Source organism: Emydura macquarii, unplaced genomic scaffold (genome assembly GCF_026122565.2).
Source record: "Emydura macquarii macquarii isolate MOO-44397 ecotype Brisbane River unplaced genomic scaffold, CSIRO-AGI_Emac_v2 contig_3240, whole genome shotgun sequence".
NCBI classification, from domain to species: domain Eukaryota; kingdom Metazoa; phylum Chordata; order Testudines; family Chelidae; genus Emydura; species Emydura macquarii.
The window spans coordinates 6,767,515-7,055,872 of NW_027133377.1; the positions used below are offsets into that span (position 1 = coordinate 6,767,515).

Genomic DNA, 288,358 nt, shown 5'->3' on the forward strand with positions numbered 1-288,358 from the left:
TGAGCTCATGACACAGTTGTGGTTAAGGCTGGAGGGTTTTCCTTACAGGTACACAGAACATGGACAGCTAAACTTTCCTAACAGAATAATTAGTGTTAATTGTATCGTCATTCAGTGAATGTCTTGTGAATCAAGAGAGATATAAAACCCTTCCATATCATTTCCTTGGACTAAGGGGAGCAACATATATCAGGGATCACAGGTAATAATCTCCCCCCACAAAAACAGGTAATCAACAGGGTTTGCCATCTGAACCTGCATTGCAAGAGAGAATTCTGCCACTTGGGCTAAAGGAATAACTCTGTTACCTGGTAGTGGAAATAGGCTCTCAACCTCTGTGTATATAAAGCTACGAAGGAAGGAATGACACACATGGAAGAGGGTGAGTGGAGCACTGAAACCTTGCAGAAGCCCTTCCATATAATTCCACAGGGTGAAATGCTGGCATGTTTCCATTAGTATCCCATGGATACCCAACAGTATTATTGACTGACCTTTTCCTCCGTGGAGAGAGGTACTGCACACCCAGCGAGTGAGCCAGGACAGCAAAGCAGAGTCACTACCTTTGTGGAGGTAGTGCTTCCTTTCCCTCGGCGATCTGAGGGTTTGAAGGCTCGGCTCACACACCTTCCTATGTGACCTGTCAAGCCCATCTCCTATAAGAGCGAAATTCTGCCCCACAGAGTTTTCTAGTTTTATATGGCCCCAAGCTTGGAAATGGTGTTTCTGTTCCCACTTACACTGGATATCCTTGGATGCTAAAGTGCACAAACTTTGTAGCCATCAGGCTAGATTCTCCATGGCCCTGCAGCTTGTGTAGCCATTTATACCAGTGCAAGTGAGTAAAAAGCACTATGGTTCTGATTGATTAGTATAGTACACAACGTGCAGAACAGCAGAGAATCTGACCCATTAGATGTTTGCACCTACAGAATCAAAGACTGGTTCAGAAGCTAGGGAGCACAAGTTTGGATAGTCTGATCTATCCCCTTCTTCCCCAGAGTATAGTTTGGGGGTCCCAAGATGACATAGCACATGGAATGAGCTCTCACGGACTAAATGGATGCAAGTTAAATTAGCAAGCAATTGTGGAAGTGATTGCAGACATTCTTCAAATAAATACAAAGTTGACTTATGAGATAGGGCAGGGAGGGAAGGAAGGAGATTTCCATATTATTTTGCAGAGAAGCATTAGTCTACCTTATTGAAAAAACAACTTCCTTTCTTAATCTCCTCCCTCCCCCTCCACTGTAGCGTTGTAGTGTAATGACTGTCCTTATCCTTCCTGACTGGGAAAAATATTGTACTTTACCAGAAGAAGAACTCAGTACAAGTCCTCCACTTTGTCTATATCTACCTGGTTTTGTTTTATCCTGTCACATGGAATCAGAAAATGTAGTTACCAGAGACTGAAACTTTAGAATAGGTTAGCTGACCACACAGCCAAAATGATAATTTCTCCTTGAATTCTAATACTGGGAGCTCTCCCAGCATCCAATTTAATGGGAATGATCTCCTGAATCCAGTTCTACAGTTGCACTGTAACTTGTATAGTCTAATGTAACTTTATTCAGCTAAAACCAACTAGGATTCATGATACACTTACTATTTATATTACAGTAGTTCCTAGAAGCTACAACCAAGATCAGAGGCACATTGTACTAGATCCTGTGCAAACACATAATAAGAGACAGCCCCTTCACTGAAAGGGTTATATTCTTAAAAGCTACAAATGACTACCTTATCATATAGGATGCACATACTGGTTCAGAACCTTGAAGAACAGCCCCTTTCATCCTCTACAAACCTTTGAGCGTTTCTAAGAACAAACTAAAAGTAAAATTTTCAAGGTTCTGAAATCATTTTTTTCAGCTATGGCCAGAAAAAACAAATCATCACAAGAAAAAATTTTCTCATATATTGAAATGTACCTCTGTGCAGAATGTTTAGACAGGACTATGCACCACTTAAGCGCCACTTTAAGGCTTCATAAGAGAATTACAAATGCCAAGAATATTTAGCATATTTTAAAAAGGAGGCATATTTGTACCACTTAATTGACCAAGGCATCCCAAAGACACTTTTAAGATACCAAAATGGGCTTGTTATAGGCCCACTGGACAGGGGTCAATTTCACCATGATGCACGTGGCCATGAGTGGTAGGATTATTGATTCCACATTCAGACTTTAGGATGTTCATACAAACCAAATCTGAACGTCAAATGTTTGGAGATTTGCCCATCACGAATTGCAATCTTAATTTCACTGGAGTTTTCATAATTAAAAAAAAATCCTATTATTTTGTCTCCTGTACCTTTGAGTCATGGAAGCAGAGAACTCCAAGTATTTACACATGAGATAGATTGCTCATTACAAAAGCAGTATGTTGGGGTTTTTTTAACCTGTCTGAAGGATTAAGAAAGATTAGGAAGGAACATTTGGTTATCAGAAGCCATATTTCTGAGGTATTTTACCTTGGCACTTGAGGGTTTGGTTGAGTAAACTGAACTAAGAATCATTAATTCAGAATGAAGTCATTTAGATATTATGAAAATACTGGTAGGAGTTAGTTGCAGGGTATGTTGGCATCTTCTAATCCTCTTTTCAGTGTACTGCCCCATTCTGCTTTTGAATCCCATTTTCAGTTTTGTTAAATCTCATCTGAAAATAAATATGCACACTTCCTATTTAGGCCTGTTTAAAAAAAAAAAAAAAAAAAAAGACTTCAGACTGGGCTAAATCTTACACTATACCAGTGTTGATTCTGCTATTGGTGTCAGTTGGAAAAGACCTCCTGTAATTATTGCCAAACTATTCTATACTGAAAACATGAGCAGACAATTAGCTTTATTTGTCAACATTGATGAAAATTCAGATATCCCATTTAGTTTAATTAATCCTAATGAATACATATGGAAGGGTGAATATACCCTCAAAAGAAGTGAATTCAATCCACGAATGATTTATTTCCCCATGTTAACTATCAAAAAACTGAGTATTTTTTTCCACACTGTGTTCAGTTAATATTTTCTTAAACATCCCAGTTGGTATTTGACCTCAGGACCTCACAGCTGTAATGGCACAGTATTTACCACTGTCACAAAGATCTATCAGTTGTTAATCATACTGTGCAAGTTTAACATTAATACTGATATATGTGGAGAAAACATTTCAAATCCAATGTTCTTACAGTTTATGCTACAACAACAGTGAAAGAACTGTCAGGCACCTGGGACATTAAAGTACGTTTTAATATTGAGTTATTTTAAGATATGTTGTACCATACTAAAGAAAAATATTAACCAACTCACATTTGATTTTGCCTTAGAAATGTGTAAATCCCCAAGTGATTTCTTAAAGTTTCAAGGATTAATTTTTTTTATATTTTGAAAAAAAAAGTCCAGTTTGGAAAATGTAAACTTTGGTATGTGCTCATTTCAAACCTTCTCATTATTATTTTATTATTATCTGTAACACCATTGGTGAGCACATTGCAATAGATAAATACCTTTAAAAAAAAACAACCCCAAAACAAAAAAAATGCCTGAGATGAAATCTTAGCCCCACTGAAGTCAATGGCAAAACTCCAGCTGAGTAAGATCCATTCTTACACACCTATGGGAGTTACTTGAACCTTGAGCCCAGACACATAGGAATAAGAGGCCACTGCACATCCAGCTGTTCTGTTTCCAGAGCAGATGGATGGGGTGGGAAGTGTATTGGCTCCCCAGCCATCTCCTCCTCTTTGCTGTCAAGTGCAGCAGAGCTAGCATGAGGAGTGTTGTAGTTCATTGCTGGTAGAGCCCCCAACCCACTACCCTAAGCAAGAAGGAAACATAGGAAGCATTCAGATGTGTATCTCAAAGTCACAACACCTCCCAGGAATATTCCTGGCATGCTGTAGTTCCACTCGTGCTTCAGGGCTGTAGCTAAAGACACAATAAACTATCTATCATTTGTAAATTACTCTTTGGGTAAAACCAGCCATCATCTGCTTATTGTAAAGATAGATTGCCACACATTATAGCAATATTGAGTCTCATACCACATGACAAGACTATGTAACATAATTTTGAAAGGAAGCATATGTCATACCATTTGATTAATCAAGGCATCTCAAGCCCACTTTCAAGATGCCAAAAGTCTTATCAGTGACTAATCTGATGGGATTTTGGTCCTTATTGTCATGCAGCTCTGACAGTGACTTGCAGGTGAAACAGGAGTGACCAGATATATCTTTAAAGGATGTCAGTTCCCGTCTGTAAAATATGAACTGAGATTCTCTTGAGGAGGGGAGGTCTTGTAACACTGGAGCTTGCCTGATAAGGGAGGTGCCTTATTCAAGGTTCATACGTCTGGTATTTATAGATAAAATAAATTACACTGACCCAAGAGCCAACCTCCTTGAATTTTATTATTTTCAAACATATTTGCACTAGAGCTGGAACACTAGATCTGATCTTTCTTGAACTTTGAGGAAATGTTGTGATTCAGGCTTATCTCTAGAAGATGGTGTGACACAGATCAGGGACCTTCCTGTAACTCCAGCTCAGCATTAATGTCCTCTGGCCCCAGATGTTCAGGGAAAGGGCTATAAGGATTTCTGCCTGAGAGGTAGAGGGGAAGATTCTCTTTGAGAGCTTTGGGCTCTGCACTTGGGGGTCACTGGAATGGATGGAACTTTGTTCTAGAGAGATTTTCTGCTTATTCTTTCTGTGCTTAGATTAATTTTTTTGATTTCTTGTTCTAAACACTACTCCTTAAGAAAATGTTCCCAGTTTGCCCATGGAAAACAAGTAATTTTATGCACACTATAAGCCAAGTTGAGGTTCAGATTCTTGAACCTGGGAACTGAAACCAGCTCACAGGGGCTGAATGTAATAAATATTCATGAATATAGAAGGCTACATCTCCAGTGGCACATGCCAGCAATGGAACAACTTATGAGTCTCCTTTAGAGAACACACTTTAAAATGCCCTATATGTCCTAAGGACATCTCTGTGCTCTTTCTTTGGTGCACAAGGGCATATTTTAGCCCCATGTCCCAGAAGCATCTTTTTGAAAATAGACCTCATGTACCACTCAATTAACTTATAGGTTCGCACACATTCTCCTTCTTTCCTCCCCCCTTAAATGATTTGTTTTACTGCCCTCATTTTATTATTTAAAGACCGCTGAGCAATAAAAATCTGGATCAAGTCAATGTGTCTGAGTAATGTTTAACCTTAAATAAGAACTTGACAGATAAAAAGGATGTGACCTACTGAATCTATCTTGTTTCTAGTAGTTATTTCTCAGAGAACCTGAACGCTTCCTTGGTTGATTAGTAGACTGACAATCACCTTGGTAGTGCCAGGGTACAAATGTACATAGTTCCTTTAAAACTCTATCTAAATCAATTTGTTTTGTAATGCTTTTGAATGAACTTGATCAAAAGCTCATAGCTGGATTTTGGATCATACTCTTCCTGCTTTTTTAATATTTAGCATTGATAAGCCTTGGAAACAGTTCTCTTGTTAGGAAAGAGCTAATCGCTTCTGTGAATGAGATTTAGAAAAACTAAACGAAAAACCCACGTAGAGATCTGAGAATTATCTAGCCGGCACTATGTCCAAGTTTGTAGCTCCCGACATGAAGAATTTTGTGGCATGGGACTATGTTGTTTTTGCTGCACTCTTTCTAATTTCTGCCAGCATTGGTGTCTTTTTTGCAATTAAGGAGAGGAAAAACGCAAATTCAAAGCAATTTTTAGTAGGTGGTAAGCAGATGACATGCGGACCCGTGGCATTGTCCCTAACAGCTAGTTTCATGTCCGCAGTGACTGTTCTGGGAACACCATCAGAGGTATATCGCTATGGGGCATCCTTCATTATTTTTTTTATTTCATATACATTTGTCATTATTTTTACTTCTGAACTTTTCCTACCTGTGTTCTACAGATCTGGGATTACAAGCACTTATGAGGTAAGTAAAATTGACACTAATATAACTAGCCTATTATGTATATGGACGTTTCTAACCCAAATCTATGGTAAAGCCCGTCTTTTGGAATAGTTTAAAACCACAGGGTATTTATTTATACTTTGGCAATGAGTGGCGTTATAATTATTATTTATTTGTATTGCAGTAATGGCTAGGGCACCAATCAAGGATTAAGACCCCATTGTACTAGGCAGACATGCATTAGAAAAAGACAGTCCCTGCCACAGAGAGCTCACTGTCTTGCTTAATAAGGTCATACAAAAGTGGGTTAAAATTGGTAAATGCAAATAAGAAAGATATTGCATGAGGAAAGTGGTATAAATGTGGTTAGGCTACATCTACATTTCAGGCAGGGAGATGTTATTTGCACTAGCTGTATTCTAACCGGCTCACTTAAAACAGCAGTGAGGACACCATGGTGTGTGCTTCAGCACTGGCTGCACAAGCCAGTAGAGAGCCAGGAGGGTGGGGAGAGGTCAGGTGGGCTTGTGCAGGCTGTGTTGAAGCCTGCACCACAGTGTCAGCACAGCTATTTTTGGTGCGGTGGTTAGATCAAAGCTGGCATGGGTACATCTACATAAGATGCAAATCTCACTCCCAGCTACAGTGTAGACATAGCATAAGGCCACGTCTATACGTACGGTGCTCATCTGTATGCAGATGGGAGAGCCAACTCTCCCAAAAACCAACTCTGCGGGCGGCAGAAGCCATATCAGTGGTAAAAGCTCTCCCGTCAACATAGCACTGTGCACACAAATGCTTATGTTGGTGTAATTTAGGTCACTCAGGGGGTGTAATAAACCATGACCTAAATTATGCCGACATAGGCTGAGGTGTAGACATAGTCTTAGTCTCCATCAACAGGAAAGAAAATCCTATTCATGAGTGGGTATTAAAGAGGGGCTCAAATTACTAAATTCTATTTCCAATCCCCAAAAAACAACTAAATAAATCAGGGTTGTCAGATCTGGGATTTTGGCTCAGTTCTTGTTAAGGTAGGGGCATTTACTGAGAGTGTATCTGGGCTCAGATTTTGACCTCTACCAAAATTTGGGTGTTGAGGAGGATAGATTTAGGCACATCTCTAGTGATGAGGTTAGGAAACATTAAGCGACCTTTAGATGTGTCTGAGGGAGTTGGATAACACAGTTTTTTTGCTCCCTGTGCAATTTCCCAGCTGTTTCTGAAACTTTTGCTAGGCATACCTCCCTGAAAGAAGTGATTTCTTGGTCTGATGGCTCAGCAGCTGTGATAATCAATTGTCACTGTGGTGTTATTACTGAGAGCACAGTGCACAGCCTCAATTATCTGGATGTCATTGGGGACATTGGATAAATTTTGGACAAGTGGACTTAATGGATGTCATGGGACACGGTCCTGTTCTCCACTACAGGAAGATTCAATTAATTAAGGATTGCATGAAATAAAGCCCCATTGGCTAATAAATCAAATCAAGGTAATGGGAATGTTTGTACACAACCACAGAAGTTTAAAATAAGGAAAAACACCATTTGAAAAGCTGTGCATAGGCATTTTGAAATATTTCGTTGCTTAACTGGGAAAAGTTCAGATTGGAACTCTGGTCCAGTTACCAGAAGCAAAGTAAGCAAATGCACTTTCCAAAAATATATTGGAATAATAAAAGATAACAGTCAAATGTTCCTCTCAGTTTCATCGTTGTAATTCTATGGCAATCAATGGGGTCACTTCAGTATAACTGAGAAGAGTTGTCCCAATGAATGCAAATAAAGATAACAAGCTTAAGAATAACAACAGAGAAGCTACTCAAGTATCTCCGCATGAAGATTTCTAAAGGACAGAAGGCCCTTGGAATCATCTTTAAATGATGTGTGCTTGGGAGGATTCTATAGGGTATGTAATGCCCAAGAAAGTATGGATAGGTACCTCAGAAGCTGCTAATGGCAACAGTGTCCTTAATCAGGCAATTTGAGTTTGTCTTGATGATTCGAGTGAGTGAGCAAGTAGATTTCTGTGGAAGACAATCAGCTTTTCTCTAGTTAGCTTGCGGATGTCCCCAAATCTCTCTCTCACTTGTTCCTTTTCTGATTTACCTCTGGATTTTTCCATGGACTCTCAATATAACAGGTACTTTAACATATAGTTCAGTTCCACCCAACACATGATTTTAGAGAGTTATGATTATGATACTTAGATACTTTAGATTAATTATGAGGCTTCTTAAAATGTAATTTTCTATTCCTGCAACGATCATGATATCCTGGTCATTAGTGATGATATCAGTCTTAGTAAAGTTAGTGGGACTACTTGTGGGGTAAATTGCTATTCAGTACTAATAAGTGGATCATAATCTGACCCAAATGTCACATATGCGTTCCACTAACTGCATTTCTCATTTCCCCCAGTATTTGGAGTTAAGATTTAACAAATCTGTTCGCTTTGCTGCAACACTGATCTACATAGTGCAGACGGTAAGAAAAATCTTTGTGAGCGTAACTTTCTGTAGTATATTTACCTAGAAAAGCTCAGCTCAGATGAAGCATCTGTTTTCAGTGAGGTCCTTTTTGTTTTGTTTTGTTTTGATTTTTCCAGTTGGGTTGATGGATTAAGGCACAGAGAGGGTGAGAGGGTAAGGTACTGTAGTGAATCCGAGAGGCTCAGCTGGGACTGGACTCCAGAAATCTCCTGACACCCAGACCTTTGCTCTGAGGAACTATGAAACCACATGGCCTCTTTTTTCACCAGAACATGTGAACCTCTGCAGTCCAACAGTGTAGATGCTCAGCTAATTGAAACACACTCCAGCACTAAAGCTTTTTTTCTGATTGCTTGTTCCTCCCCATCACACTGTGCTGGCCTGACAGTTGTAGAGCAGTTGTGAAAATCACTGGAAGGCTCCAGCTTCTTTAAACTCCTGCCTGGCATCTCCCCTCCAGTGAGCTCCTGCCAATCCCTGCCCTCACCAGGAGACTCCTTTCCCTTCACCTTAACACTCCCACTGCTTTCACCCTTCCAGATCCTTCTTATTTAAAAACAAAAGTCTTTATGGCTGCTGCCCCTAGCCCCCAGACCTTTGACTGCCCAGCAGACACAATTGTGCATTCACATGGTTCACATGTTCTTGCTCCAATCCCATGAGGTTTTTTTCATCTACTTTCTCCCAAAGGAAAGTCCATCACTTTCAAGTCCATTTTTTCATGTAATCAGGAAAACAGACTAAAATCACCATTGTAGTCAATTGAAACACCTCTCTGCTCCAGCCAAAGGAGGCATGTTTCCAGCACATAGGCCCTTTTGTTATAACAATCATCCCTTCTGCACATTTCTCACAGTCAGAGCTGATTCTACCATTTGGCAGTTACAGAAGTCGTTGTTTTAAAAGGCTATTTTTGATCTCTGAAGTTTTTTTGGTGGCCACCACCTTGTTTTTGTTTGAAGGATTTGTGTAACAAGCTCCAATTTGCATGCATCATAAAAACAATCACTCAAACTAAATTTTCCAAAAGATATTCAACATGTTTTGGTTGAGATAAGTAGGTAGTTTCTGGCTCATGCTCTGGCCTCTTCGCACCACTCTGACGGCACAAAGTGGCAATTCGTCAGGCTTAAATAGCCACCTGAGAATCCCTCTAGTATCTTTTTGTAGTTGCCTCAGCTCATTTGGGAAGAAGGCTATCTGCAATCTAAATTTTTTTTTAAACAAGATGACTCAGTGCATGTACATATTCAGGATTCTAAGTAATCCACAGTTATATGTGAATCACATGAATACAAAGCAATACAATATAGCTGTGGCTATGAAGGAGGACAAGGACAAGGCACACAAGCGCAGCTGAGCAGCTTGCCATCTGGTGTTGTCTTTCCAAAGGTACTCTAGGAACCTCAGCTATATTTAGAACACTAGCGCTGTAGGGTTACAGGACTGTGTCTTAGTTAAGTACTTTTACACAGCTAAATTAACATCTCTAAGATGTCTTCCCACTTTTCAGTAATCCAACAGGCTGATGAGGAAACTAAACTAAGGCACTTAAATTAATTAATTAATTAATTTAAGTTTTCAAAGGCAGTCATCAAAGCCCTGAATGTCACAGGGGGTTTGAGGACTCTGGGCACATCTTTATTGGGAAGCACCAAAGCATCTTCTTTGAGGCGGTGGAAAAACAGCATGTATGTAGCATTAAGGTGTAGAATTACCTTATATGTGACTACATATATAAAGCTAAGGGTGAAATTCTCTGAGGTGCAAGGTCCTCTGCACTCTGTTGAGAGTGCAGTCATACAGTCTGTGTATACCAGAGACATTGCCCCAATTGCTTAGTAGGAGCAATAAGTGGCAGCTACTTTTCTAACCCATAAGGCGCAAGAGTGGCCTTGGAGAGTTGGGGTCGATAATCCTACTTACTCCCTACAGAAAGCCTGTGTAAAGAATCTGTCTGTCTGTGGGATAGAGGAGAATTTCAGTAAAGCTGTAGTGATTTTTCAAATCCGTACGGTTTCTCTGAAGACTGACCTCTAATCAGAGTAGACATAACAACTCAGTGGAATGATACCTTAACAATAATACTTCACATTTATAGTTACAGCAAAGGATTAAAAACTAATAGTAGCAGCAAATTATTTTAACTTCACATTTAGGAAAAGATGTGTGGAAGTTATAAATGTTGGCATGCTTCTCAGGAGCCTTTGTTGCCAGAACAAAGTCGTGTCATTTAATACTAGCAGCCTTACCAATATTTTACTTCTCTTTTCTTTTCCCTTATTTGTGCTTAGAATTGTTCAGTTAGCAAAAAGTTAGTCAGTTATGGAAAGGATGCTGTAGAATCTGTCAGATATTAACCCTCAGGTCACGAGTAGGCTAGGCTATTTCTGTCACTGTGTTGATATGGTTTCACATTCCTATGTACAACTTTCTCTGTCTTATTGATGTTTTATGGCACACTGAGAGGTGTATTAGAAACAGCTAGACAGATAGTGTTGATGTATCTATAAGTACACAGTTAAAAAAAGGAAATTGGGGCCTTTGGGATTGATGGTTAGCTTTGAGACCCTCGCTAATCAGAAACCAAATAGCTGAGTTTTCAGGTATATGCTTCATGACCCTTTCTTTCCTCCTTCAGATTCTTTACACTGGAGTAGTGGTTTATGCTCCAGCATTGGCTCTCAACCAAGGTGAGTTTCCAGCCCAAAGCACATGGCGATACCAATCAGCCATGTCACAACACAAGATGGATAACTGAAGCAGGCAGATTAAAAAACAAATGCTTTGTGAAAGGTTCCATGCCTTCATTTTTAATAGCTCCCTTTATTTGCTGCCTTCCCCCACTCCTCCTTATATCAGTACTAGCAGGATTCTATCATTTACCTGCTCTATTTTTCTTTATACTTAAGAATAACTTGAGGAGATGAGTGCTGAACAGTTTCTCCATATCTTGGCAAAGTGCTTAGTACAAGGTGATGATCCAACACTGTGCTGTGTACTTTGATTCTTTCCTCCCCTTCTAATCTCACACTGCTGTCGTCCTTAATCTCTATGGGATAACGCTGAGATTTCTCTAACTGGAAGTATTTCAATTGTCTTGCTGCCAGCAGGAAGGTTGATGACTAAGATTGTGGCGTCTTTGATACAGTAGGTGACAATTCTCCAATGCCTTTGCATGGCGGTAAGAGGCTCTACGCTGCTGAGGATGTCATGTTTCATGGAAGATCTAAAACTGAGGTCCTGAACAATGATAAATATCCTATAATTTTTTTTTGTAAAATATCTCTTTCAAATTCCAGTTCAATGCCAATCCCTATTTCCCCTGTGGCTTCAACTGAATATTATGATCTTCATTTTTTGTGCTAAATCCATTGTAAATCAGGGACTCTTCGCTCAGCTTGATAAGTGTGTGTTGCATATTGGCTATCTCCATGTGAGGAAGGTATCCTCCCACACAGATTATGGAGTGGTGCCAGAAGAGGCTACTTCAGCCCAATGCATTCATAAGCAGAGGACAGGAGTTGGGGGATGCCAGAGGACCCATCCAGGGGTGCATCATCTGACCCCATATTGGCCTGTTCCAGTCCCACCCAACTCATTTCCCAGTGGAACTGGGCTGTATTTTATGTGGGGGTGAGTATCCCCCAAATTCATACTCTGCAGGGTGGAACAAACTAATTATGCTCTTAGGAGAATTGCTTCAGCTGCAGGAGTAGGCCCTGGATTGCCCCTATAAGCTTCATTTTAAACAGAATCATAATTTGTGCATTGAACATTTAAACAATTTGGCATTTTTATTCTATGTCACTATGAAAAGGGAATTTCACCCTATCAAAGTTCACTATGGACCCTGCAGTTTCAATGCTAAGTCACTTGAATTACTTTAGTTCCAGTTACTTCAATAGGAGTCCTGCATGCACATCAGACAGCAGAATTTTGTTCTACTTAGTCTCTAAAGAACTTGATACTTTACTTGATATTATTAATTACAAAGGAAAAATCATTCCTCAAGGCAAATTTTGTCACTCAGGAACTCTGGGCAAAAAGAGAACTAAGAAAACAATACTCTAGAACAATTACATATTTAATTCTATCAACTGTGAGATCTTCCACCTGTCTCACGGGAATAGTTTTGATTTGGTCTTACAACATAATTCAACTTAATTATTAGTCTCATACAAATGAAATGCAATTAATCACAATTTGCAAGAAGGCAGCAAAATGAATCCAATGATGCAAAACAATAAGCGTCAGTGACAAGAAGCCGTTTTGTGGAAGAACTCCTAATAGGAACCAAAAATTAAAATTAGTAACTATTCCTGTCCCGGTAGAGTAATGGATCTTAGTTATTCTGTTATCTTCCAGATGAACTACACCTGTTTTATTATCAGTTTGATTTTCTTTGTTTTTACAGTGACTGGATTTAATCTTTGGGGCTCTGTATTTGCAACAGGAATAGTCTGCACGTTCTACTGCACTCTGGTACGTAACTAACACAGCAGAAAGGCTTAAAACAGATGACGATAAAGGCTAAGTCTACAGATGAAAAATAATAATACAAACAGTTTCTAAATATAGCTAGAATGACTGAAGTTTGTATTAGTAAACACAGAAATGTTTGGCAAGCTAACAATCTCTCAAAATATTACATCTATTTTTGTACTTTTTATGGGAATAAACAGCTTTATTTCTTCACCCCTACACTCTTGTCTCAAGGTTTAAATCAGATATCTTAAGGCCAAAACTAAGATATTTTGATTCAGAGAAGGAAGTGATAAACTTTCATGCCATCTTCTGGGAAGAAGATAACTATCTCCCTTTCTATATTTTTAATCTACAATTATAAATGGTGAGGGGACAAATTCATCCTTGGTATAACTCCAGCAAAAGTGTTGGGATAAAACATAGGATGAACTCACCCCAGTGATCTCAGACCTTTTAAAAAGCTTCAATTTTGAGTGAAAGTATCATGAGAACATCCATTATGATTTGCATGGGAGCAGATACATTTACTCTTTGAGGATTTATTGGGTAGTAGACAGTGACCACCAGTCTTTTGTAGATGCCCAGCAGCCCTAGTAACACCTAAGTGACTTAGGAGTTTAAGTCCAATTGATTCTTAATGTACTTTTGAAAATGGAATGTAAGCTCCTAAGTCACTTAGGCACTTTTGAAAATGTTAGTCCGTATCTGGCCTGGATACTAATAGCCTATAAGGAAAAGAAATCAGTCTTTGGGGAAAAGTCAGTGGGTGGGATGTCTGGGACAAGGACTGCCAGGATAACATTTGACAATTAAGCATGAAGGAGAAGGCAGAGGGACCCAGGGACTAGAGAAGGGATCTAACTGTCAGTGGGAGGCAGTGGGTGGAAAAAAACAATGATGAAGAGAGGGTTGGTGGCAAGAGGAAACCTTAAAATGGTTATTGCCATGAGCTGGCAGCCACTTTAAGTAGCTGATAGTCAATCTCTTTAATTAGGGATGCAATCTGTACACAAATGGAATTTGAATCAGGGATTCACTCTAAAAAGATTAATAATTTTCTTTCCTAACTCAAAATAATTAAAAGGATATTGCCAATAATTCTAGGCCTAAAATACAGACTTTTTGTTATTGGGGTTTACAACATGTAATAAACACGTTTCCATTATTATTATTATTTCAATAAACAGAATTTTTGAAAATTAAACATTCCCATCCACTGCTGAAAATGAAAAAAAATAACATTGTATTAGTGCATGATAACCTGAATATGAAATGACTATAAAATACAAAGAAAATTGGCCAGTTTAGTTTCAGTTTCCACATCATGGAGTTTTCTATCATCTTAACACAAAACATGGTAGGAAAGATAGTCATGTGGGTAAGGCACTGGACTGGGACCCAAGGATTCAATTCTTGGCTCTGTCATATGCTTCCGTGCGTGATGTTGGCTAAATTGCTTAATCTCTCTCTACCTCAGTTTCTGATCTGTAAAAGAATACATCCTTTGTCTAGCTCTTTGTCTGAGAAGTAGAACATAAACCCTTTAGAGCAGGACTGTCTCTGACTATGTGCATGTACAACACCTAACAAAAAGCCCTGACCTCAGTTGGTGCCTCTAAGCTCTAATACAAATAACAAGTAGAAGAAGAATGCAAATATACAGCTTTTCATTGTTCTAGGGAGGATTAAAAGCTGTCGTCTGGACAGATGCATTTCAAATGGTTGTCATGGTGGTTGGTTTCCTAACAGTTCTGATTCAAGGGACTATTCAGAATGGAGGACCTAGCAACATCTGGGAGAATGCCAGCAATGGATCACGCCTAGTCGTATTTGAGTAAGCAAAACATAAACTGTGGCTGTAATCCTCATTATGTTTTTAATCACATTTTGGATAAAAAAACCCTGCTGTCATTATGCTACATTTAAAAATTAACAATAATATTAAGAATTAACAATTTCTGTGCTGATGAGTGATTCTTATTCCTCAATAAAAGTATTGCAGATTGACTATGCTTTAGGAGTTAGTGTGCTTTAAGCATTGAAGCTTTATTCAGTTCGTCCTGCTCTTGGGATATTATATCAATTCCATAAAAAACTCTCATTCCTTTCTTTCCTAACATTTTTGGGTAAAATCCTGGGCCACTGAAGTCAATGGGAGTTCTGCCATTGACTTCAGAGGGGCCAGAACTTCACCCCTTATGTTTATCTCTCTGTGGAACTATTTCTAGGCTGTTTTCTTCGCTTTTCACACATCCTGATATTCCCCATCTTTTAAAAAAACGCTTTATTTTGAATACGCTTGCCACTGTAGCTATATACTGCTGCTACAATACTGGTGCCTGCTGTGATTAACTGGATGTTCATTGGTGCTTGTTTATGTCAGCAACTAAAGAGTTACTTATCACAGCAGAGCACTGGTAGAAACTAGCAGCAGCTACAATGATGCTTTTATTAAAAAAAAAACCCTGAATGTACATTTTATCAACAACAGTTATTGAATTCAAAATTAACAGAGTTCTAAAGGGAAGGGAGTTGTATAAATAAAAATAAGATTAACTTTAGTTATGTTTATTAAGATAAAATTACAAGAACGATGAACCTTAAGGCATAAGCTAATTGCTAGTTTAACTCTGGAAGGCATATATCCTCTTGGATATATATCCTAATATATGGTGATAGTATGAATATAGTAATTAGGTGGAATATATAGGGCTTTTATGTCTGAAGTATAGTATGTGACATTGTCTCTTGCTGGGAACAGGATACTGGACAAGGTGGCCGATTAGTCTTCTCTGGTAGGGTGCAACCACTTATTTGTGGTTGTTATCATTAGTGACTGGTGCAAGGCCAATATAAGGTTAACTTGCTTACACCAAGATAAGTTTCAGTATATATGAGGTATATCACAGTGATTAGATATTCTCTTTAGCAAAGTAAATATACACAAGCGTGGCAGTTTTATGATGAATTTGGGCTGAGTATTAGCAACTCCATACATGGCTGATTTAGAGATGTGTCCTAACTGTAGACTCAGATTTTTTGATATTTTTTAAAGCTCAGGGGTGTTTGGAACCGGAGCTTTGGTTCAGGCATATCTCTATTCTACCTCAATGTTGGGTTTAATCAAGTGGAGCTGAATTACTTTCCTCTCTGTCTTGTAGCTTTGATATAGATCCTTTAAGACGACACACCTTTTGGACAATTGCAGTTGGGGGAACCTTCACGTGGTTAGGAATCTATGGAGTTAATCAGTCCACAATACAGAGATGCATTTCCTGCAAATCAGAAAAGCAAGCTAAACTGTAAGTTGTCTAGTATCAAGAATGAAGATAAACTATTCTCATAATTAGACAGATTGTACTTTATTTCTAACTTTTCTTCTTGGGACTATAACTAATAATTTTTCAGATATACACAGAGAGCCTGGTATTCATCCATGGGCAACTTAACAGAGAGTTAAGCATCTAAGGATGAGATTCTGAAACCTTTATTGATATGGAGTTGTACTTTATAACACAAGTAGTCCTGATGTTTTTGGGGACTATTCGTGGAGTAAAGAACTATTTCAGCTTTGGAGCAATGGTTTGAAAACTTGGCCCAAAGTGAATCTTCAAAGTGGGGTTTGTATATCCTATTAAGAAGTCCACATTGGTATAATGGAACACTAAACTATATTATACTGTTCAGCCACTAGATGCACAGTGTGTAAAAATGACTTAATTAAATGAACCTCAGCCATACCTGCAGAGCATTAAGGGATGTAATGATGAATACATCTACTATGTATTTTGCTCAGAAGGAAGCTCTGTGACCAGTCCATATTTGGTGGAGAAGTACATGACCTGGTATCAGGTGTAAACTAAGAACAGAAACAGAAGGAAAACAAGAACAAAGGTTGCAAACAAAAGAAACAGCAACAAAAATTGCAGGAGCTCATCAGCATGACCCAAACACATAACAGCTTGGTCATCTGGCTGTCCATTAGTTGCAACAACTGGCTGTGGTTGGTTTGGGATCCTTGAGTCATCTTCTTGTTCTACATCTACTATCTGTTGAGTTTGCTCTTTGGATTGTTCTTTCTGAGGAGCAAACTGTAGATGTCAATGATTTCTGTTGAACTCTCCACTCCCACATAAGATCTGGGCACTGAATTCTTTTTCTTTATGGCAGCTTGAGTTGTTCATTTCTTTTCTCCATCCAATTTGACATGAGCATGGTCACCAGGTTCTAGACCTAACAGTTCTCTAACTGAGTGATGTCTGTTGTAAAAGTGTCCATAAAATCTTTTAACTTTTTAATTCAGTTTGGCTACTCTCTTCATGTCTGGCCACTTTGGAGATAGATTCTTTTCCAAAGTCCGAACAATAGCACTGAGCTGTCTTCTCACCAGGATTTGTGCCAGATTACATCCAGTAGCCACTATTGGTGTTGATCGGTAATTCAGAAGAGCAAGGAAGAATCTTCCTGCTGTAGGGTTTTCTTAGCTGTGTATAGAGCTCTCTCAGTCTCTCCATTCAATTGCAGGTAATGTGGGCTGCTAGTAACATGATCAAAATCATATTTCCTTCAGAATGACATAAATTCTGCTGCAATGAATTGTCATCCGTTGTCTGTCACTAGTTATTCTGGGATATCAAAATGAGCAAAAGTGCACTTCAGTTTCGCAATAACGCTGCAATATGTTACGTCATTCAAGGATGCTATTTCTACATACCTCGAAAAATCTTCCACAATAATCAGTTAATCATGTCCCCTGAATTAACATAAATTGGTAGCTAGTCTCTTCCAAGGTCAGTTAGACTGAGGCATTTGTACACTTCATGGTTCAGCATTTGTACTGGATCTCCTTTGAAAAGTCCAATATCACCAAATATTTCATCAAGTTCTTCCACCTTTCTTACTAGGCCAATCATCATGGTGCCACGCTAAGGTTGACAAGGCTGTTGGTCCTTTGATCATATACAGTCTGAATGTATAGCTTTTTTCTTTGTAAGTTGTTTCTATGGAGAATTGTCCCATGAAGTTTAGAATACCTTCAGGGCTAATCAAAGCTGTGTCAAGTGACTTCAGCTCTGGAAGAGGTTCTCATAGACTTTAAGACCAAAAGGGACCATCATGATCACCTAGTCTGATCTCCTGCACAATACAGGACACAAAACCTCACCCACCCACTCCTGTCATAGACCCATAAAGTCTGACTGAGTTACTGGAGTCCTCAACTCATGATCTAAAGACTTCAAGTTACAGAGAATCCATCATTTACACTATTTTAAACCTGTAAGTGATCTGTGCTCCATGCTGCAGAGGAAGGCGAAAAACCTCAGGGTTTCAGCCAATTGGACACGGGGGAAATTCCTTCCCAACACCAAATATGGCAATCAGTTAGACTCAGAGCATGTGGGTAAGACCCACCAGCCAGACACCTGGGAAAGAATTCACTGTAGTAACTCAGAGCCCTCCCCACCTACTGTCCCATCACCAGCAGTTGGAGGTATTTACTTCTAGAGATGCAGAGCAGATACATTCCATTGTAGGCAGTCTCATCATACTGTCCCCTCCATAAACTTATCAAGCTCAGTCTTGAAACAAGTTATATTTTTTGCCCCCACTGCTCCCCTTGGAATTATGCTCCAGAACTTCACTTCTGTGATGGATAGAAACCACCTTACTGCAAGCATAAACTTGTTGATAGCCCAATTTAATATCCATTTGTTCTTGTGTCCACATTGGTGCTTAACTTAAATTACTTTTCTCCCTTCCTGGTATTTATTCCTCTGATGTATTTATACAGAGCAATCATATCTCCTCTAAGCCTTCATTTGGTTAAGTTAAACAAGCCAAGCTCTTTGATTTTCTATTCCTAAAATCATCCTAGTAGCCCTTCTCTGCATCTGTTCCAGTTTGAATTAATCTTTCTTAAACATGGGAGACCAGCATTGCACACAGTATTCCAGATGAGGTCTCAACAATATCTTGTATAATGATGATAATACTTCCCCATCTCTACTGGAAATACCTCACTTGATGCATTCTAAGACTGCATTATCTTTTTTCACAGCTGCATCACATTGGCAGCTCATTGTCATCCTGTGATCAACCAATACATTCAAGTATTTCTCCTCCTCTGTCACTTCCAGCTCATAAATTCCCAGTTCCTACAAGAAATTCTTGTTGTTAGTCCCTAAGTTCATGACATTGCACTTTGCACTATTAAATTTCATCCCATTTTCTATTACTCCAGTTTTCAAGGTTGCCCAGATCTTCTTATATGATATTCTGGTTCTCCTCCATATTGGCAACACCTCCCAATTTTGTGTCATTCGCAAATTTTATTAGCACACTCCCAGTTTCTGTGCCAAGCTCAGTAATAAAAATGTTAAATAAGATTGGTCCCAAGACCAATCCCTGAGAAACTCCACTGGTAACCTCCCTCCAGCCTGACAACTCACCTGTCAGTATGACCTGTTGTGGGTCTTCCCTTTAACCAGCTCCTTATTCACCTTTCAGTTCTCATATTAATCCACACCTTCTCCAGTTTAACTAATAATTTTCCATGTGAAACTTATCAAATGCCTTACTAAAGGCTGACTGTGTCTGTGATGTCAGCTGCTGAGTCAATTTTAAAGTCAATAGTCTTGCCATGAATATTCAGTTTTACTCTCCAGGCAGGGTCTTTGTCAACACAAGAGATAGATTCCAGAAACAAGGGCTCTTGATTATCTGTAATAGGAATCAGTTCCCTGACTGCTTTGGTGTGGCAAACAGCTGTAAAAGGTGCGCTATGACTTTTTCCACACCTTGGGCATGTAGGCTGGAATTTGTCCCTCTGAGCCTGAAAGTCTCTTTCCTTGCCTCAGGGGTTTTGTGGCAATGACCTTTAACACTCAAGTACCTCTTTATAGCTTCTAAGCTAGTTTCAGGTTTTTCAAGTTTTTCCTAGGTGTTGCTGTTTCACCATTTCAGACTGTTTTGGTATTTGAATTGCTGTGGCTAGGATTAAATCTCTCTTCAATTGTAACTGCTATGAAATGTTTTTCTCTTTTAACCCAATAAGCCGCCTGTCTCTGATACTTTCCTGTGTTGCATTCCAAAAATCACAATTTTCAGTTAATATATGCGGAGATCTTATAAAACATTCAGCATTTTACTCTAGTTCTTGAATTCTTTGATGAAAACATGCTCTTTCATGAATCATATTTTTCTGAGGCATAAATTCCAAACCAACCACAGCCAGTCATTGCAACAAATGGACAGATCAAGTTGTTGTGTGTTCATGTCATGTAACTAGAAAACCAGTAGATTCAAAGACACTTTACAGACTGATAAGTAATGAACTTCAAAGACAGTGTGTTAGTGTAAATATTGTAAATGGGTGGGAATGTAGAACTTAAAGGGGGAGGTATAATGGAATGCTAAACTGTTCACTGTTCACTGTAATACTTTTCTGCCACCAGGTGGCACTGTGTGTGAAATACGTTATTTAAAGTACTTAAACGGATTTTTAATTAAACTAATTTTTACATCCCTAATTTAAACCTCACCCATATCTGGCAGAGCATTAGAGAGAGGGTCTAATGATGAATACATTTGGTGTCTGTCTTTCTCAGAAGGAAGTTCTGTGACCAGTTCTTATCTGGTACAGAAGTACATGACAATTGGCATCTACAGTATTTTTGAAAAAATGGAAAATCTTTTTAATTTATAAATATCTGAATAAACCGTATCATTAAACAGCACTAGTATGTACATAACAAGACATACAACATATCAAAAGATCCAAATCTGTTCATGAACCTGCCTTACTCCCAAGTGCCTAGAGCTGGTTAAATAATGCAAAGAAGGTTTTCCTCAAATGTTTGACTTTGTAAATGAATTAACTTTGGTCATATTCATTTTGAGGTTCACGTTCTGTGAGGATGTAAAAAATTGAGTTTTCCTGACAAAAATTTGCAGGAAGTGAATTTCAGAATCACACACATGATCATTCATTCAAATTAAACGTTAAAGTCATGCAAACAGGTATTTGACAAGAAGTGCCTACACACTTATTCAGTAAAGGAATACAGCAAATACCATATGACGTCACTTGACCTTTCTCAACTAAACAACACGGTCAGATCTCTCAAACGTCAAATATATGTCAAAGAATAAGGAATCTAAAAAGATATTATTCTTCAAATAATTTTGAACAATGAAGACATTGAAAGAAACCACAATCTACTTCTAGAAGTTCCACAATCATAAAAAGCCTAAATTCATTACATAAGTTATTTGTTGCAAATGATTCCCACAGCTCCACATGTGACAATCCCTCCCTGATTAAAACAAAATGCCTGTCTTCAAAGATCTGCTTTATGGTTTTTCTCCAGCAGCGGAAGGAGAGAAGTTTGATTGGCAGCAGGCTGCAGGATCCTCCTTCCATGACAGGAATTCCATTTGGAGGACAACTATCTGGACAACTTGCTTCAGGGGAAATTAAATGAAGCAGTAGCCAGAGGGTCTCTTACATTCTAGAGTAGTGGTTCCCAAAATAAACCTTACGTGTCAAATACCAACCTCTGGGACAAACAAGATTTATGTGGAGCAGCAGTAGAGCTCAGTAGGGGGGCTTTCAGACCAACTACCATTCATGAGAGAAGGGAAACTTATTCAAATCTTTCTGAAGCCATAAAAAGGTTTAGGACTTGTTTGGGCAACAGCCACAGATTCAGATTGGTTCTTATTTTGTCCAAATTAGTTCACCCATCCCTATCTATGACACATATGGCTATACAATCAAGACAGCATATAGTTGTAAAGACTAAAAATCTCATCTGTCCTACAAGAAGGGAGGGGGATCTTTCTTTTACAGGGTCATAGTGCTATTTAATGCGAATTCACCTTGGGGGCAGAAAATCTATTACAGCACAGGTGAGGATCTAGGGCTGTACACAGTACCATTTCTATGTTGTCAGTCAGTCATTTATACATTTTGTGTGTCCTTAACACACATTATCTCACAATGCTCCTTCAAGGAATGGGAAGAAAATTAAGTTTTAAAATATGATTAAAAGAAAAAAAAAAAGTAACACAGTGTCCCGGGGTGGGGGAGGGGAGTTCAGCGAGATGGGGGGGGGGGCGCGGGGGCGGAACAAGTGAAAGCATGACCACTGACTGTGAAGAATCTTGGGACAGCGAGCCCAGAGGCAGAAAGGATAGATTGCTAAGATGTGAGAGAGGTCTTTGGAGTTTTGAAACTCAGGAGCGTAATTTTGAATTGGATTCGTCCATGGCTAGTTTGTCAGTGAAGGGCAATGTAGATTATGTGAGATCTCACAGCTCGCAGGAATCTAACATTTCTAAACTATAGACAGAAAACCCTAAGAGTGGAATGCTATCATTCAGGTCTACCTCAAATAATTGCTGAACAGGAAGGCAGGTTAGTTTCTATGGTGAAATTATAAATGGGCACAATTCAGAAGAAAATAATATTCCATCTGACTTCCAGACAGAGTTGCAACAACTTTTGAGAAAGTAAATCAGTTTTTAAAGGCTTGTATGAATGAAGGGCCATAGAGAGATTTCTCTTCAGTTTGGCTTCTGTTTTTATCGGAATTGTGGTTCATTGTAAATCTGCCTCTTGAAACTGTACCAGAAACAATACACTCCTTTACATTTGTCCTTAAATATAGTTTATCTTAAAAGTGATGCTCCCCCAGAATGTCAACATTCATACCAGCCAAGAAATGAAGAGATGGTATCACTTATTTTCAGTGGAGTTTGTCTAAATGTATGAAAAGAACATGGGTAGCCAGTAATAACCTGGCCATATTTGTGTTGAATTGGACATAAACCGGTCTGTCTCTCTTTCTTTTCAGTGCACTGTACTTTAATTTAGTGGGACTCTGGGTAATCCTAGTGTGTGCAGTCTTTTCAGGCTTGGTGATGTATTCCCATTTTAAGAACTGCGATCCTTGGACAGCTGGTTTCATTTCAGCACCTGATCAGGTATAGACTTAGATTAATGGCGTAAATAGAAAGATTTTCGTTATACTCCGACTGCAAAGTCCAGTTGAAGCTAATGGAACTATTCACATGCTTACATCTAGGCAGGTGCCGTGCTGAATTGGGCTCTACAATATGACAATGCTGTTAATTTTCCTGTGCCATGCATCAATTTTAGATTTTTAATTTATGCCACAATCAAATACTATCTCATTTTGTATTGGTTTAGTATGGCATAAAGGCTTCTTCTTTTTTTTTGGTTTATCAGTTAGACTTGAGGTGGCTGAATGATGATTTCTGTTGAACTCCTGGCTTTTATATCACAATGTGATTAGAAGTAGCTATTGCATTTTCACAGTCAGAAAATGTCCCAGTTAATATCCTCTTTTGTTCTGTGTGTTTATTTTCTCCTAGCTGATGCCTTATTTTGTTATGGACATATTTTCCTCAATGCCAGGACTCCCAGGACTCTTTGTTGCATGCGCATTCAGCGGAACCCTCAGGTCTGTGTCTGAAATTGTGTTTTCTCTAGTAGGTGCCATTACATATACCTCTTTGACTATGCGAATGCTGGCAAAACTAACAGTCCATCTAAGAACCAAACCAAACACTGATCAAAATGCTAAACATGAAAATGCAACATAATTTCCCAGCTAAGAAATGCTGCAGTAGTGTGGGTTTGTTTGTTTTTTTACATTACATTTGTGCTAGAGCCTGAGTATGCTTTGGCAGTTATATTTTCCTATCCCCTTCAAGTGTGTTCAAGAACCACATTATTAACACAAACAAGGGAATGGAAAATTTGGAGAAATACCAATCTCCTCTTTAAATGAAGCTCAGCCTGCTGAGCTAATGCAGCAGCTGTGAAGATTTAAATCCCTTTTATTTTACTTGACTGGTACAATTGTACAATTAGAAAACAAATGGAGGCCACCTCAGTGAATCTAGCTGAACAACTACAAAAATAATGTAAATACGTGGACAAAATAGAAAAAAAATGTGTCTGGAGAAATCATTGTAGCTGTGTGTTCTCCCTCAGACTGTGCAGGGTATTGGATAATAATAATTGGATTGTAGGCAGTAGCAATTACAACATCAGTGTTCAAAGGAAAGGTAGAAAGAGATGGAAGGTTGAAGTCCATACTAGCAGCAGGCAGAGTTCTACAGACTCAAGCTCATAAAAGCTATCTCAGAATTACCACACTCATGCTTCTGTGCCCTGCACAGTCATGTCAGGATCACCATTGTCTTGATTCATATGAAACCAATTCCATTCAATTCCTTGGGATAGGTGAGTCAATAAAATTGCTATTTCTCAGATGTATACTATACTCAGTTAATTGCAGTGCCTTAAGAACGGGATGTGAACTATCCTATGTGTAGACATAAGTTATACCCAAGTAACCTCATTGGGACATTTTGATTAGTTGCATTGTGTGAATCCAGAGCAACTCCACTGAAGTCAGTGGATTTACACCAATATAACTGCAATGGGGATCTTACAACAAGCTTAAATTCTTCCACATCTTGAAGAAAAAATCCATTGCTAAAAGGAATGCTCAACACACATTTTCTACAATACGTTTGCACCATGTATTTAAGTTATTTTAGTCATTATTTTGTGAAAATTGACCTCAGTAGGGCAGCATGGGTCTAAATGAGTGTGGAACAAAACACTCTGCATATTGTTGGTGCCATATAATAAAATCATGAAATGAATGATAGTATTTGTGGAGGGAGATATAACCGAACGTGAGCAAGAAGGTCCACTTAATTCATATTATTATTTTAGTAATCATTTTGTTCAGGTTAACACTAATGGGTTTGCATGTGTATAACTGATGAAAGAATAAAGAATCTAACATACTGTCGCTGCTATAACAACAACTTCCCTCGGACTACTTGCTAAGTAAAGTCTTACTCAGCATGAGCAAGGGTGTCAAAATTATGCTGAGTAGTTACTGTTCTTATCTGGCACAGAGTTTGTGAAAGGCAGAGCTATTATAGTTCTGGGCAATATGGTCTAAGAATAGATGATGTATTAGATAGTGTGAAATGAAACATTCTTTGGAGAATTTTGCCAAATTGGACTTCATTCATTATGATGTTTTGCAGAACAATATGGTATCAGCAGTATTTATGTCATGCCCTTAAAATTCTAAGTTAGCAATGTGCTTATTTGACTTTCTTGAAAACACTGAAAAGGTCTGTGCAGTTTGGGCAACTGGGGTTTTGATAGTGTGTGTATTAATTAGGCATTTCTATCTTGTTCTGAGTAAGCACTGAATGTGGCATAGATGAAAGGCCTCTCGTGATTGCAGCAGGAATGGTTCCAAAGTCGTCGTCTTTCACTGTTACAGTCTGAAACTAAAAGCTTGTGCTCATGATTTTGCTAGTCTCAGTAAGTCCCAGTCATGGGGCTTAAACTCTGTAGTCATTTAATCAATTATATCATATGTGATACCCACAGAATGACAGCTTAGTGAATGCTTATGAAAAAAGAAATAATTGCCAATCCACCAGTCTTTACCGTGAACATTTCTTGAAGATCATAAACAATATGATTCAGCTGTTAATATTTTGGCCAGCACATTTTGGATCAGCATAATGTTATTGGGGGTGTTATTTCTGTTAATATGATAATAATTTTACATTATTCTAAAATGTTTGTTTTTATAGCACTGTGGCTGCGAGCATAAATGCGCTAGCAACAGTAACATTTGAGGATTTTGTCAAGAACTGTATGCCAAATCTCTCTGAAAAAATGAGCACCTGGGTCAGCAAAGGCTTATGTAGGTACAGTAGCTGGATCTTGTACTTATGCATATTTATCATAAAGCCACAAATATTTTCTTAACCCCTCTTGTCTAGTCAGGACCCCTTTCTCTCTATATATATCAACACAAACTAGCAGTTTTTGAGTGCTTATGGTATTTATGCAATGAGCTCTTGATATCACTTGCCTAAAATAAGGTGTTAGTAAAATGTGGAGTAATCAAGATTGTGACTTAATAAATATATGTACTATGACTTCTGCAGCTCCCTTGTTTTCTTTCTGAAGTAAAACATACAGCTTAGTATTCCATCTAGTTTTTGAATAATATAATAATGCTGATTTCCTTTCAAATCTATTCTCTGCTCATAGTGCATCAAGATGCCGCCTGTTGCTGTGTCAGTGTCTGCCTCACGTAGCATGATGAAAATGTACATTGTGAGAACGAAAGTGAATACAAGAGTAAAGTTAATTATTGCAGGATGAAATTATTTGCATTTATGTGTATGAACAAGGAACTATGTCAAACTCCTTTAAAAAGTTTATTAACGTTTTAATATTAAAATCACTGGGGAAGCTCATGGAAAACTCATTTGTGATACTGTGATGGGGAGCTCCACTCACCACTAGTCTGGCGCCTCCTCCTGACCGCTCTCGGGATTAGCTCTGAGAGGTCACTGCCCCCTTCTGCAGTTGCATGCTTACACTTCATCTCCCCTGCTGGTCTGCAGCCCTTCTCTCGCCTCAGGAACCTCAGTGTCCTCTTTGTGACTTGGCCGTCCAGCCATATCACTCAGTTTTCCCCTCTTCTGGGGTATAGTACTTCACAGTCTCTGTCACTCCCACAATGACTCAGGAAGTCTTCCAGTTCATTGCCTTGCCGGTGTCACTTCCCCAGTGGCGGGTAGGGGAACCCAGGCCTACCCTCTAACTCCAGGCTCCAGTCCAGGGACCCTCAACCCAGCAGTTCTGGGATTTACTCTCTCAGCCTTTGCTGCTTCTTCACTGAACTGCTTCCCACTCTTCTGGTTTTCCCCTTTTCTCTGTGTGTACCACCTCCAACTCCTTATTCCCTCTTCCCAGGGCGTGACTGCAGCCTTTCCCGGCCACCCCATCTGTTGCCTGCTCCCTGGGTTTATAGAAGCCCTGCCTGTTCCTGCCCAGCTGAGCCTGCTTGTAGTCAAGTCCCTGCTCCCTGGCTCTTCCTCCAGGTGCAGCCTGTGGAGTTAATAGGCCTACCTGGCCACCTTAATCCCTTCCAGTCCTGTGTGGGCTGGACACCACATCACAGATACCACAGAATGGCAGCTATAAATCATATGTAGCCTGTCTTAGAGAATCACTATGCAGTGTTGTTGTGGTTGTGTTGGTCCCAGGATATTAGAGAGATAAGGTGGGTGAGGTCACATCTTTTATTGGGCCAACTTCTGTTGGTGAGAGACACAAGCTTACACAGAGCTCTTCTTCAGGTGAGCTTTTGAGCCCTGAGAGAGCCCTGAGAGAGCTTGTCTCTTTCACCAATAGAATTTGGTCCAATAAAAGATATTACCTTGTCCACCTTATGTCTTTTAGAGGATCACTGTCAGGTTAATATTCAAAATAGTCAATTTAAAAATCAAATTTCTGACAGTATATCCTTTAAAAACTGTGTGTTGAACTTGTAAAAATACCTTTAGAATATTTATATGGATATTGCTGCTCTCCTACAGATTTTCATTAAGATCATATGTAGGGTGACACCATCAAACACGCTCAGACCCTTCATCTCTGTCCGTTTGTCTGCCTGTGACCTCTTCAGTTTCAGCTTTGCTGCTGCTGTTACTCTAAACATTCCCTTGCAGACCCTGGAAGGAGCATTCATATGAGCTCCACACAGAGCAACGTGTGAGAGCATTGCCATCTTGCTAGTGGCATGAGACAGGACAGTGGTCAGGATGAACTGAAACCAATTATACAGAAAGGGCTGTCAAATGCAAAATTTAAACAAACTGAAAAAAATGGAGATGACTATTTTTTCGCTAACTTCCTTCCTTTGCACACACAGATGATCTTAAAGCTGCAGAACAATTTCAGGAAGTCTATGCCACTGGTCACTGATGTACTCATAACTGCTGCTAATACTAATCATTGATCTTTCAGGTATAGTATTTGGAGTGCTGTGTACTTCTATGGCTGTGGCAGCATCACTTCTGGGAGGAGTTGTACAGGTATTTAAATATCCAGAGACTCACTGAAGTCTACAAACTAAAAAAAAATTGATCTTGATAACCTGTTTGTTCTCTTTTCTATGTAAATCATATTTTCTGTGAAAGATAAATTGTGTTGTGTAACTAATAAACAGACTATAAATAACAATAATATTAAGCACTCAACTAGCAGGATGTGTGCATCTGTTAATCCATTTAAAGAAGGAATCTGCTTCTTGGGTGCAAACGTGAACAACCAAAGTAAATGGGAACAAGTTTGAGTCCTTACCGACATTCAGTTCCAGCTTCATATATGTATTGCCACTGGCACCTTAATGTTAAATTAACTTCTGTGACCAGTAACAAAAATAACAAGGGCAATCGTTGCAAAAACTTCCTTATTCACTTTATCATTGGAAAGGTAAAATATCAATCACAATGTTTCTTCTTTAACAATATACTGACATTGGAACGTGATGTATTTTATAATTTGCCATTAAAATGTTACACAGCAGAAATCCGTGCTCTGCATGCCTTGGAATGAGAACATAAAAAACTGTTATAAGAATGAGGCTGTGGACATATCAATCGACATTGATTAGCCCTCTAAAATGCCTCCTGTGCATTGTTTCAACAGGCTGCACTCAGCATTCATGGCATGTGTGGTGGGCCCATGCTAGGATTATTTACATTGGGAATTGTGTTTCCTTGTGCTAATTGGAAGGTAAGAGGTGACCATAATTGTCTCAGTTTCCACTTGTTGGTCCTTCATTTATACGAGCCTTTTTTTATTATTATTACTATTATTGTTATTGTTATTATTACTATTTGGCTTCCTATAGCACCTAGGAGCCCTAGTCAAGGCCAGGACACCATTGTGCTAGATGCTATACAAACACAAAATGACAGTCCCAGATCCACAGATTCTGTGCCCTGCTTAGAGGGCTGTTACTAAAGATTATCCCCGCCCCCATTTATCGATGCTCCTCCATTTTGGACCTTATTCAGAAAACCATTGAAGAAATTCACAACCCTCCCTACTCCCCCAGAAGCAGGCTATGAGTTAGCCATTCAGTAGCTACTCTTAGTTCACAGGCTGAAATAACAATTGCTGACCCTTAGTGCTTCCTATGTGGGGGTTCCACTGGATTTGGGTACTGAGACATTCTCCACGGCACAACCTGGACTACTGAACTGCTGTGTCCCCTAAATTCTTCAGCCAGGGTACCATTTACACTGCTTTGCTGGTGAACAGCAAATCCCTCCTGTTCACACACAGCCACTAGCATGCGAAGTCTCTTCCAGCTAAGTTACTTGAATGCTTTTTCAGCCAGCCATAAACCACATACAGGGCAAGGCCCACAAATTCTTAGTCCCAGCCTTGTCACCCAGAAATGTGCACCTTGCACTATCCAACGCACTACTGAACAGTGCAAGCTCATAGATAGTCCATCGTTCCAACATTGAGAATGATTGTATGCACCAGCCTTGCTGTCTCAAGAGGAGTTCCACAAGCACTTCAATCCAAATACACACTGGATTAGCTAAAAGAATAAAATAAGTTTATTAACTAGAGAAAGATAGATTTTAAGTGATTTATAAGGCATAAAAGTCCAAGTTGGTTACAAAAGAAATAAAAAGATAAAAATACAAGCTAATTCCTAAATTTTATCAAGACTAATACATTTCAAAGCAAAAAGATTTCACTCACCCAAAATCTTTCAGAAATTTGAAGTTGCTGGAAAAACCTCCAGGCCAGGACACTCCCCCCAGTTAAATGATGCACCTTGTTTTTCAAGAGATCTTGCTGCTATGAGTAGATATGGGGGAAGAGAGGTGATGAGGAGGTCACTGTCTCTTATTTTTATATCCTCCTCCTCTCTTTGAGAATTACCCCCCAGTGGGGTAGACAAAACATTCCCATGTGTACATGAGATTCAATATTCCTTTCAAGTGAATTGTAAATTTCTTGTGTAACCCTCTTGTGTACATGAAGTTTTAGCTGTCTCAGAGATGACATGTAAATTTTTTGTTTACAGTCTCCCCTGCTGGTGAATGGTTGTTTCGGCCGTTAATAGTTTTCTAACACTTGTGGTCAGTCCTTTGTTGTCTCTGAGGAGCTAGTCTGTGAGTGTTCCCCAGAATTACAACATATTTCAGTAACAAACATATAGTAAAATCTCAGCTTTACTCACAGTGTTGTTACACACATTTTAAGAAAACAATGATGTTCAGCAGATTATGTGTTTTCAAACAATATCTCACAAGACATTCTTTATGCAAAATATATCAACCATATAAAAGTGGTGAATATGGAGTACAGGATGTCACACTGGGAATAGTATGTCACGGGTATGTGTGGATCTAATGGTCCTTCCCTGGCTTACCTCCAAATCAATATCCTTAGAATAGGTTGGCATGGGGACACCAGTGACCTCATGTGGTCCATCTATGCTGGGTGGATTCCACCATTGCAGAATATTTAGTTCAGTCAACACTACTTTATTTATACAACTGTGTTTCCATAGTCATGGATGTGGGAAACTGTGCATTTACGATTCGGTCATATAACTCAAAGCCAGTGTGAAGAAAATATTACTGGAGCCTCTATTGCAAAATCTGCTTAATTTAGATTTTGGCTGAATAAAGCCCTGCTACATCTGCCACCATTATAAAATTCTCATTTGCCAGTTACTACCACACACTGAGAATAGTTCCCTACATTTAGAATAGGAAATAACTCTGGCAGCTCAGGTATCACTATGTGGCAAATATTGACTGTCTAATGGCAACCACTCTCTATTTGAATTAAATCTCCCAACAAAATAAAGCACTAAACAGGCAAAAATAATATCAATCCCTATGGCTATATTTATTATTCAATTAATATCTATTAAGTATAGGCAGTGAAGAATGAACAGAATATGCAGCAGGAAGGCATTATACCATGGTAAAATGTCCACTTTAAAGGTGCAATCACTATGAAGGAGCTTCACAGGGGAATATTAGTTTTTACAGGGAGCAAACAGGCTGTTTTCTGAGTAAATTTTCATAACTGGGTTTAAAAGCTAGTTTTATCCATTCAGAGCGCAGGATCCAGGCAAACAGTCTTTTCATTTGAATTCTGCCCTACTGTTTCATTATCACAGCTGACAATAGATAAGGTCAGCATTTTTCAGAATTCAAACTTTTGACAAAGTGTCAAGTTTCAATTAAAAAGTAGTATATTTTTACTAACAATGCCCCAGTCCAATTTTTGACCTACTGTACCAAATAAGGTGATTCTGCACCCTTGAAACAAATGGGGGTTTTTAAATTCAGGACCAAGCCATTATCATCTCATTTAAAGTGTGCAGTGATATATTTCTGTTCTCTCTAATCATATATCTTGCTTTAATTAAGGGTGCCATAGGAGGCCTATTGACTGGGATCATCTTAGCATTCTGGGTTGCTATTGGAGCTTTTGTTTACCCTGCTCCACCTTCAAAAGCCCTTCCTCTGCACTTATCAACCACCAATTGCACTCTAGCTAATAGCACAGAGATGATTACTACATTGGCTCCTACTCTACCTCCAATCAGGTATTTTCTCATGTTTTCTGGTGTGGTTTTGACACAACGGGAGCTTTTGAAATTAATATTCTGTTATACAGAAATACTTACTTCATGATATCAGGTCTGGGCTACAGCAGTGCTACGCAAACTGTGCTCCATGAAACTTCAGTGGTCTGAGGGCACGCTTCAGACAGCTAGCTGATCACACGATGCATGTTCTCCTCCAGGTGCTACATAACACAAAAGACAGCTGAAATACATCCCAAGTATTACCTTTCCTTGTAAACAATTAAGATCATAGGAGTAGCGACTTCCTGGGTCATGGAATCAAGTCCCCTGCTACTGCAGGCAACCCCATCATATAATCACATTGCTGCAGGATGTTCCAGGATTATGAATGTGTGTGTGTGGTGGGGGGGGGGGGGGCAGAGAGTGTATCCATAAAATGATCTATGATGTGGTTCACCTTGTGAAAAGTTTTTGATTTTCACTTGAGTCACCATGTTGTACCTTCCTTAGGGTCCTACTGAACTCCCAGGGATGTCAATGGGAAAGCTAATCATTGACTTCAGTGGGAGTTTTAAAGAGCCTTTAAAAGTAACAGGAACACATTCAACATATATACAGCTCACTAGCTAATATAAAGAAAAGGCCAAACCAGGTATCACTAAGACACTAAGTGAGCAGGCACAAGTCAATTCCATCTCAGCACAATTCCAGAAACATGTTAGGTGTATCTGTAGTATGGAAGAGGTGTGAAGAACATACAAAAGAGAACCATAGATTCCAGCATGGTGGAGAGCATGAAAAGTTATTAATAAAATATAAGGGGCTGGTTAAAAGACTAAAGGGTCTGAAACTGTGGATCTAGCATTAATTAAATGGCAGAACTGGCATTCAGAAACTTTCAAGACTGGGCCTTAAATTACCTGCACTTATAATTACTTGGAAAGGGGAGTGTGACAAACATAATGCTACTTGACCATAACAATTTTTGCGACACACACAGTTCTAGCAGTGACCATTAGCCAGAAGCAAACTATTTTTTTAAATGCTAGTGTTGTCTGGACCAAATGCATTTCTATGAATACTTCACTAATGCAACCAATTAGACATGTGTTCTATTCTTGATGTCATGTGTATGCAGTTATCTATGTATAAAGCTGTCTATTCTGTTAATTTGGAATGATTTTTTACATGAGGCAATATAGTTTTTCCCTTTATAGAGGGACATTTACAAGTCAATAATTATTGCTGATTTATTCTTCCTCTCTTCTTGTGCTGCCATAGGCCTCAACTGGCAGATACCTGGTATTCCTTGTCCTACCTTTACTACAGTGCTGTGGGCTGTTTAGGGTGCATTATTGCAGGCCTTCTGATAAGCTTTTTAACAGGTTGGTTGTTTGTTAAAAGTTTTTTGCATTAAGTTCTGACTAGAATCAATTGTTTAAGAATTCTGCAGATACATACAAGGTTGCAAACTTGAAACCCAGACACTTATTGGAAAGTAGTGGAGGCAAAAAGTGGACCACTTGAGTCTAACTGGCTTGTAGATTCCCATTTGCTGATGCTTCCCAAGGAAATCCTGGCTATGTTAACTTTGGATGGGACTGGAAGGTTAAAAAACAACCATAGCAGACAGAATACTGCCCTAAAGGGAGTCTAAAAGTGGCATAGCTATGGGACCTCTGCAGCTGTGGAATTTAAAGCAGTGCATAGCCCAGACTAACTTACAGTGTGGAGAGGTTCAGCCTCCAGTGGCCCTAGGCTCAGGAAAAATGGTTTAGGTCCACGTTACCCAACTCTCTCAACTGCTCTGAAATGAACATGGCCCAGCTAAGCATTCAGCTCATTATCTTCCATTTTCATTAGGAAGATCTAACTAGTTTTCATTTTAAAAAGAAACACACAAACAGTGTCAAAGTGAAGCAAACAGACATGTGTTTAACCTCTTCCTTGATAGTTACATAATTAATGAATAGAGATGCTCATCTGACCTCTTCTCCCCAATGCAGTCTTGATGAGATTAATACAAAATCCCCAAATCGATATTTATCTCAGCCAGATGATATCTGATATGAATCTCGACCATGATAGTTGAGATTCATCTGGGCAAAGAGGACACTTGAGCCCACACTCAGTACATGGAATGACTATTCATCTTCGCTTCATCTGCTGTCTTGTGTCTCTTTTCTCTGCTCAGTACATTCATACATGTCCATACAGCACACCGTTAACAACTACTTTGTTCTTTCCAGGCCGTGATAAAGGAGAAGATGTGCGACCACTGTTAATACGTCCTGTTTGCAACCTGTTTTGTTTTTGGTCTAAAAAATACAGAACATTATGCTGGTGTGGAGTGAAGCATGACAGCACAATTCATGTGAGTCTATTTCATAACAGAACAGCCCACTACAGAATTAGGCTGTACATGCTGTGCAAAGTATTTGATAAACTGATCATATTTAGACTTCAAATTCTAAATTCCTGCTGCATATAGTAGAAAAGGCTGAATACAGTTAAGTGGAAATCAGACTAGAATTGAAAATATCAACCTTATTCTGCTAATAATTTAGCCCCCAACCAAGTTACAATGTCACTATTTACCAGGTACAGAAGGATCACAGAATCTGGAGAGGAAGAAGCTCTGTTATGTGAAGTCAATGCTTCTTGTAGTGCATGGTATAATCCCCTTACACAGCAACAGAGAAAAAATCAGATGTTATACCATAATCTTAGCCAAAAAGCCAAGAGAGGTCAAACAAGGCATTATTTAACATTTTAAAGAAACAAAACTACAGAAGAAAATAGACAGGCACTAATCTTCCTATGACGTCTTAAAAACATATCTAAAGATTAGAATTAGGGTAATATTTTCAAAGTATTTAAATGACAAGTGCTTAAGTTCAATTTTCAAATGTGACTCAGGGCTTGTCTACACTATGCGACTCTGTGGATACAAGGTACAGAAGTTACATTATGCAAGTTACCTTGCATCAAGTAGCCGCACTGTCATCAACACGCTATGTCGATGGGAAACACTCTTCCGTCGACATAGCTTATGCTTCTCGTTCTGGTAGCGTACAGGAGTTGATGGGAGGAATGCTCAGAAATTGATAGAGCTTGTCTTTACCAGACCCGCTCAGTCAATGATGCTGCATCGATGACGGCAATGCTGACAGAGCTGCTCAGTGAAGACCAGCCTTCAGACATGTATTAGCTTAAGTCCCATTGAATTTCATTGAGATTTAGGCACTTAAAGACCAGATTTTCAGAGGTATTTAGGTGCCGAAGGGTGCATATAGGACTCTAGTGGGATTTTCAAAAGCACCTATGTGGGCCAGCATTTTAGAAATATTAGAGGTGCTAACTCCTCTTGATTTCAATGGGAATTAGGCACCTAGACATTTTGAAAATCCCCTTAGGGGCCCCTCTGTATCTTTAAGTGATCAAATACCTTTGAAAAATGTAGGCTTAGTTGCCTAAGTCCCTTTTAAAAATGAGCACTTTTGAAAATTTTACCCTAACTCCTTTTACCCAGATGTAAGTGGAATGTGCATACTGCATAATGACTTGGGGTTCAGGAGCTGGGGGGAAGTGAGAATTAGGCAACATGGACTCCCTCTGAGATAATGTCGCCTAATGTTTTTTGCTCACATTACATTTTTGCAAACATATTAATAATTACAGCAGAAACATGAAAATTAGGATACAACCAAAAGAAATGATCTATCCTCTAATAGAACAAGAAACTTGACCTCTATGATCTGCTCATTTGTTTCAGTCTTATGTAGAAGATGAGGGAGCATCGTTCTAAGGACATGAGACTGTTCCCATTGAAGGCTACATCAGTTTTGGCACTGAGTTCAGTGGGATCAGGTTCAGGCCTTAGGTACTTATTAGTACATGTTTTAAAAATATCTGGGATTAAATATTAACAAGCCAAATGACACAAAGGAGGGACAGAGGTACAGTCCTCGCTTTTGTCACTTCATATTGTCTCAGTTCTGAAAAGTGACTGTAAAAATCACATGGTCTATTGGATTCTGTGTCACAGGTGTTTGAAAGGGGCCATATTGTGTCTGGCCTTGATAGAGCTTTGCTGAGGCATAAGGAGGAATAAGGCTTCCGCACTCTCCTAAAACCTTGGACCAGAGTGCAGCTGAGGTGGTGGCAATGGGAAGCAAAGACTGCACAGCTGCTACTCCTTCCCCATCTCTGAGCGGGTGGGTAGGGAGGAGGCAAAGAGGGGCAGAACTACTAACCTCCTAACCTCCACCCTCCTAACACACAAGCCAGTGGAGCTGAGTCTCCAGGAGGAGGAGAGCAGAGGCGGTAAAGACATGTGACAAATTATTCATCCCTTCCCCCAGGTGCCAGAGGAAAGAATTTGTGACTACCTCAGTCACAATTCTTGCCTGATGCTCCTCCTAGCATAGTGTTGCCCTGTACTTTGGGAGGCACTGTTGCCTAGTGGCTAGAGCACTGGCCTGGCGCTCAGGAGAACTGGTTCTGCCAGTGGCCTGCTGGGTGACCTTGGGCAAGTGACTTCACATGTCAATGCCTCAATTTCCCCATCAGTAAAATGGATACGAAAATGAATATACAATCAATTACTACTACTCAGGGCACTGAGCAAGCAAACCCTATATAAACATGTTTTTTTCCTCACTGCCGGCTCAATCTGAGCTCTGAGAGTCAAGGTGTCTTCCCTTCTTTTGCATCACTAAGTGTAATAAAGATTCTTTAAGTCAAATTACACTCTTTCAGCCCATGTGTATCACACGTCAGGATTATTTTCAGATTTCTTTTCAGTGGGTTTGCACAGGTGCAATGTATTGGTCTTGTAAGATGAATGATATGATTGATAATACACAAAAAAGCAATATCTTCTTTGGGGGTTTCCAGAGGAGACTCAGGAACTTTCAGGTGCCTGAATCTCACTGAAATACAGTGAAATCTGGGCACCTAACTCCCACAAACTCATTTGAAAATCCCAGCCAGAACCTAGCTCATTCCCTTGTAGATGTGTTTGCTGAACTGGGTTAAAAGGAGGGAAAAGAATCAACGCCTTTTTTGTCACTAAAGTCAAGGGCTCTGAATCTGAAAAAGCACAAGGAGCAGGTCTGCGGTGGATAAGAGAGCCACTTTACAGAGTAGAATCACATTTCAAACTCTTCCTACAGGGCCAAGATGCATAAATCCAAATATGTTTTGCTAGGGTTGGTTTTATTAACGTTTGAAATATGATGAATCGCACATTCTTCAAACTACTGTATTTTTATTCCCATTTCACAGGAAGATTCTGAAAACAATCTGGGTAAAGATGGTGCAAAGAAGGCAGGGACAGATGAGTCCTTCCAGAATGGATTCAGCAAAGAAATCCAGAGTCATTTACCTGGTTATAATCATCATGAAAAATCCTACACGAATACAAACATAGAGACAGAATCTTATTTCTAGCACTGGGGACAAAAAAATTGACTTCCCATGGGAATCAAACTACATTGCACCAGCTTCAGAAAACAAGAATTATACCTAACCTGTCAGTTGTATTTTACTAAGTCCTGGATGACCAGAGCAGCATATGGTTGTCACTAAAGGGAGACGTAAAAGCCAGATTCAATTTTAGTTATGAAATACTTATTAAAAACAGGGCATCCATTCTGTAAAGACACAGTGATGATGGGAATGCTGTTAGATCAGAAGAGATGTAAAACTGAGGCTTATTATGAAAATTTTTATTACATGTTTAGCAAAAGATAGGCGTTAATATTCCAATCTGGGCAATTATAGCCCATCTATCAACAATTTCTTTTGGAAAAATCCAACCATCCAGCGGCATTCTTTCCCTCTTGTCCTAAACTAGAATATGGTGTTGCTGTTCACCTCGGTGATGGATGAAGTGATTTATGTATAGTTATTATTTTCTCCCACAACCAACTCTGTGAATTCCCCCATGCCCTTCCTTATGTAGCTAGGCACAGAACAGCTTTCCTGATTAGAAAGATTCCTTCCCTTCAAATCTCCCCTGATGTCCTGCTTCTCCCAGAACACCTATTGGCAGAGAGTATTAGCCCAGCCGGCTGACAACCTGGGACATTTGATTGTAGAAAAACCAATTTTAAAAAGGAACTATTATAAAAAATGTATGTTAACAAGACATAGCCAATCATGACCATTTTACTTGTATTTTGGGCCCCTTTCCCGTACCTTTTCTCTGGTCATTTTCACTCTGTAAGACCACAGGTTGGCCTGTGAGTTGTTGGTGAGCGAGGCTGAGGGAAATATGAGTATTCACTCGATCAACAGAAAGATGATTGACATTTCTGCCCTCATATATATGACTTTAATGGCAGCAGTATCCATCAGAATGCATTGGTACACGTAACAATAAAAAGCTGGATATTTGGTACAGAGGACCTCTGCACCTCCTTTGCTGAATGAGCTCGGCTTCTGCCCTGCTACCATGTCTCTAACCTGAAAGCTTTGCATCATGATGGTATGAGTTCCTGCTCCCACATTAGCAGACCATCCCTCTCCCTATCATCCCTCACCACTGCACTGCAAGCTGCCTCCATGGTGCCCAATGGCATCTTGGTCCAGTTGGAAAGATAAGTTCTGAGGATTTGGTCCAGTTCATCATAGAATGGACATGTTTTCTGACCCAGTCTGACCCAGACCTTCTTATTGTCCTGGGCCTTGTTATAATAACCCTTGATCTTTTCTCAACACTGCTTGATGCTCCGAGAGATAGCCATCTCATCTAGTCACTCAGACACCCAGCCATACATCAGTGTATTCTCAGTGACTGAGTTCAGCTGTGCCTGAATTGCTTCATCTACCCAGAAGGCCATCAGTGTCCACATATCAGCTTCAGATCAGCTGGCGGCAAAGTCACAGGAATGCCACTGTGAAGGCAAGCTATCCAAAGAAGTTGATTGCTGGAGAAATAGCACACAGTGTGCGCAGTGGTGTGTGCACAGGTATGTAGTTCCAGAAACCATGACCAGTGTACAGTGGAATTCAAAATATAGGCCAGACAGACGGCCTAATCAGTGACTTGTGCACTGTGAGCTGGTAGCAGGGGAATTATTTGCACCATGGGGACTATTACCCCCATGTTACCCATCCACATTGACACTGCATCATTGGAATTTGGCACAGCTGAGAACCAAATGGTGGTTAGATTGGCTTGAAGCAAATCTAATCCAAATAGCACTAGGAATGCCTGTGCATTGCTGGGAGCAATTCTATGTGCAGACATGAGGTGTATTGCAGGTGTCTCAGGGAACTAACTGGTAGTTACCATGACACATTTCTGCAGCATTGACAAGGCCTTTATTAGGAAAAATAAACATTTGCATAGTTCTCCCAATGAAGGAGTGCAGTTGCTTGGCTAGGGATCGGTTTGGCTAAGGACTGACATACTGTTGGGACTGATATTCTGAGTCATGGGTAAATCCACTTCATTATTTCTTTTGTGGTTCTCTCAGTGGCTCAAATTTTCTTGCTGCTTCTCTCCTCCCTGCATACGGGCCCCTTTATTCCCTGCCCCCACACGACACAATTTCTACTTCCTTCCTGGTTAGCAAGGCAATGCCTGTATGTGGAACTTTTATTAAAATAGCTGATAAATTTACTATCTCTACGTGACAGAGGACTGGGTAGTAACCCCCTAGCCAGCCCTCTGTCATGCCAGCCCCAGCTAACTAAGGTGCATTAGAGCTGGTTGGGAGGATCTGTATCTGATTAGGGAATGGGAGACAGCTGTCCACCTAGCTGTGCTGAGAGGTTGCTTCTACCTCATTAGCAGATAGAAGGCAGCTGCCAGGTTGACTAAATAAGGCTTATATGCCCAGGCAGAGGAAGGAAAGGGGGAGGCGGGGTGGAGCGGCCCAGTGAAGTGAAGTGGCTCTATCTGTCTCATAGGAGCAGAGAAGCACCAAAGGCTGCTAACCCTAGCCAAGCACTGTATGAAGAAGGTGGACACACAAACGCACTGTGAATCAACTGCACTGGTGACTGCTAAACCAGAGGGTCTTCGAGTCATTTGTGAGCTAGAGGGTGGCTGAAACAGAGGAGCTTACAACCTTACAACTACAAATGGCACCTATAGGAGTGCAAGCTAAGCTACTAATAACTGTCATGCTTCAGGATGTAAACTAATTTCTTGCAGTGGTGAGGAAGGAATAGCTCCCAACACCCCACCTTAAATAGCACTGTACAGCTTGATGGTGCATTATGTATTATTTCATGCACTACCAGAAGCAGGACATTGGGCTGGAGAGCCAGTGGTTGCATCTGGTCAATTGTTATACAGTGATGACTGGAATGTGAGGCATCAAGAGCCAATTTTTATCATTTCTCCAGACTTTAAGAGATTTATTCATTGCAATTTTCCACTATGCCAAGAGTCTTCTCAAATTCTGTATGCTGAAGGAGTATGCACCCTCCCCACAGTTTGTCAATAAACTAGTCTACACTGATTTTTAAAACCAGGCATGGTATAGTGTGCAACCTTGTTATCTTCCAAAATTAATTGACATAAACAACATAGATGCTTCTTGTTATTATTTTAAATGTGCAAAATGCTGAATGAGTGTATTGGTTAGAGGCAGAGGCTGTGACAAACTTCTTCACATAAAACTGCCACTGAACTTTGTTTTAGTCTGCTATCTGAGCCCTTGGTTCTCTTTCAAATCGAGGTTGCCAGTTGTGCCTAGCTGTGTGATGATTTTGTCATGTGATCAAACATTTAACAAGCTCTAAGCTGAGTCTGACATATGGACCTAGATAAGGGGTATAGCTCAATCAATTGCTAGTGCATTTTCTAATCTTGCTATTGCATTTCCAAGCATGTGGTATTACAGAATAAGAATTGTAAAGAGCTACTGTTTCAATATAATTAATGTTCAGGTCAAGGTTGTGTAGAATTACCTGCTCATCTCTGTCAAGCTCTGAGCCATTGATCATGCCAAATCAATTCATACTTCCTCCTGATGACTCTGGAGCTGAGAAAATAATACAAGAAAAGGTCAGAGAGACACATGAATACAATGCTTGAAAATCTTTGGACTGAATGGATTATTCTCTTTACTGCCTATTCAGTCACACACACAGCTAATGAAGTGTCCTGCTGTAGCATTCTGACTAGTATCATTTTTTACAGTGCCCCCCTTCGTGACCCCCTACCTGACGTCTGCCTGATCTCAGAATGGACAAAGGGAACCAGATTTTCTGATTCACCTGAGCACTTTTGAAAAAGTGGCCACACCACTTAGATACCTAAATGGGAACTGAGCTCTCGGGAACAGCCAGCCACTTACTGAGGTGACTAAATGAGAGTTGCGGGCGTGGACTCAAAGTGACCTGCAAGACTCTTGCTCCAGGGTTGTGGGGGTTCCAGAAGCAGAGGAGTTGCTTCAACCAGGGGACGGGGGTGACCGAACAAGAATGTGAACAAAGCTTTGGTTGAAGAGACATTGCTTATTTATTTACAGAGTAGAAGATAAAGCACGCAACCATAACTAAAACAAACAAGAAACCAAATAAAGATACATGGGCCTAATATTCTACCATACATGTAATCCTTTTTCATAGTACACAATTCTATTATCTACTCTCTTATGCTTACAGACAGACGGTCATTTGTGAACTTTCAATTATCTGAAAGCAAGTGTACTTTCATACTTTACCAAAAGCGCTTCTTTCCCTAAACCCCTTGGGCTGAGTCGACTCTAAAAAGTATTAGCCGTCCCTGGGACGCTGCTAGTTCATGGAAGGGCTCAGTCCAGCTACCGAGGATCCCAGCGGGCTGCAGCCCAAAGTGTGACTGACTTTTGGGGTTAAATACCCTCAAGCTGATCAATTTACTTGTTCAGCTTGCCTCATCATGTGACATAATTAGTGGGCATTTCTGCTTAGCCATCATGACTTGTGGTCATTTCCAGGTGTCACTCAGCTGAGTGTGGTTAGCTTCGCCCTCTATCTGTGCTGTGCTAGCATCCGGACAGCCCTTATTAGGACCTTCCGGCCCCTTCTTTCCCTGTTACATATTTTACTATTCTATCTTAAAGCACAAGCCCATTAACTATTCTTTTTATATTCTACAGCGGGGTGCTGAACTCTTTGGAAAATCTGGCCCCACATTCCTTCTCCACTTCCATTTTCTCTTTTCCCCCTGGCTTCCTGCTTTGGTGTCTCAGTCTCATTGTTTTAAGCTTATTTGCCATTTTCTCCCCTGGCTGTGAGTCGGCAGCTTCATACACAGCCATCCACTCCCCCCAGATGACAAAGAAATGTATTTTTGAGGTTTTTTAACTGCAATCCCAAAGAAATATCAATCTGATAACAGAAACATAACCTCTTTTCAATTGTAACCGCAGGTTGCCATCTATCAGATTCAAGACTGACTCTAGCATTGGGAGCCAATTTTTCATAACTGGTACAATAAGTACCCTCCTACCCCTCTATATGGTAACATTAAGTGCATGTGATAAACTCTGAGTTAGTGCATGTTAGTGCATATGCAGCTCACATGAAGCACACTTACAAACCCCCAGCTATCAATCCAAGCTACATGTGCCATTACCTACCTGCTTGACCAAAGGCTGAGAATTTTCATGAGCATTGGGTCCAGCGGCACTTTTGATTATACTTCCCTTTTGCTGGACTTTAAAAGTTTCAGGCTGGTCCTTCGGGTTTTAGAGCTGCTCTTCTATTGCGGTACAACTTTTGGACTGTATCCTAAAATAATTTGCAAATATTTAAATAATAATAGGCTAAGAATTTGCCCCACTGTAGGAAAGTCTAAGGGACAGATTCAGGGACAGAGGAAAATTCCGTAAGATTCCCATTATAGAGCCCTCCAAAATTCTCTGTTAAGAGCTAGGGCTTGGGGTTTTTCTCCCTAGAAATCCAGCATATCTGGCTACAAACTCTACTTCAACAAAAAAATTTCAATCCCAGTGCAAAACTGCAGAGCTGGAACTCAGAAGCAAACTTGACACTATCAGACTAGGTCTGAATAGAGACTGGGAGTGGCTAGCCCACTACAAAAGATAATGTTCCCTCTTTTGATATTCACACCTTCTTATCAACTGTTGTGAATGGCCTCAGCCACCCTGATTGCCCTCCTCATTGTGATGTAACTCGCTCATCTTTGCATGTGTATACATACCTACCAAATTGAAGTTTCCAACAAAGTGGGTTTCTGCCCATGAAAGCTTATGCCCAAATAAATTTGTTAGTCTTTAAGGTACCACAGGACTCTCGCTGTTTTGCTAAAGACAGACTAACATGGCTACTCTTCTGGACCTCACAGACTATAATGTTATCTTTCTCTGCTGCAGCATTGAGTATCAAGGGAAGAGCAGCTGGTGAAGTATGAAGCAAAGTAGAAGTAATGTAAATGGGAAAGATAGGGCTAAGGTCCATTAGATTTTCAATAAACGGACAGGAAAGAGCCGGACCAGAGGCATTAAAGAATTAGGCTAGATAAAATACTTGGAAGTTAATTCTGTCCCCTCCTGCACAGCTGGGTGGGTCCCAAGCTACAAAATTGGTTGAGTTTATCTTCACAGATGGGGAGAAAATTTGGGGGACCTCAGAGGGGATGCACCCTCCTATATAGCATAGAGTCCTATTCTCCAGCTCTCCCTGTGCGGCATGAACTGATGGATGGACAAGGTCAGAGCCTCCGATACTTCTCTAGTGCTTGTACTCACAGGCTAAAGCAGCCTCCGTAGGCAGGGGAAGGAGGATGGTGAGGAGTCCTTTACGGACACCATTAAATGTCCATGTACTTAGGAAGACTTAAGCACAGGTTTCAGTGCTCTGGAGCTTGCTGGGCCAAGATGCAGAGTACTCTGGCCCTGATTCAATGAAACACTTAACATGCTTTTTTTTTCAAGCATGTGATTAGTGGTTTTCCGGCTTCCTCTGCAGCATGGGGCACGGGTCACTTGCAAGTTTAAACTAGTGTAAATGGTGGATTCTCTGTAACATGAAGTCTTTAAACCTATTACCGGAGTGGGTAGGTTCTGTGGTCTGCAATGTGCAGGAGATCAGACTAGAGGATCATGATGGTTCCTTCTGACAAAGTCTATGAGTCAATGGGACTATTTATGTGCACATATTTAAGTGCTTTCCTGAACTTACATCTCAGTAAATACATGGACCTGTTGAAGTCAACGGAAGTTTTGCTATAGATTTTGTAATGACCAAGATTTGGTCCTAAGAGATTAGCATAGAGGAAAATCTTACATTCAAATGGTGGGTTGGAGGAGGGGAGGTACAGAAAGTAATGACTGAAGTCTTCAGCCCTATCACCACTTTTTTCCCAAAAAAGTTGAATTTTTACCAGTTGAATTGGAGAAAGGGGACTAGATGGTGATTTTAGTTAATCATCTTAAATGAACAATAAAGTAGCTCTTAGTCAGACAGTCTTGGGATTATCTTTCAATGCATCCCTAATGGGCACATCTGCCCAGTGACTTGGTACTGTGATCAAAAGGGTACACCCACCAAAATTAAGGTAGCATTTCCAATTCAATGATTGATAACAGAATAAATTCACAACAATGTGGTGGTTCTCATTAACATGCTGTATATATATAGGGGGCTATGCACTGGCTTCTTGTATTGGGGTGAACTAAAACTATGTAGGACTTAATATACCAGAAATAGACTAGTGAAAAGAGAGTGTATGTGCATGTTTTACTAAAACTTTCAATATTTGGGATAAAGAAGTTCCAAGTCTGCTTTAAAGATATCCAAGTTTATTACTGAAAAATGCAATAGTCAAATGCGTATGATACAATAAGTAGTTGCATTTGTACATGTAAACTTTAATAAAGTAAACAGCATCTCAAGGACAAATTTATGCCAAAAGTGTCTTACAACAGTTAATCAGATCAATCACTTTCCGGGGGAGGGGGGGGGGGGAACCTTCTCCTTTGTACAACATTTAACTGTTTTTTCCTTTGTGAATTCTTTAAGTTTCAGTGTATTCATAGGGTCATAAAAAGTAATCTTAAACACAAAAGGAAAGCAACAATTAACAGGCCACAGAGACTTTTAGCATGTAGTATTTGAAAGTCAATTCTTCTGAAACATTTTCTGGCAAGTATTGCAATCTCATTTTAAGTATTACTTACAAAGTTTGGACTTGTAAATAGAAAAAATAGAGGAAGTTTTATTCTAATTCTTTACTTAGAAACCAAGTTGTATTTAAATATTACATAAATTTCAAATATATACACAAATATATTTAGAAATCTCCTATGATCATGATATTGCAAGTCAGCCAGGACTATTATTAGAGTAAAAATGATTTAACTATGTTATTTAGTAACATTTTTACACACAATTCTTTTCAAACAATTGAAATTTTAGTGATACTAACCTGTATAGAAATTAGAATAAACAATTTGGTAGACTGTACAAATACAAGATTATGAGTAATCTAAATGGAACACAAAATAAAAAGATGATCAGATTCTTTTATTTATTTATTTATTTGGATATGGGGAGGGGGTGGGCAGAGCAATTGCCATGTTCCCAGTGATTAAAATCTGATCAATTTTAGAGTGCATTGGGTTTAATGCTAATTTTTCAACTACTAGTGTCCTACTGACAAATTGATGGCAATACCAATGCAAGCTTGTGCAGAATATATTACAATACAAAGACTATAGCAAAAAAGTTAGTTCAAGCAAAGAGGGTACATTTTTTAATGCAGGGCACAAGAATTCAGCTACCTGAATCACTGACATTTCATGGCTATATCACCATGCCACATTAAAAATTTACTTCTATAATAGGGAAGAGCAAAGTGATTTCTATGCATTGCCTACTTGTACTATCACAATGAAGTTGTGCTGTCATGGTGATGCTAAACCATGCTAATAGATGATGGTAGCAAATTACATTACAGTGTCAAGATGGGGACAAAACTTTCAATACAAATCCAGTGCTGATGGTTTCAAAGTTATCTCAATTAAATCAAGTTATATATGTTAACATTATACAATACAGAAGGACACAGTCTCAAGATTACAGTAATTTGAGAATGTATGTGAGAATTTAGTGATTTTGAAAGGCGCTGGATGGACAGTTCTTGAAAACAAATTTCCAGCTGCAAAGTCAGCAGCACTGCGTGCTTTCCCATGCTACTCTATAAAAGTGCACTTGGACCTGGAAGAAACATCCAATAGCTCAGTATCTGTGCATATTTTCTAACTTCGGCCTTACTACTGAGCATGCCAACAAGAGAGTCAGTTCTGGTGGAGTTTCTGCGATATAGACAATTGGTTGTTAGAAACAGGAGTCAGGCCACATAAGTCACTGAGAAGGTATCAGCTGATAACACCTGGCTCAGATCTAATTGTGATCTAAAAATGAAAGACTGTCTTATCACCCATCCCTTCAGCCATCCAGTTCCCCTTAAATTAAACACAGAGTTTGGCCAGAATGAGTAATAAACCTCAAAAGAAAAGGAAATGAAGCATGAAGGCTACTACAGCAACTTAACTTCAACTCTCTTATACTTGATTGCAACCAATACAGGGCCTGATCCAAAGCCAAGTGAAATCAATGGGAGTCTTTACATTGACTTTATTAGGAGCTGGATCAGGACCATACTGCATCTGCTCATCAGTGGATTTCTACAGTGTTGGATTGTTACACTCTACACCACTGAAAAATTATTTTTTTTACCAATATGGGTACAGTACGGGAGGAGATAAACATGTTGGATTAACTACATAAGGGACTTTCAATGGGGCTTAGGCCCATAAGAGACTTAAGGGCTTTTGAAAATGTTACCCTTTATCTGTATTAGTATATAGTAAGCCACCTGTGTGTGTGCTGTGGCAGGCTTAATAATTTCTTTGATTTTGCCCTGTATAGCAGTCTGTCTAAGTACAAAATTGTCTGTGAGTTTTCATCTCAGCTGTAATATTTTGTAAAAACTCTAGCATGGTGGCATTTTCAGTTTCCATATATTTGTCCTGGATGATCATCCTCAGTCTTTTGTGATAATTACAAAAGAGGAAAACTTTCCTGTTGGATAGAAGATGGTTTTTATTAGGAATGTTAGGTGAATTGACCTGTAAACTAAATTACTTTGCACTTCTCAGTTATTACCATCTTTTTATCATTCTTCCCATATGAAATTTTATTTAGTTTTAGCTTTCTATAGCTTTTTTCTTTTTCATATGTAGCTACTTAAGAAAAATGAATTTTCTTTATAAAGCTGTTGCCCACTGAATGTTAAAGAGAGTTCATTTATAATTGTTTTAGGGAGAATTAATACTCAAATGCAGTTATCTATATCATAGTAGCCATATGATTTTTGAAATAAAGAAGGATTTTTTAAATGAAACACAAAGAAATTAACTCTGGTTTGCAAGCCTATATTAATTGCTGTGGAATGAATCATATCATGGCATAATTCAGCAGACAAACTAGCTCCATATAAAAGCACAAGCAATCACAGGTAAATGACAATGGTTTCAATACTGTATGTCACCCCACAAATTCTCTGAGTCAGTGTCAGCTTTTGCAATTTACAAGTCAAAATATGAAAATTTCTCAAAGCAGGCTACTTGTAGATCTTGAATTATTTTAGTTACTTATTTAGGATAAGCTAGCACATAGGAACAAATATGACAAAATGCAAATGGCAAAACCAACACTTACTCTAAAGCTGTGATTCCTAAGCTATTTCTCTTCTTGTAGAATATTTCATAGGTGAGATCCTTTTGTGGATCTACCACTTGAAAAATCACACTGCTTGGGTTCTTCAAATGTAAGGGCTCTGTGTACTGTTTCAGAACCACTGCTCTTGAACATGTGCAATTCACAGTAACAGTTCACCTGATGTGCCTATTATGTAACAATGAAATAACATATTTCTAAAGAAAAACAATTAGGGTATATTATCTGCATGGAAACTTTAGGCTTGTTGGTTTTTGAGATTAGCTTAAAACGTATTCTCAAATTTCTCTCCAAATCTTTATGTAAGTGTTGGGTGAGGAGAGTATTAGGAAAAATACACATGTTGGGGACCCAGTTTTCACTTTAAAAGCACCTCAAAAGGATGCCCAAATCCAGAAGTGTGTGTATTATCCTTTGGTGGGCATTTACATTCTAAGTGCCGGTCTAGGGCTTGTCTACATGGCACAGCAATGAGCACTAGAGAGGTGTGAATTCTAAAGCGCACTGTGTTGTGCACTAATTGCTCCAGGAAGACTCTGCTGACATGCACTAAAAGTTCCCTAGTACACATTAACACAGTGCTGTTGTACTAAGAGTTCAAATTTAGACTTTAGAAATTCTAGTGAGGGCCCCAAGTATGACGATTGAGCTATTAATCTACATATTGATTCATTAACTTTCAGTGGCAGAAAGTAACTACTTCTAGTGAGGCTGATGCAACATGATTCTTTGAATCGAAGTCTGTTTAGATAAATTATTTTCTTTTCTCAACTACCAGATTTCTGATGTCACACATTAGCACAAATTTAAAATGTAAGTCGATGAAAAATGCGAATGTTAAACGGGCGGATTTCTTTATTTCTGGAATGAAGATTCCTTTTCAATTGTATCAAGACACTGAGTTCAGATAGGAATAGTTAAGACATTTTAGACTAGTAACTAGTATCTGTAGTACTTTGAAAGCTGTACTGTACCTACTCATGCAGTTGCTCTTAAGGTACATGCATAGAACAAAGTTATTATAGACTAGATCAGCAATGATCTAAAGTATTTTTGCACAGATGCTACGTTCTGAAGCCCTGCAGCTTTGGGAGACAAGCCATTTATACTGGTCATTGGTTTGGAAAGACAAATATCTACAATATGAAAATATAGGTCATCAGCATTCACGTAATACATAATTCCTGAGGACAGAGTGTGCCTTATATCTTGATAAGATAATTTGCATTTTATGCAAATACCACACTAAATGAAATCTAGCAGAATTATAAATTTACACATTGTTGATACACTACAGAAACAAAGGAACAAAAACACACAGTATTTCTCCAGAAGTTCTTGTGATTTCCCAGTGCATTAAATTAACTGAACAATGTCAGATTTATTTATTCCTCTCTAATGTACTTTTATATTTCAAAACTGAAATACTATACATCTTCAAATTCAAGACCATACTTTATTACAAAAAACATTTTCTTTTTGTATTTCTTTATTTTGAATACCCAATTGGAATTCTTCCAGCTATATAGTGATATGTGAAAATACCATCAGATTGAAGAAAGCACAAGTAGAAATATTAATCATTCTTCCAATTTTTTGGCTAAATTTCTATCAGTCCTGCCTTGATCCAGCCAAGGCATTTTGCATTTAGATAAAACATTAAAAGAGATATCATTTGTGACCCTATAGTAGTTAATGTATAAAACTAAACTAGGATGTTATACAAGCTGGATAATTAATACATTAAACCAGACAATACAGATGTCTTAAGCACAGAACTGTAGCACATCAAAGATTTCTTATTAAGAATCATGTGACACTGAGAATACAGTGTTAACAGAGTAGAATGGAAATCCTTCTTCTTGAATGGAAGAATGGGAGAGTCTGAGTTCTTCAGAACTAGTGCTGTGGAATTTTTGGCTAATACATTTTTATTAGACCCCCCACTGTTGCCCAAATTGTGGAAACCTAGGCAGTTTTGTCTGGTCAGAAAGAACTGGAAATTCTCATTAATAAAGAACTCAGTAAACCTCAGTAAGGGTCAGATGCAAGGCCCAATTAAGACAACAGAAGTCTTTCTATTTTAATGGGTTTTGGATCAGGCCCATAGATAGGTACATTAAAATAAATGTTCATATGAAAAAGTCCTCTTTCACTGGTATTGAAATAATAAAATAAGATACATTTTTTATTTGTGCAAGTTATATTCTTTACCTAAATAAGGTATTCTGAGAAGTAAAACTTCAGCTCTTCTCATTGTCTGTGGTCGACAAGTGATTTCACTGCAGTTTTATCCTTAAGGTTGATGCTAGAATTTATATGTGCTATAGTTACTGCGCTTTGTTGTATCCTAACATGAGTCTTAAAACTGAAGCAAATTATCTTTGTTTTTTTTTCTTTTACTTCTTTTCATCTGCTAGAAATAAGAACCACTTTTAAAAACTGTACAAAAGAGAAGTGGGACAAATTTGCCCCCTACCCCTCTTTTCCACAAGGGGCTCTTGCACACTTGTTTTAGTTTAGTACTTAATTTCTCCCATATTATGAAATATTAGAAATAAAGACAATTTCATGACTATAATCAGCACTGACATTGCCATATCCTGGCTGTGAAAACTGAAGTTCAATTCTCTAGGAGAATACTTACTTTCTATGCTGAATTTGAAAAAATATTATCCCAAGAAGGCATAAAAGCAGAAAAAAATCAAATTCTAACAGTAATATACATATATTTTTCCATGCTTTGATTTATTTAGCCCAAGATAAAGAATGCACATTACTGGAATAGACAGAGCACTGTTATTCAATGCTCTGCTTTTCCTTCCCTGAACAAGCAAGTCATGATGTTATACTGTATATTTGATCTATATCTGCATAAATGACAGTAGCTTGCATACTGTAAATAGTTAACTATATATCTAGAATGAAATTATTTGCACTGCAATAGAACATTTCAAGTCAACATTTTATGAAGTCATAGAATCACTGTCCAGGTAGATCAAACAGAAAATAATATTGACACAGATTCATCTGCATGCTACATTTAGCATGAAAATGATTATTCATGTAGTCTGGAAGTATGTGGAGATGGCCTTTTTGCATATAAAGATAGCAAGACAATTCAAATAGCCACATTTCTTTTCAAATATAGCGGCAATACGGGCAATGCATTGAAGTATTCTTTCAATGGAACTGATTTTTCTTTGAATTTAGAATTTTTGGCTTTACCTATAAAGATGGATGAATGAGAAGCGATGTGCAAATCTTGAACTGCATAGTATATTTGTGATCCCTTTTTAGCTCAGGACCACATCCACAATCTCACCAAGAGACTAGAACAAACCTGACAAACAGTTAGTCTGAAGGATCATGAACATCAATTTATGGTCACAACAGCAACAATTAATCAGACTTGTTTCCCCACCCCCCCATAGGCATTACAACTTCAATTGAGCAATCAAAAGCTATAGAAGTAGCAGATAGCATATAACTTACGTTTTAGTCATGCCATTAATATGAAAGTTTTACAGGTAATGTATTTATTTTCATTACGCTGTTGATGATGTGATGAATAACATGAAAATTCATTGCAACTTCTTTTTACTGGTGTGTCCAAGTGCTCAACCCCTCATTGCACTTTCTCATGAACTGATAGCAACTCCTGGTGTTGACCAGAAACCAGTGACAGATATGGCTATTCATTTTCTTCATTGGAAGCATGTAATTTTCCAATACTCAGCAAAGCCTGCTAATATATTTCCCAACAGCAGCATAGATACATGCTGCTCCTTGTTGCCAGATCTAGCTTCATTTGAGACCTGTACTAGTCAATTTTCATTTGAAGTTTTTGTTGCTATATTGGTATCAACTAAGGCCATTCGTGGTGATATTGTTTCCCATTCTTTTTCCGCTCTCTCTGCAAATGCTCTAGTTCAGCCTCATACATCATTTCCTGGACTAAATACTTCTCTCTTCTCATTCTGTCACACAAGTCTTTGGGCATGTCTGGGATCAGGTAGGCAATGAAAGACTTTATTCCAAAAACAAGGTGCTGAAAATAAAAAAAGAAATAATTTATTCAAAGATGTTTACGTGTTCCGTTTAGGGCCAAATTCTAGTGCCACTAAAGTCAATGTCAAAAAGTGAGACCAGGATTTGACTCATGATGCAAACAACAAATGCAATGCCAGACGTTTCTAAAGCAACCCGTCATATAAGCAACCTAGGACAATATAACAGGAACTAAGTAGCAACTTCCTAAAAATAAAACTAAGTCCCAATGAACTGAGCTTAATGCACAGTCAAGACTTACTCTTTCTTTTTCGATAGCTCCAAGAAGATTTGACTGATATCTACATGCCAGATGAGTTTGTAGAGAGGAAATGAAGTTCTAGGAACAGTCTGTAGAATTTGTGCAAACTTCCTCAACACAGTTTCTCAGCATGAGGCAGCTGACTGGCATTTTCTAACATACCCAGCTCTTTGTTGTCTCTGCATAGAGCATAAGGTGTAATCACCTAGTCTATGATGCTAACCAGTAGTTTGTTTATGGGCCCACTGTAGGATATCTGATGTAGACCTTTAAACAGGTGGAACAGCAGAAGTAGTAGCATTTCTCTCCTAATCCGTGACTAACCTCAAATACTATAATGAAAGCCAGCCGCGCAGCTAGCACATGCCAGAACTGCAAGGTGAACTCATAAGGAGCCGAACTCCAGGGTGGTGCTCTGTAGTCTCGATATCTGTAACACAAAGAAAAATGTCCTTTGGGAAGAACACTCCTGAAATCCTGCAAATGATCTCATCAACACATTATTACAGGGGTTCTGGAACAAAGAGTCACAAAAAATGATGTGGGGAGTTAGAATATGACTAGAGAATGAGGAATAAAGGAATGAAAATTATTCATTCTAAATACAAATGCTTAAGGATGCATGATAACTATATGTCAGGAACTATTAAATAAAAATGGGAGGAAAATGATGCACAATGCATGTAAGTACTGAATAGGGCTGAACTTAACATAGTGGTTTCATTTCAAAAGGGGTCAGGCAAGCATATTTCTTCACTTTGATAAGTGGAACCCTCCTGATTCACTTTGAGTTTCAAGTTCAAGTGAATCTCCTCAAAACTAGGCCTAGGTTCATTTGATTTACTTCTGGAATGTCTCAGTCAGCCTAAGCTAAGTGTCAATTCTAGTAAACTTGAAACTGGATGTGTTTCACTTGTTACGAGTTTTGTTGCAAACACTGCACAGCTTTGTTAAATTAAAGGAAAAAGTTCTCTTCAGTCTGCATTGTGGGTTTCTGCTGCATACCTTTTACTCATTCTGTCTGCATAACTCCCACTGACAGCAAATTCTGGGCTGGATTTAAACCAGAAGCATAATAATAATACTGAGTGCTCTTAATATGGGACTTTTCATCTGTAATCTCAAGGTCCCTCATTTTACAGATGGGGAAACTGAGGCGTAGAGACCTGAAAAGACTTGCCCAAGTTCACACAGTAAACCACTGAAAGAACCAAGAACAGAACCCAGATTTTCTCTCCTGAATCCCAGTTCGGTGCTCTATCCGCTAGGCCACACTGCTTCCCCATAGAGTGATGAAACTTCTATATCAAACAAACTCATAAGGAAATGCTAATAGACCAAAATAATAAAAGAAACTATCTCCAGAGAATAACTTAAACCCTCGAGTTATAGATTTTTAATTTCCATTAGAAACAAATATTCTCAAAGAACAAGGAGCATCCCAATAGAGATAAACCAGTTGTGCTTTTAACACATACCTGCAGTATCCTGAGTATCCCATACCAAGCTCACTCAAATCAAATACTGATAAACTACTGTTGACATATCCCTTTAAACATCTGAAAGGAGAAGACACAATATCAATATTTTCTGCAGACAGCAACTGTTTATCGTAAATTATACATACAAAACATGTTTCACACATCTCCTGCCATCACCAATGAATGTCCAGGATTATGGTATGCCTTTCAGATTGGCCTGTATTATTTTTAGTGGCAAGATTTTTATCTGAAAGAGTCCCATAAAGTCAATGGATGTTTCAGGGATAAACCCTCACACTAATATTTCTAAAATGAATTTTTTGCATTCAAAAGGAGTTGGATGCTGATTTTCACTATTTATCCACCCAAGAGGTACAACAGTCAATAGTCAAGCAGTAGCAAGCCAAGCCAACAGCCAAGCCAACCAGTAGCCAAGGTTCTCCACAATGTACTACCAAAATACCTAACCCCAGAAGGACCACCTTTATGGAGATTAAGTGCAATTAAATTTCCTTTCAGAGTTTGTCAATAATGGGGACTAATGGTGCCAATGTGATGGTGACTTTTATGATCCCACTCTTACCCACTTTGAACAAAATGGAAACCACTAAACTGCTTTTCACACATGGCAAGGAGCCATCTGATAGCAACAATTTTTGGTCATTACTGGCAGAAATCACATACACATACTGACTGATGACCCTAGAGTTGAAAGGCTATATATGTCACTGAAAAAATCAGAACTATCTATTCTTCCTAAGAAAATCCACCCTTGCTACTTAAATCAGTTTTGGTTAAGAAGAGTCTCCTGAAAGGCAAGGAGGATTTAACAAAAGATACGGAAGAGCAAGAAAAATTAATGTCCTTTAATCTGAGATATTAAAAATGTCTTTAAAAGGTAACTCCCTACTATTCCAAGATACTGCAACATATGTACCAAAAATCATTTTGTTAGTTTTCTTTTAAACTGAAAGCCCATTGTCATCCTCACCGAATATCACAATTTGTTCCTCTGAAAAGCTACATGTTCAAAAGCCTTTACAAATAGCTTTTGTCTCCTCCTACTGCACCGTGGTGTGTAAGTTAATGAGAATGAGCTGTGGCATAATTTTAGTGAGGCACTTGCTATCATGAAGCATGGTCCAGCTCCCATTGTAGACTATAGTAAGACTCCCACTGAATTCACTGTGACTTGAATGGCTTTGGGACTTTGTGAGACAAAAGTAAGTGCATATTAAGTGGCATCCCCAAGGGAGGAATATGAAAGCAGTGCCTTTCCTGCCAAGCTGTTACATCTCCTAAATGGACATAAAAATTATGTTTACAAGACTCAAAACAAATTTTTAAATAAGGAAATGATAATCATAAACATGAACCTTCCCTTTTTGATGTCGAAATAGAAGGTGACTGAATGGGAATGGAGAAAAAATATATTCTCATTCACTAATGAGAAGGGACATCAACCAACCAGGGCTAGCATGTGCGTTAGCAGCAACATCCAATGCAGCAGTGATTTATAAGGATTGTCTATCAAATCTAGTGAGACCAGAATCTAGTCTATCCACCCCCTACCTATCTCCGCCCCCCACCAATGATGACAAAGGCCAAAAAGGACAAGGAGGAGGAAAATTCTGACCGTGCAGAAGAAACCGAGCAGGATGAAACTATAAAGAATGAAAGAAAGTTAAAACAAAGTCTTATCCTAGGAACAAGGGGGTATTAATTGCTGCTGTTGCATCAATGACATTTTTAAATCACAAAAAAAAACTATAAAATAAGAAAGACTCTAATAAAATCATGAAATATATTTACAAAGTTAGTCTTATCATACCCCCTATTGAATGAGTAGCTCTCAAGCCAAAGAACAGTAAAATAAGTTGTCAGATAGCATTTTAGAATGCTATGAATACTAAACAAAGACAAACAACTTGCTAGCTAGTCATGACTTTTAATGAGCACTTAAATGATGAACCAATTTGAGCACAGTGAACTCTGATCAGTGAAATAGACAACTTTTTCATTTCAAATTTCACCCCTTCTATTTTTGTCATGGGTGATGGATGAGACCAAACAAACTTCCCCAAAGGCTAAAACCTGAATGTTAAGGAATAAATTCCAGTGGCAAAAATTTTACTGCTGTGACTTGAGCCCTCAGGTTGACTTGTGTGACCCATCTCGCTACAGGAACAGAGAGGAAATAATGGATTCTGGAAACTTCAATGCCATTACTTTAGGAGGAAATGACAGTAAATTGCTACGATCTGTGAATTGCAGCTCTCATTGCCCTTGGCTTATTTTTAGCTGGCTATCTCAACATGGCCCATTCTGATGAACAGTCACACAAGCCAAAATTCATGTCATGCTGGTCACTTTATATCACAGTAAAGTTGAACAGACTACTGACCATAGATATGTAATTAACTTGTGGCACTCACTGCCATAAGATAGTAATCACTGTACTCATCAACCTGTGGAACTCATTGCCACAAGGCCAAGAACTTGGGAAGATGAAACAAATTAGACATTTATGTGAATAATAAGAATAACCACAGTTACATTAGGTAGGATAAACATTTTCAGGGTTTCATGGGCATAAGTCAGCCATTAACTGCCTAAGGGCCTAAGGCAAGTTATTCTATAGTTATCCAACACGGAGTCCTAGCACTTTCCTCTGAAGTATCTGGGACTGGTCTATCTCAAGACAAGATATTGGAACAGGTGGACCACTGTTCCCATCTGCCATGTCAAACTGGGAGGGTGTGTCTAGTGGGGCCCCACAGTGGTCAGTCCTGGATCCAGTACTATTCAATATTTTCATTATTGACTTTGATAGCAGACTGGAGAGCATGCTTATAAAATTCACAGACTCCAAACTGAGAAGGATTTCAAGCACTTTGGAACACAGGATTAGAATTCAAAAAGACCTTGACAAACTGGAGAATTGGTCGGAAATCAACAAGATGAAATTCAATAAAGATAAGTGCAAAGTACAACTACAAAATAACTAGCTAGGTGGTAGTACTGCTGAAAACGATCTGTGGGCTTTAGTGGATCACTAACCCAATATGAATCAACAATGTGATGCAGTTGTGAAAAAGGCTTATGTCATTCTGAAGTATATTAACAGGAGTTTTATCTAAGACATGGAAGGTAACTGTCCCACTCTACTTGGCACTGGTGAGGCCTCAGCTGGATTACTGTGTCCAGTTCTGGGTGCCATACTTAAAGAAAGATGTGGACAAATTGGGGAGAGTCCAGAGGAGAGCAAGAAAAATGATGATAGTTTTTTTTTTTTTTTTTTTAAGAAAACCTAACTTATGGGGAAGGTTAAAAAAAGCTAGGCACATTTAGTCTTGAGAAAAGAAGACTGAAAACTGTTGTCAGTTTCCTCCTCAAACATGTTAAGATCTGTTGTAAAGAGGATGGTGATCATTTGTTCTCCATGTCCATTGCAGGTAGGACAAAAGGTAATGGGCAGCAAAGGAGATTTAGGTTAGATAGTAGGAAAAACTTTCTAACGATAAGGGTAGTTAAATTCTGGATTAGGTTTCCAAGGCAGGTTGTGGAACCTCCATCCCTGGAGATTTTTAAGAGCAAGTTAGATAAACACCTGCCCAGGGTGGTCTAGGCTTACTTAGTCCTGCCTCAGTGCAGGGGGCTGGACTTGTTGACTCTTGAGTTCCCTTCCAGCCCTACATTTCTATGATGCTATGACCTTGTAATACTTTCTGTCTACTAGTAAACCAGACCCCACTAAAATGAAAGGTTAAAGTCTAAATTTTCTAGAATGCTGATTTTGGGTTCCTCACTATCTGGCTGCTTGAGCTGACAGCTTCAAATTTGAGCACCTGCCCCCTTTAAAATGTCTCAATTTCAGCACCCTAAAAATGAGTCCCAAAATCATGAGTCACTCTAAAAAATTAGGGCTATATGTAAAAAATGGTTCTGGGAACTTTAACTTTTTCTATCATACAGACATATACTTTACCAAGCATTGACTGATGCTGCAATTCTTAGTATTCTGTGCCCTTCTTCATCTTGTTTGATTATTTATTTCAGAAACAAAACAACTTTAAAGATACTGAAAGTTTTTGAGACCCTCTTCCCCATGTGAAATACAATTTTATCCTTTTTCTGACTTGGGGCTCATGATCACAAGCACTTTAAAAATCTAGTGCTGTAACTTTTGTGACTAACAGGCCTTTGTTCATTTCACATTTTCCCCACTGCTATAATTAATTATACAAATTACGGGTGCATGGCCAAACTGCTAACACACTACAGATATCAATTTTTGTTTTTATATACTTAAATTTTACATGAGCCTATGTGCATTTCTCAATTGTCCCATTCATCTCCTCTGTTCATGTTTAAACCATTCACCGTATTTCACTATGATGAAGGGATTTTAAAGAAAAAATCATGATTTTATTTTAAGTAGGCACCACTGCAGAAGTTGCTTAGGAAACTAGATGATACAGTTAGGTTTATGTATCTATAAAAGGCAAATACTACTGATCCAATATACAAAATGCAGGAAGGACAGTGGGGGAAAATGCACTTCCACTGCAAGATAAAGTTAGGTTAGTGGGAAAAAAAAAAAAAGAGTATACATAGAAAACATCTGAATTACTTTTCCTGTCTGTATCCTTCATCTGTACAAGGGCCATATTTGTATGCATAGACAAAACGTGGGATATAATCAGAAGTAATTGCAATAACAAAGGCATTAGTGATGACAGCCAGGACTCCAATTCCTTCAAGGATTCCATACCAGATACCTAGAATAAAGAAGAATCAATCAAAAAAATAAGGACATTCTCTTTATATTATTTTTCTTGTTTACTGAGAAACACAATCATTGTGCTAAAAAAGGTATGTTCAGATCCAGACTACGATTAATTGAAACTTCCCAAGAACTCTGCCATTATGGGCTGTGTCTGAACTAGATTCAGACAATAGGTCCTTTCTAGTTTTGTAACCCCTAGCCCCCAAATCTGAGGTATCATTTAAAAAATATTACATTGTAAGGATATAAAACTCAAAAGGACAGTCTTTTCAAGAGAGTGAAGATGAGGACTGGCCAGTGGCGGAAACAAAGAATTGTTACAATGGAGATCAGTAGGGAAGAAAAATTTTATTGTGACTGTTTCTTAACTGTATGGGGCACATATATTGTCTCCTACTTACAGTCCCTTTTAGATCAAGCAGAAAGTTTAGAAATTCCTGTTAATACAACACAAGCTGACACCATCAATAAACCTGAGTTACTCAACAGGGTGATTTGAGATGTACTATCAATCTGTCCCAGAGAATCCTCACAGCTGTGTATTAACATCACTGCTTCCCGAGCATTCTCTATTATATATCAATAGTACATCTGCAGTGTAGCAGGCCTCCTTCTCTGTAAAGTCAAACCTCATTAACAGGGTGCCAAAAGTATAACCAGGAAGTGTTACCAAGGCCAAAGTATAAACAACTAAAAAGTGGCGAAAAGAGACTTAAATCCAGTTTAATACTACTTATGGCCAAAGAGTCTCATCTGTTTATGCCAGGAGTCAGTTTAGCCCTTAAACATCATAGAACTTCTGCCTTGAAAGTCCATTGATATTCAGTAATTTTGGATATCATTTTAGGCCTAGAGTTTTTTTTAAAAAGTAGCCTAAAGATGGGCCTTTAAAACCACCCTTTGGCACCTGAATAAGTAGCTCTGGTTCCCAAAGAGCTCACCACAGTATGTCACTGGGAATTGTGGATGCTCAGTACTTTCGAAAAATGAGGTCATTTATTTAGGTTTTAAATCCTAACTTTAGATTCCTATTGTTTAACATTTTAGTCATTGTTGATATTTGTGATTAACCTGTTATACTCCCTTCCTTTCACTGATTTTTAAACTTTTCTTGGCATTAGCAGTTTAAGAGAATAAAACATGAGCTGGCATTACGGTGACTGTGCATCATAATTATTCTCTCTTACCGATATCTGTTGCTCTTGCAGGCATAGGTCTCCTCCACTGTGTAACAAACTTGTAAGCATCTAGTCTTATTTCAATGATATTGTTAAGCAATGCCAGGAGAGGTGCCAGTGGGAAGGCAGCAACGAAGATGGTGGTAAAGCCAAACTGTAAAACTAACAACAGATTGCCAGATTAGAAAATGGAAACATAACGCAGCCTTAAAAAGGAAAAGCTTTAGAACTGCTGCTGATTTCCTTTAAAAAAATGGCATCTCTCTTGTAAATTTGCTCACCCATCTCTAAGTACTCATCCATTAGACCGTGGAGATTCATGGGCTGCAGATTCCAATCTTTTTCCCATTGAGGTAGTGAAATTTTATGCTCCAATAATTGCCCTCCTTTCTTGATCTTGCGTCGTGACCACCAGTTCTGTAGTAACCTACATTAGACAGACAGTTCACGGAGCTTGTGATATCATTGGCAGCGCCAGTTCAAGAATTTACAACATTCACTGATATCATCCTGAGTTAGTACCGTAGGCCTATTTTGAACTGTTCCAAGCTACCGCATTCATGCCTGTAGAGATACCTTCTCAAGAGTATGCTACAATACTCTTAGAAGAAGAAATTTAAGCCAGAGCAGAAAGCCTTTACAAGACCTTACACACAATTTAAGCCTCATATTAAGGGGTTACTTATGATTTAAGTGGCACTTTAGGCACTGCTGGGCCCCTTATGCTGGTGTGAGTCTTAGATCTGTTCTGCAGGAGCACTCACTCCTCCTGGATGGGTGAACAAAAAAGGATAGGAAACCCCTGTTATTGGGTGGGTGGGAATATAAAGGATATTGTTCATTACTTTAGTTTAACAAGTGTAATCTAATGAATGATAAATCATATTAAGAGTGCCGGTCACCAAAGATGCTAGAGCACAAGTGTATGCTGTTTTCAATGAACAAACCTCAGAAGATGTTTTTAAAATTACAGAGCCTTCTTGAAAGAGTACTTATTAAAGAATATTATTTTCTTTATGTGTCTTATGTGTCTTTAACAAGGTTTTGTTGAAACTACCAACATAAGGCAGGATTGTGACCAGCCCTTATGATGCTGTGCAATGGTTATTTCACAGGGAAGTTGTGAATAATAAACAGCTAAAGACTGTTAAAAAGCTTCTCAGATGAAAATGGTTACGCAAGTACTATTTCAATTTGGGCAGCAGGAAATCAGAGACTGCAATTGTACGTTCTCATTTGGAAGTCACTTGAATATACACTTTAGGGAGGCAAAATCCACGCTTCATTAAAAAGGGACTGATGCCCGAAAGTGTTTTCTATTAGCTTTGTCAACCTGCTGTTATCCATTTCTAAATCCAGTTTATTCTTTGGCACCTCCTTTCTTTTGCTGCTGAAAAGGTCTCAAAGATAAACAAAGGCCTTGTCTAAATGTCCAGACTATAGCTTCGTGAAAGGGAAAATAATTAAGAAGCCTGTTCTCAAATATTTGCTAGATAAAGAAGTTAAGGTACTGCTGAACTGGGAAGAAAGGAAGCCTAACACGCTGTGTACCTTTGTGCTATTCAGTGTTTGGTCTAGCAGCAACTGAATAGTGCCCCAAACATATTTATTAGGTTGCTGGCACATACAGAACACAGCTTTTTGGACAGGGTTTCAAGATTGGCACTCTGACTAGACTATAATTTGATGTATCATAAGCAATACAGTATATTATGCACGTCTTAAAAATTATGTACAAAAATCTTGGCCCAGTTCTTGTTAGAAGCTGCACAGTGCTGTTTAAGATAGGTTGTGAAAGATAATTAATTTTTAAACATGAAACAATGCAAAAGGCTCAAGTACTCCATAAAGCTTTCTTGCTGAGCTGCAGCGAATGCAGTACCTGGGAACAACAAGCTTACAGCATATGAAATGCAATAACAAGGAAAAAGTCTTCTTGAAATAGTTATTTTAGACAGACAGATCACTTACATTCCTTTTACTTTATTTACAGCATCCATCCTATCGGGGAGGGGAGCAGAGTTTTATGAGGTTTCCTCAAATTGCACTTTTGTGCTCCCCCAGTTGTGTTTTTAAAGTATAACACTACAAAATAAGAACCTGGTGAGAGGAATCTTTTTTTGATCACAGAGCAATGATTGTTTTATAGTGGGACAGTGGCACTACTCTAGTTAATGTGAAGCCTAGCTTACTGTTTAACAGCCAACTTTATTAAGTGCTCTAAAATCCACATGCTTCCTCATACTGTCTAGAAAATTGCTATGTTATGTGGGAGATCTGCGGTAAGCGTAGTGGTCCAAATCTGAGGTCATGTGAGTAAGAGGTTTCTGATACAGAGCGTCTGCCCCTCAAAAAATTTACATGACGAACATTTCATGGTTCTTATAACTTTTTTTTTTTTTGCTCACACTGGGAGCTCTTATCCTTCCCAATTTGCTATCACCTGCATGGAATGGAACTCTGGATTTAGCACCCACTGCCTCTTTGAGGAAAGCAACATATAAAAAAGGTGTCAGGGTAAAGTCTGGAACTGCAAAATAGTTGAAGAGAAACTGATGTGCCAAAGTGCAAGTGCTCAGGATTAGGATTGTGTTGCAAACCAGAGGTTCATAGGCCTACTGCTGCCAGAATAACTGTAGACTTGAGGTGGTATGGTGGGGCCACTGAACCCAGCAGTACTCATGAACTGAGTCTGAGTCATGCTCTATGCAGATTTCCGAGAATGTGCGCTGGGCATATTAGTTGCTCTCTCAACCTGCATTCTTCAGGTACTCCTTCTGGAAGCATTTCCTTGAAAGCAAAGCTTCTGGTTTAAGAGCTGTTATTTCAAAGTGCTCTAAAATCCACATGCATATTCAGATTTTACTTTAGAAATATTGTCAAGGAAAATAGCATTAATTAACTAGAGGGTAGATGAAAGACTGTAGCAAGCAGCAGCATTAGATGGATGTAATCATGATGCCTGAACTTCACCTGTTTCCTGAACAATGAAACTGAGCTGTGATCAAATAAAAGTATGTAACTGTGACTCAGTGTTAGCATGATCAAAGAGGCTGTGATGAGCATCAGGAAACACCCCGTAACAGAGAGCCTGATGCTAAGGACTGGTGTAAATTCAGTATTAATTAATGTGGTTCCAGGATACTGTTTTCGGTCAAAACAGTAATTTATATTTACCATAAAAAATAAACACAGAAAACCTTCAACTTCCTACAACATTTCATCCAATCTACACAAAGCAAGGGATCACAGGTTCAGTTTCACTCCTCAAAGTGCTGTAGTTTCTGTGAAAGAGCGGTCTGAAGGAAATATTAGACACTGCAAAAATTGTAGTCACATAGTCCTTTATAAAACAGTTATAGCAGACCTCAAACATATACCCTCCACAAACTGCTAGCGAAAAATCAGGCAGTACACGATATACCATACATATTTTGAAATGATACTCTAACCCCAAAAAAATAGAATTTTTTTGCAAACTTTTTTCCACCCATTAAAGTGGAAATGCTGGTTCAGCTTTATCTTTGGCAGTACTACCACACCACCATAATATTGCTGTGTCACATTGGGGCGGGGTACAACTAGAAGTGCAAATTATGATCATCTGGCCAAAGGATTCCTCAGAAACCACCCCTCAGAAATAGGGAACTAATTTTAATAATCAAAATTTTCTCTGTGCAAGGGAGATTCTCTTGAAAATGGGTATGCCACAACAGGAGTTTGGGTAGATTCTGTGATGCAAATTAGCAGTCATTTGCTTAAGAGGCTTCAGAAATACAGCCTCCCCCAAAATAAGCTGCTTATAATTTTCAGAGTGCACTGAAATCTATGTGCATGTGTAAACTGCTTTAAAAACTGATATGCTGCAACAGAGTCTGTAGTACTACTTGCGTTGTAAATTTGGGGTCTGAACCAGAACTCTATATCCTGAGTCAAGTGTAGATCTAAATCCAAACTCTGCATGAGGTCTTCTCTTTCTATAATGAGTTGTATCAAATCTTCAGATCTCAACACCTGATCTTGGGAAATGTTGAGATCCACATATGGATCCAAACTTTGGTGCTCAGGTCCACGTATCACAAAGACAGGGGTTAGGGCTGGTGTGAATTACAAGAGATTTAAAACAAATAATTTAGTATTCTGTGTTTTATGTATTTGTGAACATATGCTCCCCCATGTAGCTGGTACAGCTGCATGCTATGGGACCACTTTTGCTTAGTAGTTTTGATGAAGACTTACAATTAAAAGCCATATCCTGCCTTCACCTACATTAGAGCAAAATGGCACTTTTCCTTTTTCTCTTACTATTGCATAGGTTATGATCATATTTTTATAAAATAATTCTCTCAACAAGTGAACTTACGGATAACCCAGTTCCATGAAGTTGTTCCACATTTGTTTTAAAACCATGATAACTCCCATTTGCAAGCAGAGATCTATCAAACAGCCACTAGGATGACACTGAAGGGAGAGGGAAAAGTTATGTATTACTATATAGTTTTAAAACACTTTTATATTTTAAAGCATTCCCCTAGTTTACACACGTGCAGCCTGGATGAATGGGAAATATTTAAGTTCCTAGGGTAAAATGCTGACTCCACTTAAATCAACAGGAGTTTTGCCATTGACTTCAGTGGACCCCGGCTTTCACCCATGTAATTTAAAGATATTTCTAGGAAAAATCAGCTACGATGTGTATTTTTCTTTTGGTTTGCTTAACAGTTATTAAAATGAATTTCAATGCTTTTGAGAGGTAACAGACTGACAGACCTGTAGAACTAAGCTAACTACAGAAGTACAGTATGGACAAAGTTAATGCTTATTTCTTCTGCTATTGTGCCCCCAATATAGTCAATCCTGTCTGACGGGGACAACCTTTTCGAGTGAGATTTTGGATAATCTCCCTGTCCATTGAATTTTTCTGCCATAAACTGCTGCAAAGGGCAGCGGCTATGATATGGACACTTGTCTGCTAGATGGTACCACCAACTTGTTCCACATCAGCCAATAAACATGCAACAGAATGAAGCAATATTTGACCTCTAATGACCGAAGCTGAATTCATACCAGTGACTTGGAGCTGTACGTTTCTAAATCTTAAACCATTCAATTTGCCAAAAATGTGTGTTTTAATTAGGTAATGAGTTAGCAATCATATCTAATAACTGGATGTCTAAAGTTAGGCTCCTAAATCAATATCTAGGAACGTAAATAGAAGAGGCCTAATTTTCAGAGATGCTGAGTAACCTCAGCTCCCTCTGAAATCAGGGGAGGTGGTGTGGTTTAGCACCTTTATATGCCCAGGCTTGAAAACTTTGACTTTAATATTTGAAAAAGTACTCCCACACTAGGGCAAATTTAGGAACCCATCAACAATAATGGGCTGCACTTCTGTTGTGCCTTCCATCCAACCATCTCAATGGTCCTCACAAATATTAATGATTTAGACCTCTTAACAGGCTTGTAAGATAGGATAATTTTACTGCCTTCTTTTCACAAATAGGGAAAATGAAGCACAGAGGGATGAGTGTCTAGTCCAAAATAACACAGCAAAGCTGAGAGCTCAGAAAGGAAGCCACATTTTTTGGTTTCCAGTCCTCTGCTATGAAAAAAGATATGTTCTTCCTCACTGAACTTTAATGGAATAATAAATCTTCCACATGACTATAGTTTATGTCTTTTAGACATTCCAGAGTTTCCTTTTTGGACATTGAGATTTTACAAGAAAAAAAATGGGATTGTTTACCTCTTCCAGTCTCCATCTATTAAAAAGTTTGTTGTATTTTCCTGGACGTCCTGCAAATCTGTGAAATGAGATTTTTGTTTCTTACTGGAAATTTCAACAACATTTTTATTACTAGAATTGTTGAATTTCATCCATTGATCAAATCTGTTAACTATGAATAGTTTAGATGATAAGTGGATGAAGGCCATATGCTAAGAGAGATCCTTGACACTGGAGGGGAAGGTGTGTATGTGTGGTTTCAGAATCCAACCCGGGATAGACATCCACATTTTGCAGATAACCCCCAAACCCTATAATGTACAGAAACAAAGCCTTGCATTTAACACTCCCCATGAACTTTGAGATGTTAGAAATTCAAGCCTCCTAATTCTGCAGTGGCTCCAGGAAGGCAAACCATTGTACCCATCAAATCAATGAAGATCAGCACAGGAATCAGCCCATGCAGAACCAGCCCCAGGATTGGGGCCTCAGACATGAAGTATGCATTTCAGGTCCATCTCTGTTACAAACAGATATTGACAATACATCCTTCTCACAGTTCTAATAGCTCTGTATGTAATTTCCTGCTCAGGCAAAATTCCCAAAGACTTCAATGGAAATTTTCCCTAAGAAAGAAATGAAAGACTGGCACTTCTGTATCTACTGGACATAGCAAGACATAAAAGGATAAAAGACAAAACAGATGGCACAAAGAGGTGCCTAATATAATTATCATGGATTATAATATTCCCTGTGGCTTTTTTCAGTACGTTTAGTAGTTTATAGTTAAATAGAATAATATGATATTCTTAGCCAGAGGGTTTTTTATTTTTTCAATCTTCAACTGAAACATCATCATAAAACTTTGCAGTTCCATTCAAAGATCTCAAATGTTTTGTAGATGTAAATAAATTAGTATTGCCAACAATCTTGTAAGGTTGGCAAATATTATCAAACCTATTTTAAAAATGGTGAAAATTAAGCAAGGTCAAAAGACTTGCCCAATCTTACACAGTGAATTAGCGACAGGTACAGAAATAGACTCCAGGAATCCTGGCTCCCAATCCTGTCTGCGAACCACTACACAACACTTGTTACTCACAGGATATGTTTTCCAGGAAACATTACCAGTGGGAGATAGATGGGCAAAAACGGATGGAGCACTAGGTCCAACTTTTGAAATTTATCAGCATGTTAGACACAAATCTGTATTTAAGTATCTAAATAACTGGCCTGATTTTCAGAGGTGTTGAGTATCCACAATCCCTACTGATGTCCAGGGCCAGATTAACTCTCCTGTGGGCCTCAGACTATTAATTTTGTGGGGCCCCTTATGGCAGCACTGCGGGAGCTAGGAGCACTCGGGCTGGCCTGGGGCAGATCGGCCAGCCTGGGGCAAGGTGAGCCAGTGCTATGGTGCGGTGCAGGACAGCAGCGTTCTGGGGGTGGGGCAGCGGCGCTGGCCGGCAGTGCTCTGGGAGCTGGAGGGAGCACCTGGGATGGGCCTGGGCCAGACCGGCCAGCCTGGTGGCAAAGTGGGTCAGCGCTGTAGTGTGACGTGCGCTGGCGGCTCTCCGGGGACTGGGGCAGACTAGCCAACATGGCGCTGGGTTGGGTCCAAGCCTGGTGCTGGGGCACTCTGGCAGTGGGGGAGCGGGGCCGCTGGGGTGCAGGTTCTGGGGGTGCTTGGGGTGCTCAGCCTTGGGTCCACCCGCCAGCCAGCCTGGCTCGTGCTCAGGCCACAAAGGGTGGGGCTCTGATGGGAGATGAGTGGAAGGGGTATGGTTTTGCGTGGAAGGGGTGGAGCCGGGGGCTAACCTCCCCTAACGGGCCGTTCACCAGATGTCCCGATTTATTTTTGCGGGACCCCCCCTTAGCCCGAGGCCCTGGGCTGCAGCCCCTAAAGCCCCTGCACTAATCTGGCCCTGTTGATGTCAATGGGAACAGCAGGTGCTCAGCACCTGTGAAAAAAAAATCAGACCTTTTTCTAAATAGTTTCTAAATATAGATTTAAAGATCTTAATTATACCCACAATTTTGGCTTTAATTTATACTCAGTTGCACAAACTTTGCTGGTTCTGACATCTCAAATTACTATAACATTAAAACATTTTCTTTAAAGCAATTTAATATATTACCCTAATGAAATATCAAGCAGTAAGAGTTCAGTATGCATTTCCCTCTGTTCTTAGGGAATAAAATCATGATTAAAAATAACTTACCTGCCGAGGAAAAAGGCAATATAAAAGATAGAACTGTTTAAGTTGACAAACTGGAAGAGGAACATTTTCAAGGCAAAACTGTTTTCCCATTCAGAGTCTGTTCTCGGATGCTCTAAAAGGAGTGACACAGTACACATTAAAAATGAAATGACGTTGCAAGTGTCTTACAGAGTTCCAGGGTCAACGTGCCTCCTATAGAACAAATTATAGGGGTCAAATTAATGTAACCCTTTAAGTTTCTTTTTTCTTCAGTAAAGTATGCAGTTAGAAGGTCACACAGCTCCTACCCTAACTGTAACCAGATTGGTTCTATGCACAAAGAAAAAATGGTGTTCCTAAACTGTGAAACATCAAAAAACTTTCCATGAGAATTCCATTCTCCATTTTGATGGCTCTCTCTTTCTGAATTCAGATTGATCTTGAACTTTTTAATCCTTTCAGGCATGTTGAGATGCCTTGATTCTTCTTTTAATACATTTCATAGACCCGAAGAAGAGCTCTGTGTAGTTCAAAAACTTGTCTCTATCACCAATGGAAGTTGGTTCAATAAAAGATATTACCTTACCCACCTTGTTTCTTTGATTCTTCTCAGTAGTTGTGCATGATAGTGCTTAGAATCAGCAGCTCAATACACAATGGCAAACTAGACAAGCAGTGAAATGATCAGAACTGGAAGCAACCTTTTTCAATCTGCATCTCACAAACATTTTCATGTCTTACTCCATGCTACTCCTTATGTCTGGGAACATCTTCCCCTGAATTTATTCATAGGGACACTACGCTCTCACCAAGACCCAACTCTGTCATAATGCCTCAAAGGTGTCAGGCAGTTGACAAGTGGGGCAGATGGAGTTAATTGGTCCTTTATATTTTTTTTAACTACAAATATAAATATGCATAACAAATCATCAAAGGTTTTACTTAATTCCTCATTCGCACTCCTTGCACGTCACTAGATTTTAGACTCTTTAAGGCAGGAATGTTATCTTAATTAGAACAGGTTCATAATTATTGTAATTTGCAATTTTGACATAGTTCATGAAAATTTCAAATTGCTGTTTAAAAATTAATTATGGTACACAGTAGATGGTTAAACAATTCAAAACCACCTGAGTGTCTTCGCACCTAAGTAGCATATGTCACCATGAAATCAGTTAATACAATTTGGAACATTCAAAATAGATGTTGTCCCATTGTTTTAGAGAAAAAACAACTGCATTTTTTTCTTTGAGTTCTTTAATAGAAACCTTTTTAGATTCTAGGGATGAGCTGCTTAACTATAACAAGCAGAATTAATTAACTAAGATAGGGTGCACTTTTCTAACACGGTGAGATATTCAATCCCCTAAAATGAATATGGTTACTTAGGGACAGCATAAACTAATACTACAAGGCTGTGGTTTGCCTTTCATTAGAAGATCCCAGCCTGTTGACACACAATAGTTACTGCTGAGTAATTCAGTCACTGTTTTTTTTCTTCCTTCCATTTATTTTTTTAATGAGCTTAGGAAGTATCTAGGAACAATAGGGCAGTAAACAGTCATTCTAACGTAGATGAAATGTAGCCAACTGTGTTCTGGTCCAACCCAGAAAACATTGCAATGAATTTAAATGTGCTTCTTGTAACTGAAATGGCATTCAAGGAAATGGAAGTTTTTTACATTTTAGTTCATTTTAGTTTTATTTTAATTTACTTTTAATTGGAGTTATGAATGAGTGAACATTCTCCCATCTGTTTGTCTATGGGCAGTTTACCTGCATCTGCACACTGGAGTTTGTCTTGAGAAAGAGGCATCAATTCTCAAAACAGCTGTTGGATTGTGTAAGCAGGGTGTCTGTCATCCAGCAGCGTGGCATACTTATTAGAAGGGCTGTCATTGATTAATCCTGTTGCCTATCACCATTGGCTTATCCTGCTGCTTTATGAAAGACCTCAGATTGGCTGGTGTTGAGTCTGCAGGGGCAAAGAGCCCCTTTCTGCTCTGAAACAGTTGCTACTACTACTGGGGCTCAAATTAATGTGGGGGTTTTGGGAGATGGAGGCGAATACTTGGTTTCAATTCAATAATTCAACCCATCATCCAAGGCCAGTGAGATTGTATCCATGGAATCACCCTAGAGTCTTGGCATGAGAACTGGAAATTTTCTGGGGCAGTATTTGGTAAGGGACTGTAGGCCCATTTAGGTTTTACAGTTAGGGCATGGCCATTTGGACCTTGGAGAGTTGTTATTGTGTGTGGATGCCAAAAAGTGCAGAGGCCAGTAATGAAATGGGGGGGTCCTTTTTTAGCTGCAGACAGGAATGACATATTATTTTTAGGAATTACTTTGTGAAGTTCAGTTAAGTTAAATTGCCATCTTTTGGCTACTTCCATATACATTTGAATGGTCTGTCCTCACTAGTTCTTGCCTTCAGCATTCTTACTTGTGACTGACCTGTGTACACTTTCCTCAACAATAAGCACTTTTCCAAAGTCTATTATGTATGGAAACAAAACTTACATCATCATGACCTACTTCTGTAGGACCAGAAGCCATATTATGAAAGGGATAATTGATGCTCTATTACACCAGATGTCAAAAATACTTTTTCATGTAGTATAGAAATCTAGGATGTGAATCAAAGCTTTGTTGGTCTTTCTAATTCTCCTGTAATATTCAACAAAGTGCTTTGATGGAAACATTTAGTTCAGCAAGAGTAAAATCTGAGTTTAACTGGGCACAAATTTATATAAAATAACTTGGATGAGCCCAATGGCTATCAAATTTTGTTGGTGCTTCCAAGCCCCTGGTCACTTACCAGTTAGTAGGCAAAGAGGAGATTTATGTAAAGTCTCATTGGCAAACATAGGCACCAAGCGCTTGAGCTACAACTTTTCTGTAGTCTCCTCTGTGTGGAGAATCGCAATGTCTTTAAATTATTGCACGTATACAAATCTTTCAGACGCTTGTTAAACTGAAAGACTGCACTCTCTTTGCGAATTACAGCATAACCAACAATATCATATGAAATTGGATAGACCACATCAGATGAAATGTTAAGGATAAAATATTCACACACCACCAGATTTTAAGTGCTGCATTTGAATCCTGTTTTAAATTCAAAAGGTAGCCTCCCTGCTCACATCCTTTATGACTGAAAAGAGATAGGAAGCTTTATTATTAATTTTTTTAAAGAGTCAAAATTACAGCTGGTTGAAAATTTGATGGAATGTTTTTCCAGTGGAAGATGCCATTTTGCCGAAACGAAAACTTTCTGTGGGAATGTGTCAATTTTGACATTTAGTTTAATTTTTTCATACAGCATTTTGATAAAATAAAAACATTCCTTTCACACATTTTTGGATGGAATATATTGCTTTTTTTCAAACTATTATATTACATTATATTTAAAAAGAACCCTAAACGTTGAAATTTAAATAGAACATTTCAATTAACCCTACATTTTTTTTTTAATTTAAATTCATGGGAAATTTTGGAATTCTTTGTCATAGCCCAATTCTGAATGAAAACAAATGTCAAAATCAGGACATTTTCCATGAAATGGAAATCCCAGGTCCCACCAACTCTAGTCAGAATATTTGTCTGGAAAATGGAGGGAAGTTTTTTTCCACTAATGAGAACCACAGATGTGGCATGATCCTAACCTGATACTTCTCCCCTTTTTATCCATGGGGCAGATTTTAAAAAGGCAGTATTATTTCAGGCTTCCAACTTTACCTGATAACATTTGAAAACTAAAAAGAATTGATACTAGGGCACAAAATGTTAATAATTCAGATACAGCTAGATGGACTCATAAGTTATTTATATTTAGATGAAGGAACAATTTAGGCTTTGATTGTACAATCTGATCCACACAGGGACAGGGGGAAGGAGAAGAGGGGAATGCATGAGTCCTTGGAGAGCTCCACTGAATTCAGTGGCATTCCATATGGACATTAGCTTTCCCCTGCACTAAGCAGACTGCCGGATGAGGGCTTCTAGAAATGGCCCACAGCTGGTTAGGTCAGCTGTGATCCAAACTTCTCTAAGGCCTGACATGGCAGGAAGGGGGACATCTGATCTGGGGATTTGGTTTGCATCCATCTCTAGTGGCCATTGACCAACAATTTTTTTCCCTTTCCGTTTGTTTTTCTTAACACATGCCAAAAAATAGTTTACTCTGCAGTGAATAGTCTGGGAAAAGTCGACATGTTACTATGCATGTTATCAAATCATCAAAACCATTTTTATTGAAATACAAAGTTATACAATCTATCTGATGAGGAGTATGCCAGAATTAAAGATGCACCTACCTAAATCTGTTAGGAGATAGGCAACTTTTTCATATACCTGAAACAGAAATAAGAAACAGTTGACATAAGAAAATTATAGTAAAGATTTTATATTGTTAAAATATCAGATATCTATTAAATAAATGAATAAAAATATGCATCTGAAAGAAACACAAGTTTCCTACAACAGCAAGATAATTGAGAGGGCAAGGAGCTGCAGGGATCTTAAATATTTGCAATGAAAAAAAAATCATTTATTTTAGCCCCTCTTTTTCTTGGCCAATTATCCACAAACACAATTAAATTTTTATCTTCGTAGTTTGACTTTATCTATCTAATGATTTATGGAAATATATTTCAGTCTATGGAATGCTGTGTGACTGTTCGTGCAGATATCTATTTATACATTAATATATTTGTGATTATATATTTTCATGAGAACTGTTCCTACAGCCATCTCAGAATCATTGTAAAATATGGACTACATCCAATCAGAAAACAGATCAATACCATGCAACTTAAGTGACCAATCACACAGATTAGATAGCAAATGATGAATTGCAAATAGTTTGAGCATGCCATAGACTAGTTTTTTAAAAAACTTAGAATCCTTATCCCTCTTTTAAAAAGTTTTGAAACTTACAACATTAAGTGACATGATGATCATGAAATTGATACAGACTCCAGTGCCAGATGTTGCAAACTGCCAGTACTTTTTGATAAAATACCACTTGAAGGATGCAAACTGTTCCATAGCTACCAGGCGATAGACCACAACAGCAAACACTGCAGTGAGTACCAAAGAAATCTGCAGTGAGAAAAATGCATGTGTAATTAGAAGAAAAAATACTGATTAAAATAAACAGCTGAAATAATGATCAATAGATTATTGAGTGCTTTTAAAAAGGAGAGTGTCCAATTTGTTTCAGGGAGCAGTTTTATGCTAGAGACAAAATACTAGACAGTTGAAACAAAATTCTTTGTTACTATAGAAAGACAAATGCCCACTATTTATATTTTTACAAAATTCTAAAGGCATAACCCCCTTCCCACCCAAGAACCCCAAATCACCAACAACCAACCAAACATTAACAAGCATTGTTCCTGATCTGATTGCACTTATACACATTATACCACTTGTAACTCCATTAATTTTAGTGGAATCACTACTGATTTACATTGGTGTGATATCAGAATAAGGTCTAGAATGACTTTACCATGAAGAATATTCCTGAGACAGACACCATCAGTCGACTAAGTTTATCAGGGAAGGGTTGAAAAGGTTCAGGTTTTCCTGTGATGGGATTTACTCGTTCCACTTGGGAGTATTTTGCTTCAAACTGAGGGCGCAGCTCTTCCTGCAATGACGTAGATGTGCTTTAGTTTAAGTAGCAAAGCATCAGGCATTCAGTATAAACATTCAATAATGATAATGACTTGCAGTTGCATAGCTTCCTTAGTCCCAAGGTGCTTCACATATTTTTCAAGCAAATATCCAAATAACTGCCCTTGAAAGAGACTGAATTGGAGAACCTTGGAGACATGTCATTACATTCACCCAGAGATCAGGAGCAGCACAAATCATGGCAGTAAAAGTTTTCCCATATCCACCAGCCAAGGTATTAGAAGAATAACCTCCAGGGATGAAGGGGAGTTTGGTTGCCATGTTGATTTAATCACGGGTTTCTCTACTGAGATTGCTAAGAAAATAGTACATTAGTGCCAGTTATGGTGGTGGTTTTTGTGGTGTGGAAACTTTTCATTAGGAACTAGACTAACAACATCAACTCATCTCAAAGAGGCTCCAGAAAAGCCATGAAGGGATGATGACTTTGGGCCTGAACTTTGGGCCTTGAACCAAATTTGATGATCAGATGACGACTTTGGGCCTTGAACCAAATTTCAACCACTATCCTAGAGGTGAGTAGCCTAAATTCCATTGCAACAATATTTACTTGTGATTTACAGAGGAAATTTTCTGAGATGTGTAAAAAGGTAGAACTATTTGATATTTGTTGGTGTCAATGGAAGACTGTAATAGGGTGAGCTGGCCTTTTAAGAGTGGTTCAAGGTCTAGGCTCTGGCCCTTTTCCAGAGTGGCTTAGTTCTGGCCTGAATCGGGAACTTGTGGTGCAAAGAGATCAAGAGAGTTGAAGGCTGACTAGCAATGTATGCAGGTAAAGGGGGCAGCTTTGGTTCCCTCCATGTCCCTGCTGTATTTGGCTTTCTGGCTCCAAACAGCACCCTATTCCTTAACACTTTGCTTGCACTTGTGTGGGCTCTTTGTCTGACCTAATAGCAAGTTGTATTCTCTTCAGGAAGAGTGCCACCCAATACTTCTTGCTTCTTCCCTTGTCTTCTCTTTAGTGGAGAAAAGGGAGCTCTTTTTATCCCTGACCTCATTACCAGCATACATTGCTGCCCATTCAACAGCTCCCATAGTCCCTAAGGACTACAAGTCCCAGAATGCCTTAGCTTTGAGCTAAACTGGGATTAGGGCCACAGTTGGCCCCCAAATCCCTCTTAAAGGGCCTTCTGATTCTGGACAGAGATTCTTGGCTCTCCCCATCACACTTTACTAAACATGGACACTTAGATATTTTTTAATTCACATACCCTGCTTAAATAAAAGGAGTAATCATTGCCCTCCTTAAATAAATGAATAAAAGTACTTTGCCAAGAGGGAAGTATTATTTGAATTTGGATGCACATCTACCTGGAAGATACATTCTTGATCTAGTCCACCAGTGTAATATAGTAAATTCAATTATCCTAGCAGATCAAAAGGTATTATTACTTGCATTAACATTGTGTGGTCTTACCTCTTCATCCTCCCAGTCTATGAGATCCCAATCATAGGTGAGCACAGCTCTCCGCCTTTTCCAAAACTCTAGAAACACTGTAGCTGTGGAAACCATTATTACTTTTTATTATTTTTCATAATTAAACCCTGGTTTTAAAATACATGCAGGCATGATCATTTTCATTATACATGTTCTAGTTGGTCACATGTGGACTCTAAAAATCATAACTAATTCCAGAGTAAATTAACTGATATTAGAGTAGAGCAGTAATTTGCAACAATCTGAGTAAGATCTTTTTTTTTTTTGCCCATCTGTTTCCTCTGTACAGGAAAGAGTTTCCTGATAACGTGTGACACAATCCCGCATTTATTTCATTACTTTGGTTAGAATTTTAATCAAACACCAATTTTATAATTTTTAATAAAAATCTATTGTTTAAAAGAATAAACACGGACAAAAATGCAGATTAGGTGGACAGCACTTATTAACAAAGAACTAGATTCTGATCTCACTGAAACTGGTGTGAATCAGGAGTAGCTTGACTCCCACTTTCTTATGCCAGTGTAATTCCATTGATTTAAACAGATTACTTTAACAGTTACTTCTGATTTACAGTGGTGTATATGAGATCATAATCAGGCCTATCATGCACTTACAGTGATCTAGTATTTGTAGTCTTTATCAACACTGTTACACAGTACTCTACAGCAGTTCTGTAAAACAGTGCAGTGTGCTGTAGTGTCTGCAATGCATTGCCTAGATCCATTGCTAGAGACTGTAATAGCATTTTTTTAAATCATTGGCAGAGTTATAAAGGTATGCAAGAGCCATAGATTGCAGATTTAAGGAGCCAAAATTATATCCTCTTGAGATACAATGTAATATTATTTTAAATACATTACTTGATCCCTAATATTATTTATGCAGAAAATATTCTTTTATTTTGCCACATATATATGAGCCCAGCTAAGTTACAGAAGGGGAGAGGGTTCATAGGAACCCTTACCCCATGCATACCATGGAAGGGCTTGTCAGTATTGCAATCTCATGCTACGGAGAATGTAAGGAGTGATTTCTCCATGTGCCCAAGGGGAATAGGACCAATGCACAAGGCAAGTATGCTGAACTCCATAAACATGTACCCGTGTGCAACTCTGGGAAGCCTTCCCAGAATTCCCCTTCGAGCAGTGTCACTTTGCATTGTTTCAGCATGTGGCTATGCCTAAACAGCACAGAAGAGGCTTGGGTTTATTCAGTACCACTGTTTTCAAAACTAATATTGTTAGGCATCTAAATCCATAATTAACCACCAAAGTGGGTGGCTTAATTTTCAGAGGTACAGTACTGAACAGCAAATCCCATTGAACTCAGTAGCATCAGATCCTGAAACACTGAAGTCAGCGGGAGTTTTGCCAGTGACATTATGAAATTCAAGATCAGAGCCTAAATGAGAGAGGTGGGGGAAAGAGAGTGACTAAGTAGAGAGGACGCTATTTTTTAGGGGTTGTAAGTGTTTTAGTTGGTAAAGTTACCAGCTTTATTTAATAAAATGAGAGACAGTGTGGCTTAGGGAAAACGTATAAGATTTAACAATAAAGAACATAAAAAGAGCGGCGTGAGACGGAGATGGCAGAACCCTTTATGTGCCCTAAACGACATCTGATGTTGTGGGAAACATTCAGATCCATATTATAAATAAATCAGCCAAAAGGGTGATATTTATTGTTGCCAAATACACCCGCAGCTCCTTGGCTTTATTTTCAGACATATCCTGGAAGTCAAAGTGCCTCCCCCAAAACGTTGCAACACTGCCTTTCACATGGTAGAACTGGACTCCATAGTATTTTGGCTGCATAGTTAACCAGGCTTTTGAGGGAATAGGGTCAAAAGGTAGAACAGATCAAAAATGCAAACTGAAAAAAATAGTTCAATGTTTTGTATGTTTTTAGTTCAAATTTCAATGAAAAATTGTCCAAATTTTAAAATTCATTTTAACCATTTTGAAATAAAAGGTTTGATCTTGCCTGGCTGCCCCTTATTTTATTTCACCACCCTATTGCCCAACTGATCAGATTTTCTGGCTCCTAGCATCACAGCTCCTGGCAACCAGAGATTCAATAGTTACTCTGGATTGACTCCTATAAAACTGAAAGCAGCACTCGTCTGTGAACGTGCAAAAAATTTTCATTGACCTAGGGCCTCCTGTGGAAAAGCAAGCTACATTAGTTAATGGGTAATCTGAACATTGGATTGAGACCCAAGAATTTATGAGTTCTAATAGAGCTCTCACAGGGACTTTCTCACAAGAAAGCCAGTTGCTATGAAAGTTCCAGACTAATTTTGCAGATTCAAAATATGGATCATTTGGAGAACATTGAGAGAAGCAACCACACCTATGTTTTGCTTTTTCCCTGGTCTTTGCCTTACTAAAGAAGAATAGCACTTTTATATCCCTGCCCCCTTTCCAGCATTCATTGCCATCCGTCCGACAGCTCCCATTGTACCTCTGGACTACAAATGCCGGAATGACAGATGTGGTGAAAATCTTGGGCAAGAGAGGCATAAAATGGATGAGCAGAGTGGTTACAGCAATATGGCATGACCAAAGAATTCCTGAAGACTGGTGTAACTCTATTGTGGTCCCAATATATAAGAAGGCAAGCACTCATGAATACGGAAACTAATAAGAGATAAAGATACTGTTGCCTAGGATGAAGATATGGAACACATCTTGGATGCTAAGATTAGGAGAATGGTGGAACCTTTCCTCAAACAAGAACAGTCTAGTTTTAGGAAAGGACAAGGAGTCCCACAGATGCCATGTTTACAAGTCATTAAGTGACAGAGAAATGGCTAACGTCCTAGCAGGACAGCTTCTTTGCTTTGAATGACCTAGACAAGGCATATGATAAAGGAGGCTTACGCCAGTGCTGAGGAAATAAAGAGTGTCTGTCGATTTAAAACTATGGTGAAATACACTATACAGATAATTAAAACAGTGATGGGAATGTGTTTTGGAGTCCCTCTGAACTGAAAGTTGGACTGCACCAGGGCTCAGCCCTCAGTCTGCTGCTGTTTATTATATTGATGGATTATGTCAGAAGGAAGATCCCAACAGAAAAAGATGAGAAGCTGCTATATGCAGATGACATAGCAATAAAGGCATCCTCAAAAGAAGATCTAAAGGAAATAGTGAACCAGTAGTATGACCAACTAAGCTACCATGGGGTGAAAATGAGCATGACTAAAACTGAGGTCATGCAGGTCAGTAGAGATGCCACAGTGAAACTGGATGTATAGATTAATGGAACACACGACTGAACCAGACTGATCAGTTCAAGTACCTTGGTAGCTGGGTTATGGAAGATGGCAGGCTTGAACATGAGATACAGTTCAGACTGGGGAATGCTGGAGGAGTGTGGACTAACATTTCAGGGGCTCCATATGACAAGTGTATGCCACGAAACCTAAAAGCCCAGCTTTACAGAACAAAGGGGTGCCCACAATGCTAAATGGTGCAGAAGCATGCGTGGTAAGAGATAGCAGATTCAGTGCCAACAGGTGCTCAAGATGAGATGTCTGTGTGCAATCAAAAGAGTACACAAAGAGACAGATTTTGAAATGAAGGATTAGGATGGAAGTCAAAGTTTGTGGTGTGGCTGACAAAATCCAGGAAATGCAACTTTGCTGGTTCAGTCTCATACAAAAGATGAATGAAGAGGACCTGGTGAGGATAGTATGGGAGGAGAGGGTGGTAGGAAAGAGACTCTGAGAAAAGTCAAGGAAGCGATTGATGGATTGCATCAAAGGAGATGGTAAACAGGTGGACCTTATTGCTTCCTCAGACAAAAGAAGATGGTGGATGCTTGCATGACAACCTGACCCAGATGATGAGACAAGAATAGAAGGAGGGAGGAGAAAGAAGAAAAATTACAAGTGCCAGAATGCACTGCTTGCCAGTGCTGGCTTCATGTGTTACACATCATGTTGGCACAGGCTCATTTATTACTCACCCTGGGAGGTGTGGACAGCTTTCAGTCTGTCAGTGATCCAACTGATGATGAATCAATGCCTTTTTAAAAATGTCTTACATAATGCTTAATTACTCTCTAAAGAAAAAGGATGGAGGTTGTAGGTGTTTGAGCAGAAAAGATTGGTTGCATAGAAAAGTTAGAGATTCTATTTTAATATGACTGTGCAAGTACTAAAAGATTTTCATTGCTAAAGGGGGGCAAATAGGAAATGACTCATCTTGAGTGCTGAGTACTAAAATGGGACACTGGAAAATAATAATAAAAAGCTTCCAATGTAGCATTGTTTTAAATAAGTTCTGAATCTTTCATAAAAACCGTCAATCTACAAAGACAAGGAACCCAGATTTCAATTTCCTAAAAGTCATAGTGGATGGTACTTTCAAAATGGCCTAAGTAACTTAAAAGCTTAATTTCTATTTGTTTGCAATTGGACTTGGACCCTTTTGAAACTTGCACCCAATGACTTATTTTGGCAACCCATGAATAACACATACAACACCGATGTGGTAAAGCCAAGCAATAAAAAACAACACTGCAAGTTGGTTGTTACATTTGTGTGTGTGTGTGTGTTAAAGTTGTTAAGACACTTCCTTTAAAAAAGATTAGAAGATAGTGCATAACATAGAAAGGTGAGTTAGTGTGTGTGTTTGTACGTTACATAATATTTCCTTTCTGAGCCTCAGTCTGGTTGATAACGTTAGAATCCAGTGAAAAACATTTGGGATCAGATTCCACCACCCTTCCTCACTTTGCCGAAAACTTCGCTATACACGTAGCACTACTGATTTCACCTCACTCTGACTAAAAGGTGCCTCATCTGCCCTTGGATTACTAATACACCTCTACAGCGGTTCTTCCATTTCTTCCACTGGGCAGAGCATGTGTGCATGCGCGCGCACACACCCTCTTTTATGGACTGTATACCCAAGCAAGACCCACTCCTACCACAGAAGTTTCCTTTTGCAGACTCCTAGGAAAGGCTCTGCAGAGTACCAGAAGGCCCACAGACCACAGCACGAGAACCACAGCATTATTGAATCAGGAACTATGTGGTTTCCAGCTATCAATATAAAATAAGTTTCCTTCCTATAAAGTGGATTTCTCCCATCACCAGAATGATTGATGATACATTACTTCCCACACAGCCACTCAATTTGATAATGGAAGCTGTAATCAACCAAAAGAACTAGTGAGTGTATTAGCTGGGCTTATTTTATCTCTGGTATAACTCCACTGAATGTAAGAATGACCATGATGGGTCAGACCAATGGTCCATCTAGCCCAGTATATTGTCTTCTGACAAAGCCCAATGCCAAATGCTTCAGAGGGAACGAACAGATCAGAGCAAGTATTGAGTGATCCATCCCCTGTCGTTCAGACCCAGCCTCTGGCAGTCAGAGGCTTAGGGACACACAGAGCATGGGGCTGCATTCCTGACCATCTCGGCTAATAGCCATTGATGAACCCATCCTCCATGAACTCATCTAATACTCTTTTGAACCCAGTTTTACTTTTGGCCTTCACAGCATCCCCTGGCAATGAGTTCCATGGGTAACTGTGTGCTGTGTGAAGAAGTACTTCCTCATGTTTGTTCTTCCTTATGTTTGTTATGCTTAAGTACTTCTGTATGCTGCCTATTCATTTCATTGGGTGAATCCTGGTTCTTGTCTTATGTAAAGGGGTAAACACTTCCTTATTCACTTTCTCCACACCAGTCATGATTTTATAGAACTCAAGTCTGAAGACTTCAAGACTGAAGTTACATCAGCAATTAACTGGGTCCATTACTAACCTATCATATGTCACTTGGTAATAATTTGCACAATTTTTGATAACTTTACACACTCCTGGAGAGTAAATTATTATGGCTTCTATTGTCTCTCATCAGTATGGGTATTTTAACCCCCACAATTGCTACCACGAGTCAATGTCCCTTTTTCTTGTATGATGCCCTTTTCAGCATCTATTTTTTCCTAGTAGCTATTCATCTTGATTATACCACATTGCAACCCTTCCCCATTGCACCTTTAGTCCCACTTTTGTGTGATTATTGCCCTTCCCCTCCAACCTTCTGTGCTATGTGGAAGTCTCACCCCGAAGCCACCCCCGCCTCTCTTATAGATCCTCATCTGGGTTAAACGTCCCGTATTTGAAGCTGGAACTGGTGAATCTAAGGTGTACACCCTTCATTGGCAGCAAGTTGAATGGGCAGGGCTTAAGTGGGTGGAAGAATCCTAACCTGGATCAATGGCCATCAAGCCCCAGACACCTGTCAGAGAACCCTCCTTGGACAGTGGCAGGAGCCACATAGCCGAGTTAGCGAGCAGTGAGGGGCAGACACAGCACCCTCCAGCCATTGAGCCTTGGCTCTCCATTGGGTAAAGGTTGTGGCGTCCCAGATGCTGCGTGCATCCTGCTACTATGCACCACGGGTTGCATGTTAAACTATTTTGCGTGGACGATCTACTGGTAACAACAGTTTCCACCCTCCCATTTACTCCATGTATATGTCACTCATTTGGGCTAACGGGTCTACAACAGCCCCCCTCCCTCCTACCAGTCATTGCAATGATGAAAGTGCTAGTGTAGGCTGGCTGCTGGTGTTTTAGCCCTACTCGGACCAGGTCTAGATGATATGGTGGTTAAAACAGTAGCAAGTTGTTGGAGACTTGCATACACCAGAGCTCCCAATGTTGCTACCACTGGTAGTACTGCACTGCAGATAGCAATAGTGGGAAATTAAAATTAGGCCCCGATCCTGCAATTAGCACAGTATAGACCAGTGTTTCTCAAATAGTGTTCCGGAGAACCCCGGGGTTCCACGGGCTGAGTTGAAGGATTCCTCGAAAAAGCGGAACCGCGCCGCCGAAATTAACAGAAATCGCGCGCCGCCGAACAGCCGTGAGCGCACCCCTGAACAGCTGATGGCACCGGGGAACAGTTGTGATCGCGCCGCCGAACAGCTGATGGTGCCGCGGAAAACAGCTTAGAGAGCGCGCCGCCGAAACCAGCCTACACCGTGTCACCGAAAAGGGGAAGATTTCCTGGACTTGTTGGCAGAGGGTATGGCATGGCCGGCGCAAGGGTGCCGCGGCGAAATATAATTGAGAAACACTGGTATAGACTGACCCTTGCACCTGCAAAGAGCCACATTGGCTTCAGAAGAGTTCACTATGGGTGCAAAAACGTCTGCCTGGGGCTTACGTCTAGTGCAGATAAGAGCTATCACTAATATCCAAGCAATGACATTGGAGAAAGGCATGAAATAGCATTTGCACTTGATTCTTTCAAACATTTCAAGTGGAAACAAAAGCGCCGTGGTATGCCACTCATGGATTTAATCAGACCATTACTGGAACACCTCTGCATCCCTCTCCAACACATACCAGTCTAGAATAAATAACAAAATTACCGTAGCATGTAGTCCTGAATACTTCAGTATGTAAAAAATTGAATTGTGCATGTTTGCCTTCCCCCACCCCCATTTGCTTTAAGCCCACCCTCAGGATTATATAGAGCATGTAAAGAGGGGTCGAGGGTCTGACATGCAAGATTCAGATCTGGATCAGATTATTAACCCCCCCTCCAAATCTGGGGTTATAGTTAGATTTACCAAATATGGATTGAAATCTGCATTTTAATTCCCTTCAAATTAGGAGGGTATTTGGAACCAGGAGTTCAGAGTCATGCCTAACTGAATGCAAATTATAAGAGTTTGTGTGTGTCTGTGCACGCGCACGCGCACGCGCACACACACACACACACACACACACACACAGGTAGATTCTTCCTTTTTAAGAAAGTCGATGTATATTAAGAGCATGCCATAATATAATTAACTTTTGCTAACTCATCTTTAAGGAGAAGATTTTGTCACGAAGGTCATGGATTCTGTGACTTCCAGAGATCTCTGTGAAATTATCCTTTTCAGCTTCTGCCCCCCTGTTGCTCTGGGGCAGAAGCTGTCAGCTTCTGGAGCTCTCAGCCGCCACAGGTGGCAAGGGTACTGCAGCTTGGGAGAAGGCAGGGGAGAGAAGGGGAGCAGCAGCTCTAAGCTGTTGCAGGGAACCCCCCAGCTCTAAGCCACCCAGGCTGCAGGGGTCCCGCTGCTGTCCATCAGAGCAAGTGGTGGGAATCCCTGGCAGCGTGAATAGCAGAGACCCCCGCGACTCCAAGCCATCATAGGTGGAGGGGATTCTTGCTGCTGTCTGCAAGGACAGGCAGCAGGATTCCTGGCTTTGAGCCATTGGCAGCAACAGCAACCCAACGGCTCTGAACTGTGGGCAGTGGAGGGGAGGAGGGGGGAGACCTCAGAGCTCTGGGTTCTCTCTGCCGCCTGTGGTGGCTTTGAGCTCCGAGGCCCCACCACCTGCGGTGGCTGATGGTGCAGGTCACCAGAGCTCTCAGCCACCAAGGGAGCCCCACTGTCCCCACCCACGTGGGTGGCAGGGGCCCTGAAGCCCCAAACTGCTTTGGAGGGACCCTAAAGGACAGAGGCCCAAGCCAGTGAAGGTGATGGGCTCTGCAGCTCCAAACTGTGGGCAGAGGGGGGACCTCAAAGCTCCAGATTCCCTTCACCACCTGTGGGGACAGATGGCAGAGGGCCCCAGAGCTCTCAGCTGCCTCGGGTGCTCCCAGTCACAGCTCCAGCCACTGCCCCCAGCTGTGGCGGGGGGCAGGGGGACCCCACAGCCCCAAGCCACTGAGGGGGGATCCTGGACCCTGGAGCAGGTGGCTACCCCCCCCCCCCCCCCGCTCCCGCCCCCTGCCGCTGAGCTCCCAGATGCTGAGCCTCCTCCTCTGACCTTGGCAGCTTCCAGTTATTTTTAGTGAAAATCAGACAGGCTTCATGAATGGCTGTGTATTGCCTGTGACCTGACCATGACTTTTACTAAAAATAACTGTGACAAAATCTTAACCTTAGTCATCTCCTATGGACAAACACTTCTCTTCAAATCCTATTTCAGTTTGGAATACATCTACAATAGCAAAGTGTGTCTCAACAGAAATCTATGAGGGTCCTTTATTAAAATGGCTGCTGTCTAATTAAGAGAAGGCCAATGCTCCATATAGTTTATAGAAATTTGATACCTTTGCCGAAACATCAGGGTAAAGATTTTGTAATCTTCACAAAATCAATAGGCAGGGTCTACATACTTTACAATGAAAGCTGTCATTTCTATGAACTCTGTAATGATAGCTCCTAAAGACATCAGAGAAGCAGGTCAGTCTGGTTCTCAGGTGTTCTATTACACGCAGGGAAATACAGCCCCACCTAGTTTAGTTTCTACAGTGCATTCCTGATGAGCTTGAAACTGTCGCATTTACAGTACCTGCGTTCTACTGTGTTCACTGGACATATTGCACTCTGTGCCACAGCAGTATTTCAAACCTACTTGCATATACTGTAGCGCTAAAAGGTAAGTGTATTTCTGTTAAAGAATTTAGCTAATAATCAAAGCAGCATTCATTTTTTTGGGGGGGAAAAGATATTTGGGTGAATGTAGGGACTGAGTAACTAAAATCTTAGCAAAACTATACCTATAAGGAAAAAATTAAAAGACAAATTAATTGGGCTGGTAACACCAAGATTTAACAGCAAATATAGGCAGAGATGTAAGAGAGGATGAAAATATTTCACTGTAATTGAAAGTTTGCTCATAATTAATTTTCCTTCACTTTTAAGAAGTGAATTTAGCAAGTAAATTTAGGATTTGCTCTTAATGAACTCAGTCTAGGAATCAATATAAATCATTTTTTCCCCCAATTTAAATTATTCCTGTGGAACTTTGTATATGCTTAGAAGAAACCCAGTATGGTAATTTTCTGTAAGGAGAAGTGTTGCTAGATTATAAATGCATATTTTGAGTGTACCTATACTGAGAGTACATAGGAAAGTGTATAAGTGAATACTGGTCTAATTGCCAGCTATTCACAGAGGCAAAAGGGTAATTGAATTTAAAAAAGACATTTAAGGAATGCGAGCACTGCAAAAACAATTTTAAAATATTTCTTAGATAAAATAATTGGCAGAAAACAAACATCCCCCTTCACCCCGCATCCCAAAATAAACAACAAGCAAAACATAAAACAAGAAGTTGTATTCAGTGTTCACCAAGTTTAACAGAATTTATTCTTGGAAAACAGCCAGATTTATCAAGGAAACAGGCATGCGCGCAGCCATCCAATATATTCCCAAGACTGTCAGTTGCAAATATATATATTTTTGAATTTCAGAAGACAACATTCTGCATATATTTAATTTTACATTTGTTCAATCTGTTTTGTGAGTATCAATGCTAAAGTAAACAGCGTGCTTTGATTAAGCTTAGAAAGCACAACACAGGCAAAAGTTTGTGAAGGTCACGTTATTGCCCCATAAGAAAATAACTCAGTGATAGCTATTCTTCTCTTGACACATGCGGGATTTTCATGTGTATCTTCTACCATTGGGTCAATGGCAGTTATATATGCAAATTCAGGACATAATGAAATAACTTCAGAGATTCTTAAATCAGAAAGAGAAGGAAGAAATTAAATTCAGATGATAAAAGCAATGTAGTCTTTACCATAAAGACTGTGGCTGAAATCCTGGCCCCACTGATGTCAAGAAGGGTCTGTCTACACTGCAGCTGGAAGTGTGCCTCTCACACTGAGTAGAAAGACTCATGCTAACTCTGCTTGAGCTAGTGTGCTAAAAATAGCAATGTGGCCTGCCTAAAACCCTAAATTGGAGATTGGGTGGCTAGCCCGAGCCACCCCCTGTGCTGTCCTAGCCACACTGCTATTTTTACATGTTAGCTGAAGCAGAGCTAGCCTGAGTCTGTCTAGGAGGCATGATAGCAGCTGAAGTGTATATATACTATAGGAGTTTTGCCACTGATTTCTATGGGGCCAGGATTTCACTGTGTGTATGCACACATCTGAATGTAGAGGAGGAGCCACGTACCGTATGAATACTAGGAGCCACGTACAGCATGAATACCAAAAAAAGAAGACAAAATGAAGTCAGTGCTTTAACTGTTATTAATCACAGAATGACAAGGATTTTCAGGAGCCCTTCTCGTGGATATCCAGTTTTAAGCAAACTAAAACTTGTAAAAACATGTGATAAACCCAAACCTTGTTCAAAATTTTACTGACAAGCTTGTCAAATAGTTTATTTAGAGATCTGTATGTAGCTACATCTACAGGCCCTGATTCTGCAATGAGATGCCTGCAGATGGACCCACCCTGTGTCCACACAGATCCTCACTGACTTCAATGGGCTACACACTGGGACAGGGCGTGCACAAGTTATTGCAGGATTGAGGCCATAGTGAGGGCAGAATCTAAGTCAGAGAGTCTGATTCAAGTATCATTTACACTGTTTTGACCCTACTCTGACTTCAGTGATTTCAGTGGCATTACAGCTGATTTATACAAGTGCCAGCAAGATCGGAATCATCATATCAAATCAGATCTCCTTTTAAAATATATTTTACAATTAGTGGCTCAAGCTAACTGGAAAATACTTTAGATTATGGCTAATCTTCTGTTCATCACGTTTTGACTAATCTAAGGTGCCGGAGCTGCAATATTGGCAGTTGCACTACAATACCACTATTTGCATATTAAGCTTTAAGGGCAATGGGTGGCTTTCTAGGACTGTAGTGTGGTTTCTGATCTGAATTTTAATGTTACACTAAAAAAAGACCAGTTAATTATTAGACACCAAGGGGTTTCCAGGAAATATAATCTAAGTGTAGCCTTAGAACTACTGTAAAAATATCTTTTCAGCAAGGAGTTTTCTCCCACAGGAAGAAAATTAGAGGATTAAGGAAATCACAAAAAACACATTGTTCAGTAAGGATGCTGACTCTTTAGTATTATGAGACAGAAATGAAAGGTGCAGTTAAAATGAACTGTTAGTAATTTATCTTGGTAGTTTCAAATTACAGTCAAGGTGAAATAAGGAACATGACAAAACTCACTTTGTTCAGTAATGACATGGCTGCTGATACAAGGAAAAAAGGTCATGCCAATGAGCTAAAACAATGGTACTTTCAAGATGAAAGCAAATATTTGAAAGCTTGGTAAAAGCTCATTTAAAGTTCTGTTTGTTACACTTTTCTGTAATTATAACTCATGTTGGAAAAAATGTCCCAATACCCAGGTATAGTGAAAACAAAGCAACTTTCATTAATATAATTGTGAGAGTTGGCTGTTCAGTTACAGATTTCTGACTCAAGATATAAAGATTAGCTCTAACCTGAAAGTTGCAATACAGGTATTCAGAGTGGTTTTCTGTAAAATAATAATAATAATAAAAACAAAGTTTCTATCTTTTATTTTTAGATGAATAACTAAGGGATATTAATCCCACCTGACAGATGACCAATCTATATTGGGAGACTGATCAGTTTACCAAAACAGAAAAAATGTTTATAAAGAGATTGCTGAAAGCTGCATCCTACAAACACACATACATACAAATTCCAGTCAGGGGCCCTACATCTTGCACCCTCTGAAGTCAATGGGAGTTCAGCCACTGACCGCAATGGGAGCAGGATCAGACCTAATGTCAGGTTCATCGACTAACCGCTGAAACTGAATCATATCATCTATCAAATGAGTGAGGTCCCTGTAAGAAGGGTGACACAGAGACAATCTGACTGACTCCAGTGGCTACTGTTAGAGTTCCTATCCTCATCCCTCTCCCCGCTGTGTTGTGCAGAGAGGAGCAAAGCTGTGGAAAAACCCACAGTTAGATTCACAAAGGTGAAAGGAAAAAAGGGCCAGACTGTGGCGCTGAAGGGTGAAAGGTGAAGGAGCGAGGTCACTGCCTCTATGCAACATGTCTCCTTCCTACAGGTAATAAAACTATTGAAAGTAGCACTAATCACCACATTTTACTCTGTGATCTCTGGGTGGTAATGACAGCATGACCTCAAGCTGTCAATACTTTGGAAAACTAGATATGCACATGACAATATGTCTGTCTAAAGATCCAAAAGATTGGGGTCAGAAGTTTTGCTGATCCTTGGTTGAACACTTGCAGATCAGGACAGAATGCACTGCTTTAGTGTTGCACAGAAGAAGGAATACTGCTTCAGAAATGCAACTCCTCTAATCCCATGGGCTGGTTTAGCTGCTCAACTGTCACCAATCCTTTGGCAACAGCTGTATTCATGTGATGCTCTCCTGCACAAGGTCACAAAACATGTAAGGGAAATCATCACCTCTCAAGGGTAACTGCAACAACAATTACACCATTTTGCATGGGAACACATCGTATAGATGGTCTGATCCTTCCTTAACTGTTCAGCCTTGCCACACAGTTATTACTCACAAATTCCTGGGTGCTACCCTCTGACCAGAAAGCATCAGTTGTTGGAAGCATGCCTTTTTGGCACGGGTCCTTGTGCCATGGGGTCTTGGCTACATGTAATAGGAAGTTGTTACAGACTGCTCTTCTGTGAGCTGTAGAATGGAGGGGAGAAAGCAGCTTTGCCTATGGAAGCATGCTAAAAGCTTTGTTGCTCAACAGTAAAGCTTTGAGAGAATATTGTTACTATTCAGAAGTACAAAGTTCTCAACATGCAATCCTTCAGGTACGTCTGTCTACACTGCAATTAGACACTCACAGCTGAATTTGGGCTACAGCCACCCTGCTTGCAAAAACCCTGGGTCTGAATGTCTACACTGCAATTTTACAGTCCTGCAGCCTGAGCCCTGCGAGCCTGACTCAGCTGACACAGGCCAGCTATGGTTGTTTAATTGCCGTGTAGACATACCTTTAGGAACCTCCAGGTCTTTACTCCTCTAGCATAAAGTTACCGTAACTTAAGCATATCGGGGTCTTCATTGTCCAGCTTTCAGTTTCACGCCATAAATTAATTCACAAAACTGTTAACTTCTTTCAGGCTCTCTCCATAAAGAAACAAACCACAAAGTCAATACCATGCTGCCTTCCAGTGGAATTATTTTTATTTTGCTGCTGGCTAGTTTATGGTGGACCAGAAGCAATGGTCTCAGTGGTACTGTTAGTACAACGAACACTGACAACAGCCCAACCACAGAGAAGACTCCACCTGCACACCAAGGAACTTCGTATCGGCCAGGTCTTATTGGAACTACTGGAAGAACTCCTTCTGCTATAAACCATGGAGCACTGACAACGGCCAATAAAAATGCAACAACAAAAAGTACTGCAATAGAGAGTAACACTCAAAGCAGCAGCGTAGCTCAGAGATCCACTAATGGCACAGTGTTATTTTTGACTTCACAGGTGGCTAAGGGTTCAACAAATGGCACAAATAACTTTGTCACAAATGTCAACAGAATCTCACCGTCTTCAACAATATCTACAACCATGAGTGACTTATCCACAGTGACTGAAAGCAACGTGCCTACAAGTGCTGGTGTATCATCAAAAATGGTATCAAGAAACTTCACTGCAGTCACCTTTAAGACCAGTTCTACTGCAACAATCTCCACTGAAGACTCTCTACAGAGCTCCACAGCCATGAGCAGTCCATCAAATACACTGACCACATTACCCACACCCATGAGTGGCAGTGTCACAACAGGCTTCAAAGCAATTTCACAGACTTCAAATGTACCCCAGAATTTCACCAACCATTCTATAGTCCCATCAAATCCAAAACAACCCAACAAAGGTAAACGTTCAATTGCAGACAAAATGACTAACAAAGTTCTGATTCCAAACACTAAAATGTTTGGAAGGTTGTAAAGATGCGTGAACTGCTTCAGATAAAATCAGATCCCACCTAAAACTTTTTTGAAATTCAAAAAAAAGTTTAGGTAACTTTTACCAAATGCAATTTTCACACATTTCTGGGGTTTAGCTGAACCACAGGCAGACATATTTTGTATTTATTTCAATTTCAACATGAAGTGGAACATGAAGTTCAACATGAAACATATCCTAGGTGGCACTGCAGCTACTTTGAGCTGCACTTCCAGATTATGTCTGGTATTCAGCAGCAGTGTTGAGGACACCATTTAGTGGTGGAGCGCTAGAGTGAAATAACAGTTGTATTATTTGTATTACGGTAAAACCTAGATCTCCTACCAAGATCATAGGTGCACTGTGGTAATGATTGCTTATATACATATAAGAAACATTCTCAGTCCCAAAGACCTTACAGTCTAAATAAAGAAAACTGGTGAAGGGTAGGAGAAAGGGAAATACTATTATCTCCATTTTACAAATGGGGCACTGAAGCTCAGAGAGATTAAAGATTACATTTTCAAGAGTACCCAGGTGCTTTAGGAGTTTAAGTCCCACTGAAAGTCTCTTAGCTACTTCTGAAAATGATATTCTAATTTACTCGTCCAAGGTCACATAAGAAGTCTGTGGCAGATGTGTGAATTAATCTGAGGACTCCTGAAACCCCAGGCTAGTTTAACCAGAAAACTATGGTATTTGTGAACTAGCATATTAGAAATTTCTTGTTTCTGAACCATACTGGTATGTAGATACTATAATGGGAAAATTCTCAGCAGACTGCTTCAGTGAGAGTGCCATTCAAATTGGATCTATTTCTATGGAACAGTCCACTGAAAACTGTTGAAAATGTTTTGTTTTGGGTTTTTTTTTTCTGACACATCAGTCTGGAGTAGTCCCAACTCATTGAATTTCTGAGTTTCACTTTACATTAAATTCTGCTTATTTATTTATTTATTTCCCTAGGAAATTTAATGCAGCTTACTTGTGTTTGGTGAATGTGCAAACTCTCCAGCCCCACCTCCTCAATCTCTGCATGTATGAAATGGATCCGTACAGTCCTCATGCTCAAAGCATTTAAAGCAACAAATGAATCATTTTTAAGCATGAAGGACACAGATTGCAGAAAACTTTTGTGACTAAAACGTTCATTTATAAATAGTACCCAAATGGATTACCTGTCTTGTATTATCAGTTTGGTTAAGTCTGGGAAAACAACATAGTATAAAACAAAAAATAGAACTTTTCTATTCTGTTTTTTAGGATTGGAGCTTCAGTGAAAGAGAAAGAAAGATTAGAAGACAGAGTATTTTTATACCATTAATTTGCCTGCAGGCTTTTAACATAGAATAGAAATGCTTTTCCAGCATATACAGTACAGTCTCACTAAGAACTGGAAGCTATCGTCAGGCTTTCAAGCTTCTCTTCATAGCTCTAATAATTACAACGTATCAGGATTTTAGGCAAAAAGTGACTCTGAAAGAACACATTCAAAAAAGAGAGAGGTGAAAAAATCAAAGAAAAATTTTATAAAACCCAAGAAAAATGTCAGGAGAAAAAGTCAGGGTTTTTTTTTGCTATCTAAGTTATTTTGCTATCCAAAAAACTGAAAAAGGTTCAGCCAACACTTTCTACTTTTCTGATTTTGGATGCCCAACACAATGTCAAAAACTATCAAAAACCGGGCACCCAAAAATGGAGGCACCTAAAATCACAGGCTATCTTTGTAGTTTGGTCTAAATACTTACAATTGTTATATTAAAAAGATTTTATCAAAGGACTGTGCAAGGTCTTGTAGTTAGAGCAGGTGGCTGAGAGTTGCAACTTCTGGGTTCTATTCACAGCTGTTGGTCAAATACTTGTTTGACAGGAAAAGTTACACTAAAACCTTTTTGTGCCACAGTTTTCCTACCTGTAAATAACAGAGTAATACTTCCTTGCCTCTCAGCATTACTGAGGGACTGACTTAACAATTGACTGTAAAGTTAAGTGAAATATGTCACAGTGGTCCAGATTCTCAAGTGACATAAAATGTCAGCTGAGAATCTGGTCCTATAGATTTATAAATTTTGATTACAATAATTTGTTTATCCTTTCTCCCTCCCAGAGAATAACAACAATGGAGGAGTAGTGCTTGGTGCGATTGTAGGAGCCATTCTAGGATCTGCATTAATTGGTCTGATTGGGTATTTAATATGTGGGAAGAGGAAGTCTGGCTTATTTTCCCATCAGCGACTTTATGATGACACAAGGAGTGAACCAGGTAAAGAATATCACAAATGTTCTGGTAGTAAAAGGACTTTTCTACTCTGCACAGAATTTTTGAGGTGAAATTTTGGCCCCACTGAAGTCAATGGGGTTTTGATATTAATTTTCATACAGCTCGGATTTCACTGCTATTTCTTTTCTTGGGTTGTACAAGTCAGTTTGGCAAAACGTATGTAATGGTTTTAAGGTACATTCAAAGCTTCTCAGTATTTATAAGCAGGAATAGAGGATTTTCTTTTTCATCTTGGGTAAATTTTGTATTGAGAGAAGAGTTTAGGGTATGTCTGCTCTGCACACTTAACCCAGATTATTCTAGGCCAAGTGCAAGTGTCCCACAGCAAAGCCCTACCCACTTTACTGGATCCTCAGCATTCTGCAACAGCCTGTGTAGGCCTGGAGGCATATCCCATAGTTCCTTGTGTTTCCCCCCCAAAGGAATTGTGGGAAGGGCACTGGAGGAATATGGATTGATTTTGCCTGTATCCTCACTGAAAAGTTGCTGGGTTCCAGCCCAAGTTAAAACAGAACTTGGGCACTAACTCATATCACTCGCTGGTTCTAAGCTAGTTTGGGCTTAAAGCACCTCCAATCCAATGTCACATGTTTTTCTGTGGAGATGTGTAGGGGAATTTGGTCTAAAATCCAGGTTCAACTGAACAGTGAAGACATTCGTCTTAGACTTTGATACCATTTCATAGACACAAAGTAGCTAAACAGCACGCAACACCTTAACCATAGCTGAATAAGTTCATATGAAGAGGAATTTGTACAACTACTAAGGTGAATGAACAGCAGTCATTGCCAATCAGTACCATTAAACTCAATGGGTTATCTGCTAAATCCCCAGTAAAAAAATCCAGGAGGATACCATTCATGTGTTTTCAGAGCTTCAGTACCCAAAAATATCCATGCTCACAAATTAACATGGGTTACACAGAATAATTTTGATGTACCAAGGCAAAATTGTAATTAAAGGAGAACATTAATAATATATACTACAGAACACCACTAGCACAAAACACTGCAACGTAATTAGACCATTAGACTTTATTTTGCTTGTGTTATTTTACTTTTGTTTAAAAAAACAGTTTCTGCTAACACAGGCTTTGATCCTGTAATTTGATCTGCACCCTGGTGGATAATGGAACTGTGTGTGACTGCAAAAGTTCTGCCAGTTGGATCCAGTTGTGGTATTAGTACTGTGGTTTTGCCAGTATTGTAGCTGGAAGTGGTATAACTGTATTTCTTCCGAAAAAAATTGTAACTAGTCTCAAAACAGTCAGATCACTATCTAGTTTTGAGAATGGTTTATAAAAAATCCTCCCTTCTCATTATTAGTACAACCCAAGTTAACTGAAATAACAATGAATGTTTCCAAAGACATACATTTGTATTTATAGACTTAGGGTGTAGTGGAGACAAAGATTAAAAAAATACCCAAAACAAACAGAAAATGTACAAAGCCCAAGTAGCTATCGCATACCATACCACTGGCTTTAAAAAAGAGAAATAAACTAACAGCCCAGCTCAGCACTTTAAGAGGCAAATTCTGTCTTTAGATTTACTTTTATGACTGCTGCAGCTTCGAGACTGAAGGCAGAATTTCACTGTAGTGAAATTTTATTGAGCTGCCTTGATTTTAAATTATTCTATTTATTTTGAAATAAGCCAGGGGTAGGTATACTTCACAAGTTAAGAGCCTAGCACACAACACATTAATCCTTTATACTTCTCTCTCTAGGTTACACTAAAGAGCTTTTTAATCTTCATTGCCTCAAATAATCAATAAAAACTACCATCACAAGACAACATTTCAGAACAGAGATATAAATTACTTATATCAAATTTAGCCAAGCACATTTTCATCAGTTCCTCTTATAGACAATGGATTACAGTATTTAATAAAATACGGTTTATGCATAATTATCACTGTATAGTAGCCACTGATCAAACTCTTCAAGAACATTTTCTTCCATGTGTTGAAATATGTTACTCTCAGTTTATTATAATTTTGATTACAGTGCATACTGTTTTCTTAAACAGGAAACTAATATGTTATTAACCTAGAAATTTGCAAATACACGTGTATGCACCCACACCCTCAATAATAATATACAAAATAAAAAATCAGTGTTCCCACAGTCCAAATATGCAGGGGAAGTGAATTAAATTTCCTTTGCTCTATTTTTAAAATCTATCTCAGCACATTAAGAATTACATTCTTACGTACACTTACATGGAAGAACCCAGAATTTGGAAAGCACTCATTGTCTGACTATACCAGAAGAAGGGCAGGAGACACTGAATGTGGTTTAATTTAGCTGCAATTTTATTCTTAAATGCCTGGGAGCACGCAGCAGATAAGTGTACAGTGCAGGTAATTCCATAATCAGCTCAATATATAACCAGGGGACTTCCGTCAGCCTTCCGCACTACCCATCCTGGTCATCAGCCAATCCATTGCTGGGACCTCACCAACCCCCCCAAATGGGAATTAAAGGGGGTCTATAAAGAAGAGGGAATTGGCTCCCGGCCATACCAGTCATAGGAGCTCCCTGCCCCCCTTTCTGCTCCTATAAAGAATACCTCCTTTAAATCTTTTACCAATCCATTTTATCTGGGCACTGTATGTCTTCCCAATGGAGTATATGCACTAGACATCCACCCCACGCTTACATTATGAGTTGCAACATCATAGCCTAATGCCCACTTCATGTTTGCCCCAATCAAGCCCCCAAAACTGGCTATGGGGAAGGCAAAACTCCTCCCATCCCCACACATCCCCCAATCAGGCAATGAGGGAAAAATTTCTTCCCAGATCCCTGAGAAAGCAAAATGCCCACATAGAGTCCTGAAAAAACCTAGTATTTCACCATTTCCACGGGTGGAAGGGTGGGTGCTGATCCAGGCAAAAGGGGCTTTTCCTGCACCGGCATCGGCCTATATAGCCCCCCTTTCTTCTGGTCACCAGGGGATAAGTTGGGTCATCCTTCCCATGCTGACCTGGTCTGCAGCTGCAGCAGAAAGTCACTCCTTGGTTCTCTAGTCCTTAAAGGGGCACACACCTTTTCTAACAAGACAGACAATACCCTCCGCACCCAGATTCATGTGCAGGGAGGTCATTCATGCACAGTTGTTCCATCATTATTATTATTAATATATATTTATATCACTTGGAGGCCCCAATAAAGACCATAGTCCTATTGTGCCTGGTGTTTGAGACACATAACATTATTTTCTGTTGCAGGTACTATGCTGTTTTTTTGTATATGTCCTATAAAAATGTTACTAGTAGGGCCATAATGAGTTGTGCAGCTGAGTGATGCACTTGGTAGGTCAAAAACCATAATTAAAGACCCATATAAGTTTATATGATAGTGGAGGGTTAAACACTGACCAGTTCTGGCAGAATTGTGAAACCTATACTATACATTTTGGACACCAACTGTTCTACAAATACAGCTTCATGAATGTTAAAAACAAGAATCCATTGTAAAGTCACTGGCACTATTCATGCGCAGCCATTTGCTGACATTTCTTTGTTTACACCCAGCTCTTCAAAAGAACAACATTTTTTTTTATCATTGTTTTGATAATTTTCTTGGCAGTAAAGAAATATGGAAGCGATTTAATGTATATGTTTAATGTATAACGTTTATGGTCCAGTTTGGATTCAATCCAGTCCTAAAGTATCTTGGAGTATTTATCTTTGAGTGAAAAATATGATCATTAGCTGCCATGTTTTTAGTGAAACGTGTTATTCTTTTTTAACCTAAAAGAGGAAAGATGGTCTTGTCACTAAAGCTAACAGAGGAACCTTCATTGACTTCAGTGGGCTTTGAATCGGGTTCTGAATCTTTCTGTCTCAGTTCCTCATCCGTAAAAATGCGATAACATTTCCCTATTTCAGGTGTTGCAAGACTAAATTTATTAATGTTGAGGCCCTCAGACACTACAGTGATAAGCACCATTGAAAAACCTATAAATAATCAAAATGTATTTTTCCAGTTCTCCGATTAGATAATTCATCTTATGATGTGAGCTTTGGTGACGTGTCTTACTACAATCCCAGCACAACAAATGAGTCGGCAGCACAGAACAGCCGGGGAAGATCATATGATGGCATTCCAATGGGTGACATGGCTTCATCTCAACCCCCAGCATAATGTCTGGGGGTAATATCTGCTGGCTTCAGATTATAGACTCATTTGTGATCTATGTGCCTTGTTTTATATACATGGCTCTCACAGTGTTTTGCAAGTTTATTTCCCCTGAAATAATGCTATGGCTATTAACATGCAAGGCTTTGGATAGTATATCTGAAATCCCAAGATATATTGATACATGCCAGTCAGACACTACTGTGCCAGAGAACCACTTTCCCAGTTTGTAATTAAACTAAATTCTATGCTCAACCTGCTTCTTCATTAGAAGACAGTATGCTATCTTTTTAGTAACAACATTAGCAAACTACACACAAACAGACAAAATCCTGCTTGTTACGCCTATGCAAATTCCTTTGACTTCAGTTGAGGTTGCAAATATGTAACAGAACAAAATATGACCAGGATTCTAAGAAGAGTTTAGCACCAAGACAAAACAATCGTATTAACTATGTTGATAAGATAGTCATTTCTCCATCAGATCTGCGGTTCTGGGGATCCCTTGGCCCCCTCCGCCTTTGATATTTGCATCTTCCTGAGAGAAAAAGCTATAAGGCGCTGGTTTTGATTACATTACTTACAGCTTGCAATTTCCCAGGCCAAAGTGAATTACTGTTTAACATGAAGAGAATTTGCTTATGCTGATACAGAGATACAATTACTACAGAAGGGAGACCACAAGAATGAAGAGAAGCATAGTCAACACTTACTCCTCCTCTGCACCACTTGGTCTATTATCTGCATTGCAGGTTAGGATCTGTAGAAATGATGCAGCATATTTTGGCATGGGCTATGTGGAAGATATGGATTCTCTTTGGGGAAAAATATGAAAAGAATCCAAAGAACTGAGGATTAGTTTAAAATCTTTGCTTTTTCAGCACGAGTCTAAAAATTATGGAGATATCCAAAATAATAGTATAATGTATCTGTTTAGAGCCACCTAAGATGCTTAAAGACAAGAAGAGCTTAGGAAGGCAAAATATTACCAGTAAGAACAACATAATGCTGAAGGTTCTCAAAGATCAAGAGGCCTAATATTTGAGTGGGGCATACGCTAATTGATGTGGATATTAATGTATGTTATTAAGAGTGGATAATTTGGGCCAATTCAATGGAGCTAAGCACATGAATATCAGCTGAGAATCTGGCCACGCATGTGTTAAGTTCACAAAGAAAAAAGAAATAAAACGTTAAAGTTCACTCATCTGCGACTGTGATAATCTAGCGTAAGTGAATATAGATGAGTGTATAAATGAACCATGACTGCGGGGAAAGTTAAAATCTCCATCACTGTGCTGGATCTTCAAAGCACCCTAGACTGCCAGGGGTTTGACCAGGAGGAAAATGGAATTTCCCTTGCCTTTCTTTCTGGTATACCTTCTGCTTTAGGGAGTATCACAGGGTTGATACAGGACCAAGGGCTGAAAAGCAATTGCTGGATGGCCACGCAAGCAGCTACCAGTGCAGTTTGCATCAGAGATAGCAGAGAAGTAATCTCAGGATCAGGGGAGAAGCCGGAAAAGCTCAGGGGAGTATTTAGGGCTTTATGTAATGAAATAATAATTGCCAACAACAGCAAGGTGGGAATGTAACAATGAATTATCACAGCTGCAAGCACTAGAAGTGCACACTCCAGATGTCATTGTTTTTGCCTTCTACTGATCATCCTTTTTTTGTTTTGTTTTGTTTGCGTATCTATCTATTTTTGCCAGCAAAAACATGAGTGATATTCAACCACTTATTTTGGATTGACACTTCTGAAACCCCTCCTCTTTCCCATGCATTCGCTGCAGCTGGGAGACTGAGTAATGCCTGTTCATGTGTGTTATATAAATACTGTGTCTGTATTTAACCTCTCTACAATGGTATAGGATTGGTTTGAATAGAGGCAGTGTTCTGTGTGGACCAATGTTAAGTCTCAGGGTACAAATATGCAGCACTTCCACAGGAAGAACTATCTACCTATCTATCTCAGATATTTATAGCATGCTAATCTTCACACTATCTAGTTGCCATTGACTTGCCATTGCAAACTTGTATTGACTGCAATGAAAGCTCTCTGGATCAGGCCCTCACTGTTGTAAAAACTGCATCTGCCTGAGCTTTTGAATAAAAAAAGGTTACTTAATGGTAAGGCCTGTTCAAGAGTCGCCTCTGTGCATTTACTTTTGTTGGTTTTATGCCTGCTGATGTTGAGCATGATGTCATGGTGAATGCAGAGATGCCAAGAACAGAATAATTATTTGAAATCTTCCTGTAAATAGTTAACGCTATACACTCCCACCCGCCTTTACTTCACTTTAATTAACCTTCTCCGACACGCTTTCAAATCTGTAAATCTTACAGTGCTCTACATTGGATGACATGGATTTTGGCCCCAATCCTTCAAATTACCCTGTGTGAGTGGAATCCCATGGGGCTGTGGATTAAAGGCTTTGTTCATCTACAGTCATAATATTTTGAACACAAATTAGTAGTGAAGTATTTTTAATTTCCTACTAGTACAAAACTTTGATTTGATGAAAATAGGAAAAACTATAAACAAACACTATTATTTGCTTAAAACCATATTTTTCTATAAAACTTAATTAACAAACTTCAAATCCCTCTAAAAGTAATAGTCATCTACAGAAGAAGAGATGCACAGAATGCTTAGGAAAGAAAATGGACTTACCCCATATTGCCATAAAAATAGCAAAGAAGACAGTCCCTCCATTATCAAACAAATGCGTAACCTAAGCAGAATAACAGATAATGCAAAATAAATAATAATATTTAATAATAATAATAGCACCAGCATTTATATAGTATATACCTGCCCAGAAAGGATCCCAAAATATAGGCATCCTAGGAAGTCCTAATACATCATCAACATTTACATTCACAATTCCATCCATCCCACACCATTCCCATTGCTACATCAAATTTAAGCTCCTTGTCCTGGCCTTTAAGGGCCTGAACAACTTAAACCAGGCCTGCCTATCCACTTTCATCTCTTTAGTTTCCTCTCCTCCGTGAATGCTCCTTGCCTAATCATTCCCTTCATTCTCTTTTCATTCCTACCTTCCTTGCAACTCTATGCTTGGATCCCTTGTATCACTTAGTCCACCAGGCCTCCATGCTCTCCCTCTAAATCCCTCTTGAAATATGCTTCCCTTCTAACGAGTCTATAAATCCTAATCACTCTCAAAATGAAAACAAAAAAAAAAAAAAAAAAACCCATCCAGATACTTAAAAAAAATTAATGTCCAAAAGAAGTAATTATTGTATTAAGGTATGCATAACATTCCACCTCTCAATCACTTTGCTGTTTGCGGCACTCTATTGCCCATTTTCTACTTAAAGTGCAAATCTTGGGACAGATTTGTTTTATTTGCAAAGTTAAGAGTTGATGGTGGATGGAAGATAAATAGTAATTAATCGTTACATGCCTCTGTGTTGATTTGAATGCCCAAATAGGGAGTTGTTGTCCCAATTTTGAAAATTGTGTCCTCTATGTATTGTTCAGGGTTAATCGTATCCACCATGAAAAAACAGCTATTTACATGGCAGAAATCCAGCAACCACTGCGTGCAAGCCACACTAGGCAATAGTATGCCATAGGAGGCTGAGGTGAAGAATCACTTCTCCAAGTGATAGGAAATTTTAGGCAGGCAATTGACAGTGATGAAATTTGGCCAGGGATAATGGACTGAAACATATTCTAGTGAAAAAATGCTATAAAACATTTGGTGAGCATCAGTGATCGGGACTTCAAGTTTAAAGTGTCATTTGAAAGATGACACATATCGTTGAATTATATTGTAGTAAACCCATGAGAGAGTTTATGGGCAGGCACATTTTAGAAAGAAGCGCCTAATAGGGAAGATAGTGAAAATACCCAACAACACTCAGTGTTTCATTGCAATAATTATTAAATAGTTATTAAAACCACTTATGAAAACTTTTATTTTTATTTTTTTCCTATTTCAAATGAGAATTAATAGCTTTCATTTAGTGAAGACTTCGGCTTAGATTATAGTTTAATTATTGTTGATTTTGTTCATCATTTAAGATCCAGTCTTGCAGATATTTAGTCATTCAAGTAACCCTTACTCATGAGCATAGGATAGCTATTTTAAATGGGATAGCTTGGATAAAACCCATTTAAAAGAGTAAAGGTTTGCAATATTGGGCCTTTACTATGTAACTGAATATACTGTGGCCATCAGCACTACTATGCTTGCAAGGTGATAGGCTTCAAGGTCTAGGGGACTGAGTTTGCTGAAGGGAAGTTACGTAACACATTCTAGCAAAAATATTACACATAATAGTTGCTTTGTGTTTTGTCATTGGGGTTGTCCTCTGTAGCAGGCACCAATCCTGCAAACCAGACAAATTATATATTTTTCAAATGAAAGACTGTCATCATCATTGCATCTACTTTTAAGAAATAAACTCTGAGCAGGTGACAGAATATTTGGTAAGAGGATAATTAAATATTAATAAACTCTCTTAAAATTCTCATCATTTAGAAATTCAGGAGAAAAAGTTAAAACAATATCAACACTGTATTGCTTGCCAGCATGTTTTATTTTCTCTTTAATGCAAACACTTCTAATACTGAGTAGAATTATTAAACACACACGTTTTATAAGTATATAGGGCTCTGTTTATTTTACTGTGCTGAAGAAAATGGAAAATGTATTACCTAATGCCAAAGATCATCAAGTACAACACATTCTTTGTGTGAATTATATAATTGTGTGGTTGTATATAATTGTATGCAAATATGCCTTTGGTTTTGGTTTTCTTTTGTTATAATAAAAAGAGCATGCAAGCAAAACATTTTATGAGACTGAAAATCTGACTGGAAAATGAAAGCAGCAGGATTTACAGAATTTTGCAAATAAAGAAAACTGATAAGTGTCTCCAGCTTTTTAATGTGTGGTAGGTTGGGGGAATCTGTACAATAAAGACATCTGTAAACCAACATATCTCTCTAAAACTGCAGAAAAAATATGGCTCAGAAGATGTTGCTTGAATAGAAGATGGGTTTCTGACTCTAGATTATGCATTTTCTTTAGAATGACCTGACCAGTTTTGGCCTGTAATCTTAGTACCACATCAAACTAGGATTTTATCCTAAAGCTAAGCAGGGGTGGGCTGGGCTGGCTGGACCTTTTGATTGGAGACCTTTGACTGGAAGTGAGAAGCTACAGAAAGCAGTGCTGGCAAGTCAGGAAATAGTACTTATCCCTGAATCAGTGCTGAATCAATGCCCAGCATTGTGCTATACAGCAACATGCTGCTGAAGGCAAAGCCAGTTAGATAAGAAAAATAAGGTGCTGCCTACCTTTGATTGTTAAAGAACTCTTTTTCAAGAACAAGAGCGTGAACCCAGGTTTCCTGGTGCAATCACACCTCAAATTACATTCTGTCTCCTTAAATTAACACCCTCAGTAGCAGTTGGTCATGCTATTCTTAAAGAGGACATATCAAAAGAAAAGTTATGGTCTGAATTGTGTTCCTTACATCTGCCTGGAGGGGATTAGATAAGGAAGAGGGTTAGCCACCTCCACAGAATTATCATCCATCTCCCCAGACAAGGATAAGACACTCTGGAGGCCCTAGTATCTATGCCTCAGGAGGAGGGAAGTGGTGGGCCAGGGGTAAGAGTGAGAGGAGGAATAGTGCATAATTTCCATCCCATTCCATCAAGCCTTGTAAGAAATCACCAGGAAAGTTAAGATACCTTGTGCTCTGTTAACTTTACTGTGGAGCTCTGTGCACTCTGATCCACCACTTGAAAGGGAAAACCCAGGCAAACAGGCAGAGTGGAAGACAGGCAGAGCCTGAGCCCAGAATTCTATACAGCAATGAAACAGCCCTGCAGCCTGAGCCCCGCAATGCCTGAGACAGCTGGCATGGGTCAGCTTTGGGTTTTTCTTTGCTGTGTAGTCATACCATTGGAGTCCTAGCACCCTCCGCCCCACAAAAGGGGACAGAGGCTGCAGCACGGTGGGGAACTCTGCCAGCAAGGTCACAAGGTCTCACCCTATCCCATGAGCCCAAGGCCCATCACCAAAATCTCAGGTCTTTTACCTCTGGGAACCATTCATTTTATTCTCTTAATGGCACTTGAAACTGGCCCCAGATGCGATGAGTAAGCAACGCCACCCCAGTACCCTGACTAGGTATCATGTACATTCCCTATTTAACCTACTGTGGCTTGCAGGTGCTGTGAGGAAGGCAAAAAACTCCCATGTCCTCTGCCAATTTGGACCAGGGGAGAAAAACTCCTTCCTGATGCCCTTAACAGGTGATCAGCTAGATCCACAGCATCTTATAGACTCATACACTAAGGTCAAAAGGGACCCATATGATCATCTAGTCCAGGGGTGGGGAACCTTTTTTCTGCGAAGGGCCTGATGGTGGTACGCAGAAGATGGCTGAGTGTCCGCCGCCGAAAAGGGGCAAACGGCAGCAGGGTTTCGGCGGCGGGCACTGCCCCCCCCCTCCCCCCCCAGAACCCCGCCACCAAATTCCCCCCCGCCGCCGAATTCCCGCTGAATTCCCCCCCGCCGCCAGGGCCTGACCAAATGGTCCCGCGGGCTGGACCAAATGATTTCGCGGGGGCCGGACGTTCCCCACCCCTGATCTAGTCTGACCTGCTGCACAGCACAGGCTACAGAACCTCACCCACCCACTCCTGTAATACACCCCTAACCTATGACTGAGTTATTGAAGTGATCATGATTTAAAGACTTCAAGGTACCAAGAATCCACCAGCAAATGACCCAGGCCCCATGCTGCATAGGAAGGCAAAAAATCCCCAGGGCTTATGACAATCTGCCCTGGGGGAAAATCCTTCCTGACCCCAAATATGGCAATCAGCTAAACCCTGAGCATGTGGGCAAGACTCACCAGCCAGACACCCAGAAAGAATTATCTGTAGTAATTCAGAACCCATCCTATCTAACTTCCCATCACAGGCCACTGGCATATTTACTGCTAGTAGTCAAAGATTAGTCAATTGCCAAATTAGGCTGTCCCATCATACCATCCCTTCCATAAATTTATCAAACTCAGACTTGAAACCAGATATGTTTCTTGCCCCCACTGCTCCCATTGGAAAGCTGTTCCAGAACTTCACTCCCCTGATGGTTAGAAACCTTCATCTAATTTCAAGTCTAAACTTCCTGATGGCCAATTTATATCCATTTGTTCTTGTGTCCACATTGGTGCTGAACTTAAATAACTCCTCTCCCTCCATTTATTTATCCCTCTGATGTATTTATAAGGAGCAATCATCTCTCTCCTCAGCCTTCTTTTGGTTAGGCTAAACAAGCCAAACTCTTTGAGTCTCCTCTCATAAGGCAGGTTTTTTTCCATTCCTTGGATCATCCTAGTAGCCCTTCTCTGCACCTGTTCCAGTTTGAATTCATCTCCCTTAAACATCAGAGACCAGAACTGCACACACTATTCCAAATGAGGTCTGACCAACACCTTGTATAACGGTACTAACACCTCCCTATCTTGACTGGAAATACCTCGCCTGATGCATCCTACGACCACATTAGCTTTCTTCATGGCCACATCACATTGGCGGCTCATAGTCATCCTGTGAACAACCAAGATGCCCAAGTCCTTCTCTTCTGCTGTCACTTCCAACTGATGCGTCCCCAGCTTATAGCAAAAGTTCTTGTATTAGTCCTTAAATGCATGACTTTGCACTTTCCATTATTACATTTCATCCTATTTCTATTACTCCAGTTTACAAGGTTGTGGATGACACAATGTTGGGAGGTATTGCTAATACAGAGAAAGACTGGGATAACATACAACAAGATCTGGATGACCTTGTAAACTGGAGTAATCTCTTAGGCTGGGTTCTCATTCCTAGTTCAGGTGGGTATAGTAGGCTGCTGGAACAGAGCTGACAAAGGGTCCACGTGGCCCCTGTGCTGGGCTAAATCCTGGGAGCTAGGGAATGCTGGCCAATCAGCACCCCTCTCTCCCAGATGGCCTATGGGTGCCAGACACTCCCATGGAAGGAGCTACCTACTGTTCCTTGGTGAGTGCCTCCCTCGACTGCTACTGGGACTGTCTCCCTTTCGTTCTGGCCCTATCCATTTTCCCCACCCATTGATGAAGGTGGATGGCATGCAGCTCAGGCCTGTAATGCCATCTCTTTCTCTTCCAGGTTGGTATTTACAAAGATGTATGATGTTTACAGCTCTATACTGGCAACTTTCATAGACAATATAAGAAAGAGAAAAACATTTCTTCTGGGACAGGGATCCTAAAATGATCTGATTTAAAACGACTACATTTGAGATTGTAGTGTCCCTTTCACTTCCAGTTAATTGCTGGGCAGGGCTTCTGTGGGCTGTTAAACAGCGGCACTCCAGAGGTGAATGCATTTGTGTGATGGGCAATATAGCAGTTTGTACAATGCTTTGTATGCATTTGATGAAAGGTGTTACACACTGTAAATGTACAATTATTAGTAGCACTAGTCAGAAAAAACTTTGATGGAACTATTTTCTGTCAGAAAATGCGGTTCCACTAAAATCAAAAAGCTTCATGAAATCAAGTCGATTTAGTTAAAATTTTGTTTTGGGGGAAAAAACCCCCAAAACACAAGTTCTAACAATATCAAAACTTCCCATTTCCACATTTTTTAAATTAAATATTTTGTCATTTTGAAATGACTTTTTGTTTGGATTTTTTTGCTATGTATTATAGTATATGTTATAAAATAAAGTAAAAATTGAAATAAAATGTTTTGATCCATCAGAAAATAGTTTGGAATTTTCCTTTCATGGAGAATTTCTATAATTTTTGGGTTTAGTTCCAATTTGAAATGAACTTTCAAAATGAAATTTCAAAATCCTTTAAAAAACTGAATTTCCATTCTCAAATTATTACTATTGTGCCTCAAACCTAGAGCTATTCAAATTTCTGTAAACAATACTGACTTCTGAACAAGAATTATTTTATTGTGCTGAATTATTCTGAGAAAGAAAAAAACAGACTGGTTCCAGCTTTGGTAATATCATACAAATCAAAATGGCTTGATATATGTGTTCATTTATATACACTGATTGCATTCAAAAGCACTCATGTTTACATTGTTCACATCCACATTTGATGGATAGTTTCCTGTTGCAAAACATTTGGCTCTGTAAAACCATTATGTTGGGTGGACAGAACAAAGAACACCACAGGAGCATTATAATTCTCTATAATGAAAAAAAATCCTTGAAGAAGAACAGAAATCCAATAATCAACAATACAAGGGAGACATAAAAATGAAAACTTAATCATGTAGGAAAGTAGAAACACCTAATAGAAAAAAAAAGTTTGCTCTATCACTGAGTCTCTTCAGATGAACAAAAACAGAGGTAAGAAGAAATTGCTCACAGAAAGTCATTTTTAGAATCATTGCTCTGATTGCTTCATTATCAACTGAAACAAAATTATTTGTTTAGTAGATGAAGAGTATAAAGGCTGCAATATTTTTGTCACTGTAAAGTTTACAGAACATCACCACATTTTAGAGGAGCCTTTTCTGAAATAGCAGCAATCATTATGCAGAGAGAATTAACTTTTAGATAGTATCGGCTTGCAGCACAAAACTAATAATTACCTTTGCATATATGCAGCTTTCATTGAGTTTTTGCAGTGTGCAATTGCGTTCACACATAGGACACATGATGGTTTCATTTGCCTCGCAGATCTCTTTGCTTTAGCAGTAAGAAGAGAAAATAAAGGTTATAAAAAGGCTTTCAGCATCCTCAGTATTTTTCCAGACCCAGCCACACCATTTATGTTCTTAATTTGTTTGTAACATGCCTAGACCATGAAACAGGATAATTAAAAATATAATATTCAATGATCAATTTAGTTTAAGAGCCAAATCCTGGTCCCTCTGAAGTCAAGAAGAGCTTTACAAATAACTTCAGTGGCAACAGGATTTGACCCTAAGCAAATATTATAATATCTTTTCACCTGATACTGCAGTTCCTATGTATGCCAAACACACATTGATTTCAACAGAAGTATTACATATAGTACAAGTGAAGGATTGCTACCAGACTGCTAACTACTTACCCAAAAATTTAGCAAAGTTAGGTAGAAATATCTATAAAATCCTTTAAAACACAGGGAGTAGATCCTCAACGAATGTAGACTGACATAGTTCCATCAACATTAATGGAACCACGTCAATTTACATCATTTGAAGATCTGGCCTAGCATGTGTAAAGAAAAAATATATCATGTACAGTGACAAGGGGTGAAATCCTGGCCCCAGTGAGGTCAATGGGAGATTTCTATTTACTTAAATAGAGCCAGGATTTCTCCCAAGACATTTAAAATAAAAAACAGCCAATGCAGGTGGCGTCTAATTTTATGGGGGGTAAACTCAAGGGTAGGAAACTTGAAGCATTTGTATTTCAAGTATTTGTGTTTACATTTTCCCCAAGGTTGAATCATTTATGGGGCCAAAATAAAACAAGAGCCAGTCTTCTAATGACATTTCAGACACTGGATGGAAAAAAAAATTCTCAGATATGATATTACTTTGGCCCTCAGAAGGCCCTGAGATTCACTAAGATTTGCTTAAGTACAAGAGTAGCATCATTGACATTATTAAAGTTAGGCACATGTTTGAGTACCTTGATCATGACACACAGGTAAATAAAACAGACACAAGGATGGATTTTAAAGCAGAAAACTGCAACTTGAAACAGTCAAAGTCAGAGGTTAAGGCCAAATGTGACCACCAGATCACCTAGTCTGACCTCTTGTACATCGCAGACTGCCACCACCACCACCTAGCACCTGTACATTAATTCCAGTAACAGAAATTAGGCCTAGTTATTACAGCCCACAGGAGACTAGACTATTACAGGCCACAAGCAGAGAATAGGAGGGACTGAGATGCACCAGTGTCCAACGCCCTTGCAATGGCAGGGAAATGATTAAGTGAGATATACCCAGATAATCTTGACAAGTGACCTAAATCCACACACTGTAGAAGAAGGCAAAAAACCCCAAGGTCAATGACAATCTAACCTGGGTGGAAATTTCTTCCCCATCCCACATATGGTGACCAGTTAAACTCTGAGCATGTGAGTAAGAACCAGCCAGCCAAGCACCTGAGAGAGAGACAGAGAATGCTCAGTGCTACCTCAAAGCGCCTCCTTGCCAAATGTCCTGTCTCCAGTCATGGCCATCCCTCATGCTTCAGAGGAAGGAGATTGAAAAAAATAACCTCGTAGAATACAGTGGTGGAAAAATCCCTTCCTGACCCCTACAGGTGGCTGTCTGAAACCCTGAAGCATGAGCTTTTAGGATCAGTAATGGGGATGCAGCGTGTGTAACACCCTGCTATCCCCCCAAATACCAGATATTTATTGTGGTTAAGTATGGTGTTAAATGGACTCTTTGCAAAATAACCATATCCAGGGTTGGCCCTCTTTAGTCTAAACACTAGGATTCAGACCACCTCTAAATCCTTTTGCTCTTTCTCTCTGAGGGGGAATGAGGTACCTCAGTCTTCTGTAATTTAGAGACTGCCATTGTTAATAAAGGGTACCTCAGTCTGCTAAGTCTTGCCCTTCTTCCTCCAGGTTAATAGTTATCTTTTAAGTCTCCCATTCAGGTGTGCCTCTGGGAGCGAGCCTCTTATCACATTGGACACTAGCCTCAGGTTACTACAAAATTAGCAACTCCATTTAGAAATACATACCTTTTAAGTTCCTGTCTTAAGTCCTTATCTTTCCCATGCTGGCTCAGTCAAACATCCTCTACCCCTGCTAAATTGGGGCTGCAAAGACTCCCTGAGGCAGTAACAGAGGTATAATACAAATGCCAAGGAATCCAGTTTGATTTTGGTTTACACAAACTCTGCTGGCTTGGGTTCTATTAAGGATCTCATGGAATCTGAATTCACGGCTCTAATGAAAGTAGCCCTATTGAACATGGTACTTATTTACAAATGTGCATTCACATTAAATCCCACCTCTGGAATAAATAATGATGCAGAGTGCGCTCTATCCAGTGTCTGTATGGGCTTTTAGCTAAATGTTCTCAACAATGGCAGTCTCTAAATTACAGAAGACTTATAACAGAACTGGGGGTTGCCAAAGAAATTGTTCTAAAGAATCTCTGAGCAGAAGTAAGCACAGTAGCTGATTTCAGAGATGTGCATGCCTTTGTGTCTAGAACTAGAATTTGGACCTGCATCACAAGTTTTAACGTGCAACATAAAGGAATTTTCAAACAGTTCACTGCAAAGAATGAGATCTCTACAGTATGGTATAATAGGTGATGACAACATAAACTATAAAAAACATAGGTCAGATTGTGCTGCTATAACAGGATTTAGACATTAGATTACAACTGCATGCTTGATATACTTCATGCGCTATGGTGCTAAGATTTTCTTATAAATTCTGTTTTAAAACCTCGTTCTATTTCCAACAGCTAAACTCTCAGAAAGCTACACCAATTCTAGCCCAGAGGCTTATGAGCAATTCTCAGTAAAGCTATTTATTTTTTAGCAAATTTAGTGATCATGACAGATGTCATGTTGACTGCCCTCGCAGTATTTCCTCTGAGGAAATACATTATAGATAGAAGCAGGGAAAGTTTTCCCCTACTTGGCTTGCCCAGGGTGCTTCAATCCTGACCTGAAGAGCCCATCCCTCTGTTGGTAAACAGGTGCTTAAATCTCCATGGCTCATTCCATTCTGGGCCTTTCTGTTGAGGCTGCTGATCAGAGACCAATTATGGGAGCGTTTCTTGTGATATGTAGAAACCTTTCAAAAGCAAGCTACTCTAAAACCAACAAATTTATTTCTACAGAAGTCCCTGAACAAAGGGGGGAGGAGAAATCTACACCTGTCTTTGACTCTGTTGCATGACTTAAATATACGGTTGATTCTGCACATCATATATCAGGAGAAAATAATGCAAAATATGGAAAGAATTTAAAGAGAACTAGGACGGCCTCAATATATTGCACACTATAAATCTGTTTCTCAAGCTGGTCAAGAAAGGGCAAATTTATCATTAAATATAAACCACCATAGAAACAAAACAAAACAAAAAATATGGTTCCAAATTCTGCAACTTTGTGCATATTTGGACCCTAAGTATATAACTCTCATACTGTGTGTGCCTACTACAAAGGCAATTTGATACAGGTCCACTGGATTTTTCTGATATGGCTACATCCATCTCCCAATAGAATCACGGAACTAGCTAGCAGCACTATAAATCACAGGGTACCATGCATGGCATCCTTAAGACCAATGCTGCGCCCTGGAGACAAAGAAGGGGACTTTTTGATGAAATGACCTGCCTTCCCCATCAGCTCTGATAGGGAAAGGAAAAGTCTGGCTCGCCAAGCTGCTCTGCTGACAGCTGTGGGAAAGATATTTTAAAACATGGGTTATATTGGAAATATTTGTTTGTTGGAAATATTTATATCATATTAAAGGCTGGTTGTTTAGTTTTTTTTTTTTTAATTACCATCTAACTTTAGAACAGAGAGCAGATTTTAGGAAGACATCCATGTATTTTTTAATATATGAACTCTAGTGTTTGCCTGAAACTTCGTTACTGTACAATCCTCTCTTTATTAGTTAGGTAGAATACTTCGACAGTAGTGGAACCTTCACTCAGCACACCCCGTATGGTGATAGGTATTTCTGTACCTGTGCATTGGTTCCACAGTGCAAGTAAATGGGCCCATGGAGATAAAATGAAAAAGCAAAATGATCACATTTGCTCCTAAACCACTAGAGGGAGGATTCGTATTTCCTAAATAGCAGACTATTACATAATTCTAACAGTTGACTTGACACTACTGAGCAAAGTGCAATTTTTGCAAAACCTAATTTGATCACAGGGCAGGGTTAAAAAAACAAAACAAAAAACTTTGGTGAACACAGAGCAGAGAAATTAACAACAAATTCTGTCATCGATGTCAGTAAACAGTTTGTTTTATTAGCAAAATCTAAAGTGATATTTCCTAAAGTTTGCAGATTCCTGCTAAGGGACAATATAAGGATAAAAACTCTACCTGCACATCAATTGGTATTGTACTTAATAATCAAATTATTGATAGGTTTTGCGGCAATGTGCCAATTTGCCAGACTGACATAATGTCCAGGCACAAAATTAAAATTTCACGTGTTCATTGTTTTCATCCTGATGAAAACACAGACTTGGAGAAAACAGTGTCTGCTGATGTACCTTAGGTTTGTGTAATGTAACATCTACAGAGTACAAAACCAAATAATAAATTACTAATACCACCTAGCATTTGTATAGCACTTCTCCTCTTCAAAGTGCTTTATAAACATTAACTAAATAATCTTTGAATCACAGAATATAAAAATGAGGAGGACCTATTAAGGCATTTAGTCCATCTTCCTGCTAATGAGGGATTCTTTGCTGTCTCCACAATCTAATTTACTAGTTTTTTGTTTAACCTTTGCTTCCCTGCACCAGGGTAGGTCAGGACATATTGTAATGAACAATAGTAGTTCAGTGAACAATGCACAGTAGAACAGAATGAAGTAGTTTTTGTGTGTATCACTGTCCTCTACTGTATAGAATTAGAACTGCTTAACTAAGTGCCATAGACTATCAACAGCTAAAATACTTGAGCTCAAATACTAGGGGCATGCACTATGGGAGCAAGAAGATCTGGGTTCTATCACTGCTGTCATTGCCAAGGTGGCCATGGTGTGCAGCATAAAACTCATGTTCCCGGGTGACCAAATTTAACTGTGACAGAAGTCTCAATGCCTCTATGTAATAGTGTTCACTCTTTTGTAGAGCCACTTTCCTCTTTTGTTTGGCTGGGTCTTTCATAAAGCAATCAGGGAAAGTGAACTTCTTAAAAATAGGAAAAATCTGATTGTAAAACTAGAAAAATAGGCTAAAGGACAGAGGGGCAGATGTATCTGAAACTCCTTCTAACTCAGGTTTAAATTGACTCAATTGCATGTTGTGGTGTGGGTTTGCCTTTTGGGTTTATGACGTGGAAAAAAACAATTAAAAATCCCAACACAATCAAATACATAATATTAATAAAACATACATTGTGTTTGGCTGCAGCACAACATCCAATGTTATCTGAAACAGTCAAATCTGAACATTTTGGTTTGTAACAGGGAGGGACCCTGACAAAGCTTTAATTAAGCACTGTGGGAGAGACAATAAGACTTTGTAAAATACAGGATAAAGACAATTTAAAGAAAGGTAAAGTGCTAGTTGTTCAAAGTCTAAAAAGCATCACATTTCTTACAAAATTTGGCTCCATTAAGGTAACAGTCTGAGCATTCAAAGTACTAGTAACCACAGACTAATTTATATGTTTGATTCCCGAGGGCTAGCGTTCCCTGCATTGAGGAGCTAATCACTCCTAATGGAATGCTTTGGAAAGAAAAGGCTCTAGAAACAGATCTCTTTACAACATATCAGACATTTGCTTTAGCATGATCTCTCTTCACTTATTTCTTAAGCTGATATCATCTCCTCCTCCTCAGACAGACCAACATCAGGGGAAATTTATTTTGAAACTTCAGTGGGTTTGATGGTGCACAGGACTCAATTGTTATCTCCCTTAGACCAGTATTAAATGAGTAACTCCATTGGCTACAATGGAGTTGGCTCTTAATTTACACCAGTGTCGCTGAGAGAAGAATTAGGGCTCTCAGTTTCAATGACATCATTCCTTCTGGTTAGAAAGGGTAGAGGTTGAAGTTCTGGAACTGCACTGATGCACCCAGATCTACATGCAATCCCCGACTCCAATCCACAGATCATGGGAGAGAATTTTCATTCATGAGTTCTCCTCACTATAGTGAGAACCATTAATGAGTAGTCATTTGCAATTACTTATTTTCAATGCAGTATTTGTTGTATTTCTTTGTACACAGAGTGGAAATGCTGCAAACACAGCCATAAATTTAGCTACCGTGAATGATAAATGTCCAGTTTTTTATGTAAATGGTTACATAGAGGGCATGTAGCTGATGACAGAATTGAGTCCTCAGTTTGATTATTATGAAATGTTATAAGTCTAAAAAATGTTTAAAGTTTGATTGAAGAGATGCATTTGGTTTAGGTCATGGCTGGCTGCTACTTTGATTTTCAACAATGGAACTGGCAAGAATAACTCTCTGTTGTTGTTTTTTAAAATGGGATTTTATTGTGCATCATACCTTACTTGGCTAGAATCCATGGTAAACAATCCATAAAGGAAAACAAACAGTCCAACAAGTGCAGCAGGAATGAGCATTCCAGTGTACCATCCCAACCAAGCAAAATAAAGGCCAATTTTTTCACCAAAATACCGCCTGTGTGAAGAATAAAAACAAACAGTTTGAAGTAAATGACCGTGACCAGCTTGAAAGCATTACTGGAATCCTAAAAGGAAATAATCATTATTAGGTTTATTTTAATTTATTGTCTTTTTAGGAGCACTTTTGCCATATACATTTTATTTCTAACATAATACTCTAGAGGCACGAATTGCAGTCTAACCAACACTTATTCCATAAGGATACAGCTAGAGTGAACTACAATTTTACATTGTTGCAATGATTTCGCACAGGCAGTAATTTCAGCGCGGTTAAAAGTAGGAAATTACAGAACAGCATATTTGTTCATACTAAATTCAGATGAGTTGGGCCCAGTGTTATGCCAATGTTTTTTGTGTATCAAAATTACAGAAAGAATGTAAAGCCTGCATCTAGAACCAGGCCCGTGGAGCTACCAGGCAACTGATATCTCCAGACTGTAACCAACTTGCACTCGACTTCCCATTCCAATTCTTTTACTTTTAATAATCCACGGAGTTAATAGTAAGATAGGTAAAGGAAACTGTACACAAATTCTAACACTGTATCAAATCTAGATTTTTGTTTTAAACTTGGTCAACATTTCTCTTATGAACTCTCGTCCATGTAGATTGGTCCACATGGATAGCAGCCATTTGGAGCTACCTTGATTTCAAAAGGGCTCTGACTAGGGATAAAGATCTGTCTGTGGCAATCAGACTGCAGAACTGGGCCTTAGGCCTCCAGTCAGCAAATTGTTCCATGAGGGTGGATTGCTCCACTTTCATGGAGTCCCGTTGAAAATTAATAAGACCATATAAGGATCCATCAACACTGAACATCTAGCAGGACTGGGGCCTTAGATTGTAATATCAAGTAGCTCAACTATAGCAATAAAGCAAAAAGACGTGTTTTTGCTCACAAAGTTTTGTTTATTTTAAACATAAAATCCCTGTAACTTTCAGCAGCATGTGTAGTCTGCCAATGCCTGGCTTTTCACATAATTGAAACAAGTTCTGCTACACTGTATGAGTACCTGATTAAATCCAGAGGCTGGTATTTGTACCACATCCCCCACCGTGCCCAGCGCTCATATAATAGGTGTCTGTGATTTTGAGCTCCATGTGTTTTGATGGGATGTCTGCTCTTGTGGCTTCCCTGAATCACAGAAAGAAATAAGATATTTCTGAGTCACTGGGAAAAAAAGAGGCATTAAAAAGATGGCATTTGGATACAAATATAAATAAGGACATCACTTTTTGATGACAAAGATTCATTGGCTCATTTATTACTGATAGCTACAGAAAATGCAATCTTGAGTTTATAGGTAAGCCATATATAGTAGAGGTGGTTACAAACTTCTCTACAATGACAAATTTCCTCCAGGACAGATTTAAAGATCAGTGCCAAAGTACTCTTTCCTTACTAGAACACCACCACTTTCCAGTAGGGATGCATGACTTCAGGTTCAGTATTTGTAGTTCCTGGATATATGCTCATTTGTATATGTATTTATATTTTTCAAATGCTTATTAATGCTCCAAAGAGCTACATATGGGCACATATTTTAGTTTTAGTTTGCTCTGCTGTAGAATTCCATTGACTTCCAATATGGGGCCCAGTTCTTTCCATCTGGGTAACTCCAGTGATTTTAATGGAGCTACTTCTGATTTACAAGTTTAAAACAAGAGAATCAGTAATAAATAACCTTTGTACAAAGATTATTACAATGGTGCGAAGGGGGTGAATACAGGGGTACATTCCATCACACAGGTCCCTTGTTTTTCTGTGGTATTTCTTTTCGTAGATGATGGAAACTATATGAGAAGACCAGAGCTGGTACTATTTTGTCCCAACAAATAGCTCCCTGAGGCATTAGAAACAAAACTGAAAAGAGAAAAATACAAACACTGAATTGTTCATTTGTACCCGAATAAAGCTTTTATTGGCTTTGTCTGGATTCTGTCACAGCCTGAATGCACAGCTTTACACGCTAAAATAAAAAGTTATGATGCAGAAATATCAGGCCCTTCCTAAGCAAGCCACCAGTTTTCTGTGATTCTAGGTTCACTTTATTCTGAACACAAGGCAGCACTCCAGTTCAAGGCAATATTTTCGTTTAGTAAGGCACACCATTCCAGTGAGCATTCTTTTGCATTTAATGGCATGATGGAGTATGGACTGATTTAGTACACTGGTTTGAAAAGAATGTACAGTCCATAAAATGCTCTGAAGCACCCCTGGGTTGCATTTGTTTTAAAATTTCAAAACCCAAATCATTTTTAGCGTCACTTTCTTGAAAATATTCTTCAATTATTTAAAAAGCATCTTTTATTTTTTCATCTCTAACCCAGCACAGCGTAAGGGTGTGACATGACTTAGAGCAGAGCCCATGACAGAAGAAAAAGGCACCCAATTTTCACCACGCAAAATGTGCATGCTGAGAACCACTTATATTCCTCTATGGTATGAGCTGTAAAATGTATCTGATAATAACATTTCAACTGGTATTTTTGAGTCTGCTGTTGGTGGAAGGCCAGAAATGGAAGAGAAACATTGCGATGTGTAAAAGATGAGAACTCAATATATAAGACTGGAAACCAGCTTCCATTCTGTTGTAAAATATCTTTTATCCCATTCAACGAAGTGCTGCCTGTCTGGAGAATGCTACACCCTCTCCCCCACCCCAATGAACTAGCAATTATCCAGCAACTGGCTAAAGGGGTTACAGTTCACCACCTCCGAAAGGAGTCTAGGATTGCATGAAATACACTTTTAACTTACAATGTCATAGTGGGCTGGAAATTAACCATAAAGAGTGTCTTATCCCTAAGTCTTTTGTGCAGGTCCTTGTGCTGATCCTTTTATTGCAATTGCAATGAAACAGTGGCTCACTAATGTGATTTTATTAAAGTAACAGTTTGCAATATACCTAGAGACAATCATTTACACTATAAAAGGAAGCATATATGTGAGAACATTTGTGAGCGTGTGGTTTTAGAAGTGAGAAAAAGCTCTCACAATGATGAGGCTTTTTTCTTCCACTGGAATGGTTAGTATTCCCCTAAAATTAATAACATCTAGCTGAAGCACTAATAATGACAATGTGAATGGTATGTCCAGAGTACTCCTTCTTTATCCTCCCCTGAATGGAAGCGTTAATGCCAAGAGCAGTTTTTTATCCAACAACCTGGGACATTTAAGCCACTTTGAAACAATGTGGTCTCACGCTTCCTCAGCTAAAGCAATCTCATATGTCAGAGTCATAATTGTCCATGTTACAAATTGTCTGATCATGACATGAAACTCAGTGTAAAGTTCTGCCTTTATTTAATAAGAAGACCAAAGACTTATGACTTATGTCCTTCTTTCAATCATTTAGGGCCTGATCCAATGCCTTGGGAAGTTAATGGGAGTCTTTTCATTGATTTAAATGGGCATTAAATCAGATCCTTAATCTATTGATGGGACTATTTTCAAGATAAAGTTCTATACAACTATTCAGAAATTGTTTGCAATGGAAATTTTAGTATCAGTTTCCCTGTATTTGATCCACTGCAAAGAAAATTAGAAAAACAGAACATTTTGTACAAAACATGCAACAATAATTTTGAGGAACTAATTGGAACAATTTATGTTCTCTTTAACAATACCACAGGCAATGTCCATTTAAAAATGTACTTAATGCAGTACCATTCTAAATCACAGGAGAGCATCTCAGAAAGTTATTACTGTACAGTGGATTAGATAAAGATACAGTCCAGGCCCATATCAATGTAAGGAGAGTTATAAATAGAAAGCCTTATTGGAATGCAAAATAAAATAAAATCATAGCAAATTTACAGTTCAGATAGGATCTCAATGTTAAAACAACTTTTTCTTTAAATATAACACTTAAGACAAAACCAAACCAGCTACCTCATGTGGTGGAAATGCAGCTTCATATGTTCCATTACTGAGTAATCTATTAATACCTAAACAGAAGAAAAAAATGAGTTTCAATGTCAATTTTTATACATGCAGTTTCAAGAGCTATTGCATTCCATCTTGTGAATTGAGGAGCTGTGACAATGTTAAATAATTGGGCTACTGCTAAAACAGTTCCATGCATCACTAGAATAACTGTTCGTTATCACTAAGCATGAAGTTGTGGCTCCTCTAGCCCCCTCCAGATATGTGGCTCTTTCCAACTTCATTGACCTCACTGTGGCTTGTCTCTATACCCTTTTCTTCTATGGTTCTTTAAGGCAGCTCTCCTATGAATAAGGCCCTCTCTAGTGGATAACAAAGGAACTGCCCCAGTATTTAAAAAATAGGAAGTTCTGGCAACTACTCTGGAACCCCGATGAGGGCACTCAAAATCAATAGTTTCCCAGACAACTCAAAAAAACAAAAACAAAAAAACAACCCAGCACTTTCAACCAGACAGAGTGCTGTGCTCTTAGAGACATACTCTGAATCTGCTCCCATTGATCACAGTTGGAGTTTTGTCACTGGCTTCAATAGAACTAGGATTGGGGCATCAATTGTTCTCTATTCTTCTTGCTGATGATCCATTTTTTTCTAGGTGTGCTGTTGCTTTCCTTCCAGGGAAACTTCTTCAGGCAAACAAAAGCAGGAGCAACAGTATGAATTCACTGAATCCCACCCCATTCACCCCAAAACCACTGAAAAACTAACTTTCAAAGGCAGCTGCTTGCATCCCTCCCACAAAATGCAACCCTCTCATTGAGCCAGATACTCTGGTCTGGTATAGTCACTTTGTGCTGCACTGCAGGCATAATTTAGGCCTAAAACTGGAATCATTGTACCAGAAAGAATGATCACTTGTAAGGTTGTCCTCCAATGGCATAGAAGCCATCATAGCATAGGCACCACCCTTCCCTGCTGCTGGCATAGAAGGGAAAAATGTCAGGATGCATTGTGTTACACCATTCTACGCAGCATTTTCAGCCTTCTCTAGCTGTTGGAGCCTAGTGCAAATTCACCCAGACACTTCACTAACAGAGTTCAGCAGGGATAACCACACAGAAGAGCAGCAGGATCAAGTAATGCAAAGGACACATTTAAACCATGTTTGCCCACCCTTCCCAGCAATTTTACATTTTGGCTGTAGGTTTGAGCCCATTAGGCTAATACAACGCTAAGGTTACACACACACAAAATGTTAGGAACTACAGAAGCTAAGATTCTCAAAGTGACATGAATTCATTTCTATATCACCTAGAATACATGGCACCTTACATTACTAGTTTGGCTATTAAACAGTACATGCAACATGGACAAGTTAATGTTACTATAACTTTAACACTCTGATATTTTGGGTTTAAATATGTGCTATCATATTCTTGCCTTTATATTTAATAGATTTGGCTTTTCTTCAGTGAGTGTTTTGAGGAACTTGAACAAATGCTTTAGCAAAATCTACAATATTTGGTATAAATTACATTTGTTTTCCAACAGGAAAAGAGTGAATTATAATGAGGATCACAGCTGTAAACACTAGCCCTTTCTGAAATATGAAGCTTTAAACATAAATATTACATTCTTAAAATGCAAACAAAGTAGCATATCATAGTGTACCTTGTACCTTTTGACAGGAACTGTTCTAACAGCTAATCAGAAGTGAAGCTGAACAGTAAGAAGCTTTCATCTTCTATGACCAAAACTACTGTATCAGAAGTGTTAGGCTTCTGGTTTGAATTTAACCCATAAGATAACATTGCACATAAACAGACAAAAGCTTTCACTGTCTAAACAAGAATTTCTATTTCCCCATCACATTTATGAAATATTTTATTAATCCATTAATCAGAAAATATTGCAGATTTTCACTGAATAATTTAACAAATAAGAGTTTGCAAAGCCCATCAGCTCTATTGCTGACAGAATAAGTTATATTATGAATCCTAAGAATATTTATTTAGTTTATTTAATGAATATTTTCTCTATCTATAGCCAAAAGATGTTCATACTCGCCATAACACCCAATTTATGTTTTTTCTAAGTATCAAAATTCTTACCCATTTTTGATTTTCCATCTTCATACTTTGTTCTCTGTAGCATGTGGTGCACTATTCTACTTCTAGTGGAGTTGCTGAAGAAGCTGTCTTTGTTGTTTATTGTAAAGCTGTTAAAATGATTGACATCCTTTTAATATTCAAAGCAATGCACAGCTTTCAAAGCACAACTATCCAACAGTTTGTTTTTACCGTATTATAAGTGTATAAATAATTCATAGTTATTACAGAAGATGAAAGGTCTTACATCTTTAAAGAGTTCTTTCAACACCCTGGAGAAATAGCAAGTATCATCCCCATTTTATTGTTGGGAGAATGGTCACAAAGGTTAAGACCAAAATTCTCATTAAATGGCCAGTGATTTGGGATGCCTCAGTTTTTGGATCTCCAACTACAAACATCTTAGGCCTGATTTGCAGAAGTATTGAGTTTTCTCCAATCCAGCTGAAGTCAATGAGAGTTTCTGATGCACAGCACAATCCAGGGTCATAACACTGCTGGAAAGCTGCTTAACCAAGGGATGGTATAAGTATCATCTTGGTCTAGCCTCACCAGAATGGAGATGGATTTTGACCTCTCCAGGTCCCTTCCATCCCTACATTTCCGTGGTTCTATGATAAGTGCAACTCTAATGCAACTCGCCATCTGGGATGAGATGCCTCAAGTTGAGCACCAATAATAGAGGACAGATTTGAAATTTTTGGTCTGAGTGATTCATCTAATATCACACAGTGAATCACTGGCAAACCTGGGATTAGAATTTAGCTGCTTCCAGTATCACATCTGTCCACTAGAATTCATATGAAGCTATGGTTCCGTTCAAGAGAAGTCAAGCTTTAATTCTACTTTATTAAAATCTTTACCTTAAAATTAAATACAAACTTAAAGAGGCATAATACATTACAATTATTTTAAAGTCTGTCACTGAATTATACATTATAAACAAGGAACATTATTCCATAGTACAGCAAAGGAAGAGATGACATGTTAGCCTGAACAGATATGTTTAAATTTTTTAGGTTGTGTATAGAAGATTAAGGATTTTCTATACATATCTGAGGCAGGAGCATTTGTTACATACACAGCTGGTTAAAATCCAAAGTCACTGTTTTCAGCTTGTTCCCAGAGATTTTCTTCTGTTTCAGCTGAGGAAATACTCTCAAATTTAGTCCAGCTCTTCTGCAAAAACAAATCTGGCGTGTTTGTATTTAATAATGTAAGAGGAGACAGAATAGCATGCTAACAAAAAGGCAATCTCCCTATTGGAGCCAATTGTTGCCCCTACCCTATACTACTAAACAGCTATAAATGGAAGCCATTGGTGAGTATCAGAGGACAGAATATGGCCCTAAGAGAAAAACAACAGGAAATAGCAAGCCTGACACCATGCATTTGTCAGTGACCATCTGTTAATGATTGCCTTTCTGTCACCTGAAGAGAAGAAATGAGAAAATGAAATGTGCACTCAGATCTCTGCTGTTGCATTCCCAACACCAACACTTACTGATGTATCCGCGCTCGGCTAAAGGGTGCTGTGTAACAATCTGTCTCTTCCAGGTCAGGGAGGGCCTCCTTGTCAAGCTTCATTGGATTTCTGGGCAACCAACTTTTCAGCTCTCTCAAGTTTCTCTGCAAACTGGAAAAACGACAAGTTAGACTTATGCTCCCAGCTGCACATCACTTTTGTTGCCATCATAACTATATATGCTGGATGAGAACTAAACTATAAGCTTGAAATGAAAGCAAGAGATTATGTTTTCTAAATTACTTAAATAAAATAAAAAAGTCAATGCTTATATTATTTATGGCCTGCTCTTTCAGACCTCACGCAGACACCATTCACACTGCCATCACTGAGAGTTTTGGCAGAGCAAAGATGGCAGGATTTGCCTGAGTTAAAGTAGCACACTCAGGAGGAGGAGAACATACTGCTTTAGAAAATGACTTTCTGAGTTGCAATTCCTTCCGAAAATAGCTCTTTGCTACAGCAATTACATGTTCTCTCTTACTCAAGGATATGCTTAAAGGCCCAATCTTGTACTTAATCTAACCCTTTAGATACCTCATACACAAAATTCCCTCTTTTAAACTGAGAATTAAAAATATAGTCCTTAACAATTGTATATTTATGAACCTGGTTCCTGGCACATTTAATTAAATCCCCATTTACGGAGCTCTGTCAAAATCTACATATTGTTATATCCCTTCAGAGTATAAGCACAAGTCAAATAAAACAAGAATACTTCAGAGCAAAAAATGAAAAATTGTTATAAAGTCATCATTTAAACAAAAACTAGATGATAATTTTCTGCAATTTTCTAAAGATTCAGGTTATCACATAATCATAAGACTTAGTTCTATATCCCTGCTCAGTCATTATACAGGCAAGACTCCCGGACTCCCTCCATTCACTGCTGCTGTTTAAAGACCCAATCTTGCAAACATACACTTGAGTCGAATAGGGCTGATTCAGATGAATAAAGTGGCTCACGTTTGTAAGTGTTTTCATGATGAGGCTGTAAGATTTTATTTCTCAGATTCATCTGTCACCTAGTAAGGTTTTTACATACTGAAACATGTTTTTGCTGCCAGTTAATGGAAAACATAGATTAAATTTATTATTTATGGATTGGGTTCGGGAACAGTAGGCCTGACTTTCCTCTCACATGGTGTAATTCTATTCAGTTACTCCTAATTTACATTAGTGTGAGAGGAGAATCAGTCCCACTGCATCTAGAGCCTGATCCAACTCTCACAGAAATCAGCAAGAATCTTTCCATTTTCTTCAACAGGAATCACATCAGGACCTTACAGTACTTTAATTAAACCATGGCATTAAATTCTTGAAATTTCTACATTTCCGTGGAGTTTGTTAGCTGATTGTATTTGAGGGAAATTATTCTATCAATTACTAAACTTTATGGCCAGGAAATATAATTGCAGAAAATATAAAGCAGAAACACAGAAAAAACAGTTCTGAGACAAGATTGTCCCTTAACTCTTGTCCCTTAACTAAACACATGGCCCAGTTCTGCCACCATTCGTCATTCTGGTTAGTACTTAATTCTGTGAATTGTTTCACCCATGGAATGGGACTGACTTATAGAATGAAGTAGTACTCAGCCTAAGTAAGGATCGGGTTTTCTTCATTTTTCTCTGCCTCATGGACAGATTTTTTTTTTTTTAGACTAGCAACCAAACTTTCTTTTTATAAAAGAGTGTTCAAGTAGTTTGTGATAATATCAGATTTTTGCATTGGTTTCTTATTGTTATTTTAGGTCCTTTCCTAGTTCCTTCCCCATCCTGATCCCCCTGCAATGTCTAAATGACTGAAAGATTGGGATTTTTTTTTTAAATCTTGAGAAAATACAGAAATTAGTCTTTTTATTTTATATTCAGATCTGTGCATTTCTTCTGACATGTTAAGAAGTAAAGTACTCATTTGAGTAAAATGGAAATGAATTTTCCTCCCAAAGTGAAAAGGCCTTTCATTTAAGATACTATTGATTTTCCTTTACTTCACTTATGACAGATGACTCCAAAACTTGGAGACTTCAGAATGTTTCAGCTCAAAAATAACATTTCCATTGTGTAAAAGTTATCAAGCACAATATACATCTTTTCATGGCTCATGTTAATTCTTAGTCAGAGAAGGAACTGGAGATTCATAGATCTTTCATTCAATTTCTTACTCTGTTTCAGATAAACAAGTTTGTTATGGATTCTCAAATGTCAATAAAGACATGGAGGTAGTGAAAGAGTAGTATGACTAATATGTCAATGTACAAAGAACATATATCTTTAACTCCAAATCAAAGGACCAGATTCTGCCACTATTACACATAGGCAGCAGTACCTTAGCTCCTGAGTAATCCTACTGAAATCAATGGTACTACTCACTAAATTGCTACTCAACATGAGTAAAAATGGTGGAATTTAGTTCATAAAGAATAATTCTTGTAGTCAGGATTTGCTGATGGAAGAAGAGATCAGATATGTCACAACGGAGGAAAGTTCCATGGGCCAAATTCTGAGCACAGGTACAGTCCAATGGAAATTACCCAGTGTTGCAACACTGTAGCAATTGTAACAGGAATTGCCTTATAGTGACTATAAGATGTTACTCTGCAATACCATTTCATTTTATTATCTGACATAAGAAGAGATAAATCCTTCATTCATGAATAGATTTCACTTAGTCATGACAATCACCCCTTCCTCTTTCCCTAAATTAGAAGAATTCCTGTCGAAATCTTCAACTAATTCAACTTTTATGGTCTTTTGCAGAATTGTGTGTTCATACAACTTTTCAACCAAATCTCAGGAGTTATCCTAACTTTTCCTTTTATTCTCATATTCCTTTAAAAAAATCAATCATTCTATTTGGGGAAAAATCCAGAACTATATATATTATTGCCATTGTCAATATTATTTAGGTATCAATACTGGGCCAATATCCTGCAGTTCTTCATCAGTATATATACACCCATGACTGAAAGATTTGCATTGAATTAGCAGTCCTTTTAGTCCTTCTAACATTGTTATAACTATCATACTCAATAGTGACATGAGATTCCAGCACTGAGCAACTGTCAGATTGAAGGTTTCTGACATCAGTGTCATCCTAATATCTCCTATGTTCATAGATTTCAAACAGGTAGTTTTCCTGTTTGTTCACAGTAAGTTTCTTCAACATACTGATATATTAAGTTATATAAAGTCTCAAACCAAAATTGTCAAACTTGAGTGCCTAACATTAGGCACCTAAATAAGCAGCCTGATTATCAGAGGTGCCAAAGTCTCAGGGATCTCATTGACATTAATGGATGGACTAATGCCTTATAGTCATTAGAGGATAAAATCTATTACAGTTCTATATCCATTATATCGAAGTATCATGCCTAACTTTAGGCACCCAGATTTAATGATTTAGGCATCACTGTATCTTTTTTTTTTTTTTTTTTTTTTAAAAACAAGTAGGCTTTTTTTCTGAACGACTAGATAACTCAAGGGATTGTGATTGGGCCTTCCACATCTGGAGGGTGTGAATCCAGTCCAGGCTGGAAATGTCTTTATAACCTAATAGCTGTGCAATTGAGTGAGCACCAATATCCACATCAGTAGAAACATACCAGCACCACAATTGGCACACTTGTCAGTGGGAAATTAAAGGATACATTTGCAAACAGAACTATTATATCTCTAGAAGTAGTTCTCTAGATCAGGGCTGAGGCACACTAGTAGGCAAAATGTATTGCTGCTGAACCTGTCTTGTGAACAAAGACTATTCCAATTTCCAGGATTACACCCACAAAAACAACAATCAGGCACCTCATATCAGCATTAAATTCACTTACAAAATAGAAGGAAAAAGCTTCTTCTTTATGGTGAATTAGCGGAGTTGTTTGCATTCTCAGAGTATAACATTTTATGTACTGAGACATTCCATGCCACCTGCTACTAGCCAATTACCATATGTGAGGAGAGGAGATATGAGATTCTATTTAACTCACACTGCCTTTTCTGCAATTTTACATTTTTAAAAAAATATATTTTTACATTATTTGTATATTTGTATTATATATTTGTATATTTTTTAAATTTTTTTTGTGATCACTTAATGTCTTATAACCTTTCTGTGCAAACAAATGTCATTTCTAACCTGAGTTTGGTAGATATGTGGGTTGTATGAAGGCTCTGAAGCGCTGACCTTAAAAAGCCTTGCTCATGTGAGTAGTGATTACTTTCCCAAGTAGTCTCTTTTAAGTCAAGTCAAGGTCAGGGTTTCCAGTATCCAGCTTTAGGATTAAAATTTATGAAAAAGGAAACAGCAGCAGTTATTTTGTTAAAAATTGGCTCTACACTGCATTTATCAACATTAGACCTGCAACCTGAAAAGGATGATACAGAGATTCAAATTAAACAGACTCTAAAAGATAACCAAGGTCTTTATTTATATGTTAATTTATATGAGGCTTGTTGTACTCTCATAATAAAAGAATAATAAATAAATAAAAAATGTATTCTGTTAGATATTGCACATAAATAAATCAAACAAATGGAAAAAAAATCACTGAGTTTACATACCTATATCAGACAACCAGGAACAGCTTTTGACAGACAAATGGTTTAGTATCCAAAATTCATACATTGTTGAACGTATGTTGCATGTTACCATGTTCCTACTGAACAGAACAACATCAAGGATATGGGCTTAAGAACATGAAGCATCAGAATTAAAAACCAAACTCTCTTTCCTAAGTCATGTTGCTATAACCAGGTACTACAACTCACTTATAAGCGAGATCATTTTCAGTTCTGCAAACTTCTGGTGAAGGAAGATTGGTATGTGTCCTCTGCAATACTTAGAAGTAAAAATTAGAGCTGAGCAAATAATTGATTTTTGATCATGGGGCAAAACAAACAAAAAAAAAAAAATCAGAAAAAAGATTCATTTGAAACTTTTTTTCCTGTTTGGTTTAATTTTCAGATGTTTGAAACACTTCCCTTCTCCTCCCCCCCCCGCCCTTAATAAATCTATTTACATTTCAAAATGAAATATTGTTTCAAAACAAAAAGTTAAATCATTTTATTTTCAAAATGTTGAAACATACAGTTCCAATGATTCACCAAATTGGACTTGATCAAAATTACTTTATATAGACTCTAAACTACAGTTTTTCAGCAAATGAACTCTTCATTTTAAAAATTTTGCCCAGCTCTAGTAAAATCCTCCATTAGAGGGGGCAATTGTGTTATTATAATTCATAATTTCCTAGATTTTGTTAACCTAAACCATAATTAAAATAGTATTTGAACATTTTTCTGTGTGCTTAGTAGAATTAAATTTGTTGTTTTCCTCATATCAGTTTTAAAAGAAATAAGAAAAAAATCAGTCTGTCTGAGGCATGGTCTACACTGGCAACAGAGGTCGACGTAATGTCACTTACGTCAAACCTCCTAAAGTATGCGTCTACACTGGCACGTTAGTACTGTCGATTCAAAGCGTGGTAAAAGTTGACCTAATAAAACCACCTCTGCGCAAATGGCATAGCACGTAAATTGAATTTCATGGGTCGAATTTGCGTCAGTGCAGGCAGAACGTAATGTAAGTCGATGTTACTGGGCTCCGGGAGCTATCCCATAATGCCCCATTGTGACTGCTTTGGACATTCGTGCTCTGCTGTTACCTGGCCACGTAAACTGGAAATAGCTCCTCCCCTCAAAACCCGGGAAATTTTGAATTTTCATTTCCTGTGTAGCCAGCATGGAGAGAGCTTTGTAGATTAACTCGTCATGGCTATTGCACGGCCCAAACACACTCCAGCATGGAGTTGACCAGAGGTCTTGGATCTCATTGGTCTGTGGGGCGAGGAGTCTGTTCTGGCTCAGCTCAGAGCCAGCAAAAGAAATTCAGGTATATACGGGAAGATATGCCAGGGCATGTTGGAGAAGGGGCACAACAGGGATGCGCACAGCTGTTCTGGTTCCTTGCCCAAAACGTGGCTTCTATGAGGATCTGCATGCAATTCTTGGTGGCGGCCCCACCATAGTTCCGCCACGCAGCATCGATACCTCCGCTGAATCCCAGTGCAGGGAGAATGACGAGAACTCTGTGGACAAAGATGAGGAGGATGATGAGAGCAGGGTGTCCATTCTCCCAGAGAGCCAGGACCTATTTTTGACCCAGAGCAATCCAGCAACATACAGAACAGCAGTAATCATCGTGATCCTAGGGAAGGCACGTCTGGTGAGTTTTTTGTTTTTTTTCCTTTTTAGAGATTATGTCCCTGATCCAACTTCTAAAAGGGCCTTTTTATTTGGAGGGGAGGGTATTTCTGGGTGTTAGCAAATTTCACTGGAGGATTACTCCCAGAACAGATTATTTATGTGCAGAGGTATGCTTCAAGAACCATCCATTGATATCTCCAGGAAACTCTCTTGCAGGTAATCTGTTAACCTTTGCACAAGGTTTCTTCGGAGGGCAGCTTTGTTTCTTCCGCCACGGTAGGATACTTTTCTACACCACGCCACAATGAAATGAGTTGGAATCATGTCAGAACACAGCATAGCAGCATAAGGGCCAGGCTTGTACCCCAATGCTTGCAACAACTCTTCCCTTTCCTCTTGCGTTACCCTCAGGAGACTGATATTTCTCATAGTCACCTAGAGAAGACGGAGCACGTTTAAAGTACCCGAGTTATACAGTCAATCCCCTTTTATCTCCTATTCCCCTTTCTATGGGCACAGTGTGTCAGATTTCTGATGCTACAATTCACCCGTGGCAGTGTCCTCTGATCATCTCTGCCCACCTCCTCCCAAACCGTTCCTCTGCATGTAACCGGGGAGCCTGATGATCCCTTTCATAGATTAATTTTGGATTGTGGTTTTTACCACTAATTAAGCCTCTCTATAACAGATGAAAGGGCCCTGGCTTACCATCCCCGTAATGGCAGTCCGACCCAACCCTTCTGAGATGTACAGAATGGAATGTGGGTCTGGCTTATCCTTGTGCACATGAAGGGGAGTACTTTTTACATTGTAGCAGTTGCTTCAGTTCTTTGGGTCTGCTAACAATGGCAATGTTGTACTTTATTGTCTTTCTGTAGACATCTAGGCCTTGCCCCCCTACCCCCCACCAGATCTGCTGCTGAAAGACTTTCCCAGGTCAGAAAGAAGAAAAAAAATCACAGGACGACATGTTCAGCAAGCTCATGAACGTCTCCGTGGCCATTGAAACAGATCTCAGAGAACGGAGGATGTCCTTGTCCCAGAAACTGGACATGGACATGAAACATAGAAGATCTGTGCAGGAGCAGGAGTGCAGTACGCAGCAGGAAATGTTGAGTATAACGAGGGATCAGTCGGATGTGCTCAGGCATCTTGTGGAGCTCCAGGAATAGCGGCGACAGGACAGAGTCCCTCTGCAGCCCCTCCAGAATGCTCTTCCACCTAATGCTTTGTTGCCCTCCCCCACCCCCAAGCGGTCTAGTAGGAGACTGGGCAGGCTGCAGTATGTGGTGCACTCCACCCCGGTCGAGGTAAGTAGAAGGACGCGGTGGCTCCGTTAAGAAGTGCAAGCATCCACAATTGCTTACATGTTACGTTACCCACATTTCCCCCCACAGCAATGTTCATAAATAAAACTTCTGAGCATTAAAAAACATGTCTCTTTATTAATTCATAGCTTGGGTGGGGAAAAAAGTGGAGGGTACTGATATCGATGGTAGGGCAGGATGGAAAAGAAAGGCACAAAACATACAGAAAACATTACTGCAGGTCATTGGAGAACCGGTTTTTCAATACTTCCTGAAGGCGAAGTGCTCCGTGATTGGCTCTGAGCATATTGCTGGCATCTGGCTGCTCAACTCTGGGGGAACGTTTCCCCCTTCGCTTCGCATACATTATGAAGAATGCAACACGCAGATGTAACTGATGGGATGTTCTTTTCACTGATGTCTGCAAGTGCTGAGCCTGTTATTAAAACACTCCTTCTTGCTGTTGAGGTGCCTGGTGAAGGGCTTCATTAGCCAAGGCAGCAAGGGGTAGGCAGGATCCCCCAGGATCACTATTGGTGAGCCCCGATGTTTATTTTTTTGGTCTGGGAAGAAAGTGCCCACCTGCATCTTCTTGAACAGACCCGAGTTCTTAAATATGCACGTGTCACCTTTCCAGACCACCCAACATTGATGTTGGTGAAACGAGCCCTGTGATCCACAAGGGCCTGTAACACCATGGAAAAGTATCCCTTGCAGTTTATGTACTCTGTTGCAAGGTGGTCAGGTGCTAAGATTGGGATGTGTGTGCCATCAATATCCCCTCCACAGTTTTGGAACTCCATCGCAGCAAACCCGTCCAGTATGTCCTGCATGTTTCAGTACCCTTCAGAGCAGAAGCCTATTGATGGCCCTGCACAATTGCATCACAGCAGCTCCCATTGTAGATTTACCGACTCCGAATGATTCCCAACTGACCGGTAACAGTTGGGGGTTGCCAGCTTCCACAAAGCAATAGTTACTCGCTTCTCCATCATCAGAGCTGGTCTCAAGCGAGTATTCATGCGCTTCAGGGCTGGGGACAGCTCCGTGCAAAGCTCAAAGAAAGTGGCCTTTTGCATACGAAAGTTCTGCAGCCGCTGGTCATCATCCCACAGCTTCATAACAATTCAATCCCACCAGTCTATGCTTGTTTCCCGGGACCAAAACCGGCACTCCACGGACTACAGATGATGCATGAGCCTGTAGCAATTGGGAATTGTTCCGCTCTATGGCTTGTAGCAGGGCAGCCTCGGTGACATTGCTGTTTTCTGTGCTTTGGCTCCTTTCTCACCTTTGAAAATACTCCAGGATAAGCCGCGAGGTATTTGTGATGCTCACAATGACAGTGCAGCGCTGAGCGGGTTCCATGTTTCTGTAATAATACGTGGCAAACACAAACGGCGTGAAAACCCGTTTCCTGTTTGTTTGGGGGATGGCTACCCAGAATGCATTGCTTGAATGTCGACTCAAGCATGGCAAGTGGGGACATACAAGCCCAGCACAAGGAGCGTGGTGTGATCACGCTCCTGCGACTTCTAAAATTCGGTGGGTGAAGGTCGATTTAAAGTAAATCAACTTCACTCTGCAGTACAGACATACCCTGAGAAATCAGAGACAAAAACAAAGATAATCTAGATCATCTGGTTTGAAGTATGGGAGAATTCAGACTATTTTTGATATGTGGATTATTTATCTGATATGTTGCAATATATTTCCTGCAGACTTTTAAAGTGAGTCATTTACCCTCATAGAGTATGATCCTGCTGTTCCTGTAGAATGCGGAGATATGAATGGAGTAAAAGGACTTCAGGATCAGGTACATACTCTGCTAATTGACTTCTTTAATAAATGAGCTGGTAAAAACACAGATATATTTGATCCCACAGACAATACAGCTCTGATCCTGTAAGCATTCCATTGACTTCAATGGGAGTCCCATGCATGGAGAACTTTCAGGATGGGACCCTGTAACAGCTCTTAGTTCATTATATTCTAAACCATGCTTACTTAGGAATATGTACATTTGCAGGTAATCATCTATCTATATACTAAGGACTATATCCTCAGCTGGTGTAAACAGGCATAGTTCTATTAAACTTAATGGAGTTATCATAGTTTACACAAGCTGAAGATCTGGTCTTATAACCACAATCCAACTCCTACTGATGTCAATGGAAAGACTCCAGTTAACTTCCGTGAAAATTAGATCAGGCCCAATAGCCACATACTACAGAGAGCTGTACAAAAGATTTGGGTTCACTAAATAGCAAACATATTTTTAAAAACTAGAATTAATGACAGTTTCTGCAAGAAGAGGAGCCTTATTTCACTAGAGAAAACAAACAATCCCCACCCCACATACCCATTTCCATTTTGCTGAAGGAAACAGCACTATTTCACCTGAAATAAGACTGTGAAGTAAAATCCATTTTGCACAGTTTTAATGTGTCAATTTGAAGTAAATTTGGAGTGACAAAAATGAAAAGTGTGCATGTACAGAACTTTCCTAAACAACAGGTCCAATTCTGCAGTGATTACATACGAGTAAGTCCCACAGAACTGAGTAGATGTGAAACATCTACAAAATTACTCCTAATACAATAATATCATTGGGAATTTTTAAAATATATGCCCAGTGGCATTAAAAAGCAAATCCTACCTGTGCAGATGCGTCAAAGAATTTGTCCCCAATATGCAAAACAGTCTAATAAACTGTAATCTTTTATTTAAAATTAAAGGAGGAGTGATGAGACGTATTCATTTTAATTTAGTTCTTTATTCTAGTTCTCGTGCACTCTAGTTCTTGTGTTAATTTTAATTTAAAAAGTCATTCCTGTATTTAGATCATGTTTTATGTTCACAGGTTACAGTTGTCAATCTATAGATTTGTTATGGTAACATGAACAGTGATGCACACATATTGAAAAAGTTATTACAATGTGGTTTATTTTTCAAATTTTGTGTTGCATGTATTTTTAGGATTAGTTTGCTTATTTAGATTTGGACTTTACAACAGTAAGAATTCACATGCAACTATTTAAAAAAGGATGTTTCCTCTTTTACAATGCTGGAATAAAAAAATCCAGCAAAATATTCAACTTTTCTTGATAGTTTTTTCAATTTCTCACAATATAAAAATGTGTTTGTCTCTGATGTTAAAATTCTCATAGATTTCAAGGCCAGAAGATACCATCATGATCATCTATCTAGTTTGACCTCTTGCACATTGCAGGTCACAGAATCTCAGCCGCCCACTTCTATAATTTGCCCATAATCTCTGACTAATTTACTAACACCCTCAAATCTTGATTTAAAGACTTCAAGTTACAGAAAATGCACCACTTATTCTAGTACAAACTAGCAAGTGACTGGCTTGCTCCACCCTGCAGTTGTTAAAAAAAAAAAAAAACCCAAAAAAACCCAGGATCTTTGCCAATCTGACTTGGGAGAAAATTCCTTCCTGACCCCAAATATGGCAATTTGTTTGTTTCTCTGCTCTTAGATACTGGGTTGATTTCAATAGCATAATCTAAATATCTGTGTTACTAAATAGGATCATAAATCCACCTTTTATTATATATCCAAGTTTTATTATACACAGAAATCCCAGAATTATTCAGTATGGAACTACGTTTGTTTTATGGCATAGCCCTGTTACATTTGCCTTAATATTACAAAAAACATTTTAAATTGTACACTAAAATGAAGCAAGCACGTGCATGACGGGGAGAGGAGAAAAGCAGTTGTAAATTTATGTTATAAATTATTTTTATCTAATATTATTATTGAATATCTAGATTTATAAACCAAATTTTGAAATTTTGTGGGTTTTGTTTTTTTGTTAAGAGGTGGTCTTGCACAACCAATAACATATTAACTGAATACTGTACAGGAAACAGTGAACTCTGTCAGGATTTACACTCTTGGAGGCCCAAAAGCAGTAATGATTCAACCTCAACCAAGTGTAGATATTCGGCTCATAAATATGATTGGCAGAATTACATTTTTATTTTCTGATCATTTCAACGGATATCAATGTTTATTTTTAAACATCTTTTTAAATTTTTTATCTATTTAAATTTTCACTGTTGAGAAAATGTTTTTAATGATAGTAGATGTCGAGATTCAAAAAGCTGGAGCTTTCTTTTGGTTAAAACACAAATTTTCAACATCACATATAAAAATATACCAAATAAGTATCTTTAAATAAAACATTAATAATTTCTCAAACTGCATTTTTCTTAGTCTATCTGTAAATTTTGATTATATTTTTGTTGGTTTGTATATGTGTACATTGAAATCAATGTTTATTGACATTTACTGATAAAAATCTAATCCTTCCAAGCCTACTCATAAGCATTAGGACAGACATTTTTGGTATGGAAATTAGTCTAGAAATCTCATAAGCCATTTTATGAAATTTCCACCCTAGAAGAAATTCCATTTGAAATTTTTCAGCTTGTTCCAATTGACACTTAGGTTTTAGAACAGAGCAATAGGTCTTACCAGTGGTACCACAAGTGAGTGCTTTTTTATGGAAAATTAACATCCCATAATGCTAGAGTGGAGTGTATATTAGAAATCATAGAGTCATAGAATATTAGAGTTGGAAGGGACCTCAGGAGGTCATCTAGTCCAACCCCCTGCTCAAAGCAGGTCTAACCTCAGCTAAATCATCCCAGCCAGGGCTTTGTCAAGATGCAGCTTAAAAACCTCTAAAGATGGAGATTCCACCACCTCCCTAGGTAACCCATTCCAGTGCTTCATCTCCCTCCTAATGAAAAACTTTTTCCTAATATCCAACCTAGACCTCCCCCACCTTGCTAACCTTGCTAACTCACACAATGAGTCAAAGATCCTTTACTGAATATTATGTTAGCCATCAGATAAACTAAACAAAAACTCAAGGATACTGCATCACAGTGTGTACTTGTTAATTTAGGCCTAATCCTTCAAACATACACACACAGGCATAAAGTTAACCTTGTGTGTGTATTTGCAGGCTCGGGTTTGTAGTTCAACAACTGGAGTTTAGTTTTGATTATTACAAGACAGTGTGCTAGTAAAAAGTATATTTTGTAAAGCAACAAGGAAATCTTAGTAACAGGAGGCCTCAATACAATGCTGTCTTTGATATTAAATCTGTCTGCTGATAGATTGAATGAGACCAGTGTTCTGGTATGAGAAGTATTTCGCTTGTAAAGTGAGAACTGGCAAAGCTCTACTGTACAGCATCACATAACAGCTGACTATTTTAGGGCATTTTTGTTTCCATTAATCAAATCTCATGGTCTTAGTTTCTTGGATAAATTTACAACTGCTAATGTTCAGCAGGTGACTATATGGCAAGATCAGAAGCTATGCATCACCCACCAACCTGCCCATGGTTTTGCTCCTCCAGTCAGTGTAATAACATTTTTTCCTGAAAGAATAGCAGAAGTCAGCTGAGAACAATCAAGTAAGAGACAGTTGAAAAGGACTCCCACATTATATAAGAACACATATCATGCACATTTACATACGAAAAGTGAAAAACATTTTAAAATTGAAATACAGTCATTCATAAAGGATATTCTAATGTGTATCTGTCGGAATTTGAAATGGTTCATATCATGACTCTTAAAAAATGAATCTCAATTTTGAGATGACTGATCTATATAAGCTGAGTCATGCACAACTATTGACTCATACACTGAATTCAGAGTAAAGATAATACAAGTTTTGTCCAAAAAAACCCCTATTAAGATATGGCCCTTCTTAGTGTTTTTAATTCTACAGGACTCATTTTCAAACTTAGCGGTTGCTTTAGTTCTGCATTATAGGCTATATACATTGTCTTAAATCTGTACATGGGTTTCTCATTGACATCCATTACATTTTGCATGCAAATCAAGGGCAATATATGGCCCTAAGATTCATTATGCAATAACTGGAACAAATTATTTTAATATTTCAGTTCTCTTCTCTCTTGCTTTCAATGGCCACAGTAACTTTTGAGAAGAAAAAAGTCATGTAATTTCCTATGAAATCTTCACAGAGAACAAAGTTATTATTGAAACACAGTAGACATACAACTTTGTGGCAAAATATTTTTTTCACTTCCCACTACTGCTCTTCATGCCCCCCCATACCAAGTAACCTTTCAATTCTACAAGTGGCTTATCCTGCAATCTCATCTAGGTGAGTGGACACTTACGTCAGTGCAGAGACCCACTAAAGTCAGTGGGGCTCTGTTCAGACATAGGGTACTGTCTGTATGGATCAGTTTGCTGGATCATGGCCTTACTTTGGTCATACTGCTCCCCAAATGGTACAAGTTGCCTAGACTCTTTATGATACTATGTATTAAGAGAAGAATAAAGCAATGTTTTAAAGTACCAGAACATAAAATAAATGGCTAAAACTCTTTTCAGCCAATCTTCAAGAAGTATTTTTTCCATCTTGCACAGGCATATCATTAAACATTAAAAATATTATTTCAGTTCTGCATGTTAAACAAATGTGATCTTCATCAGATGGTAACTTCACAACCTAGAATAGATGAAGATGTCTCCTTTAGTGCAAGAGAGGGAGTTGCTTTGTTTGAAAAGGAAGAGTAGCTGAGAAAATACTTATGCATGAAGTATTTCTTATGGTTAACCCAAAAAGTGCATCTTTGCTAATACTTCTTAGGTACTTGGCAGCCTGATTTGTGATGTTTCTAAACAGAGTTGTAAAGGGAGCATGGAAACCATAGACGTTAGTAAGGATTTTTTAGATAATATACTTATGAAACATGGCTTCTTTCACTACCTTTAATTGCCCTTAACTGTTCCACTCAGATGGAATCCAGCTGAGCAACCAACATAGCTCATTTACTCATCATACACAGTGACAATTTCTATTTTACATAAGATACTTGTGCATGCATAACAATATCCTTTTGCTTGAGTTTCAATATTGTATGGCAAAGCTGCTGCCTCTTATACATCTTTCAAGCATGCAACTTTCTAATAGAACATTCAGGAATATGACATTAAAACCTAAGTATAAATAATTCATGCTGCCCAATGTAATCATGTGAAAAATATTGAAATATATGTCAAAGTCAACAATTATTGCAACGTACTTAAAAAAAATCTTGTTGATAACAGTTCATACATTACTTTTCTTTTTTTACATTACATACCATAATGAGCAGCAAAGATCAATAGTTAGAAACAGCTGGGCAAATAACTGATTTTTTTTGATTCACTGATAGGTCTTGGGCAGGGGAGAAGTGGGGAGAATTAAAAAAAATAATCTTTTGGTTCAAGGGGAACCAAAACTGAAATTATTCAGAGTTTTCGGCAAATTGAAAAGTTGGGCCAATTTCATTTTGTTTTAAATGAAAGATTTCGTTTGACCCAAAATTAAACATTTGTTTCAGCCATTTTAAATGGTTTTAATAAAAGCAAAGGAAATGAAGGGCTAGCTTCACAAAATCCTGGTGGTGTTGATAGCAGAGATGGCCTTAAACCCAATAGCCCCATGGCTAGGGCTTTTACTTGAATTGTGGAGATTCAGTTCCAGAGTCCCTGCACTGGAGCAAAGTACCAGGCTATTGGCTATCAAGAGTTAAATTCTGCTGTTCAAGCTGCTCCACTTTGTATAAAATACTTGAATAGTCATTGAAAGAGGGACTGAAACCTAGGCATGTCTTCCCTTACAGGTTAATCCCCAAACCACTTTGCTATAGAGTCACTCACTCCCTCTCTCTCTCTGCACCTCTGTGACTACTGAAGTATTTTATATGAAGTGAAACAGCTTCAAAAGGAGAGATGGGGAAAGACCCACCCAGAGTACTCCATTCATTTCAACATTTACAAAATGTTTTCTTTTTCATCAAAATCAACATAAATTTGCTATCTGTTTCAATCAACCTGAATCTGCAATTTTCCATGAAAAAAATGTTTCAGTCAAAAATTGTTGCCCAGCTATAGCTGTAATGCATAGTACATCTTGAAGTATGCTCTTTTACCAGTAAAGTTAATTTGCAGTTTTTCATTGACTTCCCTGAGAATATGCTCTGGGCCTTTGGGTAGTCTCTTGGGATAGACATACACAAATTATTTTGTTTTTTTTTCAGCTACATTTACTCTATGTCTGTGGCCAAATCCTTCTCCCCTTTTATGGGTAATCCTGTTGATTTCAATGGAACTACTGATGAGAGATGAGTATTTAAGATGAAATTTAGAGACAGGCCATGAATTCAGATAAAATATTTCTTATTGGGGTTATGCCTAATAGCAGTCTCATTAAAGAGCAAGATTGTGACCTACACTTACATCATCTAGCGGAAGACTAAGGGGGTGTAACGCATGAGGCCTGTGGTATCATGGCTCAAGTGCAGTGGGAAAAGCAGCCTTTGTGAGGCTAATATTCCCTCTTCCATGAAGATGGAAAAGAGTGGGTGACTAGGGTAGGGGAATGGGTAGAGCCTTAATTCTTGGTAAGCCAGGGAGGAGGGGAAGTTATCTGCTACTAGTACAAACCAACAATAGTAGTAGTAGTACTAGTACAGATCAATAGTAGTAGAATACTTTCCCTCCCCTCCCCTCCAGAGCAATTGGAAGATAATTGTATTATTCAGGTGTATTAATAAGGCTTCCTCTCTCCAACAAATGTTAAGTGTAGTTACCTCAACAGAATATAGAATATATTATAATGCTTAGAAGATGGTGATTGTACTCTGTACAAGTATAGATTTTTGTTAAAGAGAAAGTTGTTTCTGCATGCACTTTAAAGAAATAGCCCATTTAACATATTTATGCAGTGTATGTGTGTAAACAGTGTAACTTTGCTTTTTAGAACCTGCTTTTCAAATATCTGAAGTGAATGAAACATAAATAAAGCAAAGTAATAGCCCAGGAACCAATAGCCCTAAAATAAAAGGAGAGAGAGATGTGGAATAAGAACTTTATAAAAAAGTTGTTTTGAATGCTTGCCTAGAAAAATTACTAATTAGACTCCAATAAAATCACCAGTGTACATAAATGTTTGTACGAACTGGGCCTTATTTAATCAATTTCACTCTAAAGTACTAGGAAATGGGAAAAATTGATTAAAGTGAGATGTACAACAATTGGCCTCAATCCAGCAAACACATTTGTGCATGTGAATAGCTTTATGCATGTTAGCAGTCCCATTCAAGTTACTGGGACATTCATAAATGAAGATTAGGCCCAAATTGCATGACCCTGCTAAATCCCCAAAAATTACCCTTTTATTTTTTCAATCAATGTGAGTTGAGCCAATCCAAACTGCAGGATTAGTCACACAGTGATTTATTTTTTTGCTGTACTGCGTGCTGTATATAATTCCCATTTTAGCTATCAGTGTTCTGTGCACACTTCAAAGGCGGAGTAGTTTGCCAAGTATGATTCCTTCTCTAAAACACTCATTAGTTCCCATGCTCTTTTATTAATTTGATTTTCATTGATATAAATAAGCAGTTATGAGAAGGCTGGGTTGTTTACAGGACTGTTAATGGGAGCTTTAATCACTCCCTGTCACTGACTCACTCTCCTCTGCCTTGGATTGGTGGCTCATTTTCTGACAAGGTCAGATAGACAACTATTCAGTTTTGCTCTCAAATTAAAAAAAAAAAACAGCTTTTTTTTTTGGTAGTGATTATTCAAATATTTCAGAGGGTTGAGCCTAAATTAGCAATATTACAAGTTGGAGAACTTGCACTTTTCATCCTCAAAGTGCTTCAAAGACATTAGTTAATTTAATCTCAACATTCCTGACAGTGAAGAAAAAATACTTTTTTTTTTTTTTTTTAAACAGGGAAATCTTGTTCATATTGAAGATAACTGGAGTTTTGCTATTGACTTCAGTGAGGTCAGAATCTGACCTGATAAAGTCTTGGTTTCTGGGTTTTTTTAATGCATGTACCTGAGCTGGAAATATACGCATTCACATATACAACCTCAGCTTACACAAGCAAGTGAGCATTTTGCTTCCATAACTTAGTAAAGACAATTAAAACAGGCTGAGGTGATTTTTCCAATGCAGCAGCACGAGTCAGAAACAGAACCAGGATTAGAATTCCAGACTCTCACTTCTCTGATTAAATCACTAGGCTGGCACCACTTCCCCATGACAAGATAGACAGCTGGCCATCTCAAAGAGTCCATATAATTATATTTCCACAAAGAGCTTTTTTCCCCATCTTGATGGAAGTAAACACCAGTTATCTGGCACAATGCTGAAACAAATTGTTGGTGAAACTGACAGCATCTCTAACAAATTAAAGAACATCCAGAACATCCCTCTGCTGTGAAGTGAAGTTCCTAACTTTGTGTAAGAGCTAGCTGTAGATGTATCAAAACTGGACACAGGAACAAATTCACATCCTCTAAGCCCCAAAGACCTTAAAAGCCAAATATGGAATCCATCTGTAAGGTTTGCAGCTGCTGACTGGGAATTCCAGTGATGTTCCCCATCAATCACAAACTAAGAAAGGAACAATAACTGGTGAAGTGTCTAAATGAATTCCAATCTTCAGTTAGACTGCTAGGGCCAATGTTCTTCTCCCATGATAAAATGTGCTCAAGGGGAGGAAAACAATGAGGGATTTCCTCACAGAGTTTCTCTCCCTGACTGTTAGTGATGGGGTTGCTCCCCAGAAATAAACTGTAGAACCCACCCCCAAGTTCTGTGGATCTCAGGGGATCAGTCTATTTGTGCAGAGGCCTCAGGCTTCTGCACTAGTTCCAAAACAGTTGTGCTACCAAGGACTCCCTAGCACGGACTACTCTTGTCTGCTGGTAAAAGCCAGTTTTGTTTAGTGGTTGAAAACACCAAGAAAAAGAATTAATTTTGAGTCCTGGAATTTGAGGGAAAATTCTTATTTAAAATGTTAACAATGAATCATTTGGGAGAGAGAGAAGCACAAATAGAAGTATCAAAAATCTTCCTTAATCAAATGGTAGATAACTATTAATCAAGTGATTCACTGTGGAAAGAGAGCTGGGAAATGATTCAGTGAAAGACTTTAAATTTCATGATGCTCTAGAATGATGTAGGGTATGATGTAGGGATGTAGTTTCTGGGTGAAGTCTAAGGTGCTGGTTTTATCCTAGGACCTATTTACCTGAGGGATCATCTCCCCCCACACCATACTGTCATAGTTTAAATGAATAGAGGCACTCAAGTGAGACTATAAGCGAGAAGAAGCTGTCGTAGGGGCATTCTCAGTAAGAACCCCACAACTTTGGAATCTGGTTGCCACCTTGCCCTGATATATCCCAAATCCAATGACCTACAGCACACACTGCAAAGCTCATCTTTTTCCCCACAGGCATTTAAAAATGATGGGAAATAAGCATGGGGAATTGTTGGAGGGGGAATTGAATACTACATCTACCGGCTTACTGGAGATAGGTTATTTTAAATTGTATTTCTATATTTACTTCAAAAACTACATTTGTGTTGTGATTTCTAACTTAAAGGGTGTTCAGAGTTTATGGACAGTCTGCATTTCAAGCATTTGTATAGATCTAAATAAATAAGGAGACTGATAATCATCAGTCTGGAAACAGGAAGTGAAGAGAATCTCAGGAACACAAGGGCTGTGGCTTTTTCCAGTGTGTTAGGGTAGTGAATGGTAGTTGTTTCTGTAACTTCCCTTGTCTTTAGATATAATTCTAGCCAGGGTCTGACTGTGATCCATCATTCAGAAGAAGATTCTGTGCTAGTAACAAACCACAGATCTTTTGAGACTATGTAAAGGATCTCCAGAATAGGTCTTGCAAAATGTGTGTGATTTGCTTTGAGCAGTAGGTTCTTCTGGGATGTGAGAATTTAAGAAAGTAAACTTTCGATACAGTTACTATAGGTAAATGTGAAAATACAGAGAGCTCTATCATTGGCCATGGTTTTACTCCCAAAATTGGCCTTACAAAATGATTGTTTTTGAAGCCATCAGAAGAGATGAATTTAGTTATGATGAAGTAGGAAGCTTGTTATGGTCAATCTGAGCAGTAGGAGGGGACTCCATGTTACCTTAATAAATGAACACAAAAAGTTAAATATAAAACATAAAAATCAAAGTATTTAAAATAAAATAGTTACCACAATACCTGAAAGGCATCCTGATGTTCATTCTTTCTGCATATTTGCACAATGTATCCCACGGACAGTGAATTTTAACAAACATTATATCGTTGTTTGTAATAGCTGGCTGCAATGGGTAATAAAATAAATATATATTAATAGTTTAATACCATGTGGCAGTCTGGTGTTTGAAAATATTCCTATGGGCCATATTGTGCTCTCAGGGATGAATGCTTGCTCCCACTGAAGTCAATGGCATCATCTAGGATCCTAAGGAATAGTACATGTTAATATGTGCACTGCAGTTGCAATGAGATTTGGAGATGGGAACAATCAAAGATGTCTTCCAGCCTATTCCACTGACCATAAAAGACAGCTATTTTCTAGTGTTTTGTATGTATAGTTTTATAATGAATGTCTTTAAAGGTAGGACTTCCACCACTGCCTTTGGAACACTGTTCTACAGATCAGTACATATTGATTTAAAAAAAAAATCCAACCCATAAATTCTACTTATGCTCTTGTACCATTTTTGGGGTGAAATTCTGATCCTACTGAAGTCAATAGGAGTTTTGCCATTGACTTCAATGGAGTCAAGATTTCAGCCTTGGTGTTATATTTAACATTGTTTGTAAATGATAACATATTGCTTACTTGTTGCTTAAAATAGAAAGTTTTACAAGCCAAAACTTTACATGAAGTGCTGTGTGAAATACTCATTATACAGTTAAACACATACAATGTTATTATTTTTGAGTTTGCAGAGCTTCCAAAAATAGGCAGTGTTTTAGTATGAAAGTTTTCTCATGTTCAAAGTGTTCTTTAAAGTAGAGCATTTTTTTTTTTCATGATCTCATTGCTCACAGTCATTGAGAGACAACTCCATTTTAGGTGTGTTTCAGAATTCATTTTGGAAATGACAGTATAGTGGTAGCTGAAGGACTGAAGTCAGCTGGCATTTCTCCTGAATCTGGCTGGCTGAGCCTACTCCATGGGTTCAGGAGGCTCAACAGAAGCCATTTTGATTCATTTTCCTAGAGGAAGTGACTCAGTTTTATGAACTGTCTCTGAGCCAAACGGAAGAAAATTAGTGTAAGTTATATTTCCAAAGGACTTAGCTCTTAGAGTAACCTAGTAACCATCCATAAGGGGCTTTAGAAAAGGGCTCTACTCCAGATCTCTGGGAGCCACCAGCAGCCAGAAGTGGTTTCTGCGGCTTTCTGCTAGAGAGACCACTCAATTTCCTGTCCCGCTAGGACCATCCTGGATTGACATCACAGGCATGCTGGCTGGCTCCCACTTGAAGAGTCCAATGAGAAGGATGGATCTACCAGCTGCCAAAGGATGGTGGCAGCAAGTCACAGGTCCTTCTCTCCAAGATGACAAGACTAGGTAGGGGAGATGGGTGGGGTAACAAGGGTAGAGTCTGGTGCTGGACCTGCTAAGGGAAGAAGACAACTGTGATGTCTGTTTGGTGTCTTTATAGGTTTCAATTTTTCCCAAAATCACAATCAACGTTGTAGACTCATCTAATTTGCTGGATTTACTTATTTGCAAAATCTGTTCAAAGACTGCGAGCATTGTACAATGATCAAATAACTAATATCCAGAACAAAAGACCTGGTAGTAATGGGGGACTTTAACTTCTGTTGGAAGAGTAATATGGCAAAACACAAAATTTCCAATAAGTTCTTGGAATGTATTAGGGACAATTTTTTGTTTCAGATGGTGGAGGAAGTAATCAGGAGTATAGCCATTTTAAACTTGATTCTGACCAACAAGGAGGAATTGGTTGTGGATCTGAAGGCTAAAGGCAATTTGGGTGAAAGTGATCATGAAATGATAGATTTTATGAGTCTAAGGCAATAAAGAAGTGTAAGCAGCAGAATAAGTACAATGGACTTCAAAAAAGACTAAAACTGGTAAGTAAGGTCCAATGGGAAGAAATCCTAAGGCATAAAGGAGTTCAGAAGAGCTGGCAATTTTTCAAAAGACAAAGTTAAACGCACAACTACAAACTATTCTGATGTAAAGGAAAGATAGGAAGAATAGTAAGAAGCCAATATGGAGTGCTTTAGTGATCTGAAAATCAAAAAGGAATCCTACAAAAAAAGTGGAAACACTGATAAATTGCTAAGAAGCAATATGAAATATACAAGCTTGTAGGGACAAAATCAGAAAGGGTAAGGCAAAAAACGAGCCATAGAAATGGACATTAAAGGCAATAAGAGGTGGTTCTTTAAATACATTAGGACCAAGAGAAAGATGAAAGGAAGTGTAGGTCCTCTACTTAGCAGGGAAGGAGAGATAACATCAAGAAGGTGGAGGTGCCTATTTTGCTTCAGTTTTCACTAAAAAGGTTAATGGTGACTATACTCAATGCAGTTAATATTAACAATGGGGAAGGAACGTAAACCAAAATAGGGAAAGAACAGGCAAAGAATATTTAGATAAGCTAGCTGTATTCAATTTGGCAGGGTCTGATTAAATTTATCCTAAGGTACTTACACAAGTAGCTGAAGCAAGCTCAGAACTGCTAGCAATTATTTTTGAGAAAAAATGGAAGATGGGTGAGGTCTCAGAGGACTAGAGAAGAGCAAATACAGTACTCATCTTTAAAAAGGGGAAAGAAGAGGACCCAGAAATTATAGACCAGTCAGCCTAAATTCAATACGTAGAAAGATACAGGAGCAAATCATCAACATTTAAGAACCTAGAGCATAAGGTTATAAGGAATAGCCAGTATGGATTTATCAAGAACAAATCATGCTAAACCAACCTAATTTCCTTCTTTGATAGGGTCAGTAGCTTAGTGGATGGGGGAAGAGGTAGATATGACATATCTCAATTTTAGTAAGGCTTTTGACAATGACCCACATAACATCATCATAAGCAAACTAAGGAAATGTGATCTAGATGAAATTTCTATGAGATAGGTGGCAGAAGTGGTTGAAAGACCATACACACAAATTGTCATACTGGGACGTCTTATTTAGTGGGGTCCCACAGGGGACAATCCTGGGTTTGGTACTATTAAATATTTTCATTACTGACGTGGATAATAGATTGGAGAGCATGTTTATAAAATGTGCAGATGACACTAAGATGGGAGGGGTTGCAAGCTCTTTGGAGGACAAGATTAGAATTTAAAATGACCTTGACATATTGGAGAATTGATCTGAAATCCACAAGATGAAATTCAATAAAAATAAGTGCAAAGTACTTCACTTTAGGAAAGGGAAAAAATAAATCAAATGTACAACTACAAAATGGTGGTAGTACTGCTGAAAAGGATCTTGGCATTATAGTGGATCACAAACTGAATATGAGTCAACAATGAGATGATGTTCTGAAAAAGGCTAATATAATTCTGGGGTGCATTAACAGGAATGTCGTACAGAGTACATGGGAGCTAATCATCCCACTCTAGTGGGCACTGATGACGCCTCAGCTGGAGTATTGTGACCAATTCCAGGCACCACACTTTAGCAAAGATGTGGACCAATTGGAGAGAGTCCAGAGGAGATCAACAGAAATTGTAAAAGCTTTAAAAAACCTGACCTTTGAGGAGTGGTTAAAAAAACTGCACATTTGGTTTGGAGAAAAGCAGACAGAAGAGGGAACATGATTACAGTCTTCAAACATATAAAGGGTTGTTATCCAGAGGAGGGGATCAGTTGTTCTCCATGTCTGTCTACTGCTGGTAGGGTAAGAAACAATGGGCTTAATCTAGACAGAGCAAGGGAGATTTAGGGTAGATATTAGGAAAAGCTTTCTAACTATCAGGGTAGTTAAGCTCTGGAATAGGCTTCCAAGGGAGGTTGGGGAATTCCCTTATTGGAGGTTTTTAAGAACAGGTTGGACAAACACCTGTCAAGGATGATCTAAGTTCATTTGGTCCTGCTTTGGCTAGACGATGACTTTGAGGTCCTTCACAGCCCTACGTTTCTATGATCCTATTATTACTGAGTCCTAGACTGCTCCTCCCTGGTTAATATTTCCATTTCAGAGTGTTTTCTCCAGGTATATTCACTTGCATATTTATAAGAAACATTTTGGCAGAGTTGAATCTTTTCTTCCAAGAATTGGACCTTGGAAGTCCATTTTTAAACCTGTCGGGGGAGATTTTCAAAGGCTTGACAGTTAGGTGCTTAACTCCCATTAAAAGTCAATAGCAGTTGGGCACCTCATTCCTATGGTTCTTTGTGATTTTTATTTTATTTTAAAATTAATACTCTTTAAAAATTTTTGTTTTGTTTTGTTTTTTATAATTGTAACAACAAGAAGTGTGGATTCATAAGCGACCTGTTTATTTTTTCTGTTTCAGCCCACATCTGCAGTTTAACTCCAGAAACTTTCCGGTTGGTTGCTGATTACTTTTTAAATCAATCCAATGACTCTGGAGAGAAACTAATATTAAAGTAATTGGCAACATAGTAGGTGGTAAATCATTTTGAGTATACATTTTTATTATTTCTGTTAGCAATCTCCTTTGTTTTAATGTCTGTCTTTCATCTTCCTTCCCCTCTCAGTCCTCGTTACAAGTTTTAACTGTGAGAGTGGGAACTGAAAATGGTCTATCACTGCAGAAACACTCAGAAGCAATATGTTGACTATTGGATTTTGAAAGCCTGCTGTTAATACACTCAAAGGACAAAATTAAGCCCATGGTGAAAGTAGGTGCAGCTCTTAATGAACTTAACAGGATTTGTACCCAATTATGAATGAATGACTGAATAATTTGACAATGAGACTGTATATAAGGAATATTAATTATGCTATGTAAATATATGTAAAAAAACTCATTCATCACATTCACTCTGCTGGACGTTTTCTCAGAAACATCTCAGAATTAAAACAGCAAGGGAAAGATCGTCATCTTTTGTTAATTTGCAAAAATCCACTGAAGTCAATGTCTCATGATGCACTAGGTCTGGTGCACTGTGCAACCAGTGCAACTGGTGCAACAGTGGACTTTTGGTAGTGGTTTCTGCCTTGGCTATTTCAGAGTCCTGTTCAGGAATGAGAGGGTGGGAAGGTCTCTCAGGATATGACTATGGTTTGCCAGGGGAGCTAGGAGAGGGGGTGTTGTATGTATGGATGGGGGATTATTTTTAGTTACCTGTCTCATTATGTTTTCAAATCAAAGGATTAAAAAATCTGACGCTGATTTTCTTTTTTTTTAAAATATACCCTGAGGTCCTGATCTCGAACCACTAGAGACAATGGTAGTGGAAATAAGACCTGAGAATACCTCAGGTCCAAGTGTCTCATGCCAGCAGCAAGAATGACATTAGAAAATAATTCCATCAAACCTCCTTCATAGTTAACAACATGCTCTCTGTCTCTATCCCTTCTCACTTCCCCCCTTTGTTTTAACAGGCTGTTCAGTACTAGTACTTTGGGTAAAATTCATCCCAGGACAATCAAGTTGCAGAAGGCTCCTAACACAACATCCTCTGTTTAGGAGGAAGATGGCTGTGAAGTGGTCATCGAGGGGACTCTTGCCCCTCCAATGCCAGCTCCACATAACTCAGCACAAAAAGGGGATCTGGACAGCACAGGAGCCCAGGACTCTGACAAAAAGAGATCAGAGCCACTATTCCACTGCCGGGAGCTGGAATAATTGGTAAAGAGGGATTATAAAGCTGCCCCACACTTTGCCTGGTATTTGGTGGTGAATTCCTATTATTATCCAGTCTCAGCAAAGGGACTGAATTTCATCCACTATTTGACAGACTACCTCCAATTTATAAAATATTGGCATAAGTCACTTATCAGTGGACATGATCCTGCTGTTCTTACTTACTCAAAACCACCACTGAAGCCAAAGAGCGTTTTGTCTGAATATAGTCAGCTGGGTCCACACCTATATTTCTTATACACATCTAAAAGGAAATGTTACTTTTATTCTATAATTCTGGAAGGAGTATTAATTCTTGAGATGCTTAAACCTTTAAGACAGTCAAGGTAGGTGAGGTAATATCTGTTATTGGACCAACTTCTGTGAGTGAAAGAGACAAGCTTTTTAAGCTTAGATAGAGCTATTCTTCAGGTCTGTGTAAACTCAAAAGCTTGCTTCTTTCACCAAGAGAAGTTGATCCAACAGAAGATATTACCTGCTCCACCTTGTCCCTCTAATATCCTGGGACCAACACGGCTACAGCAACACCGCAAATAACTTTTAAAACACAGATAATAGGGAGGAAAGGTTATCAACATAACACTGGGGAAGGGCAGAATAAAGTGTCATGCTTTTAATTATAGTGTCTTTGTCTGGCAGCTTGGAAGGTGTCATATTAAACATAAAGCTGATTTAAGGATAAATACATTACAATTAAAAAGATTCACAATTTTGTTTTAAGTCATTTAACAGACTTATAATGCTGCTTTGCAAGATTTTTTTCTTTCAAAATGATTATATTGCATCAAAACTTGTCAAATTTAAACATTTCATGTTTTGTTAAGAAAATTAATGTTCAATGATATTCAAATTAAGTTCTGAATTTAGAAAGTTTTAATTTTCTGAACTGTCAAGGTTATTGCTTTTAAATAGGCTTCTGGGGATAATTGTTCTGTTTTCAAAATATCAGAACTTTTCAGATTTTTTGTTCCATTTTTCTTGATTGGATCAATATAGTAACAACAGAATCAAATACACTAATTTCAAAATTTATTCATTTCATTGTGAAATTAGCTGAGATTGTGTGCTGGTATGTGCAAGAATGATGTGAAAGAATCTAACATCTTTTTTTAAATAAGGCCCAGTTCTGGTCTCCATTTAACTGGTGTAAATCAGGAGTAATTCCATTGAATACAATGGAAGTACACAAGTGATAAGAGAATGAAGTGCAGAGCTTGCTTCAGAATTAACTCTGTACATAAATATTCCTGCTGTATAATTCGTAATTCAAGAGACAGACAACAAAGCACACACTTTCCTAGCAGAATTTCTGAGTTTAAATCCCTTCATTTAGATATTTGAAGCTATTACCACTATCACAGCAGTTGTATTAGGGGGTCATATTTGGGGAAAAATTACGGCAGTGGGTAAACATCATATTTTATCTTACTGCTATCCTTGCCCCAACACAAATTCAGCATAGTGTTAAAATGGTCTTGGGTGAATCAGATGGGATTCATCAACCTCATCATATTGAGGAGATCTTGTAGAGTAGAAAAGAGGTGAGTGGGATATGGTTTTCTCCTCCCAATTTTTTTTTCAAGCTTCCAAAATTTACCCTTTCATATTTCTCATGAAAAAGCAGAGATAAACAATCCCTCATCCCAGAAGAGCCAATACCTGATGGTTAAGGCACTTATCTGGATGTTGAGATCCACATTCAAGTCCCTGGTCTGAATCAGTAAAGAAGGTTGGGAAGGTACTCTTTTTTGAGTCTATTAATGTCATTTGGACTGACTAGTGGGTGGACTTTGGTTTTAACTTCACAACGCTCCTCTCTGTGCCAACTGGGACAGTGAGAAAGCCAAGTCTAAGTAGATATAGCCCCACTGACCATTGTACTACTCCATACATGAGTTCAACTCCACTAATTTAAATGGAGTAATACTAACATAAACAAGATTAACATAGTGAATCAGTCACTGTCTTTTTAGATGGTAATATAGAGCATTAAAAACTTGGTGAGCACTTAATAATTTTTAAAGTTTGTCTGTAAAAAATTAGGAATATGCTTACAATTCAATAGTTTATCACAGCAATGTATAGGTCATCTCAGAATAAATATATACTTACCTCTCTTTCTAACATTAAGCCCTCTGCCCTCAGATTCTTTTCAAAAGTGTTTCTTTTTTCTATTTGTGGACTTGACTTTTTATAGACCAAGATGTAATCAATGCGTTTTTTACCATCTTTGAAGAAGAGGCCTGATGATGCTATGGCATTCATCTCATTCTGAAAAACAAATACAAAATTGGTTACAAACAGGATTATACATTAGAAAAAATATAAAAAACGAAACATATACTGCTCAGTGCAAAGCATGTGCTCAGAGAAGTGTATGTGAAGGACTAATTGGAAGGGCAGATATGGACAAACCTGACAATGTTTCTCAATAATCTCAAATTTAATTAAAAAAATAACATTTCTGAAGAAGACCTTCAAGCATGAAATGAGTAACAGGTGCCTATATCTACCTGAGTTTGCAGAAAACCTGAAATAATAGCTCTGAATTATGAAGTGCCCCCTTCATTTAAACAGATATTACCTCAGATACTACTTTAAATATCAACACTTAACTATTTCACTGCTTATCACATCATGTAAGAAAGGAGAGGATGTGTCAACTACCAAGTTCTTCACTGCATTTCCCAAAGTGTGGGAAGGAAAGTATTAGCTGCTTGTTGAGGCAATGAGATAAAGCAAGATCAAAACATCAAGATTTGTAGGCCTTTAACACCACATAGTACGCGGAAGAAAGGATTGGTTTAATTCTCCCAAAAGAGGACTCAATTTTCAAATGTTTCAGAAACAGTGACATTGTTCAAAAAAGTCTGAGATTGGCAAACACATAATATCAAAGACATGGCAGAAAACTCACCTTTCTCTAAGACACAAAGCCAGTGACAATCTTATTCACTCTTTTCAAAACAATAAAGATACTTTATTCTTTTAAAGAGCTAAGGGAAAAACAACAGCAAAGAATGGTAATAATTGCAAGAAACTGTCATTTTAGGGCCCTAGAATACAACATTTAGAGATGTGTGTAATCATAGGCACAAGGGTAGGACCATGGGACTATTCCGATGAGTAAAATGACTCATTTGCATAAGTGTTTGCAGGAATGACCCAAAATTTGTGGAATTTACAGGATTATTTTCCCTCTCTTCCGGACAGCATTATGATGGTATGTCTCTAGAAACAGAGCTAAAATTTGATTTTAGTTACACTGACATAAGTCTGGAGTAACACTCTTAACAAAAGCAGAACCAGGGTCATAGTCTCCCATATTATTTTGGAACAGCTGACAGTGAGTAAAGTTGTATTGGGGGTTGTATTTGGGGAACAATTACAGCAGGGGGTAAACATCATATTTTATCTTCCCAAAAAAGGATAAAAACCATCTGCTGTAAAGAACCATCATTGCTTTGCTAGCCTCCATGTAAGGGTTTGGTTTAATTAGGTGCTTTTATCCGTAATTTTTAAGTCTTTCATAATTTCCTCCTCTTATGCTTGGGAGACATATAGGATGCCTTGATCCCACTATAAGGAACTTGACTTTCTAGGCCACCACTGGAAGTCATTTTTTGTACTTCTATATTTTAGCTCCCTCAGGAAGGATAGCCATTTCCAGTGTCACTCGATGTTCTGAAAGCTGAAAATCTAACAGTGAAGCCATCCACAAAACGCTCTGGAAAAAGGACACTATTTTGAAGAAACACATATGGGGTTCTCCACCCATCAAACAAGAGTTTCAGCTCTGCCACTCTACTGCAAACGTAAGACATGCTATACCAGCATCACACACAGCTAAAACCCCACTACTGTTTTAATATGCATTAACATTTGGCATATAGTAGGTTTTCTTGATGAGGACACAGGATTCAACTTATTTAGGTTATTCATTGTGGGAATTACAGTAGTTGGACTTATGTGTGTATTTCTGTCAATTTTCTCCTATGATAACTAGAAATAGCAGTTTAATTAGGTTGTTCAGCACTGCAAATATCCCTTCAAAATACCTGGTAAAATCTTCTTAGGCCTTATATCACCAGCTTAAGTAATGCTGGACCACTAAAAAGCCATTTTACAAAATAACAACAGCCATCTCCCAAAAGTACAAAAGTAGCAGACACAGAGAGATTAAGGGGTTTAGAGAATTACAAAATGTCAGGTAACATTTTGAACCTTATTACTACATTTATTTTGTTTGTTATAATATTTTCCATACCTGGCTCTAAATTCTACTATTTCCCCCCCCCCCAAAGTCTGTGCAGATTGCCTTGGCTGCAGAGCCTTGGAAAATTAGGGCCCAAGGTAATATAAAATGCATGTCATTTGTCCGTTGAAAACTATCTTTAATAGCATGTACTATTGTGGACTTATTATCTAATACAGTAAAAATGGGGCTAGAAGACCTGAAATGAACCACATCTTACCCTGCTGGATGTTCAGTACTGTGAGTTCTGTTTTAAACTTTCATATTTCAGATACAATAAAACAGTCGCTTTCATGAAAAATGATCCATTGTGCTATTCCTGACATATCATCCATTATTTAACTACTGATCCTTATCAGTACTGATGTAAACTCAATGGCTTAATGCTTTTCTGAACTCATGGATAGCTTTTAAGCACAAGGGTTTATGCAACTGCAGAACCGATTGTCTAAAAAAGGACACCATAGAGAGGTTAAGTTATAAGTCTGATCCAATCACTGGATTTAGAGATGAACCAGATCTGAAAACCCCCATTCTCAAACATTCAGAGTTCAGATAAAATAGAAACTTGATCCTAAATATCTCTTGGTTTGCAAAAACTAAAGCTAGCTAATGAGGTGTTTTTGCAAACCAAAAATCAAAAGTCTTTCTTAGTCCACGTGAAACAAACTCAAAGCATCCACTCATTTAGGAATGTTATTTAAATTAGGCATTGCTCTTCAGTTCCAGGTTTCATGTTGAGAGTCATCCCTTGCCCTGAACAGCTGGTGATGGTGTCATGTTTTCCTTCCACCGTTTAAATTTTTTGAAATCAAATATAAAAGGGCTCTGGGAGATGTTCAATGTATTAAGAGCCTTGGACCATGTGGAAATTTGAAGTGTAGTTGTAGTCAGAAAAAGTAATTGTACAAATAACATCATCCTTCTCAACATATGCACAGTGCCTGGGTAGAGATTAACTCCTGTGTAAGAAATGGTGGCAAAGTTGCTACTCCAATACACCGAATTCTGGCTGGATGTGGCATCATAGCCCCTTGCCTCAGTTCTCTCCCACTGTCCAATGGCCTACTCCATTCATAGGACTGTCCTGGTCCTCCAGCCAGACTACTTTACAAAGTTCTGCCCTCACTGAGTTTTAAGTAGTAAACAAATCTTAAATTGTCCTTTTTCCATGGGAAGTTTACCCCCACATGCCATGAAAGGGTTAATATGGGTCTGAGAAGCCAGTTAACCACCTTGGTTGCATATTAACCCTTTCATGGCATGTGGGGGTAAACTTCCCATGGAAAAAGGACAATTTAAGATTTGTTTGCCACTTAAAACTCAGTGGAGCCCTGTTTTTAAGAAAGTTTCTGGCCTTCGTGATTGCAGAGAAAAGTTTGAAAGCATGAACCTTACAGAATCAAAAAACAAGAGGGCAAATACAAAGAATCCCAAACTCAATATTTTAAACATGAATAAATAAATAAATAAATCTGATTTTTAAGCCAAACCCATAATTTTTGGGCCTGGCTCGTGATTTCTGAATATGTACTGTTGGCGCTTCTGAGAAAGACATTGTAATCCCTCCCAAGCTGAAACCTTGGGGCATTTGAAGGAGGCAGGGAAATGTCCTCATGACTTTCCTATAATTATGCAAATAGGTACTGGAAAAATATGTCTGTATATGCATATTGACTATACTATATTATATTATATAGTTTTGTTTCCTCCATAATAACCCTACATTTTGACTGATTGAGTAACATAAGGCCCAATTCTGCAATATCTCCTTGCTTGAACAGTGCCTTACTTTGTGAGTGTTCCCCATGATTTCAGCGGCATCACTGGGGAACAATGGGGATCATTTCACAAAGTAAGGTACTATTTATAAGGTAAGGGTGGCAGACTCAGGTCCACTGGGATTATTATAAAATAATTTCAAAGGGACTACTTACAAAATAAGGCACTACATTCAACATAAGCAACAGTGGCAGAATCTGGCCAACAGAAATTATAAAATGACCTCAACTGCATACACTTTATACAGTAAACTGTACATGTTGAAAGCTATATAGGAGGCTACTTAGTTGCACTGGACACTAAAATATGTACAGCAGAATTCAGAGAAATAGGAGAAAATTAGTGCTGCTCTTGGTTTAACAGAAACAAGAGACACTTTCTGAAACTCATCCAGTGAGTAGTGTGTGTGTGTGTGTGTGTGTGTGTGTGTGTGTGTGTGGGGGGGGGGGGGGGGGGGGGGGGAGTACAGGCTAAATCTGAGAAAACATAATTTGAACGATTTAACTAATATGCCTTTAATATGATTTATCTGTGGTTCAGAATATATCCAAAGTAAATCACATAGATCTCTTCGGATACCTTAGGAAAAATAAGGCCAAATTGGAAAGAATTGATTTCCATAATTAACAGAGGCATTTCTTTGTGAGGACATATGGGTAATATTATTGTCATACATTAAAACAAAAATCAGCTGAATAAGAAAGTCTTCCGTTTTTATCTAGCTTTTCATTTCCTCCATTTTCCCAGTCCTTTTTTTAAAATTACATTTAAATTAAAATAATTGATTGTTTACTTTGTATAAACAAAAATATTGACGTAAAATCTGTACTGAAAAATTATTTCCCCTTTTTTTTATTACTGGTTTATCTTTCGGTATAACCTTGTATCATTATTTAGCAGGTGTATTTAAAAATATGTAGAAGTTGCAATTCAGATTGGAGCTATTTTGTTGAAAGAGATTGTCACTGCCTTGAGTTTAGGTTATTTTTCCCCACACGGCTAAAAACAGCCTGTACATTAGAGCTAAGTTCTGGCTAGAACACTGAACACACAGTGTATAGTAAGTTTAGAAGATGAATCTGTGTACATAAAGGACACCTGTTGCTAAGTAAGATGGTAATTTATGTTAAGTGATGAATTTAAAAAGCATTAGACACCATTTTTGGTCAACCAATCCTTCCCAACTGTGGAATGCACAATAAGTGACATTGTTTAGCTGCAAAATGGAGTGTGGTTTGTACAAAGATGGACAAGGCACACCTAAAAAAGAACATATGTATATTCTTACTCATATACAATGAGACTCATATATAATATACATAGCACTAAAATAAGATTTACCCCACCCCAAACCAAGATGATGATAAATAATAATAATAATGCCTATCTATTACATAGGACTTATCAGTAGATCTCAAAGTGCTTCAAATCTTTTAATGTATTTATCCTCACAACACTCCTTTGAGGTAGAAAAATGCTATTATCCCCATTTTACATACAGGCAAGTGAAGGACAGAGAAGATAAATGATTTGCCCAGGGTCACACAGGAAGTCGATGGTGGAACAGGGAACTGAACCTGGGTCTTCCATTTCATAAGGCACTGCCCTAACCACTGGATCATCCCTCCTGCCCAGGAGATGGCGTAAGTGACATGCCCAGATACGCTTATCCCTATCTCTGATACAATTTAAATAGTTTCAAAGTTGTTCAGCATTTTGGAATGTTATAAATAGCCCTGGCAGAGGGGTGTGATGAGTGAAGGTGATTGAGGTGAAGGATAAATGCCACCCACCCACATCAAAGGGTGGGGAAACTTGATGAGGCTCACAGTGAAAAGGGGACACAGTCTGAGAGGGAGACACTAGCCAAGGGAATATAGGTAGCTCCTCCTCTTGGAAGTCTCTGGCATGCATTGGCCAGCTGTGGGAGAGAAGTGCTGACTGGCCAGCGTTCCCCAGCTCCCAGGATTTAACCCAGTGCAGGGGCCACATGGAGCCTCTTTTGGCTCCATTCCAGCAGCCCATCCTACTCACCTGAACTAGGAACAGGAACGTGGCCAAAGATATGCTGTAGGTCTAGCCAATTGCCTGTTTAGGGGGCCAGAAAGGATTTTTTTCCCTATGCACCAATTGGCAGAAGAGCAGGGAGTTTTCTGACTTCTTCACAGCACCTTCAAGCTACAATGGGGTTAAATAGGAATGCGCTTTGTACCGAATTGAGGTACTGGGGTGGTGGTGTTTATTTGATGCAACTTGTGGCCGGTTTCCAGTGTGGTTAAGAGAATAAAATGAACGATTCCCAGAGGAAAAAAACCTGGGATTTTGATAATGGGCCTTGGGCCAAGTTCTCCATCCTGTTACACCCTCTGTCCCCCTTATGGGGGGAGGGGAGTGCTAGGATTCAGAGAGAGCTGAGTCCTGGGAGGTAGGCTGAGGAGAGCCTACGCTGTGTTCTGGTTTCTATGGTAAGGAGCCCTATAACCCCCACACTGGAACCAATTCATTTTCTGATATAGGAGTGTATGGATGATGGGTGGGTAGCACCCTGCCCCTGTATTAAAGTTTAATAAAAGTTGCCACTTGCCACTTAGTTCCATATGTGCGTATGTCCTCATTTTGCTGCTGTGTCCACATCAACTGCAAGTATCAAATGGATATCACCACTGCCTACAGTATATGGTGTGCAGATGCTCAGAAGCACATACACAAAAACATATATGCATTCTGTATTAATATTGCATCTTTCACAGTCAGCAGTTTTGCCTCATCTTTTGCACATGAACCATTGCTTTCACATCCCAAATAAAGTACAATTCAACAGTTTATATGGTGTAATACATTGAACATACACTACAGAATCTTGGATGCATAACAGCATACCATATGGTGATAACTCAAAACAATGTTATATCATAATACCATGGGGGACTGGTTGCAACTGAAGTATGTAGCATTATATAATGCCACCTAGTTCTCATATAGTGATTTTATATAGCGACCACAAAGCACTTCCAATCTTTAATGTATTTATATGCACAGGAGGCCTGTGAGGTAAGGAAGTGAAATGAGATTAAGATGCAAATTGTTTTCAACAAACTAAAATCCAGTTGTACATTCTTAAAATGTTTCCATTTTGTATGCATCGTGCCCAAGGATTTCATTTAAAATGAAATGCAAATCAATTAATATGGAAATGTATTAAATTCCATTTCCCAATTCCATATAAAAAAACTAGATTAAGGGTTTGAAACAAAACCCATTTAAGTTACTGGGACTCCTTCCAATGACTTCAGTGATTTTAGAATCAGACCCTAACCAGGCTATTTGCTCCTTCTTTCCTTTTTACTGGTACAGTAGGTAAAATGCTGCCTCCATCTTGATCTAAGTGACTAGAAAACCCATTTTCCTTGTATGTTCTCAACATTAAACTTCTGTACAGCCACGCTGCAAATATTCACAAAACAAGTTAAAAGACCTTTTTTAAAATCCTTCTTTCTTGAGCATATGCTTTCAAAAAGGTTTAAGTACTATGGGATTATTTTGAATTTTAGAAAGTACTAAGTAATACATTGGGAAGTCAGGACACAACATACTCCTTCATCTCATGCCAAGTAAAGATATGAATTCTTTGTTCTTGTTGATTTACAATAATATTGAATCCCAAAGCACACTAACATATAATCAGATTAAATTTAAAACACATCCTATTTTCTCTTGAGATATTAAATGTCTTTCATCTGTATCCTCAAATAATTTTATTCTATTAATGTAATCTAAATAATTACTGAAATATACTAAAAATTGCTAGCATTTGGCTATTTATGTTACACCCATGGAAAGTAATCTATTTCCCCTATGTTTTTTAAAATAGCTAAACATAATAGTCTTATTTTGTAAATAGATAAGCAAGCATGCAAATGATATTTCAATAGCATACCACTGAGGCAACAATACAAGGAATTTGCTGCATAGAATCATAGAAGATTAGGGTTGGAAGGGACCTTAGGAGGTCAATTAGTCCCACCCCCTGCTCAAAGCAGGACCAACCCCAACTAAATCATCCAGCCAGGGCTTTGTCAAGCCGCATCTTAAAAACCTCTAAGGATGGAGATTCCTCCACCTCCCTAGGTAACTCATTCCATGTGCTCCAGTCTCCTAATCGTTTTTGTTGTCTTCCACTGAACTCTCTCCAACTTGTCCACATCCTTTCTGTAGTGCAGCCCAATATGCCGTCAGCCTTCTTGGCAAAAGAATTGTTTACTCATATCCAGCTTCTTGTCCACTATAACCCTCAGGTTTCTGCAGAACTGGTGCCTAGCCAGCCCGTTCCCAGTCTGTAGCAGTGCATGGGATTCTTCCGTCCTAAGTTCAGGACTCTGCACTTGTCCTTGTTGACTCTCATCAGATTTTTTTTTTTTTTTTTTGCCCAGTCCTCCAATTGTCTGGGTTACTCTGTATCCTATCCCTACACTCCAGCATATCTACCACTCCCCCCAGCTTAGCATCATCTGCAAACTTGCTGAGGGTGCAATCCACCCCATCCTCCAGATCATTAATGAAGATGTTTAACAAAACCAGCCCCAGGATCGATCCCTGGGGCACTCCAATAAACTTCTGTTCATGCAACAATATCACTGACAAAAGAAAAAGGAGAGCTATTTTGTCCTTTTGTTTATATACAGACAACAGTAAGGCTTAATACCTTGTGCCAAATCCTCCAATTGTATAACTTCTTGTAGCTTCAGCAAGTCAATGGAACTTTGCAGATTTATACTAGCTGGACAATTTATATTTTAAATTAGGGCTAACATAGTATGTACAAATACCAGCTGAAACAGGAGTCTTGTGAGCCTATTCAATTTTGATCCTATCCTAATATTCTGTGAAAAGACAAATATTTCTTAGCATCTAAATATGCAACATCATTCTCAGAAGATGTTCTCAGAAGATGTTCTCATTCTCAGTAGAACCTGTTTCCAGATCATTCTTTCTTGGAATAACAAAACTTAATGACAACACAGACCACCAAAGGATAGATCAAAGTGTCTGATGAGAACACCTTAGCATCAGAGAAGAGAACCTCTGCCAAACTTTCTTTTCTTATTGTTTAAAGAACAGGAACACAGGTTACTTTGCATTCTTAGGGCGCAGTGCTACCCATTGTTTGATATAGACTGGAGTAAGTTTTCAGACTGGGGTTTCATTATTTCGTGGCATGTTTCTTGGTGACATAAGTGCAGAGCTGTCAAAAATTAGGTTTTTGACTGTCATGTACTATATATTCATAAATCATAATTGCACAAACTCTCCCCCTCTAAAAATCTCCATTTTTAGCATGACAGCTGCTAGACTCTTCTTTATTATTTCCCCTTCTCTTTCTCTCCTATGCCAGAGACTCCCTTAACTTGTTTTCAACTCTTTGCTTTCTCTGAAGGATTTTGTCAATAGAATTGGAAATGGAGATGGGGGGCAATGGGTTGTTGTTGTTGCCACCTTTGATTATATCTCTTGGCTTAAAAAAGCACCAAACGCCTAAAAGCTGCTGGGGGGGGTGGGAAGGATTGGGAGAGGGTGGCCTCTTGTCCGCCTATTAGCTCCACCACTGAATCAGATGTATTTTTACCAGGTTTTATAATGGCTCCATGGTATCATAAAATGTATGCTGAATGCCTGTGTGTCTGTGAGGGGAGGCAGGGAGACTGTACTTTGAAAGATTCCTGCACAAGTTTGCCATCAAGGGGACTGGAGCTGGCTACTTCAGTGCAGAACAAGGGCAAAGCCAGTGTTGCTATCGTTGCAGGTACTAACACCAGTGAAGGAGAAATTGGGGTAGGGTCCCCAAAAGAGGCATTGATTCAGTACATCCCTTGGGCAGCCTCTGCCCTTGCAGCTGCTTCCCACAGATTAAATCTGCCCTTTCCTAACAGAGCCTGAGGGCAGGATAGTAGTATGAACACGCCTGCCACTCCCTGGAAATGAATCCTGCTACTGGCACAGTTGCCCTGCTATTGTACACGTGTAGCGTGCACAATTGGAGAGTGACTCAAGAAATATTTGTCTCAGATTTAGAGAAATACAGAAGCACCTCCTTGGGCTCACAAACCCTTAAAAGAACAGTTTGGGGTCAGGATGGATCAATAATAATGCTCAGACTTTACAGGGTTGGGTGAGCATTATTAGCCTCATTTTTCAGGTGGACAGACTGATGTGCAGACAAGTTAAGCCATTTGCCTGAGAGTGGGCAGCGAGTCAGTACCAGAACTATGATTTGGGCACTAACTCATATTTCCCCCGTCACTTTCAGGGCCTGATTCACTTTTGCATTACTGCAGCTTTACCTCAGTATAACTCCACTGAAACCCCTATTAAGCTGCGTGTAAGAGGGATAGTTATTACAGAATTCTTACTCCCCTCTAATCTTTTTTTATTCTCAGTGTCTCCTATTCTGTCTGGAAAATAGATATGGAAAATGTGGATTTGATGTTCAATCTACTTTCTCCCCCCCTTATTCTTTCAGTCTCTGAGAAACAGCTTCTCATTCACAACCTCACTTATTGCTCTACAAAAATATGCTTATAAAAACACAATCATGTTATGGCAGAGCCAACCATTTCCGAACACTGCTGTATATTTCAGCCAACAACCTAAATCTGTGCTCCCATCATCTTTGCTTCTCTCAGTCTTCAATGATCCAAAGGCGAAAAAAATTGTGCTCTTTAGCGATTTGGGTTTGGGTACTCAAGTCGCTAAAGAGCATGATTTGTTCCCCTTGTCCTTCATAGGGAACTAAATTACAATACATTGGCTTGGTTCATAACATTAAATGGTGTTTATGATCCTGTAATCCTGTTACAATCCCTTAACTTTCTTTGTTAATTTGGCTTAATTTTTTTTTAAACTTGTATTTTTCAAAACTACCAATATCACATAGCAAACAGTTTCCTGAAAAATCAAATCTACCCTGAAAATTTACAAAATTAGAACCAGTGTGAAATTCCCCAAGATGGACAATCATTCTGCAAAAATGTATAGTTGGCACCAGACAGACCCACTGGATCAGATTTCTCTAAGAAATGGAGCTTCCCATCTGGCAAAAAATGAAAAAATAGGTTTTGGATAAAACAGGAAAATTAGCCTAATTAACAAGTGATACCCTACTTGCAGAACTGGAGCAGATGTTTTGCTATGGTTTTCTTTACTATCATTGATTAACTTAAATAACATAATTCATAAGTACAACTATTTAAACTCCATCCAATTTCAATTGAATATCAATCACCTGTTCTGTGGTGTTACTATGTAATGTTAAACAGCTAATTTTCCACCATTCAGGACACAGAGCTGTGATCTTTTAAAAGATCAAAATAAATGTATAACTTTCAGAAGGGTAAAGTGAACACATAATGACTCATGGGGTATAGATATTCTACAAGCGTGAGTATTGGATTATTGCATCACTCATTCATAGCAAAACCATGAGTAATTATGCAAGTGATCTCAAAAGAATGCTGATATAACCTTTATACTATGCTTCACAATTATGTTTTCTTTATATGCCACATGCTGTGTTGCCCATGAAAAGAGTATTTTAGAAATGTTTTAGAATTTTAATTTTTTTTTTCATCCAGACCATTTTTATTATCCCTCCTATTATAAAGCTAAGGCTCTGCCCGTCTTTGTGACGTGCTTTGAAACCTATTCTTGAAAGGCGCTATGTAAGAGCTAAGAATTACATGTCAAGTCATACAAGGAAACCTCTGTTTCTCCATGCAACTTATTTCCCAAAGATTACACATTGACTTTCAATAGTCATGACTGAATAATTACACTTATTGACTAGGGGCTAGGCTTCTAAGTGCCTAATGATATGTCTACACAGCAATTAAAACACCCACGGCCAGTGCCCAGGTCCTGGTACCCTCACCCGCACAGGATCCCAGAGCTCAGGCTCCAGCCTAAGCCTGAATATTTACACTGCAGTTTTACATCCTCACAGCCTGAGCCTACGCTAGTCACACTTAAAGCTTGCCAGTAATATTACCTCAGTATTTTCAATGCACCATTGTCAATTCCAAGCATTAGAAAATCATGGAAAAATTCCCTAAAAATGATGAGCTTGGTTTATCAATTATGAAATAAAAAAATAAGCATGGGATTCTTTTTATTTGGACTTCTGGTGTTGGAATACTTAAGGGGGTCACATTTTCAAGCTCTTCTTTGCAATCATAAGGGCTAGAAATTTACCATTAAAAAAGCCAAACTCACTCAGATTCTCAGGAAATAAAATGATTCCAGAAGCTGGGGCGCTATGAAAAGCACCAAATAGTGCAGGACTCAAGATAAAATTAAGAGAGTTGGCAACACTGCCTCATGGTATTCTTATAGAATGTATAAAGAATACTACAAAACTGAGGTTCTGTATACATACAAGGAAATCTGGCAAGTTTTTAAGGAGCAATCACTATAGGAGGTTTTTTCTCTACTACGATCTGCCTTTACTGTCTAATCATCTTTACTAGAGATAGATTCAAACCAGAACATGGACCTGAACACCTTTAGTTTTGGGGCGTTAATAAACTTGATCCAGATCCAAGAGATTAATCACCATTCAGAGACTTGTCTGTGTGTATATTTTAAAATATTATAGGTTCCTTCTAGAGTGATATTGGTCCTTTAATGAGAAACTGAAGTTAGCTAGAGCTATACTGGGACTGTATGATGTGTTAATAATGACAGTACACTTCATATGGTGGAACCACTGAGAAAGAATTTTACTTCATTCAGGAGTCTGGAAAGGAACCTACATTGCAAAGCATGATTTTTTTGCATTGACAGACACACTGAATTCTGAGAGAACTAGAATTTTAAATCGTTAGTCTCCACTACACAGCATTAGGCCATGAGCCTGCAAACATTCATGCGCTTAACTTGGAGCATGCACGGGTTCCTGCTGAAGCCCATTAGAATTATTCACATGCTTAAAGTTAAGCATACGAGTAAGTTTTGCAGGATCTGGGCCTTATACCTTACATTGCTCTCAGATATTTAGGCGTTACTCTCATATATCTAAAGTCAGATTGTGTTGCTTAAAATATGGATATATATTTAGTCAAAGCCATAGAAATGTTTACACTTCACTTCACATTGTGAGGCACTGGTTCCAATCCTACTACTGTTGAAATCAATGGCAAAAGTCCCATTGACAGGTCCCAATATTTATTTACAAACCTGTTCCGTATACTTTAATCATTAAGTGTGCTGAAAGACAAAAGAGTTCACTCAACTCATTATAAAAAGTTCCCTCACTGACTAAATTTATGATAAATCTAAACGCCCAGAGTCTTTTTTTTTACTTTTGGTATTTTATTGAATTCCATTTCTCTGTGTGTTCTGATTTAGATTATTATCTTAAATTATTTCCAGTAGAATCATTGTTTATATTGTGAACTTAAACTTCACTATACAAATATTAGTGTTTGTTAAAATGAAACATTTTGTTATTTTAAGAAAAATGGGAAATATAATAAGAAATAAAAAATAAAATAAAAAGGAAGTTACAGGATTATATTTAAAATTGTGAGTTTCTGGGAGGAAAAGTGTGATTGCTCTTAAAAATGTTGCCAGTTTTGCCCATGGCATCACAGCATATGGAATTAAGTAACATTACCTCTGCAACAGCAGTATTCACTATGCTTCCTTATATTCCACAAAGGCAATACAACAAATACTTAGGTAACATTATTTAGCCATCTAAGGCAATTGGCAAGTTTTTAAGAGTGGCGGTTGTAAAGGTAATCCTTTGACTTCCCATATTGTGCCCACTATATATTAATTTTTGTAGTCTTTTTTTTTTTTTTTTTTGGAAAAGGGAAAAATCCAGTATTGATCACATCTCTACTGACAAACATTTGTATTTTCTTAAACTATCACTACTTTATGATTACTTTAACATCAGCAGTAAAACAGTTAGATTGTAACATTAAAAAATAAAGACATAACATGCGCTTCCAATACACATTATTTAAATGGAAAATATAGTATCTTTCAGTAAATAGCCTGCTTTCCTATACCAAAAGCAGTTAAAACATTATTTTTCCTTTTAGTCAGAACATACCAACTTACTAAACAGTAATATGAAATGTTTATAAAAATTACCTTTCCTTTTGACCACCAAAATTAGCATTTAGCATCCAAACACATTTAGAAGCATTCAAAACAATGTAGGAGATCTTAACCAGAGTCTGTGTTTAAAAATCTTCAGAATAACAAAAGGAACTTCCCCGCTGTGGTTCCTGTATCCTCCGTCAACTTGAGACTTCACAATGCTGGCCCACTTGCTTTGCTGTTGGCTTTTGGAAAAGACACTGTTGTAGTCTGATTCCTTGCAGGGTGAATTATTCCATAGGAATTAATAATAATAATAAAAAAGAGCCATTTGAGGCATCATAAATGTGCCTGGCATAGCTTTAGACATAATGAGAACACAGAGATAATCAGCTTTGTGAAGACAGTGAACACTGAGGTTTTACTTTGGTATGTTTGATTCATCACCTGGACATTCACTCGTACATTAACTTATTATTGATGTTTTTTAGGAGCCCAATCCAGCAGCCCATATTCAGGCAGAACTAGAACTGACAGGAAAACCTGGAGAAAGTCTGCATTATAGGGTTCTACATTTACTGCTAACTCATTAGTAATATCTAATGAATCATTAAACATAAAGAAAGTCTTCCACAAAATGAGTCTTTGAACCTCTTTTAATTGGTGCATTGGATGGATTTTGGTAACCTTTTCTAGTATGTGAAAGTTTAATTTAATGTACTGTACGGAAAAAGTACCCGATTATTCAGAAATTAAATGGCCCTTTACGACTTTATATCTGTTTGCTTGTAGATGTTGTTGCAATAACATCTTCACGTTATAACAGATTTATCAACCATTTGTTATTTAATTATCTGTTAGTAATGTGATACTAATGCATTTTGTAATATGCATTACAATAAATTATTGAAGAAAGTATTTTCATTTACTAATAATTTAATCAATAGCTATAAAGCTTTTACACAAATGAAAACACCATTGAAAGTGTTGCTATAATATTATATATACAGCATATGAAGAACTAGATTTCTCCTTTAAGCATAGCTCTGAGCAGGCTGTACTGACCCAAAGGAATCTAGATTGCCGTTCAAAAAGAGCCCGTTCCCCCGTGTGCACCCATCTAACTTCGGAGGCCATGGCAGGGCCTTTCAAGGGAAAATGTGTAAGTCCAGCAACATTCTCGGGCACAAGTTGCAATGGGAATATTCATTTACATAAATGCTGACAAATATAGCCCTTAAGCATTCAACAACAAAAACCAAAAAGCCAAAAACCTAACCACCTGACTAGTTCCTGCAATCTGGTATGAACACTCAGATTCAGGTCTGCAGTTGCTTTGCGGCACCAAAACCCATGGATGTAAATTGCAGCCACAAAAGGAAGGCCAGTCTTCTGAGAAATTATCCTGAAAAATCTCCTTCATTTAAAAGCGATGATGTTCAGAGCCAACTGTAAATTTCCATCCCTAGGAAGACAGGATCAGGATGACAGCTTGTGAATTTGGTGTGACAGCTCACTACACTAAAGAAAAATGATCTTGATAGACTATTACCATTAATGAAGCTACATATTAAAACAAGATTTACACAGATGTCTTGCAATTTTCAGTGAATCTACAAGAAAAAGAAATAATATGGTGTGTCGGTGGCTAATAAAATCATAAATCTTTGCATGATGTTCCACAGGGAATAGAAGCTCTGCTCCAACTAGTCTTTCTGGCCCTATGGTGTACAGTAAATAATAAACAATAATAAAAAACTGTAGATCATTGTTTATCTAAAATGTCCATGTTTTTAAAAAACTTAAACACAGCCTCCTAGCACAACTAGACCCTGCTTCTGTGTGGGCAGATTCCTAAGCAATGTATTTTAGTGGTCTGTGAATTGCCATGCCCACTTAAAGTACTGAATAATAATAAATACCACCATATGGGGCATGGATGTATTATTTATCCTTTGAAAAAGATGAGGCAACTAAATACCAGAGGATGAAATCCTGGTTCAAACTAACAACAAAACTACAGTTGACTTAAAAAAACACTCTGGGTGTTTAATTGTTTAATTAAATGTTTAATTGCCTTGTCACGGTTCCAGAAGCAGTCTGGGGCATAGACAGAAATAGAATACTGTTGTCCTGATTTCCAGCCTTACATGTTAACTATGATCCGCCTTCTTGCCCAGGACCCAAGCATAATTTTTTCGGGCTCAGTACAAACTTGTAACACTGGCCCCGTCCCACACACATACCACAATCCCTTATCCCATACATACAATCTCATGTGCCATGAAATTTTTTTTCTTCATGGTAATGGGGGTTGCAGCCTGGGCTGGGTCCCCCAGGTTCTCCGGGCCACGATAAAGTGTACCCTTCCCACCCCCCCCAGTGGGGGCCCTGTTCTTGCCTTATAACTTGGTGGCAGGACTACATGTATGTTTTTGTCTATACATTGTAATTGTACATTTACAATATTTCCAAATTTGGTTGACCAAAATTATGCTCTCAAATCCACATTCAAGACACCAAAATAAAGTCAACCTGATTTGCTGATGACTTGAGTATGCACACTCCCTGTGAAATAACTGGGTCTTCGCAGTTTGGCATCTTTGAAAATGTGGCCATTTAGGTAGATGCCTAAATACAGATTTAGAGGCCTAGCTTCAGGCATCCAGGTTTGAAAATATTGGCCTCCGGTATCATTTGTCCATCTGGTATATTATAGTCATAAAAGTCAAAATGTTTTTAAGTGCAGCATCACATGTTAGCAGAGAAAGGTACATGCATACAAATTCGTAACAGCCAGCATGCAAGTGTATCAGCTAGCGTCAATTTAGGTACAAGTAATTGATTTATAAAAAAACAACTATTTCCATTGTTAACAGCTTTTCAAGTCTATCGCAGAAGAACCAAAACAAAAAAGAAAAAAAACCTAGGAACTGGCTTAAGAACGATCTATTTAAAAGTTGTATACTGTCCCTTATCATCATAGTATCTAAATTCCTTCAAAGTCAAATCAATAGCATCCATTATCAATACATTAATGTAGTATTCTATCCCTTCCCAATCTTTTTAACAGCCAATAATCAATAAGTTACCACTTTGTCAATGGACCCTTTCAGAGACAAAAATATAATAAGAAAAAGTTCTAAAATTGGGGATCCCTTGAGCAAGAAAGGAATACATATACTGGAATTTTATCTTGTGTTCCTCAACAAATGCCGCATAAAATGGCATATGGCAGTTGATGAGGTGAAGACGTCTCCCATGTGTAGCTACCACCAAAATAATCAAATGGTACAGCATACTAGAATTCCCATTGATCCTTGGATAGGATTGTATGGAAGTTCTCACCATCCAGAAAACCTTGGACCATGAAAATGTTGTTGGTTTCAGCTAAGTGAAACACCGTTATTTCTATTATTTATTTGTCATACTGCCCATGAAATGCTAGAGACTTTCCAGACAGTCAAGAAGCGATGGTCATGCCCCAAGGCGCTTACAGTCTGACAGAATGAAAAGTAGCCAGAGGTCAGAGAAAAGGAACAACGAATTGTCTTCAGAAAGATATAACCATGTATGAGGGGGAAGAAATCATGGAGGCAATTTCAGAGACTGACAAATATGTGGAATATGGTAGGAATCTTGGCAGAGCACAGGGTCCAGGAATCAAATAAAGTCTCTGTGAAAATCTTAACTATCACACATAAAAATGTGCAAAATGTAAATTCATAGCTTTCCAGTCCTCACTGGAGGTTGAATGAGAATGTCTTATTCAGTAAAATCCTCAATCAATAAGAATTCCCCATTGTTCTTAGAGCTGCAGAAAATGCTAAGAACAAAATAATCCTGGTTGCTGAATAATTGGTGAGGTAGTCATGGTTAGTATTATGAATATTTGTTTCGCTCTTCTGTTTAGCCTGAACTTTACAACTATTTAATGTTCAGAAAACTGAAATTGAAAATCTGGCATTGTTTCTATGATTAAAGCCAAAATTCTGGGGTTTATCACTCAACTTTACAGTCTTAAATAATTCCTGGAAACAAACTACCAGTAGTGTTAATTTACAGTGCTTTTGCTAGGAGTGAGGCTGGAGCTCCCAAATTTATGTTCACTTTTGTTTTAAGATGATGTAAATTTGAACTCAAGACTCTAGAATATTGAAGATTACGAATTACTTGTGCCATATGGAATAATGTACTTAAGCTTTTTTTGAAACTTTTCAAGCTTAATGATGTGATTGTGCTTGCTAATAAATTTCTGGATTTTGTGTTAAAGGTAGTATCGAACTCCTTTTTAACCTTTCTGAAATCATCATTTGTGAAGAGCATTCATAGATGGAGAACACGCTTTCAGCACCCTGCTAAATCAATATTTGTTTGTTTTCCCACTAACTTGCCTATTGAGAGATTGCTGGAATGGATCAACAAGATAACAGATCTGTTATATTCCACCTTTCAGTATACCAGTACAGAAAAAAAGAGGATTGGGCTGGTTCTAGAGAATATATAGTTGTGTTATAGTTTTACACAGAGGAGACCATAACTAATTGCTCATCCATTAATTGTTTGCAGTGTTCTGGGTAAGCTCAAAAGCTTGTCTCTTTCACCAACAGAAGTTAGTCCAATAGAAGATATTGGACCCTCTAATTGTTCTCAGTGAGACACAATCTGAAACAAGTTTGCAGTTTGAAAATGGTGCTGCGTGAATAATGTTTCCATAGTTTGTCTGTAATTACCAGAATATGGATCTTTATATAAAGTTCATTTGAGCAATTTGATTCTGCTATTTATTAATGTTTCATCATTAAAGAATAGTATAAAGTTGATCTGGAGGAACTAGAAAGTTTCCTTGTAAGACAGTGGGGATGGGATTGGCTAGGATTGGCTCAGGGAGAGGAAACCTCTCTCTCTGATGGTGGTCAGAAATTAATTGCTCCTGTAATAAGAAAGGTTTCCAATGGGAAGGATGTTCCCCCCAGATCTTCAGCCAATAATAGATACGTTCTCCTGGGGTATTTGTGATTAACCTCAGGAACTTGAAATAAATGGGTAGCTATGACTTTTTCAAAAGATATTTTATATGCTAAACTGGGAAAGTAATTGCAAGGCCTGTTAGAAGCCAGACTGCATAAAATTAAACCACTGAGTCTGTCATCAGATCTGTGCCATATCACTTGAACAGTTGATGTACTGAGCAATATTATCAAATTTCCAGGATTTGTCTTAATCTCTCCCCCCACACACCCACCCATTAAAATTTCCATTCTTAGGATAGAACAAATTGAATCAGAAATCAAGGCAAAATCTGGCAGCAATCAGGGCCTGTAGTAGAGCCAGTCTCCTGGAAACCTAATGAGCACAGCTGGCCTGTAGTAGGCTGCCTGATTGGTTGTAAGAGTCAGCAGACCAGTTCTTAAACCCAGCAGCAGCAGTTCAGTGGCTGATAAAAGTATTCAGCCATGGCTGCAGCAATAGCACCTTATGGTTGCTCATTTCCAGCCAGGTTCCCACCTTGTTCCAGCCCTGCTCCTGCCTTGACCTCAGTCTTACTCTGCCTTGGCTTATCACTCCAGGTAACCTGGTCCTGATCCTCAGCTCTGATTCCTGACTGTTTCTCCATCTCTCATTTATGATCTCTGACTCTTGGCTCTGATTTCTGGGCCTGACTTTTGCTTCAACCAATAAACACACATCCTGGTCACTGACAAAATCAGGGATTGGATTGAACCAGAGCATGCCATGCTGGAGATCTGGCACTTTTCTGAGGTTGCTTGGAAGTATTAGCTTTCTTCAAAATTCCTCATGACTGAGAAAAGCATGAAAATTTGAATGATTGTAAACTGATGTAGTGATGCCTGGATGTGCAGAAAGCCTGAAACAATAGCTGAGAGAGGCATCAACTGCCCCATTCTTTTTGGTGTGGTGTTAACTCAGACACCCAGTGAAGATATTTTACATGTCAAACCTTAAGTATTTCAGTGTTCTGAAAACATACAAGGAGAGGGATGAGCACAATCTGAGTAGCATCTCATTTTGTTGCCACAAGTAAATGGAATTTAGGAGATGACCTCTATTTCCCTATGGCCTATCCAAAGCTGTATCAACCCATTTTGACACCTCACATAAGTTGACTTTACTGGTGGGTGAAGTTTGGGAACGTATCATTACTTTTCCTCTGACCCTTATTTTGAGAATTGGGCAAAATTGGCTTGATTAGGTTACAAGATCACTGATGGAAGTTCTTAAGAACACAATGCAGTTCATAAGTGTACCTACAGTTTTGGTAATTAAAGTAATTTGAAAAGAAGTGGAGAGAAAAATTGTTCTGTAGTAGGGTGTTTTATCTGCTTCTATTCACAATGGCTCACAGGCTCTACCAAATTAGCAGTTTGCATGTCCAATATCTCAAGTACATTCTTTTGGCAAAAGCATGAGCCACATGAGCTTAATCTGTGAATTTCTTTGAATTTAACCAAAATTATCAGAAGAAAAATCCATTCCCCAAACTGAATAAATGATAGGCCATTTTTAGCACTGGTTTTTTAAAAAAATATTGAAACAATCTTGATCTTCCAGGGTAGTCTGATTATAGTCAGTGTGCTCTGAAAAGGGTTAAGTGAAGCGGATATCATCCGTGAACATATGACTGTCTTTCTTAATAAGAAGATAGATGCCTTTGACTACTAATGTGGCCTATTCATATAAGATAAGTCTTTATAAAGAGTGTTCTGTTTTTCTTCAGACTCACAGGATCACTGCTCACCCATTTTAGAAAAGTTATACAAGACAAAGATGTGGGTGGAAGCACTGGAGTAGTTCAGAGAATTTGACAAGATAGCTCCAGAGGAGACCTGTTCACACAACTGAATTACAGCAGGAGCAGGCACACAATGGAGAACACCTGGAGATAACAGGCGTTGAAGTTCCCCCTCAGAACAATGGCCCTATCCAAAGTTATTTGCTCATGAGGTCTGACAGAATAGTATCATAAAGCGGTATAGCTGCTGGAAAAAGGTTTTCCCATATTGTGATATTTGCCATTCATTCATCAGTAGAATTCCTTAGCAAAGACAGTTTCCTAAATATTTACTGAGTCATTTATATAACAAAACCTCAAAGTGACTGAGGGCTTATGAAGTGTATGTATTCACCAGATCATGAATTCCTTTTTAAGTTCATCATTCCACCCCCATCTCTCCTCTTGAACTATTAACATTATTTATTGTTGTTTTTTTAGATTGCTTTAGCCTGCCATTGGTTTTCTGTCAGAATGTTCTACTCTCCTCTGATTCTCCTTTCAAATCATAATGCTCTCCGCTTATTTCTACTTTTGGTTATTTTATGTACTGAAGCACTTTTACAGCCAAAGCCTTCTCCCTCTTGGGTCTCATTGAATTAAATGGTAGCTGCAGGAATATGAATGAAATGATGTTTGTAAGGAGGATAATAAAGTGGTCTCAACTGGCAAAAGAATACTAGGGATCCCTTGGAACAGGACAAGTAAAAACAAAAGCCTGACTTAAAATGGGGTATGGAATAAAATGGTAAGACCAGAAAGAATGTAATTAAACAAAGGAATGAGAAATACAAGATGTCATGCTACACTCCTTCCATGCTCAGGTTCCATGACATGCAAGGACAGGTTCTGATCTCTTAGGGATCTTTGGCCGTTTTCATCAGTTCAGACTGATGAAAGCTGTTGCTGTAGTTTGACGTGGGGAACCCTGAACCTACCTGAATTCAGATGGTCCCCTAAGAATTTCCAAGGGAAGGGTAAGCTAGAGTGAGGCACACTGTGGTAAGGATGCTTGATTTCTATATGATCTGTACTCTATTTCTTGTGCAGTAAAGAGCAATGACATTAGAATCCTGTGCAGTGTCTGTGTGTTTCATGTATTACTCTTACCACACATCCCTTGAAAAAATACTGTAAAACAGAAGGCTGACACATTTGGGTGGGAGAGGGTGTTTATAGGATATCAGGGGAGTAAGAACCAGTGCTGGCCTCTTTACGAGATTGCAGCTCTTAGAAAGGGTGCTAGATAGAGGATCTGCATTCTGAGCATGTGCTTAGCAGCTCTAAGATAGGGACAGTGCCTGGACTCCTTTCAGATTCTGTAAAATTAAAACATCCAGGAATTTCGTGGCAGGATCTCTTCCTCACAGCAATTTGGTGAGTAGGCAAGATGGGGTGCTCAATTGGACCTGTGACATGAGGTCAAGATTTTCAGAAGTGACTTGGTTTTGAGTGCCTCAATTTTTGGGTGCCCAACTTCAGAAACCTAAATGGGGCTTGATTTGCACAAAGTGCTGAGCCCCCACTCTCTGAAAGTCGGGCCCCTTTTAGATGTCTCAATTGCAAACATAAAAACTGAGGCACTCAAAATCACTAGTCACTTCTGAGGGGAAAAAAAATCTAATTTTCCAACCTGAAGTTCTTCAGCAGATTCAAATCAAATATATTTTCAACAGAGCTTTTATTGAATATGACAGGGAATGTAATCACTACAGTATCCCCTGTGTTATTACATTTAATTTATTTTATGCTGCCTCTAAATACTTGTTTTTCAATGTGCTGCAGAATTGTGTATTGAAAACAACTGCTTTGCAGAAATTGTCATGGGGGAAGCTGGAGGTTTTGTCAGGAGACAGCTGTGGCTTTGAGGTCTGTGAAGGTCATATGTGCAATACTCATATTCACATCCTGCTTTGACAGCACATCACCTTGACAGATGCCTTAGAGCAGATTTCAGTATTCTTGATGTATACAGAAAAATATTACTCAAATCTCTGTACACTAACACAATACACATCTCCCAATAAGTCATTGTGAAGTGCCGTGTCATAGACCTAACAGTTAGCATCACTGTATTTCATAATGGCATGAGACACTGAACTTGGCATAAATCATTTCTTTTAGCACTCCGACATAGGCTAATATGCTGGCGTGTGTTTGATCTTTCATTCCATATTTTAAATTTTCTTACCATAACAGCCTTATTTAACCTCTCTCTTCATCTCCTCCTCCCAATCCCTTCAGCCCTTCAGCCAATATGAAGGGCCAACTTCTGCCCTTAAACATGAGTGCAGTTTCTACTGAAATGGATTCAGGTTACATGCACGTATCAGAGAACAGAATTTAACCAAAGAGAGTAACACATGAAAAAGATAAAAGGAAATGGTGAGTCCAGTTTTTAAGGCATTTCTTATCTCACCACCTTATGTGAAAAGCATCCCATGATGTGTAAGGTATCACAGCAAGAGAAGTTCACAGACCATACAAATTGTTGGCCATCTGTGTTGCAGAATCCTGCAGGACTATGTTGGATGAGTTTTTCAGTAATTACAAAATTATTTCCCTAGCACATATATAATGCTCAGTTAGCAGGCTGACAAAAGCATGATGGGAGTTAGGTTTCCATAATGGCATAATGCTGATAAAACCCGGTGTGAACATGTAGAACAAAGTATATGTTCAGTCCCACTAGATGAAGGTTTTCGGCACAGGTATGTACCTGGTTAAAATAAAGTGGCCTTAATTTGGTTTGTGAATTAATTTGCAAATTAAACTAAATCAAATTAAGGGCACTGAATTCTGAGAGTGTCCATACAGGGATTTAATGCAATTTAACTAATCCACATTAAATTCACACCTTTATTTAATTCAGATTAACTTTCCTGAGCGTCCCCATGTAGACAAGCCCTAAGTGGAATTCAATTTGATAAACAGGATGAAATGAAAGTTTTTACTCTGTTCATATTCTAGATCATAGTAGATTTTTCCAAGGTCTTTGTTGTTGTGCCTATGTGTTGTATTGATCCCTTCTTATTGCTCACCTATATTTGAAATAATTTTGCCTTTCATTAGCTGTGATTGCCTGCAACTGGTATTTGGAGTAGGATTTTTTTTCTTATTTTTCTAGATCACTCTTAAATTTTAATGTACTGTAATTAGGCTTCTGAACACTCCTACTACTAAATTCACTGGGACACACATATCTGACTTTTTCTTCTGTATACATTGGGGTTCATATGCCCTTACTCCTATGCATTATTCCAGCCTTTCATTTGTAGAAGATTCCTGGCTCTTATTTATATGGGTCACTAAGACACATCTTTGAGTATAATTGTAGTCTTTATTTATAGTGTTCTTGTGCGCTTATTTCTATAGCGAACTCCTGCTAATGTTACTATATATAGGTCATGCTCATCATAATATAGAACTTTTCTATTTCTCTTTCTGTGGGGATGCCCGATTCTAATTCTTTGAGACATTCTTGCACTATATCTGTTGGGGATTTCATACTCTGAAATCTTGAGAGCACTTCTAGCCTTATTTACATTGCTCACTTGTATCTTTATTTTTTGGTATCACAGTGTTTCCCTTAGTTCTATGGAGGACCCAATCTTTATTTATTTTTAAATCCAGCTGTAACATAACTGTTTCCTTTAAGGTAAACCTATAATTTTCAGAATTTAAGCACATTGTGACAATTCATATAATTTAATAAGTTCTGTGGTCCATTACCTTCAAAGATGACTTAGTCCGAGGTTCTGGTTTCTGTCTGGTAAGCGTGTTTTGAATAAGTAGTGACTGATCTGTACGAGAATCATAATTCCCATGTTCTGAATCATCTGCATATGTGTCTTTGTCTTTTCCTATATCTAAGGGAAAACAAAACAAAACAGATGGGCTCGTTGAAATTATAATGGAGACATGCTATTATAGCTATAGTTGAGATAAGAACATTCCCTTTAAGCACCCACATTTGTGGCTTATAATATTCCCCATTCCCTACAACAGACTTTTGATCTGAAATTTTATCATGCTTGCTCTCAGTTTAGATGTGAAGCTTTTTGGTTTATTAGAGAGTTTACATAAAATCTGCTCTGCAGCATTGGAGTTATCCAAGTGAAAAAACAGGATTTTTTTCAGCTGTTTAAAAAAATTGTTCAGAGGCTCTTGTGCTTTCAGATAACTCTACGATAGTTTGGACTTGACACTTCCAGTTCAGTGTACAACCCACATACAATGTGGTTTTGTGAACAGGGCACTGGACCTGGATTCTATTCCCAGAAGACCTGGATTCTATTCCCAATTCTGCCATAGGCCTGCTGTGTGACATTGGACAACATGTTAACAACACTGCCTCTTTCCACCATCTGTAAAATGAGCATGTTATTTTCCTTAACAATTGCGTTTTAGGAGGTATTTAGCTCCCTCAAGGGGTAGTCAAGAGGAGCTGAAGATATTTGGAACATTGCAGGAGGCACTTCATACACCTAAGGGCTTGTTCACACTTACCCGGAAATTTGGTGGCAGTTGACGGGAGTTATGCAAACTACGCAGAGTAATTTGCGTAACTCCCGTCGACTGCTTCTGCGCACTGTTCACATTGCACTGAGCCGACGGGAAAAGCGTTCCCGTCAGCTCAGTACTACGCTAGTTGAGGAGGTGGACTTATTAAGTCGACTCCCTCATCGATTGAGCGGGTCTCACTAACCGCTCAATCGATCATGAAAGAACGATCTGGCGGCGACGCCACCGCCAGTGTAAACAGCCTAAGTGTTGTACCAACTGTGATTATCCATTACTCAAATATCTTCAGCCTAAGACAGCCTTGGACAGCTGAGGGCCTACTCCACAGTCTGATGAACCTTCCTCCTTTGCAGGTCACTTGCTACCTAGTACCACCATGAATGGGCTTTTTAGAGGAAATAAATGAGAGATGGGAGTCAGAACTGGAGTTCTAATATTAACTGTACCAGTGATTTGCTGGGTGTCCTTGGGAAAGACATTGTACTTCTGCATCCCCTCACCCAATGATCAAAACAGGGAGAATGCTTATCATATGTAACCCACAGAGATATCGTGAGGGTTAATGTTCTATACAGAAATTGAAACATGTAAAGCACTGAATAAGTGTTGATTATTGTTTGTGTTATGGTAGCACTTAGAAGCCACAGCCAAGATCAGGGACACATTGTAAAAACATGGAGCAAAAGATGGTCCCTGCCCCAAAGAGCTGAAAATATAAATATCACTGTATCTTTTCTTCATACGTGTATCCAAAGTAGGGAAGGGCAGTCTTCCTCTAGGGCTTTTCTGATTACCTCCAATTTAAATTGTACATACATTTGGGACAACTCCAGTGTATGTTGCCCATCCAGTTTGACAGTTACAAGTGCGCATAAGGATAGTTTTGTGGTTAAGTCACTGAACTGAGATTCAGGAGATCTATGTTCAGTATCTGGCTTTACAATGGACTCCTTGTGTAGCCTTGGACAAGTTACTTAATCTCTGTGCCTCAATTCCCCACTTCTAAAATTGGGCTAACCCTTCCCTAGAAGGATTTGTGAGGAAAAAATATTAAATATTTGTCAAGTACAGAGTACTTGTAAGTACTTAGAAAGATAGGATATTAAAATGGATAAAAATTACCTTCCCATTCCATCAATAACATTACATATATGTTTCTTACTTTTCTGAATTTGCCTTACTTTTCTGAATTTTTCATTTTTAAAAGAGGAAGAAAGAAATTGTTCATACTGCAACTGCAATACAGCCATATTGCAGATATATAGACATATTTTAAGACATCAATGTTACCACTATATACAGTGAGCCAAGTTCTCATCTCAGCTTTCACATCAACATGTGAAAATTCAGAGTAACTGAAAACAAGGATTTAATCCAGTAATTATAAACCTTAAATATGTACCAAGGAATGATTAATGGTTGCTGTGGGAAACAGAACCAGGGCTAGATTTACAAAGGTATTTAGGTGCTGAAAGGTGCAGATGGGCATTTAGTAGGATTTTCAAAAAGCACCTAAGCTGGTTAGGTGCCAAAGTGCTTTTGAAAATGTCACTAGGCACTTACCTACATCTATAGGTGCCTAACTACCTTCATTAATCTGGCCCTCACTCTTTCAAAGGGTGCAGATTAGGTCTTTCAAAGGGAAAAAAAAAAGCAAACAAGCAACATTAATGTCAATGTTCAGTACATCTGGAATGTTTACTGGTTAGCAAAGTATGCCATGTTATTAGATGTTTCCTTGCTCTGCAGAGCTGTAGTCCTGCCACTGTCCTTATGTCCTCAAACACAGAGAAGCTCCCAAGGAAAGCACAGGCAGTGAAGCTAGTGTTTTTCCTCTTCTGTGTGGTTTGGTGCTTGTGCACGCTATTCAGTTCTCCTTGCTCCGCACTAGGCAGTAGAAGAGAGCATTTGATCTGTGGTTATTATAAGTGAAGGCAATGCATATAAATAAAGGGCAAAGTAGGAGTGGAAGTGGTTTAGTACTGAGGACAGAGCAGAATGAACACAAAACTCTGCTGTCAGCCATGTAAACAACACAATTAAATTTTACTCGTGTGTGATGCAGTTTTGAGTGCAATGGTAAGAAGCTTATTAAAACATGCTAATTAACATTAATTTTGCCAGCTCTTATCAGCCCATTAGAAAGTACAAAACATGTTTTATAATAACTACTGTTATCTAAACGATACAGAGACTGAGAAGAGGATATTTGGGTGACTTATTTATGGAAATTCAACTTTACTTCAACTAACAGCATTCTTGCTTCTGGAGCCAAAGGTCCCCAGCTGAAATCCCTAGAAGAGCAAATTCCCACCCAGATTCACAATTAAACTGAAAAATAATTTGTTAAAAGTTTGCCTTTAAACTACCTAACTCCCACTGTGAAAAGTTCCAGAGGGGTAGCCGTGTTAGTCTGTACACAGCAAAAACGACAAGAGTCCTGTAGCCCTTTAAAGACTAACAAATTTCTGCAGGTGTAAGCTTTTGTGGGCTGCAACCCACTTCGTCAGATGCATGAAATGGTAATCACAGATAGGGAGGTATATATATACATCCAAGGGTAAGAAACAACAATGGGGAGGGTATGTGTTAACAAAGTCCATTCAGTTAGAGTAGATGAGGCCTATTCACAATCGTTGACGATTCCCTCAGACAGAGACAAACACTTACAGGATCTCCATAAAACTTTCTTAAAACTACAATACCCACCTGGGGAGATGAAGAAACAAATTGACAGATCCAGACGGGTACCCAGAAGTCACCTACTACAAGATAGACCCAACAAAGAAAACAACAGAACACCACTGGCCATCACCTACAGCCCCCGGCTAAAATCTCTCCAACATATCATTAAGGATCTACAACCTATCCTAACAGATGATCCCTCACTCGCTCAAGCCGTGGGAGGCAGACCTATCCTTGCTTACAGACATCCCCCCAACCTGAAGCAAATACTCACCAGCAACCGTAAACCATACAACAAGAACACTAACCTAGGAACCTATCCCTGCAACAAACCCCGTTGCCAACTCTGCCTGCACATCGACTCTAGTGACACCATTACAGGTCCTAACCACATCAGCCACACCATCAGGAGCTCATTCACTTGCGCACCTACTAATGTAGTATATGCCATCATGTGCCAGCAATGCCCCTCTGCCATGTACATTGGCCAAACTGGACTGTCACTACACAAAAAAATAAAAGAACACAAATCAGACATAAAAATGGTAACATCCATAAGCCAGTAGGAGAGCACTTCAATCCCCCAGGACACTCTGTAGCTGACTTGAAAGTTGCTATACTTCAACAAAAAAACTTCAAAAACAGACTTCAGAGAGAAACTGCAGAGCTGGAACTCATATGCAAGCTTGATACAATCAGGTTGGGTCTGAATAGGGACTTGGAATGGTTCTCATTATAAGAAGTAATTGTCACTGTTCACACAGTCTCACCTTCTAATCAACGGTTGTGAATAGGCCTCATCTACTCTAACTGAATGGAATTTGTTAACATTTACCATCCCCATTGTTGTTTCTTACCCTTGGATGTGTATATATATATATATACCTCCTGCCTGTGATTTCCATTTCATGCATCTGACGAAGTGGGTTGCAGCCCACGAAAGCTTATGCCTGCAGAAATTTGTTAGTCTTTAAAGTGCTGCAGGAGTCTCGTTGTTCTAACTCCCATTGATGAATCCAGCTTCATTATCTTTAAAACTAAAGATATTTCCTCTACAGGCTTGTGTTTATGTACAAACCCTCCCTTGATTAACTCCCAGATTGACTATCTTACTTCATCCTTGTGTATTAGTATGCTTAAAAAAAAGAAACCAGTAGTTTTATCAAGTATTTCTACCCCTTGTCTGAAATCTAAAGGTGATGTGATGCTTGATTATATGCTGACAACATGGAGGACTCAGGTAACAGATCAGTGTAGGTACATTGTTGCTATGGTTCTAGAACTAAAACCATTTCTTTTGTTAATGTGATTTTCTACATTTAGCTGGCTCAGTTCACTGGATGTGGCTTATTTTCATTAAATTCAATTTTGCATTGCTTGACACAATGCTTTGTGATACAAGACAAATGGGCCAGATAGTCAACTGGTGTAAATCACTATTAGCACCACGGAAGTCACATTTGAGTTCACCTACTGAAGTCAGTAAACTATAGCAATTAAATACAGCTGAAGAACTGGCCCAGTAAAGCAAAAGGGCCTTATAGGGGAAAAAAACATGGCAGAAGGCAACTAAAATGCAATACTAAACATATACTTTTCTCCCAGACTGGGCTTGATTTCCAAAGACACAAATTGTCGTTAAGTGCTCCAGTTCCCATTGTAAGTCAGTGGGTGCTGAGTGCCTGAGCCCCATTAACATGACTTTGAAATCTATTCCAGAATGTTTATTGCAGGAATACCGGACTGACATCAGTGTTTTCTTTTTGTTTATTGTGCAAGCATTTTAAAAAAATATTTACTTATTCTTACAGTATGTGGAAAATGAATACTAAAGGAATGAGAATTCTTTCTTTACTCACTTTTTACCATTCCTTTTAGACTGTGCATAATAACTATGCACAAAATTCTGTGCACACGTATGTATAAAAGGCTGGTTTAATGCACATATGATAACATATCCTTTAGCATCAGGCATCAGAAGTACTATCTGTTCACAGCCAGATGAGTTGCACTCTAGTGGAAGATGGTAGGGTTTAGAGCACTCGTGATCTCACATTTAATCCTCACCATTGATCAGTTTTCTATGTGTTTGTGGCCACAGTTCGCAAAATGTAACATTTCTCACACATGCTAGCTGGTGTACTGGCTCTTAGTTGTGAGCTGCCCTCTTCAGAAAGATCACTGAAGGCTAGAATAGGCCCCAAAGAAAACACTGAGTAATCAAAAGCCAGGAACTTTTCACCAATAGCATGCATGAGTAGCAGGATGAGGAGAAGCAGTGCTAAAGTTTGATGGTCAGACTAGCAGCTCTAACAAGGAATGGAGAGATTGGTCAGATCTCTAAGCTTATCCCCTGGGAGTTCCTGTCTCCACCACTTACACAAGGATCCTCAGACTCTATATGCTGCCTGTGAGGACCTAGGGAAAATAGCTGACCAGAGACCTAAGGATGAGGTACTGCATGATCCTGTCGTCAGTGTAGGAGCACCTGGTTCAGTACTCCCAGCTAGAGGGTTCCCTATCCCTGCAACAAATTTAGGGCCTTAGTCAAAGCCCAGTGAAATCAATGAGTCTTTCTATTGACTTCACATGGCCTTGGGTCAGAACTTTAATTATTTTCTCATGTCTTCATTTGTTCATAGCCACCACTGAAACTAAGGAAGCCACCAAATAAAATGATACATCTTTAAAAAAAAAAAAGGCAGTTATAACGCTGCCTAATTAAAAATTTACCCCACTCACTTAATTCAGTGCTATCTTTAGTGTTCTCCTAGGGCAGCTGTAAGAGGTTCACTGAGAAAATGAAACCAATTAATCAAATGAATTATGCAAGCTTCATCAAAATGTACTAGCACTACTAAAGCATTTAACAGTGCTTTGTCACTTGTTTAGAGATCAACAATTTAAAAGCAAGATCCTTCTGCTCACTGTTTTTCAGAATGAAAAGGAAAAATGGAGTCTGTAATCTTACATACTTCATGATAATATGATACTTAAAAAAATATCAGTAAGAAAATTGCATTTTAAAGCTTATTAAACTGATTACTTTGATTTTTATTTTTAGTCACACTTTGGATTTCTCGTGTCCTTTGTTAAACAAATCTGAAAGTCTGATTTCTATTTTAAAATGATTTTCAGTGTTTATTTTTGGATTCTATTTTCATTTTCAGTGTTTATGTTTGGATTCTATTTTCCATTTATAACACTTTCTTCTTGCTTTAAAAAAAAGAAATACATTCTACTCTCAGTTACATGGCTGTGAATTCAAAGCAATTCCGTGGAATAAGACTGGATATACTCCACTGTAACTGAAAGCACATTTCAGCCCAGAGTGTGTGGGTAGGTCTGCTGACTACATGTGCTGAGCAGGCAGCATCTCACCTCTGATACTGGGCAATATCACAACAGTAACTTAATCCACAGCAACCAGGCCCCTTAATTCTTTCAATGAAGGACTGGTCTGCACGCAGTTTTTGTACTAATTAAACTGTATCTATTTAGAAACAGATATCTTTAAATCCATGCAGTCCCATAGGGTGGATGCAGGTATACTGGTATAAAGGTGCTTATTGGCATAGCATATTTCAGTAAATTTAAACCAATATATAAAAAGCACTTAAATTATGCCTGGAAAAGCTGTAAGAATCGGTTTCTGGAGAAGCTGAAGAGGAGCTGGTTACTAAGAGGTGAATGCAGCCATCCAGAAGTTACCGAGTAGGAAAAGACAGAGTAGGTCCCCAGTGGATGTTGGCTGCCTTGTGCATCTCAAAGAGGTTTAATCTCAGATGCCCAGTGATGACAACAAATGTCAAGAGTGCTAACTATTTCATCCTTCGTCTATAAAAGGCCAGAGAAGGTAATGGATCTGCACAGTTTACCATAGGTGACATTTTATTTTGATACCATAAAGTGGGTGGTAATTAGGGAAATGCCACCATGGGTTTTTTTTTAACCAAATCAAGAAGCCAAGTCTCAGGATCTCAGCAGAGCCCATTGGCATACTATTAAAACAAAATCAAACATGAATTTTAAGCCAATCTCATAATTTTTCAGCTCGAGTCATGGTTTTGGAACATTTAGGGATAGCAATTTAGATTGGTGTAGTTGCTATACTGCCAGGAGGCAATGAGCCAACACTCCTACTCTGATTTCCACTTGCCCCTTTCAATCAGAAGGACCCACCTAACTTCCTGAGTTCTATCTTTAGGACAATGAGAGAAATCAATACTGAAATATTTGGGTGATGGGAACTAGAGAAATGCCTCTAATTTAAAACAACAACAACAGGAGTGTGCATGAAGGCTGAACTGTTACGGGAGTATGAAGCTGTTATTTTTATATAGTCATTATATTGAGTGTGAGCAACAGAAGTTTTTGTAAGAGCTGTGTAAGCTACATCCACAAAAAACATGTGTTTGTGCTCACATAGATAATTGCATGTGTATGCTGTTCAGATATTTGTTGTAAAACTGCCTGTATTGTGTATATCAATATATATTTTACACAGTTACTATCTGTGTGCGTGCGTGTGTATGCATGTCCACTCATTTTATAGGAGCACATAAGATGCCTACTTTTGGTAACGTGTCTAGGAGTGATTTCTCCCTCATATTCCTTGATCTTCAAAAAAAGATTAAAATCACATCATTACTAGGACAAATATGCATAGTATATATTTGCAAAACTGCAATAACTTTTATGTCTTTTTTTCTAGACTATAAATGTCATTCTTTTCTGGAAAAAAAACACCAGTCCACAGCTATAGCATTCATGAGCCACCCTAGATCATCATATCATTGCATGTGAACAAGAAACAAATACTAGCAAGAAAACTAATTTAAATTGTAAACTTCTGAAAGATCATATTATAAACTATAGTAATAGAAAAAAGTTCATGAACAAGAAAACTATCTGGTAAGAGTGCAGGAAATTCTAAAATCTACACATTTATACCTTAAATTCTATTGCTTACTCTCTAGAAACTCCATAAAAGTGCTTTCCATTTTGGCAAAAGAAAATTAATAGACACACTGTCTCTTTCTATGCTTATTTAAAAATATCAGAAGAGAGGAGGGAAGGTAGGACCAGAAAGCTTTATGGAATTTCTATTAATTATTTTAGGATGTACATGAAACCATATAATCAATTCTCTTCCTTCAGCAACTATCTCCTCTTGCTGCCTTCTTACTGAAAATCTTTCAAAGTTTTCATGAAACAAATTAAAAATGTACGTTCATATATCGTGTGTCTGTGTTTCCTTGCAGAAATGTCATCTGCTATTTTGCAGATATTATTTTTGCAAGTTTGGTATCTATTTCCAACTTCAAACCCTCTTTTATTATAATTAATATACTCTTTTAGAGTGAACGAAAGGAAATGTCAACATGCATACATGAATTTTTAATGAACAAAAATGCCTATACAACATTTTGAAAATAATCCTCATGTGTCATCATTTTAAGTTATCAAGGTCTGACTTTTCACACAAAAATTAGAAGATCAGCTTCAAGAATGGAGATTTCAAAACTGAGAGGTAAACAAGAAAAATAATTTCGGAAAATAACTGCCACTTGAGATAACAAAGATAAACTCACCTAAAAATGGATCACTGTATTCTGTATTAGACAACTTGACTAAATTGTTTTCCAGGTTTTCCATCACTTTAGCTGAAATAAATGTAAGATTCCATCAATGTAATCTTTTTGTGTTGTAAGTAACAGAGACCATTTCTGGCAGCTATACAGTCAGAACGGCCAAAGTAAGGTATTAAATGTATTGATTAACTTCGTAGAGTATTTTCTGCTAGTGGTAACAGAGCATCATGGTACAAGCAGTGCCTGTAATTCCCTTCCTGCTTGAAGCGTAAATTCATGTTCAGCTATTATCACATTTGGAGGAGAATGGCTCAAAGAGTTTGGTAACAAAAGTTGGGCAAATTCTTTATCTGTTCCATTTTGCAATATTCTTCCACTGCTGTAAATTATCCAATGAATAATTGTTATAATTATAGTTCTATTGGTAACTCTGTGGAATTTCACATTGGCATGGCACTTACTGCCTGTAAACCGCTGGGCTCTCTCACCAGCCCAGGGAGGACTCGTTCCATATCAGAGTCTGTTTCAGGCCCTTGCCTCAGGCCTGAGTTTATTGGTTAAACAAAAACATAAGCAAAATACCAAAATAGCTAGTTCCTCTGCCCTACATGAGCTACCGTTCCCAGCAAAGGCTTCCCCTCATCTCTCACATGTCAGTGCCATCCAGGTCCTTGCTCTGATCCCAGGACTCCTGCATGAGCCTATCCACTTCCTGCTGTTCTCATTCCTCGGGCCATCCTGTAGTGCAGGGGTGGGGAACCTTTTTTATGTCAAGGGCCTGATGGTGGCCCTGGCGGCGGGGGAGAATTCGGTGGCGGCACGGTTTCACAGCGGCGGTGGGGGGCGGGGGGCAGTGCACATTCCATGAGCTAATAAAATCTGCATCAGTCTGTGAATAAATACATACCTCTTCCATTGTGCTCTTAAATAACTAGCAATTAGCAGCTTCTAAACTTGGTTCTGGAAATGGTGCCAAAAACCAATACATAAAAGCCACAGTCCCAATCATGCTTTGTGACTGTTGACCCTTATGCATTTATGGAGGCTCATTTATTTCAATGGGGCTCTTTTGGGGGGCTCTCTTTCTCTGTGGGGGGCCAGTTTTGGGTAGAAGGCCTAAGATATCCATTATCCTCCCTATTTACAGGTTTGCCGTTGTCAAAGGTCATGACATTCCTAATTGGGTGCATCATGCATTCATTTCAAGGTACAGGTATAGATATATATATTCAGTGAGGCCAGGTTTTCATACAATATTTTCAGTATGTATTCTAAAAACCATAACTTGAGATCAAAGATCAGCTACCTCCATTTCTCTATGATCCCCTTAATGAAATAATTACCAGGCATTCTTTAAACATTAAAAAAAGTTATACAGCCGCACACAGATACTACAGTGATTCATCTAAGTATTGTGTAGTCTGTAAGTAGGATTTTATTTTTTACTTATCAAATCCTGTAAGCCTCTCTAGTAATACTACTATGGAAACTTTTCAAGATCAAGTTTCTGTAATTTATTATGATTTCACAATTTTCCCAAAAATAAGCATTACAAACCCAAGCAAACCAGAATTTAGGAAAACATATTTGAAGGAAGATGGTGTTAACATAGGGCAATTACTCACCTCGTTCTGACACTACATTGACTGTAGCTGTTGAAGTCCCTGCACTTAGAGGCCGAGGATGTGGTTGGACCCGATTTGGCTGAAGAAATGAAGAATGTTTGCTCAGACTGTGAGGATGTGTTTGGCTCTGTGCTAAGCATGGCATGGATCTTCTAGACGGCTTCAATGGAGGCTCTTTCACTGTCTCACTCTTGCTTGTGTTCATACCTGAAACATCCAAAATATACAGAATTATGTATTTTTATATAGAGTATTATGTGTTTTAAAAGAAAGAGAAAGGTAGCCATTTTGGGTTAATGAGGAAGATTCAATAATTTTTTTATCTACCAAATAAATAATTTTTCAATAATAATATTTTGCACTAATACTAAATAGACCATTGCATCCATAAATATCGAAGTGCTTTCCAAGTGTTAACTGAACCTCAGAACACCCCTGCGAAGCACTCAAGTTGGAAGTATTTTTGTACCCTCATGATAAGCGAGTAAATGAAGGTGCAGAGATTAAAGGCTATACTTTCAGCAGGGCAATTTCCTTTCCATAGGTGCAGTTGAACCTGCAAAAGTCGTACCCACATTTTGGCACTTGCAGGTGAAATGTAGTTCAAAACTGGGTACTTGTTCCTCTAAGGACCTGACTAAAAATGAAAATTAACCGAGAGGTGGAAGTTCTCTATCTTGCCTTTGCAATTCAAGGTACAAATTTTCCATGACTGCAGGAGGGATGAAAGGTTGCCACTTTATTTCTATATCTGAAGGCCTTCTCATCCAAAAGAGGGGGTCTTTCAGTTTTGAAGGCAACTACTAGCTTTCAAAACTGGAAAGTTAACCTTACTGAGCCACAACTGCACTATTTTATTGTCTTTGGAACACATTGCTAGACCAGAAAGTCAGAGTGCAAGATATGAACAGAAACAATATATAGACGTAAACCTCACAAAACAGAAACTTCCTGATTAGGGCATTGCATTTGTCATGGAAAATGACAGACGAGTCACAGCAAGCTAATGAAAACAAATCACTAACTTTTTGACAAAATTCCCCCCTCCCCCACATACACACTCATTCACCTGTTGTATGTTGTTCCCCTAACTACCTAGGAAGATCAGCAGATATTTCACCACCATCAACATGCAGGGAGATACTGGGAAGTCATGGAGCTACTATTTATGCTAAGCACAAAGGTGTGCTAAGCACCTCACAGAGCAAAGTTTAGATGTGGTCCATGGCCACAAGAATTTACCATCTAGAATTAAGATGTGACATAATGAATGAGGACAGGAGCAACAAACTGTTAGAGAAAGGTGAATTGGGACAGGATAACAACAATAAAATAATGCAAGAATTCACACAGACTTTTCAGTGACAATATTTTTCTTTTCTTGTTTGCTTTTTTCTAGTCTTATATGCTTTACACTAGACATGAATTATTAAAGCATATTTACTTGAGTGGGGTGGATTGGATTGACAAATAGTTCTCCCAAGAACATGTAATCAGAATCCAATTAACAAACATATTGCCTTACTCAGTGTCCATTTCTTTAGTCCTTATACACTGATGTGAAAATTGTTTCACAATGTGTTCAACAACTTAGAGTAGTGTTTTCTGTCTGTTTATATAACTTTCATCACTGAGGTATTTAGACATTCTAAAAATCAAACGTTGTCCTTCAACACTTACTATTTATGCTTTAGATCTCTGTGTCTTTTAGCTTAACTCTTTAGCAGTCAGGCTTTTTGCTTCTCTTCAGAAGTGCGAAGCATATTCAGTAAAGCCCTACTCTGTTATTTATTTGTGTGCCATTAACTCCTAAGGGCCCCAACCACTTCATTGTAATCTCTTATTTATCAGGAAGTTCTCCTTATGAAAACATACTAGATAATATTTTCAACTTGCTCTCACAGATCGTAATTAGGAAACATTAAATCAGCTTTTGAAAACACAGCAAGAAAACTGATCTTTCCTACTGATCCAAATTCTTCCCTGCAAAGCTTGCTTGCTATGTTTTTTTTTCTTTACTGAAATATCACAGTATGAGAGTGTTGAGTGATTTAATAGCTCTGACAATGAATCAACTGCAGAGCACTTTTGTTAAAATGTAGTATAAGATTCTAAACGTAAATCAGATGGCCTTATGCCACCCCAGTTAACAGTAATTCCCTTTTCAAAGCATACTTTGGTGCTATGACTAGTGCACTCTGTTCTGAGAAGAGAATGATAAAATATTAATTATTTACCCACAGAAGATATAGACCTTTCCTTTTTAGAGTGTAATTTTACCACTACTCATCTTATTTCCCCCTCCCCCATAAAAATGTTTTGCTCAGTGTCCCATGTCCTCAGATGACTGACATTTCAAAGCCATTCTAAAGGCTTGAGTTTTTCAGCATAAAGCTGGAAATGCATATATGCTTGTAAACAGATACCACATGCAGTTACCATAGTTCAATAAACTCAATCAAGGCTCCATTTTAATAATGGTAATCTTCACTCATCATATATCCCAGATATTGTAAAACTCTCTAAATATTTCAGAAAGTGTAAAACATGTCTGTACATTTTAAATGAGCTATAGGAACTAATGGAGCATTCTCAATCAATGAGATTAAAATTCATTAGCATTTTAATAAGACTTAAATCCAACATTTTTATAATTTTCAACCAGGTCTGGGATATTTGTCATACTTCATGGCAGAAGAGTGAATACAGAAACCCAAGCCCATACAGACCTTATAAAACCCAAATACATGAAATTCACTCTCTTGCTTATGTGCCCAGATGTGCCAAAATGCTTTAGCTAGGTAAAAGATGCCAAATTCATGCCAAAAAACACTAAAAATGAATTTGATGCAGGAGTCTTCTGACATGGCAGAATTTGATTTTTATATTGGATACTTTAAAGTATTTAGGGTTGTATTCCAGCTTGTTGATAAATTGTATAATTTCTTGCTTGACCACACCTGGTTCATTATGAAATATACTCAAGAGACCAAATAACCAGTGTCAGTCAGGTTTATTAATATAATTATTATTATAATAAGAACAAGTTTCTATACAACATAGTCTCCATAAGAGAAAGTCCCATGCATCTATGTTACATTCACCTTACGCAGAAGATGTGCTCCCCAAAGTTACATCCCTAAAGTTTTTTTTATACCCCCCCCCCCTTTTTTTTTTTTTTTTAACCAGTAAAAGGTACTATATGTGTCACCTGAAACTGTAGTTAATTAATCAGCTTTTTACCTTGTTTATGGTATCATGGTGTACCCCTTTATCTTTTTGTTCTGAACCCATGCATTCCAGGTATTAAGGGGCGTGAAGTCACCTCCTAGGCCTATACTGGGATCAATAGGTTTGTGAGGGTAACTTCATTTCAGTTGCTATGAGGAAACAATTACATGTCTATCTTCACATGGACAGTTTTCCTATCTACTTAATCCAAAATTTACTTCAATTAATGCAAGGCATTATGGGATACTAAGCATAAGTGAACAGAATTATAATAAAAGTACCAGGCTATTTGAGCTATATAACTGCTAAATTAATGCTTATTAATATGTATACTTAAATGCTTGGAATATATATTGTGGGTAGTATTATCAGCATTATATAGATGCTAGACAACATATATTAGTCAACAAGCTGGTCTCTGAAAACATTTAAACATTTCAAAGGATGCATTAGCCTGTGGTGTGCTCTTAGGAACCACATTATTAAACCTATAAAAGAGCAAACACCATGGATGAAAGAAAGCAGAGCCTTAAACAAGTTTAGATGGGGTTAAATCTGTTATCTGTCTCTTTCAGTCTGAACATATTGCTGGGATTCCTTCCAAGACCTCCACTTGGCCTCAGTTTCAGATTTTTCCCCAGCCTCCCCAAAATCTGTGTGGCCCTGTCTATCTTTGTGAAAATCATAAAATTATAGTGTGTGTGTGTGGGGGGGGGGGGGGGGGAGGGGGGGAGGGTGTTATTTAAAACATAGATTAAAAAACTTGTAGAATAAATGTAAATAGGCCAGGCAGTAAGGTGAGCCCTGAGTGAGAAAGCTTTAAAGCACTATAATAAATCAAACCCTATGGGATTACACAACAACATATATGAAAATATGTTGAAGATTCCCATTTATATAAACACACAGTTTTCAGGTGCTAGGTAAGAAGTTAAGAAGATGCACAGGATGTGTTACAGGAAAATGAAAGTTTATTATGCTACAGAAATGCCTAATGCTCATCTACAATATATATAAAAAATAGGGTAGGTGAATCAACTCCAGTGATGAACAGCTTGAACTCTTCTCACATTTTAGAATCAAACTCAAAACATTTTTTTTTTGAGAGTCTAAATATTTCAGTTTTGGCCAGGGCCAGAAGAATCAAAAATCCAGTGAGAAGGGCTTTTCTAGTTACACTGGCCAATTGTAGGGGAGTCAACAGAATTGTTTTCTAATTACTGGACTGATCACAAATATATTTTGGTGCACAAATATAACCAGGGTTGCACAGGTGTCACTAGGAACATAATCCAAAGACAAATGTAACTGAATGAAGGATCTTGGTTGCATAAGGAGGAAATACCCCAGTTTGACTCTCAGTCTATGTCTACACAGCTGCTGGGAGGTGCGATTACCAGCGTCGGTAGCAGATTCATGCTAATTCAGCTCAAGTGGGGCTCTGGAGGGGGCTCAGGCTAGCCACCCAAGTCCTAGCTTGCCCGACCCCTTGGATCTGAGCTTAGGTGGCTGGCCCGAGTTATCACCAGTACCGCAAGGTCCACCTTAATATTTTTAGCAGGCTAACTGAAACTGAGCTAGTGTGAGTCTATCTACCCACCCTGGGAATCTCACCTCCCAGCTTCAGTGTAGCCATACTGGTCAAGGAGCAGGACATAGGTGTGAAATTTCAGAGGCGGCTTTCTGAGAGCAGTAATTAACATATCATGGGAAGCCAGGATTATTAACAGCCTAATAAAACTACAATTACTTTTAGTATCATGGTATCAGTGCACTGAAGATATACATAATGGACAGATCCCATTTGTGAAGGTGACAAACGTTTATAGTATATAAACCAAATTCTATAATTGACACAATAGAATAAGGTTGGAATATTGGTTTTCATGCATGCTGTGTGACTGCATTAGGGATAGTGGTGGATGGAAGAACATTTTGCACTTTGGCTACTTTGCAACTCAGCTACCCCAGAATTAGAAACGGGACCACTGTGTATGTTTTTAAGGAGCAGGAGGGAGTTTGCATATAGGAGGGAAGCAGAAATAATGCAACCAACCTAATTCAAAACTGAATAATGAAATCAACTATTGCCTTCATTAAGTGGTAATTTGAAGTATGAAAGTTGTGCATTAAGTTTAATAATAGATTTTTCTGTAAATAATTAAGATTATGTGAGTGTTACACATAAACAAGATAAAAGAAAAACAGTCTTGAATAGATTAAATAGTTATAATCCAACATTATCACAAAATCATTAGCAAATTGTTAATGAACAACCATTTGGTGCTCAAAGAGCAATTTTAAATTAACCATTAAGCAAAAGGTTCGAACACAGCATCTTCTGAAACCCAGATTAAGAAATCTCATTTCACAGGAAGCATTTACTAAAACTAGAAAAGAGCTAAACACTAGAGTCTGCTATTCTTAAGCACCTGTCTTTAACAACCACATTAAGACAGACATACTTATCCTTTGCAGCTGTACTTCTATGAGACAACAGATTGCTAATCCCCTGGAGAGTTAGTTTATTCCCTATGAATATTCCAAGACATAAATTCACTACTCTAATTCCTCTATTTAAATGCACTTGAGAATTAAAATGCATTCAAGATATCAGTTGGTAAAGCATTTTAGGATTCATTCCATTGACATTATAAAAGATCAGGGTGTGTGCACACATATCTAAATACACACTATATCGCTGGTCTATAATCAGACTACTATATATGTAATATGTATGCTTATATCTCTGTGTACTGAGCACTTCTGCTGGTGTGTACAGTATCAGCTCATTTTACTAGCTGAACTCGTATCAGCTAATTTTACTAGCTGAACTGTGCAGAGAATCAAATGGAAGAGCATGGATTTGATTCTCATTGGTAATCAATAGCTGTGAGTAATCACTAGAGCTGGGAAAATCTTGATGAAAGAATCTGCAAATATTCAAATTTTTAAATAGATTCACTTAGGCGGTTTTTGCACTCCTTTTTGGTATATTGCTTTTCATGAATATAGTGTGACTGAGCTTTATTTTCCACTCATTTTCCACTGAAGTCAATGGGATTGCATAAGTGTAGTTGCTCTCAATTTATATCGATATGAGTGAGAAAAGAATCAGGGCCACAAAGTGAAGGTTAATCTCACATTCTAAAATATTCACCAAAGAAAATTAAAAATCACTTTCTGCAAGCTGTCACACTAGAAGAGTTAAGCTCATCCAGTCAAGGAAGAAAAATAATATGATGCGACTTATGTGACTAGTCACTAATAAGCAATTCAGTTTTGCCAATAGGCCATTGTGTAAGTGGAATTCCTAAAACAGTTCCTCAAACAATTTCAAACATGTAAAAGACAATCATTCTTCACAGACTTGCAGCAAAATCCAGGGCAAAATTATGGAAAAAGCTAATAGAGGATTCAATTGATGAAGATTAAAGGATAGGAAAATAATTAATAAGAGTCAACCTGATTTTATGGAAAATAGATTTTGTCAAATAAACCTGATTTAATTCTTTGAAGAGATTACAATTTTCTTTGGTAAAGTAAATGTGTAGATGTAATATAGACTTTTCTAATGCATTTGTCTTAGTACCACATGACATTCTGATTTAAAAATTAGCTCTATACAATATGAATAAAGCATACCTTAAATGAATTAAAAACTGACTTACTGGCAGATCTCAAAAACTAATTTTCAATGAGGAATCATTACTGAGTGGGGTTATTTCTAGAGAGATTCTGCAGGGACTGGTACTAGGCCTGATGCTATTCAGTATTTTTATCAACGGTCTGGAAGTAAATGTAAAATCACCGCTGACAAAATTTGCAGATGACAAAGCATGGAGAAGTAGTAAACAATGAGGACAGGGCAGTCACACAGTGATCTAGATTGCTTAGTAAACTGGACCCATTCAACAAAATGTGTTTTAATACAACCAAGTGCAAAGTTATATATCTAGGAAAAAGGAACATAGGTCACACGTATGGAAAGCGGGTTGTATCCTGGAAAATAGTGACTCCAAAAAGGACTTAGAGTTTATAATGGATAAGCGACTCAACATGAGATCCCATGTGCTGTGGCAACAAGGATTATTGTGATCCTGACATGTATAAACAGGGGAATAGAAAGTAGGACTTTTAACTCTATCAGTGTATGACTACTTTGACTATGCTTTGCATTCAAAAAGGTGTCAAAACATTTTGACACCTGTGCTTCTTAATGCTGGCCAATGCCAACCTACCTATCAGTAAAACTATTGTATTGTACAGAACCAATACCATGTTTATTATTTTAATGTAGTTTTCTCAACAGTTTATCTACTGCAGTCATGATTAACTGTCTCACTAAAGCCATATAATTAATATCGAAATATCACAGTTATTTCCAAAACTTGTACAGAGTACCACTAAAATCTAGGTTAACTATTGGATGTGTGTGGCTATCCCACAGTGCAACTAGCCGTGGAGGCTACTGGGAAGATTTTCATCGCCCCATGATGCCATGCGCCTTCCTCCCCCCTTCTTGCCCCAAACAAACAAGAAACCAGTTTTTGCGCCGTTTGTATATGCCGCGCGTTTGTCATTGCTGCAGAGACATGGAACCCGCTCAACTCTGCACTATTATTGTTAGCATCACAAATACATCGCAGCTTATCCTGGATTATTTTCAAAGGCGAGAGAGAACCCGAAGCACAGACAACAGCGATGTCACCGAACCTGCCCTGCTACAAGCCACAGAACGGAACAACTCCCGATTGCTGCAGGCTGTTATGCATCATCTGCAGTCAGTGGAGCACTGGTTCTGTTCCCAGGAAACAAGCACAGACTGGTGGGACCGCATCGTTATAAAGCTGTGGGATGATGACCAGTGGCTGCAGAACTTTCGTATGCGAAACGCCACTTTCCTTAAACTTTGCGCAGAGCTGTCCCCGGCCCTGAAGCACATGAATACTCACTTGAGACAAGCTCTGACAGTGGAGAAGCAAGTGGCCATCGCTCTGTGGAAGCTGGCAACCCCCAACTATTACCAGTCAGTTGGGAAACAAATTGGAGTCGGTAAATGGTAGCAATACTCTCAGAGCCAATTGCGGAGCGCTTCGCCTTCAGGAAGCATTGAAAAACGGGTTCTGCAATGACCCGCAGTAATGTTTTCTGCATGTTTTGTGCCTTTCTTTTCCATCCCCCCTACCATCGATATCAGAACCCTCCAAAATCCCTCCCCAACAAAGGTATGAATTAATAAAGACATGTATTGAAACCTTGCAAATTTTTATTTATGAACATTCTGATGGGTAGGGGAGGGGGTTAATTCACAGTTTAAAGTGATACTAAGCAAGTGTGGTTGCTTGTAGTTCAGTTCTCAATGGGGCTGCCGCATCTTTCTGCTTGCCTCCACCGGGGTGGAGTGCGCCACATACTGCAGCCTGCCCAGTCTCCTCCTAGGCTGCTTGTGGGTGGAGGAGGGCAGCAAAGCAATAGGCGGAGGAGTGTTCTGGAGGGGCTGCAGAGGGACTCTGTCCTGCCGCCGTTCTTCCTGTATCTCCACAAGACGCCTGAGCATGTCTGCCTGATCCCACATTATTTGCAGCATTTCCTGCTGCGTACTGTGCTCCTACTCCTGTGCAGATCTTCTATGCTCCATGTCCAATTTCTGAGACAAGGACATCCTCCATGCTTGGAGCTCGGTCTCTGAGGCTTCATAAACTCGCCAAACATGTCGTCCTGCGATTTTTTCCCCCTCTTTCTGATCTGGGAAAGTCTTTCTGCAGCAGTTCTGGCGGGGGGGGGGGGGGGAGGGTGGGGGGACCCGAGGCCGAATACTTCCGTTCGTGTGCACAAGGATAAGCTAGACCCGCATTCCATTCTGAACGTCTCACAAGGGTCAAGTTGCTCTGCCATTAGAGATGGTAAGCCAGGGGCCCTTTAATCGTTTATAGAAAGGCTTAATTATCAATAAAAACCACAGTCCAAAATTAATGTGTGTGAGGGGTGACCGGGCGCCTTGGTTATATTCAGAGGAACAGTTTGGGAGGAGGTGGGCAGAGATGATCAAAGGACACTGCGGGTTAATTGTATCATCGTATACTTTTGGACAATTATTGAAATGACTCAGTATGCCCACAGAAAGGGGACTAGAGGAGTCTAAGGTATCGATTGTATAGCTTGGGTACTTTAAACATGTGCTGTCTTCCTTAGGTGACCATGAGTGATATCAGCCTGAGGGTAACTCAGGAGGAAACGGAAGATTTGCTACACACAGTGGGGTACAGGCCTGGCCCTTATGCTGCTATGCTGTGTTCTGCCATGATTCCGGCTCATTTGATTGTAGCGTGGTGCAGAAAAGTATCCTACCATGGCGGAAGAAACAAGGTTGCCCCTCCCCCAGAAACCTTGTGCAAAGAGTAACAGATTACCTGCATGAGAGTTTCCTGGAGATATTGACGGATGATTCTTTGAGCATACCTCTGCACATAAATAATCTGTTCCAGGAGTAACCCTCCAGTCAAGTCCGTTAACACCCAGAAATCCTGTTCCCCCTGATTAAAAAGGCCATTTTAGACCTTATCAAGGACATAACCGCGAAGAAGAAAAAAACCACTCACCAGATGTGCCTTCCGTGATCCCAATTGTTATTGCTGTCCTGTGAGTTGCTGGACTGCTCTGGGGTCAGAAATAGGTCATGGCTGTCTGCAAGAATGGACACCCCACTCTCCTGCACCCTGCTCTCCTCATCCTCAGAGTCCTTGTCATTCTCCCTGGACTGGGATTCAGTGGAGGTATCGATGCTGCGTGGTGGCACTGTGGTGGGATTGCCGCTGAGAATTGCATGCAGCTCCTCGTAGAAGCGGCATGTTTTGGGTGAGGAGCCAGAATGGCTGTTAGCTTCCCTGGCTTTCTGATATGCCTGCCGTAGCTCTTTGATCTTCACACGGCACTGCTGTGCGTCCCTGTTGTGCCCCTTCTCCAACATGTCCTGGGATATCGTCCCATATATGTCCAAATTTCTTTTGCTGGCTCTAAACTGAGCCATAATGGACCCCTCACCTCATCCCACAGACCGATGAGATCCAAGACCTCTGGGTGACTCCATGCTGGAGCGTGTTTGGGCCTTGCAGTCGCCATGACGAATTCAGCTACAAAGCTCTCCACGCTGGCTACACAGGAAATGAAAATTCAAATTTTCCCAGGGCTTGAGGGGAGGAGCTATTTCCTGTTTGCATGGCTACGTAACAGCAGAGAGCAAATGTCCAGAGCCGTCACAATGGGTCATTATGGGATAGCTCCCGGAGGCCATTAACATTGAATTATGTGCTCTGTCTACACCGATGCAAAGTCAACCCATGAAATTTGAATTATGTCCTACGCCACTTGCGGAGGTGGTTTTATTAGGTCGGCTTTTACCACGCTTTAAGTCAACGGAACTAACATGCTTTAGGAGTTCGACATAAGCGACGTTACGTCGACCTCCATCGCCAGTGTAGACCAGGCCTTAGTCTGTGAGCTATTTGTGACAGAGATGGTCTTATATTAGGTGTTTGTACAGTAGCACAATGAGGCTCCAAACTGTGTTGGGAGCCTTAAGAAATGACTAATAACAATTATACTGAAATTCTGAATGTATTGCTCCATTCACTCCTTCGAGAATTTGATAGTTTGCTAACAAATCATACATTTTAGGAATGTAATTATTTTTGTTTGCATTTTTACACCTTGTCTCTGTACCAACTGTTACATTGGCTAGCTTCAGATATTTGAAGTTATTAATGTCTGAAATGATAAATGTTACAGATTTCACTCTGATATAAAGAAAATGATTTTGAATACATTTTGGATGTTAAATAGACCTAATATCTCATTCAGAGAGAAGAAATTTTAAAACATGTATGTTACAAACATTGCTTTTTTCTAAGACCTTTGACATCTTAATTCTGAAAGGAAAGACAGAATGGAAGCTGGATTTTAGAAAACATCTAGAACGTACAAGGAAAAAAAGAGAAGAAGATTTAAAAAATAAAGTTTTACAGCCTGAAGGTACAGTTACCAAGTAACTGGAAGACAGCTCCAGCTCCTAGTGAAGACAATCTTTCTATCACCTGCAATAGGAATTGGAGTAGGCTTTATTAATTGGGCTTTTTTTCCCCATTAGGTAAGATGTAAGTTAAGGGAAAAAGCAGACTCGGTGCACCAAGCAGAACAGTGATACCAGGTTTACTTTCATAATGATCATTATGGCTATGCTTGTGCAAGTGGTGAGTAGGACCGTCTCACAGTAGCTAGATACAAAGGTGTGCAGATGTCAATTGATACCTTGTAAAATCAACCACAGTACTTAAAAGATTACAAATCACTTTTCAGATTTTCTGCATGTTTATGTTATTTGTACATAGAGCTTTTGTTTCCTTTTCTCCATTTTAAACTCTAATAGTGCTCAGAAGTAAATTGTTTTCAGTCTCATTCTGGATCACTCCCTTTTTTCCACATGCCTATACCGGAAAACCTACCGGTAAAACATGAACACTATGGATCCCTGTGTCTGGGTGTTGAAAAAGCATTTTAGACATCTTTTATGTACTGTCCATATCATCATCCAAATATTTTTGTAAAGGAGTATATTTTATTCTCAGCTAATAAATATGATTCCCAAATAGTTTTAACTGTGGGCCGAATTTGTCTTACACAATACAATATTTCTCTGAAAATTAAGGAATGAATATGTAACGAGAATAATCCTTTTGCTAAAACTGCAAAAGGCATTTTCCTACTTCTAATGGAATCTCCAGTTTCCCTATAGTGATGATACTTTTCATTTCTATGTTGCTTTTCAGGCTCCAAGGTTCTCAAAGCGCTTTTCAAACATTAATTAAGCCTATGTCCTCAAGATACTGCAGGCAAATATTATTCTGTCCACATGCATATTAGTAAACAGAAACATTGAGTCAGTGGCCAACTAATGAGCAGAACTCAGGAGTCCTGATGTCCCTAGTGTAGTTATAGGACCACACTGGCCTCTTATTTGAGGAGCTGCAGAAAGACATCTTCGGCTCTCTGATATCCTGGGACCGACATGGCAATACCACCACTGCATACATCTTCAGCTTTGGAAGACATAATAACTAACTCTCTCTAAAATGAAATTACTTTCTTCTGAACAGAGTGAAAGGGAGAGAGATGAAATAAGTGAATTGTACAGGAAAGATTACTGAAGCTGTAAGAGTCCTTAATGTTGCCAGATCTCCTGGGCCTCTCAGCTTCAATCTAGAAATATTTGCTAGGCTATGTTTTAACATAAATGTACTTAGCAAAATATGATAATTCTTATGCTTCCTCCATCTTGGGAAGATGCCTTTTTACTTCAAAGCAGAAGGTCAAATGCCCAACAGAGAACAGTATCCTGAAATGTCTAAAAGCCAAGTAATAAATGTGAATTTGTGTTACTCAGTTTTGGCCTCTAGATGAGAAAAGCAGTATATGAAGTCTGACAGTGTTATCAGAGACCTGTGCAATGTCAATAAAAATAAATCCCCTATCCTATCTTACCAACTGAAGGAATTGCAAGCAGTCACTAAAACTCAAGATATCTCACCTCTTGATTTCCCACATGCCACACTCTGCTGCAGTCAACCACGCCTGGACTCCATCAGTCTTCCCCTATCCTTATACCAGGACAACCACCTCAGCCCTTCCAACTGGACTGGAACACCGCTCTTCCCAATGGGAACCCTTCACAGCCTCTCTGGTGGGACCATCCTTGCCGGGGAGCATCCCCCACTTTCCCAGCATTTTCATCATTCGCCATGCCCAGCTCTCTGGCCCCAGATATGTCAGCAGGTAAGCTGCTCTGCTGCTCCACTCCTTCATCCCTCTCAGAGCCAGCAGGGAACACTCTCTGCTTCCTTCTGATACCTCCTCCAGTCTCCCTGGTCTCTGGCAGCTCCCATCGGCCCGAATGAACCACTATACTCTGACTCACTGAGACTCCCCCTCAGTGAATTTCTCCCTGATCCTTCATTGGTCTCAGGTGCTGCCCCGCCATCTTAATTGGCCAAATGAAAGCATTTGTCTTGGCACAGGGGAACTGGATCTACTTCATTTCCAGGGGCCAGAGACCCTGTGACAATATTCCAAATACTGTTTATGAAATGAGTACTATTAAATACATATGGTGACTACAGCATAACAGACAAGCTGTGTAAATGTATAAAAAATAGATAACCTAAGGCTCAAAAGTTATGCAAGTAATTCTATGTGCACTGGATTGAAAAGGTGCCAGGGTGAACATACATATCATTCAGTGATGATTTTTTAAAAATACACAGCTACTACGTGGAACAGATCCCCAGGACTGTCCATTTAGCACCCATTTGAGAAGATGAGATACTACACAGTTGGGTCTAAACTTGGGTTTTTTTAAATATACCTTTTCAGCAGTTTCATGGACAATTGTTTTATGTAAAGTTACTTTTTTCTTTATTTACAGTTTGAATATTTATTTAAAATGTTGCTTTAATAGGAACAACTCAAGTTTGCTTCCTGTTAATTTGATAAAAACTAGAGCTGAGCAAGTAATTAATAAAACAATACATTTATTCAACAAATTTCACCTCTTGACCTGCTGCAAATTGTCTGCAAACACAGCACAATTTTTTCAAACACCGGCAGGTCATTGAGGATATTTCATATTCAAATGTGGAGCTATTTAGATTAGTCACATAATGTGTTTCTTTTCCCTAATTTGATTGACATTCTCTCTTATAAATCAAGTTTCCAGTGCAAATAAACATGCTTACAATGCCACTATTTATTTTCAATTTTATACTAGTTCTGCAGTTCACCTTTGAACAGCTAACACATTGCACCCTAGAAGGGGTTGTGTGTCAGTGATGAGAAAAATGATTTGTGTACACATGGATCTGTGTTTTGGAAATCCTTTGAGATACAAGCTAATTATATATAAAAAGATAATTGATTAATAATAACCCATTCATGGGTACATATAATCAAGGTAAGGGGGACATTTACATGCTTTACAAAAACAGATGGAACTTATTTTCTATTTTACACTTATTCTTAAAGCAAAGCCTTGTTTCTAAATCTGACTCTCATTGTGATGGAAATACATCTCATGTACATTTCAGCTTTTTAAAAATTCTTCTAGAGCCCATTTCAGTGAAAGGAAGGGGTAGCTTGTACATTTTCACAGCTATGAATGGCTCTTAGCTGAGAGTGGATTAAAATCGAAAACCAATTATAGGCACAATTGCTCTGAACCTTATGCAAAGAAACGTCTCTAGGCTTTCTTTGTAAAGTACCTTAATTACCATTACATGAATTTTTAATTTAAGATATATATATTTCTGAAATGGTAAAGATATTGGCAATAAGGATTGCCTTACCTACAGGATTGCTGCAAAACTACTGCAGAAATTACGTTACAAAAATAGCTGAATGTAATAGTTGACTGTAGACAGTCAGAATTCTTGCTGCCAATTACAGACCCACCAAAAAGAAATTAAGTTGTAATTTACTGTAATTAGTGGTGCAATTTCTGTGAAACAATAACAACTGACAAATGTTTAATGTCATAGAAATAATAAAGGACTTGAATAATGAAAATAATTACCTTCCCCAGACACTTGCTGGCTGAATTTTCAGTATCTAACAACGCTTGAATAAGCTGTTCAGTTTCTCATTTTTTGTCATGAAATCTGAATTACTTTTTAATGTACAAATAAGAATTTCTCTTTTTATATTTCATAGCATACAGAGTGGAGACACTGACTTTCCTTGACAATTTTGCTCATTTTCTTGTAAGCACAAATATGTTTCACAGCCACAAGTATTTTGTTTCTAAATTAACAAAACAGAAACAAGTGGTCCTCATGGAGGGAGGAGAAAATGTAAGGCAAAGATAGTCATCAAACTACTCTGTATGGTTGGAGTATACAATTTTCTAGCCGATCATGAGTGCCCATTGTTGCAATAGGAAAAGTCAAGTTGCACATCCTGTGTGACTACATACATTGAACATTATTAATATTCTGTAGTTTGTTATTCTGTACCTCTGTGGGCAATCACAGGAAATGTAACCTTTTTGATGTAACCTTTTTGCCAGATATTTGGTGGGTATATTATTCTTTTGGACTGAAGAAAACAAACATGACCCTGGGTGACTAGAATGCCATATTCATAGAAATAATTTCTTAGTAACCTTTCTGTCTTAGAATCATAGAAAAATCATAGAAGATTAGAGTTGGAAGGGACCTCAGGTCTTCTAGTCTAACTCCCTGCTCAAAGCAGGACCAACCCCAACTAAATCATCCCAGCCAGGGTTTTGTCAAGCTGCACCTTAAAAACCTCTAAGGATGGAGATTCCACCACCTCCCTAGGTAACCCATTCCAGTGCTTCACCACCCTCCTAGTAAAAAACCTTTTCCTAATGTCCAACCTAGACCTCCCACCCTGCAACTTGAGACCGTTGTTCCTTGTTCTGTCATCTGCCACCACCGAGAACAGCCTAGCCCCATCCTCCCTGGGACCCCCTTTCAGGTAGTTAAAGGCCGCTATCAAATCCCCCTCACTCTTCTCTTTTGCAGACTAAACAAGCCCAGTTCCCTCAGCCTCTCCTCATAAGTCCTGTGCTCCAGCCCCCTAATCATTTTGGTTGCCCTCCACTGCACTCTCTCTAACTTGTCCACATCCTTTTTGTAGTGGGGGGCCCAAAACTGGACACAATATTCTAAATGCGGCCTCACCAATGCCGAATAGAGGGGAATAATCACTTCCCGTGACCTGCTGGCAATGCCCCTCCTAATGCAGCCCAATATGCCATTAGCTTTCTTGACAACCAGGGCACACTGCTGACTCATATCCAGCTTCTTATCCACCGTTACCCCCAGGTCCTTTTCTGCAGAGCTGCTGCCCAGCTCGTCGGTCCCCAGTCTATAGCTGTGCATGGGATTCTTCCTTCCTAAGTGGAGGACTCTGCACTTGTCCTTGTTGAACCTCATTAGATTTCTTTTGGCCCAATCCTCCAGTTTGTTTAGGTCACTCTGTATCCTATCCCTACCCTCCAGGGTATCTACCACTCTCCCCAGCTTAGTGTCGTCCGCAAACTTGCTGAGGGTGCAATCTACCCCATCCTCCAGATCATTAATAAAGATGTTGAACAAAACCGGCCCCAGGACCGACCCCTGGGGAACTCCGCTTGTGACCAGTTGCCAGCTAGACATGGAGCCATTGATCACTACTCGTTGAGCCCTATGCTCTAGCCAGTTCTCTATCCATTTTATAGTCCATTCATCCAACCCATACTTCTTTAACTTGCTCCTCCTAGTGAAAAAGTTTTTCCTAATGTCCAGTCTAGACCTCCCCCACTGAAACTTGACACCATTGCTCCTAGTTCTGTCATCTACTATCATTGAGGACAACCTAGCTCCATTCTCCCTGGAACCCCTTTCAGGTAATTAAAGGCTGTAATTAAATCCCTCTCACGCTTCTCTTCCCTAATCATTTTTGTTGCCCTCCACTGGACTCTCTCCAATTTGTCCACATCCTTTCTGTGGTGGGGGGCCAACTGGATACAGTACTCCAAATAGAGTACCGAATAGAGGGGAATAATCACTTCCCTTGATCTGCTGGCAATGCTCCTATTAATGCAACTCAATATGCTGTTAGCCTTCTAGCAATAAGGGCACACTGCTGACTCATATCCAGCTTCTTATCCACTGTATCCCCCAGGTCCTTATCTGCAGAACTGCTGCATAGCCAGTCGGTCCCCAGTCTGTAACAGTGCATGGGATTCTTCCATCTTAAGTGCAGGACTTTGCACTTGTCCTTATCTAACTTGTCTTAATAAAACGTTAGATTTTTGAAGTAGCCCATGAAGTGTAAAGCAGCATGTGTTCTGCTACACTGCACTGCAGGAACCAGATGTATAAAAACTGATGCAGCCTCATCCCTACTTCCACTGCACCAATCTCTGGTGCTCCAGCAATTAAATGCCAAGTGAAAGGGACTGGAAGCAATGCAATCATCAGCATGAATATTTACCTCTTGCAACTGAATCAAAGTTTGAATGGCTGTTGCTTATGCCACACTGCTAGATGTGTATTTACTTAAGTAGCATGCTGAAGTCCAGCTAATTTTGTTGTATGTGCACAAATAAACATTTCTGTTTTATTTTTTTTTTAAATAACAGGAAACCTATGTTTTCCCGACTCCCTCCTCATTATAATAGGTGAAGGATTTTGTGCCTACTTAAAAAACCCTAAAAGTATAGAAACAAAACAAAAATAAATTGCCAACTGATCAAGCAAGGAAAATTTCATCCAAAGAGGAACATTTCCCAAAAAGTTACCAGTATGATAATGAACTGGAAAGAGAAGGCTACAATGGAGGTGCCAACCTAATATTAAAGATGACCTACAATGATAGAAAGAAAATTGGACTCATACCCAGTTTTGCTTCATGTGTAATGAAGGCCTGAAATGTTTAAAATGTGTGGGTTTTCTACACAATGCATATGCTCCAAGGGGTCATTCAGTAAAAGCAAGAAAGCCTAAACAATCCTAACATAAAAAACCAAGCAAGTGATGAGGGAAAATAATCTTTTTTAGAAAAATCAAACAAACCCTTCCACCCTAACAGGCCTTCTGTGTACACAAGGGTAGCACAAGACCAATATTTTAAACATACTTTGTAGGTTACCTTTTAAAAAGATTGTTCACCACAAATAGAGCAACATAATATATCCATATTAAATATGTTTCTGATTTAACCAGTGGATGGGTGGCATGAATGGGGATAGTAGTATGATTTAGAAGGGAAAGGGGAATGATATATTTATTGTCTGTACCTTAATCTATCAGGGTTGATCATAAATCATTGTGATGGGTATTTTTCATTTCCATCCTGTACCACAGATAAACACTTTCATAAATCAATTTTATGAAACACAAGTTTTTTAAAATTATATGATGAAATATTTATTGACCATGTCTGTCTTTTCTGCATTATTATTGACAATTCTACCATTTCCATATAGTAATGGATCAAAACCATAAGGAATCTTTATATCCAAATACACAAACTCCTTTTTACTGTCCTTAACTCTGCTAGGCATAGATTTCAGCTTGTGTTCTTTTGCTGCCCTTAACTTTCTACAATTTCTAGATTCAAATTTTACATTCATTAATATCAACTTCCCTTTTTACTCATTTGTTTTATATATTTTTTAAAAGTTTTATAGCTATCTTCTCATCCCCTATAAGCCGGGTTGCTTTTTTTAATCAATATAGTCTACTTTCTGGATTGCAGGACTGTGGATTTTTGGGGCAGGTAATATAGTCTTAAACAGTTCTCAAGTATCATTCATATATTTTTGTTCAAATTCTCTCCCCCTGTTGATTTGGCTCATAATTATTTTCAGCTTTGTGAACTTGAACTTTTAAAAACAAAAAAGTATATGTATTACTGGTTGGAATCCTTCTTTGTTGAGGCAAATCCTGTCACGTTTTCCAACCTGCAGTCAGGTGCAGAAACTGGAAGTGCCAAATGCAAGTGCAAATAACCTGAGTCCGCAATTCTCTTTGCTGCCATTGACACAGAAGTGGAAAGATTAATATATAAAAATAAAAACAAAATACTCTGAGAGTGCATTTTGTCATTTCTGGACAGTTACCTAATTGCTGAAATCATGAAAGCAGTGATGAAGATCTACAGTATCTTAATTTATTGTTAGCATTTTCCAATACATCTTTGTAAGCATTCATTCTCAGCAATCAATTGACAATCTTCCACCTCTCCTGTCTCTATAAACTAAAAGGCAAGAACAAATAAATAAAAGAGTACAGTTGCTGATTGTTCAGGAATAGGGGAATGAAATGACAATGGGGAGATACAGTACTGCATCTTTGTTTTGTAACATACACAACAAACGCTTTCTGGTTCACCAAGACAGCATCTCCTCTCTCAGTTCAACCCCCTTTTAAAGACTCACTTCTTCTGTCATGCTCACAAGAAGTGAGCCAACAACAGAACAAAAACATTGTGCACCACAAGACTCTTGGATTGTCCCTCTTATTTCTTTGGGGCAATGCATAAAAAATGGCTTTCCAACATGGAATGCAACAACGTTCAACAGCCCTCATGGTCATTATTTGTTGTCTTCTAACTGATGGCTTAGGCATTTTAGGTATTCCCAACACAACCCAGAATCTCACTAGTACTTCCATAAACTAATGCTACTGGATATACAAGACAATAATAGAACTATATTCTGAATAGTGCAATGGACACACACACCCACAGAGCAAAACAATTTAAGTTAAAGATGCACTTGAAGTAAAACCCCAGACTCTACTGCCCGCTACTCCCCCTACCCCACTTCCTTTTCTAAATTTTGGAGAAATTTGATTCCATGTCCAAATTTCACGGTTCAGGATTATCCCTATAATGGATGAGCTATGGAACACCAAATCCTACCACTTGCAAGTTCTCAGATCAGATCTGCATCTGAATCCAGATTCATTACTATACTTCTCATATTCTGTTACAATGTTAAATAATTATTAAAGCAGTATGAGAGATGAATTAAGAAATATGGGCAAGAGTGACAAGGTATGTTTTCAGATGCAAATTAGAAACAGCCAGCTTAAAGCAAGTAGAAAGTTTCAGGAAGGCTGTTCCAAATGGCAGGAGCTGCATAGGAGATTGTTACACCATCACTAGAGAAGCATGTCAGATCAACAGTGATCAAAATGTGTGAAAGGTAGGGCTGGTCAAACGTTTTTCCATCAAGACTGTTTTTCAATTGATAATGGAGTCTTTGGGAAAAGTATCTGCTTTCTATGGAAAATTTCCACTTTTTTGAAAACCCATGAACCGAAAGCATACCTGTTTTCATCTGAAAACTTACCTGACAAAAAGTTGAGTTTTTTTTTCCACTGAAAGGAAAAAACAAACAAACCCCAAAACAAACTATTTTCCCCAACCAGCTCTAGTGAAAAGATAGATATGGGGCTAGTGCTAAATAACCAAAGGAAATGGGAAGAGGAGTTCATGAGCAAGGCTCATGCAAGTCCATGAAATGTTTTATAAACTAGAACAATTATGATCTGGATCCTAAAATGAGGTAGGCTGGTTTAGGATGGGGATAAAAATCAAGCTTCATGTACATACTAAGACATGTGCTTATAAATATTGAATATGGGCCTGTTGGGACTTCAAATGGAAGTATTTGAAGGGTATTCAGCACCTTGCAGAACTATACGTGTTAACATAGCATACAATACTAAATACTTTGGTTCTAATCCTGCCAGTGAGAGGGCTGCAAGACTGGGCTCTGTACATATTCCATGAAATAAATCTTGTTACTTGTATTATCAACTGGTGATCTGCTCTTAACCATTAAAATTAACAGGGACATACTGGGAAGTATAGTACATGATTTAAAAAAACAAAAAAACAAAAAACATTAATAAAGCAGGGCTGATTCCAAAGTGACTGTGTTATGGGTTGCTACTTGGCTGGACTTAATTAAAGCTACATCTTCACTGACAGTGGCAAATTTGCCGCCGTCAGATCGATTTCTCTGAATCGACTGAGCGGTCAGTGAAGACCCACTCAGTCGATCCAGAAATCGACATACTAAGACCACCTCCTCAAGTAGCGTAGCGCTGCGTCAACGGGAACACTGTTCCCGTCGGCACAGTGCAGTGAAGACGGTGCACAGAAGAGAAGCCAATGGGAGTTACGCAAGTTTTTTGCGTAGCTTGTGTAACTCTGGTCGACTGCCGCCAAATCTTGGAGGTAAGTGAAGACAAGCCCTTAGAGTCAACTGATTGCTTGGCTATTAGAGAAAGAAAATTAAGTTGTTGTCCTTAGGGCACATGAGCCAGGTGAGCTGATTTTCAAAGGTGAGGCAATGAGTTGGGCCTTCCCCAGGCAAAGTTAAGGAAGGAAGACACCCACAGACAAGCAAAGGTAAGAAAAAGCAGCCTAGAACAAGGGTAGGTGATTCTCCTGGCAAAGGTTTTCCACCATCCAAAAAACAGAGTTAATAAAATAAAGAGCTAATGGAAGATTTGTAATGTGATGTGATTTTTCATGTTAAAGTATTTTTTCAAGTAAATGTTTTAAAGTTTACCACAATATTTGGGTTTGAGTGATTTAAACTTTCATTTTAATGGAATCTGTGCCTGAATGCTATAATGTCGCTGCAATAAAAATAAAGCAATATTAGTGCACTTAATTTAACATGGGAATTTAAAGACTCTGGAAGGCTGTTGGCTAGCCTGGAAGCGCGCTGAAATTTTAATAAGCACTTTGCTGAAAGACAAACAACAAAATAATATAATTATTATATTAATAACTTAACTAATAATAGTAAATCTCTGCTGAAAATGCTTTCAAGGGACCACCTAGAAATAGCTAGCGAGACCTGTCAAAGTGATGCTTGTGTTTAATAGATCTAACAGCAGCGTCTTGGGACATGGTGTGTGGGGGCCTCCAGGGTGAGTTAAATGAATTCTATGTGTGCATTACTGCTCTCTAGTGGAATAGAATGGTAGTACCCACATATAACACTAGTAAGAGTTAGCTGGGGTACTATTTCTAGTTTAGAGGCAGATTGTAGCTTTTAGCCACTCGCCTAAGTAAGGGGCATGGGCAACTGTACTGTACTGTGCCATGAAAAGCCCAGGGAGACAGTGTACTTTCAGAATGCTGCAGCCTATTCCCACTGGTGCAGTCAACCCTCTCCACCTCTTTCCTATCTCCTTTGGAGCACCATGCACCCAAGGCTCATTGGGATATAAGTTCCTGCATAGAGCATGCATTTACGACAGACCATGCAAGTGGGAGAATGTTCCTTGCTCATGACCTTCCTTATCCTATGCCTCCACATGGAGGTATCACAACATGACACATTTAACTGAGGAGAAATAGGGCTCTGTTGCCTAAGGGAATGAGTGGTCATACCCTTTTGCATGACTGGGACTGCAAAACATTAGGTAAGAATTCCAGATAGACAAATTTTGAGTCAAAAGTAGTTCAGGAACAGGACCTCAGTTTAGTTTGCAGCTGTATTTCTATCAGAAACTGATAAATGACACAGATTATAAAACCTGAATGCATGTCTTTAAAAGACATCATGAGAAAGAGGAGATTACTTTGGTATCTTCTCAAAGCCCTGCTGAGACAGAATTTGGAATGGGTTATAGTTGAACAATCATGTGATTAGTATTCTCAGGGAAGAACCAAAATGTTTTAAGGGGGAGGATCTGATCCATCTGAATGGCAGATGGATAGGTACAAAGAAGTGGATGTGAAAAGGGGACCATGTTTAAAATTACAGAGAACCATGTTTACAGGGCAAATGAATAAAATGGTAGATGAATTTAACATTCATTGGTACCACTCAAGAGAATAATTCTTGTTTCCTGTATAACTTGATATTCTGCAATAAAATGTAAGTAAAAATATAAAAAGCCAGAGCAAACAGAGTAACAGGAGTTTATGAACGGATATTTAAGAGGGGAAGAAAAAGGCTGCTCCGAGGGTCCATCTCCTGACCCACTCCATTGCCATTGCAGTGTAGCTGCTCCACTGACAGCCGCAACATGAGGCTTATAGTCAGGGATGCTGGAACAGTTTGTACAGTGGGGATGCTCAGAGCTGTTGAACCAAACTGTAAACCTTGTATAAAATGGAATCCACTTCAAGCCAGCGGGTGCAGCAGCATTCCCTGCATCCCTAGCTCCAGCACCCATGCTGATAGTTAGTAAAGAGGGCTTTGCAATATCCCTCCAATGTCACAGATGGTTTTCATGGATAATGAGATAAGACATCATTATAGGCAGATCTGAGAGATAGTTACAGTGAAGGTTGCCCAACCCTTTCCATCTTAAAAGCCTGTTTTCAGTTACTTATAACTTTGTCCATGCCAGACATTTATATAGACAATTTATAACTGTTTTCAGTTGCTTATACAACTTTGTCCATGCCAGACATCTGACTTAGGCTGAATATTTTGGAATGTTTCAGCAAAAATGGTTCAGCTGTTTTAGAAAACAATGTTAGGAGAAGCAATAGGTTTTGCCAACGTTAAATTTTTCCAACTGAGAAGCTGCATGTTTTGGAACAGGCCCTTCAAATTTGGCATGGGGTCATCCTGTGGTGAAAAAGGGAGATATGCTGTGTTGTCCCTATTAAAATACACCCAAATATGACCAAATTATAAGCTCCTGAAAACCACATTTTGCACATGTTCAGTAAAGGCTTGTAAGAGTTTGGCAGCTAATTTTCTTCAAAGATTCCATCTGTACTGAGCATGCTCCAGCACCACAGAATTCCATCCTAGCCACCCTGACAGAGCTTACTGAGCATGCTCCAGCTGCAGGTTGAACAAGAATTTTCCTGCAAATGCTACTCCTGGCTGTCAGGGGCCAGTGGGACAGGAGAACAGACAGCAGGGAGACTGTCTCGTCTCTGCCCTTACCGTTCCTTTAAGCTGACACCCATGTATGATGGAGGCGGAAGCCATCCAACTGAAATGCAGAGGGGTGAGAAAGACCGGCTGAGCAGTGGAGTGAGGATGTTAATGGGTGGAGAGGAGCAGGACAGGAATAGACATAATTTCCTATTTTAAAAACATGTTAACATGCAAAGTCAAGCCTGTACAACCTTAACTTCCAAACATGTGCATTATAATATTGTCTTTAATAACATACTAGTTTCCCATAGAACATTTGCCTCAGTTAGTCCAAGGGAGGTGAATTACAGTTGCATGAACAACTTTCTATCAGCATTTCTTAAGTGTTTGTCAGGCTTAGTTTCAACATAGATTTTAAAATATATATTTATATATGCTGAATGTGTTTATAAACTATAATATATTACATAATATCTGAAAGGATCTCCTTTCATATTTGCTCATAAATATAATCCTATATTGATTCTTATAATTACAACATGTAAAACATTAGCTATTTGTTTAGTATAACACACAGAGTTTATTTTTTGTTTATTTTTCTCCCCTTTGGAAAGTAAGTTGCTAGAGCATAGTATGAATATTTGTATTTTCCTACTCACTTTTGTAAATACATTAAAACCATGAATCAACACTATTCATATTCTGTAAAATTCCTATGCTTCAGTTCTACATACTGAGATCACAGATATTCCATTTATTTGGTATTCTAAAGCTAATCCCATGATGTTATTTCTTACAGTTCACATCACACAGATAGCACAAGAAATTCTTTCAGCCTTTCCAACTCAGAAGTACATCAAGATGTTAACTGTGGTGATTTGGAGAAATACAAAGAGAAACCAGAAAAGGCTATCCCTGCAGATGCATTAACACAGCCCCTTTTAGGGTCGAGAATCTTTAATACGAGCACAGCCACTGCTGCAAATGGACTGGTTTGTACAATACTTCCATTAGTACCCACATATGCAACATATTTTAACTCATCCGTAAAAACGTGCTATGGGCTTTAACTTGGCTTTTCTCAGTTCAGAGACAAATCATTATCCAAGACATGCAAACAGATGTTAGGAGGTATATTTCATACCCCACAATGGAGAAACAGCCAGTCTCCCTTTTAACTACCATTTTGCATATCACGAGTCCCTATTTTCCAAGGAAGCAAATGAGTTTGCCATAAGTATTATGAGAAACATTACCACAGTCAATTTTTTGTCACTAAAAAATTTATATTAAGTTTTAGCATGAGGTTTTAATGCACAAGGCACTCAGCATGCAAAGTAGCCAAATCTGTGGACTGAGGAATCCTTAAGTACTCATCTGCAAGACCAACACTAATGGCTTCCAAACTCTTTGTGAAGTCTCTTAATAATTATTTATATGGCCATCTGCATTTCAAAATGCCTTAATGCTATTATGTGAAAACAGGGTTACTTACCAGTAACTGTTGTTCTTTGAGATGTGCTGCTCATATCCATTCCATTATAGGTGTGTGCGCGCCCTGTGCACAGATTCCCGGAACTTTTTTCCCTTAGCAACACCACAGGGTCGGCTCAGGCGCCCCCTGGAGTGCCGCGCTCATGGCGCGGTATATAGGGCGCTGCCGACCCTGCGGGCCCTCAGTCCCTTCTTTCTGCCGACTCCGACAGCGGGGATGGAGGGTGAGTGTGGAATGGATATGAGCAACACATCTCGAAGAACAACAGTTACTGGTAAGTAACCCTGTTTTCTCTCTTCGAGTGATTGCTCATATCCATTCCATTATAGGGATTAAATAGCCACACCTTGGAGGTGATAGGAGTCAGCGTTGAGCCGCCCTCGCCAGCACGGCTCTGCCGAAGCCCGCATCCTCTCTCGCGTGTTGTACGATGGCATAGTGGGATGTGAAGGTGTGGACCAACGACCAGGTCGCTGCTCTGCAGATGTCCTGCAGGAGGGCCGCAGATGAGGCCTGGGCTCTGGTTGAGTGCGCTGTCACAGCTCCTGGAAGCGGCACCTTCACCTGCTCATAACAGGTCCTGATACAGGCGGTGATCCAGGTGGAGATGCGCTGGGTGGAGACAGGTGAGCCCTTCATCCGGTCCGCTACTGCCACGAACAGTTGTGTTGACTTCCGGAACGGCCTGGTCCGCTCGATGTAGTAGGCCAGGGCTCGTCTGACATCCAGGGAGTGCCATCTCCACTCCTCCTCCGAACCGTGCGGTTTAGGAAAAAACATGGGGAGGAAGATATCCTGGTTACAATGAAACTGAGACATCACCTTAGGCAGGAAAGCCGGGTGGAGTCTCAGTTGGACCTTATCTTTGTAGAAGACTGTGTAGGGGGGCTCCGAGGTCAAAGCTTTTATCTCAGAGACCCTCCTAGCCGATGTAATGGCCACCAGGAAGGCTACCTTCCAAAAGAGGATGAGCAGCGGGCATGTAGCCATGGGCTCGAAGGGGGGTCCTGTCAACATGGTGAGGATCAGGTTTAAATCCCAGGGAGGCACCGGGTCACGGACCTGCGGGTATAACCTCTCCACCCCCTTGAGAAACCTGACTGACATGGGGTGAGAGAACAGGGATCGTCCTTCCATAGGCTGGTAGAAGGCCAAGATAGACGCCAGGTGCAACTTCAGGGAGGCCAGTGCTAGACCCTGGAGCTTTAGATGGAGCAGGTACTCAAAAATCGCCTGTATGGGCGAACTGCTCAGTGGGATACCCCGGGATTCCGCCCAACAGGTAAAACGCTTCCACTTGGCCCTGTACACCACCTGAGTGGAAGGTTTTCTGCTGCCGAGCAGAACCTGCTGGACCTGCAAGGAGCAGGCTCTCTCTCCCTCTGTCAGCCACGGAGTCTCCATGCCGTCAGGTGGAGAGAGGCCAGGTCCGGGTGCAGCAGGCGACCCTGGTCCTGGGAGAGCAGGTCATAGCGCCTCAGGAGTGGGATCAGTGGATCGATGGACAGGTCGAGCAGCATGCTGTACCAGTGCTGCCACGGCCAAGCTGGCGCAATCAGTATCATGTCCGCTCTGTTCCTCTTGATTTTCAAGAGGACCTTGGGCAGGAGCGAAATGGGGGGGAAACACATACGTGAGGGTCCCCGTCCAGTCTAGAAGGAACGCGTCGGGGAGGGAGCCCGGCTCGCGACCTCGGAGCGAGCAGAACCTCAGGCACTTCCAGTTCCAGAATGATGCAAACAAGTCCAGTTGGGGAGTTCCCAACTTCCGGAAGATTGAATCTACCACCTCCTGGTGCAGTGACCAATCGTGGCGGTGTAAGAACGACCTGCTGAGGCGATCCGCCTTGTCATTCCTGACCCCGGGGAGGTGAAAGGCAGAGACATGGAAGTCGTGCCTCACAGCGAAATCCCACAGTCGCGTAGCCTCCTGGCATAAAGCCGAGGAGCGCTCTCCCCCCTGCCTGTTCATACAGAACATTGCCGCAGTATTGTCCGTGAGGACGTGAATCATCTTGCCCTTCAGGAACCTGAGGAAGACCTTGCAGGCCAGGTGGACTACCCTCAGCTCCCTGACATTGATATGGAGGGCTCTTTCGTCCAGTGACCAGAGCCCCTGGGTGCTCAAGTCTTGACTGATGTGGGCCCCCCATCCCACATCTGAGGCTTCTGTTATGAGAGTCACTGACGGAGCCAAGTCTCTGAAGGGGACACCCTTCAGAACTTCCCTCGGGTTCCTCCACCAGTCTAGGGAGGACAGTACCTGGGTGGGAACTGTGATCACCCTGTTCAACGAATGTCTGGCTGGTACATACACTGAGGCCAACCACCCTTGAAGAGGCCTGAGTTTGAGGCAAGCCAGCCTCACTACATACGTGCACGCCGCCATGTGTCCCAACAGCGGCAGGCAGTGCCTGGCTGTCATCGTGGGGGACATATGCAATTAGTTAATTATGGTGGCCATGATCTCGAACTGAAACCGTGGGAGAAAGGCTCTGGCCTGGGTAGCATCTAGGGTGGCCCCTATGAAATCTATGCGCTGCACTGGGGTAACCGTGGACTTCTGCTCGTTGATGAGCAGCCCGTCTGGTGCATGTCACGCAGGTGAGTGTTAGGCTGTTCCTCACATGAGCCCTGGACCTGCCCCAGATCAGCCAGTCGTCCAGGTATGGGAAGATCTGGACTCCTCTGCGGCGGAGAGAGGCCGCTACAATGGCCATACACTTCGTAAAAACCTTGGGGGCCAATGAAAGGCCAAATGGCAGGGCCGGGAATTGGTAGTGGGAGCCCACTAACACGAACCCGAGGAACCTTCTGTGACTGGGGAGGATAGAGATATGGAAGTACGCATCTTTGAGGTCGAGGGCAGCATACCAGTCTCCTGGATCTAGGGTGGGAATGATGGAGGCTAGGGAAACCATGTGAAACGTGATGCGTCTGATGAATCTGTTCAGACGATGGAGGTCTAATATGGGCCTCAGACCCGCCTTGGGGATTAGGAAGTCTCGTGAATAAAATCCCCTCCCTCGTTCCTGTGGAGGAACTTCTTCTACCGCTCCGAGTGAGAGGAGGGAGCTGACCTCCTGTATGAGCAGCTGCTCGTGAGCGGGGTCCCTGAAGAGGGACTGAATAGGGAGAGAGTCCGGAGGGAAGGCCGTAAGCTGAAGGGCATAGCCCCTGAGGACTACGCTGAGGACCCAATGGTCCGAGGTGATGGATTCCCATTCGGCATAATAGGGCCGAAGCCTGTGGGTAAAGGGTCGGGAGAGATCCAGGGGCAATGAAGGAGTGCCACCCTCATGCTCACTGTCAAAACCGTTTATTCCCATTGTTGCCCTTGCTTGGGCCTTGCTGGGGCCCCGCCGACGACCCCTGGCGGTCACGGCGATTGGGCGCTCTGAAGCGATTCCGACCCCTCCTGGGTTGAGCGGGTCTGGGGCCTGGCCTGGGAGGCGGCGGTGGTTGTCTTTGGGCCTGAGGCCGAGATTGACGTCTCGTGGCCTGGGGGGTGTAGAGCCCCAGGGACCTAAGGGTGGGCCGGGAATCTTTTAGGGCATGGAGCTTCTCATCTGTCTTTTGAGAGAAGAGTCCTTCCCCTTCAAATGGGAGGTCCTGTATTGCTTGCTGGACCTCCTGGGATAATCCTGAAGATTGCAACCAGGAGCAGCGATGCATGACGATGGCCGAAGCCATCACCCTGCTGGCGGCATCCGCTGCATCGCTGGCTGATTGTAATGCTGTGTTCACCACTGCCGCTCCTTCCTGGGTCACAGTGGCAAAGTCCACGGCCTGATCTGGTGGCAGCCCTGATTGGTACCTTTGTAGTGAGGATCACAAGTTGAGGTTGTACCTCCTCAGGAGCATCTGGTGGTTGGCGACACGTAACTGTAGTGCTGCAGTGGAGCAAACCTTATGGCCGAAAAGGTCCAGCTTCTTACTGTCCTTATCTTTTGGGGCGCTGCCCTGGCCACCCTGTCGGTTGCGCTGGTTGACAGTGTCAACAACCAGTGTACCCAGGGCAGGGTGGGTATACAAGAAATCAAACCCCTCCTTGGGGACATAATATTTCCTCTCCGCGGCTTTGGAGGTAGGAGCCATGGAAGAGGGGGTCTAATACAGAGCCTTGGTGATTTTCATAATCCTCTCATGCACCGGGAGGGCAACACGCAATGGCCCCGCGAAGCCAGATGACCTAAAGAGAGGGTCTTCCTCCTTGGACATCTCTTTGAGGTCCATGTTGAGATTGTCCGCCACCCGCTTTAGCAGGTCCTGGTAGGCCCTGAAGTCAAAGAGGGGGGCCTTACTGTCCCTAGCCGCCGCCTCATCTGGGGAGGAGGAGGAAGACTGTGGGAGGGGCCCTGTGGAGGGACCCTCCTCGGGGTCTGAACCCTCATCAGAGGGGTGACGCTCGTCCGGTTGGGCCGGAGGCGGGGGTGCTGACTGGGCCATCGAAGACAGTGCCCTGGCCCATCTGGGTACCCCACGGCCCCCACTATGGCCACTGCTAGGGGCCTTGGGGCCACGCCGTTGCCTGCATCAGTGCTTGCAGAGGCTGGCGTGCTTGAGATCTGGAGCTGCTAGACAGTTGTTTGCGGCCCCGGGTTGTTGAACGGCCCCTAGATGATGATGAGGAGCACCGGTGCCGACGTCTCCGATGTCATCGGGGGGATGAGCTGCTGGAGGAGCGGGATGTAGAACTCCCCCTGCGTCTTGATCTTTTCCGGTGACATTTCCCACCTTGGGAGTGGGAGCGGTGCCGCCTATGTCTCCTCGAGATGGAGCGAGAGCGTAGCCTACTCCGCGGTACCGAGGCAGGCAGTGCCGGAGCAGGCGGTGCTGGTGCCAGAGCAGACGGTACCGAAGCCAGTGGTGCCGGCGCAGGCAGTGCCGAAGCCAGTGGTGCCGGCGCAGGCAGTGCCGAGGCAGGCAGTGCCGGCGCAGGCGGTGCAGCGACCTTCGCCCACGTTGGAGACGGTGACCATTCCAAGCTACGCACCGGAGCTGGGGATCGGTGCCGAGCGAGGCTCCGCACCAAGGCATCGGAACTGGAGCTATGATCCGCACATGAGGCAGAACTGGTTCGGCGCCGCCTGGCGCGTTTGCCTCTCGACCGCCCTCGGTGCCGCAGTGTCGAGGAGCTCGACAACTCAGAGTCAGAGCTAGGAGGGGAACCCGCACTCTCGACCCTCCTTGACCGTCTGGGGGGAGATCTCAACTCCTGTCTCCTCCACCCACTGGGGCAACCTAGCGCGGGTTTACCCCAAGACGCCGGTCCCGGAGCCCTTGGCCGAGGGGGGGGGGTGGAGGCGTGGGCAGGCCCATGAGGGCGCGTGCCGCCATGAAAGCCTTCGGCATCGACAGCCCTTGAAGGGGCGCTCCCCCACCCTGAGGAGTTGGGGGAGGCTCCCTGCGAGGAGATGCCGGTGCCGGAGTAACCTCCACGGCATGTGGCTGGGGCATCTCCTGTGATGCTCCCTGCTGTACCGGTCGCAGGGAGGAGTCCATATGTGCGGCCTCGGGCCGCTTCTTCTTCTTCGGCACCGCTGGCTTTGGTGCCGGTGCCGTTGGGATCACTCACGGAGAAAACTTTAGCACACATGGTGCAGGCTTTGAAGCCAGTGGAGCCAGGCATGGCTCTAATGTAGCCCCAAAGGGCGCTTGTTTACTATCTACTAAAGAGTTGTAAAATATCACAATCAACTAAACAAAGAAAGCACTAAAATGCTAAGGGAGGCTACTTGCGATATGCAAGAGGCAGACGTTTGAGCAACCGTCACAGGCGGAAAGAAGGAACTGAGGGCCCGCGGGGTCGGCAGCGCCCTATATACCGTGCCATGAGCTGGCACTCCAGGGGGCGCCTGAGCCGACCCTCCGGGGCTGCTAAGGGAAAAAAGTTCCGGGAATCTGTACACGGGGCGCGCACACACCCATAATGGAATGGATATGAGCAATCACTCGAAGAGAGAATAAGTTTTATAAAGTACATTGAATGTATATGATTGAGACCGGAATCATTATGACCTATATTAGGTGTTATACAGGAAATTAATGTTTAACAAATGTATGAAGAATTAATCCAACAGATTTGAATAGACTTCTTCTTGTCTATTAATATGGTGAATAAACTACAGAAAAGATACTAACATTTCTCAGAAGCCTCATTCACTCATCCAGCTGAAATGTGAAGTAACATAACCTGCGTCCATTTTAGCAGTGGACAGAATACTGGACCGGGACTCGGGACTTGGGATTTATTCCCAGGCCTGCTGCATGACTGTGACCTCTGTGCCACAATTCCCCCATCTGTAAAATGGAGATAAGGATACTGACATCTTTTGTATATAAAAGATAGGTATTACCTGTAACATAAAGGAAATTACTTTCCTACCATGGATTTAATGCTATTCCCACTGAAGTCAAAAACTAAACTCAGTGATTTCAATAGTGTGGAATCAGACCCCATATTAATACTACACAATACATACCTAAGTATTGTGACGGTTTGTTCATTGCTTGGGAAAACAAAACAATTTGGCATCCTTGGACATGCACTAGGAAGTGCTTTTTAATGATGAGAATAACACTATTCCCAGAATCATATATTATGTAATGTTTTATAGTTTGCATGACATTAAAGTTGCATGCTTTGTCTTCAGAGGTTATTATAATGGAGGGTATTAGAATTCTGATTGGTAGCAGTAACCTTTTAAATCTAGATATGTAATAAATTTTTTCTTCAAAAGGAGAATTAAAATCCCAATTTTTCATAGACACCATGCAGTAAATAAGTAGTTTTCAGTGTCCTTTATAAAATATTTATAGAGACAAATGCTGTTAAATATTACAAGATTATGATCATAGCAAGATGGTATATATTTCAAATAAAGGAAAAAATGGCTTGATTTTTTCTTGACTTGATCTGCCCATGGGTTATAGCTGTTGTGCAGTCCCTTTTGCTAGGACTGCAAAATAAAAGAGCATCTTTGGGAAACCTGATTTTTGTTTTAATGTGTTAACAGCCTTTTTTTTTTTTTTTTTTTTGGCCTAGAAATGACAGGCACATTCTAACTGGCACATTGCACGTTAAACTAAGGTTTACAGAGTTCTCTTTGACCTTGAGCCTGCAAAGACTTAAATACACACATACATTTATGCATGTTTAAGTCTTTGCAGGCTCAGAACCTTCCAAATATGGTGAAAGGAGGCCAGTTGTATTAAGGGCTTGTACAGATCTGTGCAAACTTAGGATGGAATGTGTAGCAGAAAAATAATGAATTCCATGGCAAGGGAATGGTGGGCTGCCCCACGTTGAACTGCTGACATGAGGCTGCTGTAGGCCTCCCCCTCTCCACTGGTAGCATGTTTCTGCAATATTCAGACTACCTATTTATGTGCTGAATCACTGTATATATTTAGACTGTGTGACCTGCCCTAGAGCAGTGTTTCTCAATGACCAGTCCATGGACTGGTGCTGGTCCCTGAGATCTCCCTCACAAAGTTTAGGAAGGCAGCAAGCCAGTCCCTGGTATCAAAAAGGTTGAGAAACACTGCCCTACAGTTTGTGGCCAAGCAGGAAAGCAGATTGCTTCATAATCTGCCTAAGAAAAGGTTCTGCATGAGCCATTAATAAGCTATGAACTGTGGCTATAACTAAGCCATCACAACCCAGAAAGCTCTATTAACCCACAGATTGTTTCTGCATCTGCGGAGAGCTGTGGATCTTGGGTATAGACAGTGTTACTACTTTGGTTGCACTTTCTCACTCTCTCCAGTCCAATTCACATCACACAGTGACCAGCGTTAATATTTTCATGGGGACCAAGGGAAGAGGAAGTCTGAGGATGTGCAGTAGTATAGTTCTCTCCCAATACTCCAATATCAGTGTAACGGACAGACCAGTGTGTACGAGGAAAGTGTATTGCCAGAAGGGAATCTGGGAACCAGACAATGAGAAAAAAGCAAAAAACTACAGCTTAAACCCAATTCACATCCTCTTATCCAAAGAGTGGAATAATAGTCCCTGCAAAGATAGGCCCTCTCTACAACACAGAATAACAGGAGACCCTCCCTCGGTGAGACTCTCAGCAATATTTTCCTCTCCAAACAACTTATCTTCCTTTGTCATAAATGCCATCCCCTCTCTCTAAACCTCATATTCTCCCTTCACAACTCTCCTTCACCTCTTCCTCACACAAATACGCCTCCTTCCTTGCATAGGTGTAATGACTACACAAGGTGAAAGACAGTGACGAATATGTCTCAGTGAATTTCCAGGCTAGTTGACTATTGAATTTTTTTTTTTTTTTTTTTTTTTGGGGGGGGGGGGGGGGGGGGGGTGCGTGGGGAGTGAATGGGTGGGGAGATGGAAGAGAGGGAAATTCACTTAGGCTGAGGAAAGTAGTTCAAGATGGGGTGCCTATGTTGAATTGATGAGGAGGGAAAGATCTTGTTACCTCATTTATTTATTGTTTGATTACTGTTTATCACCTGCAACGGAAATATAGCCTGGATTGTTTTTAAAATCAATTATGCCTGCATATTTTTATTCTTTTGTTCTGAGCGACGGATTAGCGCATGGAATCAGATGTGTGTGCATGTGTATGCTCTCCAGAGACTAAATGAAAGTTGGTGTTTGGCTACCTACCAGAATATTTTTAGATTCAGTTCTTCCTCTTGCAAATATTAATATGATCCCTAAGGTGGTTTTTCTTACACTGACTATTAATCACTGCTATATACTTCGTTCTCCCTTAGTTGTTTTCTATAATGCTTTTGAATAAAACAGTACTGTTCAGCTCCTTTGATACCTAAAGAGAGGATTATACTTATTCATTTACATAATCTTTTTTGCAACTTTCCTTAACTTTAAACCAGTGATAGCCTGCAGTTACATCCTAGTGTGTAGGACAGAGTACTGTTACCCTTTTGGCCCATGTGGTTACCCAATTCTCAGGGTCCTGAAGGTTGTCTTGGTTAGAAGGGAAATGGATGATGGAGCCAGGTATTTCTTTGATGCAGTTGTGTTTATTCACAAAGAATTTACAAAGTCTGGTTTCTGTACACATAGAAATCAAACAGCATGATGATACACCTCCTTTTGCTGATTAAAAGAGGCTTAGAATTGTGAACAATTAGCCCCAAAGCTCTTCCTTTTGGCTTTTTCTTCAGTGCCACTGTTTCAGTCTCCTTGGCTTTCTGCTCCTTCTCTGTGTCTGTTTCTGTGGTGTTCCTCGTTGCTTTTCCCGTCACACATACAGGTTTCAATCCATTCAATGACCTACTCCTGAGTTTATCAATCACAGCGGAACATCTTTTCCCACATGGCTAACTTCTTGCACAAAGCTTTGTTTTGGGTCCAAGACCCCCATTGTTTCAGTTATCTATTCTATAAAGGAACTTAACTGAGTTTTTCTTTTAAAAAAAAAAAAAAAAAAAAAAAAAAAAAAAAGGAAATTTCAGAAAAAACACTCCACAACATTCAAACACAAAATGGGGAATTTTAAAATGGGTACTATTAATACACTGGGAATAGGATAGGGTCCTATACTATTGTAACATTTATCCCTTGTTTTCTCTCCCCGCGCCTCCCTCCCTCAGGCTTCTCTGTCTTGGATGTGAAGCTTTCAGTTTTTAAAAACTATTCCAATGACATGCATCACACCCCACCCTTTTTCAATATCTGTCCAACCAAATGTTACCTTAACTTCACATTTTATGTAAAACTGAAAATAATTCGAAGAAACAAGAGTGTCTCTCTAAAGTTGGCTTTTTGTCTTTTTTTAAAAGCATGTTAAAATAGCCAGAGAAGCCCTTGTATCAGTGAAAACCACCCGAAACAAAGTAATATTGAAATTAATCTTCCAGATTAGAAGCCATTTACCTGTTTGGCCCAGTCACATGATAACTATTTCTTCCAAGTGAGACAGAAATCCGAGCACAGGCCTGGTAGTTTCCTGAGTTCTAAACCCAGCTTTGTCATTAACCCACTATGTGATTTAAATCACTCAACCTCTCTGCATCAGTTTCCTCATCTGTAAAAGGGGAGTACTATTACTTACACCTTAAAAGGATGATGTGAGGAATGCGATTAAACAGATATGCGTGCCCTCCTGAAAAATCCATCCTAATTGGAGCCAAATTGTAAAGAGAGCCCTGCCCCCATTTAGACACCTTATTAAGTGGCCAAATTTCTAGAAGAAGCCAGCTTTTTGAAATATGAACACTTCTGAAAATCTGGCCATTTATTTTGGTGCCTAAACGAGAGCTGATCTTTTAAAATTTGTTCACAGTTGTGGGTGCTGAGTACATGAAAATCTAGCCTTGAGCTCTTTTGAAAATTTGTCCTTTAATATTTAAAGCAAGCTATGTATGGACCAAGTATTACTCCATATTTTAAGACAGAGCCATATTCACCCATTTCTGCACTATATGAGGTTGGTTAGACACAAAATGGGAAGGAAAAGCTCTAAAACATTAAGTGGGAAACCAGTGCCCTCTGTAGCATTCTGACCTAGAGGCCATGGACATGCATATGCTATGCTATGCTAGAGGCTATGTATATGCACGGAACAGCATCTACAGAACCTTGCCAGCGGAATCCTGCAGGGAATATGAATGGATCTAAAATCAGCATTATTTTAGGATGTTTGCCTCTCCCACTGGGAAATGAGTCTGGGGTGGTATGAGGAATTCAACCACACAATGGGGAGAGACAGGAACCAGGAACTAATGATAGATGGCTTTGGCTTCTGTGGCCACTTCAGGATGTCCTGAGAACCCTACAGATCTTAGAACAGCCATGGTTTAGGGGGGCAGGCCTTCTTTTCTTCTTGTGTTTCTCTCACATTTAGTGGATATTTTTCCCCAGACACTTAAGTGAATCAAAGGTTTGGTGCAGTTCAGAGAAGATTATAAACAGGCTGGAAAGCTGAACATTTTTCTTGGGATTTCTTGGGATTTACAGTAATTCTGCTTCCTTCTTGGCCAGAAATCCTGTGAAAGCCTCACTCATGTTATTCCTACAATTCAGCTTCCAGTTCTGGCTAGAAATACAGAACGTGAAAATAAAAAAATGTATTAGGGAAAGATAAAAACTAAAGTTATCCCAGTTTTTTCCTGTCTCAGAAAAAGCTCTGTTCAGGTTCAAGTTTTGGTTGCAGGTTTAGGTTGGTTATTTTATTTGTACCAATATACCCAGCTCTATTGAGAGTGCTGTATTTTTTGTTGTACATGTAGCTGTTTTCCCTGATCAAGGCACAATCCATCCATGAGGGAACCCAAACCGAACCTAACTACAAGTGTTGGGTCCAGGACAAGTGAAGTGGAAAGATAACCAGACACACTCGGGCTCAGGTTCAGCTGGCTCTCCTCCTTCTGCCTATAGGGTCGGCGTGGCAATCACATGCAGCCCCACTTCTGTCAGTTGCTGCCACTTTGCTGTGAGTACCACAAAGACAATACAATAGGGAGCTCTGGAAGGCAGGAGCAGGGCATGCAGCCGTTGCCATGCCAACCGTATGGGCAGGAGGAGAAGAGCCAACCCCCCAGGGAGGAGGGAGCAGCAGCAGCACTGACTCAGGTTCGGTGGGAATGGTTGGGTTGGAAAATGACAATGCTCTCAGGCTTGGGTTGGGTCTGATCTGGGTCTGAGTATAAAAGTTAGGCTTGATCAGACCTCTATCTGAGAGCTCCTCCTGAAGCAGTGCAGCTATACACTGCTCTCTGCTTGGGCCAGTGGCTAAATATCTAATGAATTATGGCTTATAATACTATTTTACCTCATAGTAGTGTTATCTCCATTTTACGGATGTGAATCGGAAGCAGAGTGATTTAGGACCAAGTTTTCAGTAACATATACTAATGTGTGCCCAGTTTCAGACACTAGTAGCTACAGAGCATGCAAAAATTGAGACACCTAAAATTAACTGATTTTTTTTTTTTAAGTACAAATTTACGCAACAGTTATTTGCCCAAGGTGAATCTATAGCAGCATCAGAAACAGAAGCCAGATTCCCTAACTCCCAGTCCTGGGACTTAACTACAAGACCATCCTGTGTCATGGAAATTGTCAGAACAATCATAAAAGACAGTTTCTCTAAGGATTTGCTTACATTGTTTCTCTCCTTCAGGCAGCGCTGATTTTATTCCCCCAAGCCCTCAACAATGAGGGCGATTGAGCACAAACTACTTCGTTATTCTTGCTTGTTATAATGGCAGTTATGGTGCATTTGAAAAAAAATAAATCAATGCTAATTGGAAAACTAAATTTAATCCCTTACAGAAATGAATACTCTTTTCCACACGCTGTACAGAATTAGCTACACAGGATATTTAGCTGAAAATTGCTAAATACCTTAAACTGCTGTAAATATGTTGCACAATTCAAACAGGTGTGCACAGAATCAATGCACAGCAGAGACTAAATTAAAGGGATTCTGGGGGAATTCTCTATCATAAAACTGTTTATGTGGCAAATTGGTGCAATGCAGTGCACAGGAAAAAGAACAAGCCGTCATTCCTTCATACTAACTCTGGAACCTCATGTAGGACATACAGAACTCTGGAACCTGCATGTAGGACATACATTTCAAAAAGAGTCTCCTTGTCTACACAAACACTCATTTTATTTTGAAGTTCTGTACAGTTGTGCTAGTAACAATAAGTTCTCATGTCCCATATTTCCGAACATTTATTTATGCTACTATAATTAAAAATATTTATTTTCTGTATGCCACCTAATATATGGGAAAGAATGAGATTTAAAAGGTAGTATGCAGAAGAGATACACAGCCATATGAAATCCACTATGGAAGCTGAGGGCATTTAGCACATTGCAGGTCCAATCCAGAAAAACACTAAACCAAATGTCTAATTTGAAGCAGAGACTAATCCTATTGAATACAATAGGACAACTAACCTGCTTAAAATTAGGCACACACTCTATGTACAAAGAACTGATTATCACAACTCAGTCCCCTGTAGAAAGGTGTACATAGCTCACAAATACCATCACTTTTGATACTAATTGATATCCTTGCATAGAGGGCAAGGGCCAGGTGAACATGAGAACTTAACTACTAGAACTGTACAAATAATCGTACAAATTGTCAATTTGCTTGCAGTTCTTACAGGGAAAAATCATTTTGGGTCAGTTCCAAGTCAATTTTTGTTTTCAGAATTACTGTCAAATTAAAAAGTCAGAAAAAAATTCATTTCTCATCAGTAACAGCCTTGGTCACCACCAGAGTGCCCCCGCATAGCCAGAGGTCACTCTACAGCATCCTATCTCTGTTTTCCCCCTCTTCAGGGCCCTTTAAGAACTTAATGCCCTCAGAGTTTAAAAAAAAAAATCACCTCTTAGGGTCCACTTTGAGACCTCTGATTCATTCTGGCCCTCTAGGCCTCATGTCCAGTTCAGTACCTCTCCCCTGATTGACCCAAGACAACATAAAACACAGACTCACAATCTTCAGCTTAGCTGACCTTTACACAGTCTTTCACCTGCTTGAGCAGGACCTCTCCTAGGCCTCCCTGTGGAGAGCTTTCTCCCGCTTTCTCCTGCTTCTTCAGCTTTTTCACTGTTCACTCAAGGCCCTGCAGAACCCTTCTTTCTCCCTGCAGTATCTCCAATCACAGCAGCAGTCTCTTGAACTTCCACCCTTTACTGCCCCCTTCCTGCTCTTTTTATATGGGAAGCACTTGATTCAACCCAGGTGCAGCTCATCCTGTAATCAGGGCTGGCATAGCCTTGGGCTCGCAGCCCATTAGCAAGCAATCCCATGACCAGGTCAAACCAAATGTTTCATTCAACCCAAAATTAAATGTTTCATTACATTTTGGGAATTATTAAACTTTAAAAAAAAAAATTAAAAAAAATAAAAGCAATGTAAATTAAGGGATGAATTTAGGCACCATTCACAAAACTAAGGAGGAAAAGGAGTCCCTTTTATACCCTAGAGCCCAGTGGTTACGGCACTCACCTGGAATGTAGGAGATTTGGGTTTGAATTGGAGCAGGAATTGGCACTTGAGTGTTCCCCCTCCCAGGTGAGTGCCTTAGCCACCAGGCTATAGAGTCATTCTAACTCCCTTTGCATTAAGTATTTCACATAAAATGGAACAGCTTCAACAAGAGAGATACCCACCTGTGACTACCCAATAGACTGGTGGTTAGGACACTCATCTGGGATATGGAGACCTGAATTTAAGTCCCTGATCTGGGGTGGGGGGAACTCAAACCCAGTCTCCCAGATGAGTGCCTTAATCACTGGGCTATGGCGTGTTAGAGAACCACCACCACCTCCTTGTGAATGATGCTTAAGTCCCCTTGTGAATCTAGCCCAACAAAACAAAACATTTCATTCTGAAAATGTCCAAGATTACTGTTTTGACATTTCTGATTTTTTAAAATTATTTTTTGACTGAAAAAATTCATCAAAATTGACACAAATTTGTGAAACATTTCGGCAAACCCTAACCTGTATTTAAAAAAAAACAAAAAAAAAAACCTTTGTCTGAAAATATTTGTCCAGCTCTGTGAACTACTCTTTTACCCCCCTTCACAGAAGTGGCTTCCAGGCCCCAGCACACCCACACTGGTGGGGCAGCATCAGGGAGTTTACATTGCTGCTGCTTCTGCGGAACCTATGGATCAGTAGAGAAGTTCAGTCTCCAGGGCCTTCAAGCAAAAACTTTGCACCCGCTCTAAATTCACATTTTAAATAAAAGACTCATGATGAATTGACAGTTGGCTTTCTGGTTGTGATGTTAAATTCACCATTTTTTAATAGGTAACTGAAATGCTACAGGGTATGTTTTCATCCCTAAAAGTTTCTGAGGGAAAAAGATGCAAGTGGAGGGAAAAGGGATTACACAGAAACTGCAACTACAAGGTTAACAATAAGAATCAGAGATCCGCAGCCCAAAGGGAATATAATTTCCTGCATTACTAATGTGCATCCCAATTAACTAGCTCATGAAAACAACACTGATTTTCAGATGAATCATTTCTTGAATAAGGAAAACTTTCCATAGCCTTCCTACCTCTCCCACACACACTGCAAACAAAGAAAAGAAAAGTGCAATAGAAATGTTTGAAATACCAACCTCAGGGCACAGAAAGAGTTCATAGAGGGAGTCTCAACTAAATGAGGCTTTTGGTTTTCTATGTCTTTTTAAAATGTATTGATCTATCAATGGAGGCAATTGGGTCCAATAGGCAGGTTGATGAATTGGGAGGCAGGACACTTTTGGTTTTAATCTGTCTCAGCCACCAACAGGCTATTTGACCTTTGATAAATTACTTTACCTTTCTCTTCCTCAGTTTCACAATTTGTAAATAGGAATAATAATTCTATCCTCTTTTTGTAACATATTTTGAAGACCTATGGACCATGAGTGCCAAGTATTATCATAAAAATATAGTCATCAGGCTACACAAACAGACCTGATTCTGGGATTATTTTAACTGGACATTTTGTAATTCACAGGCCACCTGTGTAAAGTGAAAATCAATGGTAGACCCAGTATACTGGATTTGACACAACAGAATTGCACCAGAGTTAACAAGGCCTTTTCTCAAATGCCTGTGTGTTACAATTAGAAATGGGCTCTCATGCCACTCAATTCAAATCTGGACTTCTGTTCTCATTTTATAGACTGATAAACCACAGTGCATATTTGCACAGCAGATTATGGCAGAAAGAGAAGCATCGAGGAGTCTTGACACCCAGTACACTACTTTAATTACAAGAATACAGCCCAGATCTCTTCGATGCCAGTTTGCCACTATAAAAGTATAATTTGCTTATAGTTCTCCATCACACACTAAAACCCGGACCCAAGACTAACAGACTGAAATGGGGGATTTTGTTGCTTGTGGGCTTTATCCAAATTGCCAGCACATGCTAGAAATGCATTTCATCTTTCTGCAATGCATCTTCACCTGAGGAAGAGACCTGTAAACAGCCACAGTAAGTGGAGCTGCAAAGCTGTATTTTCTCTGCCAGCTGCAGTATGGCTTCCCACTGGTACTCACTGTTTGAGGAGATTGAGCAAGTGACAAAGCCCTCATACAGCAAGATATGATCAAAAGACTGGTAATTATACAACTTTCTTTAGTCTCCTTCAGCAACCTTGGTAACCAATCCAGAAAGTCACCTGTATCCGTACATCATGCCTACTTAGACAGCTCAGTGTGTCTTGAAACGTGCTGCGGAGGTGTGCAGAGCTATTTTTAATTCTATAATTTTTATAATTTTCCTAAATTATTAGAAAAAAGGGAAGATCTTTACTAACTTATTTAAAAAATCCAAAGGTTACATATCTGAAAAAGTTAGCAGTGCTCTTTTAGAGCCTGTGGTTTAAAGAGAAAATAATACCCTTTCAACATGCACAATTAAACTTACTGTACAGGACTAACAAAGAGCCTGACACATCATTGCACCTGAATTAGACATGTGTTACTTAAGTAATAATTCTCTGAACCTCCAGAATAATGCCTTTTAGCTGAACACCTCAACGTCTTTAACAAACTTTTTTTTTAAATTTATAAAGCAACAAAGTTTCTCATCCTGAGTATAATTTGTATTTCTCAATATCAAATATAAATCAATATACACCAAAAGCATATAATAGACTATCCTTAATCTAATAATTACCCACTGAAACCTTTTCCCAGTACATACATCTCTCAAACCATCCTTATCCCAAATGCTAGGGGGGACTGAGCTTTGGAGCATGTTTTGGGAAGTGAACACATTCATGCTCTGCAATGCATGTTCAGTAGGTGAATACATATGAACCAGAGGGAAAGGAATTCCAGAGACAGGAGGTCTTCCATGAGAACCCCTTACAATAGCCATTCCCTATCAGTTAAATATATTTAAATTAATTAAAAATAAGCCTGACATCAGGATCCCATTTCCTGAGGCACAGAGAGATTGGGTAATTTAGCCCATGTCACAGGGGATGGCAGTGGTAGAGTTCAGAAAAGAACCCAAGGGTCACCCAACTGACTCTTAAGTAGTAAACCACACTAAATGACTAGGTTTTGCATACTAAGTAAACTATATAAGAGAAGAAGAATTTGTAAGTTTACCTGGAGAAACTAGATAATAAATGAAATAGTAATTTGTAACTCCTTGTTTCTTCCAATTTTATCACAGAGACAGCTTAGCTCTGAACAGAACTGGAACTTTGTACCTAAGACAAGAATATATCAATAATACTATAATACTATTTGAAAATGGAAGAACACCACACAAACATGTACTATAGATATGCATAGGGCTGGATTAACACAAATACTGTAGGGTACTCGTCTGGTGAATCAGATGTTGGAGTTATGCGACGAAGTCAGAATCATTACTTCTTTTTAAAGTGAGTTTTTAACCCATCTGACCTGAGTGTAACTACTGCAGCAACACCTGCGTCTGCAGACAGCCTGAAATATAGCTCTGAGAGTGGCAACTCCTTCATGCATCTCAGTGGGTGTCAGACCTGCTGTTCTGAGAGTCAGTCAACACTACCATAACAGGAGAAGAGTGCAGAGGGACTGGCCCACCTACCAGCTGTTGAAGTAAGCACTGGGGGGAGAAGGGACCCTGTGGCCACTCCTGCATCTCTGAAGCAGGATGGAGGGGCATTGATGGAAAAGGGACAAAATAGCTTTATTTGTCCTGAGATGATTGAAAACATTCTTCCCTCTTTAGCAGGTCATAATTAGGATTTGTTGGTATCATAAATGTCTGAGACATTATGTCAGTCATCCGATGAGCAGTTGGCACAACTGTCAAGCTTTCCTACTTGAAAGGCAGTTTGTTGTTGTTTATTAGGCACAGCCCTGCTTGGTACAAAATTCCACAGGAAAACCAAAGGTGGTGGGAAGTGGATTTTCAATTACACAGCCAACAACAACTGTGGTAGTAGTTGAGGAGGTGTGAAAATACAAAACCCACAAGACTCTAAAATCACTGACATTTGGAAGATATGACCTGACATGAGGCGTAAGCACTAACTGCACAGTTTATTGATTACACTGTCATTATAGGAAGATTCCTCAGCTGCATTAGTTGCAAATAAAAAGATAACTGTGCTGTGACTTGCATTACGAACAGTACATTACCCTGTTAGAGATATGGAAATCAGACTCCTATGGCAAATGGCAGAGACTAAACACATTAAATAGGTAAAGTCAGACATACTCACCACACAGAGTACATGTGATGGTACTTTTTTTTTTTTTCCTCTCTTTCTATAGTGCAATGTATTTTATACAAGCAAATCTCCCATTCTCCCTAAAACGTTTGCTACTTCCTCATAATCCACATGCTAAATTGCCTGGGGGAGTTCTTTTCCAGCATTTCACCATTAAAATAAATTACGTATTTTGACAATGAATACAGTATCCCAATGACACTACCAACAATAATTCCCTAGTATTTAATAGCATCAGATGAAATTTCATAGATTTTAAAGCCAGAAAGGGTCATCATCATCATCTAGTCTGACCTCACAGAAAAGCACAGGCCACTGAATTTCCCCCTTGTTAATCTTACCCCACTAACAGCAGTTACAAGACAGGACTGTATAGATATTGCAATAACTCATGAAAGGGTGATATTAACAACACATTCCATTTTCCTACAACTCTGCATGCAGCCAGTAGTACCTCATGGCTCAGGAGTAAATAGATGTTGCCCTGCTTAAGTGGTGTTCATCTCCTCTTTACACTGCCCCAAGTAGTATTCATGGTTGCTATCAGTTTGGAGAACGTTTCCCCTAGGCAAGGTGACAAAGATCAATAAACTCACTGCAGCATTATTAAACACTGAGATGTTCCCAGATAGGAAATGAATGTATACTCAATGAGAAAAAATCATTTCTACAGGGATCTGAAGCAAGGCATGTGACCATTCTGAGCAAGTGTGCTCTCCAAGGATGTGTGTTTGCATTCATCTATATGTTTGTTCAGCAATCTCAGGTACAGTATACAGTGTGACTAGCTGGGATTTGGTACAGTGGGGTTTGAGGCACCTTACTTCTTTCCTATTGTAATTTTAATTTTGGTGACCACAGCAGCATGTAAGTTTTGAAACAACATCCTCTAGTGGATACAGCATTGGACTAGGACTCAAGAGATATAAATTCTATTCTCAATTCTGGCACTGGCCTGCTTGGTGACCTTGGGCAAGTCTATGTGCCTCAGTTTCCCCAGCTATAAAATGGAGATGATACTGAGTTCCTCATAAACTGGTTTGGGATCTACTGATGAACAGTACTATCTAACAACTAGATATTACTATTATAGTACTATCAGAAGTCCAACTCTCTCTCTTAGTAAACATATTATATTTCTTTAAGTAGGTGATTGACTTCAATGGTGAGACAATTAACAGAATTTGTCTCTGAAATGGATGGAGGTCTCTTTTTGCTAATGAGGTACAAATGCCATAGAGATAAATGCAGCTTTCTGCAGATATTTCATTAGATTAATAATTTATTTAATCTTAACTATAAAGTAGAGCATTTCCAAAGAAAGGTGCAGAAACTGTTACTGGAGAGTTTTACAAGGAATCTTCATTATATAGCATATTTATAGTCACTTGAAATTACCTTATGGAATAGGAGGAGATAACGGGGTCATACAAAAATATCAGTTTGTGGATATAAAAACATGACATTATCAGAATTTTTCCCCCAAAAAAGTTTGCAGATTTGACCAAAAGTACAGTTCCATCATTTTCATCACATACACTTCTTTGGGGAAAAAAATCTGTCAAAATATAAAAAAAGGCAATATTTTGCTTTTTAGATGTGGGCTGAAATTTGGCAAACAAACAGTGTTTTGCAAAGAATGGTGAAATGCTGCTTTCAGATGGGTCACAAGCTGTTTTTCTCCCACAAAGCATGATTCCAAAGTGAAGAAAATTCAATTTTCCTCTCAATAACTGGAGGCAAAACTAATACAAGTTTAGGTTTCTCATGACAATATTATTGCTGGTGGTTAGACTTTTTTTTTAAGCACCACTCTAATCTTGTACTATTATCACTTTAGAACTGCTAGAATGTAAATTATCCTTGCATATCATATTATCTCGTGATTTTAACCATGTAATTTAGTAAGATGTATCATGTCACCTACTATATGATGTAGCTTGATTAATTAATTTAATAAAAAATCATAAGAATCACCCATAGCATCTCCTATATCAGTTACATGTCATTGCAGAAAGAAATGTTCACATATTTTCCCGTTTTCTGTTATCATTTATATCAAGTTAACACCCAGAGACTCCAATAAGCTTCAGGACTAGAGCTGGATGAATTTTTTCATATGAATATTTTATTTTGTAGAAAAATACAGATTTGGGCCAACCAAAATAATTTGAGAATTTGGGCAGACTTCAGCAAATTGTTTAAATAAAAATGTAAAAAAATGGAAATGTCAAAATAGTTTGTTTCAGCATTTTGGAAACAAAAGATTTTGATGTTTCATTTCAGAAAAATGTTTTCTTTCAGAATTCACTCCAAAAAAATAGAAAAAGTGAAAAACCTCCAAAAACTAAACACAACATTTTGTTTGACAAAAAATGGTTTCATAACGTCTAAAAAAATTTCATCAGGAAAAAAACCAAACAACAAATTCTTGTTTTGGGTTGATCTGAACTGTTCCCTCTCCCCTCCCATTTTTCTGTTCCACCACCGAACAAAAAAAAAAAAAAAAGTCATTCACACACTTCTTTCAGGACCCCACTATGCTATATGCCAAATACATACATACAAAGGCACAGTCACTATTCTGAAGAGTTTACAGTCTGTGGAATTAAAACACAACCACAAGCAGAAAGTATTCTCTTGTTGCAAACTGTCTAATGCTGTCTGATCATGTGAAAGGCTTAAGGCATCAATGTTATTTATATTGTGGGCCAGATTTAAAAAATACTCATTACTCTTTGACTCGTATTGGTCCATTACTAGATGGAAATGGAAGAATTATCGATAATAATGAAGAAAAAGTAGAAACGTTCAATAAATATTTTACTCTGTATTTGAGAAAAAAAATAGATGATGTAATCATATACAATAACACTCTTTCAATTCCACAAATATCTCAGAAGGATACTAAACAGCAGATACTAAAGTTAAACATTTAAATCAGCAGGTCTGGATAACTTTCTTGCTAGAGTTTTAAAAGACTAGGCTAAGGAGCTTGCTGGACCATTAATGTTGATTTTCAATAAGCCTTGGAACACTGGGAAAGCTCCAGAAGATTTGAAGAAAGCTAAAGGGCCAATATTTTAAAAAGGGTAAACAGGCTGACCCAGGTAATTATTGGCCTGTCAGCCTGACATTGATCCTGAGCAAGATAATGAAGTGCCTGATATGGGACTTGATTAATAAAGAATTAAAGGAGGGTAATATAATTAATGTCAATCAATGTGGGTTTATGAAGAATAGAACCTGTCAAACTAACTATCTTTTTTGATGAGATTACAAGTTTGGTTGATAAAAGTAATAGTGTTGATACAATAGACCAAGACTAATGTAAGTCATTTGATTTAGTACCACACAACATTTTGATTAAAAATATATAACAATATAAAATTAACCATGGCACACATTAAATGGATTAAAAGTGGGCTAATTTAAAAGTCTCAAAATGTAACTTTAATTGTGGAATCGTCATTGAACAGGTACATTTCTAGTGGGAACCCTCAGTGATCGGTTCTCGGCCCGACATTATTTAAACATTTTAACCAATGACCTGGAAGGAAACAAAATAATCATTGATAAAGTTTGCAGATGGCACAAAAATTAGAGTGGAAAATAATGAAGAGGAGATGTCACTGTTTCAAAGTGATCTGGATCACTCGGTAAGCTGGGGGCAAGCAAACAATCTGAGCTTTAAAATGGCTAAATGTAAATGCATGCATCTAGGAACAAGGAACATAAGCCATACTTACAGGATGGGGACTGAAAAAGATTTGCAGGTTGTGGTGCATAATCAGCTGAACACGAGCGCCCACTGCGATGCTGTGGGTGAAAGGACTAATGCAATCCTTGGGGGTACAAACAGGGGAATCTTGAGTAGGAATAGAGTGGTTATTTTATCTCTATTTGGCATTGCTGCAATTGTGGCTGGAATAATATATCTAGTTTTGGTGTCCACAATTCAAGCAGGATGTTGATAAACTGGAGAGGGTTCAGAGAAAAGCCACAAGAATGACTAAGAGCCTAGAAAACATCCTTTATTGTGATAGACTCGAAGAGCAATATCTATTTAGCTTAACAAAGGGAAGGTTAAGAGGTGACTCAATTACAGTCTATAAGCACCTACTAGGGAAAGAAATATTTAATAATGGACTCATCAATCTAGCAGAGAAAGGTATAATATGATCCAATGCCTGGAAGCTGAAATTAGACAAATTCATACTCGAAATACTTCATACACTTTTAACAGAAAACCAATTAACCATTGGACCACAAAGGTCATGGTGGATTCTCCATCACTTGCAATTTTTCAATCAAAATTGGATATTTTTCTAAAAAATATGCTCTAGGAACTATTTTGGGAAGTTCTCTGGCCCGTCATATAGGAGGTCATATCAGATGATCATCATGGTTCCTTCTCACCTTGGAATCTATGAATAAGTACAAAATTTGTGCCAGAAACCTAGGGACAAGGGAGGTAGTGTGGTGGCAAAACTTCCAAGCACATCATCCTGTCTCTTTAGTTAATCTGCAATATCCACCTAGATCTTCAGGGTTCTGGGGGCGTTTTGGAATTGAAAATCATCTTTCTTCCACAGACTGAAAGGAGGCAAACCACATCACTCCTGGGAGAATTTGGAGTATAATCCACAAAAAAATCTCTCTCATTTTTCTTTCAAACCCTCAAATGATCTGGGCTTCTGAATTCTAAACCCTCTTAGCCCATATACTGCTGACACAGTGAATTGTCTTGCTTTATAACAAGATGAGAGTATAATCAGATGACTGGAATATCAGGATATGCCAAATGCTTTAGAGGCTTTATCTTTTTGCTCCAGCTACTAACATGAAAGGAAGAAATTCACCATTGTTGGTTCTATTCTGTTATCAATCTGTTTGATAGAAAAGTCAACTATAGATAATACATTTGTTTATAAAAGGGAGGGGGAACCATGCTTAAAGGCAGAAAAGAGAACTTGCCATTTGATAACTCTTGATAATAGAAAATACAATCTGGATGGTCTGGATCGGGAGAACAAACCTACATAAACCACAGATTAAATTCTGCTATCCATAAGTAAATATTTTCCCACTGTTATTAAAAGAACGGATCTTGGTAACACATTAGAATCCAAACTGCATACATTCTGAATGGCAAAGCATATTGAAAATTACATGTAGTTTTGAACTGTTTCAAGGAATGCCTCAATTCATAGTCAAAACTTTTCTAATACTTAAATTATTATTCTGTCATATCTAGGAATGAATCCATGAAAAAGTTCCAACTGGTACATAACACAGGAGTTCAGCAGCTCATCAACATCCCTGTGATACGCTCTCTTTACTGGCTCCGCACTGAATATAGCCCAAGCCCTTCATGGAATTGGCCTTATGAGAGATTACTTGACCATGACCTACCATAACAACTAATTTCCACTAGAACAATTAAAGTGTTAACCAACAGAAGGAGTCTCATGAGCATAGGAGACCAAACTTGTATAGGAGCTTGATCTTGAACTCCCACGGGGAATAAGAGATAAGGCTTCCTATGTTCAGAATTAAACACAAGACTAATTTCTTTATCTTGGCTTCCCCCAAATACATTATTCTCTCAACTCCCCCATTATAATACACTCACACATTCATGCATGCACACACATACTGTCTCTCAGCTAAGCAATCTATAGCTGATGGAAGCTGGGAAGGATTAGACAGATAGATTGCTGTCATTTATATTTATACACATTTGGAAAACACTTGGATGCTATGGTGATATTGACCATACAGACAGCCTGACATTTTGTCAGCTATTACTCTTTTATAATTCTGCATATTGGGCTAAATCCTACAGTTACACATTAGGTTTAAGATAGTCAGAATACAATTGTAGAGTGACAATGTATATTGAACTGATTTAGCATTCAATGGGTGTGTAACATAAGGGCAACTTAAAACCAAAGATCACACATTGGAAGGGGAATAGAAAGGAAGCAGTTCACAGGAGGAGGAAAGATAAAGCTATATGGAGAATAGTTATTCTGTACCCTCTTTTGTGTTAGGGTTTTCTATGGTGCTTATCACTTTAATATCTAATGCCCCAATACAGAAAATATATTTGCACATATTTAACTTTAAGCACTTGAGTATCCTGTTGAATTCTTCAGTGAGACTATTGACAGGCGTAAAGTTAAGCATATGCTTAAATGCTTTGCTAGATCAGAGCCAGAATGCTGAGCACCTTGAGGAGAGATCATATATTTTATATATAAATCGATGTTTGAATAATTCTTATTTCACTTTGGCTGGAGAAATTTGTGTTATTTCAAAATCTTAGCAAAGATCGCATTTTTAAATATATCAGTACAATAGTATATAAAATAATACAGGCTGCATCTTTTCTAAGCTTTTAGAGCAACACTTTAAAATCCTCCAGTCACAATGGAATAAGAATTACTCAAACATCAAGAAGTCTGTGTGTCTGGCCTAAAATCTAGCTAATTTAACACTGTTTTGATTGGGAACCAACAATGAATGTAGCTGCTCCAGAAGTAAACATGTCAGAGATGCTAAAAAAACCCTTTGAACTTTATTCAAAATGTTATAATGACGACACAGTAAAGAGCAAAAATAAATGTGAACATGTTGAGTGAAATCCTTGGCTGCTAGGAGTTGACATAACTATGCCAATTTATACCAGCTAAAAGATCTGGCCTTCATTTTTCACTGAACTTTATCTGAAACTAACTTCAGTATAGAACAACATAAATGTTGTAATTACTATTACTAACTATTCAGAATTAACTCTGTGGAGTTATTTCCCAGGCATAATTGCTAATTCCATGGTAATATCATGAAAAGCTGAAGAATTTATTCCATCTTTTTTTTTATGTAACTGTTAGCCTTTGAATCACAGAATTATTATTCCTCTCTTAGGGACTGAAATCCAATTTCCAAATTTGGAAATGCAAAAAGGGAAAATAAAACAAAATGAAAAAGAATCTTTAGTTTTAGTTTTCTGAGAAAGTGAAAACAAGCTGAATAAAGTAGTGCAATATAATAGTTAGCTCCGCTGAAACTACAAATCTGATTTATAGTGTAACATCAAATTAATCTGTTTCACTTCACCTCAAAGCTCTTATCTACCGACTTTACCTTGCTTTTTCAATACTTTTGGATAATTTTAGTGAGACACCACTCACCAAAAACTAACCTTAAGTAATATGTTTATTTAGCATCAGATCCTCTTTATAAGGACCCTTAGGGCTCAATCCTACAAGATACTGAGAACTCTGGCGTTACCCAGCAAAGCACTTAAACATAATCTAAACTTTAAGCACTTGATTTTAAACATTTCATTTGTTCCAGTAGCTAAAGTGCTTTTCTGGTTTAGGCCAGCATGCTCAGCATCTTGCAGGATTGAGCCCTTAGTGATGTTACAAGCCAGAATCAAGGGTTTACTTGGAACAGTTCACTATAGTTTAAGTATATTAAGAACTACAGAACTTTCAGCACTGGCATAATTTTCCTCCCTCTGAATTCAGTGATAAAACTCTCATTGAGTTCAATGGGAGAGAAATTCAAAAGTGCTGTGCTCTTTTGAAAATCATATCCTAACTGACCCTTGCTGTACCATGGACCCAAGGTCCATGACAAAAAAAATTGTTATATACTAATTAGTTTGAAAGAAGCTTCCTAAAGTGCAGACTCTGACAATGCAAATGGGTTCAAAATCTTTTCTGTTACATCTCTTTCAATCTGTAATAACTCCACTAAAGTGTGTGGTGATACTCCAGGTTTACATTGGTGCAGCTGTTAGTAGAACTTGCTCCTGATTTTTTTTTTTAAAGCTACACTTTACCAAGATAGTACAATTAAAAAAAAAAAAAAAAAAAAAAAAAAACTTGGGGATTGATCTTCAATGGGGCTGAATATTGACACCTGCCATTGATGTCAATCATAAACAACTTAATACATCAGCTGAAGTAAATGGTGGCTATGGAGGATCAGAACCTATTAAGTTCACGCTTTTAGATTTTAAAATACTTTGACAAAGCCTCATGGGAAACATTCAATTAATTCCAAGACAAGTAAGCATGACTAAATCAGCAGATTTGGAATTGCAAGCTAGCAGATGGAATTGTTTGACATTTGTATACAATTTGGCATTTTGGGTTCACTTAAAAATCTTTCTGGACATGTCATAGCATTGATATAAAGGGAAGGCTATAGTCAATATCAGACCAGCCTGTAGGCATGAAATAATGAGTAAATGTATACATTTCTTCTTTCCCCTTCTTTCCTCTCGAATATAAAACAGGTTAACATAAATGATTAAAAGAAGATGAGGGAAAGAACTTTCTAACATACTGCCAGGCTTGATAATCTATTTAAAATAAACATGACCCTTTCCACAAAAAGAGAGTGAAAACGTACAAAGCCTGTCTTGCGGTCCTTTTTTGATCAACGTTTTGACCATATATTTGTCCTAAAGGGGAATATTAACAATGTTTAACTGCAAATCATTTTCAAGCATTGATACTTTGTATAAATCAGTGACAAACTTCACTCTGCAAAAATGGCAAGAAGGACTTTCAGTCGCTTTATTTTATTTCATGTGCCAGGCAGAGCACTTTAAGATACTAAAATAAAACACACCTAACCAAAATAAAACAATACAATTTAATTAAAAGTCTGCTCATAGATGGAGGTGTTTAATTTGTACTGAGGGAACAGCCAGACAAGAATTCAGCAACAGATCTTACCCAGAAAGATGATGGATGAGATCCCTCTTCCTGGACATGTCACTTTACACCACATAGAAGGACCACAGGGGCATGGAAAGGGCCATAAAACAATTCTACACAAGGGAGGATTCTATTGATGTAGACGCTGTAGTAGACAGCCACAGAAAGCTGTCTTCTGAAGACTCTCTCCCAAGCCGTGGAATTTTCCCCAGGGCAGAATGGCAGACGCCCTGGTTTTTTTTTTTTTTTTTTTTTTTTTTTTTTTTTTTTTTTAACCTTCCTCAGCAGCATGGGGCATGGATCGCTTGCTGGTGGACTCTCTGTATCCTGAAGTCTTTAAACCATGATTTGAGGACTTCAATAACTCAGTCATGGGTTAGGGGTCTATTACAGGAGTCTGTGGCCTGTGTTGTGCCGGAGGTCAGACTAGATGATCATAATGGTCCCTTCTGACCTTAAAGTCTATGAATAGGGAGCATGCCAGGTGTTGGGCAGGCATTTTGAGGGTAGGGCTGCAGCACATTGTGCTGCAGAGATTCCAGACAATGCTGCCATCCCTTAGAGAGGCCTGCGGAGCTGTCTAAATTATGCTGTAGAACTCTCCAGATCTTGGAGTAGCCCATGTTTGGGAGGACATAAAGTTTGCATAATGCCACTTAATGAATTATGTTAACAATGATTATATGATGCAAGTGACCAAGCACCAACAAAATCATCTGCATTCAAGGTACAGTCAACAATCCAGCTGAAACACAGCAGTCAGAGAGTTGCTAACATACCTTGATAAAAATAAATACATTTTCTGTATAGGGAGACAATCAAAGTCTATTGGGTCAGATAAAATTGAATAAAATATTTCATCCTTCCTATAATCCTTACTACAGAATCCCGTCAAACTTGGAGGTGATTGAAGGATACAGACACATCAGGTAACCAGGAGCTGTACCAATCCAGTCAGGATAGGATGAGGGTCTATCATCTGGTTGTGTTACAGTCCAGAAGTGTTCTGACTTAAGAGAAAGTGGAAATCCCACTGGCTGGTTTCTCAAATTTTATAACTGTGCCTACCGCTTATCAATAAATAAAAAGTGCCAAAGAATAGACTCCCTGCCCTGAAGAGTCTACTGAATAAAGGCTTGGATGGGGTACTATACAGAATAACAATACAGATTAACACAATACAGGTACATATTGTGATGTGCAATGATTATTGTAACGGTAATGCTTCATATTACATGTGAGTTTTCAGCACTTTAGAATGTAAACTCTTTGGGGCATGAATCATCTTTTCATTATTTGTATGCACAGTGTTTAGCTCAGTTGGATCCTAATCTAGGTGCGAATACAATGCAAATAAATTATTAATATAATAAAATAAATAATAATAATGTGAAGGAAAACAGGAAGATAGAGAACTAACCGGAAAACTGTTGCAACATTCCATGGCTGGAATCATATTTAATTAATCCAAGGAGACACTGATAGGATGAAAGTATCCAGGTGAGAATTTGGATCAATCAGAAGCAACTCTGTCAGTCTTGTGTGCTCACCTTTTAAATGGTGCACTCATGCATGCTTAGTAAGGCAGGTTATGAGTTTTAATTCCTCTGATTCACGTGAGATGGTATAAAAAGTGAAGTTTGTGAGCCTTTGGCACAGCTTTGATGTTCAAATGCAGATCTACAAAAGATACCATCTAACAGAAGTCTGTAAAATGCCTAAGCAACCTCGAAATCTAGTGTCTGTTTCAAAATAAAAAAAACAACCAAGTTAAAATGCTGGCAATCTTGGTAAAAATAAGATGGCTCAGAAGTTCTAATGTATGCTTTCAACAATGTGGTTTACAGTGGCACAAGTTACAAATAATTAAGCAATGAAAACCCAGAAACCTGATTTCCAGTGAGAATCATTGAGAATATATGATCTTGTGTCAAGAGTTCTCCAAAGCAGAAGTGAGTGGGGACAACAAGTTAAGGCATGCCATTATCATGCATTTGTTAGACTTCTCTGAGGTAACGTGGGAGTAAAAGGATGAGGAATTCAACCTATACATAGCCTGTAAAGAATTTGTATATAAAGAAAACTGCACCCTGGAAGTTAGGATTTCAGGTTAAGAAAAAGTGGTGTTGGAGTTATAAGGAGGACAGTTCCCTCTCATACACACACCGTTCAACTGCGTGTTTCTAAAATTTTTGATATATTTTATTTCTTTAACTTTGTCACATAGTGCCTGGCACTGACATTTTGGGCAATGCTTGGAAAATCTGACAACAGTAGATTGGAGGGAGGTAAGGGCAAAGGGCTTTGGCTGTAGAAATGTACAGGATGCTGTAAATCAAGGGAAGGAAGATCCTCTGATGTCCAGCATCGCACTAATGATATTCCATTAGGAAACTTGTATACAATTGTGACCCCCAAGAACGTAGCGGTGATATAGCACAGCCTCAGAAAGTTGAAGGCATTTATAGGGCTGACCTGAGGGTCTGAGTTGCAATGAATACATGATTTTATTTAGTTTATAGTGCTTAAATGAAAGGAGACAAAGGGTATAAAGGAGAACCTGAAGGAAAAGGAAAGATCGTTGCCAAGAAGCCAAATGAAATGGTAACTAATAAAAAATGAGACAATTAATTGATATTAAGGAAAGATTAAGTATAAAGCTTAAGGAATCAGGTCAAATTTCTTGACACAAAAGATAGCAGAAATATGAATGGAGAGAAGAATGCATACGGAAAAAGCATAGTCCAGTTTAGGAATGAGAAGAATGTGATATGTGAGTCGCCTGAATTAAACTGGAAGAAAATCATATTAAAAATATTCTCAGCTATGATAGTTGGAGCACAATGAAAGTGATCCTATAACATACTTCAAAGTGACAGAATGTCTCTAAAGCCTCTGCATTTTTCCTCAGCTATAAAACAAAGGTTTCTTTAATTGCACACACTACAATGCTCTTAAATGCCTTAAGCTCTGAAAAAAATTAACAGGTAACATCTAACGCAGATTGAAATGAAATCTAGATGAATTTGTGCTGGAATTTAAGTTCTATCGTCAGGATGCCTATCTGAAATCTCAGCACCAGTTTCCCTTCTTTTTCTGAGCCAAGATAGTGAGATAGTGTGAGTATACGTGATTGGTCAAATATAAATCTGATCATGCGAAACAATGTTTATTGATGCATAAGACTATCTTCCAATGTAAGCTAGTGACAGCATTCCACTACAGCAAAGAAATTCAGAACTTCCCAAATGCAACTAGTTCTTTTCTCAGTATCGCTACTGCATAGATAGTGAAATACTATATTTGAACAACAGTTTATATTCAGTCTGACAAAATTAAAATAGTCTTATAAAGCATTTGCTAGGGAACCAGATGAAATGCTTTCTAGTGCAATGATTCCAATGGTCTGGCTACATAATCTTATCACATTTGATTTCAGACACTGTTTCCAGATGCAAAAGTGAATATAATCCTGATGATACAAAACCACTGCCAACTAGCATTAGAAACAGTGCAATAAAGCAAGCATCTCTTTCTCACTACACTGGTTAATTTTGATTACCTACATATTGGGCTGTTGGATGCGAAATGAAAATCAACATTTATTACAAGAGAGACAAATATTAATGCTCTTTTTTCCTCATAGTGACTAAAAGATACCACTTGAAAGAAAACAGTATCACTGTTCTTGAGAACTAAGCTAAAATCAGCAAGCTATAGGGTCAGATTCGCAGTTATACTGACTAAGGCTAGGAAAAGTTGATGGGGATGAGTCACAAAGAAGCTGTTGGTTATTTCATGATCCTGAGGCCTTTCTTATCCATCTATGCAGCTAAAACTCATCCAATAAAGCCCATCAGTTATGGCAATATCCTTCTTGAGAAATGCAATCTTGCCCTGCTCATATTCATTAAGAATAGCACTGCCAAGATCATTTTCCTAGACTGTTGATTTGACCATGTCACCTTTCTCTTTGAATCCCTCCACCAGCACCTGCTTCTCTATTGCATCAAACATAAGCTGTTTGTCTGCACTTTAAAGTCCCTTTATAGTTACCTATCATTCCTCATTTGCTGTTGAACTGTCAACAAGCATCTCCAATTGGTTCATGATGCCAGCCTCCATTCTACTTGTTAAATTTTCAAACAAGCATCTTCATGCTTATTCCTATTCTTCCCTACATGCTTGGGAGGTGCTCACCATAAATATGCAAAGCTACCTCTCCGTCCACCTTCAAATCCCTCCTCTAAACTCTTTTTACTCTGAGGACTATAAAATGGTCAGGCTCTGGTGCACATAGACCATTGCCTGTTGTGCAGGCCAATTTCATCTAATTGTTTCCTTGTATTTTAATGGTCTGTATCCATTTGTTGTCTTATACTTTGATTATCAGTTTCTTGGGGCAGGGGCTGGTTTTGTTCGGTTTGTACAGTGCCCAGCACAGTACATTAGAATCATAGCATCATAGGACTGGAAGGGACCTCGCAAAGTCATCTAAGTCAAGTCCCCTGCACTTACGGCAGGACCAAGCATTATCTAGATCATCCTTAAGAGGTGTTTGTCTAACCTGCTCTTAAAAATCTCCAAAGATGGAGATTCCACAACCTTCCTAGGCAATTTATTCCAGTGCTTAACTAACCTGATGGTTAGGAAGTTTTTTCTAATGTTCAACCTAAACCGCCCTTGCTGCGATTTAAGCCCATTGCTTCTTGTCCTATCCTCAGAGGTTAAGGAGAACAATTTTCTTCCTTCCTCCTTGTAACAACCTTTTATGTACTTGAAAACTGTTATCCTGTCCCCCCTCAGTCTTTTCTTTTCCAGACTAAACAAACTCATTTTTTTCAATCTTCTCTTATAGGTCATGTTTTCAAGACCTTTAATCATTTTCGTTGCACTTCTCTGGATTTTTTCCAATTTGTCCATATCTTTCCTGAAATGTGGTACCCAGAACTGGACACAGTACTCCAGTTGAGGCCTAATCAGCATGGACTAGAGCAGAACTACTTCTCAGGTCTTGCTTACAACACTCCTGCTAAGAGATCCCAGAATGTTTGCTTCTTTTTTTTTTTTTTGCGCAACAGTGTTACATTGTTGACTCAGTTAGCTTGTGATCCACTAGGACCCCCAGATTCCTTTCTGCTGTACATCTTCCTAGAGAGTCATTCCCATTTTGTATGTATGCAACTGATGATTCATTCCTAAGTGGAGTACTTTGCATTTGTACTTATTAAATTTCATCCTATTTACTTCAGACCATTTCTCCAGTTTATCCAGATCATTTTGAATTTTAATGCTATCTTCCTAATCACTTGCAACCCCTCTCAGCTTCATATCATCCACAAACTTTATAAGTGTACTCTCTTGGGCTCCTAGGTGCTATAGTAATAGAAATAAATAAATAAATTATGTGGAGTGCAGAATATCAGAGTAGACAATTGACATTTGGACCTGAAAGAAGCAAAGTTTGTCCATTTTATTGTAATTCTGCTATGTGACCTATCCTAGCCCAGCCCTGCAGAATCTCTCTTTTAGCTAGAAGACATTGTCAGGAAAAAAATTGCTTGCAATACCTATTTTTCCAGAATTTCTAGCCATGACTGAAGCAGAAATGCTGGAAATGTCACATGAAAATCTCAAGAAGAATCAGTTTTAACACAGTTTTGCAGGCCCACTGCATTCAAATACTTGGATAAGCGTCTGAACTTTTGGATGCTTAGCCTAACAGAAATTGAACTTCAAACCACCACACATTTAAAAACAAAAACAAAAAACCAACTTTGCTGAGTCCATGTAGTAATTCAGCAACAATGGATATATCAGTAGTTGCTTTAAAAAGTCATTCCCTAAATAAAGAAGTGGCATGCTGATCTCAAATTTTAGCCAATTTAAGAAAAATCTTGCCTGTAGGATTGGAAGGTATAAATGGTTTCACAAATTGCCACCTGGAAAGGAAATGATTTTTAATGTTTAGTGAAATTACACTATCAATAAAGTCAGCATTATTGAACATTATTTGGCAAAACAAAACTTAGATTCAGCTTTTCCTTCTACCTCTCTAGCAATACTAATTGATTTCTCTGGTGGCTCATTCAGCACTGAGGGCAAGTCTACACTCCTGGCAGCATTCAGCGGCAGTTGACGGGAGTTATGCAAGCTACGCAGAGTAGCTCGCGTAACTCCCGTCAACTTCGTAACTTTCCTTTAGCACACTGTCTCCACTGTGCTACGCCAATGGGAAATGTGTTCCTATCGACACAGGGCTATACTTTTTGGGGAGGTGGTTTTATTAGATTGACTTCTGAATCGATTGAGCGTGTCTTCACTGCCACTCAACTGGAAAAATTGAACTGATGGCAGCAAATTTGCCACCGTCAGTGTGTACATAGCCTAAGAGTTCTGGTGTTATCACTCTGCAGCACTGCAAAGAGATGACAGCTATATTTTCACAGGTGGCTCATCAAGGAAGGCAGGAATGCTCACAGATAAGTATTTTACATCTTTTTGGACTCACCAAAGAGATTGATTAAAGAAAGGGAGTGGATGCTCTTTGATGCATTTGACTGCCTTCAGCCATTTACACAACTCTATCTCTAAACTCCGTGAAGTTTAATATTTAATAGTCTTTGGTTACTCTTACTTCAATCTTGTAAAACAAATGGTGAAGTCTGGTATTTTTTGCTGTTGCTAGGTGACCCAAACTCCCCATTGCTATTTTGACTTAAACACAAAACAAAAGCATTAGCCATCAAGGTCACAAACGTTTTTTAAAAAATTACATTTTATTTGTAAGCAATGGTCAGTTTCCATCTATCTAGCAACCCCCCCCAAGACTCTCCATTATTATTCATGGTCCAGCATTAGAGGTAATTAGCATTTTGGACCCTTGAAGTCAAGGTCTTCTACATGCGGTTGCCTTATTCAAGAGCTTTACAGACTTCTGCTTCTCAGATTTCTGTTTCAAGCCAGATATTTGCTAGTCCAGATTTTGCCAAATCATTCATCATCAGTATGGAATCAGATATTTTTATGCAAATTTCTTCTGACTGATCAGAACATTTCCATGCTCCTGTCTTCCCTGTAATGATTTAAGCCTCAAACACCAGATGGAAGCAAACAAATTACAATTAGTTTAATAAAGGACTAAATTGCTATTGGCTATTACTGTCAGAATAATCTGTTGAGGGTTTGCAGAGAAAAACCCTGGATTCATTCGATCATTTATTTCTATAACATCCTGCATAGCAACTCCACATGTGCCCTCATGAACTCTTACTCACCAGGAGCTTTAAATCCCTGTGACAACCTGAGGGGACTGGAGTCCCATGTGCAAAGTCACTCTGAGGCTTTAACATGTTTTCGTTAGTTAGCCTTTTGCCCCTCACTTCCCTCCCCTCAGACAGCAAAGGATGAATGTCAGGGTCCTTCCATGTCTGAGTCTACAGCCATTGTACCAAGCACAGTCACCTCTCTTCATCCTCATTAATTAATTCTTGTCCTTGATAATGGCATCTTTTATCCTGCTGGATAGAAAAGCTGTCTTTTCAGAAGAGAACACATGCATATGGAGGCTTTAGAAGCAGGCCTTTCAGATGACCCCTACAGTGAGCAGCAGGGCCTTTTTAAAAAAAATAAAACCTGGCCATTACATAGTGAACAACTGCATGAGTCAGATCTGTGGGTTCAGAGACCTAAGAAGAGCAGTTTAGAATTCTGCTTCCTCAGTAGCTAAGAGGCCATATACACAACACACCGGGTAATCTGTATTCTACTAGCAGGACGCCTTAAAGCAATTGGATTGGAGGTCATGAAAGCAGCTGTGTTGCGTAGGAGGAGGGTGCACTACAAATTTAGGAACACTTTAAAAAAAAATAAATTCAAGCCTTCTGAAACTGGAGCTCCGGTAAAAGGAGGAACTGGAACTGAGCTACTCCTCAGAAGCAAACCCTCAAGAGAGAAATAGAGTAATGAAGGAACACTAAGGAGGGAAGACAATGGGTTAAAAAGTGGGACAGATGGGGTTTAAAATGAGGTAAATAATGGAAAATCAGGAGGGGGGAGAATAGGCGGGAACAGTTGAAAGACCCAAAAAACCCAAAAAGGGCAAGAGAGAGAGAGAGAGAAAGCAGAGAAAAGAAAAAATTCAAGAGGAGCATTTCAGAAAGAGAAATAGATAGATAAGTGAATAAAACTTACCTCACCTAAACCAGCAGTATGGATCCATACAATCAGCTTTGCTTTTGGAAAAGCAGATTATGGATTTAGGAAGTGGCAAGCATGTCAGAGGAGAACTGAAGCACCTGAATTTTGGTTGGCAAATGGGGGGGGGGGGGAAGGGGAGGGAGGCGGAGAAATCCATGAAAATACAGCAGACAAAGAAGTAGGATCTTGAATATCTTCTGTGGCATAACAATGCTTTCACTCATCTATCGAAAGTTTTCTGGGGAAAGACCACCCCCCATCCATCACACCACATCACTACGTTTGCTATTGAAACTTCCAGCAATTTCAATTTCTTCCTCTACACTTCTGATAACTCGGTCTTTTCAGTTTTAATTGGGGTGTGGGGGAGTCACCCCTAACAAAATAAAAATCTCCGTCTCTTTGAATTAGGCTAAAGGGATCCAAAAAACATTCTTAGGTAGTGCAGCAGGTTGCCGCTTAGACTGGGCATTATAAAACTGCAAACTATCTAGGCACGAAGAGGTTACAAATCTCTGGAAGCCCCGTTCTTAAGAAACCTTGATCTGCCTTTCTAATGAAAAAATCAAAATGGATTCTGTTTGACTAGCAATCTTGTTCTTGCAAAGGATGGTTATGCAGACATAAGTGGATCTACAGGGATAAACTCTTCAGGATAGTCTGTTTCCAGAAATTGCCCACTACCAGTGTTGCCTGCATCAACTTTTGTGTTACAAGATCATGTGCCAGCAACAGCATGGCAGTGATTATTATTAAAGGTGCAGTTACTCTGAATGAGAACCATGGCTTCCCTGCTGGCTGACAACACTGTGCAAATCTCATTTGTGTTACTGTAGAACTGCATACTGTACTTACTTAATGAGAAAAAGTATGTGCTGCTTTTAGGGTAGCTAGATTCTCTTTCACAGTTTTGTGTCCAATCAAGTGGTAGAAAAATTGACATTTAAGAAAGGTTGAAGTCAGTTACATTTTTCCTACAGTGCATACAAATGATGTACTGAAATAGGGACTATAACTGTACTATAGTTATTGTAGGTTTCCTATCACTGTGGCTTCCAAGATCTCTCTTTCATACAAAAAGTGAAGCTCATATGCAAATTTACCTCTTACTGACATTATTTGGATTTGCAAAGCTGCTTTGCATTAAAATGAAATGTAGACAGAGAAAGCTGATTATGAATCAATAACATTTTCTTGAATTAATAACTCTTGATCAGTTTTGGCATCATACCAAAGAGACCATGCTGTTCTTTTCTAACCCTGAAAATATTTTCCAAAATGAGGGCGATAGCATTTATTCAGCATGTACTGGGAATCTTGATTGTGCAGAAATAAGAACTAACTCTTACAGTGAGACGCTCTTCTACTAGATGTAGGTTCTTGGATGGAGGCCAACAATATTTTAATCTGAGTCTGCCTCCATGATGCAATGTGGTACAGTATTTACCTTATGGAGATGTCTAGATTAGTGGATTATAAAAGAAAAAAGATTAAGCAATATCTACAGATCCCACACTCATTTGGACTCATCAGAGCCACCAATATTACAGGATTTTAAAAAAAATTATTAGAGCCATAGTTATCTACATTTCATTATTATTTTTTTTGGCAAGGGATGAAAATAAAACAATTTTATAGAAAAAGAGAAACGATGCAATCTTTTCCTCCCTCTCACATTTCTGTAAAGTGTTTTCATTTCTACAGAAGAGAGATAGCTGCTTAAAACAATACAATATACAATAAAGGCTAGCAAGTACTGGGGAAAACATGCATACTGTGACTTATAAGTATCCATATTCATCTTAGCCCTGTTGAAGTCCAATAGCACCTGACTTGAGCATGCTTTGACCCCATTGGCTTTAGTGTTTTTGCATGGCATGTTAGTCAGAACAGAATTTAGTTTTAAAATGCTTTATAAAAGCCTTTGTGTCTGAGAATTTGGATAAAAAGTAGGCAGTTTGTCAATTTTCTGTAGAAAAAACTAGAAGCCAAAGGCAACAAACTTGGCAATAGAGTAATAAGAAGTTTAGATTTTCCTGAAAACAAGTTGTCCCAATTTGGGACCAAAATTAAAATTCTGGAATTCTTTTTGGGACAGAAAATCTGAAAAATTCCATTTTAGAAGATCCAAAACAGAGGTTTTCAGCTAGTTGGATGCCCACTTTGAAGATGTTTGTTCAATGTTTTAATTGAATTATTAAAACTATTTAAAAAAAAAAAAGCAGTAACTTAGCTTGGGAAATATTCATTAGCATGATATATCACTCACTAGTCAGTGAAGACGAATCACTAGGGCAAGAATTTTTATATTTATTTATTTTTTATGAGGTATTCCAATATCTGAATGTTTAGGAAATACTTAGTCAATTTAGGGCAGGATCAAAAACAAACAAAAAATCCCCCAACAAAACAGATAAAAGCAGAAAGGCACAGCCAGGGGAAACAAATCTACCTCATAAAAGAAAGGGTAAAAAATTATCAGAAAGCTCTGCAGTCTAAAAAGTACCATAAAATAAAGGGACATAGCTATATCACTACCAGGATGTTTATGATCCAGAGCCTATTTTTCCATACAAAACAAAAATAAAATCAACTAGAAATAAGACATGTTCAACTGCTTAAGCAAGGTAGCATACTGAGAGATAACTGAAGTGGAGGAAAAGTATAAAAGCAAAATTCCGAAGAAATTAAAACAAACAAAAGAGACAGCAACTCTTCTGAAAAACAATTAAACTGAGACTAATCTGGATGAATTTCACAAATCTCTGTTCCAAACCACCACAATTGTTGTGTCCAAGGCATTAATGAGATGTTAAAATGCCATAAGAAGAACGTAATTTATTACTATTGTTAACAACATCAACAAACAAACGAAAACCAATAACAATCCTAATTCCTTGGACAAACCCATCAGGATCACTAAGGTCTGCATGGCTCAACTTGGCAATAATATACCTCATCATGGAGTTAATCTCAGTAAGAACACCTCAGAACTAGGCTCTTCTCTAAACCTCTGTCATTCCCCTGACCTCTCTGGCTCAGGTCCTTCCTGATACTTTCCTCTCCCCAGCTCCCTTTCTCCAAAGAGTCAACCCTGAGTATGTGCCCTCCTCTCCCCACCCCCCAGATTCCACCGAGACCCAGCTCCTCTCCTCCTCTTTTGACTCTTGCCCTCCCCAGACCCTGGGTCTCCCCACATGATCTCCCACCTTATGCCCTCCAAAGGTCCCCCACTCTGTATCTGCCGCCACCCGCTGCCCCCCGTTCTGCTTCCCTACTCCTATTTGGACCTCTTTCAGGAGGTATAGAGCAAGTGCAGGAGCACTTTGGAGCCCAGGTACCTGCCTGCCCTCCTCTGCTCCCAGAAATGGGGGAGTGGAGATGGGAAAAAGGGGGAAGTTGTGACTCCAGAAAGTAGGCTTCTGGCTTCCCAACAGGTGGTCAGAGCGAGCGCAGTGGCAAGAAACTGCAAACGTAAACTTCTTCTTGCCCCTTACACTATTCAATAGCTGACGGGCAGGGGATGGATGAGAAAGTGCTGAGCTGCATAAGTGACATCCTCCGCTTGCTCTCTCCTCCTCCCTCTGCAGCCACTCTTCCTTCCCTCCAAGAGGCGGCTGAAAGTTAGGCATGAGGAGAAAAACAGTATTGTCCCCCACATGATGAAAACTGGGTGGGAGTAGGAAGAGATGTCCAGCTTCTTTTTCTCTCTCTCCCTCCAATGAAATAAAATTACATCCAATGCTTTGGGTACAAGAGAAGGTATCATAAGGATCATTGGGATGAATATGAGCAAAAGAAAAGTTCAGTTGACTATCAGGAAATACATTCTTACAACGAGGTCTATTAGTTCATGGAAGGCTCTCTAGAGGAGTGGGTCAGTCTCCGTCAGTATAGACTTTTCATAGCAGACTGTAAAAAAGCACTGAAAACATATACTATAGGGAATAATCCGGAAGGATTACTAATGATATTTAGTATTTTTCTTAAAACTGTAGTTCCTGGACTCACGTGATAATGTGAAAATCTCAGCCTTCATTTAAAACAAACAAACAAAAACAAATTTCTAGCTCTTGTGGTTGTGGAGAAAAGCGTTAAAGCATGAACCCCAAAAGTATTAAATCAGAAGGCAAATAAAAGAACCAAAGATTTATTATTTATAAAAATCTCATGCTTTTTTTTTTTTTTTTTTTTAGGGCTCAGCTCGTGAGTTTTGATTCCTTGGGGATGGCTATACTGTGAACCAGATCTCTATATTTCTTTGATTCCCTGATACTGTACTCAGTGTCTCAGCACATATACTTTCCTGTTTCTAAGAATCATAAAGAAGACGACGACTGCTGGTGGTTTAGAGATTTGGTCAACAGCTTTATGCTAAAAACTTAGAAGCAAACGACATGTACTTTATTTCCCAGATAACTGGAGGCTGAACACAACATTTGGGAAGAAAGCAATTCAGGGACTAGCAATAAACTCACTAAAGCTGGTCAGAAAATGTCCAAATTTTGATTCTTCAAAGAAAAATTCAGGTTGTAATGAAAAATGGAAATAGAATTTCTACTATTTGTTTTCTCCATTTTTAACACGTTTCTACAAACCTGTCCCACAACCACAGCTTTTCTGCATGCTCTAAACTAAACAAGTACTGTGAAAATTGTTATGAACAGAAGTGACAGAGGAGAAGCTAGGGGAAAGATTCCAACAACAACAAACCACGATATCCCAAAGAATCAAAATCATGATATCCCAATTACTCCATCCTGATACACTCTTTTGAGTTAATGTTTTAAAATCTGATTCAGCTTTCACTGAGAGCTACACAATTGAGTTCAGTGGGAACAGGACTGGTTTCTTAGAAAAGTGCTTGTCAAAAACAAAGGGCAAAGACCAAGTCTTCAGCTGAACTCGTATATTTGTATACTTTTCTCCATACTGGAGTACTCTAACCATAAGACTCATTTAAAAAAATAAACTTATGAGAAATTAGCACAGTACTATGCTTTCTATTGCACTTCTTCCACCAACTTTTTCAGCATTAAAACAAAAGTGCAGAAGCTGGAGTGCCATCAAAGTATTGATTTTATAAGGTGGATTTGTCATGTTATATGGCACACAGGCAGGCTTTATTCCAAGGAATGTGTCTAGTTCAACAAGTTTCTACAAACCTGTTCCACAACCACAACTTTCCTGCATGCTCTATAGTAAACAATATTCTGGGCAACAGAATGGCACAGGAGAGAAATGCCACATCAAACCTCCTTGATTGGTTCAGCGGAAATGGTTACTACAGTATCTGAAACCCAAAGATGATTCTAGCATTGACAGGAGGAGCTTGTAGGAAGCCAGTGAGAAGAAAGGGGGACTGTAACTAGAGAGGATTGGGTACAGTTTGTTTTGACTTTTTAAGCTTGGATGTCCAGGTAGTATCAGTTTCCCCAAATGCCATATTTCACCTTCAACTTTCTAGGAAACTTCATCTCTTCCTATGAGATGAGGAGCAGGCCACAGTAAAATATTTGTCATCAGGATTCCTGTAACTCATTGTGAAGCCTATGCACAGGCTCCAGCTAATACAGTATGGGGCTGCCTACCTTCTCCATGGTTTTGGCCATCATGAGCACAGCAGACCTGGCTCTCAAATCTAGCACTGGGTTCCAGTCAGGTTCCAATGCAAGTTCAAAACCTTGGTCCAAATTTTCAAAACAATTAATGGAACAAAGACCGATTTTCAATCAATGACCCACCCCACATGACAGCTGCATTCCCCGGGAACAATGCGGATCTCAAAGCCCAGGTCAACACATGTGAGAGATGGGGACACAGAAGTCTCTGTGGAGGAGATTCAGCTATGAAATAATCTTTCAAAGGAGGTGAGTGAATCAGAGTCTGACCACCTATAGAAAATGTTGCAAAGCCTTCCTCTTTGAGAAAGCCTTTGCACCACAAGTGTCAAACAATCTGAACACCTCTTTTACCACCAAATTCCCTCCAAAAAACAAAACAAAAACTACCCTAAGCAGAGTTCTGACCCCAAAGGGAGAAGTGTCAGAAATTCCATGAAGTCCACCAAGAGCTTTGCTATTGATTTTATGTGAAAGGAACTCAGATACTAAGAGGATGGACAGTAGAATAAAACTCTCAGATCAACAGTTAATAGTTCAAAAATTGGGTGAGATTCTGAATCAGTTCTTTGGTTCAAATGCATATGCATATCACTATTGACTATTCAACTCTGTTTAAACAGATTTGTATTAATTTCAGTACAAACAAGGAATAGGAAAAAGGAAAGAAAACATTCAACGTTCAAGCATGGCAAATTATTTAGAGTGTTGTGGGTGTGTGACAGATTACAAAACTGATATAAAGACAGTGATTCTCACTTTAAGTGCTTACAGTGCAAGCACTTAAGCACATTATCCAGACTAATAATATAGATGGGACCATAGTTCAAAAGAAACAAGTAGGTACAGAGATATCATTAGTTAAAAGGTCAACATAAGATGGTCTAGAATTTAAAAGGATTGTTATTGTTAATTCTTATTAATGGAGAGAACTGATGACCTAATCCCCACGATGGTAAAAATATAGAGTAGAGTTGCTTATAGTATCTGGAATTTAATTTTTTGAGGATACATTACTTACTAGAGCTAGTAAAAAAAGTTGAGACTAATTTATTGAACATTTCAACATAATTTTCTATTAGTTTTCACAATGGATTGATGTTTTTGAGTTTTGTTTCCAAAATAAATAATTTAAATAAATAAATAATTTAAAAGACGCTAATATTTTAAATCTCAAACATGAAGATTTTTTAACACAAATATTTTGAAAGTGTTGCGTGACTAAGCTGACCAGTCAAAATTGCTTATGCTACTACCCTCAAAATCCCAAAGATATTGTCAGGACACAAACAAAGAAGAAAAGCATACCAGTCACTAAATAAATAAGAGAAAAGTTTAAGAACAAAAAAATCCAAACCAAACCCTAAGCAACCACCCAGCACCAAGCGCAAGAGAAAATTTTTGATGACCGAGAGTGAGAAAATTCAGCTTCACAAAAAGCTGGTGCTGAAAAAAAACCTATTTTTCAACAAATTTTGACTAGCTCTGTTATTTACTGATGCTCCACGATTAAAAATTATAAATACAAGTAATTTTAACAGGTACATATGTAAGGCATAACAGGTTTACACTCTAAAATGTCAGCATGTATTCTAACCGGTGAAGTCATCTTACTTATTCAAATTGGCAACTAACCCTCCAGACATAAATTTAAAAGCAAATACAGAGAGATCAATTTAACAGTCACCACCCACATGTTCAGTATTATGGTTGTGTCTATGTTTTAGTCAATCCACTGAAACTAAATTAAATTTTCCTGAATTAAGTCTTATTGAGCCAGATTCATCTTCGATGTAATTCCATTGACTTCAAAGATGAATTGGGCATTGTACAATACCAGTCCTCTATTTTGTGGCCTCAGAATACAGCATTATCTTATCCACATTACTATGGTCCATGTGTTACCATTGACATTAAATGGAATATCATGAATGGATCAGTGGCAAGGCAATCTGATATGTGTTGCAACAGAGCTTAGTAAAAGAGCCCAAAACAACCTCAATTAAGTTGCAATTAAATCTTTCCTACTGGTCATCTGCTAGTTGAAGTCAACTGTCTTAATAGCAAGTGAAACTTCAGTCCATGCATGCTAAATTCAGCATTCCAGGATCCATGATGAAGTATTTAGGGAGTCATGGTAGATAACCAAATGAATATGAGCTCCTGATGCAATGCTGTTGCTAATGGGCAAATGCGATCCTCGGTTGTATAAGTAAGGGGATATCAAGTAAGAGTAGGAAGTATTATATACAGCATTAGTAACACCATTAATAGAATACTGTGTCAGTTTGTGGCATCCACTCTTCCAAAAGGATTTTGAAAAATTGGAGAGGATTCAAAAAAGCTACAAGAATGATTTGAGGTCTTGAAAACATACCTTATAGTGAGAAACAAAAAAAGCTTAATCTATTTACTTTATCAAAAAGAGAAGGTCAAGAATTATCTTAATTATAGTCTACAGGTACCAACATGAAGAAGAGACTTCCGATATTAAATGGCTATTTAATCTAGCAGGCAAAATCATAACAAGATCCAATGGCTAGAAGCTGAAGTTAGACAAATTCAGATTAGAAATAAAGCACACATTTTTAAATGAGATAATTAACATTTGGAACAACTTACCTGGAGACATAGTGGATTCTCCATCACACCCACTCTTTAAATCTAGACCAAATATATTTCTAAATGACAAATTATCTCAAAAAGTTACAGGCTTGATGCAGAAATTATAGAGTGCAGTTCCTTGGCCAGTGTTATGTAGAAGGTCAAACTAGATTAACACAATGGTCCCATATAGCTTTTTATTCTGGGAATCTATGAGAACGCCCCCCCGTTAATTGCACCATTTTATGCAGCTGCCTTTATAGGACCCAAATCAGCACAGTACTTAAGACACGTGCTTAAAACCCATTTAGGATAATGGAACAGCTTTTTCAGTGGAAGTTAAATACATGTTTGAATGCTTCATTGAATCAAGCCGATAAAAAAAAAAAAAAAAAAAAAGCTATTAATTTCTTTGTTAGTTGTCATTAATAGGTTTCATTATCTTGGCACATTTGTGAATTTCAATATTATTTCACTGAAACTTTTTTAGGTTAATTTCACTGCAGATTTTTGCTGCAATACAGTTTTATTTGTCAAATCCCAATATAACAAACCAAATCAAAAGATTTTGAATTTCTTTTCTTAAGTTATAGTGCCATTAAAATACAATTTACAAATTCCTAAGTACCATTAGAAAGTTTGTTCGTCTGTTTTATTAAAGCATTACATTTCTATTCAAGTTTCCAATATAAAAAGCTTATTTCAGAGGTTTATAACTCAGCCATGAAAACTTTGTGTAGATGCTCACAGGCAAACAAGTTTAAGGAGCAAAAAAGAGTAGGGTGGTTTTTCTAATTAACAAATCAAAAAAATCAATGTAAATATTGTAAGGCTTCATAAATGTTAAAATTGCAAATGCTTTTGATAGCTTTGAGTATGTATAACGGAAAACCAGATTTCATTTAAAAAGAAAAAATATATATGGTAGTGCTTTAAACATATTTGTTGTTTAAAAAATAAGAAAGGAGAGCAGCAGAATACAGACCCTGGACTTCAGAAACCCAGACTTTGACTCCCGCAAGGTACTGATGGGCAGGATCTCCTGGGAGGTAATTAGGAGGGGGAAAGGTAGCCAGGAGAGCTGGCTGTATTTTAAATCAACCTTATTGAGGGTGCAGGAACAAACCATCCCAACATGCAGAAAGAATAGCAAATATTACAGATGACCAGCTTGGTTTAACAGAGAAATCTTCGGTGAGCTTAAACGAAAAAGGAAGCTTACAAGAGGTGGAAGTTTGGATAGATGACTAGGGAGCAGTATAAAAATATTGCTCTAGCATGCAGGGGTGAAATCAGGAGTTATAGCTAGCAAGGGACATGAAAGGTTAGAAGAAGGGTATCTACAAGTATGTTAGCAACAAGAAGGTGGTCAAGGAAAATGTGGGCCCCTTACTAAATGGGGGAAACAACCTAATGACAGATGATGTAGAAAAAAGCTGAAGTACTCAATGCTTTTTTTGCCTCTGTCGTTACAGACAAGGTCAGCTCCCAGACTACTGCACTGGGCAGCACTATATGGGGAAGAGGTGAACAGCCCTCAGAGGTGAAAGAACAGGTTCAGTACTATTTAGAAAAGCTGAATATGCACGTCCATGGGGCAAGATGCAATGCATCTGAGGGTGCTGTGGGAATTGGCTGATGTGACTGTACAGCCATTATCTTTGAAAACTCGTGGCAATCGGGGGTCATCCCAGACGATTGGAAAAAGGCAAACATAGTGTCCATCTTTAAAAAACAGGAGGAGGAGGATCCAGGGAACTAGAGACCAGTCAACTTCACCTTAGTTCCCAGAAAAATCATGGAGCAGGTCCTCAAGGAATCCATTTTGAAACACTTGGAGGAGAGGGAAGTGATCAGTAACAGTCAGCATGGATTCACCAAGGGCAAGTCATGCCTGACCAACCTGATTGCCTAATATGGTAAGTTGACTGGCTCTGTGGATGTGAGGAAAGTGATGCCAAATTTTGATATGGTCTCCCACAGCATTCTTGCCAGCAAGTTAAAGAAGGATGAGTTGGATGAATGGACTATAAAGATGGATAAAAAGCTGGCTAGAGCATTGGGCTCAATGGGTAGTGATCAACAGCTTGATGTTTAGTTGGCAGCTGGTAACTAGTGGAGTGCCCTATGGGGAGGTCCTGGGGCCAGTTTTGTTCAACATCTTCATTAATAATCTGGATGTTGGGGTGGATTGCACCCTCAGCAAGTTTGAGGATGACACTAATCTGGGGGGAGTGGTAGATATGCTGGAGGGTAGTGATAGGATACAGAGTGACCTAGACAAATTGGAGAATTGGGCCAAAAGAAATCTGATTAGGTTCAACAAGGACAAGTGCAGAGTCCTGCATTTAGGATGGAAGAATCCCATGCACTGTTATAGACTGGGGACTGACTGGATAAGCAGCAGTTCTGCAGAAAAGGACCTTGGGGATCCAGTGGACAAGAAGCTGGATATGAGTCAACAGTGTGCCCTTATTGTTAAGAAGGCTAATAGCATATTTGGCTGCATTAGTAGGAGCATTGCTAGCAGATTGAGGGTAGTAATTATTCTCCTCTCTCTGGCATTGGTGAGGCCACATTTGGAGTACTGTTTCCAGTTTTGGGTCCACTACTGGAGAAAGGATGTGGACAAATTAGAGAGAGTCCAGTGGATGGCAAAGAAAATCATTAGGGGGCTGGGGCACATGACTTATGAGGAGAGGCTGAAGAAACTGAGCTTATTTAGTCTGCAGAGGAGTAGAGTAAGGGGGGATTTGATAGCAGTTTTCAACTACCTGAAGGGGAGGTTCCAGGGAGGATGGAGCTCAGCTGTTCTCAGTGGTGGCAGATGACAGAACAAGAAGCAATCGTCTCAATGGGGGAGGTCTTGATTGGATATTAAGGGAAACTTTTTTACTAGGAGTGTCGTGAAACACTGGAATGGATTACATAGGAAAGTGGTGAAATCTCCATCCTTAGAGGTTTTTAAGGCCCAGCTTGACAAATTGCTGGCTGGGATGATTTAGTTGGGGTTGGTCCTTCTTTGAGCATGGGGCTGGACCAGATGACCTCTTGAGGCCCTTCCAACCCTAATCCTCTATGATTCTAACACCCCTGAAAATAATGAAACTTAAAAATTAGTTGCTCATTACATAACTCACAAACAATATTTCCCAGGAGAGTTAAATAGGCACCTTTCAACCTTAATTATATACATAGCAGTTGGGAAGAACTTCTTGACTAACTTAATTTCCACCTTCTCTCCTAATCTTGCTGCTTTATATCTGTCAAGCCCAAGTCCAGTGATTGGGAATGCTCTAATGATCCAATGGAAGTCTTCCAGACACAAACACGTCTCCATGCTGCTCCCTGTGTTGGCTAATTAAATGCTGGAGCGTACAGAATGCCAGGCAGCTCTCATGTTTATCTCTAACTATCCCATAGTATACAGACACAGGAAGTTAGTGATGGAGAGGTCTATTAGACAGTATATCTTCCAGGAAATGCAGGATTGGACATTGCATGTTGTAAATTTTTCTAGTGTTTTGTCTAGCCTAGATTTAAATATCCCAAACAGTGGGGGCAGGGGGGAGCCCTGGTGACAGTGTTCTATAGTCCAATCAACCTTACTGCCAGAAAGCTTTTTTTTATAGTCATCCAAACTGAAAGTATTAATCTCATCCCATTAGTCCTAGTCATACCATTAAAATAATTCTATTTTTCTTACATTCACTTACATCATTCAAATATTTGTACAATAGATGGTTATTATCTCCCTCCTCACTCCTTATTTTGTCTTAGCCCAAAGCAAAAATAGAATTTTAACTTACCATCTCTGTAATATAAAGGCAAATACTTTATCCAGTGGGCTACATGACAAGACACTGTTTCTAAAGTCTATAAGTGAAAAGTGGTCCACTAGGAATCCAATTCTACCTGCAATTATGCCCATTGAAACCCACTGATGTCAATGTGTATATATGGGGTACAAGGACAGAATATACCCCCAGGACTTTTATGAGAGATGTAAGTATGCTCAGGATATTTATAGGCCAAATCCATCCCTGCTGAAACTCCTTCGTCTCCACATGAGTTACTTCAAGGATAAGTTTGGCTATATATGTTCAGCTAGTGTTTATAAACATATTTACGTAACAGACTGTAATGGAAATTTAGAGTCTGGATTTTTAAAATAAAACTAATAAAACTGAAAAATAAATGAAAAAAATCAAATAAACATGAGATATTTCTGTACAATGGAAATGTTACATTAATGGCAAGCACATGGCTAAACTCCTGTGGATTATTCATATTATTCCCACAGGGGGAGTCAGGGGTTTAGTTGCCATGCAGGAAGTCAGATTAGATGATCTGACCCTGGGGCCTTACTCTGTATAACTCTATCACTATTATTGCACCCCATTTAGTCAGTGGGAGTTAGTTATTGGGAGTTTTCTGCCTAACTGCCATTTGAGCCTTTGAAAATCTCCACTGCAATACCATTTTGGATTTTATCTCCTGAGGGGAAATGATCCTACCCAATTGTGTGCTTGTACATAAGGAATTCCAGTCCTAGATGGAGTGTTTGAGTACTACTACAACACAAGTAAATAATAATAGTGGTAGTTGGAATGTTAAAGTTTCCTCCTTCCATTGGGGGTATAAATTAAGTCCTTGGGACAGATTCTGATAAAAGTTACACTGGTGTAAATCTGGAGTAATTCCTCTTAAAGTAATGGAATTATTCCACATGTGCACTCATGTGAATGAGACCTGAATCTGGTTCAGCCACTCCAATTATTGGAGTTTTATAAACTATGTAATCCAAGGATTGATAGATTTGGGTTCCCAGTGCTGCATATATTCAAAGAAAGGTTGTCAGAATGGATTGAAATTATGCCTCCAGTGCCATACGTTTCTTCTGACATACCAGCACAAATTTCTAAAGTTACTTTTATTGGTGTTAAAACTTTAAGCATTTTATTGACTTTGCAGATAAAATGCATGTTTAACTAACCTCCAGAGTGGTACAAGTTTATAAAAGGGAAGTCTTTTTTACTAAGTGACAATATTCAAAATAAATAACTATATAAAAGTATTTCAAAAATTGAAAAAGATTTCTCTTCTACTGGAACGCATTGTAGGACTCCACTTTTAATCTCAGTTGTACCAGCAAAGCTTGCACTGCAGGAGGCAGGAATTTAGCCTCCAAATCTCACCAAGACCAGTTAGATTCCAGCAAATAAATTTCAGTACAAATTGAAATAGAGCATAGTATCAGTTAAAGCAATGTGTTGTAAATAAAGTAAAAAATAAAAGATGTTTATTATCCAAAACAGTTTCATGCATAGTATAATGCAATCAGGCACAGCTCTTTTGACATCAGTCAAGTTCTTGTTTACATCTGTGGAGAATCTGGCCCTACGTAATTTTTAAACACCATATTTTTAAATTACCTATCATCTGTAACACCCTCTCAGTGGTTTGAGAAATGTCTGTCTCTATCGCTTACTTTGCCATTTTTCATTTAGCAGTTGCCCCTTTAAATTAATACTCATCATTAAAGCTGCTGTTGCTTACATGGCTCTCTGTGGAGGGGGCTTTGGTGAGATAAGTTGTGAGTCTCTGGCTTGCAGACCTGTTTAACTGTAGCTATAAAGGTACATGGAGAAGATTTTCAGGAACACAAAAGAGGGTCCATCCCCATTCTGTGGTGTTGTGGAGGATGAAAGTCTCTGGGAAGGAGAATATTAAGCTGGAGCAGAGGGAAACAAACTCATAGTTGGGAAACCCTCCTTCCAGATGATGTCAGGGAATTCTCTCACACTGAGGATACCCTTCAAGTTATTAGGAAGAGACAAGTAACAGTAATGGGGGAAAATATTATTAGAAATATAGATAGTTGTGTTTGTGATGGCTGAGAGAACTGCACGGGAATTGCTTGCCAGGTGTGAAGGCTGCGGATCTCTTGAGACATGTGGATAGACTTATGTACATGCTAGGGAGGAGTCAAGTGTCATGGTATATATAGGTACCAGTGACATCAGGAAAGGTAGGAGAGCTGTCCAGAAAGCTAAATTGCAGATACTAGATAACAAATGAAAGTCCAAGCTTCCATGATAGCATTCTCTGAAATACTTTCCATCCCGCATGCAAGGCCAATTAGACAGGCAGATCTGCAGGCTCTCAGTGTGTGGATGAGACGACGTTGGGAGGGGCGGGGGGAGGGAGACGAGATTTGGGTTAATTAGGAACTGAAGAACCTTTCAGGTAAGGAGCAGCCTATACAAGGAAAATGAGCTCCACCCTTAACCAGAATGAAACCAGATTGCTGACATGTGAAATTAAAAGGTCATAGAGGAGTTTTTAAACTAAGGGTTGGAGGAAAGCTAACAGATTCAGAAGAGAACACAGTTTGGACAGATATATCTTTTAGGAAAGATTTATTCAAGGAGATACTCTATATCCTAATAAAGAGGAGAGGATAGAAGTTGATAAAGGACAGGTAGAAACTAAAGAGAAACAGTCAAATGAAAAAGAGTCCCATTCAATTACATCTCATGAAGGCAGACAACTAAATATTGACAAATTTTATAAGTGCTTGTATACAAAGGCAGGAAGTCTAAATACTAAGATAAGTGAACTTGAGTGCCTGGTATTAAATGAGGATATTGATGTAATAGGCATCACAGAAACGTGGTGAAACAGTTATAATCAATGGTACACAGTAATACCAAGATACAAAATAAGAATGACGGAACAGGTTGAGTTGATGGGGAGTGGCAGTATATGTGAAAGAAAGCATACAATCAATTATAGTAAGCATTTTAAATGAATCGAACTGTACCATAGAATCCCTGTGGATAAAAATGTCAAGCTTGAATAAGAGAATAGCAGCAGGAATATGCTATCAACAATCTGACCAGAATGGTGATGGTGAATGCTCAGGGAGATTACAGAGGCCACAAAAACAGAAACCCAATAATAATGGGGGGGAATTTCAGCTATCCCCTTATTGACTGGAGACACCACTTCAGGACTGGATGTAGAGATAAATTTTTTAGACACCGTTACTGACTGTTTCTTGGAAGAGCTAGTCCTGGAACCACAAGGGTTCAGTCCTAAGTGGCTCACAGGATCTGGTCCAAGAGGTGACTATAGCTAAACTGCTCAGTAATAGAGACTATAATGTCATTACATTTAACATCCTTGTAGGGATGATATTACCAAAGAAACCCACCACAGTAGCATTTAGCATCAGAAATGGGAACTACATAAAAATGAGGAAGCTACTAAAATGGAAATTAACAGTCTAATGAATGAAATGCCTGCAAGCTGCGGTTCAAACTGAATGCATATCCCACACACAAAAAACCCCCCTCCCCCAAAATAAAAAAAAAACCCAGTAAGAGGACCAAAAAAAAAAAATGCCACCATCCAGAGTAAAAAAGGGCATCCTTTAAAAATTAGAAGTCTAATCCAAGAGAGGAAAACAGAAAGGAACATAAACTCTGGCATGTCAAGTGTAAAAGTATAATTATGCAGGCCAAAAAAGAATGTGAAGAACAACTAGTAAAACCCACAAAAACTAACTACATACCTCAGAAGCAGGAAGCCTGCCAAACAATCAGTGGGGTCACTGGACAAAGGAGCACTCAAGGAAGACAAGATAATCTGGAGAAGCTAAATTAATTCTTTGTATTGGTCTTCACTGAAGAGGATGTGAGCCGAAGCCATTCTTTTCAGGTGACAAATCTGAGGAGCTGACCCAGATTGATGAGGAAATAGAGATGGTTTTGGAAGAAATTGATAAATTAAACAGTAATAAGTCACCATGACCAAATGGTATTCACTCAAGAATTATGAAGGAATTAAAATATAAAATTGCAAAATTACTAACCACGGTATGCAATCTATTACTTACATCAGCCTCTGTACCAGATGACTGGAGGATAGCTAGTGTAACACCATTTTATTTTTAAAAGGGTACCCGAGGAGATTCTGGCAATTACAGGTCAGTAAGCCGACTTTTAGTACCAGGCAAATTGGTTAAAACTATAGTAAAGAACAGAATTATGTGACACACAGATGAACACAACGTGTTGGGGAAGAATCAACACGACTTTTGTAAACAGAAATCATGCCTCACCAATCTATTAGAATTCTCTAAGGTATCAATAAGCATCTAGACAAGGTGATCCAGTCAACAGAGTGTACTTGGACTTTCAGAAAGCTTTTGTCAAGATCCCATACCAAAAGCAAACAGTCATGGGATAAGAGGGAAGGTTCTCTCATGGATCAATAACTGGTTAAAAGGTAGGAAACAAAGGGTAGGAATAAATGGCCAATTTTCACAGTGGAGAGAGGTAACTAGCAGGATCCCCCAAATTCCAGCATATTCATAAATGAGCTGGAATAGGAAGTGAAAAGTAAGGTGGCCAAGTTTGCAGATGATACAAAATTACTCAAGATAGTTAAGTTCAAAGTTGACTGGCAAGAGTTACAAAAAGACCTCACAAAATTGGTGACTAGTCATCAAAATGGCAGATGAAATTCAATGTACAAATTAATGTACATTGGAAAATATAATCCCAACTATACATACAAGATGATGAGGTCTAAATTAGTTGTTACCACTCAAGCAAAAAATCTTGGAATCATTATGGGTAGTTCCCTGAAAACATCTACTTAATATGCAGCAGCAGTCAAAAAAGCAAAGAGATAGATAATAAGATAGAAAATATCACTATATTATTCCATGATATACCGACACCTTGAATACTGTGTGGAGCTCTGGTTGCCCCATCTCTAAAAAGATGCATCAGAATTGGAAAAGGTGCAGAGAAGGACAACAAAAATGATTGGGGGTATAGAACAGCTTCCATAGGAGGAGAGATTAAAAAGACTGAAACTGCTCAGTTTAGAAAAGAAATGAGGAAGATTGAATATGATAGATGTCTATAAAATCACGAATGGTGTAGAGAAAGTGAAAGTGTTATTTACCCCTTCACATACCACAAGAACCAGGGGTCACCCAACAAAATTAATAAGCAGCAGGTCTAAAACAAACATAATGAAGTATTTCTTCACACAATGTACAGTCAACCTGTGGAACTCATTGCCAGGGGATGTTGTGAAGGCCAAAACTATAACTGGATACAAAAAGGAATTAGAGAAGTTCATAGAGGACAGGTCCATCAATGGCTATTAGTCAAGATGGTCAGGAACACAACTCCATGGTCTAGGCGTCCCCAAACTTCTGACTTCCAGAGCTGGGACTGAATGACAGAGGATGGATTATGCTGTTTTGTTCAGTCCCTCAGAAGCATCTGGCACTGGCCACTGTCAGAAGACAGGATACTGAGCACAATGGAAGTTAAGACGTCGATGGGAGTTACGCAAGCTACTCTACGTAGCTTGTGTAACTCCCATAGACTGCTGCCAAATTTTAAGGTAAGTGTAGACCAGCCTTCTCTTCTGACACAATTCTTATGCAAGTAATCAAAAATTAATCCCATCTGAAACATGTCAACAGATAAACAATTCAGTGTTAAATAATAATGCATGAGATGGAAAATGTATACCTTTGGGAATGTTACTGAATTTCTTTGCTACAGACAATACATCTGCACCTTGTGACACAATGCAGATTAAAAATAGTGACAAAAGGACTGTCCAGATGGCTCAACTGATCTAATGCACTACCATGCTGTGGACCTGGATTAGTCTAATTTTAGGACTATTGTTCTTTTTGACAGGGATAGTTTCAGTCATTTGGAGTGGGACAAGGCAGGGGGAAATGAAACATCCATTCCTTGAACCTCTGCCTGGCTTTAGAATAGATTCTTTTTAACCACTCAGCTGATAATGTAATACTGTGCTATAATGCAGCTTTTGAAAATTGTGAATATTCATTGTGTATATGATTTGCTTTGGACAGAGGGCAGGACAAAGCCATGCTCTGATATTCTAATGCCAGCCTCCTGCTCTGGACCCATTGTCACCACTAAAGGAAACAGAGCAAGGAACCAAAACACAAGATCAGAGATAAAAATGTATTTTTCTATTTTTTGAGAGATCCTAGATTTCCAAGCCTCACTACAATATGCCAGAGAACTTGGATGTTCCCTTTCAAGCTGTGCAAAGTAATGTAATTAGAGAAAGCTGAAGAAACCACCACTCATCATCTTAGCCATAACAAAATGTTCAGAGTAGTAAACCAAGCAGTTAAGGAAAACAAACACAATTTTCTTCAAACCAATGAAGGTCAGATTGTAAAAGTTAACCTCTCTCTATTAAATCAGTATGAGTATTATGTTGCCTGATACTCAGTGCACAAAAAAATGCATTCTTATAAATCCCTTTTTATGACACATTCCTCATTTTGTTTGACCTACAATTTAACTCTACATTGGGGATCCACAAAGAAATAATTGCTGAAACTATCCACAACCCTCTCTGCCCAATATAGCTTGCTCTTAATGCAATTGAAGCATGGAGAGCACAGCTGTGATGGGCATTTGGCCATTCTACAAGGATTATCACTGATTTTGTAGAAAATAGAATTTAGGGCACAATTTTGCTTACAACTATAAATAATATATATAGGTAACATCAAGATAAACATAAAGACAAGTATATGCAAGGCTGAATAAAAATCACATACTGACATTTTGATGTTGAGAAATCTACCTCCATAGATGTGCACAGTGCTAGATTCTCCAGTATATTAACCCCTTAAATATCAACTGGAATTTTTTTTCTTGCACTTAATCTTCTTTCTGTGGGTTTTTTTTTCCCCACGGGCTTTGTCTGTGGTTTTTTGTTTTGTTTTGTTTATTCTTACAGTGACATTTAGACCAATCCTGCCCACTGCCACCCCAATGGCCCCAAAAGCAGTAGGACACAAGAAAATCTGCTGTCTATGACTTGGACAGCTCATTCAGAGTGTGTTGGCACTCTGTACTGTTCAGTCATGCTATTGTTCAGGAGATCCCTGGAGAGGAGACTTGCTTTTTTCTTTTTGGTCCAGGATGCTACTGTAGTTCACATACAATAGTATCCATGGGTATGTGTGCTCCATGACTTCTTTAGAGCACTCCATTCCACTTACACCACTCTACTGTGGCAAGCCAATTTACTCAGATTTTGCACAAGGTATAAGGACAAAATGATAATCTGTTTCTGAGTATATAGCTCATTCCACAGACCGTAAGAGAGGTAATTCATTATTAAGTTCTGTATGCTTATAACCTTTCTAGAATATACTACATAGTTCATCGTGGCTCTGTTATCGACATTGCATCCTGAAACTAAGAAAATATGCAATTTTAAAATCGAATTGTTTTAAGAATAGTACAGAATAGAGGACCTTTCTAGGTATTCTGGAGTTAGTTAATCATTGACCTGATGACTCAGAAGGTGCTGCACAGCTGTCATCAGTCCATGTGCTTACAAATATGACATGAGAAAAACAATTTCCTTTACTTATGCAATATCTCACTTTTAAAATGAATGAACTTGACATTTTACAATTCAGAACAGCAAAACCAGTTAGAGAATATAAGCGAGGAATTGGGTGCGATATCACTAGGTAAGTTAAATTTATTTTGGAATTACAGAAGTACAAACATTCCTCAAACTTTTCAGCTTCCACTCACAGACGTACGCTTGAACAGATCATTTTTAAACATTATTTGGTGGACATAGTATTGTTCCCAGGATGAATGCTTGAAACTTATAATGGAGTCTAGGCTGAAATTTTATGGCTTAACGAACCCCAGGACATAGGAGTTTGTAGTAGAATAGAAATGCGGACAGTTATGCTACAGTTACACTGTAGCAACACAAATGGACCCACTGTAACAATGGAAATGTTGATCCCTCCTTACTTATGAAATACTAATATTGCAATGACAGTGAAACCAGAGGCATGCAAACAAACAAAATCTAACCCTCCAGGAACTTTTAATTTATTTATTAGATCTTAATTGCACCATGTTAACAAGAGATTACAATGATTAATAAATTTTTCAATCACAGTTGCTAACAGACATATATTGAGAGTCTTTTTGGCAATAGCCAAAGATTCCAATATTCTTGATGTGCAAAAGCAGACAATGATCAAAGTTAAGTATTTTTGCTTTTGGGGACTGATGTGCTGAAACTAGCTATGGTTATTTTCTTCTTCTGTATGGTTGTACTAGAATCATGATTTTAGTAATGTATTATATAAGCTACCAATAAAAACACTATTACCAAAATAAAAGAGAACAGAAAACTGGAGGGAGAAAAAACCCTGAAGTCTGTGTCATTTTCACTTAAAGACATGACAGTACTATTTATTAGAACAGCTGAATAACACCAAGGAAACGTTTCAAAACTGAACAAAGTTTTCATGAAAAACTAAAAGTATTCCATCAGTTCTATGGTCAAACATCATGCAGCATTAACACAGGGATTGTAAAAGCATGTTTGTAAAACAGCAACTGATTGCTTGTGATCTTCAACCTTTATAAAGCAAATACCATTTAACTGCAATGAAATACATTCATAGCAAAATCCTGAAGCAGTGAAGTTCAGCTATGCAAAAGAACATTTTTTCTTCCTCTGCACTTCGGAATCTTTTAAAGGACAGAATATGTGCTTAAAATCAAAATCTTTGAATGCTTTTTAGATTGTAAAATAAACAGCCATATTTAATATACAGTCAATATTGTATATCCTAGAGAATGTTACTTGTCTGGCAATGGTAGAAAAAAATGTAGCCATTTCAGGGACCAAACTGATGGATAACATTTTAACTTACTGCAAGAGTTTAAACACATCTGCATCGCACATAGCTCTGGTATCATGAGCAGCTGGTGTACTGATTCTTGTGCATACTGCAAGGGCATGCAGACCTAATGATTTAGCACAGGATGCTAGAGACAAAAATATTTCTACTGACCTTTTTGCTGTCTAAAGGATTGAATAGAGCCCGAATGGTGAACCATCTTCATTCATGGGAGCTTGACAATATTCACTCACTGAGCTTGAAGGAATCAAGATGTTTTAAACAGGAAATGGAAAGGCTCCCTGGCTCCATAGACTCTAAGAGCTTCTGAACAGCTATGCAACCCGACACCTGCTTTAGCAAGCACTTAGCTTGAAAGACTCTACTCCCCACTGTTGTCATAGAAACCAGAAAGGCTGGTCCAGCACCACACTCCCCTTAGCGGATGCTTAAGGAATAATTCACTACATCAATCTAAGAGGTAAATGCAGCAATATATTGTTTTTATTGAAGGTGAAAAAGTGTTTTGTTGCTTGAAGCATATTTTTCAGATAAAGACAAACTCAAGCACATTCCCTAGTTCTAATTATCACTGCAGAAGCAAACAAACAAATAACTGCTTTCAGTCTCTAGCCATGGGATGCCTCCAACTTGCAATATTGTTCAGAAGTTCATATGGTCCTGAGCATCAGTATATTGAAGTCAAATGTGTTTTATAGGTTCAGTTCTACAAGTCTTTCCCCCAAGTGATATGCTGTTCATTTATTTCTTCGGTCCTTTTGTCTTTCCAGGCTCCCTAACTTTGTCTAAAAGAAATCATCCAATAAATAATTGACTTAAGGACAGATGGACATAGCTGTCACCTACTTTGTCCACTTATACATTTTAAAAATTACAAATGTACATATGCATATGAAATTGTATATTTGTCATTTCATATGTCACTTCTCTTAAGATTGCAAGCTCTTTGGGGGGAAGCAGTGTTTCTTCATATGTGTTTGCACAATAGAAAGCCCTAATCTCTACAGGGGGCTTCTCCGGTGTTATTCCATAAACATGGAAAGCACCCAAGGTTGCACATCTATTTATATAGGTTCTGATGTGGCCCTTATCACTGACATTCTGATGATTGCTTTTCCTCCTCTCCATGCTCTGTAGAAAGAGGAACATTTGAGTCAATGTGGTCTTCACATTTATGGGGAGACTTAATGCTTGTTAGGTGTTTCCACCCCACATGGTCTATATCGTACAACTTTCATGGTCAGCAGCTTTCAATAAATCATCACTCACCTTTTTTGTTTTTAAACTGCTTCATCTCCATCATCTTTTCTCTGGTCTTTCTAGGTCAATGGTTCCCAACCTGGGGGCAGGACCCTTTTTGTGGGGTGCAAAAGATTCCAGGGGGTATATGAGGCATCAGTAATACTGAGGTCATTTAGCCCCTTGAGCTCTGCGCTGGGTGCAGCTGCCTTGAGCTCTGCGCTGGCTGGAGCCGAAAAGCAGCCCTCCCAGGCTCTGTGCTGGCTGGAGCGGATGAGAAGCCCTGCCAACCCCATACTGGCCAGTCACCCGGATAGAGAGAAACAGCTTCATGCCAGTGGTGGCCTGGAGCAGCCCTGGCCAACCCACCAGAGCCTGCCTTCATTTTCCTCAGTCCATGAAGGATGGGAAGAGGCGGGGTCACATGGGGCATACTGTGGTGAATGCACCAGGGAAGGCTTAGCTTCTTACTCAGGTAAGAGGAATGTCATATTATGTAATTAAGGGTTATTATCATTGTGTGTGTTTATAGGGGTTATATGTGTTTATGGCTGGTGAGGGAATGGGTCGGGGAGGTGGAGAGGCATGAGTTTTACCTAGTGTTAACTAGTGGGGCTTTCACTCAAAAAGGTTGGGAACCACTGCCCTAAGTTTACAATCAATCTTCTACTTTAGCAGGTATTCCAAAAGGAATGGCACACAAAGAAAACTCAAACTCCTCTTCTATCCAATTAGAAATACACAAATCAGCTCACTTAAAGTAAGAAATAACCAAAGCCCTTTTACCAAACTTGAATCAAACTTTTAAGAGGCTGAATGTTGTGTATTTTGTGTATTGCCTAATTGCCTAGGTTGCCATAGCAACAGAGCTTAGCTTGATGCCACAGCAATAGTTAGACTATCAGGGGATAGCTCAGCCAGTCTTGGCTGGTTTTAGTGTTAGTTCAAAAAAGACACTCCCTATGTTGCTTCTCTCTGTGTTCCTGTCCTGGTTTCTCTCTCTGAATACAAGCAATTAAAAGGATTCAACATAACACTGAAGATGTTTGGATAATCTTCATTTATTCATGCTTCTCCACCTCTTCTGATCAGGAGATACCCCAGACAAGCACAAGAAAAAGGTTTTTTTTGTCTGTGTCTTTTTTTTTTCTTGCTTGATTAGAAGCAGGAAGGAACAGAAATTTCATGAGAAAACCTGTCCTCAAGGGATTTTAGCCCAGTTCTGTATAAATTGCCCAAAGTTTACGTGCTTATCTGAACTCCAAAACCTTTGCTGATTTCTTGTGCTGAACCTAATAGGTTCTCAAATGTCTATATACATCTTAAATCCAGTTTCCAACCTCAAACAGTAGAAATTTAAAACTGCCAAAAGAAAGGGTATTCTCATATTTTCAGACACAGCCAAAAGCAGATGTGCTGGAAACCTGTTTTCATGAGTTACTCAGGCTTTGTTCAATATATAAACTTCACACACACACACACACACACACACACACACACACAATATACAAACAATATATTAACTTGTTGGTCCTGCCTCAGTGCAGGGTTTGGACTCGATGGCTTCATAAGGTCCTTTCCAGCCCAACAGTTCTCTGATTCCGTTATTCTATAACTCTCAGCTCAGTTACAAGAGCTACAACATTTTGTAAGTCCCAAAGATCTCTCACTTTTGTTCCATTTAAACCCAAGAAAATGAAGGCATGAAGTGTCTAAACCTTTCACTTATACTTCGCCAGTGCTGTGTAATCAATATTGCCTGTGCTGCAGAGCCACTGTATTACAGTGGGATTTCAAACCCCTCCAAAACCCACACTAGCACTTCCAGTGCTAGGTTTTCTCAAGCATCTCACTGATAAAAGGATGCACAGCAGGAGACACTGTAAAAATGACAAACTAGAGAACCACAGCTCCCAGCTGACCTCAGCCCCTCAAATGGTATGATAGGGTTCTGGGCAACCTTACTCTGTGCTGACCTGACAGGCAAGCTGTGGAGGAGCCATGCAAGTGAGCTGGCAAGAACCCATGCAGGTTTCCAAAAGAACCCTGGGAGCCCTGCCCCACGGCAGCTCATGAAGCAAGCTGGAACCAAGGAGCCTGGGAATTTAGAGTCAGGGTTCCTAGGCTCTTGGCTTCCTGTTGGCCAGAAAGAGCTAGGAGCCTGAGCAGCAAGGCCATGAGTTGGACTGCCATAGAGCAAGGCATGAGAGAGCTGGGCAGGAAAACAGGCAGGAGCTAGCTTTCTGACTAGATCTATCTGAACAGCTGAGCCATAAGGAGAACTGGGAGCTGGAGCCAAAGCTCTGCTCCCTCCCCTTACTGTCAGACCCACCTGCATGGGGAGGAGACATAGCAGCTCTGCGGATCCTGGATCCCACCCCCAGCACTGCTTCATGTGATTAGGGTACTTGGTGCAGGAGCATAACCTGAGCCATGATTCCTACATACTACAGGCCTAAATGAGACTACACAACCAACTGTCATTTAAACACATACACCACAAAGAATTTAAGTTCTAAAAAGTTCTGAATACATCCAAAATTATTCCCATATCCCTACCACATTAAACAATGCAGAGAGTATGAAAAATAGGCCAAATTATGCTGAGCTACACTGGTGTATATCCCAGAATACCTTTCTCCTTTAATGTCAAAAGCAGTTAATCCTGATTTGCACTAGTTGTCAATGAGATCATAATCTTAGCCAGGTATTTTAAAATGTGGACTGGCATCAGTGAAAGTAAGAAGGAATGAGCAGATGCAGGGAAACTTTTCATTTTTACAGGCATCAGGAGCACTACCCTTCCCTTAATAAATTTCAGATCCTGCCTACAACTAATAAATTGAAGTCTGAATTATTCATTCCCATGAGTGACAAATTCCAGGACAATGGATGGCTTGGAACATCAGTCTTACTTCCTACAAAATGAAGGATACATCTGGTCCTCAGACATATTTCAAATGAGGGTGTAGGCCTCTGCAAAATGATGTGTTTTCAAGATGTGTACACTAAGATCATGCTATAAGATTTTTCCTCATATGTTCTGCTGACCAGATTTTTATTTCCTTTAAAATGAATTCAGTGACACAGACAGGCAACAGAAAGACAACAATATCAAAAGAAGGCCTCTACTTGGGCCAAGAACAGACACAGTTAGTTTCCCATTACTGTTCCACCAATGTGGATCCGGTCTGACCTGGAAGTGATCATCTGTGAACATGAGAAATTAGTGCAGCTTCCATAGCCATTCAGCACTTAATCATTCCACTGATTAGGAAAACATTGATTGTTTCGCATCTTAATTCTCAATGGGGAAATATATTTTATTATTATGTAAATATGGATTGTGGAATCAAACAGTGCAAACTGAACTATAAATGTCTTTTAAAAATCTACATCAGCACGCAATATAGATAAAGAAAAATTCCTTCTTCCAAAAATCATTAGTAATATTAGCTAATCCTCAAAAACCCTTCTAGGGACTATTATTATCCTTAATTTCAAAGGAAGATCAAAATCAAAACTTTGCATCTGAAATCCAAATCTGGATCTGAATTGGATAGAGCTATCAAAGAGCAGACAAAGTTGGGGGTTGAAAATGCACACCTGAAGTTTCCCCCAAAGTTTTGAGTGTTCTGTTTGGGCATTAAGATTTGTTTCATTTCAGAGACAGCTCTGATCTGCAAACTCAAGTGTAGTGTTTTATTTCAGGCCTTTATATTTATTTTACAGTGTCAGAATTGAGACAGAAGGGATTAGCTACAAGGACAATCAGTCAAAACAGATTAGTATGCAGAAGTTCCTAGTACCCAGTCTGATGGTGTCTCTCTGTAATAATACTAATGATTTAATCATAGATTACTTTATTGCAATGGAAATATTGTTTGATTAAGGACTGATGGGTTGAGTCCTAGATCTACTTCCAAAGTATTTCTTTGTATATATGGAAAGAGTTACTTTATTTGGGAAAATGGATAAATAGGCATTGTAAAGTAGACATGTTTTGCAGTATAAAACATTGTGCTTTTGTAGCACCTTTCATCTCAAGATTTAAATAGAGTCTTAATATTCCTATGGTAAATGATTTATACAGGTAATTTCTCCTATGAAAAAAATGTAACCATCTCTAAGGTAAAACACAGCAACTGTTTAACAATTTCTTGTGGAAAGCAGGGGTTTAAAAAAAAAAAAAAAAAAAAAAAGAGGCCTAAAACAGGCTGCAGTTACACAGAGTAGTAGAAAGTTATTATCCCATTTCTGTATGTAGTTCTGTTTAAGGGTTTATCTTGAGACTACTGTGTTTGTCAGCAAGATACTCCATGGTACCAGGATTAGAAGGCACAGCATACTGGAAGACCCAACGAGAGAGCGAACATTGCTATCCTATCATTAAGCTTGGCAGAATTTGATTTTTCTTCATAATCTCAAAGGATTACATCAATATTTATTATTAAGCATTTTTTTTCAATTTCAATTTTTATAGTTGCAGGAAATTATGGGGGAGGTCAGACAATTATATAACAACAGTAGACACAGATTCAAAAAGTTAAAGTTTTATAACTCTTAAAACACAAATTGTCCACAACACATGTAAAACTGTAAAAAGTAAATAACCTTAAATCAAGCTCTAATAATTTCTCAAGCAGCATTTTCTTACTCTATCTGTAAATTTTGACAATCATTGATGGAATTTTTTGTTGGTTTGTGTGTGTACGATAAAATTGACTTTTACCAAAAAATAATCTAATCCTTCCAGGCCTAACTATATCTAAATCAGCAAGGGAAAAGTTAACGGAAATTAAATTCACCAAGGACAGTTCCATGGAAAGCAGGAAACAATGCATGATGAGGGAACCAGCACGAATGTAGGAAATACCCAGCATTCATGCAGATATGTAGAAACTGTAATAAATACAACCATTATGCTAAAATGTGCAGAGAAAGCAGAAAAGTACATTTAGTAGTGCAGAAAGGGATTCCTTAAGTGAAGAGGAAGAGCTCTTCTTAAGGACAATAGTGGAGGAGGCTGAAAACGCAGAAAAATGGCCAATTGAAATGTAAACAAATGACACAGTGACAAAAGACACTGGGGCATAAATAAATGTAATAACAGAAACTGAAATAAAGAGATTCATAAATTCAAAGGCCAGAAGGGACTATTGTGATCACCTAGCCTGACCTTCTGTATAACACAGGCCCTAGAACTTCCCCAAAATAATTCCTAGAACCGATCTTTTAGAAAAACATCTAATCTCGATTTTAAAATTGTAAGTTATAAAGAATCCACCATGATACTTGACAAATTGTTCCAATGGTTAAACACCCTCACTTTCAATTATTTACGCCTTATTTCCAGTCTGAATTTGTCTAGCTTCAACTAGTCACTCCTTCTTTGTTAGGCTCAATAGATTTAGCTCTTTAAGTCTATCATCATAAGGCATGTTTCCTAATCCTTTAATCAGTCTCGTGGCTCTTCTCTGAATTCTACTCCTACTCGAGATTCCCCCGTTTATGCACCCAAGGATCTCATTAGCCCTTCTGGCCACATCATCATGCTGGGAGCTCATTTTCAGCTGATTAGCCACCATACCCCCGAAATCTGTTTAATCAGAGTCACTGCTTCCCAGGATACTGTCCCCCATCCTGTAAGTATGGCCTACATTGTTTGTTGTTAGACGTGTTCATTTACATTTAACCGTATTAAACCCATTTACCACGTGATCCAGATGACTCTTCATTATTTACCACTGCCCAATTTTTGTGTCATATGCCAACTTTATCAGTGATAACTTTTTGTTTTCTTCCAGGTCACTGATAAAAATGTTAAATAAGGTACGTGAAAAGAACCAGTCTCTGCGGGACCCCATTAGAAATACATGCACTTGATAATTATTCCCATTTACAATTACATTTTAAGGCTTATCAGTTAACCAGTTTTCGATCCATTTAATGTGTGCCATGTTAATTGTATATCATTCTAGTTTTTTTTGTTTGTTTGTTTTTTTTAAATCAAAATGCCATGTGTTACCAAGTCATAGAAAGAACACATAAAAGTGGAAGAGTCAAAAGTGTCTCTGAAAAACTATAATGGAGGAAACAATTCCAGGGTAGGGAGAGTGCACACTGACACAAAGGAAAAATGATCAAACAAGAGCATGTGGTGGTACACAGAGGCCTACATGCATGTGAGACGCTTGGTCGTGTTAAAAGGATGTATATCAAAAAGAAAAAGAAAGACCACATAGAATCAGATATGAAAAGTATTAATAGCACAATATTTCACACGAAATGGGTGCCTTCCAGGAACATAGTTAAAAGAAGACGCAGAACATATGGTACCTGCTACACAATAAGTTCCACAAACATTAAGAAAGACAAGGAAAAAAGCTGAAAGTCATAACAGCAAGTGGTGTCATTTTTAGAATAGAAGAACCAAAAGACTATGTTCACTCTAACAATGTGAGGGAAAGAGGAGGGGGACTTCAGCTGTGTATGGACCCTAAAGAGCTAAAAAAAATACAAAAAGAACGGCTCCATCTGCTCTTAAGAAGTGAATCACTGTCTGAGATGGCAGGAGCCAAACTCTTCAGCAAGTTAGGTGCATCAGTTGGATTTTGGTAGATCCCCCCCCTTAGACAATGAGAGCTCCAAAATTTGCATTTGTAATATACCATTTGGCAGATACTGCTTCATAAGATTGCTTTTCAGAACATGTTTAGCTCCAGAAGTATTTCAACGTACAATGAGCCAGATGCTAGTGGGTCTAGCAGGTGTGAAAGTGTATGTTGATTACAATAATTTGGGAAGCACTGCCACTGAACATCAGGAACAACTCCAGAAAGTACTGGAAATTGTGAATGAGGCCAAATGTCAATTTTCAAACAATGGAAATAGCATACTTGGGAGAGAGACTAATCTCCAAAGAGACTCTTGCCCAGTAAATCAAAATTTCAAGCAATACTGAACATGTCAAGACCTGAAGATAAAAATGGAAATTCAAAGGCTGCTAGGCATGTTCAATTATGTCAGCAATTTCATATTTAACTACATAACTTGGACAACTCACCTAGGAGAGAGCTCCCACAAGTTCACCAAATGGGCAAAGATGCCCGAGTATGAAAGAGAGCACAATGATTAAAAACACATTCTGACATCAGCTCCAGTGATGCAATGTTTTGACCAATTGAAAGACATCAGACTTTCCACATATGCCTCAAAAGAAGGGCTGAGAACAGTACAGCTACAGTGTCATGGAACTGATTGGTTGCCAGTCTCATCTGCATCTAGCGCTATGACAGTTGCAGAGATGACAAATTGAAACAGACACTAAATGTGGCATATAGTTGTATAAGATTTCACTACTTTATGGTAGTAGCTTCAAAGCAGAAACTGATCACAGACCACTGTCTGCAACACACAAAGGGACTTGGAGAAGCATCACCAAGGATACAGTGATTACGTTTAAAAATACAAAAGTATGAAGTGAGCCTGAAGTTCCAGCATGGATGTCATTTAGTAAAGGCAAAGACACTCAAGTGCATATGATCCATCTGACAGTACACAGCCTGATCATCTGGAACAAGTAATGGACATACATGTGAACATGATAAAAGTGTCACATGGCGTTTCACCAGGCACATGGGATGAAAATTGGAGACAAACAGTTCAAGATGAAATGCTGCAAGCAGTGATACAACCAAAAAGTAAAATGTGGCTTTTAATACCTCCTCACCTCACAGCAGTATTGTGAAAATATGTTCATTAATGTTTGGGAATCGTTCAGATACTATGGTGACAGCACAATGGGAAACTTCATGAGGAAACATAATTCTGTATTCAACTCATGTTTTGAATAGTGTGTAGTAAATAAGGCATCGGCCACATGTTGAACAATGAAGACAAAATAAAATATTGAATATCGAATGCTTATTTGGTAAAAACTGTACCTTTTAAAATGGGCCTAACATAATTAGGAACCCAACTCCCATTGACTTTCAACAGCAAGTGGGTGCCTAGTTGGCTATGAAAATTTCAGCCATAATGTTGTCGTTGCACATGCATATGCAATAATTGCATATTATGTATGATATGTTATTTAGATCTCCAAAATCTGAGCGAGGGCTCCCCCCATCTCTAAGTAATTCAATTTCAGATTAGAAATAAGGCATAGATTTTTAACAGGGAGGGTGATTAACTAATGGAACAAATTATCAAGGGAAGTTCTGGAAGTACTCAAGCACAAGTTATGCATTAGTTAAACCCAAGATATTGGAGGTAACTGCATGTAATGGCCTGTGATTTACAGGTGGTCAGACTAGAGGATCTTATTTATGGTCCTTTCTTATGGTCCTTAAACTCTATGAATTAAGTCCTTCCCCATCACCACTTTATTTGTATACACATCAAGTGTGGATTCCAAATGTTCTGCCAAAAATGTTCTAAAGTGTGACTAAGATCATCTCTGCAGTGCAGCACTGTCTGTGGGTATTTTGGACAATACCATTCACTATTTCATGCAAGAAAATTGTTTTCAATGCCTTAAGGAAGATTACTTAAGATTTTTTCCATTAGTATTTGTATGAGTTTTGCCATTTCACCATAACTTTAATTGTCAGCATTTAGGCTGAACATTGCCTTTTGTAGTCCTGCAAAATTATTGGTGATTTGTGTTTGGTGAGAAAAGAAAGTAATGTCCCCACATTTTTATTATTCTCTTGTACACATTAGACCAACTTGGTCTAACAGGAGTGGCATACTAAGTATTCCATGGCTAAGAATTTGGCCTATTGCTTCTACTTTTTGGATTACTTACCAGATTAATATAGAGAAATCATTGAAAATTCCTTAAAACTCCATCTCCCAGTAAATATGAAACCAAGAATCATTGCTCTAATTGCAAAAGAATGAAGATTAAATGGCACTCTTGTGGGTGACTTAACGTTTAAGTATGTCCTGGGCAAAAGAACATATGGAAAATGATGTTCTGTTCCATAGCATCTTCGAGTATGTTGTACAAAACAATGCAAGTGGCAACAAGAGAACATCTATCAAAGATAAAGACTGGCAGTAGAGAAATGGCAGATTTCTAAGAACAAAGCATAAGCTTTCCACCAACTGTAGCTGATTTGGCTTCAATTAAGATGGAATGATTTATCAGACCCTAATGTAGTAGGACAATTAGTTTTAAGAACAAAACAGAGCATATGAACAAGGGAGTCAGGGACTGGATTAATCAGGAAAGAGGAAGCAATGTAAAAATCTTGTATAATAAAACTGGCAAAGAATAATGTGACAACTAACTCTAGGGAAATTAACAAGAGATTTTTAGAATACTGTGTGACCTTTGTTGTAATCTGATTTCTTCATTCTACGACAAATTTAGGAAGTTCTTGCAGAGACAAATTAACAAGAAAGGCTATGGCGATACTGGAATGTATACCTGTGGATTTAAAAAAAAACTTGATTGAACTGCTAATAAAAGAAATTACATGCATTCAGTTGAGTATTAACCAACAGAAAAGGGAGCAACAGCTGACCTATTGCAAATGTACTAAAAACCTTTGGATTGCTTTTTATGAATCAGTAGCACTATTAAAGCAACGATGATTCCAAAGTTTTGGTTAAGAGCCATGGCTGGAGATTAGACTAAGATTAAAACTATTACATTTTTTAAAAAAAATCTACCATGGTGAGCAATACTGCTGGCCCCAGTCCAGATAAAAGAGGAGGGCTCTGCAGTTTAATTTGCAATCCATACAGTTAAACATTAATACAACAGAAACAGTTGATTTAAATAAAAATTTGAGGACAGTAGGGGAGATGGAGCACAAAACTCGTATATGACAGATCTCAGTGAAAGCCAAAAGGAAACTGAGATCTCAAGACACTGAATCCTGATGACCAAATCTGTAACTAAAGTAGGCACATGGAATGTACATACTTACATAGTACAGAAAAGCTGACACAGGTAACATAAAAATGAAAAAATACCACCTGAACATACTGGGCATCAGTGAGATGAGATTGACAGAGAGAGGCAAGATGGTGTTTGATGGTCTACAAACTTTTACTCAGGAGGAGAACACACAAAAGAGATGTAGGAATTATGCTGGATAAAATCACAGCAAAGACGCTGATGGCTTGGGAGCTAGTGAATGACAGAACAGCCAGGCTGCAACCAATACATGTCAAGCAGGGGCATGTGCAGAATTTTAAATTTGACTCCTTTTGGAGGGGCAGTTTCTGTGCCTGTCCCCCCTGGCTAAAGCTCACTCTTCCCTCCCTCCTTTCCCCCCACCCCAGCCAGAGCTAGTTCTTCTGGCCCCAGCCATGGAAGGAGATCACTTTCTATGCCCCCGGCCATGGGGCCAGAGCAGTTCTGTGCCCCCAACGGTTATGGGGGGACTGTGCTCCTACTTGTCCCCCCTTGCGCACATCCCTGATATCAAGAGTACAATAATAATCCAAGTACATGCGTCAACAAACAGCAGTTGACAGTGAAAAGGATACATTCTACAAACAGGTCCTGCAAGTATCGGATGATGTGCCTAACCACGACGTCAAGCTGATGATATGTGACATCAATGCACAAATCGGCAACAACTCTACTGGCTGGGAAGGAGTCATGGACACAGCAGTGAAAAGCATGCAAACTGATAATGGCAAACAATCCTGAATCACTTTAGCACAAACACGCTAAAGACAGTGGCAGTCTCTTCCAACACAAGAGGATTCACAAGCTCACATGGAGATCATCAGATAACGCAATGGTCAACCAAATAAAACAGTGTGTATATAGCTAAGAAATGGGCATCATCTTTTGAGGAATGTCAGAGTCAGCAGAAAAGCAGATGTTGGCTCAGATTATCATCTTTTAGTGGCCATGTTACAACAAACTAAAAAAAGATCACAAAGATAGACATAGCAATGGAGAAGTTCATGGGCAAAAATATGCAGCTCATATTCCAGATTGAACTTGGTAATCATTCCAGTGTTTTACAGAACCAAGCTGACAAAAGTCTGTAGGACAGAAGGTCAAACTAGAAGAAGATGATAGTCAAGATATGAGAAGAAGCACTGAAAAAGAAGCCTCTGAAAAGTCTGAAAAAGTCTGAAAAAGCCTCTGAAAAAGTTGACAGAAAGATGCATGCATTACATCTGGAACATGGGCAGTGATTGTTGAGCAGAAAGCTCTGAAGGCAAAACAGGAACAATAAAAGACAGGCAGAATTCTTAGGATGGATATAAGATACAGAGAAAAAGACAAAGAAATAAAGAATGAAAAAGGCAGTGGGTGAAATATTTTGAGAACAGGATGAATTCTCTCCCAAGAGATCATGTTGTAAACAACTACTCACTCCACAAAAGATCATAAAAAACAGGTTCTGCTTGGCAAAAACCCATCTTAACCAACTTTAAGTTTAAAAAAGTGTTCAGTTGTGTTCACAGAGGAACCCTACAGAATATTGCTAGAAATTATGGGATGCCAGACAAGCTGATCAACATAATAAGAAATTTATATGACAGACGTAGATGCACAGTAAGATCGGATACCAGGCTGGGTGAATGGTTCGATATTGTGATTGGAGTTAGGCAAGGGTGTACCATTAATGTTGATATAAAGAGTATTGGACTCTGGCCTGGTCTACACTTACCTTAAAATTCGGCAGCAGTCAACAGGAGTTACGCAAGCTACTCAGAGCAGCTCGCGTAACTCCTGTTGACTTCTTAAATTCCGTTGTGCATGGAGTCTTCACTGCACTGTACCACTTGAGGGGGAAGTTTTAACAAGTCGACTTCTGAATCGATTGAGTGGGTCTTCACTCACCACTCAATCAATCCAGATAGATCGATCTGAGGGTGACGAATTTGCCCCCGTCAGTGAAGACATACCCTAAGTGATGAAGTGGGCAATAAAAGGCATCATGGACTGGGTAAAATGGGTTAGCAGAGATGAGTTACATGACTGAATTTGTCGATGACATTGTTTTACTAAATTATGATACAGAATGGAATGATTGCTCTTACATCAGAATTAGAACAGAGAGCAGCAAAAAATGCATTGAAAGTAAATGCAGAGAAAACCAAGATGATGAAGGTAGAAAACTGGAAAACAGATGCAAAAGTATATGTGGATGAAAAAAAAAAAAATCGAACACACAGAAGAGTTCTGCCATCTAGGGAGTGTGATGACAGTTAAAGGTGGCTACAATCAAAATATTAATATGAGATTAGGAAAAGCAGACACCTCTTTTGGAAGGAAGAACAATATCTGATCAGAGGTCTTCACACCAAACTAAAGGTCAGATTATACCAGGTGATTGTACTGAGCACACTACCATATGGAGCAAAGACTTGGCTCATGGCAGTGGCTAACAAAAAAGACTGGAGGCTGCCATCGCAGATATCTGAGGAAGATATTACACATTTCTTGGAAAGACAAAACAACAAATATGAGAGTATGGGAACTGATAGAGCAGGACATATTGGAGAATATCAAAGAAAGAAGGCTCAGGTGGTTGAGACATGTATGCCTTATGGAAGGAGGAAGACATGCTAAGCAAGCATTGTTTTGGGTAACCAAGAGAGGAAAGAGAAAGCAAGGAAGATCAAGAAAGAACGGTCAGATGACAATGACAGAGGAAGAACTACCGAAATTGGCAAACGACCATAATCAGTGGAAGAACTGGACTGCCCAACTTGTCAGTGGCACAGAAGGAACTAAGGTCTAAGTTAAATCTCATTTTATCAAATTTACCTTATCTCTAAAAGATTGAGATGTATTCATTATAATCTACCAGCATTGTAATCTGTTGGAAATAATATTACAAAGACATAGTATTTCCCTTCAGGGATATTATATCTAGGGAGGAACATTTTATAAATTTGCCAAAAAAATTGTGCGCCATGATTCAAGTATGGCAGTAGATGTCAGTGATTCCCCTTCACAATTTCTACTTGCCCAATCATCCTGGGCTAGTAACTTTTTGTTTGGTAGGAAAGTAAAATTGATTGGATGAAATTCTGGCTTCATTGAAAATCAAAGGGAGTTTTGTCATTGATTCTAGTGGGGTCAGGATTTCACTCATTGGCTTTCTGATGGTTGTCAGTAGTCATGGGAAGTGCTGACAAGTAGATTTTGTGGCCAAGATGATAAAGCTGCAGTGGGATTGATCAAAAGGGGGCATCAGTATGCAGGCTGCATGAATTACCCTGGAAAATACACTGAGATAATAAACTTTAAAAATGTATAAATAATTAAACATAGAAAAGTTATTTTACATTATTGCTTAGAGGCTTCTAAAATTTGGTTAGTTAGTGTTTTCCTCTCCCTCCAAGGTCTGGTCAATTATAGTCATGATACTGAGGGAACCTATCTTTACTAATAGAGTGAAATAATACCCATGCACTGTTTATAACGCTTTTAAAATTGTCTGTGAGATATGTGGCATTATTGGGTCCTGATTCAAGAAAACACTTAAATGCATGCTAACTGTAAGTATGTGCTTAAGTCTCATTGACTTCTACTGGATTTAAGCAGATGGTACTTTCCTGAATAGGGCTACTTTGTGCCATATAGAATATATGAATATGGAATTGCAAGGTTACAATTATCAGTCTTGTCAAAAAAAAAAAAAAGGCCTTATTAAAAGATAGATATCTGGCCATCCTAATATTATGTTTAGTTAATGTCTCATTCAACATCCATTAAACTCTATGGAGAGACTCCCACTGACTTGAACAGATGCTAGGTTGAGCCACTATTCAGCTGCAAATATTAGACATTTGGAACATAAAATTTTCTGCAGGAAAACCCAGCTGTATTTGCAATAAAACAATAAGCAACTAATAATGGAAAACGTAATTCTGAGGCAAATAAAGCATTAAATGTTTCAATAAACTGTATTAGTAAGGGCTTTGAACGAACCTACAAGGAATTTAAAAAGCAGGGGATTCCAGATTGTAGCCAGATGATTATTTGCAAATGATTATATCGAATAATAATCTTGAAATATTCAACAACATTGAAATGGGTTGAAACACAAGGGGACAATTAGCACGTAGGTGAGCAAACAGATCATGAAGAGTTTAAATCATTGAGATGGTCAGAGCTGGTGTATAAAACATGTGCCAGGCCATAAAAAGCATCTGTTTCATTAATACAAACAGCTAAAAAGAGAGTTCATAATGGGCTGATTGGCAGTAAATATAAATAAAAAACAAACAACAATGTTAAAATGACAGAGGGCCAAATTCTTTGCTGGTGTAACTGTATTGAAGTCAATGGAGTTACATTATCAGAAAATCTGGCTGTCTGTGTCTAGCTAGAATGACAAACAGAGGGAAATTTTAACTTTATACATGTAGAATGTGATTTGGATTTTCATAGTAAAGTGGCCGAATTCAGCCCTAAAATACATGGGTATAAATCTCAGTAAGTCACAGAAGAGCTTCATTTGTATACCTGAGCATACATTTGAACTCAGAATGTCTCTTGCAAGCATTAAGTATGTAAGTTAAGGATGGAGTTTCAGAATGAATTCCTTAATGTTCTGTCCCATCATCCAATCTCTTTAGGTGTTGCAGCTCTCACAGTTCTGAAGCCTTTGAGAAGAGGAACGTATACTTTTGGTTTACAGAGCAAGTTTAAGGAGCTGGGGCCAGATTCTGTTGCCCTTTCTCAAGTGAAACTCTCACTTGACTTCAATGAGAGTTTCTCTCAAGAAAGGATTGTAGAATGTGGACCTTCTTCATAATCCACTGCATAATAGGGTAGACAGTTTAAAAAGTAAGTGTTGACATCAAGAAGCATAGGTAGCGGGAAAAACAGAAATACATTAGCAGCAGATCAAAATGATCAATATTGCCTTGTGAGGCAAACTCTTGTACAGCAGGTCTCCACACTTTCTGGTATTACCTGTCACATGCAGGAAATTAAGATATACCTGTTCCAACCTCTCACCTTTCACTTTAGATCAGAAGCAAGAAAAATAAACTCTCAGTTAGTGCTAAGGTTCCAGCTATCAGTCTCCTGCAAAATCCCATCATTTTTAATTAAACAGACTAATTAGATAACTACAAGAGAAAAATTAAACAATATTTGATGCTGAAAAGTTAATGGCATCAGTGAAAAACTATGGGTATTGCTTAGTCCAGGTTTCCCCAGTTCTAAATCTGTTTTGCAAATCAAAGTGTCATTTCTTTGATAGCATATGCGGTGGCTGGGTTGCTCAATGCAGGAGCCTTGGGAGTTACATAGCAGATGCCGAAAGTCTTGGAAACAATCCACAAACACAGGCTTTTAGTGGGTTGTCTAGGTTCACAGTAAAAAAAAATGCAACTAATGCTACTATTTAGGCATCTGTCCCTGGGTTTTCTGCTATTTCTGGGTCAGCCACCTCCCCTCTATTGCTACTTAGTGTACTTCTGCAGACAGCCAAGTACTTCCCCATCTTGATTTTTTTTTTATTCTGATTGTTTGTATTTGCTTGGACACATTTATTTTCCACCGTCCAGCTCCAAATGCACATTTTGCACAATGAAGAAGAAGAAAAAAAAAGACAACCAATTAAAATTGGAAAGAGCAGGAGGGAGATAAAACAGTAAGAACATGTATGTGCCTCTGAACACATGCTCTTACCACATCTCTCCACCACATCAAATAAAAGCTCCTTACCTTTAAGGCCCTTTACAAAGTTGCCTTTCCCTACTCACCTACTTTGGCATGCTCTCACATTATTCCCCATTTTCCTCCCACTGGAAATGACACCATTTTGTTCACTTTTCCTAGAAGCTCTCTTCCATGCCACCATTTGTGCTCAGAATGCCCTTCCCAAACCAGTCCACAATGCCGTTGTCCTTCAAATTATATCTCCTCAAAACACAACTCAGGTGTCTATAATAAATGGCTAACTGCCAGTAGGTAGGTAGAGGGCCAGTAGGCAATTTTGACACTAATTTTGCTTTAAATATCCATCTATCTATCTGATATGATTTGAAACAATTAAGATTAGTGTCTGAATTCCCTACTGACCCTCTGCCTACCACCAATTGGCACAGTGGGGAGATGAAACAAAAGAGTAAAAATGAGGTGCTATGGGTAGAATGAGACCAACAAGATAACCTTAGCCATACTGTTTAAATGGACCTGGAGGAGCAAGTTGGACTTGTTAGAAAGACAGGGGATATTTGTGTTCCCTTGGCAAGAATACTCCTAAAAACTGTTTGACACAAAATAAACTATGAACAACTGCAGAATGCTTTTATTCTTTTTTATCTTTTATTTAATTTATGTATTTTATTTTTATCTCCTGCTTGCCAGATCTGCTTGCAAGAAGCAAAGCCAGTAAAACTAAAAATAACTTGCACTGCTACCCATGACATATTCAATGTGTAGTATTCCGTGGCTTACTCCTAACCTATTTCAACCAAAATGTAAAAAGTGCAGTTGGCAGCAGTTGGCAGCAACGTAGTGCCACTGCATGGACAACATGGTTTTGCCCTCCCAAGCCAATAAGAAAGCAGACTCCACCAGCTCCAGACAAACTAAATTGACCACTACCAAAGCACTTTAAATCCCTCTCTGGGCTTCAGTCTCTGATCCCTCTTGGGCTCCTTTTCAACTCTCTGGTTTTTTTGCAGAACACCTGCCCCAGGACTGCCTCCTTGGAGTCTGGCCCTTGCTCCAGGGTCCACCACAGGACTTACCTACACTCCAGTGGCTCTCCTCTCCAGCCACAACCTGCTCCACTACTCTCCTCTACAGCCAGCTCTGAATGTGTTCTCTTACCCCTTTTTATCATGAGGCCCCAGTGTTCACCTGACTTCATTAGTCCCACCCCTTCAGACTGGAATGCAGTTAATTACAGTCCAGATGGGGCTGGTCTGATTTACCCTTAAAGGGGCCAGTCACCTTCTGACAGATGCCTAGGCTCTGTACTTCCGAGTTGTCCTCTTTCACAGCTGAGCTTTGTGTACACTCAATACCTCGGGATCTTCAGTCTTGAAAGACATTTTGCACAAACAGCAGTGGCCACTTTGTCTGCCGCCTGCTTTGTCTTCCCTGCAGACAGACACAGCCAAGAAGAGTCATGTAACATAGCTCCCTATTCTCTTTAACTAGAGATAGGTCCTAACAAGACACCTAGATCTTAAGTACTTCCTAATTTTCTGAAAGTTTGGAAAGAGTGGGTGATGATGATGATGATTACTGTTAAAAGGCACAATAAAGATTGGGATCCCATTGTATTGTGTGCTGCCTCCTCTGGATTCAAGTCCAAATTTCATGGATCTAATGATACCTACAGAAAGCAATATTAGAAGAAGCCATATACTGCATTGCTTTTTTTCTTCCTCTCCAGGTCCACACACCCACCCACACACCCCTATCTACATACCTCTACAACAATATTTGAACGTGTGCCAGCCATGTGAAATCCTAACTGTGTTTTCTAAATAATTCCATCCTTCTAGCTTACTTCATATTATTTGTGAATAAGTCTGAAGATACAGATACGAAAAGAAGTAACCAGGCAACAACAAATCCACTTATAGAAACTTGTAACACATTAGAATGCTTATGTAATATGTCATTTCTGCTTCTGAGCATCTGAGATTAGTATAGTACATGTCAGACTAGGCTGATAGGACTCGTAGCTGAAGTTTTCAGCATTTGGTCATTTCACTGGTTTCTTGTATTACACACTCCTTTGTAGTGTGACAATCTATACAGAGTATTTCAGGACTAATGTTCCATTTCAAATGTTCATAGAATCAAACAATTATGGTTGGAAGGCACCTCAAAGGTCATCTGGTCCAACCCACAGCTCAAAGCAGGATCAACCCCAGCTAAATCATCCCAGCCAGGGCTTTGTCAAGTCACACCTTAAAAACCACAACCTTAAAAAGGATGGATATTCCACCTCAGTATCAACATTACTGATGATACTTTCTGACTCTTCAGTCACTCTCACCATCATTTTAAAACAGACAATATGTGGACGTTTTTAATTATGGCTGGCATATCAGCTCTTGTTTATTGACAATAGCTACTTCCATCTGACACTATCATTAGCTCACGCCCAACATATACACTTTGTAAGGAGGTTTTAGAAACTCCAAGATTGAAAATCTCAAGCAAAATTTTAACCAATCTGCCTAGAAAATTTACACAAAACTGTCAGTATTAATAGGAATTGTGGGCCCACATCCCTTAGGTTCCTTTGAAAATCTCATATGCTTTTATGGTTTTATTTAATAATGTAAAGGAAAACAATTAGTTTCTATTTAAATATTCATCTAAACCTGCAACCCAAATGTAGCAAAATTGCATTAATGCTAGACAACCAGAAAGTAAAACTAACTAATCTATTAAAAAAAAAAACCCCAAAAGCAAATGGCCAGACAGATGGTGAAAATCAAATTTAATTTTTAAAATAGTTCCAGTCATACTAGAACCTGAGCTCTATTTCACTGTTGAGCAGTCAACAATGGATCCTGTCCTAACCCTCCAGCTTCTGGCTGAGCTGCACTAGGAATTTAACCACTTTCTTCATATGGCATATATATCGACATCAAAGCGGTTTTTGATTCGGTTGACAGGTCAGCACTTTGGTTCACACTGAAAGGAGTTGGTATTCCAGATTTTCTGCTTAACCTGGTGCATGATCTTCACACCAATATGAGTGTGCTCATTGGCTCATGGCTTTCACTGTGTTTCTACACCACCTCAATAGTGTGACAGGGATGCGCTCTCCCCCTGGCACTATTCTGTCAAGCTATCAATGAAGCTGCCTTTCTTGTGGAGAAGTCAGAGAATTTCACACACCCACCTCCAATGTCTCCAAGATGACACCCAAGCTATGGGTTTGAATGTCTCATGGCAGAAGACAGAGGTCCAGAACCTTGGAGCTGGCTACCAGAACCACTGGTGCAGGTGGGGTCAAGGACTGTGAACAAGCATTGATGAGTAAGGCAACCTCGGTTGCAAGCGCAGTTCAAACGATCACACTACAACAGATGTTTGACGAATAGGTCTCGTTGCCTCCTGCACAAAGCCCATGTCTCACTTATGGATGCAAAAACATGGATGAGACAAACTTCAAATTCTTTCGGACTTGTGTACTAACTGTATTGATATGCGGGTCAGAAACCTGGATCCTCTTACAGGCAGCCTTGAAGCAGATAGAGGCATTCCATATGCGCTAAATCCTGAGCATAAAGTGGTTTGCCTTGTGCAAAATGTCACAATATCACAGAGATCTGGCCTTCCTTCAGTCAGTGTTAAGTGCTCTTTGGCCAGATTGCCAGGATGGACAAAAAGACCCCAGCAGACCATGCTCTCAAAACTATGCATTGATGTATGAAGGGGTACACATCCTGACCTCACCTGGCACCACTCACGGGGCTACACCAGAGATTCCTGGAGTCACAGGATTGAGCCACATCTAGAAACTCCCCTACATGACACCTAGTACAACACCATCATCCATAGTTCAGTCTGGCTGGTGCAGTGATCCTCAGTAGATTATGCATTTTTGATGATGATGATTACAAAGCCAATTAAACCCATAAAGATTTATTCATGTCTATGCATGTAAAATATGTTCCAAGTGAATTTAGTATTGACAAGATATGAATAAATTACAGCTGTCTAAGGCAAACATATTACACACCAAATGCTTTTGTATAAAGCCACTGGAGCATGTACTTATGATATATTGAAAAATGTGGAAAAATTACAGGCTGTCACTTTAAATCTCAGGGGTTTTCCTGCTCCCACTTACAGGGTAGAGGGCTCTGTAGGGAAGTTTGTGTTCTGGACTTAGTAGTAGTAAATCTGTAGACAGACAGCCTAGAGTAAGGTGGGATAAGTTGTGCTTCTCTGTTTTATGGAACATCCTCCTTTGTCTCTCTCTCTGTTTTGGAATTCTTGTGTGTTATCTTTCTGAATTCTAAGAAATATAGTAATGTTACTTTGCAACCTTCCATCATGAATATTCCTTTTTATCTAACTTATCTGCTTATGGCTTATACATATCAGTAATGTACAATGCTAATGAATATGGTGCAATAAAGCAACCCCCAACAATTGTGCATCCTCCAGATAAACATTTTAAAATCATTGTATCTACCCAGTCATATGAAAAATAAACAAAGATTTGTTTCTTTGCATTTTGGAGATTATATTTTCCTCTTTTCAGTTTGAGGCAATATCTGCCCCCATTTTTAGATATTTTTATTGGTTCTCTCATCTGGAAACATTTGTATTTAAACACTACCACTTACATAGGAATTTAACATGTGTTTCCACAGAGCCATGCAGTTAGTCCACACAGCAGCAATAAGCCTCCACACTGCTACATGCATAAGCCTCTGAGCTTTTGTGGTATAGGAAAATCTCTCTCAGGCATTCTTAGGCTAATTTAAACACTTTAAATATATTAGAGGTGGCTGGAAAACTTTTTAAATGTTCAAAATTTGGAGCAAATAGGGAAAAAGCTTTTTTCTCTGTGCATGTGTTTTAAACTGAGAAAAATCACTATTGCTTTCTGACCAGCTCAAATATACAGATTCCTTCCTGTGATTTTGCTTTTGCAGTGGAGGAAAGGGTGCAAAAACCAGTTCAAATTCTCTTTCCTTAGGCAAAGAGAATAATAGGCCAAGAAAATGACCTAAGAGATGGGGGAGACCACCTTCAGAGGGTTTGAAACACTGCAGTTCCCTATTTTTCACTGTGTGAGAAGGGGCGAGGTTACATATGCACATTGCCGGACATACAGTGGTCAATGAGTTGAGCTTCCAAAACCGACAGTTCTTGGATGATCTACCAGAGACCAGGGCTGTTCATCATGCTGCCAGGGACCACCCCCTTACTAAGTGGATTCCATGTTGCACAGAGACAACTTACAATATCGACTCAATCTGAGCTTTGTAGTGGAAGCCCTGCTCTCCCTATTTTGAATCTCCAACCCTACTAGGAGATTTCTGCTGCCTGGGGGAAGTAGCAGAGAGGAGCATTTTGGGGTGAGACTTTCAAGAGTGTCTGAGGGATTTTGGACCACAAGCTCCAGTGGAAGTCAATGAGACTTATGCTTTGCAATCCCTTGGGTGCTTTTGAGTATCTCCCCTTTATCACTTAAATCTCCCCGTCACTTACCGAAGCAATTTACAACACTGAAGTTATAGATGGAAAAGAACTATTGAATAATCTAGTCCATCCTGTACCTTAACTCATCCTAAATTTTCTTATTAACTTCACCTCATTACTCTTAGTTACACTCCTTTGTGCCATCCTAAATATATCCTGCCTACAATCCCAAAGAGACCATGAACAAAAAGCTACAAATTTCAACAATTTTCTTGGATTCTGTAGACTAAGACAGCCCATTAACTTTTTGAGCTTGTGGAGACACTGGGGATGGTGTTTGTGTAGCATCAGCATTTATTTCTAAAAGTTCAGTGTTAAGTGAATTTTCAGGTCCTTGTAAGAAATGTGTATGTTCAATACACACCGTCAAGCAGCCTTGACAAGTTTGATAGTTTTCTGTTCATGTGGAATTGCACACTTTTGACAGTCTATAAAAAGATTTTTACTTCAATTCAGCAATTAATTTTGCATGCATGAAAAAAGATCCCTTGGACCCACTTGAATAAGAGCTTTTTTCAGCATGTAGGTTCTAACCATTAAAAAGCCTCTTCAGAAATCGCAATGATTCAGTAATCCAACAAATAATAAATGATTGGTCTACTAATGTTTGAACTAACATCATCAGACTTAGCAATGCTTCATTGTTTTCAGTCAATAATTATGGTTCTGAAATTTTGGATAAGCTAACTAGCTCTCAAACTCAATTTGACCACAGAACAAGAGCTTTTCTCAAATTATTTGTTGCATCTCTTTGAAATAAGTGTTTATCAACTGTCATGGATGTAATTCAGAAAAGTAAACTTCTGTGTAAACAAAAATAGTTTCATTTCTGCTTTGCCTATAGGTTAGTGGTAGTGCTGGCTGCTCTTACAACTTAAGAAATACCACCACATAGTCACTATTTTATCTATCATTAGTTATATTTAATAATTATTTCTTATTGAGGCTGCTCATCATGTTTTACGGATGGTAATAATTACTTCTGCTTTTGCCATATTCATCATCAAGGTTCTGATTCTAAAAGGTACTTAAGCATGTACCTACATCTAAGCACATGAGTAGACCCATTGACTTCACAGGCTTGAAGTTAGGTATGTGCTTCAGTAGCTTTCTGAATGCAAGCCAAAGGTTTGAACTCAAAGCAAGCAGTGTGTGCTTGCAGCAGCAGTTATAAGGGACTGCCTGACTTATTGGACATTATTTGCTGCACCATGTAAAAAATACAGAACTTGTGAATTTCCACCACCTGGTAAAACATTCTTCTGAAACGTCACATGTATATCAAAAGAACTGAAAGCAACTTCAACATGCTCCTCAAAGATCATAAATCAAAAGATGTATACAAAAGTTGTGTGCCTGAAATCAATATCAGTAACTTGTTTCTGCGAATTGGCAGTGAGAGACTTATAGCCCTTCTAGGGCTTGACATTGTGCAAGTCAAATTTGTGAAATTTCTTGGTTCAAAGTCTGCCAGTTCACCTCAGTCACCCTCATATACACTTCTTCTTTCAGTATTTTCTGGGCTTTTTTCCAAGTACAAATTGCCAGCTGTGCAAAATTGCTCAGTGGTTCTGTGATGTGGACAATCATCCAGCGGGGACCAATTTAAGACCAGAGTCAACTTATCTGTAAACTAGAATGGATGTGGATGGACCCCGTTCTCCAGAGATGAAAGTGTAATGAAGCCAAATGCTCTTAAAAAGATAAATACTAGCTAAATCACACCCACCCATCCCTGGTGCACAAGGATTAGAACCCTGGCCTTTCTGTGCCCAAACCACTATTGCGAACCGTAGCAGTAGTATGTCCCTTATTAACGTTTGTAGGTCAGCAATGCAAGAGTACCTCACTCACCCACACAAGACTGAAAAAGGAAAATAGTATACGAAACAATTCTACTACCTACTTTAAGTCTTTAAGAAATAAAGAATGATTTCAAATACAGTCAAAAATAATTAGCTGGAAAACTAGTTTTGGTGAATAAACCAATCATGCTTTTATAATCTAAGTAGGTTTGACTGAAAAAAGACATGCTGTGAACTAGGAAGACCAATACTATCACAACAGATGTAATGAGGTATTATCCTAAACACTGAATATAAATATTCTAATTCAATGTTTTTATTAGCATAATTTTAGCTTTAAACAAAAGCTATAAAAGAACCACATCTCCACATCTCCTGTGGAAGTTTTGGGTGGCCTGTTCCTTGATGCAATCTACTTCTCTGGCGGAGCGTCCTTGTTAATGAAGGCAGCTTTGATGTGTTAAGGTGTATATTCCAACTTTCTCCTTGGAGCATATTCTGTGATACTGCCTTTACCAAACAAGGACACTTGTCTAGAGAAGTAGATCACATCATGGAATGGACCACCCAAATATCCCAAGAGAACCTGCTTCAACACAGAAATAAAACCCACACTGTCTGCACATCTAGTTGTCACCTACACCCCACACTGGAACCCATATAGGGTATAATCAAACAACTACAAGCCATACTTGATGGGGACCCCACCCTGAAGGAAATCTATCCTGAACCCCTTCTGTCCTTCAAATAATCCCTCAACCTCTCCAAGCTCATCATCAGAAGCAAGCTCCCCTCAGACCAGGACACACCAACTCAAAATGGCACCAGACCCCTCCAGAAAAAACAGATGCAACCCTGCAGAAATATTTCCACTGCTACAATCAACACCTTCCACAACACACCTTTCAAGATCCATGGGTCCTATACATGCCTATCACAAGATGCGGTGTGCATCAACCAGCACACTAAATGCCCCCATAGCACTATGTGGGTGAAACAAGCAATCACTACACTCTCCAATGAACTCTCAGGAAAATGATAAGACAAAAATCTTCACCTCAGCAGTGGATGAATATTTTTCATAAAACTCTCTCTCCATATCTGACCTATCACTCCTCAACCTCAAATGAAATCTTCCCAACATTTTCAAAAGATGATCCTGGGAGTTTAAATTCATATCTTTGTTGGACACTTAAAATCATGGACTGAATAGAGACATTGGATTTATG

General features: G+C 39.0%; 3 protein-coding genes across 4 annotated transcripts; 2 read left to right on the top strand and 1 right to left on the bottom strand.

Moving 5' to 3' along the window:
* The first annotated feature begins 5,297 nt into the window (after nucleotides 1-5,297).
* Nucleotides 5,298-39,524, top strand: SLC5A12 (solute carrier family 5 member 12). Of its 2 annotated transcripts, XM_067532148.1 has the most exons (15): nucleotides 5,298-5,966; nucleotides 8,369-8,434; nucleotides 11,081-11,132; nucleotides 12,857-12,924; nucleotides 14,607-14,761; nucleotides 16,089-16,229; nucleotides 22,785-22,914; nucleotides 23,326-23,414; nucleotides 25,591-25,703; nucleotides 27,824-27,891; nucleotides 28,508-28,594; nucleotides 31,273-31,451; nucleotides 32,715-32,818; nucleotides 33,683-33,807; nucleotides 36,723-39,524. In XM_067532148.1, the coding sequence occupies exons 1-15, from the start codon at nucleotides 5,610-5,612 to the stop codon at nucleotides 36,885-36,887; spliced, it is 1,899 nt and encodes a 632-aa protein (XP_067388249.1). In that variant the 5' UTR covers nucleotides 5,298-5,609; the 3' UTR covers nucleotides 36,888-39,524. The 2 variants fall into 2 exon arrangements, 1 of the variants encoding a protein (XP_067388249.1); XR_010917002.1 differs by lacking the exon at nucleotides 31,273-31,451 and having other exon boundaries at nucleotides 36,723-36,733.
* An 11,477-nt stretch (nucleotides 39,525-51,001) lies between these two features.
* Nucleotides 51,002-220,328, bottom strand: ANO3 (anoctamin 3). The gene is made up of 27 exons (XM_067532089.1): nucleotides 220,265-220,328; nucleotides 181,627-181,833; nucleotides 180,002-180,073; nucleotides 170,931-171,067; nucleotides 146,377-146,535; nucleotides 138,647-138,747; nucleotides 131,917-131,961; nucleotides 119,006-119,137; nucleotides 117,505-117,611; nucleotides 115,400-115,455; nucleotides 112,518-112,639; nucleotides 111,365-111,499; nucleotides 104,767-104,863; nucleotides 97,807-97,867; nucleotides 73,954-74,036; nucleotides 72,349-72,489; nucleotides 71,775-71,939; nucleotides 71,153-71,189; nucleotides 66,855-66,966; nucleotides 64,654-64,711; nucleotides 63,271-63,368; nucleotides 59,189-59,334; nucleotides 58,917-59,069; nucleotides 57,574-57,721; nucleotides 52,938-53,018; nucleotides 51,784-51,889; nucleotides 51,002-51,198 (listed from the first exon to the last, which is right to left on the bottom strand). Exons 2-27 carry the CDS (start codon nucleotides 181,829-181,831, stop codon nucleotides 51,016-51,018), a joined length of 2,940 nt encoding a protein of 979 aa, XP_067388190.1. The 5' UTR covers nucleotides 181,832-181,833; nucleotides 220,265-220,328; the 3' UTR covers nucleotides 51,002-51,015.
* Nucleotides 83,377-95,284, top strand: MUC15 (mucin 15, cell surface associated). Its single transcript, XM_067532119.1, has 4 exons — nucleotides 83,377-83,389; nucleotides 87,875-88,630; nucleotides 90,809-90,964; nucleotides 94,978-95,284. Exons 2-4 carry the CDS (start codon nucleotides 87,913-87,915, stop codon nucleotides 95,133-95,135), a joined length of 1,032 nt encoding a protein of 343 aa, XP_067388220.1. The 5' UTR covers nucleotides 83,377-83,389; nucleotides 87,875-87,912; the 3' UTR covers nucleotides 95,136-95,284.
* Nucleotides 220,329-288,358: the final 68,030 nt, after the last annotated feature.

Coding starts and splice junctions, on each gene's coding strand:
- ANO3 (XM_067532089.1), bottom strand. CDS start 181,831: ATGAACACAAGCAAGAGTGAGACAGTGAAAGAGCCTCCATTGAAGCCG. Junction 171,068..180,001: donor ATACAGTGATCCATTTTTAG/GTGAGTTTATCT, acceptor GTTTTCCCTTAG/ATATAGGAAAAGACAAAGAC. Junction 74,037..97,806: donor TATTTTTATGGCAATATGGG/GTAAGTCCATTT, acceptor TGGTTTCCACAG/CTACAGTGTTTCTAGAGTTT.
- SLC5A12 (XM_067532148.1), top strand. CDS start 5,610: ATGTCCAAGTTTGTAGCTCCCGACATGAAGAATTTTGTGGCATGGGAC. Junction 8,435..11,080: donor TGATCTACATAGTGCAGACG/GTAAGAAAAATC, acceptor TTCCTCCTTCAG/ATTCTTTACACTGGAGTAGT. Junction 28,595..31,272: donor TTCCTTGTGCTAATTGGAAG/GTAAGAGGTGAC, acceptor GCTTTAATTAAG/GGTGCCATAGGAGGCCTATT.
- MUC15 (XM_067532119.1), top strand. CDS start 87,913: ATGCTGCCTTCCAGTGGAATTATTTTTATTTTGCTGCTGGCTAGTTTA. Junction 88,631..90,808: donor TCCAAAACAACCCAACAAAG/GTAAACGTTCAA, acceptor TCTCCCTCCCAG/AGAATAACAACAATGGAGGA. Junction 90,965..94,977: donor TGACACAAGGAGTGAACCAG/GTAAAGAATATC, acceptor GTATTTTTCCAG/TTCTCCGATTAGATAATTCA.